This window comes from Nipponia nippon, unplaced genomic scaffold, assembly GCF_047370975.1.
Source record: "Nipponia nippon isolate SJK-2023a ecotype South Korea unplaced genomic scaffold, ASM4737097v1 scaffold_4, whole genome shotgun sequence".
Taxonomy (NCBI): domain Eukaryota; kingdom Metazoa; phylum Chordata; class Aves; order Pelecaniformes; family Threskiornithidae; genus Nipponia; species Nipponia nippon.
The window spans coordinates 55,008,530-55,260,811 of NW_028262358.1; the positions used below are offsets into that span (position 1 = coordinate 55,008,530).

Below are 252,282 nucleotides of genomic sequence, written 5' to 3' on the forward strand. Positions count from 1 at the left end.
CCTTTGAGCCAGCGTTGCTGCTGCGCCGGGGATGCAGTCGCAGGACCTGAGGGGGTTATTTGTGCCTCTGGCAAGGAGCTTAGAAACCAGGCTGCAAGCAGGTTTCGGATAGCTGTGAGCTCAAGCTTGTGTGTGCTGTGTTGCACATCCAGCCCCTGCCTGGCTGGCGGGGAGTTTTATTTTTGGTTTTACAAAGATGTGGGTGCACAACCTAGGTACCTGGCCTTGGGCGGTTGTACAGCTGTGGTGACCCCGCTCCCCAAAAATGCAAGGAAAGAAGGTGTAAAAAGAAGGCAATAGGCAATTGTGGCATTTTGAATTGCTTTGAAGAAGCTGCCTTACAGTTGCATGCCTGGAATACTTGGTGTATATCTGCCTGACTCGATTGCCACATAGGCAAGAGAATAAACTTAACTAGTTAAAATCCCCTGTGTTCAGGTTGACCAATTATGTCCCAAGTACACCTGGAAAGACTTTAGAGATAATGTTTGTAAGGCAATGCTCTCTGGACTCGAAGAGAAAGTGTTTTTCCAATTAATTTCTGTCTAAGGGTTGGCTGTAATACTTATCCAATTGGCAAACCTAGTTTCAGATTCCAGCTTTAAAATATAATTGGCAGCTCAGCAGATTCATAAAATTGATCCCCATTCACACTTATTTTTGGCTTGCGTTAAGAATGTGCCAACCTGGAACTCTAAACTTAACCCCGAGTGACTTTCCCAGGGCTGCTGCCCCGAAAGGGAAGCCTGGCAGCAGCGCCTGGGCCCCAGCCAAGATAAATCCGGAGCCGCTGATGTCAGGGCGGCTGTAGCTTGAACCGCAGGCGAGGGGAGAATAAAATGGTGGAATAAAGGGTGGGTTTTGTAAAATGCCCCCTTTCTGAAACCCGTTATTCAAGTGACCCCAAGTTTGGCTCTCCCTGCTCTGTGGTCTGATGCTTCTAAGGCCGCCTGAGCTGCCTTGCCCGCTTTTAGGGCCACGTAAACACAACACACACGCTGCGGTTAAGAGACAGCGCAAACGCTTGACAACGCAACGTGTTCCAGCTGGAAGCACCAGCAGGCACCAGGCTCGGTTCAGCCGGTGCGACCAAGCCTCACCTGGGGGCAGGTGAATCTCTTCCAGCCCGCGGGAGCCTCTCTGGCCAGGAGGCCCAGGCGAGGCTGCCCTCAGCCCGGGCAGGGCCGAGCCCTCCGAGGCCGGCTGCCGCCCCCGGGCGGGCCCGCTCCGCCCCGCTCCGCCCCGGGCTGAGGGCAGCCCCTGCGGGCGGGAGGGCCCCCACCTGCGGGCGGGAGGGCCCCCAGATGCGGCGGGATGAGGGGACTGCGGCCGCCGTGTGAGGGGCCGCCCCGCAGCAGCACCCCGCGCTGCTGGCGCTGCCACATTGACACCTTGTGGCCGACTTGGCCATCGTGTTTTTTAAAAATAGGTTACTGGCGTGTGTCTTACGGATGTCGGTTGCTAGACGTTTGCTAGAGGCATCTTGGCTGTTTATGCTTTTTCTTTCAACAACCCTACTTAAGCTCCCTTGGACAAATACAAATATTAGAACGTTAAAGAGCAAAGTGCAGAGGCTGACCTAAAACTGCGTCTCCCAAATACCATCCCCGGTTGCATATGCAATGCCACGGAAGTTGAACAGAAGTAACCACTAGGGAGTATTTTTCCTACTTTTCTACTCATCTAGAACTTGGATTCTCTGTCCCTTTTTTTCCATAATATTATGTTATTTTGACTTCAACTTAAAATGGTGCTCACTTTTTTTTCCTCCTTTCCTGCAAGGCTTAAATATGACCTATGTAACTTAAGAAAGATGCTCTAAAGGTTTGAAGATCTTCCATCTGCTGCTTTAAATGAAGCCAGGGCTCCAAATCCACCACATGTCATATATTACGTTGTGAGCAAAAGGATATTCAGATGCTGAAGTTCTTCTCCAAGAATGTTTCCCTGCTGGAAATAACATTTTTACAAGCTTCTGTAGTCCCTTCAGTCTCTTCCTAACAGGACCTCCTGCGGGGAGAACTCGGTATTTCTCATTCCAATGATAGTTTTGAGTAACATTTATAATTGCCAATAGCCATGTATTTTTTGACAATAACAAATCACAGCCAGGTTTACTTCCCAGCTAAAATTTCTTTAGCCCTGCTCTTGGAGCGGGGATGGGCTGGACTGCAGCCTTTGCCAGGGTTTTGTGGCATTTCTGTCTTCGGGTTTCCTGGAGCTGCAGAAGGCGGCTTTATTTATGAAGTGCGTTTTGCCATTTACCATTTCAAGTGGTAAAAGCCATCACGTTCCTCTGCGCTTCTCCTGCTACCCCACCTTAGCAAGCATCGGTTGCTCTTTAGTCCTGTTAGCCTGTTCTCACCTATCTGCAGCTCCTCTGCTGGCAATGAGAGGAGAACATCAGTCCTGCAGCAAAACTAGGTCTAGTCTGGAAACCAAATCGCCAGGCGGTGATGGTATCTTTGTCTTGTCCTCGTGTTCAACGCTGTAGGTCACTCGGTTGCTATGGTTGATACCGCTTCTTATTCAGCGGTTTCCTCAGTTGTTTGGAGTCTCTGCAGCACGGATATTAAATTCAGCAAGCTGACGATCGCGGGAGAGGGCTGGACCCCGCTTTGCTCGCTGTCACAAGCCTGTGGCTGGATGGCAGCCACCCTTTTGAATCTTACTGGGCACGGCAGTACCTTTCCGAGGTTTAGCGTACCTTACATAACGTCCAATACCTGTTTCTACCAGCTCTATGTTTCTTTAAGCTTATTTAATACGGCTTTGGTCTTCTATGAGAAAAATTTATTTCCATTTATCTAGATTGACTGTTTTTATGCTATCAGTTTTGCTGCCTGCTTCTAGTTTATGGTTTTATTCTGCTATTCAGTGTCTTAATGCCCATTTGTCCTCTATACGAAACCAGCAGTGCTAGTCATTCCCTCAAACGTACTATTGTGGTGGTGGTAGGTAGAGGATAAATGGTTTTACAGTAGGATTTAAGGCAGTTAAGAGCATATGGTGGCTGAGTTTCTGCTAGCATCCCATTTGATCCTTGGAGAGGAGAAAGCTGTACGAAGTCAGCACAAGCACGTGCGAATGTAACTTTGCCTCCGTTTCCTTACCCAAACAGCTTTTGCTAGGAAGGCTGCTTTAAGGTGGGATGGGAAAACAGCCTGAGCATATCAGGTCTCTGCCAGGCTAAAGGCATCCAGCTCAAGGTTTTAACAACAACAACAAACACCAAAACCAAACAATATTAAAAAAAAAGAAGAAGAAGAAAAAAAGAAGAAGAAAAAAAAAAAAAAAAGAAACCCCCAAAAAAACCTTTCAGCTGGAGGGTGGGGGTGAAGGGAGAGATAGGACGCTACCTGGGGCTGAGCAGGAGGAGTGCCCGGCACAGCAAGGGCGGAGGTGAGCACCTGGGGCAGGGAGGGAGCAGGGAAGAGAAGGCAGCACAAACTAAGCGTTTGGGGCAGCACAAAGTAAGAGTTTGGGGCAGCAGTGGGTGAGGGTGTGTGGTTTCTGCGGAGCTGGAAGAAGAGGAGTTGGGACAGGGAAGCTTTTTGTAAGTTGCGACCCATTCTGTAAAGGGTGCGATGGAAATTCTCAACCCAGCAAGAACAGGAGGAAAAAACTGTGGAAAAACTAGGGAAGCCAAGGCTACTGTGTGGCACAGGGAAAGCCAAAGAGGACGAGCTGGGGGTGCGGTTACGATGAGCAATTCCGATGCCGCCATTCATCGGCAGAGGCACGTCGTCTAATTTCCTTCCTGCGTCCAAAGGCCGCAGGAAGGAAATGTATGTCCATTTTGATTGCATTTGCCAAGTCAGCACATCAGTACATCTTACTAAAGAGTTCCTCCAAGCCTGCTTCAAGGCAGCGAGCCCAGCTTGGGGCGGAGAAGGGACGTGGCTAAAAATGCTATAAAATCCCTTCACTATCGATTGCAAGTCATAGTGCCTTCTTAATAATGCTAATGACAAGCAGTGCTGTAATATTAAACTGTTCTTCTCAAGAGTTCAAAGCATCCCTGTCTCACCTGCAGGTAGGAGGTAAATACTATAGCGGTCTTGTACGTATGGGAGTGAATGCAGAGCAGCCGTACCCTGAGGCAGAGAAGCAAAGGGCTTACCGCGGCAGAGTGAACGAGTTACAGCTCCAGGCGTAAAACTGAGATGTTCTGACTCCTGGCTTGGGGAAAGTCCAGGCAAAAGCTGAAAGATGCTATCTGAATTGTTATCTTAGAGAAATGTATGTAAAGTGCCTGTGTCCAGCATAGGACTCTGGCTGTTGCTGGCTTTCACCAGAGGCTTTGCGGGTTTTTTTGACTTGCAGAGGTGGTCTGTCACGCTTGGTGAAGCACAGGGCTTGCTTGTCCTTCCCTAGCAATTCAACATTTTTAAGAAGGAGAGAAGCTGTGAAACTTGTCTTGTTCTACATAGTTGTTTGTGATCAGTTCAGATGTTTGCTTATAAATCGTGCCAGCTCACAAGTGAGTTCAAATATTAGCAAAACATCTCAGAATAATTGGCCAATACAAGCGTTTGATACAGAGCAAGATTATTACCTACTTCACAGATGACTGTCTTATGGCATTAATTTTTATGGTATCTAAGCTCACCAAATTAGTAGACTCATCATCAATGTTCTGTGAGGGAGAAATTTCTATATTTAAGGAGAGGTGGGAGGAAGGTACTGTGAGCTACCCAGGACTGGATCGGGTGCGGAGGACCACCTCCTTCCCCCCTTTTTCTACTGAGGAGCTGTTGCAGGGGTGACTTCCACCCAAGAAGATTTTTCAGTGAAATATTTGTATCTAGTTGCCCTAGCCCCTCACAAAGGAGGGGGGTCTGTGGCTTTCTAACCTTTCGGGAAAGGGTGAGAATAGAGAAGGGAAGAGGAGTCTCTTTTATGACCTTTTTTTTTTTTTTTTTTAAAAAAATCTTAAAATGAATTTGGCAGCTCTGTAAATCTCCCTTAGGAAAGCAGCCCGTCTCCTGGAGGATTGCTCCCACTGCTTCAGTCCTTTTCTCAAAGAGTCTTGACAACCAAAAAGCAAAGAACATCAAGGGCTTTCTGAGCCTATTGGGATTTAAGTATTCATTTTCAACTTGGCAGCAAGAGCTGGAGTCGAATGCGTCTCGGCAGAGATACCAAATAGCAACAGCCTCCTACCCTGCCTGTGCAAAAGCTGCCTGCTCCTTTCTGTTAGCAGCCCCTTCCCTTACCTCAGGAGCTGACAGAGCCAAAAAGAAATCCTCCTGCCTTGGAAAGTGCAAAAGGCTCTGCAGCAGAGTCCTGAGCCCCAGATGCTTGTGCTGTGGTGAAATAACGACACAGTCTGTGCTTTCCGTGGGCTCTCGGCCAGCGGCAGAGTTCCCCTCAAGCAGGCAGTGACACAGCACTGCTGCTGGGCTGCCCTTCGAACAAAAGCTCCATGAGAAAAACCCGCTGGTGAGCAGAAGAGCCAAGAGAAATCAAGTTCTGTTTAGCGCCAAAGTCTGATGCATTTTCTCAGACGCTTTCTCAGCAGAATGCACACTCTATGTATTTTACTGAAAGATTCCCCAGTAAATAAGACAGAAATGAAAGAAAAGTAAGTTACTAAACATCGAGAGAGGGTTTTGAACAACCATCAAATTCCTGTGCAACCTCAAAGGAAAAGGAGAAAAGCTTGCGCACGTCTCCAGCAAGCCGAGGGCACTATATAAAGGCAGTGTGCCAGTTTTCCTCTAGATTTTAAATGCTTTCTGTATTGAAATATGTAACATACGTTCCAGACGTAAAAATAAACGTTGACGTGTACGGTTCTCTCCTGCTCCGTTGCTGTGGGTATATTTTCTGAATGCTGTCATTTGGGACTTGCTCTGTTTCAGCATGTGGAAGGGTTTTTTTCCACTCCACATCGCACTTTCCCTGTGAGTGTATCTCTGTGTACAGCAGTAGCTGGGGCAGCTCTGGTACAGGTTGTTAAGCAAGCCCATGAGCCTGGCCTTGCATAGGCGCAATATATGCATTTAGTCCGTGAAATGTCTCAGGTCGCTTCAATGTGTTACGTGTGGTGCGGGGCGTGTTTCAGCGCAACTAGCGATGGCTGCAGAACTCGAGTACTTTTCAAATCGTTTCACAGGGCGTTTATTCCGTACGTTTGTTTTAATGTCATTTCTAATCTTTATGTAATATGCAGTGGATAAATTTATAAGCCATTCTGGTGATCCCAGTATAATATCTCTATATTATGACTATAATTAGTGGAAAATTCATGACATGTGGAAAAAACTATCACGTTCTGTGAAGATAAATCATACCTCCAAGTTAGAATTTCTTGCAGCCAACCACATGGCCGTAAGAGACTGAACCGATACAGTACACCTATTTCCCGAAGACTCTTTAAACGCCACCTCCAAAAAACAGCTGCTGGTGGTTTCCAGAGGGAAAGAGGTTTAACTATTATCACTTTAAAAAATGCATCATGTGTTAATGTCCCTAAAGGCAAATTACTACTCCTTAGTCATCTTTTCAAAAGGAAGAGAATTCAGAGTTGTCAGCGAGGGCCATGTTTAATTCCTGCCCAGGCCCAACATCACCGACTGCCCTTCAGAGAAGAACCTAACAGAGAGACTGCAGAGTCAGAAAGTTTGTAAGTTCTACCCGAACGCTGGACTTGATGAAGCATCAGTGCTAAGAGGAATGGAAAAAGAATTAAAAAAATCAAAACAAACAAAAAAAGAAAAAAGACAACATTATTCAGAGCATAAAGTGTTCTAGATGACCATTTTATAATGTATTAAAGCATTTTTAAAACATGTCATATTGACATACTCAAACTTTGGTATAATGCCAAAAACTTTCAGGATCAACCTTAATATTTGGATTACATCCTGAAGAATTCAGTGGAATAATGCAGAGATTAGCAGCTTTACAGCTTACTGAAAATCAAACATGTCCCAACAGAACACGGTTTAGAAGTTTGTAATCATAAATCAGCTCTATAATTGCATTATGGGACCACGTTTGGTAATTAAGCGTTAAGTCAACAATAGTTTTCTTGTTTGGTACAACAGAGGCATTTTGAAGCCCCTCCCCCCCGCCCTTGGTATCATCTGTGCCAATTCAAAAACAAAGAAACAACCCTGATCCCTCAGTCCACATCGGGACTTATACTGCAGATGACTGCCCTGATTTGACTTGTATTGTGCGTGATTCCTGAGAAAGGTACCTGCGGCTGTCTTCAAGTGCTCTGGAGTATCTCCACCACCTCTGATAGTGATCCTGTGGGCTCATAGCATTGGTTTATAAATAGGAGATGTCTTTGAAAGCTAGAAGGCAATAATATGCACCTGAAGATGCCTTCTAGCAGAGAGCACAGGCCAGGTGAATAGGGCAAATTACTTTTCTGTGCTAGCTGAGCAAGTAGTCATGGGGGTCTATGGAGAGCCTGTTACTGGGACCCATGGAGCATGGTTCTTTTACGGTAGCTGAACAGTAGGTTTAGACTTTAAAAGCATGTCTAGTGTTTCAAGGCATTAATGAAGATCTATGCCACCCTGAAACCAGTCACCAGTGAGGTTTAAATGCTGACAGCCCGGTTACCCCGAGCCCTCCTGTTCACTTCCACGGGAGATGAATGCGATCCCTCTGCAGTGAGCGGCAGCCTTTTCCCTTGACCTGATGCCCCATGCAACATAGCTGGTTGATGCTTAGACTTGTGCTCCTGCAACAGCTATAACCCTTGCCATAAAGCCCTTTAATAACACTTCATTAAGCCTCAGCTTTGTGCTCCAGGCTCGTTGGGAAAGTTTTGATCTGGAGGCTTCACAAGTTTCTGTGTCTTTGAATCAGTAAAGTCAAGCTAGCAACATCCTTGATATCGGGGTACAAAGCCATGATGTGGTTCAACTCGCCGTAAGGGAAAAGGGAGCACAGCTCCCTGTGTATGTGTGCTTGCTGGGCAGAAGGTGGCCTTGCAGCTGGGGTGGGCCAGTAGTCACCATAAGAGGCATCGGGGTAAGCATGGGCTTTCTGGAAGAAGCCCAGCCCGTTGCTGGAGTCTAAGAGAAAGGGCTGCCGTGGGGGCCGGCCGGGGAAAGAGTGCTGCTGCTGCAGCTGGTGCTCGCTGTACAAGTGAAGCGGGTCAGGGGGAAGAGCTGCGGACTGCGGCAAAACATGGTGCTGAGTCTCCAGGACCTGTTTGCGCTGAGCACCATCAGGGATGTAGCGGCTCCTCTGACCCATCCCGTGCATGCCACAGCGTTCCTGAGGCCAGCTGTGGTCTGGGCACATCCCGCCCCGCGTGGGCGGGAGCACCGTTTGCTGGAAAGGGCATCCCGGTAGGCAGGTGTGGTCCAGGCTATGGGGGTGATGAAGCGAGTATGGGTTGTGCCTGAGGTCACCGCAGTGATGAGGACTGTCTGTCACCTCTCTCTCCTGAGAGGTACGTATGGACCGATTGTAACCGTAAGTGTCATCACTGACGGACAGCGCTGACATCTTCTCCAGGAGAGGCTGCTCTCGCAGTGGCTCTGGCTGTAGCAAACGCTGGTCCAGCCCCAGGTCAGTGCCGGGGCCACCAGCCCAGGCGCCGGACGGCTGCTCACAACGGCTCCCCGGGGACCACCCTGGGTAGCAGGAAGACCCTGCACAGCCGCTGGCTTCTCGCAGCGTTTCTGCGCAGGCGTCAGGCAGTGCAGGCTCTCCTCTGGTCCTGTACGCTGAGCGGTTACGCTGCTCCTCCTCTTTCCCCAGGCTTAATGGCACCTTTATTTTGGCCCTGAGCTCATCAGCAACCGAGAGCTGAGCTTGATGTGGCCTCTCCGGGTGGTAATATTTGCATTTATTGCCATAGGTGCATTTTTTACCTGAAAGAATCAAAAATCAAACAGGAGGTTGTTGCTGGCACCCACGTCGATTAATGTACTCATCGCTTTTCCCAGCGCTGTGCGTTTGCAAGGGTGGGGTGAGGACAAACAGTGAAGAGGGGAAGTGCTGTTTTCCAGTTCAGTACTTTTGACCCCAGATTTAAATGTTGCTGACCTAAATAGCAGGGTGAAGCAGCAGGGAAAGGAAGTTTCTGCTATTTTGGAAGTGTCTGAAATTCATTTAAGTTCCGGTTGCTGCACTTGATGGGCTGGGAGACCTTCTGCTACAAAGGGTCGCTTTAAAAAATAGTATAGAGATTTACTTCTGAGAAATCTCCACGTTACTGGAAAGCTGTCCTGGGAGGGGAGAGCATTTGGATGGCCTTTCCCAAGTGCTGTAATGGAAATCCACCCTGGAATGTGAAAAGCGTGTGCAGGCTGGGGGAGGTCAGCATGGCCACGGTGCCTGGTTTGGGTGCTGCGCGCAGGTAAGGATGGAGGAGCCAAAACCAGCTGCTGCCTTTGCTGAGGCTGAAGCCACTTAAGCAGGAGGGGAAAAAAGCATCACCCTGGCCAAAAACTCTACCACACAAAGCGCCAAGTAGGACAGCACGTGGCAACGGCGCTTGCCCTTAGCCGAAGGAAAGCGCCGCTAGGCAGCAAGGGGCAGGAGGAAGAGGGGTGGCAGCTCACAGCACGGAGGGAAACCCACCATAGGGGCAAGGCTGCCACTTTGGGTCAGGAAGCACCGGCTGTTTGCTGAGGAAGTTGTTAAGCGTGGGTCCATGCCGGCCTAACGGGTCATCAGGAGGCATAAACCTGAAAGAGGAAAAAGTCACAGGGGTAACAAAGCTACCTTGAGCTTTTGGAGCTAAAGTGCCCTCACAGCTTGTGGCACGTTTAGGGCAGAAAATCCTTGCGATCCTTTTGTAGCCTGGCCTTCAGGAATCAGGCTGCACTACTAGACACAGTGCCTTCCTGCCTGCCAAGCCAATACTTCAGCTTCATGTAGTTGTTTTTGCCTAATAAAACAACTGGGAACCCGGGGCGGCTTGGCGCAGCTCTGGCCGGCCGGCAGCCCCGGCCGTTACAGCATCGCTTCCTTTTTCTCTGAAGCAGCAGCAGCAGCAGCAAACTCCTCTGTGGTCCCAGCACTGCGATCCTCACCGGCAGCTCCCTTCCACAGCAAACGCGCTTTTCTCTTACTAAATACTTGTAGGAGAATGAGGTTTAAAAAGCCAGTGGTTAATTCAGAGCTACAGCTGATCATGCATGTGGTGTGATAAACAAGCCCAGCCTTTTTCAAGGATTCAGTAAAGGCTTCCTGCTACAAGGCCTGCAAAAATGCTCCAATAAAACTGTTTATTCTTCTATGCCAGTACCCGAATGTGATGCTTCAGGAAGAAAACTAATCAGCATCTCTGAACTTGTTTGCAAACGAATCTGCACTGCACCCACCCATGGAACAACCCTCTGTTGGATGAAGGGAGTCACAGGCAGGAGGGGAAGGGAATTTGTTCACCTGCACCCCCCCTGCACCACCAGGAGTTTGTTCATGTGCATAATGGGACTGAAACCTCCAACTTCAGGCTGTGCTTTTTGAGAGGTTCCCAAAGCTGTGCAAGAAGGTCCCGCTCAGACTACTCAAACGAGCTTCAGAGTAGCAGCTAGACTTTCTGAGGGAAGGGTTCTGAAAAGATCTGGCAATCCCTATGAAACAGGAAGGAAAATATCATATAAATACTTGTAACCCGTTAGTAACTAGGGAAGAAGCCTGGTGGTAGTTGGAGATAATGGACTGGAGCTTCAAGAAAGACAGTATGCTGATGTTCAGCGACTGCATTTCGGTGAACAACGTGTTACAGGGAAACCGAAACCCAGTGCCAAGCGCTCCCATCCAGTTTTGGCGGTGGGAGAGCCACGTCTGCATCCTGACCCACGGAGAGTGCCACTGTGTGCGGCGCCTTCTCCGCTTGGACTCGCCCGCGCACATGGGATGTCTGCACGTGCGTTTCCCCGGCCAAACTGACTGCTGACAAGCACCTCTGCTAGTAGGAAACTCAGACAAGGTTAGTACCTACAGACTGAGGAGCACACGGCTCAGCCTCACTGGCGTGGTGCAAGTGCCTTAATGAAAACCTTCCCCAATGGGGATGGTTAAGGGGACAGAGAGACCAGCTTCTTGTCTCTCTTCTAGAAAGTTATGACTAGAAAAACATAGGAAAAGGTGCTGCTCTGCCTTGTAGGGGCATTGAAAATACAGCCAGATAGCCAGCCTCCTCTCACTGATTTAATTCTGTTACCCTGCTACAAAATAGAAATGAAAAGATACCAGGCCTTGGGTTAACATCCCAGTTTGGATTGGAAAGAAGCTGGTCACTAATGTTGCCTTTCAAATAGAAAAGTTCACTGAAGAGTGACTGGGGGGTTTTAGACCAAAGCTGAGGGAGCAGGAACTAAGGACACGAGATAAGAAAAGTTGCAGTAAATTCTCTTCAGAAAAAGGCTCGCCTACTCTGCCACTGGTGGGAGGTGCATTGATGCTGGAGCTGAGTTGGCCCCTAACGTTTAAATTAAAGATTGCTTAACAACAACTGTCTCTTACCTGTTACTGACAAAAGAGTACATGAGTAGTCGCTGCTCAATAAACCATTTCCACTCGGGGTTTTCATTCTGGAGGTCCCGGTAATGGTCATTGGAAACAATGACTCCATCTTTCTCATAAGCAACTTTCACTATATAGCGATCGTCGTAGCAAACGACCCTCTTGCCTTTCACCTTCCGGGATGGGGTGTACACAAGGATCGATTGCTTTTCAAGCTCTTCAAGAATGTGCTGATCTGGTGGGGTGGTTGGCAGAAATAGGAGGGGAAAAAATAAAAATACAAAAATAATCAATTAATAATGACCAGGTCTCCATCTTGTGCTAGAAGCCTACAGGAACGTAAAGATGTTCCAGCCTTTTAGGCAACTTAAAGCGGTGTGATTTTCAGATGCGCTGATATCTGGTGATTACTTGGCAACTTGAAAATCGGGTCTTTTACAAAAGCATCTAATCTTAAAATCTGAGATACCTTTTTTAATTTTTAAGCCTAATCCGTAGAAGGCTGGCTTGAATTCTACACCAGAGATACGCTGAACCCCTGTAGTTCCCTTTTTACCCCACTAGATGCTAAAAGGCTCATCACCAGCCCTGGTATGAGCGTTACTGGGAGATACAATGTGCCTGATTGATAAAACAAACAAACAAACAAACTTCTTTTGCTGCCGTTGAGGACACTCTGGCTTCTTGGCATTCCTGCTACACAGAAGGCAGATCCCCAGCCGCCTCAGCTGCAGCTGCAGATGCCAAGCTGCTGGCAGAGATCTGGCAGATCTATTTCCAAACAAACTAAATCTTGCCGCCCTCCACAGACTTCAGATGGTGCGTCTCCTTCTCCTGGAAGAGGAACCCGTGTAGCTCCTGTATCAGGGAAATAGGCTAACAGCTAGCAGTCACGCAGTAGTGAACCCTTCGGATACTGCTGCCTTTGGATAATGCGTGAAACAGTGTCATGGTCTCCTGGCTGGCCTTGAAAGCTCTGCAGACTTGTTGCGAGCTGGCAAACTCACTCTTTCTTTAACCCAGCTGGCAGCAACTTGTGCTTCTAAAGCAGAAGGCTCAAAGCAGTGTAACAGAGCCTTGTATGCAGTTTTAGCTGCTAACCAGGAGCGTGCAGCAATAAATTAATGACTCATTCAAGTGATGGAAACCTGACACACAGCTTGCACTGTGCTTGTCTTCACAGGGCAAAACCGTACTGGACTCTTTGCACCCCCTGCCTCCAAACTGCACCTAATGGTTGCCAAATTATGCCCAGGACGGTGACCTACCTGCAATTGGACTATCTTGTCGAGGGGGCTCCTTTCTCCAGAGTGGGACAAAAACCTTGATGTACGTGTGCCCCCTTTCTCGAAACCAATCCACTGCCAGCTGAATGCCCCAGCAGGAGAACACCTCTTTGTTTCCGTGACTATAAAAAAAAGGAGGAGGATGGTGAAGCAAAGCTTTCAAGACGCTTAGAGTTCTCTTTAACTGAGCCAGTAACAAAAAGGCAAAACAAACAGCTTTTGTGTCATTCACCAGTTTCCAAGAAATCAACCTGGCAGGGTGTCCTGGTTGGACGGATCCAAACACCTCCTCCAGTGGAACCAGAAACTTGTTATCCGAAGCAGTTTTGCTACTTAAAACCAGAGGTAGCCTACCCCCCATTTCTATGACCTGCCTGCTACCCAAGCCTGTTCCTTCCATCTGCATCTGGATGGACTTGGATCCTAAAGTACCAGCAAGATCTTAGGCTGCGTCAGACCTTTCATGTGCCTTGTCTGATAATAGTTTGAGGAGTGAGAGTTTCTTCCAGCAGAAGCAGAAACCCACGAGGCTTTCCCATGGGAAATAAAACGTGGGAATTTTCTTCTGTGGTAACAGTGACATTAAGGATTTTAATACCTGAAGCAGCTGCAAGTGTGATTACAGGTCATTCTGCTGCTGACCTCTTTTGGAAACAGGAGTCAAACTATGGGGGAAGGAAACCTGTAAGAGGCAGGGTGGGAAATATGGAGAACCTATCCCAGGACAGCAAAAACAGGGCAAGACCTCAGTGGAGATGGCCACAGGCACCTCAGGCCCATCTTTATCTTGCCCTAGTTGGTGGATTTTGTCTTCATTGCATAGAGGGGTAGGAAAGCCCTAAGACAGGTGCTGTAGAGGATGCAGGCAAGGCGGGTTCTGGAGAATTATCAATATTCAGAGCATGACACAGAAAGCAACCTCAAGAAAAACAATTAGAGGTGATATATCCTTCCTAAGTTTCTCCCCCCCGCATTGAAAGTTCTTACTGCTTGTCATTCTCTTATCTAAAACTTGAATACAGTGCAGTGCACGTGTAAAGGAAGGTAACTTGTTAAATACCTCTACACAAGGAAACAAAAATAAACTCTACACAAAGTCTTAAAATGGATGAACACGCTCACAGTATCTACAGAAATCTCATCCTTGTACTTTGAGCTTTCTGGATAATATGACCATAGTCTCACTCAGGCTTTCACCTCTGGATGATGCCAGAGTCTTAAATGCCTCTCTCCCCACCATCCACCAGGAATTCAAATCTAGGTTCTGCCTGCATCAGCCTCATAATCAAAGCTCCATCTTACACTTATTAAAAGTTTCAGTGCTGAAATGGTGACCACAAATGAAAAATAGCGCAGTTCAGAGGAAGAAACCCAGTTGTTTATTAATAGCTACCCGGGCAATAGGAAGTCTAAAAAAAAAAAAAAAAACAACCACCAATAATAAATGGTCTGAAGTGCTCGACACATCTAATCTCCATTCAAGAGCAACTGTTTTGTTCGGGTTTAAAGGATAGGATCTACTCAGGACAGGTATAAAGTCACCTGGACAGGTGAATTGGAAGTCTAGGTGACTTTTTCAGATAGCTGCCTTTAAAAGGAAGTCTAGGTACATCTTTAATACCACGGCTCAAACAAAGTTCAACAACAGCCTGCTTTTACATTGACTATCCATATATATATAACCTTGTCAGCTTTAGAAAAGTAATTCTAGATGTACCCCCAGTGCAGAAGGTAAAGCACTCAAGCACAGGTGATTCGCCCAAAAGGACAAGCAGAACAAGTGAGAAGAGGCACCTGGAATTGTTTCTCAGCGTTATCACTTAATCCAGTTGCTGCTATATTGCTACAGCCAAACCTGGGGAACGTGTACCTAAAACAGTACGTACACGCACGGTGGGCTGCAGCGTCAACACAACTGAACACCAATGTCTGCCGTGCAATGGAGCAGGGGCTTTAAAACTTTACTTTCTCCCTGCATGTGCTGCCTGACAACAGACTGGCATCTGTCAGTCACCTTTCCCACGCACCCCCATAGTCCGTGGACCATGACTGATCTGTCATAACTCAGTCCCACCTCTCCCCCTCCTGCCAGCAACAGGATACATTGCATTTGGGTCACAGATCAGAGGGCCCATCTCTTAGAAACTGAAGCAGCAATTTGGCCTCACTGTGACTCCGGCAATTAATCTGTAATTAGCATGCAGTGGTTCCTTTTTAAATTGTGCAATTCCAACCCCTTGAGAAGAAGTTTAGTCAAAACAACTCCTTTTGAAAACTGGAAATGGCCCCATCTCCAGCTGGTCACGACACAGCATCAGCCACAGCTTTGGCAGAAGGGAGAGAGCCTAACACAGGACTCCACTGGCCTAGGAAAAGGCCTCTCTACCTATCACAGCTTAAAAACTAGGTGTGAGTGCAAGCACTAGACTAGGTAGCCTCTTTCGTGTGCAGTGAATAGGGTTATGACAGTTCCCTTTTCATATTAACACAACTCCATTTGTTTTTTTCCGCTAGCCTTGCTAAACCATCCTGCCCGCTTCCCATGGATAGGCTGGCAGACGGATAAGTTTTTCATTGCATCTGATGGAAACGCAAAGTGTACTGAGACGCTTGACTAGTCAGACTGGCTGAAGGCAGGGTTATTTTCCATTCAGTTTCTATGGAGAGGCCAACTGATGATTGGAGGCTGCCAGCTCACTCACATTACCCTGGGGCATGTACATCCTTTTCAAAACCTTGCAGCCCACAATGGGCCCTCAATGCCAGCTCTGAAATGCTCCAGAAACACCAATCCAGCAACAATTCCCAGCAAGAAAACCTAACATCCCTTTTCCCTGACTTCTGCAAACAGGCCTTCTCCATCTGACAGCAGCAAACCAGAAAAATTAAAATGAGGATACCGAAAGCACTCACCAAGCCCATCCCATTAGCCAAAGTAAATGCCATTCAGCACTGCTTTGGAAAGGCATCCAGGAGAGGAAAGCAGCTCCTTGCAGGCTGCTTCGGTTCAGTACGAACTGAACTGACAGGCTCAATAGTCTTCATCATCCAAGTAGCCTTTAACTTTATCAAGACAGAGGCTGGGGATGTCTGAGAGAAGCTGTAAAACCTTTGCCTTTCTGAAACTCAGAAGTACTTCACATTCCTCTAATTCCTTTCAGGTGAAAGACAAGGAATCCACAGCAGAACACCAGCCTTCAATAATCTACCAGGCAAACATCTCTCAGACTCATATTTTGGAAACTGGTCTACAAAAAGATTTAAATTTTACATGCCAGAAGCACATGTGGCTTCTTGAAAAACCCATTTAGGTGGGCATGCGGTTTAGAAAAGCAATACAACGTGCTAGCTCAAGCCACTTGCTGCACATACCTGTAATGACATTTGTTTTAAATAATCTCTGTCTAGCAAGCTCCCGTCCATGGGCTGGCGCAGCAGGATGATCTAGGAGCTTTCCCAGAGTACTCCAAGCCCAAAACAGGCACTATCTCATTAGCCACCAACCTACTCTGGGCTCCTGCTCAGTGGCAAGGGTGCATCTTCTGCCATCTTAGAAACAATGCTGTTCTCTGCCTTGCCTGCCTATGCCTGCTCTAAAAAACCCTGGTAAATTGGCGAGGACAAGGTTGTGCCAGGAGAATGAAGGACATGGCCAGTCAGGGGTAGTATTGCCCCTAACACAATGAAAGGGTAGGCGCTCAGCTCAGCTGCTCTGCCTGAATGGGTGCCCATTTCTTTTGCAGAGAGGCAAGAAGGACACCTTAAGGAGGGTCTAGGGTGAAAACGCAAATGGGGGCAGGAGATCCTAACACCTGGCTACCAAGGTCATGGCCCAGCCAAGGCTAAGCGATTTTGCTCTGTTGTGTATTTCTCACTCCTCGTGAGCTGCCCTGACCGAGGAACCCCTCGTTTTCGGATGGGATTTCTCCCTTCATCCAGAAGATGGCATAATTTGCTTAGCCTACAGTTGGTCTGGATTTACTTGTCCCCTTTGCCCTCTAACCAGAGGGGATGTGGTGTCATCTCACCTCACACCAAAGCCAACCGAAGAAGGAAGCCCTCCTCTGCCCTATCCCAACCTGCAAGGACAGGCTTGGCCATGCTGAGCGGGAAGGGAAGTTAACAGGGAAAACCGGTGGATAGCCAGCACGCCCTGGACTCCCGACTGCTGGGGCCTCTGACCGTTCATATGGCTCAGGCAAACAGAGGCCAACCCACGACTGTCTTTGGCCTTCCCATCCACATGGACGTGCCAGGCTCCCCATCGGTAAGAGCGCTTTCACAGTGTCAGGGCACTGCTTAGGAAATGTAGCTGGCCAGGATGGGTTGCTATGACATTTTCCAGAAACAGAATTAATTAAGGAGGAAATGAGACTATTCAGTACAGGTCAAGTATCAATTCCCTGATATTTCCATAAAAACGAAGCCAAACCCAAAATGAACAAAAATAGACAAGCCGGGAACATTGTTGGGGTTTACTTGCAAAGTCAAAACAGTACAGCTGTGATGTTGTTAGGAGCCACATCCACCTGTCTTTATTTTCCCTCTCCTTCTTAGGTTAGGTGGGCTGTTCTGTCTATCAGTTTTTCCTGGAAACACCTCAGCATACAGATTTAGAAATCCTAGGTACCCATTTGAAAAGGCACATAAGCATCAGTGGTGAACTAAAAGGGAGGGAGAGCTGCTGAATCATGCTGCCATAAACAGTAGTGGTTAGCTAGCTGGTGGCTTACGAAAGGTCAAACTGCAGAGCGAACCAGTGATTGCGCTTGGCGTGCGTATTTATGGGCATAGAGACAGCAGGTCCCCAGAAGCTGTGCCTCAGCCAAAGAACAGGAATAAGCAGTGGTTCGTACATTATACATCAAACATATCAATGCACCTCTCACCTGAAGAAGAAACAGACTTCAAGCCAGCAGCTTTAAAATTCAAAAGCTTCAGAGGAAGAGAGATCCCTTTTAGGATCTCTGTTTTAGGAAGCAGAGCTTACCTCATTGCAACATTGCTGCCATCGATCACAATGGGTCTCAAATGATTGGAAGAATCACCTTCATCTTCTCCAAGCCACTTCGACCCCGGCGAAGCGCTACATGAGCCACGGGCAACAAGTTTTAGCGGGGAAGGCTGAACCTGGGCCTCTAGAGCTTGAGGTTTGCTCCCCATCCGAATCAGCTCTTTCAGCACATCATCCTCCAGGGCCTCTTGGCCCAGGTTCTCCAGCACTTTGCAGATGTCCTGCTTACCATAGCCCAGCTTGCAGAAAAAATCCAGCTTGCTCTGGTGCACTTCCACCCCTGCCGCAGAAACTCTTCTGGAGCGTGGTGGCACTGGCTTGCTAGAAAGTGAACTGGCCAGTGCCATCTTAGCAGGCATTTACGTTCCTTTAAACACAGTGCTCCTCTCTTCCCAACTTCATCCAACAGGCATCAGCTTTAGGTAGGGGAAAGATTAGAAACAACAAAATTCAAGCGTTAAGGAAGAACGTGCAATCTCGGTTATTTGCCTAGTGCTCAGCAAAGAGACTGACTGATCAGCTGTCTTCTCTCAGCATTAAAGCATTTTCCTGGTCCACTCTGATTTATAAAAGCCCTGGAGCGTCCCGTGCAATCTCTGTCACTCTCCAGGCATTATGTCAGGCAGGTGTCATCCTGCTTCAGGAGCTGTGCAAGCCCGGCTGGCTACAGACACGCTGTATGCGTAAGTTTGTTCTTCAGACTTATCTCACAGGAAATGATATAAAGCGCGGTGTAACCGGGGATTTTCAGTTTGCTCAGTGTGGTTTGTGAGGCACAGATAAAAATCTGTCAAATATTGTTGGATGAGCTCAGATGCCATAGCAACGTAACAAGTATAGCAAATTTCATCGAGTGATTTAAGGAAACGTGTTGTTTGCAAAGTAGCTGGGAACTCTGAACTTTTTTTAATAGTTTTGTCTTTCCTAGTATGTGTATACACAGACATACCTTATGAAATTCTGTCACTCGTCTGTTCTGATGATGCCTGAGTTACTCTTTTCCTGTTATTTGCTATTTCAGTGAGGGCTTTTACGTTCAGAGAAGCGGCTTGTTTTTTGAAAGGTGCCTGGGCAGCGGTTGGAAGCAGGCAATCTGAAAAGCAGTTTCAATTTCACTTATATTTATTGTCAAGAGAAACTGGTAATTCAGAAATGAGTGTGCAGAAGTAGCAGAAAGCTACTTCAAGCTTCTCCAGAACTGCACTGTTTACATTTCTGGTCTACCCAGTAAATGAAGGTGGTGGGTAGCATACGCAGGCATACCCAGAGCTGCTTCAGCCCAACAAGCGTGACGAGAGCAGGACATACACGGTGACTGCTCAGCCATCAAGCCAAACGCCTTCCGTCACTGTTGGCACGCTTGCACCGGAGCTTCTCTCACCACATCTCTGCAGTTATTGGTGCTACCTGGATAAAAGCTGTGACTGGTTCATCTACCCACGTTGTAGGACGTAAGGGCGGCCCTCTTCCCTTCACTAACTGCGGCCAGCAAATGACGCAGAATTAACTGACCAAACTGCTACCTCCATGACGAGCCCAGAGCCGTAACCATATTGCACCCGCCGGCTCCCCTTCCCAGCCTGCCCTGTACGCTGCCGGCCCGCTGGCCGCTCCCTGCCCAGCAGCGGGCCACTGCGGGAGCTCAGAAGCCAAAACCGCCTGGAGGAAGGCAGGGAGGGACTGGAGACAGGGAGAGGGGCGAGGAGCGTGAGTGCAGCCCCTGCCCAGGGCATTAAGGACTCCCCGGGCTACGGGGAAGAAATCTGCATTGGGTTCAGTTAATTTAAAACTGATTAGTTCAGCAGGAAAACCTGATAATTAGTTAATAACCCCACCCCATGCAACTTGGAGCTTTACTTTTCTATGTAGCCTTATAACTTCCAGGTATTCTTCTGTGGAAGAAATCTGGCACTCTGTTAAAAGTGACAAATAGCATCAGTAAAATAAAAAATACCTTAAATATTTCATATACATAAGGGGAAAGCAGCTACCATGTGTATTTTTCCATCTAAACCAAATCGTTGCTTATTTTAGCCAGTGAGCTTGACCGTTTTCCTCACAGCACAATCCACATGTGTAACAGTTTTTACATCCTGTCCTTGTTTTTAATTCATGGACTGAAGATGAAAAGGAATTTGCCTGCTTTTTCATTACTGAAATGATTTCTCAGCTTTGAAATAGCTACTCTCTGAACTGAAATCTATTAATGTATCTTTGTACCCAAATACAGCTGAAGCTGTCACAGTTGGGCTAGCGCTGTAGCAAGCCCTGCTTCCAGGTGTGCAGTCAGTGGCTCCAAACACTTAACATGTACTACTTGATTTTTTGTTTGTTTGTTTCTAGATTGTTTTAATTAATTATTGTAAGTGAAAAACTTTAGTTGCTATCTGTCCTCAGGTAGAAAAGAAAATATTTAATACATATTTTAATAGCCAGCACTACTATTTTTTAAACTTGTACTTCTATCTCTTCTGATGCTTTTTTTTTTACATATATCAGAACAACACTTTTCCACGTTAGCATCACGTTGTGGTGTATGTGTTTGTCCTGGATTTCATCAGAAAGCAGGTTCAATTGAATGCAGAGGCCATGTCCGTCTTGCGGCGCACACCTCGCGGCCCACGTCAGCAGCAGCACACGCGAGCACGTGCTGGATGAAAGCTGCTCACCGCACGGCTTTCCCAGCTCCATCCCAGGAAGCCCCGAGCCCGCGTATCCCGGCACGCAGAGGCAGCGTTTTGCAAGGCGCAAGGTTGAAAACCCCGCAGTCACAATATTACTTATTTTTAATATATGGCCAAACTGCAGCAGAAAGGGAAATGCGGAGCTCGGGGTTGCTGCCTGCGGTTGATACGATGCAGTATCAGCCTTCACTAGCGACACGAGGGTTCTGCAAAGTCAACCACTGGCTTTCTGCTGCAGTTTGGCCATATATTAAAAATAAGTAATATTGTGACTGCGGGGTTTTCACCACAGAGAGAACAAGTTTGAAACCCTGAGATGAAAGCCTTGGTCACAGCCAACACTGAGGTCACCCTTCTAAAGAGAGAATTAAAGGATAACGAAATCACTAGCTTACACCTTAGTAAACAGTAGCATGCCCAAGTCCAACAGGTCAGTTGGGTGCTTATAACCAGCAAAAAAACATATGACGAGGAGAAATTGTGCATCACAGAGTCCAGCTTTTCCTATCACAGACAAACAGGTTGTGAAATCCCGTTTATGAACTTTATGACCTTCGTTTTCCAACTACTTAGATTTCCTCCTGCCACTTTCCCCCCCTCATGTCAGCAGTCCCTGTTGGGAAGCTGCTCTCGTTTTCCCTCCGCTGAGAGCCGAAGTCTTCTCATTGCCTGGCTAAATTTATCCCCAGGTAGTTGTGTGCCCATACTATGGTCTAGCTTAAAAAGCACCCCCCTCTCTCTGCGGTGTTGTGCCCCCTCTTGCATACCCACCTGCACACGGACTGGCTTTAGTGACTTCTCCGAAATTCTATTTTCATCTTAATAGTTTAGCCATAAAAAAAAAATTATATTTGACCAAAAAATTGAGAGACCTGTCAAGGTCTTCTGTCTTTTTTATCCTTCAACAGATTCAGAAAATTAGAAAATAATAAATTCCAAATTTTTGTAAAAAATGCGAGCAGGCGCAGAGGGGACACGGCCCCAGCTGGACCTGGCATTGGTCAAGACAGAGCAGGTTTGGGGCTTCTCTAAACCAGACGTGCATGCTGAGTAACACCGGGAGCGCAGCAACAGCTCCTTGCCACGTTCGTGTTCCTCCTCACACCTTAGGTCTGGGCCGCCTCTCCTTCCTCCTCTCTGCCCGAGAACCACGCCACAAACCACCTCAGCCTGCCGGCCCATTCGAGCCCTTCCACGAGCTGTTTCTCTGAAAGAAGACGGGCTGCTCTGCTTTCAGAAAAATAAGAATTTTTACTTTCCCAAATTCCAGATACATATAAACTCTTAATAACAAGACCAGCCATTTGTTGTCTTGATGACTAAGAAAAGATTCGCCTTTTTCTTCCCCACCTTCCCCGCTGCGTTTGCCAAAACCCACAAAAGCAAACATCCCAGCGAGCGAGCCGTACTCTCAGGTAGCCCTGCTTGCTCTGCACCTTACCTGACAGCTGCGATTTCTGCGTCCCAGCAGCACCGTCCCACCATTCGCGGGCCAGAAGCTGGATTCGGAGCAGCCCGGGGCTCACAAGGAAGTCGTCAGCCCGTATCTAGAGGCTTTATGGCAAGGCTGATGTCAACTGAGAGCAAACAAGTGCAGTGAGCAGGTTGGAGCTCATTCTGTAGGAAGGTTTTACTTCCTCATTTGCCTGGCCGAGCTCTCATTTAACTCTACAAGGTTGATAAACTTTCACTTCATTTTTCAAAAGGAGAGAAAAAAAAAGAGGTTTCCAGTGTGTCTCTGTTCTGAGTCACAGGCAAAGATAGCCCAGCCCACTCTGGAAGGGATCCACAACACTGGGCAGTAAGAAAATGGCATATGAATTCTGGGGCAAGTGAAAAGTTTTCCACCGGGGATGCTTTACCAAGTTATTTCAGTCTCATTCTCCTTCTGACAAATGTCTGACCTTCAGGGAAACATGGAAAAAAATATTTTTAAAAAATCAACATTTTGCTTAGCACCTGATATGGCAAAGCCTCATTCAAACACCTCCACATCTGAGGGAACCTGCTCTGGGAGATTACAGTAAAATATCAAAACCCAAACCAAACCCCCTAACCTACTGGTGCCTTGACTGAAAGACTACTTCAGAGACACGCAGCCTGTCCGCAGCAAAGACCGACAGGCACTTTCCAGTAGAAACCTGAGGTTGTCCTCTGCTTGTTCCTTACCTTGCTGCAAACAAACATACCCCAAGTCCGCTTTTAGGCAGCAGGAAGGGTTGGAGACTCGAGGTGAGGTTAACCTCTGGGACCCTTTGGATGCTGCAGACAGCTCAGCAGGCGCGGTGCCCTCTGCCCACGGGGCCAGGGAGGGTGGAGGTGCCCCGCTGCGGAAGGAGAACACCTCTGCCACTGTCAGAAGGTGACACACCAGAGCAGGGCTGACCTTTCCCGGCCAGAAATTCCCCCCTACTTGCGTACTTTGTGGGAGGAAGCAGGGTGGCCAAACCCTTTGCAGAGACATCCTGTTTAATCCAAAGACTGGTTGCTGGTAAGCAAGCCTTGTCATCGCTTCCCAGCTGGTTCCAGTCAACGGTCATGCCTTTGCATTGCACCCAGGCTCCCGGGAACTCTGTGGGGCCCAGGCTGCCCTGCTGCCGTGCAAAGCAGCGCGCGGGCAGCCACAGGACGAGAAGGGCAGCGCATCGCCTCATCTATCCTGCCTCTGGCACAAGACTTCCCCTGATCCACAAAGGTCTGGCGGGGCAGGTTAGCGGCTGCAGATATAGGAAAGTGTTCCTGAGGACACAACTAAAGAAACACGTTAGTTTGCTGCTGCCCGGACCAGCTATAAGAGCGTAACACCCAGAGCCTTTGACTCCACATCCCTGGAGAAGAAGGATCTTCTTTGCTCCATGTAAACTTGCAGAACGGCACGTACCTCAGCACAAGACCACCACGGAGCAGTGCTACTGGAACGGAAAGAGAAAGTTGCTGTGTTATTTATAATCCAGGAAGGCAACGGAGTAAAGTACATTGCATAGTATCGTTTTAACTCCTACTTCTCAGTAAAACTTTTTTTTTTTTTTTACTACATAAATAAGAACAAACCAGAGTGTATAAAAAGAAACGAGAAGAAAATCAGATAAAAGAATTTTGCCGTCGTCTTTCATTTGTAATGAAATGACTGAACCCATCTACTGTAAAAATCCATGAGCAAAAGACTTCAACATCATTCAAATCGTAGTCAGCCAGGAAGACCCTTACCCAATTCCTGAAATCTGTTAAGGGCCTTTACCTAGGTGATCGCTAGTTGAGAGACAGAAGACCATGCAAAATAAAGGATCATATTTAATTTTTCGGATGATCTCACCAGCGCAGATAAACATTTGAGCGCCCCAGGCTGTGGTTTCATAGACATTTCCTCTCTCTGCTGTGCTCCCGGGCACTGACAAGCACGCTGAGTTTTCCCAGTGCAAAGATTTACGGCTGCCCGGTGGCATTGCTATGTTCAAGAGGGAAAGAGCTGCAGTGGGAGAAGTTTTCAGAGAGGAAGATCCCCCCGCTAATGGATGTTCCTATGTTGAGCTGAAGACTGAGGGTTTCCTGGCTTGTGAAACAGCTAGACCTTCACCCCAAAGAACCATTACCAACGTCAAAGCAAGACGGCCTTGCTGTGGCAGCTCCCAGAGGCTACGGAGAGGACCAAGCATGACTCTCAAGGAGCCTCCCTGTGCAAAACCACTTTCCTGATGGTGTTAGATTTTCATATGGAAAAAAAACTCTCTTGAAACTGGTAGTGTAGAACACCACAGGTGTTTTGGTCTACACACCCCAGTGAGCTATTTGCTTTGCTGAAGGAAACAGTCATTTATTGCATCAGCACCAGAGAAAAGCGTTATTACCATCTTCCTCATCTGAAAAAGTTTACCTGCTGGGAAAATCAGACAAGTGTAGGTGGCCATAGTACCACAGTGAAAATTCTTTAGCCCCTAACCAGCAGAAGACAGTCAGGATAAAGCAAGTGCTTAATCAAATGCAGCTCTATGGCCAGGAACAGTTTAAATACTTCCCGGAACTAATACATTCCCCATCCTGCCTTCAGCGAGAATATCTCCCTACTGCCTTCAGCAAGGCTTGAGTCAGACTCTCAAGCCATACCCCCTTCAAGTCAATCTCCCGGTTCACTAAGAACAAGTCACCGTTACACAGTACAAGCTATGCTCCCCATTTTAAATATGATTTTTACATACCATTAGGCAAAGCCTAGACATTTTCTGCCAGTGAAATTCTCTCCCTGTTGGAGACACTGGAAATTTTGACTTGGAGACGGGTGTTCACCCCCAAAATTTACATCACTAACTTAACAGGTCCTGCTAGAGTGCCGGATCAGTTACTGATGGGCTGTCCGGTATTCAGGCTGGTAAAGGGCCAGTATCGTTAGAAGAGGTATTTTCACATGCTTGCCAGAATGACCACCTTTCTTCCCTCCCCAAAACCATGCCAGAGTAGCGAGCGCTCCATCTGACCGCAGAACAGGGGGAACAGAGAAGAACTGGTTTCCATAGTACAGCCAATGGTAACTTCTTGTACTTCTTGGAAAATTACAATCCCATCTTAAGATCTGATGTAGCAGGATCCCAACTTGTTATTGCCAAAAATATCTGTTTTTCCTCGGCCTCTTATATAAAAAGATACTGCTATTAGTCAAGTGTTTTCCACTGGGCTTATAATAAAAAGTACCTTTTACAATCAGAAAGTCCCAAACAAGTTTCAAGTTCAAAGGCTGCTGCCGTTCAGCTTAAGACTTCAGAAAGCTCTTGGAACCATCTTTCGGCTTCAATGATTTATCGTATGCTTGGAAGACCTAAACCATAATAGGGTTTACTGCTGCCTTTTAACCCAGCTACGCATGTTTAACCAAGATGCTACTGGCTTGCTCACTGAGAAAAAGCACATTCTGCCAGTAACCAGACCACGAGTTTTACACAAAAATACCACCCCGTAGCAAGTATTTACATAATTCTTCATGTAATTTAACATTTTTCAAATTGCTTATACTATCCTTATGTACGCAACAGGTGACTGATAGAATAGGACCGACGTCATCCATGCTCTAGGAAGCTTACAAGCAAAACCTGTAATCCTGTTGTCAATAACATGCAAGATTTATATGAAAAAAATCAGGCTATGGGAGGGCGAGATGAACAAAGATAAGAGCAGCAACAGCGTCAGAAATGCTCTTGAACTTCTTGAAAATTTTGAATGTAACTTCTTAAACATGCAATTAAAAATGCCTGTCCAAATAACTAGGGGGGCGGGGGGGAGGTGCTTTGTTTTGTTTCTTTTGTTTGGGTGGGGTTTTGGGGTTGGTTTTTTTGACAAGTGGAAGGAAGCAGGTACAGCTTTACCTACAGAGAGCGAAGATTCTTGGTGGCCCAGAACCAGGGACACGTGGCACGCTCTTCCATCCATGCCTGGGACTGTGCAGAACAACTCTCCCGGCACACATCCCAAAGGAGAGCGAACACGCCAAGGCACGGTGCCAAAACGGGATTTTGATGAAGAACGCTTACGCGTTGCCGGCTCCCTAACCCACCCAGAGCACAGCCCGGGTTTGTGCTCGGGGAGTTCCATGAACACCCTAACCATCGCTGAGAAAAGAGAACCAGGAAGCCATCAGCGAGAAGGCCGACAGCCACCAGGCAGAGCACGCACCAGGGCGAACGCAGGGTTATCGGGAATGTTTTTGGGTAAGCACTTACCACGTCACCCACGTGGGAACACCAACCACTTGCACACAATCCTTGTGCTACTTCTACTGACTTGTGTGATGCCCGTGGGATTGAAGAGAGATCTCTGTTGCAGAACCCAAAAAGCCTTTAGTGCTTTAAGACCAGACATGGTTTTCATCAGGGCCACCTCAAGCCTACAGAGAACTAAAGGAACTGCAACGCACGACTACAAAATAGGTCTCAAACTTCCTCTTATCTGTGGATTACGACAGCGTACAGAGCCTACATTGTATTTTTAAGTTGTCATAGAGAAGCAAATCCAATAAAAAACTATAAGGAGCTGATTTTTAAGCCTTTAACCTCTGAACAGAGAAGCTAAAGCATGAAGAGTTCCCCTTCAAAGAGGCCTCAGCTAAGTCAAAGTGAAGAAGCTGATGTTTCTGCTGCAACATTTTCAGTGTTATTCTCAACATTACAGAGGAAGGTGGGGTTTTTTGCTCTGTTTTGTTTTTTAACTACCACAAACACCAAAGGTCAATACTGACACTGGGGTTGGAGATAGTGCTGACGAAAAGGAAACGAGGAGAGGGAAGTATGAACTCTCATTAGAATAGAACAAGCCAACTCTTCAACTCCTGGATAATAAAAGCTCCAACACCTCTGGCAGGACAGGAACGGCAGGAAACGTTTGTGGTTTCAGCTGACCATAGGGCTCGTTTGTGCCATTTCCAGAAGAACCACATGTACACAACCATAACTTCCGATGACTGCAGCAGTAAATCCCATCTAAGTCAGAGTGCTCAGCGCTTCGGGTGCGTACCAGGTGAACTGCCACCCCTCCACAGCGCTAGCAGAGCACCCCAGAAATTCAGCCTTCTTTAGCTGTACCTGAAATTAAGTACCTGCCTCCCACTAGGGAGCTTTTATGCTGTCACCTCATTTTTGAACATTCACGTTGGAAAGTTTTAGCTTAAAAATATAAACAGGTGATTTTGTCCATCTGAAGATACCAGATACATTTTTAAAAGCCCTAAGGCATATTGAAAATCAAAGACTTGAAACCTTTTGCATGTATTTATTTTTTAACCCTTTATTCTGAAGACTCTTTGGCCACCTATGCAAATTGACTGTGTACTTCCATACATTACTCATACAAACGTGTTCTTAAGCATTTACCTGTTATGAGATAAAAAAGCCATTTCTGCTGCTGAGAAGCGAGCACATTTACCAGAAATAGGGTGTTTGTTTTTAAAAACTCTTCATGCTGTTGAGTCACTTTTATCATCATCTCTCCCATACGAGGACCTATGGTGTTCCGCAGGAATGCAGCTTTTTCTCAAGAGTGGAAGCTTCTTTTCTCTTTCTACGACTGCCTTTTCCTAAAAGCAGCAAGAACTTTAAGTGCTTTAGCATCTCCACCTCCTTGACAAATTTGCCAAATTTTTTTTGCATGTTAAAAATGTGCTGTGGAAAAGAAGAACTGAGGCCAGTATGGCCGTGCAAACCTTGTTTCTTTAACAAAGCAGGCTAAAAGCAGGAAGAGCTAGAGACAACCTACTGCCTCAGCAGCGCTACCCCAAATGCATCAATCCTGGTCTAGTACAGTTCTTTGGAAGTTTTCTTGCGCCCAGACTGAAGGCAGAAACTTTCTTGATGGGAACAGCGAGCAGTCCTCAGCCCCGGGCCGCCCGACGGACTCCCAAGAGCAGGCTTCCTGTGTACGTCTCCGCTGGGAGAGCGGGCCCTGCGCTCCTCCTCAGGCTCCGCACGGGCCCCGGCCAGTCCCCACTGCCTCAGAAACATTTTGTCAGGAGGCAGTTAGGGAAACGCTGCATTTCTAGCTCCATGCTTTGAAGCACAGGAAAGTTAGAAAGGAGAGATTCAGCAAAAGGCAGCTTCTTAGCCAAGTACGCTTAACTTAAAGTTTAACAAACTGAAGACAGGGTAGATGCCACTGGAAGGCACGTTCCTGTATACAATACCGTCGCTATCCTCCCTCAGCCTGGGTCTGGATATTCCAGGCATCTGGCCTGGCCCGCTCGGTCAGAATTTTCCGCCATAGGGTGAACAGCTGCTTTTGTTCCTTCCTTTAGTACCGGCCTTGCCCCAGAAGCATCTCAATCAGGAGTTCACTTTCTGCACGCAGTCCATTCAAATGCACTAGCCAGGCACAGCTACTGGCCCCCCAGGGCACCACAACGTGCCGCGACTCTTCCTGGCTGCCTTGAATTTTAGTCTTTGTCCTGCAGATCACATTCCAATGAGAGGTATCAAGCCATAAAATCTTATTACGTATTACAGTCAGACACTACAGCAAATATTACAGAAAAACCACAATCACAAAAGAAAAACGTTAAATTTATTCATCAAAGCAGACTGCCTGCAAGCCATCACACATTCCACGGAAAGGAAGAAAAGACAAACACTATTCCCCATGTCTCACCTCCCCTCCTAACAATGTGAGATCTCTCCCCCTCTGGAGAGAAAGAGGAGGACATACACGTTCTTAAAAGGTATGCATACCGCCTAACACTGTTTAAATGGTGAAGTCTTGTTTATCAGAGCAACCTAGACATTTAAAAGCCTGAGAACTTTCACTAGGACCCAGGCTCTGACAACATCACCTGCATTCCTCTGTAGATGAAGAGTTATTAACTGACATACTTCTGCCACAAAACCTGAAAACTAATCCCATCTAGGTTTTGGCAAATACAATGCCAGTTACCAATTCTGTTCTTCTCTAATTCTGCTAGTGACTATTTTCTTCTTTCTTACCCACCCAACAGAACCTGCCTGCCATCACAGCAGCAGGATCCCCCTGACACTGCAGAGGCCAGATGGGCCAAGTACCAAGGGAATCTCAATTTTGAGAGGCATCCTCCAGCAATGCCACAACGGCAAGTCATCTGTGTAAATAAGTGAGCAAGTAAGTGCTGTTGATCTAGTATGGTGCGGCACTTCCATCACCCTTGCAAGTGGCACAGCAGTACTTCAGGCACTTTAACCTCCTTGAAGAAAGGAGGTACATCCTGCAAATCTCTTCACAGTGGAGAAGGGCAATCGCTTGTTAGTGCATGCTTATGTTCCCAAAAAGCTTTCGACAACACTCCTTATCGGAGAGTCAAACTATTTCACCAACGTGAAATACTTTATTGAAACAACCTTTTTGGAATCAAGGCTTACCCTGACAGTCATACACTGGGCGTTCAGAGAATTATAAGGCCAAGTTGCCAACAGTAGGCAACCGCTTTTATGCAGTAACTGCACATTCATTTGAGAGAATGTTGGAAATGGTGGAAGAAAACATATTTTAGTTCCCCTCTCTCTTTTCCTCATCCTTCATCTGTACTTGGACCTCTCTTTGTCTTTTGATTTCTTAGGACTTCTGCTTCTGTCTGCTTTTTTATCCCAGTCTCTTATTTGGAAGTCGTCTTTGTATTTGTCTCTCTGTTTGCTGTAAGTGTAGTCTCTCTCTGGAGATCGGCTGCGGCTCCGATGCCTGTCTTTCTTCTCACTCTTCATCTTCTCTCTACAGCGTTCTCCTTCATGTTTTCGATCAGAATCCTGTTCAAGGAATGGGACAGATATGCAGTTACAGACAAAAGGGGGAAACATACAAAGACATGAAGAGAACTAGAAAAGAGTCAAGCATGGCTGGTTCCTTAGCTAAGGCTAGTACTACCTGAAACACATTGACATCCATGATGATTTGAAAAAGATAACATAAAAAAACCCCACTGTAACTATATATGAAGAAGGTAAGTCTCCAGCTTTTCCCAGCATTTATGGAAAAAGGCATGGCTGACCGGCATGCTGCTGCTCGTATTTCCTAAGGAGCTTTAGCAAAAACTGGTTATATCAGGGATTCAACTCAAATGGATATTATCAAACTCTTCATAAGCATCACACAAGCTTCTAAGCTAGATTTGGATTTTGACATATCTAAGCAATGGAAGTATTTTGGTCACAGGTTTTGGTTCAAGCCCCACAGGTATTCCAGTGCTATGAAGATGCAGAACATTTTTAAGACCTGCCTGTAATAATCCTTAATGGCCTAAATTCTAGGCTTTGGAAAAATGAACGACACCGTTACAAAGATCAAAACTACACACACACACATGCAAACTATTTCACTTCCTTGAAGCTAGATGTCCACAAGAAAAGGCAACATGGAGAATCTGATACTTTTAAATGTACAGTCAAACAATAACAAGGTAATAAAAATTAGTTCTATTTTGCAGGCTGATGGGTATGACCCATAGAGAAAACACGAGATAACACTCATACACAAACATAGTAAACGCTAAGAGGTACAAGTTTGTCCAATTTAAAATGGCCTAAAAAGGAGAGACCAACAGTATTGTACTACAAGTGGTAATGGTGTTTCAGCACACACACAAAAACTCTTTAAAAAAAAAAAATGCTGCAAGTTCAGGTAGCCAAAAATGAGGAAATTTTGAATTTCCCTGGCTTTCTGCATATCGTCACCAAGAATGCTGGCTGAACGGATTTGCTCCGGAGAGAAATGAGGTTTACGTAATAAAGGAGGAATTGCTGTCAGTAAAACACCTGCTTCACTTGTTGCACTAGGCGGACAGTATGAAACCACTGAGACAGTGTATTAGTAAATGAAGGAAAGATGGCTTAATTACTTAGATTGTGAAATGTCACACTAACAAGATTATGGCACACTACATGCTGGAATGACTACGTGGAGACACCAACACCTGTACAGGCCATAGCAATTTTGAAATTAAAAGATAAAGAAAGTTGTCATTTCATTTCAAGGAACTCCATAAAGATTTTCTCAATACACAACACTGAGTTTTGACATGTAAACTCCTAACATTTTCGAGCACTGCTAAAAACTATTTTGGTCTTATTATTCAACTAAGATATACAGTGAAACAAAATACAAGAGGAGCTTCAGAATTCTGCAGAAAGATACATAGACAACTTGTTATTAAGAAGGTGGTTGGCACTTTTGTTATGAAGGTACAATCACTTGAAAGTTTAGTATCACTGTATGCTCTAGTAGACAGATACCATTTTATGGGATTTTAGTAACTCCACTATTAAACACAGATCATTATGAACGATGAAAAAATGTCTGCATTTAATTACACGGTATTTCTTTCTTAATTTCAGATACGATTTTCATTTTTCGAAATATGTACTTGTGACAGTAGCCTTCACAACTGTATGGCTAAAAGCTATACTGCATGTACAAACAAGCAAACTTTATTTATTTAAAAGAATAGTGAAAAAAACTCTACTCGAAGCGGAGCTTTTATCCAGAAAGGCAGTGACCAGGATGGTTCCCAGAGCAAACTCCCAGAGCAAACGCCACCTTTAGAATTATGTAGATAATGCTGAAATACTAGAGTTAAAATAAGCAACGTAAACCCCCTGGACCAACACACACATCAATAGTCACAGACCTGATCTTTTATCTACATAACAAAAAATTTCTGCTGCTGCTGGGTACAGTAATCTCACTGGTGGCCAAATGCTTATTCCGCATCTTTACTGTCAAACTCTGTTTCAGTACAGATTTTAAAATCTGAATCCATCAAAAAGGAGTGGTGATTCCAGCTATTTATAGGAGGTTTGTCCCTTCATCTTCAGAATGATGCACAGCCATATTACTCTTGTACCCAAAAGCCTCAGTCTCCATCTGTTTGAACAAGACGACAGGTTTCAAGCCCCTTTGTGGCAGGGCCTGAGTAAACATCAGAAGATGGACAGACTGGCGGTGGAGTAGAGAGGAACAAGACAAAAATATTGGCCAGAGAAACAGTTGGTGGGCTTGGTGCACTGCTGACTTCTAGCTGGTTTGTTGCTGAAGTCTCCCCCCAGCACAAGGAGAAACAGGAGAAAAGTTGAACAGCACTCAGCTGAAAAATCTACCAAACCAACACTGGAGAAAGTCTACTGGCCAAGTCAGGGCAGGGGACACGTTAGTGAAGACTTGAAAGTGAAGACAAATAGCCTGTGTTGAATGCCATAGAAAGGGGCAACTTGCTGAAAGGATTAAAAAAAAAAAAAAACAAAAACAAAAACCAGTCATATGAGCATGGAGCCAGCTAAGCACAATGACCTTCACAGAAGCATTTAGGGTGTAGGTGTACAGGGCAAGTCTGAAAGTGCCACAAAAAGGTCACCACAGTAGCTAATATGATCACAGCGTAAAGAAAAAAAAAAAATGTAGTAATTTGAATTAATAGAATGAATTGCAAATTAGTTCCCCCCCAAAATCAGTTACGTTTCCCCTTAAATAAGATTTTATCTTTTTGAAGTCTTTGGCACAGAACAAAGCCCATTTTTTAAACATGCTAAGTTACTAAAAATAATGGTATTTTGAAATCAAATCTTTTATGCCCTATCCAAGTCAGAAACATGCTGTTTTCCCATTGGAAGGGGAAGAAAGAGATTCCTACTTAAAAACACGCTCTCTCTTACTGCTGAAGTCCAGATTTCTCAATCCAGGATCACAGCCTCTTATCAGTAAATGAGTAAGTGATGATCATCCCAATTGTTAATCCAGCACTGTGATGGTGAGCACAGATGAGGAAGAAAATATAAAAATAGGGAAATACACTTCTCTGGAAGTTCATGGCTGGCTTTGCCAAAAGTAGTAACTTGCCAAATTGCACACTAGTTAAAGGTTAAAAGGAGCAAATGAATAGAGACAGCCTTTTCAGGAGGAACACTTTGATCAAACTTGACCCTGAACATAAAGAATATAAACAGTGTCTAATAGGCAGTTAGAGCAGAAAATTAAAACCAGAAAAATCAGTATCTTCACCAAAACCATGCACTACAGAAACCCAAAAGTCAGGAAGCCCTTCCATGTCTCACAAAAAATCCATTGAATAGACTATATTCCTCCACTGATCCAGTTATCTTAAAAAAAAAAAAAAATTCCAAAGCACCAAAAAACACAGAGAAAACTAGAAAGGGAGCAAAGTCATAATATAGTTCTCAAGCAGAAGCATGACTTGTATTCAAAAAAACTCTACCAAATCCTATTCACAAACCCACATGGTAGTACAGCCTCCTGCTCCAGACCCACATCCTGCTACCTACTAACAGCAAGCCACAACACCCTACCTCTTCTACCCTACTTGGAATCAAGTCAAACAGCACAATATTCAAAAATACATTCTTAAAACATCAACACAGAGGCTGAAGATTCAGGAAACGGGTGTCAGACTAAGAAAAGGATGAGTCAAAATATACTAAAAAAAAAAAAGCAACAACCAAAAAAACAAACCAGCAAGAGAACAGAAAAACAACTCAACATCATGGAAACTATTCGGAAAATAAATCCCCTTCAGTCATAGCTGGAGCTGGTACCACAAACTACAGTTTCAGTCACCAAAACTTTCCATTATAAGACCCTGTTCTCTGTTAATTAAAATCTCTGCCACACTAGGGGCTCAGTATGGAAGTTTCTGTATGAAGCATGGCTATTGTGGTCTTTGGCCAGTTAGTTGTGGAAGGTCTGCTGTTGGTCTGTTTTAAAGTTCTTACCTCAAACATATTCTAATATTTCCAAAATAGGGTTAAGGGAAAATGCTTTTTTTGCCTATACTAAAAATGCTACTATTCATCAAAATAGTTTCCATACTGTTATGCTTTGTGCTGGTCTCGGTATTCACACTGAACGTACGCTGCCTCAAGAACATGCCTCTTTCCCCTGTTCTTATATGAGTTCCCCAGATTGTGCCCAAATTACAAATCTTAAAAAAAAAAAAAAAAAAAAAGGCCAAACAAAATTACATTTCGTACATGCTAAACAGGATTTGTCAGCTAAGCTGCCTGCAGATTTCATCTGGAAAGGGCCATGCCCAAGACACTTACTGAATCTCTACATCAGACTGAGTACATACTGCTCAGTAAGCACATACTATACAGCACACACTAACAAGAATATTCAAGTACAGACACAGAGAAAGATTCTTCACATAAATTCATTTTCACAGCTCCAAGAGGGAACTATGTTGCTTGCCATCAGAGAATAGAAGTAAGCCTCCACCTATGATTTCAGGCATATGAATGCTAAGGTATTTACACCGAAATGGGTAAAAGTGAGCAACAGAGAAAAGCAGTGGCAAGAAGAAGATATCAGAATACAGGAGCAGTAGACTACAGGAACAAAACACAATAGAAGCAGGTGACTAAATTACAAAAAGATACACAGAGACACAGAAGAGATCACAGAGTCAAGCACTAGAAAATACTATTTTCCAGAACCTGGAAATAGCACCAGGAATTCCTCTGTTCTCACGTTTTTGTGCTATGAAATCCACAGCTAACGTGTCTCGCAGTCCCCTTGTAACAGCTATAACATACAGTACTTGTACCACCTGCAGGGGTGGAGACATCTGAATGCTTTTAAAGTGTTCTCTGCTAATAACGCATGACCAGCCAGTTCCACACGTGTAATTTCTGAACCATCAAGAACAAAGACTACTTCCAGAAACCTTTGTTTCAAGAATGTTAAAGCGACAATGTCAATCAGCCAAAAAGATAGCAGGAAGTCTAAACCAACGTTAGTTCAGACCTCTTGTATGTATATGCTCCAACTGAGACCTTAATGATCTGAACAGATTCGCTCCCCTCCACCCAAAGAATCTCAACTGAATTAGTATACAAACAGTGACAAAAAGACTTGTACCACAAATGAGCAATAGGGCTTACTGGTGGCACTGAAAAAATGTAATTGCTAACGTTCATGAGAAAAGTTATTTTTAGCATCGTAGCAAGAAGTGATGCAATGGAACAACCGAATCACGTATACTCTCTGTACACAGAGCCTAAAGCAGTACTCAAAACTCATGCCAGGACAATGGCTTTATTTACTGTGGCTGGAATCTTATCACTTTCTGCACAATTGCTAGAAGACAGCTTTGTTCTCACTCATAAAGCTTGCATTGTTAAAATATTGGGTTGCGTTTGTTTTTTTTTTTCCAGCTTAGCTCAATTCTCCCTAACACTCACACTTCAATAGTGGTTAACCCTCCACTTCATCATTGCACACATTGTTTCCATGAAACATCAACATCTTGACTATCCCAGGTTCACAGAAACATGAGAATGCTGACCTGACAGGCTGCAGTAGAACTAATGAATGACAGAACTACTGTCTTCTGATGATCTCCTCCACAGTCCGAGTCTTACAGCACTGTATGCTTGCACAACCACAGATGCAAGCAAACCTGCGTACAGATTTTACAAAAACACTTCCAAAACAGTTAAGGAAAAATAAAAAAAGATAAATGCAAAGAGATTGTGTTTCTGATTGCATATGGGGAAAAAGCCAACACATGCTGCTCTGGTAAGAAAATGAGAAATAGTTTGCATTCATGAAATATGATAAACTACTAGTTTATGACTGGGAATATGTGAACAACAGGTTCAAAGTGCTGAAGATCTACTTCATGAGAGGCTGCATTGCCTCTTCAGGATGTTTTGGCAAAAAGCCATTAAGACATGCCAAGCTTCAAAAGTCCAGGAAGATTTGGAAAGCCTCTTTCATAATCAGGTACTAACATCAGCCTTCTGTACGTTTACAACTGCTGTATTTTACGGGACTTTGCACACCATGTGCTCAGTTCAATATCAGACTTTTTTCCCTCGCTTCTCTTATTAGGAGAACAATAAACAGGTATAAAGTTAATGCACGAAGAGGTTAGTACCTTAGATTTTTTGGTCCTCTTGTCATCCTCTTCATCTTCAGAGTGGTGGTGCTTTTTCTTCTTTTGTTTTTTAGCCAAATGTGACTGACTTGTTTGAGACTCTTCTATATCCTCATCCAGCACAAGACTGTACTTGGCACTGATGGTGTTGGTTAAGGACAGATCTGTTACTTAATATAAATAAATATCAGAATATAAAAGCTCATGAAGCAAACAAACCCCTGTTTATTAGACCAGGGTTTACCAAGACTTACTATGTATTTCAGTCAGAACAGGATCATACACACTGAAAAAATCAGCTGTGCTAAAATGACTGAATTCTGTCCTGTCAACCAGTACAGTCAGGTCCCAGTTCTCCTTTTCCACCTATGAATATCTGAACCAGCTGTGGTCTTCTCTTCTCTCATGCTCACCACAAGTAAAGTAGAATCGCAGAGCATGATTTAGTTACTACTGTGGTCTCATTTGGGATGCAGCAGGGCCTTTGTGACACTACTTAAAACTCTTATGTCATGTGCCATTCCAGGGCTCTGGACTGGGAACGTTATTTACCTGCACACAACATGGAAGTGAAACAGCACATCCCGATTCGACTAAACTAATTGAAGTCATCAAATGAAAAACAAAATGCTTAATTCCATCTGAAACACCAAATGGTTATATGAAGCAGCAGCAAAACACCCATTTGGCAAGCTTTAAGAATAAGAAGTCTTTTCCAAGCTGTTTTCAAAAACTGTGCTTAGTGCAAAAAACACCTTTGACCAGAAAAGGATACTCCTGCTTTGGTTTTACCTTCTCTTTCAGAGCAAGTTTTGAAGGTTTGTCACGTTCCTTTTCGTACTCTTTGAAATCGTCCTTGGTATACCGCCCACCTGTCCACAGAAAAATATACTCAATTCACTCCAACTAAAAAAAACAACCAAGATCCACACCTATCACTAAGTTCTGCTTATGAATTTAAGCGCTCTTCATAACCATACAGAGATTCATAGCAGGATACAGTTCCAGAAACAACACTGACATCTGGGTAACAGAGCAGAAGAGAGTAAGACAAGTTGTGATTTTCTGTCCTTCCCTTGCTTGCAGATCCCATTAAACAACATATGGCTTTCTCCTCACTCCTGTTCAGTGGAGACAACGCATGAACAGGATCACAAAGCAGGATTCAGCAACTAGTCCCACTTTGATTACAGGTCCTATGTCACACTACTTAAAATTCTGTTACCATGAAAGCCTACAGCCTAGTTTCATCATTAAATGACTTTTTGCTCTGGCCTGCACAAAGGGAAGACCTCTGAGACAGCTACAGCTTAGGAATTAAAATGGAAAACTATAAAAAAAAATCGCGATGTCTTGATTTAAAGAGGGGCACGACAGATTTCATTTTCCGTTCATTCACTTGAAAGTACCAGCTCACAGATGAATAAACTATTCTACAGCAACGTGCTGCCATCTCACGGTCATACTTAAAGCTGCAATATTAACTGGCTAGGTCAGAAATGGCTACTGAAGGTGGAAGGACAATACTTCCCCTAGGTCATTTTTTGGGTACCCTGTAAGCACAACAAGGTGACAATATAGTTAGCTTTCCAATATGTAGGACAATTTAGACCTAAGTTACCCAGATAAAGAAAAGTTTTCCATGTAATCAGTTAGTACAGGATGCACTGCAGAGCATGGTATGGATTACAATGTCATCTCAGCTCTGCACAGGACAAGTTCTGGTACCTCAGCGTCCATGACTAGTCCCCAACCTGGCGAAATCGTGTGCAAACAATTGAGGGCTGACTGCATTTTTAGGCAAAGACACACAAGAACATCACCACTGCAATGCACCTCTCCAAGTCCAGTGTTTTCCTCACGTCCCCAACAACCAAATAACCACTGTATCCACCTCTCCCACCGTCTTTTTCCTCCCAAAACATTCTCAAACATCTGATATTGGGTTTTATAACATACAGCCTGCAATGCAATATGCTTGACCTACAGAAGGTGAAGAGGGGAAATCCCTGGCCTGAATACTGACTTTTTCTTGTATACACCCAACTGTCATACAGTGAATAAAGAAACCAGAAAGTAACAATACTGCCATATTATTTTGCTAATTAGTAACATCAAAAACCACCACTTTTAAAGCTTGAGAGGAACAAACAATGTACTGGCAAAAATACATCTGATAAAAAGGCAATCCATGGCAACGTAATGTTAATATAACAGTAGTAAACCCTTCTACTCTTTCATATGGAACAAGTGAAAAGAAGAGCTAGCAACTGTGGCTCTATTTACCACAGTACCAGGAAAATTTATACCCTGAAGATGAGATGATTTAAGCTCATAACAACTGCTTCTCTTTAAATAATACTTAAGAGTTTAGAAGTCACAGCTTATTAAGTTATGAGGGTCAAAAGAATCGCAAGTGTACCTACCTTTTCCCTTCCACTTAATCTTTGCAACAGACTGGCTAAAATCCACATGTATCCGTCTGTCATCTATCAGCACATTGTCCATTTTGAAGTAGGCTTTCTCACAGTCTTCCTCCTGATATTAATGTTTCCAGAAAATTTTGAGTCCTGATTATTTCATAGGAATATTCACTGAAGAGCTCAAACACAGATTCAACTGCTTAACGGCATACATTTTTTTCTAAAATTGCGTAAAGCACAGCAGTTCTTGCGTTGTGCCATTTCAAAAGAAATAGTTATGCTTTGTTTGGGTGTAAACATTTCAAATTCTATTTCTTCAGCTAATTTCACTATTTTAAAAATTTGCCAATCCAGCTATGTGTTTGGCACATGTAATACATTCAGAAAAACAAGGGAAGAAAGGACAACTAATAAAAGCTCCATTTTAAGTACGTAAGTAGGCTAAGGAAAAGTGAGAACACTTTTCCAGTGCTTTTACCAGTTTTCCTCACAGATTAGAGAGGTTAGCAGATACAAACAAGAAACTCTGCACCATCAAGAGAACTTTTACTCGCAGTAAGAGCAGCATGTTGATAAAGCAAGCATCGTTTACAAGTCCAATATAGGACACTACTGTACACACTGATCTATCTATGTTCTTTCATACACCCTCCTCTCTTCATGCAGCATGCCTCCTTTTTCTCCTAGCATTCTCTTCTTTAACTGTTCAAACTCCTAAAGCGCTCCGGGGAAAAAAAAGGGACCCGCTCCCCTCCCACTGGTTTCAAGACAACCTAAGAAGAACGTATTTGTATTGCCTGGTTGAACAGAGAAAGACTTAAACGTTTGCCTCATTTAGGACTTACAGCTTCTATAATCAAGTCAGTAAGAGAAAATATTAGCTACCCCACACTTGAAGATTTCACTGTTTTTCCTTAATGGAAGTATGCCGAAAATGAACATTTATAAGCAGAATCTACATACAGTATACCTAAATAACATACCTTTTCAAACTCAATGAAAGCATAACAAAGAGATTCACCAGTCTTCCAGTCTCGAATCACTTCACAGCTGAAAAATTGATATGAAATTAAAATGTCAGTGCTGTTCGAGAAAAAAAATGTAGGATAGGCAAGCACTGCTTAAAAGGGAGAAACAGTTTAAAAAACCACCTTGAAGGTATTGTAACACTTGATTCTGAGAGCCCTGCTGATGTGGGGTTATCTGCACAGAATAAAATGCATGTGGCATTACTTGAGTAATTATTACACTTAACTCACAAGTGGTTAACATGAAGTGTAGGACTAGGGATGAATTTCTGATTAATGAAACAAAATCCGTCTTCCAACACTACTGTTTGTCATTGATTTTTTGCATTTCACTAATTCAAGACAAGAAATTTCACGTTCTGTTTTCTCAATCATTTTAAGAAAAGTGTTAAACAGACATCATGTGACAAACATTCTCTTCTTAGCAAGCACCTCTTTAGCAACTGTCTTCTTATCAGGCAGTTCACTGGGCAAAAATAAGAAGCCTGAAGTATTGAATCAGTAGACGCAAAACGGGAACAATACAGTATTGCATCAGTATTACCAAACTCTTGTATACGACATGAGAATTCTGACTACAGGATGTTAAAGGAGGTCAGACAGGCAACAAGGGCAGACAGTGTGGTATCAAGGTGAGATTTAGTAAGGCAAGACCTCCCCCATGTGTACTGAGGAAGTGACAAATCAGGATTAGGATACACAACCCAAAAGATGATCAAGACAAAAAAAAAAAAAAAAAGGAAAAAAAGATAAAAAAATAGAAGACAAGGCTATTCAGGCAAGCTATACGAATTCTTTGCAGCAGCCATCAGTGAGGAAGAAGGCAGGATAGTCTTGTGTCAGAACCCTGCTTTGTGGATTATTCAGAGAATCTATCTGAAAGTGGAAGGACTGCAGAAGAGGTAGTGAACAAACCGACAGAGGAAGAAAAGTTTAAGAAATCCCTAGGACATCCAGAAATCATGCTGGAGTTGTAGGAGTGGCAAACACAACGCCAATTTCACTCACACACACACAGACAGTCTAGTGAAGGATCTGAGGGTCTGCAGGCCTCTATGCCGGTACCGCACAAACTGGTAGAAACTCAATGCAGAACAGAGCGTGCGCCTGAATAAACAGGACCTACTCAGGACCATCTTCACCTAAGCAAAGTTCTCTGGAAGAGCCAATATGCTAATGCGCGATGATGATATATTCGATGCAGTCTTTTGAAACCCCTCTGGAAATTCTAATAAACTCCTGCACCAAAGGCTGTTGGGGAAACTAAGCAGCAATGGCATAAGAAACATCTTTGCACTGATACACATGTGAAAGACCAGGTAAGAGTAAACAGTCATTTCTCTCTGAGAAAGTAAAGAGGTCACCAGTGGAGTTTGCTGACGATACTAAATTGTTAAAGGCTGCAAAAATAAAGACTGAAAAAATTGCAGAAAGTTCTTAAGAGACCAAATGAACAAGAAGATAGCAAATGACATTCAACATAGATAAATGCAACAAGGTGAGTATTGGGGGGGAATCCTAACTGTGCATTATATATTAAAAAAAAAAAAAAAAGCTTTAGCATTAAGTAGAAAAGGAGTTGAGAGCAAAGCAGAGAATACCACTGTGCCACTGTAAATTTGTAATTTCTTTAACACTGTGTGCAGTTTTGGTCCTCTCATCTTGAGATGAAAGCAAAAGAACAGAAAAAGGTGGAGAAAAGGGAAACAAGGCAAGGAAAATTTCTCTACAAAGCATGAGTATGTATGCTAGTACTCTTAGCAAGAAAAAAAAGATGACTTTGGAGTATAGGACAGAGAGGTGTAGGAAAGTAGGTTTCACTGCTCATCATGTCTTTTGATACCAGTACTAGGAGTAATCAACTGAAACTAGGAGCCAAGTTCAAAACTGAAACAGGCAGTAGGCATTAGGAACACCTTAACCAGGAGTATATCAGATGCCAGAAATGTTTGTTGCTTTATCTCAAAACTATACATATTCCCATGGAAAAGAAAAACCCAGAGACTGTATCTGGCTCATGTAGCATCTGAGATAAAACCGCTGAAAGGAGGAAGAGGACGGGGGTCTGGGGAGAGTGTCATATGCTTTCCTTGTTCCTGTGTTTCCCTAGGCTTTCACTTAATACCACTGCTGGGACAGGATACTCATCTAGCTAGATCTGACTTTGTATCACCATTGTTGTGGTCTCCACCCAAATACATGCAGGCACAGGATAAACCTCCAGAGACACCAGAATACTACTTAACAGCCAAACCTATAGAGACTGGTGGGAATCAAGTTCAGTTTCAACAAAGAAAGTTTTCTTTTTTATTTTACAATGATTACCTTTTAATGGGACCAAATCGTGAAAATATTATCTCTAGGTCTTCATCTGTGGTCACAGGATTCAGTTTACAAACAAACAGCACGTTTTCTGGTGGCTTGACCTCTGCATCTGGTAAGTCTCCCACCTGTGGCACACAGAAAAAGACTTTCACCACTTCTGCCTAAAGCTCTCTAACATTTTATTGCCACAAGCACACTGGCAACACATCTTTTGGATGATCTCAGACACATTCCTATCAAAAAAAAAATCAAAAATCAATAAAATACTTTTCCCACTCAGTGGCACAAAAATAGCATTTTCCGTAGCACCTAAAAATGATTCTCTCTTTGCAATTCCACCACTGGGACTTCATGAAAGTCACAAATACTTTCTACCTTGCTTTCCCCATTCATAACATAACAAATACACAGTTCTAAAAGGTGAAAGTGTACATTTAGAGCCACTCTGTTATAAAAATAAAAATGGACTGGATCAATTCCTTAGTCTCTGTCTGTACCCAAGATAAACTCGCCTCTCCTTGAAATCTGGCAACAGCTGGGATAAGCTTAAATTTAAGATAGCTTGATAAGGATGAGAAGTTACAATTACACAACTTTGTTCAGATAGACAGACGGGAGAAAGCATTCATGCTTACTTGCTTACAGCACACACAACTTCAATGTTTGCAACCTTCGATCAAAATACCCATCCTGGAACTAGCAAATTAAGTTACAGAGGAAAATGCATATATACACACCACCTCCTGTTGAATTGTAGCACTTCTTAAAACCTGAACAAAAGACTAGTGATATTTAAACAATTTATCTCCATCTTTCACTTAATATGCTAATAAAAAGGTAATGCATATTAGTTTGATAGCAGAAAGAAGCAAAATAACACAAATAAGCAGCAGATTCCACAAAAGAGAACACAAAAGGAGTTTAAGCATACGGCACTCGGAGAAGTTCACTGTTTCAACAAAAGAACAACGGAACTAATAGTTGGGGTTTTTTAAATCAGTGAAACTAGCAGTACACTTAGTTTTTCATGTCTTCAGCTTATATAACATAGCTCCCTATTGCATACTACCCAGCAATACTCACAGAAAATTACTGCATTGGCTCACATATTCCACTTGCCTTTTTTTAGCTAACCTTACCCGGAAAACAGGTCATTAGCCCCACTGCTGCTCCAAAGCAAGAGCCCACACCTGCAGATCTTCTGCAACACTGTGGCCACAGCTAGACTGACCTTGGTATTAGTCTCTACTGCAAACTATTCACCATAAATTTGATTTTGGAAGTTGTAAAGAAGTGTGATGGATTCACCCATCCTTCAACAGTATGTGTGTTTTTTTGTCTTTTTTTTCTTTAAAGAAAAAAAAAAAGCTTCAAAGCCTATTCACAATTTTTGTAACTATACGGAGTTTACAACTGCCAGCAGTTACTAAACATTATATTTAAGAAGGAAGAACATAAAAGTTAACCAATGTTAAATTCAACTAATCCCACAGAAGGAAGACACCCGTTACATATATGAATAATGCAATCTCAATGCCAGTACGTGCACTGGGAAGAGATTATCTCGCATTAGCTCAGCTCTCTCCCACACATACTAAACCTTTTCCAGGATTAAAGATATTCAGCAGAGTATTATGCGTGTTATGGTTTTTAACTGGATGCATTTCTAGCAAGTTTTTATAAAGCCTCCACTGGTCCACTTTTAATCCTGGCTTTGAAAATGAAATATCGGTTTTATCAGAAAACCACCTCCCGTGCTCATGCTCAATCCTTTTCATTGTACCACAGACATTTAATAGCACAGATTCTGAGCCATGACATCATCATCAGATGAGCAATTTCAAGATAAATAGTGCACATCCTCCTAGACTTAATATAACATGCGCACACAGAGGAACGTCTAAAAGGTAAATACAGAAAGATGTTCACCATTTCCAGAAGAATGGCACGAGTTTTTGCTTCTTTTTCTGCCTGAACTTCTTCTATTTCATCTGCAGACCGTCCTTTCAAGTCATCAATTTCTTCATCTGCTCCTATTCTGCCACTCTGAAAAATGAAAGAAAAAGCTATTTATTACCAAGCCATGGCCAATAATTCTTTCTCACTTTCCAAATACTACGTGGATGACCTCCCCCCTCACGCCCACAAGACATGAAAAATGCTTAAGTACTGTATCTCTGCAGAACTGGGCTTTCATTCTGTTCTTCCCACTTAGATTAAAAAAAAGAGAGAGAGAAGATGTTATCCTCATGTGTTTCAGGCACTATGAACAACATATGAACTTTCAGGCCCAATTTGAACCATATTCAGTTAGATATTCTAAATTCTTTTGTACTCCCATCTCATACTCAACATCTCACCACAACTGTCAACTCATTTCTAATCCAGATAGCTCCTACCAGAAATGAAGATAAGGAACACTGCAAATATCTGTGGTGTCTAATAAGACTCAAACATTAAATATAGTATATCACAACAAGAATTTTATTTTTACACATCTAGGCAGGATTTGAGGTTTAATTTTTTCTCCTCATCAGCTTCTCTAGAATGCTGCCCTTCTTACAGACTTTTCTACACCAAAAGGTTTATCTTCAGAGAGGCTATGGGGGGAAAAAATAAAGCATAAGCTTTCAAATCTCTACGCAGTTGGCAGTGAGCTATTAAACTCCTTATACCGTTTAACATATCTGAAGGTACATCACAGATTAACCACAGCACAGACATACTACGAAGGCCTAATTCCAATCTTGTAATTGTATCTATGAAGCTTAAAAATAAACAATAGTCTCTCTAGTCAATTTATTCATTGCTTGAAACAACTGTTTCCATACAAGGAGATAACCTCACATAGCAACTTCCATAACTGCATGCTATGAGTAAGTTATGAATAATTACTATTTTATTTTTAGCAAATTCCTTCTGTTTGATCAAATACACCACAACAGTATGCATGCTTGCAGATATAACTCAAGGAATGACCAAGATTACTTCCACTGAAATACAGACTACTTCACATTTAAAAGGAAAACAGCAGTAAGCACTTTAATATTAATAAATGTTAGTTCTATTTTGTCTTCTACCAGAGCATACGAAAACCCAGTAATGCCAAAGGTGAATATTCTGAATGTTCTGCTTAACTGCACTGTAATTAGAAATCTAAAATATGGCTTTCCAACCTTAAATTCCACCACAGTCACAAGGGAGAGCACCCAAGTCACCCTCTTATCCTTTCCTTGAAAGGCTAAGCAGCTGTATTTGATTAAACACAGCAATAGCCCCAAATAACAGACAAGCATCTGACATATCAGAACTCAAGCTGGCGTAGTAGAAGAGCACCTCTTATCCTCCTACGCTAAAAATGTGTAGGTCTTTTAGGATATAGATTTGACAGACAAGGTCTTAAAGATGGAATTCTTATTTTGACCACATCTGTGCTGGCCATTAATAGGGATAAATTTGTTTAATTTTTTCTTCCAACTTTTCCCCAAGAAGCTATCATAAACACTCACATCTAGCTGTTCCTTAGTAGGTTCTGGTGAGCGATCAGGAATAGACAAGCCAGGTGGATCTTCAAATGGATCATCTAAAATTACTGTATGATTTATCCTTATAGAAAACAAAATCAAGACCAGCATCAGTCACATGCAAATAAAACTCTCTTTACCCAAGTAACAGGAAACCAGCCCCACTGATTTTCAGTTATATCCCAAACAGCCAAACTTGTTTGTAAATACTAGTACTGATGCTTTTGTAAATGCAACATAGTTGCACATTTTCTTCTATAGTTGTTTATTTTAGTACCTGATTATTTTACCAACAATACTGGAATCCAAGAGTATTTAAGATACCATGTACAGGTCACCTGACATCATTATATTAATCTAGTTTCCAAAAAGAAGATGAATTTGTTTAATTATAATGTATTCCTCAAAAAGGGAAGTTAAAAGCATTCATACCTGATATCTTGATACGGGATAAAATCCTTATCTACAAAGGTTTCATTAATTGTCTTCAATACATCCATGCCTTCTGTCACTTCTCCAAATACTGTATGCACACCATCAAGATAATCCAGGTTCTCCCCTGTAGTAATAAGAAACTAGAAAAGAAGATACAAAACCAGCAACAGTAAATAGAAAAATTCGGGGCTTGAGCTTTACCTTAGGAGAGGTACAACTCTCACTGAAATCAGTGGGGCGGGAAAAAAAAACAACTCTTCCTGACTTCTGCAGAAGATTAGTCTTCTTCCATCAGCTCTGAGAACATGGTGAGCCAGCCTACAGCTCACAGCCACTGCCTGAGGGAGAGGGTCTCTCATACAAGTCTCCCTCCACACAAGCTCGCAGCTCCGACTCACTGGACCCTTCTGTGAATTGATATGACTCGAGTAACCTGGCAGAAAACCAGACCGGCAGAGGAAGAGCAGATAGTTATCTGCCAGGTAGGTTTGTTGAGCAAGATCAGCAAAGGATGTGATGGGCATCACAGCTGATGAAAGGGAGAGGACAGAAAGAGCAAGGCTATCCCTCTGGGCAGCAGTGAGCTGTGAGCTGAGCTCACATCACCTGTTCATCAAACTGCATTCAGCAGGTGCATTTTCACAATTTTGGCAAAAGCTTCCATAGTTCTACCTCCACCTGCTTCTACCCAGACTTTTTTCCTTCCTTCCCTTGTATTACAAACCCTTCTCTCCCAAAAACCAGGATGCAGTAGCATTGAGAGGAGAACTAGAACACAGTAGTATTGACTTAGATCAGCTTGAACCAGCACTGAAATGTATCCTAGCACAAATCAGGTGTTTTGCCTTAGGGCAAAACTGAAACTATGAGAATTGATACAAACTGAACACTTGGTAACAAATTAAAGACAGAGGACACTTGGTAATGAACGAAGGAGGAAGAAGCAGATACACACAAATAAGAGAACACAACCATTACATCCACGCTTTACAATCTGACTGGTAACATGCCGCTCCTCCTTCTCTGCAACACAGTTAAGACTGGTTAGTATTTGGCATAGGTTACACTAAGCCACATTCTGTTTGTAAGCCAACTCCATGTAATCCCTTACTGAAATTTTTCTTTCCCAAGGAAGAAGCTGCAACAATGTTCCTGCGAACTGCATTCATTCCCATATGCCTGTGTATGCTAGCAGGCTGCATTCTTAAATGTAAATATAAATGTCATCTCTTCTTCCTAAACACCCCACCCAAACAAACAATTTTACACACACAATGCAGGGAAGCAGCAAAATTAACTCCGTACATTAGAAGCTCTAGCTGGAATAAAACCACAGTTTTTTTAAATTGCTCTTCCATTATTAAAAAAACCCCACCTTTTTAAAATTAAAACATATGGATATTACAAGTGAGGCATTTTAATATATAAGTGACAATACATCTAAAATAATAATTTAGAAATAATATCATTCTATGAGATTAGAGCTTTAAATATACCCACAGCAAAAACTTTGTGCACGTTAAGAGGGAACAGCAAAGGGAACACCACCACTTTCAAAAACTGTTTTATAACAGCACTGGGATAAAACTGTAAACTTAAATTGTATTATCAATGCACACTTTTATGTAACCATACAGAGGAGACTGTGGCATGATTTCAGTCTCCAAACTAACATGAAGTTATAACCAGAAAGTTTTAAGATTATTTTAAAACCCAATTTCCTTACTTTTCACTTACATTTGAATACAGGATTTTTTCCAGCCCATTCTATAAATTCACAAAATCACATCAAGGTATTAACAGAAATGAATAAACAAAGGGAAAAAATAGAGGACTGAATTCTAAAAAATAAAATTTATGAAATTAATCTAGGACAGGATTTGAATCTGTGCATTTTAATCTCTTTCTTGTCTGTAATCAAATACCCATTGGCACCTAGGACACTATGCAAAATACTTATCTTAGCTATGGCCGTTTTTTGACATGCATTTTGACCATTTTACAAGATGATGCTATTGAGATGACACTGTCATCTCAAAAGATGCCTCTTTCGTAAATTCAAGGAATTTTCATTTTAGCTACTCAGACATGTACCAAGGCTTTCCACCACTGTATGCTGACCTGTGATCCATGCTGATCATTGCCATTGTTCACCATTGACACGGTTCCCTTTTTCTTGTGCTTAATTCTCGGCACTTTTTCTGCCTCAAAAAATCTAGCTTGATCACCGTACAGTTGACTGAAAATATATACAACAAATATGTTACAAGGCAAAGGAATTTTTAAAAGTGAGATAAACAAACGCTCTGAAACAGTAAATAAAATACCTTAAATTTTTTTACATTGGCATTCAAATAAAACCAGAATTTACACTGCATCCACGCACATTTTTATGGACCTGTACACTTACATAATTCACTTTATATTACAGGGAACAACAGATTTTTCTCTGAGGCATTTCACAGCGGCTTTTTTTTGGGGGTGGGGGGGGTGTATTTGTATGTTTTTAAATGCAGTATATAACATTTTTCTAAAGCATGGAGTGAATACGTATTTTGATTAGTTTCCATAAAAATAAGTTAATCCACACTGTAAAAACATAATAATTCATGTCACAAATTTCTTTTCCAAGATAAATGGAAAGCCACTAAATCTATGTGTAAACTTAGTTCATCACATAGACAGGACTGCAAACAGTAATTTGAGATACACGGGATATGGCAAATTGTTAAATTCTTTTAAATTTTTGAAGTCTAACCCTGATATCTCTCATTTTGTCTCACTCCATAACCAACAGAGGCATGGTCAATAAGCACATTTGCCTGAATTTAAGGGAAGTGTTCTGTTTGAAGTCATTTTCCTAAGCAGGTGTAAGCCTCTATGAAGAAAGGATTCAAATTAAACTTTGCCTGTATCAGTTTCCTGTGTAGCAAGAACAGAAACTCCAATTTTGTGGATTTCAGCAGTAATGAACAGGTAGAAAAGACAAACTGCTATTCTCCGTGCCAGTAGCAGAACAGAATCTGCCACTCTCTCATTACACTATACTTCCCTATCTGCCATACCAAAGAGCCTCAGAAGATCAATCCTTATAAAAGAGCAGAATATCAAAATAAACTTGATCTACCCATGTGCAGAGATAGCTCAGGTCTGGCACATTTACCTACCTAGACTTGCATCAGCTTAGCACAATTATACTGCTTCCAGGATCACCAGAGTGGTGATCCATGTATCCAGGTTTTCAAGGTTTTGTATTTAAGAAACTCTGACAGATCAGACTTAGAAAAGTCAATATTGGTCTAGCAACAGTGTCTCTGTTCAAACCGAGCTGTTTATCTCTGTATACTGTGTTCCCCAGCACTCCAGGTTTAGTTCTGCTCTGCAATTTTAATTCTACTTTTAATAACAATTTCAAAGGAATCATCTAGAACATATGCACTTTGCTATCTTCCATCCTAGCTGTCTGAATGATTTTTTTAACTTTTGTGTGCATGACCACTGAAAACATTTTAAAAAATTAAGGAAAGTGATTTTCTTATAGACATTCAACATGAGTAAAATGAACTGAAGTAAATTTTTAGAGCAACAGGATTACTTTCTTATACACAGAAAAAATCAAGTATAGCCTCTATATATTCCCCTCCTGCTCAATTAAATACATTTTGTTACAAAACGTCGCAACAAACTGCTAATGATTTTGCCTTCTACAGAGCACTTAGTTACGATACTTCTCATAAAAAACCAAACCCATAGTCATTTGCTAACTTTTAAATAAACAGAAATTTATGGACAGCTTGTTAGTTGTAACTTTGCTTCTAAGGTCAGAGATAGAATACTGTCCAGAAAAAAAAAATCTGAATGGCCAAAGGCAGCGTAGGAATTAGAAAGGTATTTAGGTATGACAACCAAAGAAGTTTATGCATCAACATTTTTACTTCCCATCTACTGCCCCAAGAGAGCTGAAGACAATCTAATTGGAACCCCTATTCCCCTATACAACTTCTCTGTCAATTAAGTAACACAAAAGTTTTACTTACCAAAATATGGATTCCCCTCCACGGCCAGTTCCCATGGGGTCACCGGTTTGTATAATAAAATCCCTCTGTCACAAAGCAGAATACGTAAGATATTGCTTCATGTTTGTGAATTTAAACCAACAAAAAAACGGGGAATTGAGAATACTCACCTGTACATTATAAATAAGACAATAGTTGTAGTACTTGACTTTGCAGAGCTTCAGAAAATTCAGACAAGCTGTAAGAAATTATACCAACATTTACTAAAGAAACCCCCAGATATAGTAAGTATAGATATAACAGATATCCAGTTCAATGTGTAGAAAAGTGTTTTTGGAGCAGACTGTGTTAAGACTCATCAGCGTACAACCTAAAAACACTGTGAGAAATGGTCTAAGGAGAGGTAACATTTCCTCCCTTCCTAAAGCCTACCTCTAGTGATTCACAGAACCCTGAACACAGCTACTTACACAGAAATACACGTTTTTTCCTCCCCAGTTTCTTTCCAAACACCTAAGAAAGAAGATCAGGGGTGCCTTTCAATTTAGAATATATTACATTTTCTCTGTTTTTTTAATAAATACGCATTACATGTGTAATAAACGCATAATAAAAAAAAAAATCCAAACTTCCCAATAGCACCCGATGCCTGCATTTCAAACACACATATATACAAGCCCAGGGGGACGGCTGACGGCCACGGAAGGCCTGGCGCTCATTTGGATCTAACCCCAGGAGGCAGGCCCGACGTGACACGCCAGACCACAGGGCGGGAGAAGGCCGGCTGTTGACTGAACCCACCCGTTTGAAGCCCGCTTCCCCAGGAGGCCGTGCCGCCAGCTAAACCTCTAGAGTCGCGGCAGCCGCAGCCAAGGGCCCGGCTCGCTACCCGGGGGGCGGGCGGGGGTGCCGCTGGCCGTCGGGCTCCCCTCAGCGCCGGCCGCCGGCGGCGGCGGCGGGGGGGGGGGGGCGGCCCAACGGCCCCTTCTTCCCCGAACGGCGGAAAAACTCGGGAACCCTGGCAGCGCCCGGAGCGGCGGCAGCCGGGGCGCCGCAGGGAAGCGAGCCGCGCGTCCTCACCCAGCGCCACAGCGGCGGCGACGAGCAGGGAGGGCCGGGCGGTTAAAAACCGGCACTTCCTGACCGATCGGGCGCCATGCGGGCGCGGCGCGGCCCCTCCGCCGGCGGCGGCTAGCCCTCCCGCAGCTTTATCCGGGGCCTCCACCTGCCCGCGCAAGGGGCAAAACCGCCTCAGCTCCCCCGGCCCGCCGCGCTCCTACCGCGGGGCCGCTCCTCCGTGTACAGGTCGATCACCAGGTCGCCCAGCGTGGTCTCCAGCAGCACGGCCATGGTCGCCACCCGCCTCCGCACGGCGGCGCGCGCCGCCGGCGCTGGGCCGCCCCCTGCCGGCGCGGAGGAGGAGCTGGCGCCGCGGCAGGGCGGCCCCGCCGCCCCCCGGCAGGCCGGCCGCGGGCCGTGGGGCGGGCGAGGGGCTGCCCCCGGGGCCCTGCCGGGCGCCCTGGAGGCGCAGGGAGAGCTCCCCGCTGCAAGCGCCTCCCCTCCTCGGCGCTGGATGCCCCTACAAGCGCGTCGGCCTCGCAGCGGGAGGAGCCGCGGCGCCGAGGCGGCCCTCGCAGCTGCCCGCCTCCGCGCTGCAGTCTTCCCCGGCGTGAGGAAAGGCGCGTCAGGCACACCGCCCAGCCCGCCCGCTTCCCCGGCTCTCGCAAGCCCGGGGGCCACAGGAAGACAGAGCGCGGCCGTGGCCCCGGGCCTCGCCCCTCCGGGCGGGAGAGGGCGGGAGGCATCGGGGCAGGCGGCCGGGGGCCCGTCCTGAAGGGGAGGGGAGAAAATGGAGACCCCGGGAGCACCCTCCTCCGCCACAGCAGACGTTTTGAGGCTGATGGCGCAGCTTTTGAGCGTGGTGCTCAGTGAGGGGTGTGTGTGCTTCTTCTACATAGCCAAAGAAACCCACTTTTACCTCACAGTTATTAATTAGAGGGTTATAAAGTGATTAGCAGTCCCAATATTTGCCTGGAGCGCACGGCTACAGCGCAGCCTGTAGTACCGGGGGTGACACTGAAGAAACAGACAAGCAAACAGAATTTATTCCCTTCCAGTTGACGCCATAGCATGGTTGTTCTTGGGCTTGCGCGTTAACAGCTCTACGAATCTAAAGCTCGTCATCGTCGAAGCAAGGGATCCTGCTCCCCTGCGCAGAGAGCTGCTGCTTCAGGCTGCGTCGCCTTCACCTCTTTCCAGATCACGCTCTGGTACTCATTGCACAATGAGTCGATTCAAGTCACTAATCTGTTGGGAAACAAGTTATTTTTATTGCTGAATTTGCTTTCTGCCAGATGAGTGACCCGAATTGAGTCAATTCAAGTCACTAATCTGCTGGGAAACAAGTTATCTCCTCTTTAAGAAGCAGCAAAAGTAATACCAGATCACCAGATTATACAGCAGCACCTTTATAAAGAGCCGAGCAGGGAATTTACCCGCTTTTCTGTTCATCGCTATCCTGCTGCGTGATAGTCCTGGAGACGTAGTGGGCTGGTCCTGGCACCAAGATCTGCACTGCAAGGAGTTGTATTCTGCCTCCATAGTGTGCTGGTCTTCAAAGCTGCTTGTGCTACCATCAAGCATTTTGCAGTGTTGTATTGGTTTTGTGAGCTTATTCCCAGTCTGTACATCAATCCTGAATTGATTCAAGGCTGTTTTTAAGCCATCCTGTATGGCAGTTATTGATAAAAGAAAGCACTATAGCACACATTATATTTATTACTCTGAAACTTTAAGAGCGATGTAAACAGTTTTATGCAAGCCTGTGCTGACTGAAGTTTAACTATTTACATGCTACTTTGAGAACTCGTACTTTGCACTTCAGTAAGAAAGCATCCCACTTACTTAGGTCAGACTTTTATCACTGGTTTTAGTCATAAAAGAAATTAAATAATAATTTCCTTATTCTTTATACTGGCTTTTGCCTTCTAATAAGCCATGGCTATAATGAAGGTTCAAAGAAAAAATGGCTTTTCATGATCACTTGAAAAAGTCAGAAACATCACTTCCAACTTAAATACAAAACCACTGAAATACAGCACTTTGGGCACACTCAGCAGCTGGAGCAGTAGTCAGTCTCAGTACAAAATACTTTAAAATGTTACACATTTTAATAGTTATAAATGTCAGGACACGTTCACCAGTAGACTAGAGGAGCCTAGGAGGCATGCGTCTGAGCCAAAAGGGGAAAGCCCTGTTGTTATGCTCCCAGCCTGTCCCAGCACTGAGTAGTTATTAAATCATCTAAGGAGAGATAACTTGTGAAACTAGATCCCTAATTGTTTAGTTATTGCAAGGAATTTTACCATTTATGTTAAATAAAACTGTTGTGACATCCATTGTGCTGCGACACTAACGAAAGCTTTGAAATTTGGGAGAAACAGAAGTATGTTGAAAGCATTTTTAGTGCATATTTTTTGCAGTTTTAATTAAGTTCCAGGAGAATAAAAAGAAAGGAAGAAAGAGGACTGAAGAAAAGGGGGTGCAAAAGATTGGGAGAAAAAGGAAAGAACAAAGGAAACAAAAACGGAAGGAAAGCATTACTTGATAGGGAGTTTACCAGGAAACTTGCAAAAGGAGACAGTCAAAAGGAACGGGCATTCATCTCCTATTCCATTTCAGGGAGACGCTACATTCCTTGAGGTCAGCTGAGAACCCAGCCTGAACTTTGCTGAATCTATAAATTCTGCACATCAGCGATCCTTGCTTCCCTGTATTTTTATATGCTCCAATACCATTAATTATTATGCCTCTGGTACATTTTGTAAACATCTTAATCATGAATCTAATACACAAAACACTGTCGTACTGTAGCTTGCTTTTGCTCATCCAGGATTCACCGGTCCTGTTTTACGCCCGGAGTGCAACTCATAGTTAGGAATTTAGGTAATTTAAACTTCCTCCCACCAGCACATGCGAATGACTGCAAGTACCAACAAGAGCTGCATTCTTGTAGCTGCCATCCTATCCCCGAAGACTCTTATGCGCCCCTTACGCGATTCAGCAGCACGTCTTGTTGGGCAGCTGACTTACCACATCGTTTTCTGCCTTGTGAGACTGCATGGTGAACAGGCCCTTTACCCATTTCTTTCAGTTCACCAGACACGACAGATTAAAAAAAAGTCTTAAGGACAGGTCTAAGAGAAACTAGGTAAACTAGGTGATGGTAAAGAGAGGCGGTGGAACTTAAGACGTCAGAGTTTTTATCCCTTCTTCCATGACTGACTTGTGTGATTAGAGGGAAGGCAGTTAATCAGCTTTATTTCTTCTAATCTCTAAAGCAGTACTAACTGCTGATAATAAATGCATTTAGCGATGAAATATTTGAGGTTTTCACGTAGTATGTATGAAATATACTTCACAATATATGACTCTCTTAGGCCCCATTTTCCAGTGCCTTGTATCTTGTGCCAGATGTTTATACCAGTGTCTCATGAAAGCAAACTGCATATAAAATACTAAGTTTCTCTGGGCTTTATGATTTATGTTCGGTATCAACCAAGTGGGGGTCACACAGCAATATAATATCAGGCTACAGATTGCTCCGACAGGACAGCTAATTTATTGCCCTGCCCCGGGTATATTAAAACCTGCCTAGACAAGTTGTTAACATGTTTGCCACCCTTGCTGTTAGAAAGCTTTTTGCTAACATATAACGGCAGTCTTTCTTGGTGGAAAGATTTTTCTCCTCATGTCCACCGAGGACTTGGAGATCCAGGTTGTTTCCTTTCTCTTTGCCAGAGACTTCCACGGTTTTGCTGCCGCTATTACGACTCCCTCCGTTTTCTCTCCTCTAGGCTGAAGGCCTGCAGCTCTTTAAAACTGTATCTCGTGCTTTCTTCCTTTCTGATGACCCTTTCTGCTCTCCCCTGGAGCCCGCTGCCTGCTTTTGCTTTCAAGAAACCTTTCTTGACATGGGGCGCTCAGCGATCGGCGCAGGATTACTCCGGCCAGGTAACCCTTGCCGTTTACACGCAGAGCAGGTGGAGAACTGCAGGTGCTGACGGGCGCCAAGGAAGTGGATTGGTCCCATGAGCCTACGTTGGCCGTTCCATAAATAGCGGTAATTATTAACATTGGACACGCGGGTCACTCCCCTACTACGCAAAGTGCTCTCAAAGGCTGTCGTCATCTGTTAACGGTAACGGGCGTTTGCAGGAGCAGGTACGTTGTCCACGCCTTAGCTGCAACGCCTCATTCGGGACCTGCCAGCGGCGGCGGGGCCGGGGCCGGGCCGGGCCAGGGCAGCCGGGCCGGGCCAGCCCCGCCGCCGCCGCTCCCGGCAGCGGCCGCAGGAGAGCACCGCTTCGGCTGTTTCTCTCGCTCAACTTCTGCCCCGCTTCCAAAACCAGGCCGTTCCCGAGCGCCCGCCCGCCCTCAGCGGGGAGCCGGCCGGGCGCCGCGGCCCTTTCTAGCGAAACAGCTGGTGCGGCGCCCGGGGGGCTGGGCCCTGCCCGCGGCGGGCGGGGCGGGGCGGGGCGGGGCGGGGCGGGGCAGCCGGCAGCCTGCACATCCCGCCGGGGGCTGCGCGGCCCGGCCCGGCCCGGCCCCCTGCCGCCGCCTCCCCCGCTTCCTCCCGCCCCGCCCCTGCCGCCGCCACCGCCGCCGCCGCTTGTTGATGTTTCACTTTGTTTTAATTCCCGGGTCGCAAGATGGAGGCGGCGCTGGGACGCCGAGAGCCGCCGCTGCTGCTGCTGTCGCTGGCTGCCGCGCTGCTGGGCCCGGCCGCGTCGCTGCAGCTGGGCCAGGTACTGACGGGGCCGGGGCCGGGGCGGCAGGGCAGCCCCAGCCCCAGCCCCTGCCCCTGGCCCCGACCCCCTGCCTCCGAGGGGTGAGCCGGGGCCCGCCGGGGCGGCGGATCGGGCGGCTCCTGGCCGGGGCGGGCGGGAGTGCCTCGGCCGCGGGCTGGCGCGGCCGGGCGGGCGGCATCGCCGGCGAGCGCCGCTGGAGAGAGCGGGAGAAAGCGGGCGAAGCCGGGGCGCCGAAGGGCGGTGTGCCGGGTGCGAGGGCTTTATTTTCCCGGCTGTAGCGCTTGGCAGCCTGGGGTCTGTTACCCCTTCTTACAGCGCTTGACCCGCCCCTCAAGCACGTTTCCGTCTGAAATGTGTAAAAATGGTACAAAAGGACAAAATTATGCATCTGCCACAAACTTGGTTACCGTGTGCGTAATGTCTCCCCCCTGCCTTTAATGATTTATTTATATAGGATTTGATATGCCAAAGCAAGTACCTGACAGGTTGAGGGGGGAGGTAGTTACTTCTATCCACCGTACGTGTATTTATATTGTATTTTTATGCTTGTCTAACCACATCTTGGTGGTTCAGTGCTATAGAAGTACGCAGTGCGTTAGGTCCACATTTGCTCCTAGTGATTTCTGTGCTCTTGAATTGAACCACGTAAAGGTTTTCAGTGTAGCGGTATATTACAGGGCATCGTGCTGTCTGCTTTTCCGTTCCAGTACTCATGCTGTACCTTGCTAAGATTAGGCTTAAATTAAATTTGGTGGCTTTCTAAAGAGTGGGAGGAATTTTTTGAGTACTACTTAGGAGATCTTCTCATTGGGAATAAAAAGATGTGCCATGGCACAGCGGAGCTTTGACCTCTAGAATTACAGAAAAGAACTGGGTACTTCTGTCTGTACTTGAATCATGACTAAATACATCCTCTAATTGTTATAAGCATGAGGGAAGAGCTGTGTTGGGTTTGTAGTCACTTGTCTAGCCAATGTGAAGTTGCTGTCATGGGAGTAAATTTATTATGGCTTTTTTCCTCCACAGTTTGTGGGGTTTTTTTGTTGTTTTTTTTTTTTTTTTTTTTCATCTAAGTAAAACCTTTCCAAGAAAGCCTGATAGAGGCCCTGTGCTGGCACATCCTGTGCTGCAAAGCAGGATTCTTGGGCTGCTGCCTGGTTTCTCCTTCTCTATATGAACCTCTGAAGAGAGATCTGCTTAGCTGTGATTTCGAAATGGGAATCTAGATCTTCAGACACCTGTAAAAGTGCATCTGTGCTTGAAGTCAGGCGCTCTAAAGAGAGCAGAAAGAGTTCAGTCCTCAGGTACCTTGCTTATCCCTCTGAGAAAGGGAGTGCTAGCTTGAATTTGCCGCAAGACACGTGAAGTGACAATGGAGTATAGACCTATGCTCTTGCTTACCTTCTCCCTAGAAACTACCCCACTTTCACACCAAAACTTCAACTTGTTTGTCACAGCTGGCACTTGTACAAGATGCGGAGGCACATCTGCACGTGCTATCTTTGGATCTGAAAGTATGGGTGAGGACGGTGCAGGGCTGCCGGAGCGGGTCCTGTGGAAGCCAGCTTGGGGTCAGAAATAGAGTAGGTATGCTTTAGAGTGCTAATAGGGCTTGACTTAGTAACTGGGGTGTAATGCCTTATGGGCATAGCTGCGCTGTTTGTGGGGTTGAGTTTGTCCAGTTGTGCTGTACCGCTTAGGTGGCCTGTCAGCTCAGTTTTGCTAGTTGGAAGTGTCTGCACTTTTTTAGCGTTATACTGGTGTGGTGGCCTAAGCATATGCAGAAAAGCTCTTTTAAGAGTCAAAAAGGGAACATATACATTTTTACTTTAGTATTTTTTCTTTTTAAATCTCAAACTCAAAAAAATAAAAAGTTGTGTTTCCTCCCCCACTATTTCTTTTTGTACATACAGGATCATTTTTGACGTAGAAGGAACAGAGCACCTTGAGAAAGTTTTGAGTAGCAGAATTGCTGGGTTTTGAGCATGAGCTGGTTTATGGTGGCTTGATAGGAATGGAAGTGCCTCAGCAGTGGGAACAGGCAGAGTGGGAATGCCGCGCTGTCAGGTTGGCTTCAGAAGCCACGAGCTTAACGACAGAGGGCGACGGGGTCAGAACAAGCGCGGTCTTTCCTCAGAATGGCTTGGGACTGCGGGCTGGTGGGGAGCCGGCAGCATCAACATGTTCAGCTTGGCTTTGACTGGATACCACGACTGTGCCCTCTACAATTCTGTGAGCCCGCTGGCAGCGTGCTGCTGATAGCTTCGCGTTTTGTAATTCTTGTACACGGTATTAAAGTTTACCTCCAAGTTGATGGCCGTGATGTTACAGAAACCATAACGGAAGGACTGAGGAAAAACCTTGAAACATTGGAATAACGTTTTGTAAGGCTGAAATGCTTTTGTTCAGCTCCGGAATGTGAATGCCTCCATTGTTGTGCAATACTTGTCGTTTCTTAAATAAGCTGTTTTGAAATCTGGGCCTTTTTTTTTTTTTTTTTTTTAAACATTAGCATGCGTGTTTTGATTTTTCTTTCTCTTCCTGGATGAGCAAAACTGGATTACAGATTGATTGATACTAGACAAAGTTCAAAAAAAAAAAAAAAGGCAAGGAATGATGCAACAAGACAACCAACCTTTGCATTAAAGTAACGTGTTTTTCTGGGGCAAGGTCAAGACAGGTTTTGTGTGTTAGAGTATTTTTTTAATGTGCTGATAGAACTGGCTAAAAGCACAGTGGGCTGAATGTTAATGCTATGTTGTTTGCTTACTCTGTTTGCTTCTTGATAATTTAGGTTTAACAGTGTTCTTTCTAAATGGCTTACTTGCCTAGCAGACTTTTTTTTTTTTTTTTCAGTTTAGTTGCCTGAAAAACATTGTTTTCAGATTATTTATTGGCTGCAAGAAACCTCTGTGTGGATGGATTATTTCACAACAGAAGAAAGTAATCTTCACTATATCAACCATTTGAGTACCTACGCAGTGGATATAATTTATTTTAATCAAAGAAGAAACTTGTCAATAGTGACATGCTGAAATGTTTCTTTCATCACTTTATGCCAGTTTCTCTATTAACAGCCTGGCACATACTCTGAACTGTATGCTTAAAAGATCTGACATCATCTTTCCCTGTATATTTGATTAAATTAAAGCAGTATGATGCAACCATGTCCCGGTGATGTGAGACTAAGTATTCACCTCTAAAACTCCTGATAAAATATTCATAGTATGAGTTGCTTTAGTAGGGAGAAAGCAAAGGCGATTAATTCTAGCAACATATGTAGGGCAAAGGAAAGGATAAGCAATATTATACTAAGAATCATCGCAAAGCAAGGAAGGAATGTAAGTGTGCTCGTTCAGAAAAGAAAAGCAGAGGAGGAGCATCATGTTAGATTTTTGTATTAACAGAGATAGTTCAGCTTTAGTTACTTAAGCAAAAACTGGATTTCATTATCTTACCTTAAATATTGTCATGCAGTTCAATAATGCCAAACCTTATTGGAGAAGATTTTGTACTAAAATTTTGTAAAATGTGAGGGACTAATTGTCATCCTGCAAACTTGTCAAGTCAAACTTGTCATGTCAAACTTGTACCATGATTATTTCTTAGCTCAGTTATGCCTGATGGCAGTTAAGACTCATCCTACAACATAGGTCTGTTTTGACTCTGATGAAGGAATTACGAGAAGCACAGATCACAGAGCCCTGGATTGCAAGTGTACAGTGACAGTATTGGGAGCAAGTTGCCCATGTGAGTGCCAGGACTCAAATGGTAGGAGTTTGGGTGGTAGTTTTGTTTGTCTGTTTGAACACTTTTTTCCTGTTATCTCTTTTCAAATTTGGAAACAAGTTATTAATTTTGTCTATTTCTTATCTGTTTGGCAGCCTTCATTGGACTTTATATTTTCCTGTCGCAAACAGGATATCCCAATAGTGCCTGTGTAATGGCTGCAAGGGGATTGTCTGTCTTCCAAGTCTCTGTACAGCTGGCCATCTTGCAAGGCACTATGCCATCTGTTCGAGTGCTGCCCGCTCCGCTTCCCACAGCCCTTCTAGTGCAGAAAGAGCCTTCTTCCGAGAGCCTCAGCAGGGAACAGCTGTGCTTTGAGTGGGTTGGCTGCTAGCGGCTGAATCTAGATGGGGTTTATGTGACTAATGCAGTTGTGTAGGACTTAACAGTCACCCTGTGCTGGGAGAAACTGTACGGTGCACCCCGTCAGGTACCCACTGCCCGCGGAAGAAGTTTTTCTGCGTTTCTGTAATCAGATCTGTTTGAAGTTCTTGCGTGATCAGAGCCAACAGCTTTGTCTTGTGCGGCATTTTTCATAAAAGGCTAAGATTAGGTGAAATGTTCTCTGTAGATTTGTGTGGCATTGGTATGGGGAGTCTTTAAGAATGAATGAATATTCCCTTTTAACTTGTGCCAGATGCTTTATATTCTTTGCTGCTGTCTTTTCCCCATCTTGCTCTTCTGCTGCTGCTGTGATTATACTGCCCCAGTTAACGTTCCCGCGTTCCGTTGCGGCACATGGTGAAAGAGAAAGGATTAGAAAATGATCACTGTCTACTTATCTCTATTGATCAAGTTCACAAAAATTCACTAGTTTGTTGTAATGTGTGTGGCTACACTGTTACTGCTGTTGCAGTTCTAGCTGTCCTGGAGCAGAATGGCATACATTTGTGGTATAAGTGCCGTCCTCTTCACAGGTACCGTGGCCATTGCCACTGTAAATATCACTGCTGGAGCACTAAAACAGTGATGAGAAATCTTAGGAAAACTCAGGAGAGACATCTACATCCTATAACAGCATTAAGAATGATGGGACCACTTTTAGTGTAAATGGGAGAGTTTTGTGTGAAGGCATTCAGCAGCACAGGAAGGGATAAGGTGCTGTGAATGATGGAATGGGTCTCAATGGTAAGCTGAAAGCACAACCTGATTCCTAGGGACCTGAACTGCTTCTCGGGGCGGTCCTTTGATTCTGACTCTGTCGTGCAGCTTTCTCAAATTTACCAATGAATTCAGGACCTTTTAAATTACAGGACTGTCTGAAATTTATGTGAACTTTTGTGATATTGTTAATACTGAAAATTGTATGTTATACAAACAAGTTTTACACTCACAGTTCAGGCTTCTCTAGAACTTGACAGTGTAATATTATGGATTACTGCAGAGGACCCATGTCCTGCTGTCAGTGACTTTGTTACTACAGGATTGGCTTACTATGCTTTTGATACGCAAAATAAGTGGTGTAGGGTTATTTACTTTTCTTAGTACTGAAGTTTATAGCCATAAGACATATCTATAAGACACATCATCACTTTTTTTTTTTCCCTAGGTAGTGAGTTTTGTTATGATAACATTAAAAAAAGTAATTTCTCTGTTGAAATTAAAGGATGTTTCATAATCTGTGAGTCTTCACAGAAAGATGGGTATTTGAGTTATCAGCGGGGCGCTTTCTAGCAAGTATGGCTTGTCAGGCCAGGCATTTCATCATGAAAGCACCGTGCAAGCGCTGTTGGCCTGCCCAGTCTGTTTCCCTCCCAGTTTACAAGCATGAACAATGTATGGCTCTTGAGCACTTATTCAGGAGCGGGTATCAAGGGGGTACCAACCGGGGTTGTGTTACCAGGGGGAATGCCGTGCATCACCCATTCCCTGCTGTGGGTGAAGGTGGGCCAGCTGGGATCGCGCTCTGCTCTCCTGTGAGCTGCTTGCAATAATCCCTTCCTCTTTCCCCCAGCCCTCCTTTTCATTGCGTTTGGCATGCATCTTGTGCTTCTTGCCCTCACGTAGATTTTGGTGTGGGGTGTGTAGGGTCAGGAAGATTGGCCACAGCAGGACCCGCTGAGTTTTGGGTGCGGCACTGCAGGAAAGACCAGTGGGAAGCTGTGGGAAACCATGGGAAGCCATAGGAAGACAGCAGTGAGGAACTCACCTCCAAGGAAGGATTGTGTGAGCTGGGAGCATTAGCATAAAATCAGGAAGACTGAGTTGGAGGACTGTTATTTTCCATGGGAAGATATTGCGAAGAGTAATGAACGACCTGTTCCTAAATTGTAGCAAGGAAGCTTCAGGTTAGGCATTAGGAAAACTTTTAACGTTAAAGCTAGCTGAGCGCTAAATAGTAATTGAGGAGAGTGTGAAATTTTTGGACATCACTGGAGAGCTTTAAGAATGAGTTAAGTTAACTTCTGTCAGGAATGACATCAATATAGTTGATTCTGACTCTGGAAAAGTTGGTCTTCCTCTGGTCCTCGAGATGTGTCTCTATCAGTTTGGGAACATTTGGTGCAAGAACAACTGAAAACCGATTATTTGTTAGCACCAAAACTTTGAGATCTATTTGAAACGTTTCTTAGCAAGACTGGCACCAAGTCTTTGAGACTGCTTAGTGAAGAAGCAAAACTGGAACATATGACAACTCAGGAGAATGGATGTACAGAACATGGGCAGTCATCAGTAGAAGAATGTGTTGGATCTGGATGTGAGCAGACTGGTCACAGGAATGGCAAGAATATGAGTTCCCCATTGCTTGTGAACACAAAATTGCAAGGGTCATGGTGTAGCTACTGTAGTGGAGTATTAATCATTGCTCTGTTATTGAGCAGCTTTATGAACCTGTGCCGTTCAGAGGATGCCCCATCACCTCGCCTCTGACCTGAGGGAGATGCCGCGAGGACAGGCAGACCGTGCAGCAGAGCCGATCCCACAGCTTGTGGCCGTCGGAGCAAGTAGCCCAGCGCTTTCCTCCCAGCTGCGTGCTTGCATCTCTCGTGCTTGTCTGGCTCTTCCTTGCTTGTTGGACTGACAGAAAAACAGTCCATCAAAAAAAGGGAAAGTTTTCCTGACGATTTAATGAGCTAAATTAGCTCACTGGCTTGACATAAATGAAAGGGAAGGATGACCTGCAGGAGAGGAGAGATCTACGCTGTCTCTTTTAGTGGCAGAGGCAGCAAGCTGTTAAGCTGTCTTATTTGTCTGCACGCTGTGATTTATTTTTTTGTACAGAAGTGATCCGCTGAAATATTTTAATTTCTTAAACATGTAATATGCTCTTCAAGTGTGAGTTTTAAGTACATACCAGAATTCATGACTGTGCTTGTGGATACTACGTCAACAGAATTGACAGCTGTTCTGAAGAAAATTAATCATCACCTATATAGCTCACTTTGTACATTTAATGCTCAATTGTTGAGCACATCTATCTTGCCCCATACCTTTCGTTTTCAAATAAAGCATTTGATTAAAAAAAAAAAAATCTAGGGGGGAATTTTCCCTTTTTTCATCAGTTACAGGCTATCAGTCACTTCCTTTTTCTTGTAATCTCAGTGAGTCACTTTGTAGAAGTTGCGAAAAGATTGCAAAATACTTTCTGTGTAAAGGAACTCAAATTTCGTTTGAGGCTTAAAAACTGAAGGAATGTTAAGACTGCCTGGAAAATCCATCTTTTGGGCCCTTTGAATTCCCAGAAAACAGAAAAGCCTGGGAAGTCATGACACAAGGTTGTGGTAATCTGTTAAGCAATCTGAGGGTGTAAAGGAAGTACAGCTCTGGCTGCTAGATAAAGAGCTAAAAGTTCGGCGGCTTTTTTTATTCTTCAGTCTTGAGAAGAAAATAATTGGTTTGAGGAAGTTACAGGATAACAGGATAGATTACATCCTATGATTATATTATTGATCTGGTCTATATTTTTAGTAATAGACTTCCAGTTCTCTAAGTAAATTGGTACTTTTCCTTTACTTTGAATAGCTAGGATTTAAGTTTTGAAGAAAAGTCAGTATAAACACCTGTTTCCTAGAAGGGGCATCGAGAAAGAGATTTCTCTTTGGTCTCAGTGGCCAGAGTTTTCCTGCTGGTTTGAGAAACGTGTCTGAAACATCAAGGACAAATCATTTCCAACCAAAAGATTATCTGTGTTAGATTTTAAACCATGCTTCTCATGATGCCAGATTTCTGCTGAACCAGATTTGGGTGTTGTTTTTCAGTTTTTTTGGTAAGCCTGGCTACCTGCGTATACTGATTAACACCTGTTGTTTTAAGGAATTTTTTTACATTATAGTCGCACTTCAGAAGCTCTCTGTTCGTGAATTGTGACTATATTGCTCTAGGTACTGTATATTTCAAGTGTTTCCTGCCTGAAAATTTAGTGTTTTATAAAAATCCCAAACAAAAAGCCTTTTTATGTATTTAAATCTTTTAAAATTTATTTTAAATTCTGAGCAAGTTTGACTTTCTGTTGAGACATGACTGACTTTTTAGCTGTTAGTTGTGAAACCGTGACTCAAACACAGAGCTAAGAAAGATGCTGAAGACACGGAGAAGTTTTCCCGAGAAAAATGAAATGCAATTAGAATCATTTAAGGCTTCCAAAAGGCAAATAAGGAGCTTAACATTATTTTTGAAGAGGTGACTCGGGAAAGCAGTGTGGCAATTATTACTTTTGGCTATGTCCAAGAGAGGTTTGGCTTTTGTACGTAGGTTTTGTCAGGAGCAGGGCTGGGAGATGTAAGGTCCCATCTGCAAAAGAGCCCCTGAAATTACAAGGGTGAAATGAGAGGACAGAAAGAGTGAGTTGATAAATTGCAGCAATTAGGGTTTGAAAGAAGGAAGCAAATCCCCATTAGCTGTGAGTTTGGAGGTGTCCCGTGTGGCATAATTTGAGAACGATCACCAAAGAAAAGAAGCAGCGTTACTGCTGACACTGAAAAAACTTGAGTGTTCTTTAGTATAGGTTAACATACGTTAAATTATACTTCACCTTGAAGACTAAGTGGAGCGCGTAAAAAACACTTACAGAGAATCTGATTTTTACCTTGTACTGTCTATTATTTTTCTGCTAACATGAGAGACTACTGTTCCATTCTATCCATGTGAAACAAGTTCTCCTGAGAATTTTGGTTGATTATTATTATTTTATCTTTATTTAAAAAAAAACCTTTATACGTAAGGGGATGCAGCTGTCATTCTTTCTCATCAATCCTCTTTATTAAAAAGAGAGGAAAAAAAACCCCAACCCTTACATGAAAAAAGTAAGTACATTCCTCTTTCTTCTGTCTGCTGGATAGAAAGCCTGGGAATGTGCTCTGGGGATTGTAGGTTGTCATTCTGTCAGGACAATGTGTGAAAGCTGCCTGTGGCCTGCAGCGGCTTATGTGTTTCCTCAGAAACGTACATCTCTTCTCACTGTTGTTTTCCAGGAAACAATCAGAGTCGGTGTTACGATGTTGAAAACCAATGGAGAATTTCACAAAGGACAGGTTTGTCTGGTTTTTCTGTTTATTCAGTGAATTAAAATGCAGTGAAACAAAGTGTGCATGTGGATGCAAATACATTGTTTTGTCTGACGTCAGTCAGTATGAAGTGTGTTCCTCTGAGAACAGAATTGTAGCATAGGGCCTGGAACTATACACTCATTCTGTCTGTCTTTCTTTCAGGTTGTTTTTAATATCACTTATGTTAATGGACAGGTATATCTAAATGATTTTCCTATGAAGAGCGGGGTTGCCCATATAACATGTCAAACAGTAATATGTGAGTATTCTCTCTTCTCTTTTTTTTTTTTTTTTTTTTTCCTTCTTTTCCTCCCCCAGGGCATTTGGCTTCTCTGTTATCTAGTAACCAAAGCTTACAATGACTACATGTTCTCATACTCTGCGAACCTGAGCACCGATTTGTAGAAGCAAATAATTTCCCAAGATAGGATAATTTTGCTACTAAAATGGGTGGGGAAAAAAAAATCTTACTGCCTTGTTCTCAAGTCACATTCACATGCTTATTTGTAAATGGTCTAATCTGAAATCCAGACTCTGCCTATCTTTTCAAAAGAATGTTTTGCACTACAAGCTAGACAATGTAAACAGAAGGATGCAACTCCACCCTGCTAATGGCTGTGTCCCTAGGCTGGCTGGCATATATCCAAAAAGAGATTCAATAACAAAAGTATGAATTATTGTTAGGAAGATCTTTTAATTATCTCATTTCTGTGTGTATTGGATAAACAAGTTTCTGCTAGATAGGATATTATAGCACAAATACTCCAGTTTTGCTGGTGTCCTGCAGTGGTTAATGACTTCGAATTATCTTGAAACTGCTGGTTTTTATCACTGATTCAATGCTACACCTTTTGTGAAAGACCAGAAAGTACTGTGATTTTTTTGAGATACACAGAACATACTGTATAATTAATTAAGCAAGGGCCACTACGCTCATTTGATTTAAGCTTCTGTTGTATTTGGAATGATCTCTTGATGGATCAGGTGCAGTCAGTCTCTAGCTTGGTTTCTGAGCTCATCGTCTCCTTACAACCAGACATTTACTTAGAAAGTACTAATGCTTTTTCTAAATGGCTTCTCTGAGCCATGACCTTGTTTCTTGAACCCTTCCTTCCCAAGCATAATCAATTATTAATTTGACACAATTTCTTTTCTGGAGAAGGAGAGCAATAATTCATTTCTCTCTTTCTAGGACAGTTATGTTGCTATTGCTTCTATTTTTTCTATCCCAGGGCAGAAAAACATGGCAAAGTGTCATTTACCTGCAAGATAATTGGCTCCAGAAAAACAGATAGGATTTTATTGACTAATTCTGAGACATACTGAGCACTCTACTGTAGTTCCTATTAATTTTCCAAATGATAGTTGTATAGCTTGCAGTGACTACAGTTATGAATGTGAATCTGAAACAGTGAGAAAAATACTGATTTGGCGTGGGAGCTGGGAACCTGGAACTCTCTGTCTCCATGTCTGGGTCTGAGTCCTCAGCACAGTACCTCTCTCTCTTATCTGTAAAGTAATGTTTATGCTATTTACTTACTAAATCCTCGATGATACATTCAGATAACGTTTGTAAAATGCTAAAGGAATTTCGAGATACTTGTTACCTGTTAACAGAGGGGAACAGTACTCCTGAATGTATGTAAAAACCAGACTTGAGCCGAATATTCACGCTTTTGAATGTTAGAGACCAAGTCTCCTGAATGGTATTGTCTTGACACTGTTGTCAGATGACGCCTGGCACCTATATCCCCACTGGAAGTTCCCACAAATGTCAGTTTTGGAAGCATGAGTGTGTCCTTCACTCCTGTTGAATGTAGTGGGGATTGAGTAGCCTGGCACATGAAAAGTTGGGACCACAGGGAGCTTCAGCTACTTGGCATCTTTTCAGGCTTTGGTCCTTTAATGTATGCTTGCTGCTATACGTCAGAAGACATTCAGCAGCCAGGTTAGTGCTCTGGCTCACACCTACAGGGAACCTTTCTCTTTTTCTCTAACCTCTTTCTCTCCTTCTGCCACTTATTTTTGCAGTGGAAAATATTGCTAAACAATGCGAAAAAGTATTTTTCTATATTTAAAACAAGCAAAATAGCTTTATGAGGAAAGGGGTCATTGATAAAAGTAATGAACACACTGAGTTGTTACTGTGTAACTGACAGACACTAGCCCGACATGCACCCAGGTTGCCTCTTCGGCTCAGCACTGCGCTCGTGGCTTAGCAAGGGGGGCCAGTCCAGTCTCAGTTCACGTACCGTGCTGTCGTCTGCACGCTGGACCGACCTGTCACCTCCACTCTTGCACTTCGGCAGCGCCTCAGTTCTAGCGTGCCCTCACCGGTAGTAGAGGCATGGTGGCTGGGGAAAGGGTACTAACTCCGTACAAAACCAACAAGGGTAGAAAGGCAGTTCTCTGTGTACTTGTGGAATATCAGGTTGTTGAAATAGCTGAAAGCCTTTGGGTAGGAAGAGAGTTTGAGGTGTCACAGTCGCATATGAAAACAGGACACGGCAGAGAGAAAACATATGAGGGAACTGACACTCATCTTGAGTAGTGTATGCAGTGTGTGTGGGAAAAAAAGCATATTTGTTTCTCTATTGAGAGGAAGGGGAATGTTGTGCAAATAAAGATGTTTACACAGGTGGCTGGCTGGGCTGTGGCATTACTCTCATGAACTCCTTTAGCTTCACTAAAATAAGAATGCAGCAATAGTGAAGCCAAAGAGTGCTGCTTGGAGTGCTTAAATACAAACCTCAAAGACAGGGACGCAACATTGTTTGCAGGCTCCCTCGATCTGGGGATCGTACAGTGCTGCTGTTGTCTGCTGTTATATCATGAGGCTGCTCCGAGTTTGAATTGGTGATATACTGGTAAAAAATTGTGGCGTCTGTTTTACCTGTTGCCCAGATTGCTACTGCTTATAACAGCAGTTCCTGGAAGTGTTAAGGACATCAGCATACTACAGACTTCCGTACAACTGTTCAGGCATCTCTGGTTTGATGCTCGCGGTCCTCTGCAGTTGCAATGACTTTTCCATTCAGATGCTACGTGTGCAAAGGCATCTGTGTCAGAGCTGCAACTGTTTGCCCCACAGTTGTATACTGCTTTCTGGTTGGGGTGGTTTCTCTCTGAAAACTGTGACATTGTATGTTAACAGTGGAGAACGGAAACTTGGATAACTTACCAGATCAGCAGCGCCTGGGAACCGTCAGTGTTCGCATCATGGTTCACGAGTGGCCTCTGGCATCCAGTTCTGATTTGAAGCTGATTGTCATTCAGGAAGAAGTGACAGAAATTGACGGAAAACAGGTGAAAAACCCCCCAACATTCTGCTTGTTTTTAATTTAGGAGAGGCAAGTCGTTACGAAGGATTAAAAGGTTTACATGTGTCTGGCTGGTGGTTAGAGGGTAAAGTGTATCATCTAATGCTAGCTAGCACGGTACTGAGGGAGATAATACCAACCTAAGTTGCCTGTGTAGTAGCAGAGGTGTTTCATGAGGAGACTTCAAGTTTTAAAGCTTCTATTCCTATTTTAATTATTAAGTGTTGGATGACTTTCCCTTAAGCTTGTTAGAATCTCATTAACTCTGTCACATGCTCTTTCAACACACGCATTTATGCAAGCAAAGTCAGACTCACAAGCAATACTTGGTTTACAAAATAATGTACAAAATAAGTAAAAGGGGCATGGGCTCGTTCTGAGTCTTGAGGTTTTCCCCATTGTTCATTCCAAGCTAACAAAGTGTCAAGCATGTAGTATGGGGAACAGCTTGCAGCAGCAAACTCTTACGGCAGGTGGGCTTCTTGTGAAAGCCCGCAACACCTGTGAGCTTAGCCTTAGAATATTTTGCATGTAAGAGAACTAATTAATTTGAGTAAAAATCTTGATAATGAACATGGGTTTTGAGATGAATGAAAAAACCCAACAAACAAATTCTAACTGTATTTGCACAAATACCAGTGAATGTGACCGGTTACAGTTATAGCTGAGCTTGAAATGTGCAGAACTGAGTTCTCAAAATCACCTATAAGGTATAGTTATTTTTCCAACCAGAGAGGTTCTGGAGAGAGGATACAGCTGAAGCCAGCAAAAGTGTCAAATTTTTGTTTCAGTACCTGTCTGCATCTTACACATGTGGCCAGACTCTTTTGAAGCTGGCTTATGTTCTGCTGCCCTTTTTTTAAAGGAGAATGATGATAATAGCATTGATCATTGATTCTTAGTTAATTGCATGCTCAGCATGTAGTATTTTTTACAGGGATCTGCATCATGTCAAAATTTTACTCTGTTAGTGAAAAATCCCACTGAGAGGTTTGAAGCTTTTCTAATGAGGTGTTTATCCCGCTGTTAGGAGGCTAACATATCCTGGTTTGGTTCAGTTGGTACACCATAGCGTTGCATTTCAGGTTTCAAACTAGACATCACAATGCATTTCAGGTTTTCATAGGGACCTGGTAAGAACAACCAAAAAGCTAATGCTGTTTGCTTAGTTGTTCCTCTAAGTCAAAAGCTCTCAGCCTTTCTCATTAATTATCAGCTGGCAGTAACAATCGTGTCTCACTGCATTGTTCTGCGCACGTTCGAAGCAAAAGGAGACGGTTGGTTGGCCTGTGGCTCTGAAAGCACGAGTGAAACTATCACATGCTGCCTTCCTCTTTTGTTAGTTATATTTCTATGTAGCAGTTATAATTATGGTCACAAACACTCTGGATTTCTGTCAGTTCTCGGCCTCACAGTGCAGTTACTGATGTTAGCAGGAGTTACGCTGAATGTGTTCTATATAAGCGATGCTTGCAGTGATTATTAAGTGAAATGGGTGCAGTGCATCACTGGAAGAGGAGGAAGAAAACTATTCTTCTGGTTGTTGGAAAAAAGCAACATTACTGCAAAAGCAGAAGTGTCAGTCTTGCCTCAGCACCACTTTCAATGTTTGCAAGTGCTCTTTCACTACGTACTTGGGTTTTCCATGCCCTAAAATGCCTCCCTGGAAGAGGATCGCAATGAGCTGTGTAAGCTTGGTTAAAAGCCCATGGAGTGACTACCACATGCTTTTTCAGGGAGAGAGAGACCCAGTCTGTTCAGCATATTTTATAATGCGGTATAGTCTATAGAAGTGTGTTAAATAAAAACAAAGAATACTAATTCATGTTATAACATCCCTATGTCCAAATCTTAATGGCTTGGAGTTTTCTGTGACGCATTGGTTTTCTCTGCCAGCCTACTTCACTCTTACATTAAACTCAGTAATATCAACATGTTTGCATCTCTTACAGGTTCAGCAGGAAGAAGTAACAGAAATAGATATTTTAGTAAAAGACCTGAGAGTACTTAGACATTCAAACTACACTGTCCCTTTGAAAGAGAGCATGCTGTATTCCATCCCAAGGGACAACGACATGTTATTTACACTTCCCAACCTCTCAGGAAAAGGTATCCCTCTTAGCTTTTACATAATATTTTTATCCACAGTTGATGTATTGCTTTACAAGGGTGAAAGAACACCATTATTCCTGTGTTTTACATAGTGAAACAGTTTCGTCATTAACAGGAAAGTGTTTTGTGTGGTTCGGTTTTGTTTTTTAAACACCTAAATTAAGCTCTACATTCTAGGTATTTTGTTTGTTTGTTTTCAAATTTGTTCTTCTTTGAAGGACTTGATACTTGTCAATCTGCAACCCAGACATCTCACAGGAACAAATTTTTCTCTCAGTGCTATGATGGAAGTTTCTTTAAAGCTCCCCCTTTTTCCTGAGAATGAAAGAGAAAACTGGGGAGGAAATACCTGTCTGGGTCACTTCCAAACCAGAGAATAGTTTTTTTATTAAACTTGAATAACTTAAAAGCAAGAGAAGGTATTTGATGCCGTAATCTTATTTCAGTTTTGTTCAATCAAAAGCTCTCAAGGATTTCATAGGAGATGAATATTTTGGTCTAGTTCATCACCTTTTAATCTGGTGACAGCTGAAATCTACAGCTAAGGGCACGGCTAAAGGCTGCACCATAACACTGCTTCTGCTTCTTATCAAGTTCACTAGTCAAAAAAAAAAGTCAGCCTTCTGTGTTCCTGCTGTACATGTGTGAGAACTGTACCATAAGTATAGAAATGCAGCATGTTTTTGTTTTCCTGAACAGTGAGTCAAATAAAAAGCAAGCCCCTTACTAAATCTAGCTTTTCTTCTTCAGATATTCAAGATCCACTGCAAACTACCAGTCAGTACCTCATCCAGCAAGTAGAAACTACAGTAGATGAAGAGACATTACCTGGCAAGTTACCAGAGACCCCTCTTAGGATAGAACCTCCATCTTCTTACAAGGTAGTTTTGTGGTTGGTTTGTTTGTTTGTTTGTTTTAATTACTAGTATATACCTTTAAAGACTCGTCTAAAAAGGACAAGCAGGTTTTTTCCCGTCCCTGTGTTTTTTTTCCTGTTTCCCCAGAGGTGAAATGCATACAGCTTGGTGACATTCCTAGGAAGAAAAGTTGCGGTAACATGCTGCAGATAGAGCTGAATGTTATTCAGTATTATGGTTTGAGGGAATGAACTTCCTTCCCCATTTTTAGAATTGTCTACAGAAACACATGCAAATATTATGTTTTCCTCCTTTGTGGATGTTTACAGAACAAACCAAACAAACCCAGCAATGTTAGGATTCAGATAGCGGGTCTTCCTCATGTGAAAACCAAACGCAACATCCATTTAAAGATGATAAGAAGGTATATAACATTCCTAGGCCTTTGTCTTTGGTCCTTTATTTTTAATTTGAAAAAAGGCAACATAGCATGTAATAACTCATTTCTGGAAGAGAGAATTGCCATTCGTACTTAACCTAGTATTGACTTCTCAAAGTAACAAATATAAAGCAGCATAACAGTAAAGACCAGAATTTCTGTTGTGAGAAGTGTCTGACAATAACTGACTTCCACAAAAGTCTAAGAAATCCCCACAGCCAACCACTAAGAACAGACTTTTACAGACATACTCTAGGAAACTTAAAAAAAACCCCCTTCCTAAATTACCCCTTAGCGGTGAGAAATTGTTAGGTTTTTTTTTTTTTACTCCAGTAGGAATCAAATGGGTTTCTAAATCCTGCAAAGTTCTGACCTCACAGCTACTTCATGACAGTGAGTTAAGATCTTTACATTATACCAGGCTATTATACTAAGCATTCATAACAATTTCAAATACTGTTTAGCTTTAAATTACATCATTTTTTTCTGACTCTACTTGAGTGCTTACCCCTCTGGGAGCTGGGCCATTGGTCTCGCCCGCTGTAAGAAACACAGTAACAGCTTGAGAAGTTTCGGTTCCAGGTTAGGTAAGGATGGGCTTGATGGCCTTCTCCCTGGCTGAAAGAAACACTTTATAACCTGCTGCTGAGACAGGAGGGCCAAAATAGTAAGCTGGAAGTTACAGGTAAGCCAGAGAAGGTGCTACCCCTCTCCTGGGCTGTCAGTAACCCTTTCCCTGCTGTACACTGCCATGGTATCATAGCTTCTCTATGCCTAGGCCAAGTAGCTCACCCTTCGCCTGCTCTGTTCAAGTGTCCTTTATTTTCCAAAGTGGCCTTTCCTTTCAGGGAACTCTGCTAGGACGAGCAGAGAACTAAACCTTCCAAACTTTGTAGAAGAAAGAGGCCTGGGTCACCAGGCAATTCCATCCTGCTTTTACATATGCTTAAGCATACATAAATTTAAGTAAAACTATCATCATGTAATGTGATTCACCAGTAGCTACACAAGTGCACTTGCTATCTTTTTATTTTTACCTCTTTGGTTGTAGGTGATGTGCCAGTGGGTGGAAGACTTGAGAAAAGGGCTGTGCAGATTCTGGTTTCGATCTTTACCCATCTTCTTTAGTTTGATGGAAGTCATTGTAGTTGGAGTTGTTGGAGCAGCTCTTATTCTTAAAGTCTTAAAGGTGATTTTCCCTTCCTGTGAAAACAAGTAAGTAATTTTTGCTGGTTTTTTTCCTCTGATGAAGGCAAAACATTAAGTAAAAAGTCTTTCAAGAAGCAGCCGCATTCTGTAGGAAGATGATGGCAACAACTCAGTGAAAAGGCTGCCAGTAACTTTCCATTCCAAGTGATGTTTTGACACGCAGGCATTTGAGAGGAACATGGGAAAATCTTCCATTGGAAATGTCTTTAGCTTGGCTGTCGTATTGCCAAATTTTTATCAAGTCTAAGGACTATGTTGTGAGACACCATTAACATAGCTGCAAGAGAGGATGGTAGACGCTAAACAATTCCAACAACTCTAAATCTTTTCATACTCCTACTGTGTTGGAGTTGTTATAGTAGTTAGGAAAGGCCTCAAATTTGGCTTTGCAAATTTGTACAGTAATCCTCCAAGGAGGAGCTACCTGTGTAGGCAGCTTACAAGCCACAGTGATTGGTGCTAGCATTGGTGGCAAAAGGTCATAAATGAAGTTGATTGACTGCAGGTGGCTTTATTCACTCACTTGGTGTGTTACCAGCAACACTAATATTTTTCAGAGAAGCAAGCTCTCAAAGCAAGAGGTGGAAAGATGAATTAGTAACTGCAGCTAAGAAATCGGGATAGATTTAGTGCTGGAATGGGCAAGCACGTACATTTTAAAGCAACCCAAGTCAGTTCTGGAAGACTGGAACCGTACGTTCTTTCAGAAGTGACTGACAGTGTAGTGTGCTTCATCGCCCACAGCAAGCACAGCTGATGTCTTCAAATGCAACTGACCAGCTGTGCTTCTGAATGGCCCCGAGTGCGGTTAATTTATGGATCCACCCAGGGATACGACTGGCCTTAGTCCTTCTGACAGAGCTAGAAAAATGGAGGGTTGGAAGATCAGGAAGGCTGGAAACTGCAGTGACAAAAGAGGCCGTGCTTCCCCCTGACATTTCACAAAGCACGCTGTCAGTTTGGAGTACTTCTTGTAACTAACTTGTCAGAGCAGAAAAAGTGAAGAAACACTTTGTACGCCCCCCCTCCCCCCCAGCAGTACGTAGCTTAACGCTGCCATGTGTGAAACTTAGAACTAAGAAGAACTAGGAAAAAAATTCTAATCCCCATAAACTTTCAGTGAAGTGTCTGATGGCCCGTCCGTGGCAGAGGTCGGCACAGAGCAGAGGAACCAGCCTGCAGTAATTTCTCTTCCAGTTGGAGAACGTGGGGCTTGTGCATGGCTTGTCAGAGCATTTCAAGAAATGGTAACACTGGAAGGATGGTCCTCCCCCCTTTTAAAAAATACAAACACAAAAAACAAAACCCCAAAACCCCACAGTCATTTCCTTGCTACCTGTATAAAGCGGTCCTGTAAGAAGTGGTAAAGGTTTAACTCTAAATCAGCAAGAATGAGGAGAAGGTCTCATTTGGTGAATGACACAGTGGCAGACGTGAGTCAGGCCCCCGTCCCAAGTCTTTAATGCCATGCCACAGCAGATGGATACACCTAGAGGCTTTAGCTAGTCTTAGAGAAGGAGGTGCAAGAGCCTGACAAAGTAGCACCTGACAGCAGAGAGTTTTAGGCTACCATGAAATTGAGCATATAGAGCCTACGCTGCTGATACTTCAGATGCAGAAACTGGGTGAAGTGACCCCTCTGAAACCACAGCTACTACATCTTGGAACCAGTTTTCCGTCAACTTTTCATTCTAGCTTCATCAAAGAAGCATTATGAGGGTGATACTTGATGCATTGAGTTAAACTAAGTTTGGGGAGTTCAAGAATACTGTTTAGACCACAAAATTGTTTTGTACATAGTTTTTCTAATGCCAGGTAATCTTACTTTTCAGAGGCATCCTTCTCCTGGATCAAGTCAGCTTTGTACCTGTGATTACCATTAGCTTGCCTTCAGATCTTCCAGACAGGAAAAATAATTTAGATGAGAAAGCATGTACTTAATACTGTGTGTACTTTGGAGTTACTGTTTTTTTAAAAACAAATTTTTAGTTGACCTGAAATTTGGCACTTGATCTTAATACCTTATTTGTTTCCTACTAGAGAACTAAGTCAGTTGATTAATTGGTAAGGGGACACTGGGACCGAGGCCCAAAGCTGACTTCCCCGTGCCTCTCTGTAAAGATGCAGCCTTTTCAGAAGTTTCAAAATAAACCAGCTTTCCACCCTGAGGGCTACCATTGGTTTTAACTTCCGTGAAGTCACTTTTCCACACCTCGGACAGGATGCTGGCTGCCTTTGTGCCCATAGATAAACCAGGTCAGCTCTCCTGAAGAGCGAGATGATGAAATTCAGGGTGTCCTGAAGTCTCCAGGCAGCGTTCTTCAGGAAAGGACAAGGGAGCGTCACAAACATTAGCTGTGCCTGCAAGCCGAGACAAAGCTGCCCAGCCTGGTTTCAGGTCTCTTAAGGTCGAGTGTGCCTTGCAAGGAAAATATCACTGCCAAACATTTCTGTTACTCAAGTAATTCGACATTTTATATATGCAAAACAAAAATGAAAAAGGCAGATTTATATTTCAAGCACTTTACACTTTTATGGCCCCTTCCACTCATAAAAATTGTTAACACTTGTAAACGATGTGCTTTTTGTATCTGTGACAGCAGTACTATGTGAAGTCTCAAAAGAAAAAAGCAAATTCTCCAAAAGCACTGGCTTACTATTGCGAAGTAGGCCCAGTCTGCCCATGCTGATTTGTACTGTCAACATTTTTCAAATAAACATGTAAATTGTTTATTAGACTGTGTTCATGTGTGCATCCATATTTAGTTACATAAAGCAGCAGTTTCCCGAGTGTGTTAGATGCAGGGTACTGTTTGGTTTTTAGCTTTTCATTGTTTTTATTTACAAAAATTGTTTGTCAGAAGAATAACTAGGGAAGAAAGAAAAAAAAAGATTCTTAGCTGTGCTCAGTCTAATGCCAGGTAGTTATCATTTGAGTGATCAGAATTATCCATGCTCAGCTTAAGTTGCTCTAGTGAGGGAGGAAAACTAGGCTTTCCAACCCCCCGCTTAAGGAAAGATGATCATAAGTTTAACAAGATCTCCGCGTTACTCAGATACCTGTCCTTACAGCTGGTCTGTGACAGGAACAACTCGAGAGTTGTCTCAATAAACGGACAGCACTACAGTGGTAGAAGCAGCATTTCTAACACTGAACTGCCTTCAAAAAAAAAAAACCCCAAAACGACCAACCCAAAAAATAGCACCTAGCAGCGCAGCGTGGTACACGTCAGCAGACGATAACAGGGATGCTATGCAAACTTCCTTTTTTTTCTTTTTACCTCGTGGGTTTGTACTTTGCGTTTACTTCCTCAAGCTCGGTGGCAGGAGAGCACAGGGCCCCAGCCGTTTGCGGGGCACCCAGCCGAGGAAGGGCGCTGGAAGCGGGGGATGCGTCACTGCTGGCTGGGTGCTTGGGGCAGGCGCGGAGCCCTGAAACGCTCGAGCAGAGCGGCTGCCGAGCTGGAATGCGTGGCAGTGACCGGCAGCCCCGGAGCCCCAGGACCGCACCACAAGAGAGCTACCATAACGATAACATAGCCACGTAAGACAGAGGCGATGCTAGAGCTACAGAGGCATCTGCACTGAGAACGCAACATAGCGAAAGCAAAGACGAGAGGCGGTTGTCATCCGTGGCTAAAGGGGAAACTGCTGAGGCTCTGGCACAGGCACGGTGACTGCACAGACGAGAGGAATGGTTGAAGAAAGTCTTCAAACAGTCGCAAACTCCTTTTTTCCATGTCTGTGGAAATTAATGTTCTTTCCACTTTATGAACTGGTCCCTTCATTAACGTAGTTCAAATAGAAGTGATGTATAAGGCTGAAGTTTAGCTTCTTAGAAGAAAAAAAAACAACAAAAAATAACAAGGAGTCGGATGGACACAATCCACGACAGTCCTTACTGCACAAGCATAGCATGAACTGCAAGGCAGACGGAAATTTGGCAGCTGTTAGCACGTGCTCTTTGCATCCCTGCTTATGAAACTGTAAACCAAGCACCTGCACAGCAACAAGGAGATTAAACTCAATTCTAAACAGCTGCAACAGAAATAAATGAGTGGTTAAGCCTGATAAAGTCTTAGTACTGCTTCACAGCTTGGCTGATTTCCATGAGCTAAGTAACCCTCTTGCCTTCTGCGTCACGTTCTACAACGTTACAAAGCACAAGGGAAGAAACGCTGCCATCAGGTTAACGAAATCAAATAAAAAAAAAATAGTGCAAATCTTGAATCAATGAATTGCCAGACAACACTGCTGTGCTACAGAGCTGGAGCTACCAAGTGTTAAAAAGTTACAGCACCAGTGTTCTGCTTTAGCATGTACATGGTCTCGTGCCTTTCAGCGGAGCGCTACTTTGAGCTGGGACCGCTCTGAACCATTTGTAGAACAGTTTAAAAACTTCACGCAACTAACGCAGTTCGGAAAGGGCAACTGTTCTGCGTGGCAGTCCTGGTAGGTCTCACTTTCCCAGTACATGAGCTGGCAAGGATACAGGTTCCCAGCTGGGGGAAAACCAAACCACCAGCCCCGCCCCCCCAAAAAACCCCCAAACCAAAAACAAAACCCAACCCCAACCCCCACCCCCCCAGTCTGTAGGATGGCAGTAGGTTTTTCAGAAAGGCAGCATCTTTTATCTCCCATTCTCACGCGCTGTGGCTCTGGCTGCAGCCGCTGTTGCGCCTCGCCCTCAGAGCGCCCGGCTGCCTGTGAAGACAGGGAGGTAGGCCGCGCTGGCCCTTCCCTCCGGGCGGGAGCTCCAGCGGGGGGGCTGGCTACCGTCAGGCTCCCCCTTCCAAACCAAAACGAACCCCTGAGCCACAGATTCAGCATCTACCACTTCTTTCCCCTCCATCTACCACGTATTACCCCGGTGTTGATGTTGTTCACCTGGAGCGAAGAGGGCCGGTTGAGCTGCAGGGCTACACTACTGCTTTTAAAATGAGGTTTACTTCGGAAGTTCTCAGAATACATCACGCTTTCAGTGTAAGTGGCCCTGGGCTGCTTCCAAGGACTACAGCTTGCGTACTCTCCCAGCTTACTCAGGGGATAGATTGAATGTTTTGGTTTGCTTGCAACAAAATGATTTATGAGAAGAAATCTCCTCCTGCAACGCAACTGACGGCTATATACTCATCCTAACATATAAATAAAAATAAGAGAGCCCACTTCCTCAAAATACTGCATCTTTTCCTTAACTCGGACACACATGGCTATCCTTTTCAAAGGAAAGAGGGAAGTTTATTTTCCATTTTGGAGATGAAAGTCTACAAATACACACACTTGTATACTCACCTGAACGTCTTCCTTCCCTTCATTTCTGGGCTCACCGCGCCAGGTCCACCCAGGGATTCAGGAGCTCCCAACAGTATTTGCATCTCAGTGTCTCATCATCGGCACTGCTGGAAGCCCCTTTTCAGTGTGTCCAGCTGTCGCTCATGACATAGCGGTGAATTTTAAGTACATTAACAAGATACTCACGATAACGCCATTTATACAACTCATTTGCCTTCGACTCAGGCTGCCAGTTTTCATTACCATTTGTCCTTTCCGTCTGCCTCGCAGCATCTGACGGGACGCCCGAGCAGGAACCCCACAGCCAGTTTCGTCCAGCATGTATCTACCGTCTGAAACAAGTCCAGACATCTCTGATCCATGAAAAAGCACGCAGTTTAGCTGTAAGCAGAACTACAGCTGGCTGCTCCGAGATAAGCTAGCAGGAAGAAGCGTTTCCAAAAATAATAGGAGACGGACAGAGATGATAGATATTTTAGTTACAGTGAGCACTGTTGAGCAAAATCTAGAATTATGACCTAAACGGTCACTGTAGAACCGTTCTCTGAGAACTGCTTCTCCGTTCCACTCGTCAAGTAATGCAGAAGGAGAATTTAGATTTTACATCAATTGTAAAGTCAGGGTTACGAACAGAAATCAATGGAGCACAAACACGACGCGCGTACTGCCTTCTCGGAACAGCCTGACCAGAATAACCGCGTAGTGTAAGCCAGGGCCCAACCTGCCAGTCTGGAGTTTTGAAGCTTACAGTACCAGGCAGCGAGGGAAGAAAAACATATTTCAGAATGCCAGAAAGCTTTTGTTCCCTCTCGGACTTACAAGGAGGCCGCACGTGCGACTCCGCATCACTGCTGGCTGCACAGAGTTACGTTTACACTGGCTGGATGTATTTTAATCTTACTTAATAGATACTGCAAACCAGTGATGATCCTACCCCTTGCTTAAACTTCAGCTGAACCTCCTGACTGTTGGCAGCGCAAGGGTTGCTGTCCTGAATCTCAGCCTTTGTACAGCTTCTTTATTAATACCTTCGAAACGGTTTAAGGGTAGAGTTCTCTACGATCAGCTAGCAAAACCATCTACATAACTGCGTCTTGTTCATCCCATTTTCTAGTTCTCAGCATTCCTTACTCATTTAGCAGGGCTAGTTTGGGTTTTTTTGGTGTAATAGCCATTTTTCAAGAGTAAACCCTCTGATCAAGAGTTCGAGTATTAAATTTAAGTAATTTTAAAATCTGGAAGATCAAAGCGTATCCCATCAGTATCTTTCACATTTGAGAAAAGCGGGTAACTTTTGAGCTAGTTCAAAGAGAGCTAGACAGAATTTGCATTTTAAAAAAAAAATTTATTTAGACATCTGTTGCTCTTGAATTACAAAAGTTAAAAAGAGCACGCAGTGCACTGACACACTACTTATTACTTCTAAAGCTGTTTTAAGACGTAAGGTGGCTTCTTCAAGATAAGACAACTCAGCACGATCCAAATTCAACTATCCATTTCTCATATTTCTCAATGTCCGCAGCAGATACAGATTTAGAAACTTTCTTCAAAGCTATTTCAAAGTCTTCCATAGTTGTTGGCATGTGCATTTCATCTCGGGAAAGATTTCTTATTTCTTCTGGTGTCAAGCCTTCGATACGCCTTCTCATAGCCATCAACGATGCATCTCTATTAAGGATGCAAAAAAAAAAAACACCAAACAAACCAGTTACTCAACACAGGTTGACAAGCTCAGTTGTCCGAAAGGCTCAACACAGCATTACGGTGAAGCTACTGCAGTCAAAAAGATACAATAAAGAACCGTAAACTTTTATGGGAAGATCTCTGAGTGCTTGTACAACCTACAATACCATGCTATCCATATTTTACAAACATGGATTTACCCTCACTGGATCTTTGTATAGCTGCTATTCACAGGCTGGGCAAAAGAGGCAGAGACCCCGAGGTTTATCTAATGCCACTGCACGCCTATGATGTAGCTGCCGGTTATAGTATTTTTAAACAGGAACAAGGCAACGTAATGGTTTCATTCCTCGTACGTACAGAAGTGGCTGGAATGTTTTGAATGTTTCCTGGTCCAAATAGGAAGCCCACTTTAGAGGCAGAGAGGTCTACAGTATCTACCTCCACCCTGTACATTCACAGCTAAATGTTCAACTACAAAATCTTTTGAGCCCGTGGCTCCTCAAACTTCTGGCCTCAATAAGCATTATTAAGTGTCTTTACAAGCGTGTCATTTTCTTACTGCATTAAGTTTGACTGCATGTGGATTTCCAACAGCAATATCAGTAGCAGCAGGTGATGAGCTGGTGAGGCGATAAATGGGTAACACTGAAAGACTGAAGTTCCCGCTAATTCATTGGTATATAGCTTATAATAAGAAGAAAATTTTGTTTAGCAGTAAAAAAGATGGAAGGGTAATCCTGGCGATATCACAACAGTATACAGAACTTATACATTGTCTTCTAGTTGGATTTAAAAGGATGGTTTCAGCACATTCCGTTTCAGTTCCACCCCCTCCCCCCAAAGGAAACCATAACTGACAGACTTTATAGATTCACTAGATAATTGTTAGCAGTTAGAATGCATAATACAATAACTACAAGTTCAGAACAACCCAAAAAAGTTGCCTTGTTGAACCCCATCTTAGTCAAATATCACCATGCTTTGCTGTTCTATCATCATTTGCAAACTAAAAGCCAGTGTCACACAATGCCGGGGAGGGGGGAGCAGGGATGGGGGGAAGCATCCAATGCATCTAATTTGCTTCCAGACAGTTTACAAAAAAAAACCAACCCAACCCAACCCACAAAACCAAAAAACACAAAACCAACCCAACCAACTGAACAAAAACCACCCACCACACCCCGACACACCCACAAAATTAAAGTGCAGCTGCCACCACTTTCTTCTGTAAAGTCATTTTGCTGAGAGTCATTCCAACATCAACTCTCAGTGCTTTCTGAAATGCACCCTTAGCGCCTGGAGAAGCACCAAAGCTATATTCAAAAAATAAGCAGCCACCCACTGGAACACGCAGCAGGGGTCAGTTCCGTTCCAGAGGCCTTTCAACCTTCACAGTCCGCTCAAAACAACGATTCAAAGTCCCTTCATACTCACATCTAATATGCAATTTAGATGCATTTTACATTTCCTGAATGTCTTATTTTAAAATAAAGGTTCACCTTCATTTTCCATGGTTATATGCTGACTGTCAGGAACTGTACTGTTATCTCTGACTGGTTTTCACTCTGGTTCAGCAAACTTTGGATTTCACCTCAAATTCTTTAAGGCAGGAGAATAATTTGAGCAAACCAGAGAGTTCTTGGCTCACTTTTTCTTAAGTTTTGCTTGTGTCACTAGCAAGGACTGTTACAGTCTACAAGTTTGAACTTTACTGTTCTTATGTACTGTATGCCTGAACCATACAAAAGCACTTTTAACTCAGCCATATGTCTTTTTGCCTCAATGTAAATGAAACAATCACGTTTAAGATCTGTTTTTCCTGACACCATTAACAAAGTGTAAATACACAGGCTAGTATAAGTACTTTCTTACTAATTTCAAATCATGCACATCCAAACCCCAGTTTGTCTGGATTTCTGGTTGCTGCCACCTCAGTCATCTCTAAGGAGACTGCCACAGATGAAAGGCTCAGGTGTTTCTTTATGGGCTTTTTGTTGTTTGCTTTTGCTTTGTTTTTTTAGTATTTGTACAAATGGACTGTGATTAAAAAATAAAAAGCAACAGCATGTGTGTGCACATATATATAAAAATATATATGAAATTGACTCAAAAACATTACTAGTATTCTGCCTTTTAAACAAGTGTATTGGTATCCAGTATAAAATTAATTACAAATAACAAACACTGAACAGACCTGAGGAGACAAACTGCACCTAAAACGCACAAAGCCGCCGGCCAGACAAACTCTTTCCCATAACATGAGCCCATTAGCGCAAACTCCTTTCAAAGCACAACCGACACCAAGACTGAGCAACACAACACCACAAATTCATCTCACGAACCTACAAATGAAACAAATCTGCACAACGCTGGCTCAGAGCAACTAACACACCGTTCTTTTCCCAGACACTATGTAAGGTTTGTTCAGGAAATAGTACTGAGCCTCCGAACTCTTAGCTCAGCCTTAAGGGATCCTGCTGATAGGACCCTTTGGTGGCGGTTTTGTGTACAGGCCACTCGCAAAGCACATCCCTGCAGCACAGCACGTTGTCCTCTCAGGTGTGCTGACATGCGTTTGCAGCGCTGCATTAGGAACCAAAGCAAGAAATGGATCTGTGTTTGAGGAAAGCAATGAGGCGATGTTTTTAATCCAGAACAGTTCTCTTATCTCGTTCAAAGTACAGCCCCACAGCAGTTGCTCTGGCACAACTTGGAGCTCAAGCCTTGCACTGCCACGCTTCAGTGCTACCTCCAAAGCCTGAAAGCATAGTTACACAGGTACTTCTTAGATGATGACAACATCTTAAGAAGTTGTGCTTCTTTGTCCCTTACTGCTGATTCCATAATTTGCCACCGCTGCAACTGTGGCCAGTGCAAATCTTTAGATGTAAAACAGATGACTGACATTAGTCTCTTAAAAAAAAAAATCAGTCCTTTCCTTCCCTTTTCAATTTTTGAAAGAAAAGAGTGGGGGAAGGGTTAGAAGGTACTTTTAGTCGATTATTTCAGGAAGCTAGGTTATAGAATAGGCCCACAAATGATTGCGTGCAAAGAGTACCGAGGAGAAGGGGAGATGGAGGAGGTAGAAGAAAACTGAAGTCAGCCTCATCACTACGGCCAATGTGCTGAGTACACAGCTCTTGTACCGTCACACAACAGGGTATACCTTTTCTGCGTCATGAAGGAAGAACACTCTGCGTTTTTACTTCAGTTATTCTGGCCTCTGCCACTATCGCCTCTTACACACGGATGTTCTGCCGAAGTAGTGATAACCTCAGTGGAATGGCTGCAACTCTACAAGTTAAAGTCTACCATCCCGTGGATATTCCTCACGCAAGGAATTTGGTGTACATGAAATAACACAGAGTTTTACCTAAATCACAGCTTGTTTAGATTAGTATGTTGCAACTGCTCTTCATCATTATTATATGAAAATATCAAATGGAAATCTAGGTAAATATTAAGGCAGTATTTCACCTTTTAGCCATCCATAAAAGACAAGTTACAGTCTGGTTTTATCCAACAACTTTAATCATGTAAATTAGTTACTTTACAAACAGTTTTCTCAGCATTTGTAGCAGTAGTAACACAAATGATGCAATGTTAACATACCTGCATACGTTGGTAATGTCTGCACCTGAATAACCCTCCATTTTCTCAGCTATATTTGCAAGGTCAACATCATCAGCCAGTTCCAGCTCTCGCAGATTTATTCTTAGGAGTTCCTCTCTACCTTTTGCTAATCAAAGAATAGAAAATTGAGTCTATACAACTTGCTTTCTGAAGATAAACAATGAATTGAAGAAGGATAAGAAGGAAGAATGAGAAAAAAGACACTGTACTTGCTACAAAGGTAAACATTCAGTGTTTAGATTTAACCTGGTCCTGAATTCATACATGAATTTGCATACATGTATCAATTAGATTTTTAAGCCAGGTGATCAAAACTAAAGGAATATTGATAAAGTTTAGATTTTAGTCTTTTCAACCACTCCTCTCCCCAAATCTTTATACCTGACGGTAAAGGAATGTAAATTCTCTTTTCTAGTCTCCGCCTTAGGGCTTCATCAATATCCCAAGGAAAATTAGTAGCAGCAAGTACCATGACCATCTTGGAAGGATCATCATTTTCAGTAGCCCCTCCAACACCTGCATTGGAGAAAAGAGGAAGTAAAATGTACATGTGTTTTGTGAAATTTCACGTGTAGAGAGAACAACATCCACAATTGTGTAATATTAAAGCAGCTACTCTATTGCACTTTAGTGAGTCCAAGTGCAATAGAATCACTAAGCACAACAGAGGTCAGTTTTTCACCTCTATGACAGCCTGCAAGCAAAAATGGAGACTCGGTTTAATTAGGAGCAGTGACACAGGCCACTGCTCAGATTAGGAAGTTCCTCTGTATCATGGCTGGAACGCTTTTGCAGAAGAGTTGTTTGTATTTCTGCCATTCAGTGTTTGAATTTTCACATCCTGTAAGAGCACGTGAGGAAAAACAAAACCACCCCCCAAAACGATCACCACACCAAAAAAAACAGACATCCACTCCCCCAACAGTATTCACTAACAGCCATGCAAAAGAAGCATTAATCCCCTACAAAATTTCTTCACTTCTGAATTCAGGCCAAATGTTTCACATACGCAGGTGGATTCTTACAAACTGCTGAAGTGAATATTTAAATTTGGTGGACTGAATCACAACTTCTCAAAGGCCAACAGAACACCTCAGTCTCTAAAGTACTCTGAAACTACTGCTGTATGAAGAAGTTAATTTCATTAAACTTGCTACCCTCTGCATTTACTGGTTTTGCTTATAATCACAGGATTGGGCTGTGGAATAGCCATTGTACCTAGTCTGCCTGAAAATTTGCATATAAAACACCATTTACGAACACTCAAGTAAAAGGACTTCAAATAGTTGTTACTAATAAAATTAGCTTATGTACATACTTGAGTTACAAGAACAGCATTACAGCTCTGCTGCTATTTGAAGTCAAACATAAAAGGGTATCAACATCAGAGAACCAGAAATAAATATACAAGTCTTCTGACTCATAAAATTCTATCGCAAATTACTCCATAGATTAGCACGTTTCAGTTGCTCCTTTCCTTCTCCCTGCTCACCAGAGTATAAAAAGGATGCCTCGATAGCAACTCTGCACAGTGTTACCTACTTTTAAACTTTATTGATTTGTGAAATATTACCCAAATAGCTGTAATGAACTCAATGTTTTAAAAAGAAGAATCTCCCAACCACTTCTATAAAAAAATCAGAAAAAAAAAAATTATCTTTAGGAGGAAAAAAAAAAAAAAAAAAAAGAGATCCCAAAGAAGTTAAATGTAATGATTGCCTTTGAAGTTTAAATCGGAAGAGGCAACACTTCTTTTGAACCACTTTTTACTTGGTTTTGGAGAAGTAATATGCTAGATCAAGACTGAGAGGAACAATTAATACTTTTCTTCTGCAGTTTTGAAATCTTGTATTTTCCACCGAATCTTCATTATTCTGGATCAGTAATATAACGGTCATTGCTCAAATGCTAAAAGACTGTTAAACAATTGGTATCTTTTTTCCTTCCACAACAACAGTTGGAATAGTGCTTTTGTATCTTTTTTACCCCAATTTTATGCAAGGCTTTCAAACAAATCGCTTCTGAAGAATGAAGTTTTGATTTTTTTTTTCAAGTTTCCTGCAGTCCAACACTTCCCAGTGATCAGGTTATTTACCATCCATTTGAACTAGCAGTTCTGCCTTCACACGTCGGCTAGCTTCATGCTCCTCTGAAGTTCCCCTGCGACTACAGATGGAGTCTATCTCATCAATAAATATAGTTGTCGGGGCATAAAATCGAGCCTAAAGAAAGCAAAAGATAAAGCAGAAACTGAAATGGCAGTCTACTCACATTTAAGAAATAGCAGCATATTCAGAGCTGAGTAATTACACATTTATCCCAACGAATCAGCTCACAAGTATCAAACAATACCTAACCTTCCCTCTCTTTGACCATTGCACACAACTATAGAGCAGCTGTGCATTCATTAATAACATTTGAGCAGAACAGTTTCTGGCAAAGTCCTATAATTGTTAGGGTTATAAACAAATGTTTAATAAGCTAAAGGCAGTTTTATACACTAGGAATAACATCTGTAACTGTGAAAGTCATCACAGAATGCTTGAATAAGAACTCAGTTAAAGCTAGGACACCATGATATGGAACCTGTCCAAAAGACAGGCTGACTGCAAAATAACTCTAACCTTTCTGAAAGCGAGAGAGGTCAAAGACAAGGATCTGTGATAATAAAAGCTATTGTCCTACAGCAGCTGAGATGCTGTCCATCGTGTATACGCATTTTTGGTTGATAGGCATATCGACTCATTTAATATGATCAAGTTATACTGTAAAAATCTTCTACTTCCTGACTTTTCTGACTACTGTAATTGCAACTCTGCTGCCCCCTTCAGTACTGGGCACCCTAGCAAACACGGCATGCAAACCTGATAACACACACACAAAAAAAAAAAAGACTACATGTTCTGAGCCGATTTCAAGTGTTATGTGCTCTGAAGCCAACTACAGTTTGGAAGTCCACTTATTTTAAGCACAAACACACAAAACTCCATCCATAACAACAACAACAAAACATGCACAGCCTAAGTAGGGTTCTCACCCAGAAAGCAATTCGATTCTATCTCCAGTTTTACATTCAAGTGTGTTTTACAGCACTCATCAGCTCATAGCGAGCTACCTCTAACGTAGCAAGCTAACCCTGAAAATAAAGATGACCTCACTTTTCAGTTTTTATAAAGCAATTTAGGAATAATCAGATCTTGAATGTACATGGCCAAATCAGAAGGTCCTAAAGTGTTTGAAGCTTGGAGAGCTGTTTATGTATGCTATGAGTTCTACATCTTGGCAAGGTTTCATTATTCCAGAAGGAATTCTACTTCGTTATCTCACTATTTATGTTCAGCTACTTCAATCACCATTTCAAACAGTAGACGAACAAGTTTCTCAGATTCTCCTCTGTATTTTGAGGTAAGTGTGGAAGAAGAAACATTGAAAAAAGTAGTCTTGCATTCAGTGGCTACAGCTTTTGCCAGCAGGGTCTTTCCAGTTCCAGGAGGACCAACCATCAGCACACCCTATTAAAATGAAAAAGGACCACTCTTAGGACAAGAATCAAAACAGAGACAATTTCACAGTTTGTTTAATAGTGTAATATTAAAATACTAGACGTAAACTTTCCCTTGAAAAGTTATTCAAAGGTAAGTAATTAATTACTATTGCTTACTTGCAACAATGTTTGTAAGCTACATGTAAAGGTAGCTTACATTTACATGTAGCTTTACATTTACATACAGTGTGTTTATCTGGCTGACATCTTTGTTTTGTTAGTACTATTTACCATAGATTTTGTTACTAAAAAGTGGAAAGGATTTATATAAACTGTAAAACACCTGAAGTTTCTTCTTCTGCCAAGATCCAATCTCTGAATCTTACTTATGATCACATTTTTTCATACCTTCCATGGTCTTCTAATTCCCTTAAAAAACTCTGGCATCCACATCGGTAAAACTACAGCTTCCTTAAGCAGCTTTTTGGCTTCTACTAAATCAGCAATGTCATCCCTGACAAAAAAAGAAAGTTGTTTGACAGATTCAGACAGGCTGCAAAAGAATCAGCCCACAGCTCAAAACAATATGCAATTAAACTTATTGTTATGTAACGGCTCTTCCATAATTCAGGAAAATGAGTTGGATTTATTTACGTTCTAGTGGCAAAAGCCTACAACAACTACAGTTGACATCCAGCTAGTAGACTCCAGCTGGATGCAAAAGCAAAGAGAGACACATTAATTATTTCACTAGAGCACTGTTGTTCTTATTCAAAGAAAAAATAAGCAGAATAAGGCAAGTTGGTTAAACTTATGCTAGTTACAGATGATGCCTTCTTCTTTTGCTGAGAGGTTGGCTGTCCCTGAAATGTGAATATCATCGTTCATCATTACAAGAACAATTTACTGAAGACTAATAAACGGAGCTGAATTAAAAAGAATTTTTAGAATCCTTTTGCAGAGTTACAAATGTATTAATTCTTAGATACCTTATAGGCTGGTCTTATTTTCTTGAGGGTAATTCTCAGGGCATTCCACTTAACAGCATGTGCCCAAGTAATATTCTGGTTTCAAAACATATCTATATGGAGAATTAGTTTCAAATCTGAAGTTGTAATTTAAGATTCAATATAAAAACTGATACGTATATTTACATATTAAACCAAAATACATCACAGTTGCATGCATATAAAGTTGTCTGTGGGATTGTTCAGGTTTTTTTTAAAGCCTACTTTATTTGCCAGAAGGTTTTTACTCACTTAATCCTCACGAAATCACGTAAGCTTGGAAACATTTGGAACACAAAACAACCTCTGTATAAGGTTTAATATTTAACACATTTATGTAAAGGTACTGATACGTGGTTATATTTTATACTGGTGGTCACATCATGTCCAACAAGATTTCAAAGGGTTCCTATATTGACACAACTTCTTTGTAATTGTTTTTTTATCTTGGTACGCCTCTGGGTAGCAAAACAGGTTTTTAAATGAAGAGACACTGGCGGACACTAGAATCTTACACGTTGCAAAAGAGTATCTCAAAAATTGATTTCAGGACTCTTGGAAAAGTTTGAGAAGCTTTGTATGGTCAGGTTGGACAGGGCTACGAGCAACCTGATCCAAGGAAAGATGTGTCTGCCCATGGTAGGGGGTTGAACTAGCTGATCTTTAAAGGTCCCTTCCAATTCCAACTATTCTATGAATCCATGGGTGGAAAAAAAAGTTCTAAAAATATTCAACTACGCAACAAGTTTAGATGCCTATTTCATGAGTAAAGAAAACCTGTAGGTACTTTTTATATGTAAGCATACGCTAAAATACTTAATTCTTGTCATGTTGTATAAGAGGAAAAAGAAACAACTACACAGAAAGACTGGCAGTGGTATTCAAACTTACCATCGAATGTTGGGATTCTGAGAAATGATATCTCTTTCCAAAGCTTCTACTAAATCTTTATCATATCCAGTACTATCAAATTTCTTTGGTTCAGACTCTGAAATCTCAGATGTGGATTTGTTCTACATGTAAAGGATATAACAACATAAATACATAACAATGGTTATGCTACTAATTGATTTTTATAACGAGACCACAATATCATCATATTTCTAGAAGGCGGCAACATAAACCAGCATGAAAATCACAAAGCATCCATATTACTGCTGCACTGCAGGATCTGTGTGGTTCACCACATTTCTGTACTGCCCTGGTCCTGTTTCCTTCTCCCCAAAGCGAGCATATTGTACTGATGCAGTTTCTTTGCTTTAGTAGGTAATCAAAACTGCACACACCTATCCCAGTATAACAGCGTTCGCCTCTTCTCCCAGAGAAATCAAAAACTATCTGAGACAGTAGCTGGGTAGGGGGAATTATGCGTGAGACTGGATCAAAAAGCGTCATACTGAGCTAGAGTATCTCAAATCCTGTAAGTGTCATAGATATGCCATATATACGGGATGCAAAAAAAATTAAACAGGACTTCCATATGCAGGATGAGCAAAGGTGATCTGCAGGAAGACCACAGAAGTAAAAAAAGAGCTAATTAGCTGATACAGAAGCATGGACAAGAACAGCAGAGAAGCAGCTCTGCAGCAGAGCAGAAGCAGAGAAGCTATACTGTTGTAAGGGCTCAAACAGCAGAGACCATGCAACTGAAAGGAAATAAAATGCACCAGACATACCCTGTTGTGGTTTTTTTTTTGTTTTTTGTTTTTTTTTTTTTTACACACTTAACAGCAAGCGCTGGTGATGACAGAACAACTGTAAAAAAGAAAAAAGACCTATCCTGTCTCTGTGTGTGTGTATATCCTTAGTGAGAAAGGATTATCAATAAAAACCAACGTAATTTAGCTCCTAATAAAAGTAGTAGCTTACAGAGCTAAACAGTTCCACCCTTGTAGTTTATACTGTTTGCACAGGCCATGACACCTTGCCGCAACGTAAGGTTGCTGAAGCTAACAAACTCTATTATATGGATACTTGATTTATTCAGACTCTGGAAAACTATGAATTTAGTATTTTCAATATGATCTCTTACTCTGGTCATCAGCTGAATTTAGGGAGACCAGAGCACAAGCAAAAATTAAAGCACTCTGATTGCAAGAATAGATCATTCTCTCTCATGAAGTATGTTGGGTTTTTGTTTACTTTAAATTGAAAAGAGTCTGGAGTTAATATCAGATCTCAACAACAACAACAACAAAGTAACGGTCTCCCTTTAAGATTTATTTAGTCTTGAAATGCTTTGGAACAGGCAAGTCAATCTCAGTCTAAAATATACGAAAGCAATTAAAGAACCCACAAGGACATCCCATTTGAATGAGCTCCATCACGCTCAGTGGTATAATTTTAAACAACTATCTGCAAGTTGCAGTAAACAAGCCCACATTTACCAGATCAATCCCTCCAGAGGAGGTGGGTTTTTTTGTTTTGGTTTGGTTTTTTTGTGGGTTTTTGTTGTTGTTGTTTTTTTTTTTTAATTAATCAGTAACCAAGAATGTCCATAAAGCAAAAATATCTTACAAGGTGAGATTCAAGTCAGCATGCTGACTTGAACATAAGAAAAAATTTTATAGGCATCTAATTTTATAATACACTCAATATTAAGAAAGCAAGACTGAGCTTCTCAACTTCATGAAGGTATTTGCAAGCTTACCTTTTCCTCTTTTCCTTTATTTTGCTGATCCTTTTTTTCCCGGCTGCGGACTGCCTTCCCTTTATCATTGGGATTTCGAGAGGATGGACGGTGAGGGCCTCTGACAGCTGCACTTATACGGTTATTGTGACCTCTGCAATCACTGCACGAAGCAGACTGACGTTTTCTGGGTCCTGGCGAAGGTCTAATTAGTTGTAACATATGCAAAAAGCCTCAGTGTAAAATCACTGGTGAGCACTACATAACCAAATCAAGTGGTTACAAACTGAAAAGCCATTTTGCTCAAGACAAAAATCTGTATGTCAGAAACAAGACAGACATTTTTAGACAGTCACTAAAAATCCATTTTCCCTTTGCCACAAGCTCAGGGCTCATTAGCTTAAAACAAGCTCCTTGCTTCGTATATTTCATAAATAAAAGTAATCTTAGTATTATGGAGCTTAGGAAAAAAAAAACCAAACCAAACCAATATATTTTCTCCTTATCACAATGGTCCTCACTCTCCTACCCAAAGAAATGTAAAGGTTTCTTGGGAATGACAATTTTGTTTTCACTTCCTTTTATTTTCACTTCTCGGGAAAGAAAATATATATGTGTGAGGCCTATAGCTGTTTGAAACTAAACTACTTTGAGAAGCGTATATGAATAAACCAGTATCGTCATCGGTACTTTGGATTTCTTTTTTGAAATTCAGTTTCTTCCCCATACAAATCCATTACTCTCACAGACGTACTTTTTCCATGGGCCTTCCTAAAATTACAGCGTTAATAAGCTATCAGTAAAGCTTAAGTTCAAGGATATTTCTAGAGAACAGAAAATGGAAGACTCTGATTTGGAAAGCATTTACTTGAACTAGAAGATGTGTTTTGACATATAATTCAAGATATATCAGGATCCAGTACCTTCGTAAAAGTTATCTTTAATTGATTCACAGCAACAAGTTTGTCAGAACCGTACATATCTCTTCAGGGTGAAATGCATATTACGAAACATGAATATGCTAATGATAAGATCATGAGTGTTAAAGTCTTTTCACTCTTCAGATGGAGTATCTACCAACCTATACTTTTATTTATGAACACTTAGCCACCTATGAATTCCACCCCAATGCTCAAAATAAAGAAATAGTATGATTACACATTTAATTTCCACCTAAACTTGTGAGTTCTGCTATCTCAGTCTAGGATTTTACTGTGGTTATTCCAATACAACATGGCCCAAGTTTTCACCATGGCTTTTTCATATTATCGCAACTCAATACTTCACCACCTGGCAAGATAAATGGAACAGAAAGAGTTCTCTCAAGTCTTTCCCTTTTTAGAAACATAAGTTTGTGTATCTCTTCTCTAGAAAGCTTCAAAACATTAGGAAAGTTCTGCCTCCCAGACTCTATTCTTCCAGAAGGTTTGAATGAGATCGGCTAGCAGTGTTCCAAAGTTATTAAATGAGAGAAACAGAAACAGTGTGATCACACAAGACCCATTTCTTTCAGAAAGCAGACTTAAAATAAATCAAAAAAAAGTAAAAATGTACCCATAAAGACTGAAGTTATCCATCTGTGAGAAACAGCTTCTAAGTTCAAAGCCTCAAAGAACAGTTTGACAGTACAGCCAAGCTGATCTAATAGTCACTTTCTGTCAAAGTGCACAGTTCCATGTCTGCTTTGCATGCATTCCTGTTTCCTCCTTCATGCTACCACTGGCATGTGTTAGAACCTCCAATTAATCACTTCAGATAGCTAATCTCAGGGGGAAAAAAAAATAAAAAACAACAAACCCAAACAAAAAACCACTAGCCCCACAAAACAGTGTCTTTTTTGCCAGTTTAGCATCCTGAACCAGCTAATGAATGCCAACAAAGACAAAAGTGAAAAAAACTCAGGCAACTGTGGAGGGTAGGACTATCCTTTCAGCAGCAGCTACATTGTCAAACCACACCGCAGGGCCTCGGTTTCACAGGCACTAAGCCAGCATAATCCAAAACTACTTCTGAAATAAGCAGACTTGCCTGCAGCCGCTTGTTCCCACCCCTCCCCTTGAGCTTATGCTAGCCTAACTGACCAGTTCATGAAGGAGATCAGGGAACCACCTTGCTACACAGAAGGAACTGAGCTTGGACACTTCTAGATTTTACTGTTACTCAGATAATACTTCTTCATCCTTCTCATATGAGCTACATGCAGAATCATTTTAAAGTTGATGAGAAGACCAATTCAGGAACAGAGTTGAGCTTCCATAGGATGACGAGTTTATCTTAAGTTTGGGAGGGGAAAGCTTGACATTAGTCAAGCCTATATAAGATAAAAGCCCCAGAACGTTCTGAAGTAGGCTGCCTCAAAATGGCATCTCCTTCACCACAAATGGTGGCAAGCCGCTGGTGTGTTACACATTTAAGTTCTAGAACAAAAATTACACAGGAACAGGCTGAAGTCAAAGCACACTTTGCCCTGATAAACGTTAATTTAGGTCTTCAGGTTCTCTTACCTACGTTCAGCAGGTACTGGCAAAGACCAGACTTCTGCATCATGAGCTGGTAATTCTTGTTGTGAAGCTTTCAATGGAGTACTGTCTAGTTTAAAACTCTCTAACGTTTTCATTATATCTTTCACATGCTTAGCTTCCACACTTATCTCCTGCCAAACCTGATTAAAAAAAAAGTAGATTAAGCACATTGCAAATAAGTTTGTAACAGTCCTCTGTTCAAGCCCACGTAATGCCTGGATGGATTCCACAACGTTTCACAAGCTACCTGATTCCACTTCAATAGACAAGAATAACACATATCAGATATTAAGAAAGTTTTTCTGCCTTCCTCATCACATTTAAAGAATAAACAAATAAATTTTGGATTTAACACCAAAGAGACTTTTGACAAATTCTGCATATTAAACAAGCACGACAGAAAAGAGCGCAACCTAATAGATTGAATGTCAATGAAAAAAAATTATGGTTTGTGCTAAGGATAAATTAACGTGGTAGCCACAACTCAGTTTCTATTAAGAATCTGTAAGTCACACTACTAAAACACTGAGAGGAAAATAAGACTATTCAAAATGACACCAGCCTAAAAAACTTCAGCATCACAGGGGCACTCATCAGCAAGAAGCTGACAAGCCAGACAGTGCACTACCTCCCCAGGGCTGTGTTCCATTCCCTGTTTTGTCATTGTCAGCACAAGAAGTCATAAAGAAGACTTAAATAAGTCTATATAATAATGAAAGAGCCTATATATATAACAGCACTACAGTTTATCAGAGAATGGTGTAAGTATTTTTAGACTTTTGTTTACCATAGGATAGGCAACTTTTGCTACTTTAATGCTTTTCCCTCAAAATGTCCCAAAAAAGTACTATTTACCTGTTGCCATTTCTGTTGCAGATACGTATCTCTGACAGAGTAGAGGTACTTATTCATTTGGTCAAGAACTCCCTGGTAGTAGACCATCGCAGAGTCATAATTTCCCAGTAAGGCATATTCACGGGCCAGCTTTACATTCTCACTGATCATAACAAGGCTCATGTTCAACATGAAGCTGAAAGAAATAGGAAATATTAAGGAAAAAAAAATCCCAGGACCAGAACAAATTTTTGTGACTATTTTCATACGCTCATTACCTCATTTGGCATATAAAAATATAGAAGCTGGAAATATACTTGTTAGAAAAAGGTCCTAGAATGAATGTCATCCATATAAAGAAATAACTGTTTCTCTATTACTAGAAATGAAACTCTCGACTTCATAGAATTGTTTCATACAATGAAGATTCTATTGAAAAGCATATACGAGATATGCAGATTTAAATGCACCACTGCAAGACACAACTGCATACTCTCCCTCCCTCTTTATTCTATTGCAAGATAAACTGGTATTTTACTGTTAGCACTACTACAGCGTCCTTACTATAATGGCCTATGGCTTAAAAACACCCCAACAGACAATAAACCAAAGCCCTTCTTCCAGATGCATTAAGCTTTGTTAATTTTTTCACCTTAACATTCCATGCATACAAGTTTAACAGTCTGATTTTTGCCTTGTGGGGAACATTATTTTTCCATTCATTTGATTTTACAGTTCTTCAGATTTATTTAATGTTTCTTCGAAACAAATATTCACCTTCCATGCCCAGCTTGTGCCTTCCTATCACCTTTGTTTTTACACTTAAAAAGAGATTCTTGAAAAACCTTGAGCCTGCTAAGTTATCACTGAAAGGTAAGGAAAGGCCACAATGAAACATTTAGAGTGCAGCTACCCACTTCATTTAACATACTGTTCACGCTACTTTTCCCCACCGGTGTTTTTTTTTGTTTGTTTGTTTTTTTGTTTTGTTTTTGTTTTTTTGAGCAAACATCATGGACTGTGACCACTTCCACTTTGTAGCATTAGCAGAATTACGATTTATACAAATACAGTAATAAGTAGAAGCAGTAGACTTATTCTTTATGATACAGCCACTGTCCATATAGCAGTCATCCTATGTTCTTATTTGTTACCTATACATCCCAATCCCCTTCTTCTCTAAGATACCTGCACTGTCTCCACTTTTCCTGTCTCTTGCATACCAAGAATTTCCCCACTCTTCTTCTAATTTCCTAGAACCAAGCACAGAAAACATTAAAATAAACAAATAAACATGCCTGCAAGAGAGTCGTCTTGCTCTCATTTCAGTACCTGTACCCCATACCAGTAACAAGCAATTGCAGACAAGCAATTACGGCTAAGCCCTGGGATGAAGCATACTTGATACAGATCAACTATTTAAAGAATGTAAGAGGTACTAAACTCACATGCGCAATAAACAGACTTAAGACTGAACACATTTCAAGACCAGGTCATGGTCAAATTTGGACACATTTATCACAGGTTTCAGAAGCCACGCTTTGCACGCACCAGACAACCTATTGCTAGAATATTAGCTCCCCATTGTAAAGAGGGGCTGCTAAGTACAAATCAAACATTTTAAGACTTCCACTCCTTTTTCTGTCCCTTTCCCAAGTAGCTTTATGCCCAGGCACACAGCTGATCCATTCCCGAGCCAACATCCTCTTCTTTTTCCTTCCTTGCTCTTCCTTTCCCAGTTTCTCTTGAAGCAGACAGCTGCTGTGAAAAGCTTCAGCCCAAAACAGCAGAACTCTGGCAGCAGCAGAGCTGAAGACAGGCCTCTGACAGCCCACACCCATCCACACAGAAGGGACCCGCGGGGTTGAGTCTGGAAACCTGCTATCACAAGAACCTACACTATATAATCTCACTCGGGCCAGAGACTCGCTGGGCTGGCCAAAACGATGTCTACAAGCTGATAACAGTTAATGTGACCAGCAACTACAAAGACTACCATATCCCAGTCTAATTAGGCTTTGGAGACACAGTTTGACTTGGGAGTTGTGTTGGTTTTTACCTCAGGAGAAAGAGCCTGAAGATGTTTCTCAACTACTGTATGGATCACCACACAGCTATTACCAAAGTTTTCCCTGCTATATTTAGGAGCAAGCTTTTCCACTCCTGCTCATCCTACCAGATACACCTGTTTGCCTGTCCTGAGAATTCAAACTGATGACTAACACTACCGAAATCACAAGTTGAGCAAGATGCTAATAAATGTTTTAAAAATCAAGTAATAGCAAGTTACTAAGGCCAAACTAGATTTTCGAACACAGAGAGAAGAAATAGATAACTTTTTTACACTGAATGCTGTAGAGCAATCAAAGCGGAACAGCAATCCTGTTTAAATATCTAGGAAAAAGAAAAGCTTGTAAGTTTCATCTTGAAATGTGAAAATAGCAAGAATTAAAAAAAAAAAAAAATCTAAAGAGGCTAAGTCAGAAAGATATGAAAGCCTGGGACCAAAATGACAGTATTGCACATAACAAAAGAGTAAATGTGATTTTCAGGTGAGAGAAGACAGAGAAAGGAAGGATAGAAAGGAGAAACAGACACAGAAGAAGAATGAGCTAGTATCTCATGGGGCGGGGGGAGGGAGGAGAGGGAGAAGGTGCTCATTTAAATTTATAATGCTTCCAACATAACCAAAAGTAGCAATTCCAACAAAAAAACAGGAATCCATCTGTTTCATCCGTGGTACTGAAAATGCAAGAGAATTTAGTTTAAACTAGAAAACCAATTTAATTTGTTGCTTCTTGTTGAGTCATAAGAGCAGAAGAGCTTGAAGTGGCTTCCAAATACAAGGCTCTTCTGTACAAGTGGGGCAGAAAAAGCTGCTGGCTCTGCTTCTGTCTGGACATGCCTCTGCTGCTGCCACTTGAATACAGGTAGTGTCAGAGCTGATACACTAGTGTGAGTCTATAGGATTACGGCACCTGTAACTGAAGATGCCGAAGCAGTTTTAAGACAGGGAAAAAAAATAGAGTTAGAGTACTAATGTGAAACCAGATTAAAGTTTGCAGCAGAAAGTCATAGTAGACTGCGGCAGCTCAGAGTAGGGTGTAGACACATGTGGGAGAGGCGTGAGTATACACAAATCCAGAGCTGAACTAGACCTGAAGGAATTAAAAAAAGAAACAAACAAACTAACCCCCCCAGAAAACCAAAAACAAACCACAAAACTGATCCTGTACCACTTAAAAATTTTTAAAGTATTTACAAAAATCTAGTACCCTCACGTAACAGGATGCCAAAGCAGCAAGGCTGCACTTTTCAGCTAGGACCTCTCCATGAATCGTGCCCAGTGAAGCTATCTACGTTCCAACAGCAACTGCAATAGTAATGAGCTTGTAAAGTTTACAGTGAATAGGATATAAGGACAATAACCAGTGAATAGGATATAAGGACAATAACCTAAGCACTTTGCCTTGCAAGTTTAATTCCACACTGTGTACAAACACACACACTTCACCATAAGAATACTCATTCTGTACACTAGCTGTGAGTATAGATCGTCCCCTGAAATTAACACAATAGAAACCCACCAAATTAACCCATCTCTAGTATCAGAATACATTTTATCATTTGTTCCAAGCACCTAAAATACCTCTAGAGTTTGGAACAGTTAAGAGCAGCAGGGGTTGAAATGTAACAAAGGTTCAAGATACCTACAACTTTTGAGAATGAGGTTTTAGAACTTATTTTTATACTTTATTTCAAAGGTAACAGCCTGACCATCATCAAGAAAACACTGGGGATACACCATGTTTTCCACAATGACTTCAAGAAATTATCATAAGGAACAAGTATAAGTAATTTTGGCTCACATTCATACATTAGAATTTGGGAAGCTGTAACTGAATACAACACCAATCCTGCTTCACAAAGAAATCCCCCACAACTTGAAAAAATAAAAGAAGAGATCGATATGCAAATGTTGGGAGGGAAGATTAAAGTTGGTGTCTATCAGTTACTACAGGGGACCCACCAGGTACTCTGCAGACCCAGAGAACAGCACAAGCCATACAAGGAAAATACTTCCAAAGAGTCCTTCAGTCCAGCCTTAATCTTTGGATTAAGCCAGAGCCTGAATTTTGGCAGACTGTCCATGTTTCCATTATTTCAGCCTGCTATACAGGCTCTGACATCAAAGTAACCATGTAAAATTTGGAAAGTTCTCTCAACAAGCTAGAAGAGAAAAAAAACCCCAAAGTACCAGCTTTCAGGAATCGCTTTTTAGTGATCACAGTGGCCTGTCATCAGACTGCATCACCTCCGAGCTCCCTTCCAGCCTCAGTACTCTTCTTCACAACATCCACTCCTAGCAACATTTGGTATCAACAAGCAATTGTGTTAATTACTTGGGAAACAGAAGAGTTGCCAGACTTCTTGGACACTAAACAAACTGGTTCTCATCCACTTATTGTATGTAACAGTAACGGTAGCAAAAGAAAAACCACCAGCAACCACGAACATAAGCATACTTAGCTGTTTAAGCAAAAAAAAAAAAAAAATCATTAGATAGATAGGCTGTTGGCAGATGCTTTCAAGGCTAAACCTTTCAAAAGATTAAAAAAAAATAATCATATTACTTACTCCCCATTCCATGGGAGCTGGCATTCTTTTAGATAGCCAATATTAAATTAGCAAATTTCTCAGAAAATTTAGAAGGGTCTGCAGCAGAATGGATATCTAGAATTGATGCCAACTGCTTCTCTCTGTTTGGAAAGACAACTAGCATAACTGCAAAAAGCTTACTTCATTAAGTTGGACTCGATGATCTTAAGGGTCTTTTCCAACCTTAACGATTCTATGATTCTGTGATTAAAGAAAAACAAAACAAAACAAACAAACAGGTGGAGGGGGAAGGGAGAAGCAGGAACCAAAGTTCGGCGTTGGAAACGGTGCCATGCCAGAGCAGCCCACCCAGCCGGACTCCCCAGGCGCAGGCTGCTGAGCAGCCATACACCCGCCGGCAGGCGCCTTTCGATGGCTTCAGGGACGCCACGGCGATGCCCCGCGCGGCTCCGAGCACGTACAAGCTACAGCAGTGACCTAAGACCGACGAGCACGGTGTAATAGTCACGGGTGTCAACGACGGCAACGACCGCGGCGACTCACGCCCAGCGAACCAGCGCCGGGTCCCCGGGCCGCGGGACAGAGGAGCCGAAACTCTCCTCCCGCCCGGGCGGAGAGGTGCCCGGCTCCCCTCAGGGCGGCCCGCGGGGCGCGGGCGTCGCCCCTCACCTCAGGCCGGGGCGGGGGGGAGGTGCACCCCGCAACGGCCACACTGGGGGAGAGGGACGGACAGCCCGGCCGCCATAAGGAGGGAAAACACCGCGCGTCACTTACTCCTCTCCAGAGCTCGGCCCCACCGCGGCAGCAGCTCCCAGCAGCCACGACCCCTCCGCTTCTTCTTCCCCCTTCCTCCTCCTCCTCCTCCTCCTCCGCCTCCTCCAGCGGCGCTAACCCCACCCCCGGCCTTGCCCGCCTCCTGCCGCCGCCGGCAGTTTGAAGGCAAATCCGGTTGCGTCACTTCCAGCCTGGCGAAGCGGGGGGTGAAGGTTCGCCCATATGGGCCGATAACACGTTGGCGTCTTTTTTTAGCGTTATTACGAACAGCGATAAGCTTTTTGTTTTTTTGATTTTTAAGTTAAAAAAAAAAAAAATAGGCGGGAGGAACAAGGAGGGGAAAAAAAAGGCAACTGCATTGGCCGGGAATCGAACCCGGGCCTCCCGCGTGGCAGGCGAGAATTCTACCACTGAACCACCAATGCTGCTACGGAAGAACCTGCTCCGCCTCCCTCAGTTCAAGGTGAGAAGGGCGGACTGCGCCTGCGCCGCCGCGGGCTTTCAAACGGTCGCGGCGGGGCGGGCCCGCCCCGCCGCGACCGTTTGAAAGCCCGCGGCGGCGGTTGAGGGGAACGGCCGCATTTTCAAAGGGAGCATGAAAAAGAAGCAAAAGTTGGATCAATCGCTTGGCTTCATTCAGCTCTTTACTTTCCGTAATTCGCAACGACGGGTTTTGCCAAGTGAAGATGACGTATCCATTTATATTTCCACATCATTCATTGCTTTGTGACCGTCTCCAGCTCTTCAAACTGTTCTAAAGGGTGGCGTTCTGGGAAAGAAAACCGCCATCACGTACTACAGGGCTTAGGAAAACCAGATCCTGAGCTTAGAAAGCTGCAGGAAACTGTCCTTGATGCTATCCCTTTAACGAGCATCTGAATTTAAAACTATCATTTCTACATTGCTTTAGCTGTAAGAAAGCTGTTGATGAGTGTTTAAAGTTCTAAGCATTGCTGTATCGCATCACTTGGTTGATTAGAGCTGGAGGGATTACCCTTCTTCCTTCCACAGGTTGCTCGTGAATGAAAAATGGTGCCATACTTCCACCCTGTGTCGTCGTCGTCGTCCCCCCCCCAAAGGCAGAAGAATTAGGACATAAAATAGTCTCTGCAATAAGACACGGGTTTCTGCATCAGCAGTTTGAGATGTGCACTTTAAAGAAGTGGACTTTCTCAAAGACAGTTTTCCCTCCTAACAAACATGAAAGCTGTGATATATTGTCATATCTCTCTTAAGGAATAGCTTCACAATATGTAATGTGTGCATAATAAATAACTAAGATTTAATTATTTTGATGGAAGAGGCAGCAGAGAACAGGGAAAGAGCACCAATAAATAGAACTCTTTAACATCAAAATGTATACTCTTGAGAGCAGGTTACAAACATGAGGTGACAGCCAAGTACAATAACATTACTGATATTAAACACGCAAATTTTTTGTTAATCGGTAGAGCTGTTGCAGTGTAAAGGGGACTCGGGGGGAAAGGGGTGTGAAGGAGAAGGAAAGAAAAATACATGCATTTGGGCAACTGAAATTTATATTTCATATTTGATTAGCCAAAACAAGAATTTGATTTTCACTTTTTATAAAGATTCATTGTATTTTTTTTTTATTACCCCAGCAGGTGTTACACTATAGAAACCGATTCTGAGAAACCAGAAACAGTTTCTAAAACTCAGAAGGAATGTCACGATTACCAGCAGCTGATGATTCAGTTAGGCTGTTCACAAGTGCCCTTATTCTGAAGTAACTTTTAAGTAAGTGTCAATGCAACCATCCACTCACATCCCCTAGGTCAAACACACAGGCTGCACTAACAGTTCAATCAGCAGGGGCAGGGAAGCCTCAGCTCCTCAATTATCGGGCACAGACAGACAGACAGGACACCTGGCGCTGCTGCACGAAGGGGACGGACGCTCTGGGGCACCGACTGGGAAAGTCAACGTACAAGACGCACATTCTTTTCATACGAACATCAGGGCACCCGGAGATTATGGTCCAAGCCGCCCCCACCACGTAACCCTATAAAACCCAAACACACCAGCAAGCATCCAGAGATGACATACCACGCATGCAGCTGGACTACAGGTATGCAGAGCCCTGGCAAAGGGGATGCCCATGTCGTGACAGAGACAAATACCCAACACTCCAAAGACCGGTCAGTAACTTACTACGGGCGTGAGATAACGCAAGATCGTTAAGTTCACTAACTAGGCACGTCATAAATGAATAATTTGCTTAAGCACAATTGTGCGGTGGTCTATGTATTTAATTGGAGGATCCAAAAGAACTGACAGTCAGAAGGATATTTATAATACAAAAAAGACATTATATATACATATAAACACGTGGAATATATCTATATAGATATATATAAATCTATAAAAACTTGAACAGTGCCTTTATCAAGAGCATATTAAGGCATTCAAACATTTTACTACGACACTGACCCAATTTATTATCTTTTTGCTTCGGCTGAATTAAAGCAAACAGATTAAAGGTCTGCTCTGAAACACCAAAGACATTTGAAACCAAAGCCTAATAGCATCTCGGGTGACAGCAGCATCATCTAAGAACCCACCCACTGTGCTGCCTATTAGCTGAATAATATTAAAAGGAGTCCAAATAAATCATTCCCACTCACAGCTTTGCAACAGCAGAAGATACGCCAGTCTCGAAGAGACTTTCTAGCCATATATTCTATAGATTCCATTACAAATTGAGGGTAGAAAAGATACAGCAAGAGGGCCTGCCCTAGGATAGAATGCCACTGGATATCAAATAGTATTTACAGTACAGTTACGGGACTATAGAACATTTTATAAATACAATTAATATGTGTACAAGGGCACATAAAAGAGAAATTTATTTTCATGCTTTACAAAGTGAAAGCAACCTGAACTAAAACTTACTGCAGAATTCCACAGCTGCTGGTCAGGGGCTTCTCTTCTCAACTGCCTGTACAAACCAATCCCCATCATAGGTCACCAGTGAAATACCCATGTTTTAAGCAGCAGCTATGAAGAATCTCAATAGACTCTGAACCTACGTATGAAACGTGAAGTTTCAAAACATGGGTAAGGCAATAGCACGTTGGAGAGCTGTGACAACATTTATCTATAACTAACTTTCTCAGAGAACTTGGACTGTAACACACTGCATTTTTGCAAGGAAATATATAATACTGCAGCATATAGGTGGTAAAATTCAAACAACGTACATTACGACTTCTAACACAAGATAACAGAAAACGCCAGAAGCATCTACCGAATTCTTAAGATGTGAACTCTTCCTATATTTGTTTAAAATGGTAAAATAATATTTAATATTTCAGTACTTGCACATGTCCTTAAAAGACTCAATAATTTCCTTGAATAAAAGCAATTGGTTTTGCTTGTACAGAACCGTGGTGCCTTTACAGACTTTTTCTTTTTTCCTTTTTTTTTTTTTTTTTTTTAAAACAGATTGGCTAAAGACCAGTTATAGCGTTAAACAGGAATACAACATAATACAATGCAGGCAGAGGAGAAATATGCTCAGATAAAAAGGCAATTTTAAGTCAATTTAATGAAGAACTGACATTATTTTCTCTGCACACTTCACAAATGGTAAGGCAGGCTTGATTAAATTACCTTTAACCAGTAATATATTATACTTTACTCCAAGACAAGTAGACCAGTTTTACTGGGATACTTACTATGAAGGAGGATAACATTTAAAGGTTTATTTACATGGAAAACAATCTTTTTTACATAATATATAAAATGGAGTAGTTATACGCTGCAGCCATTTTATAATACTCAAGCTAAATGAAATGCATCTTAAAAAACCTATTCTATTTCAACAGCTGTGGAACAGGCAGACAGAACATGAATTGTTTTATTAAGCTACAAACCCATTTTCGTTATAGAAAGTAACTAACTACCTGCTCGAGGAAAAAAAAAAAAACCAAACCACAAACGATTTTTCATAACCATCTTCTAACCACGATAAGCACTTCACAGTAGAGGGGTGAACTTCCACAAACGTTTTCTCCCGTGAAAAAGTCTGTTTAAGAAGCGTCCATGCTGCCAACTCTCTTTACTGCAGTTCACTCCTTCCTCAGTTATGCCAATATAAATCATTTTCTGGACCACACTGGAAACCGGATCACTCCAATGAACACGCTTACAAACCTCCACATGCTAACCACCAAGCAGTTTTTTCACTGCCCCGGTATTTAGCACAGTGCTACGGACAGCTGCACTGGCACAAGGAGAGATGCTGAACTGCAGCACAGAAAGGCAACAAACAGCCAGAAGCGCACACGACTTTCTTAAACCAGCTTGGTGAGAAAAGTAAACTAGTTACTGGCGTTTGCTGCGAGAACAGCTATGAACACCAATTTCATCATGTTTAGATAGTCGCAATGCCAGTGCAATGGCACAAGTAATAACTTAAGAAAGCAGTAATGCTTACAGGCACATTATTAGATTATCCATTGGAATTCAATTCCAAGAAGGAGGAAATGTTTTAAAAGACATGACGTTTACTAAAAATAGTGCATTTTCTTTACCATTGTGTTAGCCTCAGGAGACAGGCAGAGGGAGAGGGATAAAAACCATAATTCTTTCTGCCTCTCACCTGTAACTCCTGGCCTTGCCTCAGGGAAGCTGCTTAGAGGGCTGCCCCCCTCCCTCCCTGCTCCCAGTAACCTCAACAGGCTCAGTACCCTCCCACCAGCAGACCCAAGGCGATGCCTGCTCACCTGCTGCGGGAAGCTATGAAAACCGTCACGCAGAAGGCAGCGGACACAGCCCTAAGTTCCTAATTCTGTTCTGAACTGGGCCGTGAAAGACGGACCACCGAAACTGTACCGACGGCTCAGGTGGACTGGTGCATGACATTTCTCCGCACTGTCTGTGCAATAGGAGAGCAACTGTTAAAGCCAAGTGAAACTGGTCTCTGCATCAACAGTCTCAAAAGCCATAATTTATAATCTTTTCCCATTACTATCTCAAACATATAACAAAAAAACTATACTAACATTTATTTTTCAAACTAAAAACTCCAACTAAAGCACAACTGTACACACTTTAGAGTTTGGTTGTAGTCAGAAAATTAAACTAGATTTCAGAAAGTGTTTTTTCCCTAAAGCTCTTTTCCTCTCATAACTATAGGAGAACTGATGACAGGAGACAATCAAGTTGTTTCTGAGTGAGCAGTCCTTCTGCTTTGAGAGTACCAGTCACATGCTGCAGTGTTACCGATGTCAAATTCAATTACTATTTAATAAAATACTAGTTCTGATGCTTTATCACTTTACAATCATACTGTAGCCAAGACTGACACTTTCTTGTTCCAAAGCTGAGAACTATGCCACTACCACAGCAGCTGGAAACATTTCACCAGACAGATGGCTCGGTTTTTCCAACACTGTGAATAATTAGGCTAAATACAGTGAGAAGTGAGGGTACAGCAGCCTTTTTTTTTTTTTCTTTTTTCCCCTCTTCAGAAATGTATCAGAGAGCTTTATTAGCGTCAAGTAGGTTTTATATTTGGTCAATGCGAGGAAAAACTGTCATTAAAAATTCTGAAGCAGAGATTTGTTTACTAAAATTATTCAGTATATGTACAAATAGATACCAGGCATCGTCTTAGGGGGGAAAAAAATAATCATCACTATTTCCTATTTTGAGTACTTAGAGTACAGAGAACTGATAACAAACTTCAAGTGATACTTTTTTCACCTAACATCAAATCTCTTCTAAATTAAACAATTAATAATGCTGAAATAAATTAACATTTGAGAAGGATTTCCCTGTATTCTGGGGAAACAAAATGTACAGAGAGGGTAAAAGAAGACACAATTTTCTTAGTGTTTTTTTTTAAAAAAAAAAAAATGTGCATGTATTTATCCTAGCAATCTTCTCTCAATTCTCTTAAGAGACTTTTCAAAAACTACAGCTGCAAAACAAGTTTATTTAGTTTATAGTATTTAGTCCTCTACTAAACATAAACCAGGTCACGATTTTGAACTCCTCTACCTGCCTGCTCATCATCATCGTCATCATCTGACTGGTGTTCTGAGTTTTGGGAACTACCATACTCATACTCAATAGGCTTTGGATTGTTGTATGGGTAGCCATTGTCATCAAAAAACCTTCGGAAGGTGAACTCATAAAAAGCATGCTCAGGATGTTTTCCATTTTTATACCACCCGTTAAGTGTATCATTTCTGTTCCCTTCCTTATCATCATCGCTCCACAATTTATCTGGATCAACTGGATCAAAGTTTGACGTGTCCGTAGGATGAGCAATTTTAGGAATGTAGAAAGCAGACTGCCGTCGTAGATCGCTCGAAAAATCAATTGTTTTAAAAAATGGATGAGCTTTTATTTCATCTGCACCGTTTTTGCCTAAACGATCTTCTGGCCCTCGGCAGAGTTTAATAATAAGGTCGGAGGCCTCCGGAGTCAGTTTAGCTTGAGGTGGAATATGAAGTGCAGTTTGCCAGTTGATAACCTTTAAAGCAAAAAGAGGTGTTATTCTATCTACAATTTCATAAAAAAGACAAAACACAGTGAAAATTAAAACAACACAACAACAAAAAAACCAAACAGCCACAAAGTAACCATTCAACACCTGTAAGTGTTTTCACACTAGAGAGGGGAAAACATGAAGCTGCTCTTTCAGAAACACAAGGAATATTTTGTCTGGAAATCTGGCAAAATCCAGGTGAAGTTTATTCACATTCCAAATCTAAACTAGAGTCTGGCACAGAATACCCCAGCTATAAACCAAGAAAGATACCATAAAATCCAGCACCTGGAACCTGAGATTAGGCACATAGCTTACAATCTTAAAAAGAAGGTGAGGCAAACGACTTTTGATTTATCTGATGCACTGGAAAGATTAACATATTTGGAGTTTAAAAAAAATCAATACTACACTACATTTGAGCCAACTAGTATCTTGCAAGTTGAATGTAGTTTTGCAAAATGGCACTTGCAGAAGACTGCCCTGGTGGCTTCTCTGAAACAGCTGGGGCTCAGGAAGGACCAATGCTCTGAGCTGCCAATAACCCTGAGCAGCCAAAGTCATCTGCTGCTCCTTCACCTTTGCATGCTGAGCACCTGCAGGTACATCACCAAAGGAAATCCTCTGCAGGTGAGCGGGTACGTAAGCCAAGTGGTGGGAAAAGAACACCCAGATGCTGGAAGAGGAGAAGGAAATAAAGTGGAAATAATAACTGGAGCAGGTGCAAAAAGTGAAAGGGAACGGCTGAGATCTGAAATGCGATTTTTAGTTGGCATGTTTACTGTACGACCAGATAAAAGATACGGACGCGATCCTTGAAGTCCCTTTACAAATGAAGTGCCCTGCCACAATAATGTAAAGTTTAAAATTTTGTTAGTTTATAACGTGCTTGGATAGAGCAGCACTCTCAAAAGTCACCTCTGATTCCATTACAAATTAGAAAGACTATGTAAATTTCAAGCCTGCTTCTTCACACTCTTGATACCAGACTTTTAAAGTTACCTTCATTTGTGTTTCCAGTGGTGTCTGTGCCAGGAATGGAGGCTGCCCGACTAACATTTCAAAGAGAATTACTCCAACACTCCACCAGTCGCACAACTGTGTGTAACCTGAAATGAAGTCAAAACAAAGTAGTCAAAGCCTTAGAATAATTTTAATCTTGTATTTCTAAGAATAAAAAAGGTTCACAAGAGAATTCTATTCAATAGTTGTTTAAGATTTCCATATTAACAACTATTTATTTTTTGTCAAAATATTACATGCTTGGGAAAAGTGGCCGTGTAAAAAGGTGAAGCAAGCTACCTGAATATCAGTTACTTTTCAAGCGAGATTACAGTACAAAAACGCATTACCTGTTCGTAACAATACTTCTGGCGCAATATAATTGGGTGTGCCAACAAGGGAATGGGCCAGACAGCGCTGATGCTGACGTGCAGCCCTGCGTTCAAGCGGCTTCAGCCGATCTCCACACCTGCAATTTGCTGGGTCACCCCATTCATTGCTGAAATCCATACTGTCTTGACGTGCATGATCACCTATAATTGAGTGAGAAAGATGCCAAAAATGAGGAAGATTAGTTCTTAATTAGTATGAAATTTTTTTTATCTGTTAACATTTCTTGTTATAAGACAGAATCTGTTTCAATTTCAACACTCAATTTGAGAGCTAAAAAGGTCATCAACATCAGGATTTTGACTTTTTGCTTAAGATATAAAATACAAACTTTTGAGGACATTGGTTTTTTTAAGTTAATTTTTTTACGTATTTATGAGAAAGTATAGAGTTTGATCTTCTCTCAGTTTTTCCTTAACATAACCACATTGCGGGTACAGGGTGTATATTGTTCTTGCTCTTATGTAAACAGAAAAAAAAACAGTATTTAAACCATCAAAAAATAAAATCAGATTTTAAATCTTCAACTTCTCCCCAGAGACTGTGTAACAGTCTGGCCCAAGATACACGATATTTTGATAAAAACATGTCAAAAATAATCTAAAAATTGTTTTTGAAGGTATGTTCTTATTTTTGAAAATTAAAAATAGGTTATTACAAAATCTGTATTTTATCACACTCAATTTTTTTTGCTCTAACCTTTTTTTAGCTGTTGTTTTAGGTAATAAAGTAGTATTTTTAAAAGCCTACTTAAACCTTTCTCAGAAATCAACAGGTTACACTAAAAGGCAGGACATGAGACACTCAGAACTTGGGGAAAGGTTTTTAAGAACAATTACATATAAAACATCAGTCCTATCTTCAAAACAGCGTTAGGGCTGTTGTCTATGTAATTATCTTGCTACCGTGGTGATTTTCTCCATCCTAATTTCAGAAACCACTAATGGGACAAACCTAGAGCAGCACAGCTTATTCCTTCTCCCTTAAGGAATCAATGCTCACACTTACAAACTCTCCCTAACTAAACATTGCTTTCTACAATTTGAGTGGTGTGCAGACATATTGTTTCCTTTCTGAATAAGGAAAGAAATTCAGAAAGGAAACAGCACAATCCTCTTTCTACTCATTTATTATTTAATTCCTTGCAAAGAATGACACGTCGACAAAATAACAAAGAAACCTTTTGTACTTCTCTTACCACTCTGGTAGTATTTTGAATCGTGGGTCCATCGAAAACCTGTACAGAGCCCGAAGTCAGTCAATTTTATATGACCATCGCGATCTATCAAGATATTGTCAGGTTTAATATCTCTGTGGATGAAGCCCATTTTATGAACACTTTCAACTGCGCAGGTCAGTTCTGCTGTGTAGAACCGTGCCAGATTTTCTGGAAAGACACCCATTCTAATTAGGAGACTCATCATATCACCTCCTGGAATGTAGTCCATTACAAAGTACAAATTGTCCTTATCTTGGAATGAATAGTACAGGCGAACCACCCATTCATTATCAGCTTCTGCAAGGATATCCCGCTCAGCTTTAACATGAGCAACTTGATTTCTGAGCAATACATCTTTTTTCCTCAGAGTTTTTGTTGCATATAAAGCATTAGTATCCACTTTTCTTGCTAGGCAAACTTCTCCAAATGCACCAACTCCCAGGGTTTTAATTTTTACAAACATTGACTTGTCCATTTTAGCTCTTCTTAGCCGAATATAATTAGACTCTTTCTGGCACAACATTTTCCTCATTTGATCTCGGGCTTCTGGTGACAATCCAACCTGTGCAGCAAACAGAAAGAAATCTGAAAAGTGAACAGTACTCTTGATTCTTGGTGATCTTGTAATTACAAGGCTTAGGCAAAGCAAACCAAATACTTATATACAGCATGGGAAATAATACTTTAGGGGTTTTGTTTTCCTTTTTTTTTTTTTAATTTACACATTAGGATTCTATGAAAATATATAGGAGTGATATAAAACAAAACGTGATCACTTTCAACAGCAAAATGCACAAGGTGCCATGCACCAGAAGGTTCTTGAGAAGGGAGTATGTTCTCAAGCACAGGAAGGGTAATTTACAAACTACTGATTAAAACCCCTGCAAATAATACTTATCTGAGTAACAGTGTGCATCAACTGCCTCCCTGATTCTCTTCGCAGAGCTAAAGGAAGCCAAGACGTGCCTAGGAGCAGTAAGTCGCTGAGGGCTAACTAAGGAGCTGCAGTGGGAAAGGCTTCCACTCTCTAGACTAGCTAGAGCAGAAGTCACTGAACTTCTTGACCACGTCAGGGGAACTTCAGCTGCAGGAGAGAGTACGCGACTCTCACCCTCATGCTTCCCTGTGTACCTACACAAACCAGATCCACGTGGCGCTGTTTCCTACTGTCCACCCACACCAAGCGCAGGCCTCTGCCACAAGCCAAGACCTGATCTTCCCTCTTACCACATAACCCACCTCTTTCTAACAGGACTTCAGTCATACTCTCTCTACCGCTCTCCACTCCACGTACCAACAAGTTGAGCACAGCAACTTCTTTGAAGTGGCTCGCTTCTCCCCACGGTATCAGTTCTTGGCTCCCATCTGTGCACACACCCCTATCTTGAAGGGACACCCTGGTGTTCTGGCCCACACCACTAACATTCTGACAGCTGAAACACTCACAGGCCACACATATCTCATCACCTACAGCATGGAAACCCTTATCTGCAAGAACCACACTAAGCGTTCTCTTCGTATTCCAGCCTGGGTTCCTCCTAGTGTATTTTTGCTGGCTTCAGTTCCTTTGAAGTGCCATTCAATCCCAGTGCCATCTTTCTTGGCAAATTTCAGGCCCTGGAATCAGAATATCCCTTCTTTTTGGTTTTCATGTGAGCAGAATCTTTCTTCCATTTATATTCTTTTCTCTGTGACACTATCCACACACAGCTTTATGTTCATTTCTTCTTCTGCTTTCTGTCAGCATTTTCAAAATCTTGTATGTTCACTTTCTCATATCATCTCAACTATTTTATCTGCCTACCTGGCTTGAAATCACCATCCTACAGCAATGACTTCCAAGTTCAACCTACAGTATATTTCCTTATTTTTTCCTGGACATTCTGATCATAAAATCGAACATGGCCAAATTGAATCCCTGCAAACATCACACCTGTTACTCAAGTACTATTCTAGAAGTTTTCTATTTCTTATTGTCACGTCTTATCGATTCCTGATACCAAATCTTGCTGCTTCCATCTCTTTAATGTTTCAAATGTTTAAGATACTGTCTGCCTAACAGTACTCACGACCATCATCAGGATTAGGTAACCGCTAGTCTAGGCCTGTATAAACTGCATGTTAATAGATGACTTCTACTTTGCCTAACTTAAAACATATCTTGAAACAAATTATAATATATGTGACTGAGAAAAAGGGTGAGATAAAAGATCAATTAGATATCATTCAGTATCTTAAAATGCCTTCAGGATACTATATGTCATCTATTAAAGAAAATACTATCAGAACACATAAGATTTCTTACAGGCATCATAACAAAAATGGATCCAAAGGAGATGCAATTAGCAAAATGCATACAAAATGCTTGTCTACCCAAACAAACTTCACAAGGAATATCAATTCAGTAAGATTTAAAGGAGGAAGGCCGTCTCAAATTTGAGACAAAATTTTTTGCCAACATCAGACGGGCAGTAGTTAGGACTGGGAAGTAGTAGTTTCAAGAATGGATGTGGGAAATCGGTTCAACTCCCTACTCCGAATCAAGAAATTGTCTTTCTCAACACATGACCGCAGGAATACCTGGGCACTGTCTTCCAGGACAGAAAGATCTCAAGTTTTCTGTGAGTGAATATGCTTAAGGCACATTTCAATGCAGAAGAAGGGATTTTTGAAGACTTACAAATGTCAAGAAGACATTTGAAGACCTGGCCCTGTTGAAGTTCAGACAATGGTGGGTCACCTTCTCAAGTCCCATCTGAACCATGAAGTCTGCTTCAGTACAGCCCCACATGCACACATACTGAGCCTCACTGATCAGTCAGAAAACTGGCAAAAAGTATAATCTAGATGGCAACAAAACCCTAGAAGGAGTGAGATCCAACACAGTAATTAATCACTGCAAGACATACAGAGTCTCCCAACACCTTGTAGCTTTACCGCCTAGAACCTGCTCCCTAGCTGTTGCGTCCTAACAATTTTGCTGTAAAAAACAGCTCAAGTGCCCTAATTTTTCATCTCTTCCCCCAACCCATCTTCACGTTTTCCTATGGCACCCACTAAAACAGATGTTCATCACAAACTTATTATTCCCTGCATTGCTGTTATTTTCCCTAGAACTCTCCTCAGCTACAGCCTTTACCAAAAATTAACCAACTTTGTCAGCTGCACAAACACTCATGCACATACACCTCCAATTGGTTCCACTCAATGCCAGACAGGAGAGCTTCCTGAACTGATATACGATATCACATAGTTCGCTCTCATTTTGCTCCTTTCTTATCTTGCTGTGCCTTAAATCATGACTTAAGTTTCTCTGTGCGGCAAAGACATCTAGCATAATTCTTGGGCAAATTCACACATCTAAATTAAACATTTCTGAGACAGCTCCACTCTATTCCCTAGGAAACCTGATAGCATAGAAATATGTCACCTATGCTAGAAATACAGCATCCTGTGAAGGTAAGTATTTCTGCAGGGATGCATTCTGGTATTTTTTTTCTTTCAAAATTCCTACCAAAGCAGAAAAAAGAAGGGATTCAATACTTGTTTAATCCTCTCAAACTTCCTGAAATAAGTAACGAGCTGGTTTCCCTTTCTCCTTCTCATAAAGACCCAAAATATACTTCACTATTGCAGGATTCCTCTTCTGTACCCTGATGAAAAAGGAGAGGTTTGCTGCAGCATAATACCCCATTTTCCACCCTTCGGCCTGTAATTAAACACCCCAGCTTTAAATCTAGTATAAATATTATAAATTGCATTTCATATAAGAAAAGAGATTTATTAGGGTGCTTTAAATGCACAAGAAAAATATCAAGAAAAGGTATATCAGTGCTTTCATATACATAATACTTATGCTTACTATGGAACACAACACAGTAAGAAGGGAAAGTGAAATTTGCAAATCAACATGAATGATAATCTTACATTTAAGTACTCAAAAATAGTAAAAATAAATTCATGCGTAATTTTGATGCAGGATTGCATGCAAAGCCCTCTAAAAAGGGATCATGCTATTCTTAATAAATACTGTTGCTCCAAAATCTTACTTGTCTACACAGGGATGGAGGCTACAGAGTTCAGGAAAGCTTCCCACACCTTAACAGTTTAAATCAGCTGTTAGTGGAAGTGAAAGGAAAGAGAGAAGACTAAGAATGAAGATCTAGAAAGAGTTCCAGGAAGAAATCTTGCTAACATTTACATATTCGTGATTAGGCAAACACTTATAAAACACTACAGCTTACAGTAAGGATTTTCAAAGAGTAGAAAACATGGATTTAAAAAACCAGCACTTCAAGAAAGTGGCATAACTTAAATACATTCTTTCACAGAATAAATTAAAAGGTACATTGTACTTATGTCAAATTTTCAACTACAATTCTTAAGAAATACAAGTAACATCTCGAATTTCTATTTCTGCAAATCTTAATTTCACTAATTCTCACTGTTTTCTCTTTTGAAATGACATATGTATACATCAGCTCCAGTTTTTACCCTTTTGATTTGGTTTAGTACAACACTGAAATCCCAGAAATAGATCACTGACTTCATGTAGGCACAAAGAAGTTGATTTTACATGTTTTTGTTGACATCTGTTTTTTATTATCCCTTTCAATTACTCCTTGTTTAAACAGACACCCTTACAGCCTGGATTATAAAATACTTAGGCAAAAGGTACCATGTCTCTCTCATTTGAAAATATAACTTTTAAATACTGATTTTTTGGATTTGAACTTAAAAAACCCTATCGCTACTGGAAACAAACTACAGAATGTAAAAAGTATCACTGTTTGGGTGACTGTATAAACTCACTAATCAGCCTACCACTTGTTCCTGCTTTGCTACTTGTACCTGCAGTGTTTATTTTTTAAAAATAAAAATATTTAAAAACTATCATTAAAATATTGTATATAACTCACTCAAAAATCATGATTAAATAGAAGGCGTAGCAAAAAGCTATGAGCCATGTAGTTAAATCTCAGTTCACGCAACAATGATTTTGCTTCTGCTGCCTTATCATACATGAGCCAGATGAGCTACATTTAGACACGCAAAAATCTTACTTAAAAAAATTAATTTCTAAGAAGACAATGAAGTACGTAAACAAAGCAATGAAGAATTTACCACAGCTCAAACAAAAAAACTAAAAATAGACTCCGCTACCACGATATACCACAATGTTCTATTTATCTGTACTATTTAAACATTCTACAAATAAGACATATTTCTTAACATGGGAACAGTTCTCTACTCATAGATTTAGAAAGAAGAAAGAGTTTACCCGCATCATTTCATTCTCCAGTTGTTTTTTCCGATGCAAACGCTGCTGATGCGACTTGAGTATATTCTCCACGTGCTGCTCCATGAAGAATTTAAAGGCCTGAGGGGAATAGCTTTGAATGCGAGACTCTCTTCTTTCTTCATCTTTCTTGTTTTTTCTAACAGGAACAGGTGATGTTGTAATTTGTTTCTTTTCTTTATCTGTTGAATCAACACATTCATAATTCCTCTCATTCTCATCCTCCTTGGATAAAATGGGTGGTTCCTCCTTGTTGAGCTTGGGTCCTGTCTCATACAGGGTGACAGAGGGATTCTGGTGTAACAAGTGTTTTGGGTAAGGTGGTGGGGGACCCTGGTAATTTGGAGCCTCTGCAACAGGAGACATAACTGCCATATTTGTCGATGGACCCTCGGAGAAGGGAATGGTCTGAACGGTTTGCACTGGTTGTGGCATCCAGGAAGGGTGAGTGGGCGCTAAGGCAGTCTGTAGCTCTGGTTTTAACACGCGCATGCTTTTTACTGGTTGCTGAATGGGAGCTGGCGTTATAGCTGTTACTGTTGTAGCCGAAGGCTGAGAGCTGCTAGAGTGACTCTGCCGATTTCCATGATGGCTGTTGAATGAATTTGACCGCGCAGGAACGTTGGGCTGCCACGCAGGCATGTCATGCCCATTGCCAGGTGACGACTGCGGTTGCACAGGGGAAGGCTGTGACCAGGACGCAGGTATTCCAGCCACATTTGTATTATAAAGTTCCACGTTGTGACTGTTTCTATTTGGCACCATCATTGCCTGAGGAAGGTTCCCATTGGTGTATGCTGAAGGAGGAGCAGATCCTCCTGCCTGCATCTGTAGTGCTGTGGGACTTTGCCTGTTAGTTGGATTCATGGGGTACGGGGGTGGCTGGCGACTCACTGAGTTCCCAGGCACCACATTCTGGTGAACTATGAATTCTGCCTGACAACTGCCGTTTTGCATTCCAGCTCTTCCTGAGGGAAAACTAAACTTGCTGTTGGCAGAACTCTGCATGATTATCGGTTGCCTGCCAATGGGGACAGCGCTCATGCCTCTCTGACCCTGCGTGGAAGCATTTACAGGTGGAGGATTCATAGGTGGAGGTGGATAACCATCCTGCCACGCTCCTGGTGGCACTGGAGAAATACGGGAGATCACGTATTCCATGTTTCCAGAGTAACGCTTTGTTTGAGAGTTTGGTTCCCAGGAAGGAGGTGGAGGAGTAGTTCCCCTTGGAGGGGGTGTCTGTCCTCGAGGAGGTGGAGGAGGAGGAGTGACACTCCTTATCTGTGGTAGAGGCGGGGGATTCACTCTTTGTCCGTTGCCAGGATGAGCCTGAGCAAATGCTGCAATGCCAGATCCAGATAACGGCCTTCCTACATCAGCCTGAGAGCTGGGACTTTCTGAGCGATAAACTACACCATCTCCCAGGGAAGGGCCGTGCCTCTGAGGAACCAAGGACTCCTTAGAACCCTTCCAGCTCTGCTTGCGGTTAACTGATTGCTGTACAGTCCCTGCTTTTACAAGAAGAAAACACAGCACTTGTATTATTAGAAATTATTTCTATTTCCTGCTTTGAATATTTTATTCTTCTGCATTCATTACTACAGAAATAGGATGGGAATTCTCCAACATAGCATAATCCACTGTACTTCACATGAAAAATTTATCTTTATCTAGTAATACACGGCAAGCTATGGTAGTATGCTCAGTACACAGTATAAGAGCAAAAAAATGCAATGAAATTATAGTTTCGGAGTTTTTAGAAATCAATTTTCTGAAGGTGAATTTTGCTTCAATTACAGATGCACTTAATTTTTAATTGAAAAAATGGTAATATGCAGAATTATTAAGCATACTATGTATTTTTGATCATGCATACAAGCAACACTCAGAAGAGATGTTCAGTACAAACATAAAAAAGCAACAGCATGAAAAAACAGGTTTATTCCTGGAAGGAATAGCAACACTTATAATAAATGAAGTGTTCTTCAACTAAAATTTAACTGAATGTTGTAAAATCAAACAGCCCGCTTACACCCTTGTATGCATACAGTTCATCCAAAATTGTTATACTCCTTGCATGCGAAATTTGATTAAGTAATTTTAAAAGTTATGTCTTTATGGGTAAAAATGTTGTATGGAGGCAAGAATTAAAACTCTATGAAAGTAAAACTTACAGAGCCAAACTCTACAATACATTTACTTTACAGATGTTATTTTGCATCATATAAACAAAATAACATGCAAGGAACTGATAGCGTATGCAGTCTTACTGTGCTTTTTACAATGTTATTACTGAGATACTTGCAAACACATACAGTACTGTAACTGCTGAAAGTCACTATATCTTCAGTAAAAGAATGTGTTAATTACTCTCTCTTTGCAGGTAACAATGAAAATCATGGCTAAATGGTGGCATTTAGCTAGCAGCTTCATACAAGCACCGACTAACCCTGCTTCACAGACTAAATGAGAATAATGCTGTACTTTGCTACTCCTGACTACTATTTTTCCTCATACCTATATGGTCGATTCAAAATGTCACTTTACAGAGCTAGCAGCTCAGCACTCAACTTCAGTCAAACAGACGTTCAGTATTTCTGCTGCATTTGAAAGTTACTGTTTGTTTAGGTGTATGCTACTAAAACCCGGTAAAAAAAGAAAAACGTCAAGATGTACTAAAAATGCGCTTGCATGTGTTAAGAAAGCAATAACAGCAAGCAGCAAAATTCTGACTCTGTTGCTACTAAAGCTATAGTCTGTCCTCTAACTTCTATAAAAACATGAAGCCTGCCTTAAAAACCATAGAAACAAAATCTGGAATCAGGCAGAAAATTAGAGTAGAGAGAGGGGTCTTGAAACAGAACATCCTAAAATACAAATATTGTAGCCATATGATACATAAATACATATACACACACAAAAATAATATATACACACAAAAGTACACATACATAGTGCTGCTGTGTGGGAGAGTGTGTGAAAAGAGAAACAAAAAAATTAAAATAAGAATTCAGTGCTCACCACTGACTTCTAAATGGCACCTGACACTGGGAACAAATTATGGGCATCACACCAATGAGGGACAAAAATTACTAAAATGAGATCTGAATGCCATTCCTTGTATAAAATGCTTACATACAATACCAAACCCACGCAGTTATAGAAAGAAACACCTTAAAAATTCGTGTCAAACGCACCTATCTTTCAGAAGAATTACATTATATACTTTACATGCTATTTTTAAAAGCAAAAAACCGCATCTCAACATCTCCTCTGTTCCACTGTGCACACGTAAAGGAGGAATGTGCTATTTTATATTTTTCACCTCTAGGAATACACACAGTGAGTTACTGAGTTGCCATGGATACACCTACCTGGCGGTTTCATACCTGCGTTTACAGGTCTTGCTGCTGCTGCAACCATCTGTTCCCGACGAGGATCCTGGTAGCTCATTTTACTAATAAATTCGATGGCAGCTTCTATACTACGGTTGTTAGTTTGTCTAAGAGCTTGTATAACCATATCCTAAAGAGAAAATTACATACAAAAAATAAATCACAAGAAAATGGCAAAAATACCAAAAATCATGGCTATTTAGCCAAATATCCTCCAGTAATTTTACCAAAGTACATAACTGATGTCTCTCAATCGCTTTAAACTAATTTTAAAATGTTTTCTCCACAACAGATCCTCCAAAACACTAATACAGTCTGGATCTTCAAGAAAAAAAAAAGTTAACTTGTTGAAGCACTGTAGTTTGATGCAAATCGTGCCACTTTGCTATTCGTACAGTTTGCTTATATGCACCGATACACACTGCCCAGGTAACAGCTAGTTACATGATGACCGGAGGTCCCTTCCAACCTCAGTCATTCTATGAAAGATACCCTAATGTGAGACTCAGAACTTTGGTTTTTGCTCATTTTCCTTCAACTTAGCATGACGTTTTGTCAATAAACATCCATTAGTTTCTCCCTAAGAATTCTTCCTGATGAAGACAACATTATTGGCAGAAATTCTATTAATTTTGTGGTAGATTTAGGGTCTGTGTTCTTAGAGATCCAAATGCAAGTTTTGATCTGATGGCCAATCCCAGCTCTGTCAATGGAAAAACCTATTATGGACCAGTGGTTTTTCCACTGACTTGAATGAGATCAAGGTCAAGCAACAGAGGCAGAATTTCAGAGATGGTTAGAAGTTAGGCACTGCTCTCCCGGTTATATTGCACAGGATTTGTGCAGTTCACTCAACAAATCTGAAACAAATACACAGCACAACTCCCTGTAATTGAGCTCACTGTCTTTAGTGATTTCTAATGGCCACACTTTGTCATATCGAAGCAATCACTTCAGTTCACATTATGTTTGAACAGGTTACCTACAGACGACAGCATTCACCTCCTACTAAAATCAAAAAGGGCTCACAAGGGAAGTAGTCAGTATCAATTTCAAATTCAAACCCACATTTATGCTTTCACCATGCTTGTTTTACATTTTGAACACTACAAACATACAAAATTACATACAGCCTTCAGAAACAATAATTAAATTCAGTGAACGAAGCAGAACCTTAAAAAAGGATTTTACAATAAAGAAATACATATAACAAGTTTGTCGCAAGTTTACAGACCAGCTGACATTGCTGAAAAAAGCAGATAAGACTTTTGATCTCATAGCTCCTTCATGAGACAGTTAAGTCTGCAACACTTCTACTATTGTAGGCAAGACTGATCTGTTGCAAAGAAGTACATTTTCAGCAGCAGTATGCTAATTGATCATTGTGAAAACAGAAGGTTAAGTTGTCCAGAGTATTTAATTTCCAATTTGAATACACTTTTATAAGACCCATCATTCATTTCTACCTATTGACTACCGTTTCCTCCTTAATCAGTTTCAAAACCGAATTTACTGTCTTCTAGCCAAGTAATTCTACAATATATCAATCTAAACCTACAAGTTTACATCACCAAGCCACAAACACACACAGAATCTCAAAGTACAGAACCAGCAATATTTTAAGAGATTAAATTTAGTTCCCTCTCCCCTAACCAGAGGACCTGAGTAAGAGCCAAAGGATCTCTCTCCCCTCTAGCTGAAGAACAAAAACCTTGGCCACCTATGTAACATGAAGTATTCAATGTCTTGAAGAGTATCACCTTACACACAATATGAGGACTGCACTTGAATCCCAATAAGCAAGAGATATTTCTTGTAAGCTATTTAGGGTGTTCAAAAAAAACCACAAAACCCCAAAAAACAACAAAAAAAACCCAAAACAAACAAACAAAAAACCACAATGAACGGCATTCTCCCATAATTACTATACATATATATATTACTATCTATATACACACTATATATATATATATACACACACACACACACCTGATACTTATAGATATCTATCTCTCCGTTCAGCTTTAAGCCTGAATCCTGCCTACTGCTTGAGGGGTGGGGGGGAATAACCAGAACATTTGTGACATTCAATATATTAAAAAAAAGGAAGGGGGGAAAAAAGCTGGCCAACACACCCCAGCTATGATCCAGTCCATAAAACAACCTCAGCTCAAAATATATTCTCATTTCATTCCTATGTACTATCTCAAATAGTCCCCACCAAGAAAAACGCTTTCCTACTTCAGCTGTATCTGTTCCCGGTGCTGTTCAGGGGCCAATGCCATATGGACGAGTGTGGCCACACAACTGTGGATTAACACATGGCAGAAACGGCTTACGCTGGCACTGTGCCTGAAAAAAGGTCCATATAACCACAAGTGTCCTGGGAATTCTCAGTAGTATCCAAGAACAAAGGGTAGGAGCAAAAGGCTTCAAGATACAAAGGATCCAACAAAAATACCAACTTAAGATACCTTTCCAGTTTATTATCCAGCCACATACCATTCTTCAGTTTGCAAAAATGACTGCAGGTTCGATCTGTAAAAATAGATCTGAGAACTGATCTACTTAAAAAAACAAAAAAAACAAAAAAAACCCCACCCAACAACAAACAAACAAAAAAACAACCTCAGCAACAAACCACAGAGCAGGAACAAATTATTACAAATCCGTTATCATTACAAAATTCTTACTGAAAACACAGCCTGCACTGTGTATCTGAGCAAGCGAAAGGAATGTGAAAAACCACTATCAGCACCTGACACTGGGACACTGTTGAGGAAAAGCCATTTGATAGTTTTGGAGAAGCTCACTCTTGGTAGAGGTAGATCCCTGCAAATACCGAAGTATCACAGCCAGCAGAACTCGTGAGCTGGTCACTACTACAAGCAGTGCACTCCTGTGAAGGCAATCCCTGCTGTGGTACTGTGCCTTTTTCCTTTGGAAAGATGAGCTCTTTGGTATTTCTTTTTTAAACCTGCTTTTGTACTCAGGTTTACAGAGAAGGCACGAAAACAGGTGTAATTTACTTTGATGTGCAAACCAGTAAAAACACAGGAGCTGTAAGTGTATTCATTTTTTATTCCTGGCAACCACTTTTCAGACTCCTTTCACTTATTAAAATGAATTAATGGAAATAAGTTTAGTCAATAATTTAAAAAATAAATTGAACAATTATTTAGTTCCCTGTTCTTACAATGAAAATAATAGTAGAATAATTACTTATGTCCAAGATTTTCAAGAGACTTGACATTTTTGTCTTGAGAGTATACTGCAAAAACACTCTGCAACTGGTTTTGTCATGTACCTTGTTATTTTATCTGTATCTGACCAAGTGCATAAAGTAAGGATAGCCAGATTTCTTTCTCCACAAAGTCTGTTTCTATAAGCCACAGATGTAAGAAGCTCATTAAAATTAATTTCTGAAATATCTGGTACTGCCTTTCAATCTAGAATGGCCATATTTTATCAACATATTTTATCTGAGCACAATCCAAAATCCCGTTGAGTATCAGAAGCAAAATCCATGTTCTAAAGAGTCCAGTTCTCTCTGCCTAAAATTATATAAATAATTAAAACAACCTACCCCTACCACATAAGAACAAACTGTGCAAGATGCTTAAAAAAGAAAAAAAGCCAAGGCTCTCCAAATCCTTCTATCCCTCTTCATCCCCCATTATCACCAGTTTCACCACATCCTAATTTCTAATTATTAATTTCTAACCTACCAGATTTTGAAGAAGCTATTTTACTTATATGCTGTTCAAACATTCCACGATCAACACGCCCTCCGACATGTACTAATAGTTTATAGTTAGCAGAACACCAAATCTTGAAAATAAAATATTTCACCTCATCAAAGCCAGCAGCTTGTAAGTCTTGCAGCATTTGTCGATTAACTTCTGATGTTCCTTTGACAGCTGAGGTTGTTTCATTTGCAAAAGGCAGAAGTGAGTTTCTTATCTCCTGCAAAACTTTATGATATGTTACAAATTTGGGGGGATTTCGGCCTTGTCTAGGATCTTCAGATAACATTTTGCCCATGCTGTGTTCAGCTTTAGCAGCATCTGAGGGTTTAGGTAAATTCCTGAGGCTCTCTCGTATTTCCTGTAGCATCTGCTGGCTGCTGCCAGTATAGTTACTGGCAGGAAAAGTCTTAGGCCTCATTTGTCTATAACCTTCTGGCTTCTCGCTTCTCTTCATGAAAACATGTATATATGCAACCTCCACCAAGGACTCACACACACCAAAATTCAAGGAAGACTGGCTAGTAGTTTCAGAACTTGTGAAAGCAGTGGCTCTTCACTGTGAAACCGTGGCTCCTGTAGTGCTGCAGTTTGTCACAACCCAAAACTGCTATCCTGTTAACAAAACAAAAAAAAAATCCCATTATCCGTACAGCAGTGAAAAAGTTGACAACGTAGCACTGGCGGCAGTGAAATGTTCAGGTGCAGCACTGCCTTTACAGTTATTAAAAGCATGCTAAGCAACTTCTTCAGGCAGTCTTTACTCAACCTAAATTACAAACTGTGCTGGGCTTCTAACAGTCCGTTAACAAAAAATGTTTTATGCGCCTCAAGTCCAAACTGTCCTGAATTGCAAAGGATGTGGACAGAGTAAAGAGGAACTCAAGCTGTGTGGACACGGCTTTCAAGAGCAGGTATGAACTGCTGTGTGCGCTGCCCCACCACTGCTTCTTTGCCTTCCCTCTCTGATGGGTGCCGTCGCCATTCGTCACCCGCGTTCTCCCCATCGACACTTTTACAGCTGAAGGTGCCAACTCTGCTACCCAGTTAGCTGGGATATGGACCACACACCCTAGCTGTTCAACGATTCTGACATCAAGCTCCACGAATAGATGGAAGTGAGAAGGACAAAGTACACCAGTGAGAGTATATAATTACCATGATGTTATCCATTCTTTAGCTCTCACATGTGTAAACACTTGCCTAGCTCATCGCACGCAACTTCATGATTTCTTGTACCATCTGCCATTTAAACCTGTCTAAAGGTTCAGTTTTCTAAGGCTGTCACAGTCTCTTAGCTTGAGTCTCCTTGAACCAGTCTTTGTCAATAGTTAAGTAATTTTTTAATTTATTTTACGTAAGGGAAGATGAGAGCGGGGGGGGGGGAAAAAAGAAACAAAGAGAATTTAATCAAACTTTTTTACTGTAAAATTGTTCAACAACTCAAGCATCAAATTCACGGAGAGCATAGCTGTGAGATTTGGTAAGGGAAACAGAACTTTCTGCCAGAAACAAATAAATAATGTTTGCATTTTGAAGGCGCTGACTCATCAGGCAAAGAACCCTGTGTCTGCAGACAACTCAAATCTCCGCATTCGTGCTGTGCACTACCTAGTACTGTAACTACTGTAACTGGTACAGCAAAGGATGGAGCAACTAAGGTGAAACGCTGAAGAAGTTACAGAGCATTTGCCTCGTTAGAGTATCATGAAATAAAACTTTTGCAGTCTCTGCTGCTCCACAGAGGAAGATCAGTTGCTAAGATAGTGCAAGATACAAAATTTACATATTTTAGCACTGTCTTTTCTTCACAGGCAACTAGAAGAATGGTAAAGCTCAACTCACACTGTTCCTTTACTATAATGCAATGTCTAACTGAAATGTTCTTATTTTCTTGTTTCTGTTTCTCAAAGTGTTACAAATTTGCATTCCTAGTTTTCTGAAGGATTATTTTTGAGGATTCAGATGTCTGCAAGCACCTTTTGTCTCTTGAAGAAGTAGTGTGTAGATAAGTGTTTCTCATATTAGACATGAATTAAACAGGTGTCTAAGTTTTACACAGTCTACATAAAAGTCGCTCTTTCTTCATCCAGGTTTCACTTCTAGAATATTTGCACTGTCATAAACCAATTAATGATTCAGTGATTGAGGAAGAATATGACAAGAAGTTAATAGGAAAAAAAGAACCCTCTAATATACGCACAAATTATATCAATTAAATACACATGCTACCCACATATGAAGAAAACCTGAAAGCTTGAAGTAATACATAAATAAGGACCGCGAAAAGAAACACGAGAGACATCCGCTTAATCCCATTCTCCTTGGAGAATCACTTAAGAAATAATATAATTTCTCTAATAGAACTACCTAAATCTTAGGTGCTATAACTGCACCCACAAGCTTTCTTTGCCCTGTGATAGGTTTGAAACTTCAAACAAATGTAATTCGGTACTTATAGTAAAGGTTTTTCCTGCAGTCTAGTACCATACAATTCTTCAGTGCTCACTGAGTAAGGAAAAGACCATCAGACATGTAAGTGAATTTTAATAATACAGAGTGAAGTTTTGCTCAGAGTATTAAGAAATCTAGATTCAGCAAGTAGTACATCATGAGAGCAATTAAAATGTAATTTAATTTTGGACACTTTCAAAATCATTTTCAAAACATGCCATATTTAAGACCACATGGAAAATACTTTGTCAAAAACACTTTTTCCAAAGAAAAGGGAGTAACTACATTTAGACCATTTTACTAGAATTTCGTTTTGCTATGGATGTTCCTTTTCTTTCCAATAGACATGCTTCAAAACACACGTGTTGGATACCCAAGTGTGAGGATATATGCTAATAACACTTAAGAGAATCAGCACCTCCAGAAAAGTGTGAAACCTCTAGCATAAACTCATCCCAAAACATAGGACAACAAGGCTAAATATCTATCTTAGAGGCTTAGTAATCTAGATTACTTGTTCAAATTCAGTCAAAATTAGGAGTAATGACTAGTTCACCATTGGCAGGGTAACCTAGATAAAACAGTTGGTACTGATCTTGTGTCACAAAAATACCAACGAGAGAAGAAAGAAATGTCCCTACATGAGTTATTCCTCTGAACAAGTCCCAAAGTCCTGGAACTCAGGAGAAGACAGTTGTTTTGCACCTACGTATTTTACCATAATTTCATCTGGTATTTCAATATTCACTTTATGGTTACACCACGGGTAGCTGAGATAAACAAACGTAACGCCTCTCAGAGAAATCAAGGTTAATTTAAACAGGACACTTAAACCATAAATCGGGAGACCTAGAGTCCACCACCAAGGGGGAAAAAAAATCAGCTTGTGCTCCGATTTCCTTAGGTGCAAAACTGAGAGAACTGTATTTCTTTCTAAAGTGCTTTGAGAAGTTTAAGACAAGGGATGCTGTAAGTGTTTGATACCTATTATTGTGCTGGCAACTGCAGCCTAACAGGATATGGACTAAGCAGTCTTGGAAAATAAAGCTGCACTTTCACATAAATTTTTAGCAGAAGCAAAGCTATACCAGTGTAAACCAGCCAGTCCACTTATCTCCCACCACCTACTAGCGTCAGCGTAATTGTTTGTAAGGCCACACAGGGGGAATCAAGCTAAGGAACTTAACCAGATAAATAGTAACATTTTTTTGGTGGGTTGTTTCTTTTGGCAGCAGTGTTGGGTAACAGCAGTTTGATGTGTATGTGAACTACGGTCTTAATTCTTCCAAAACCCAGTTAAATTGGTCCTCCAGTTTAATGAAGTACAAGAAAGCAAGTATTATCATTGCATACAATTCACCTTGCTTTACATACGAACCTCAAAATTCAGAAGTCACCTCCTCGTACAGACATCTGCACACATTGTAAAGCATAAAGTTTTGACTGCTCAGTAAGAAACCTACCTCAATTTTGTACTCCTAACTAGCAAACACTGATTCTATCCCAGTGACACTGATTCTATCCCTCCCTTGCAGTTTTGTGTCACTAAATGTAAATGATAGATCTGTTTGTTAATGCAGCTGTTCTGCTGATGAAGTTCTCCACTTCCCTAAAGGAGTTAAAAAAAAAAAAAAAAATTTGTCATTTCTTTCCAAAATATGAGGATAAAGTATTTTCCTCTACAGGTCAAACTGCAAGGGCAAAAAAAACCCCATGCCTTTTTACAGTATAATCATGAAAAACTGGACTTAAAAATAGGCATTTGAATGAAAACACAGAATGCTTGCATGCAACTGTCAATGACTTCCAAGTTTTTCTCAGGAAAAAAATACACAGCTTTGTAATAGATCTGTAACATTTCCTTATCTCCAGAAGTTTTGAACGTACTTTTAGATACTCATATTTCCAATTAAGTATTGAACGCCACCTATTAATCTATTTTCGTTCCCTCTCTCACGTGCCTATTCTGATAACTTATTTTATACGTAATCACAATGCTTTATTGCTAGGAAAAATAAACCAAAACAATCAAGAATTTGGGAGACATAAAATTAAGTTTGTAGGGGCTCGGTTCAAACCAACAAAAGGAAGCTGCTCTTCAGATAACAGGTCATCGAGCCGTAAAGCGATTTGCCAAAGGATGCATTTCCAATGCTAAAAGTTCCCATAGGACGAGGAGAAAAGCGGACCCTGAAATCAGTAAAGAGGCACAACTCCGTAGGGTCAGGGAAGACTGGGATGGAGATGACCGGAGGCCAGCCGAACACTGGGAACGTTGTGCCCTCGCTCTGCTTGTTTCCATCCTTAAGCTCTGCCGTCTCCTTTAACAGGATGCAGCTCTTCTCACGGACAAACGTGTTCTCGGCTACTCCGGGCAGCAGCAGCGGCGGCAGTCACTTCGAGCGCGCTAAGAGCGACCCGCGGGGCTCCCCGCGGGACAGCCGCGGAAGGACCAACGCGGGAGCGGCGCTGGCACAGCCAGGCACCCAGGGAATTCCCAGGGCGCGGCGGGGCCCGGCGCCTCAGGCACCACCCAGAGCAGGAGGGTGCCAGCGCCGGGATGGCTGCTGCCTGCACGACAGCCACCGCTATCCCGACTCTGTCCCAGGGCCCCGGAACACGGGCGCCTCTGTCGCCGGGCTGGGACGCGAGGCGGGGCGGGCCCGGCGCAGCGCTGCGCTGCCCGCGCCGCCGCTCCTCCCCAAGCGGGCCGGCGGGAGGCGCGGCCCAGCGCCGCGGCGGGGGGCGGCGGGACCCTCGCCCGGCGGCAGCCCAGGGGCCCAGCCGGCCGCGCCGGGGGAGCGGGTGGCGCGGGCCCCGCCGCCCCTCCCGAGCAGCGGCCGCCTTCGGAGGCGCCGACCCCCAGCGGGGGAACCGGAGGCGGCACCAGGACGCCCCGCTCGGCCGCGCCGGAGAGGGCTCGTTATCGTCCCCGCGCTGCGGCCGCTCCCCAGACCCGCCACCGCGGCACGGCGGACCTACCTGCAGCGAGAAGGCGGCGGCGGCAGCGCCCCGGGCCCGGGCGCACGGAGCTCGGCCCCGCCCGCGCGGCGACGACCGCCGCGGCCCCCCGCGATGCCGGCAGCGGCTGCTCGGTCCCTCCGCCAGCGCCCGCCGCCGCCGCCACGGGCCTCTCAGTTCGGCGCCGCCATTTTGTCGGTGTCTCCGCGGCGGAGGCTGCCCGGATATGGGCAGCTCCCGGCCGCCCTTGCGCGCCCGGCGCTCCCCCCGCAGCCCCGACCCGGATGGAGCGCGGCGGCCGCCGCCCGCCCTCGCCGTGGCCGGGAGCTCGGGCGGCCGCCCCCCCGCCCCGGGGGAACACGAAAACCAGGTCCCCCGCCGCTGCCGGGCTTCAGGCGCCGCTCTCCTCCTCCGCGGCAGCACCGAGCCCCACGGACCAAGACCGATTTTCTACTGAGAACAGACTGTTGCCGAGCCCCCGCACGAAGGGCTCGTTACGGACCAACACGCGTAAACCGCCAGGAAGGCAACCCCATCGGTTCTCTGAACTCAGAGGCGCACCTCGGCCGTTTTTCCTTTTCAGGCAGAGTACTGCTCGGCGGACCACCTGGGAAGCAACACCCGAGGCGCTCTGAGGAGCCCCGCCACCGCCACCGCCACGCACTCCTGCGGGGAGCGGACAGCCCCGGCCCCAGCGCAGCGTCCCTCTCCGCCAGCCAGGGACGCGAGCAGCGCGGAGCAGGTAAAGTGTTCTTACCACAAGAGAGCAAGAAGGCTGTTGTCACCGACGTGGAAGTACAGTATGCTCCAAAGCGGTTTTGATGGAAAATGCCACGTAAAACCTTATAACTTAATCTGCTGCTGCCCGAATCCTGAGGGTTCCCGCCATCCCTCAGACTGTATCCCCAGGACCAGTCCAAATAACGTATGGTTATTTACCTTCCTGCCAAGACGACTACAAGTACGCCTGTTCGAACTGACTTAGTAAGTCAGGCCAGTATTCTTGTGCAAAACTTTTTATTAAAAAGAGAAAGGGTCCTCTGCAACAAAAGGTAGGTACAACACGAATCATAAACATTAACTTTTCAAAGATTGCAAGAGACCAGATGTGACATTTTGATTGTGACAAAAACTATGTCTCCAGTTTAGAAAGTCTTATTCTCACACCTGAAAACACAGCCAACCCATCTGTCAATTCTGACCTCTTAACTATAAAAAACACTTTTCTGTTGAGAGTTACAGGCACATTATCAAGATCAAGTTTTAACACACAGCATCCATGATGAAGCTGTAAATAATCCAAAATAATGTTATTAAAATGCTAAGATTCTTACAGAACCTTTCACATTTCACAGCTTTAACAGTTTTCCTTTCCAATTCTCATGAACTAACATAAAAAGTTACCTCCCTTAAATATATAAAAAACTCAGATTAAAAAAACCCCATCTCTCTCAGGTGACATAAAAAGAATTTCAAAGAACCCCATAGTCTGGCCTTTGAATGAATTCTTGAAAAATACCTTTAGTAGGAAAAAAAAAAAATTGGGGGTTTACGTTTTCTTCACTTTGTATGCAGGTGTGTATTATGGACATCAGTTTACAGCAAATATCTTGCCCTAGTGACTACCTGCCTGCTTACCAAAACCAAACAGGCATTGGGGAGGAAATGTTACCCATCCTGGAGCATCAATAACAAGTGACAGCTGTCAGAATCTGAGGTACCTTACATTTCTTCTGCAGTACCAGGACCAAGCTGTAGGCCTCTCCCCCACCTGCTGATAACAGACTAATCAGTATCCTTAAGAACGAACCTGACATTTTCCAGTAGTTCAAGGTGATCAGTACTTCAAAGGGACACTGGAGTCGTTTCATGCAAAAAGTTGTCTGTTCACGTAAATAGCCTCTGCATCAGTACCATATACTAGGCATGGTCCTAAAATATCTAAACTATTCACAGACAAAGTCTGATTTGGAATTAAGTTAGTGATTTCCATGCGGTCTTTGGTAGGATCGTTGCTTAGCCAGGCACTTACTACAGACTGGTTAATGGTACTGTGGGAAAAATAGGTAGTACTTCTTCCTCCTGAAAGAAGGAGAGGGAAAGAGGGAAATAAGTTCCAATTTAGTTTATATATTCTCAGAATGTGGAGAAACATAGTAAGTATGGGACAGACATAATGGGAATATCATTTTACATTTAAATCAGTTTTCAGATTAGTTAACATATGTTGTCTCTTTGGTAAACGAAGGAAAAAATAGCTTAAAAAAAAAAAACAACAAAACAAACAAGTACTTGAAGTGATTACAGAAACCTGCTACCAGCTCTGTCCTCAGTTAAGACAAATAGGTCAGTACAGCTATGAACTCATCTCGCTGAACAAACAGTGTAAGTATCTACAAGTTTTTCCAGCCAGAGACTAAAGCAAAGACAGACCTAAGAACGAAAGTCTGTTTATACAGTGTCTTGCTATATCTGGGGCATCATCTTTGCTTTAATGACACTTATTCCCTACCATCCCTTCTTCCTACTTACTCTGCAGCAAGCGATATAACTGGATTTGACTTTGAATTTTTTCCACATAACATTTTACATTCAAACTGAAGTCTCACAGTTTGAGAACTATCATTCAGCATAAAATTAACAAGTGGCTGAAGTGGTGCTAAAGGGTTTATATTTAATATACCTGAAAACACATGAAGTGCAACTTGAATCAGTTATCCTATTGTTTCCCTATATAGAACCAAGCTTTGAATGGCAACTTTGAGGCCAAAGGCAGCAGACGCCATCTGAAAGTTTCCCCACTGTTTACAGTCTGAAGTGGCAAGCCATTAAGCAGTCTTTGTGACTAGAATGTGAAAATAAATGTTTATATTAAATCAGTATCATATCTTTTAATTAAAATCCTGCCACGATACAAAGGGATCCAGTTTCATTCATTGAAAGTTCCAATTATGACCTTGAGTAGTAAATTCATAATTCCACTACCCTATTAACATATCAATTATTTCGGTATTATAACATCTGCCTCAGAGACTCAGATAGTAATGTGTCATTTAGGCTGCCTTCACGTCTTCTATATACAGATGATTTTAAAGTGAACACAATCTGTCTTTGAAATATTAGATGTGTCCCTTCACACACTGGACAGAGTACAGCAGATTTAAAAAAAAAAAAAAAAAACAACCAACCAACCAAACAAAAAAAACCCAACCCCAAAACCCCACAAAAAACCTCACACAACTGCTAGCCTTATAAGCAGTTTTCCTGAAGTGCCTATCAGGGCTTTCTTTCTAAGAAAAGAAACCAGCTTTTAATTTTCTGTATTAGGATTGTGTTAATAATTGGGCCCTGTGAGAACATCGACTTAATTATGTTGCCACCTGACAAATTCAGTGCAGATTGACTTCAACCATCCTTACCTTGATGAAGAAAAGATGGTTTTTCAGATATGTCTGTGGAAGTATCCCAGTGCCAAAGAGATCCATCTTCAGAACACGTAAATAAGTGATCAGGGTTGGAGGGATGGAAGTGAACTTCCCACACTGGAAGTATCAAACCAAACCAAACAAAAAAAAAACCACACTTCAGAACAATTATCAAGTACTTCGCTCAGTGCGCTTTGGCTAGTGTGATATGGACATGCACTTGCAAGAACCCGGGCCCCCACCAAAACTTTCCATTCTTAAGTGTGTGTGGGCAGGAGACCCAAAACTCCACCCTTAGTTATTTACTGCAGTTTTTCCTCCCCGGAGGGAGGGGGAGAAGGAAAAAAAGAAACAAGAGACTCTACTTTGTTGCCTTTCAGTACGGTGAAAACTGTTAAAGGCTAAAATCTTATCTGAATTCAGGCATTCTGAATACTTTCTCATGCATCTTCCCTACCATTAAGTTTAAATCTGCACACAGCACGCATTCCTTCCGAGCACACGCATTATTATTTTGTGTCTAAATACCACAACTGTGGAAGAGATATTTAAGTCAGTAAAACTTAACATCTCAAGAAATATTTTTACTCCTTAAATATAATTGTGGCATTGAGTCAAAAAATTTTCAGCACAAAATGAATTGCTATCTTGTTCATATAAAATTACCAGGAAAGCGAGCTGTTTCAGCATTGTGGAGGCACTCAATGGATCTGTACGATCTTCAGTTTCCCCTCCTTCCTCATGTTTTCAAGCTTGTTAATAACTGCATTCTTGCTTTACTATACGTGCGTACCATGGCATCAATTTCTCTGACTATGAATATACCTACCCTTCTAGAAACACAGCCTTTCTGATTAAATGCATCTAATGACTCATTGAAGAACTGCTTACTAATTCTAGTTTTAGTTTAGATAGAGTTGGCTTTTAGATAAGAACAGTCTCATATACAGAGAAGGAACAAACTGAAGCCAACTGGATGAAGACACATTAAGTAGCAACTATGCGATTGTTCTGTATTGTAGCTACAACACCTAATTATTTACAGAAATTAGAAACTTTTCTAAAATGCCACCTTCTTCTCCCCCCTCCATTTCAGATACTTACTTTCTGCTTCATGAGCATTTAGCAGGGACACTGGCATAGTACCTTGCCTGATGTCCCATATACTCAGCATCCCATCCTGGCCCCCTGTGGCCACAATATGCTGCTGATTGGGATGCCTGTCCACACAGTGCAGTGGAACTCTGTCACCTGTCCTGCAAAGGAGAAGGAGGAAAAAAAACCAAACCAAACAAACATGAATTCTTTATTCAGCTTCTATTTTCACCTTCTTAATCCCTAGGAGTGTTGATGAACAAGGTGACGGTATCGACTGCAGCTTCAATTCCTGCAGGATCTGGTCACTACAGGCTGAAGCCGCGTGACACCTACTGGAGATTAGAGGTATGGCAATAACGTGAAGCTACAATTGGATGAGCATCAGGTTCTGTGCCCTATGGTATACAGGCATCTACACGGTATCCGACAGCTTTACAGGAGTGAGAAAACCTTGCATACAGATAATACTCTAAGTATACCTACAATAATAAGAAGGTTACTCTGAAATTCATGTTACAATTACAGTTTCAACATATACTAAGAGTTGCAAAGGGAGACCGGGCACTAACAAAACCAGGTACCTCAACCACAGCCTATTAACAGCAATGGGAATTATTCCACAGGCAACAGGATTTGAATGTAGCTCAGTTTGTTTTCTCACAATACCATATAAAGCACAAAATTATCATTCAAATGCTAGAAACTTTATATTAGGCCTGTGGAGAAAAACAAATGCAAAGTATATTTAATTAGGGGAAGAGAAAGATTTTTGGGTTGAGGGTTGTTTTTTCTTCTTAAAAAGGAGCAAGTGTACAGGTGTGATAGTCCTTCAAGAGTTAAATCATAGAACAGACCACCTAAATACAATGCTCAGCCACAATAGTAATTCAGCCATTAAGCAGCATCTGCTTTTGGTTATTTAAATACCAAAGAAGTTAAAAACCTTCTAAAAAAAAAAAAAATCAATCATTTCTCATCTCACTGTCAAGAAGGTATCAGGAAAGATTTACATCAGATTATAAAGTACCACATGCTTCTCAGTAAATATGTAAAAAAATGAAGGTCTTACAAAGAAAATATTTGAGATGGCTCATTTCTTTGCTGTCTGAGGTCCCATATTTTTAACTGTCCAATTGAATTTACTGTCAAGATCTCAGTTGTGCGAAGGAAAGTCACTGCATGGAGCGTACTGCTGTCTGCATTGTCTGCAAGAGATGAGGAAAGCACTCAGGTAAATCTGCAGAATGCTAGTGTCCATTTAATTACAACAAATTAACTCTTTTTAGGGAACAGAACACAGCTGCTTAAGCATGGTTACAACCTCTCTGCGTTTTCAGGGGCAGAGACAGACCAGTCTCATGTGAAATTTAAGTGTTGCAAGGGTACCCTGTGAAAAAGGAGCCTTTGCTTCCTGTATCAAACACTACTGAGACAAATCTGTAAGAAGCTATATTTAATTAGCTCCGGTGCTGACAGAACTACTTGTTGATCCACAAGATTTCTTTCTATGGTTCCTAAGAAGAGGAATCAATTTAGCCAGGTCCATGGTTTTCATAAGAGTTTTCTTTATATGCTCTGCATCTACAGACACGAGGAGACCTATGGAGCGTTTCATAACGCAGTTCTTCTGCGCACAAGAAACAGTAACTGGCTGAGAAACGTTAAGCAGTTGCATACAGAAGCACTTAATTCACCAACTTCCTTTAGACCTTCTCCAAGAACTGACAATGTGATATCCATCCCCGTCCCTAAAGCCAAACCAGAATTATGCTTTGCTTGTTAATCTTTATAGCTAAATGGCAAAGCTCTTTTTCAGGTCCTTTTCTCCAGTGCTTCTTTTGGTCAGAATAATTTACAACGTCAAACACTGCACAGCATTGAGGTGAAACTTTCGAGGCTTTAGGAGAGAATAACAGACACCATATTCTTATAATTTGATTCTGTTATTATATATATAAACTTTTCATCTTGATTATGATTGGGTAACATTATTAAGTCTACTTTCAAGTGTTTTAAAATTCTTTGTGTAAGACCATACTGAAAATATAGGTCAATTTTTTCCTGTATAAGATGCAAACCTTTTCTGATATTGAGACAGACAAGTTTCAAATATCTGTAACCAGGCATCAATGTATGAGTTTTCTTTTCTGCCTACTATTTAAATGAAAGACGAGGGGAAGGGGGAAAAAAAAAAAAAAAACAAACAAACAAAAACCAAACACCAAAACACCTTTAAGAAGAAATGTTAGGTTACTGAACACTGAAGTTCTAAATGGTTTAAAATTTTGTGACAGAATAACATAAGTGATTTAGCAATGATAGATCTTTTGGCTCCAAAAGATTCTTACATCATCTCTAACTTTGGAGATTTTTTTCCTACCACGATTGTCTATAAAACATATTAACGTTGTATTACTCTTAAATCCATTAAACAATAATAAAAATAGCAAGGTACTCCTTTACAAGTATTTCATGAGGTACAAGGGCTCTGTCTTCAAGTTAAAACATGCTGAGGGTTCAGCTTAGCACCTGGGAAATGTCAAGATGTCATTGAATTGGGAACGATTACAAAGGATTGCTGACACTATAGATCTCCATCCTGAAGAACCTGGAAGCATCTTCCAAGATGTTCTCTCCCCCTCTCCAACCTTTACTGTAAACCAATCTCTAGTCAATGAGTTCGTGCTAGTCCCTTCCACATAACTCCAGGTAAGCTTTACTTACCAGGTCATAGGTGTGATAGACTTACTTATGGACCATTCCTATTTTAACATTTCCCTTCCCATTTCCAACAGGGCATTTCTCAATTAATTCATATGTGATTTCTTAAACGTTTATGCGCCAGCAAATCTCAACGCAAAGTCTTACTGCAGCCTAACGCTGGCTGATGCTACCCCTACAAAGCAAGCGTTTTTACATAGTACTATCAAGTGAGCACTAAGAAAACTAACAACTTGCATCCTGCACATTATTAGATCTGTATGTAAGCATCTGAGCAATTACCCAGAGAAAAAACAGATTTTTTTTTTTGTGGACATCTGCTTCCTGTTAGTCAGCAAAACATTCTACTCCTTTAAACTTGTACCAGAACACTCTGTGTTAATATCTGTATGTAAGTAAAAATTTAAAAATAAACTAGTTAATGTTCTCACTCCTCAAGTTACTGTGTTTTGTGGGCATGTGCTAATAAAATCTGCCTCATGCCCTCCTACCCTTTCCCCCCCCCCTTTCCTGCTACCCTTTTCTTTTTTCTTTTTTTTTTTTTCTTTTGTAAAAGCATAGAAAAGCTTCCTACAGGAGTTCTCAAGGAGCTTCACTAAAAGACTGTATGCAATTAATAGGATTTATCTTGTGTGTGTATATACAGCCATGCACACATAAGTACCCCATCTAGAAATCCCAGAGCACTTCCTTCCTTAATTGGCTTATCACTGTGTAAATTCCTTCATCCATTAGAGGCAAGATTTTGCTTGAGGAGAAACACAGGTGCTGTGTCAAATGGAAGTTTCAGGGAGAAAGTCCCAGTTTAATAATACCACTATCAAACATGGTGTTACTGTCCTTTAAGTAATTTCTGCTTTTAAGTTTCATTTCCAACAGATGCTACAAACTTGTATTCTATTCCCATGAGACTAGCATGATAGAAGAGTTGAGAATAACCAAGTTTTGACACCTTTTACAAAGATCTCACTCTACGAAAAGATCTATTACTCTACGAAATTTGGAGTTTTTCCATTAAAGGAGACATTATCACTGTAAGCCATGATATCTGGCAGAAGAACAGGGTATAAACAGTGGTTTCTGCCTCTTGGTGTTCCTTTAGACATAGAGAAATAGTTTTGAATATGGATAGCATGAGGGTTAATCTTAGTACAAATAGTGAATTGAAATTACCATTTCACTGACCTCCAGTTATGAAGAACTTGGGACACAATACTTCTTGAAATCTAATGATATTTCATGCATACTGTCATAGCATTTAACAATTCTAGCTGAAACAGAAGCCTACCGAGAATGTTAGGCTTGAAACTTCTCCATCAGTTAAAACATTAACTTAGAAATACCTGAATGAATATAGAAATACATCTGAAATACAGTTCAGGTATCTGAAGTCTGGAGGAATATAGGAATAACCTGGAGGAAACACATTCAACTTGGGATATTTAATTCAATTCTCAAATGACTTTTTTTTTTTTTTTTTGGTTATCATTTGAGAAGCTAAACACCAAACAAACCACTCCAAACTAAACTAATTCAAACAGTTATTTGACATACCTATAGTTCTTACTGCACTCTTTTGGTCAGCTCTGAAGAGATTTATTCTACCATCTTCTCCAACAGTGACAATTTCTGGGTTGTTGCAGATGACTCCGGTACATGCTGCTCCACCACAAGACGTGTCTTGATCCACATGATAATGGGCTTTCTCCCACCGCTGGTTGGCGGACAAAGTCTAAGTAGTAACCAGACATGAAATTCTGCTGGTAAGTAATGATCCTGATAGACCAAAGCTTCCAGAATACTCACGAAACAAGAAACAAGCTCCAGGAAAGCCACACTACCTCACAGGAATGAGAATCTCCTATACAAATAAGAATCAGAGATCTAAATTTTCCTGAAGTCTTGAGCACGCAATCCTTCAATTAAACACAGATTATTTCTTCTCTGAACCACCTTTTTCACATGAGCTAGAAATCAGAAAACACGATCTATTTATGAACTGTGAAATGCCTTTCACTAGACTTACCCCTTCAATCTTTCCCCAGGCCAAGGGAAAAAAGCTGAGGCCTTTGCAAAATGTAAGGTCGGATTTAGATTTTGATTGCAAGGAATTTATTTTATTTTAGGTACCACATCAAACTATTAACAGGTATTAGTCTTTATTGTGTCATTGTGAATATGTAAAAAAGTCATTACGCACTTACTTTCAGTGATTCATAATCAAAGCAAAAGACTACAGAGTTTACATATCTTCCCTCATGTGACGCTTGTGAGAAGAAACTCAACACAAGTCATTTAGTTCAAGAATGCAAAAACTCTAATAAAGCAGGTAGTAGCCCATTAGTACCCACTCCCCCAAACCAATCTAAACTCTTAAAGTACGTTTTCAGTGAATGGACTATTTGGCTACAGGTATGTACTAATGGACATCCCAGTCTATCTGGCTCCGGAGTCTAATTTATGTAGTATGTGTGCAAAATGCTTTTTTCTTTCCTTGTATGTATAAAGCCAAAGCTTTTTCTAACAGACTTCAAAAAAATTATTTTGGTACACAGATGTTTCTTGCTCTAGTAGTTCTGAGAAATCTTACGCTAAGATCAAAGTGACCTGTGTTACACAGAATAGCAGCTTAAAGCCGGGGCAAGTTACTTACCTGGTTATTTTGATGATGACGGAATATAGTTACAGTTCCTGTTGATGAGGCAACCACGATTCTCTCTTGATCCAAAAACTGAAGAGACATAATAAGCATGTTATCAGTTGACGTCAGTACCAAAATAATGATTTTTATTTTAGAGTAGCCTAAATTATTGGTAGGTATAGTAAAAAAAACCCACAAACCAAACCCAAGTCCACAAACTGATACTGGTTGGTTTTGCCCCCCTTCTTCATAAGAATTTTTTTTTCAGTCTCAGCATTTTGCCAGCTTACTATCCCTTAATTTCTCTTAAGTGACAAGCCCTTAAAAAATACGGACCTATTCAACACAGCTATTTTACCTGCATGTCCATAACATCGCCGTTGTGCCTGATGTCACACAGCAGCTGAGGTTCTCCTTGATATTCCCCGTTGAGGCCCACATTTCCAAGATCCCCAACAGACCAAACGGAGATCCTGTTATCCTGTACGGAAACGACACCACCAGTTTTACTCGGAAGGGCTTTTGAAAGTATCTAACCGTGAGCCAGCCCAGGCGCCTGTCACGGCCTTCTCGCGACAGCCGGGGAAAGCAGCAGGCTGCAGGCCGCGCACCGCGCCGGAGGGAGCGAAGCGCTCGCCCGGCGGGACAGCCCTGCCGAGCGGCGGGGCGGCCCCCTGCTTCCCCGCGGACGCGAGCAAGGCAGAGCCAAGCGAGCGCCGGGACGGGCGGCGCTCACGGCAGCCTCCGGCCCCGCTCTCCCACGGGAAGCGGCGGAGGCGGAGGGGGCCGAGGGGGCGCCGCCGCCCGTCCCACGCCCCGGCGGGAAGGAGGCGCCGCGCCCGCTACCTCGTTGTCCCAGGAGCCGGTGGCAAAGAGGTCGGGGGGCTGGAGCGCGGCGGCGGGCAGGGGCCGCCAGCGCGCCTTGCTGATCTTCTGCGACACGAACTTGGCGCACACCTCCTCCATGGCTGCCCCCGCCGCGCGCCGGCTCCCGCCTGCCCCGCGGCGCGCCTCCTGATTGGCTGCGGCGCGACGGCGAGCGCGGAGGGACAGGCTCGGGGCGCCGCGCGGGGCCGGGGCCGGGGCCGGGGCCGGGCATGGCGGGGGAGCGGGGGAGCGGGGCGGCGGCCCGCCCGGCCTCGCCGTAAGGAGCAGCCGCAGGGCGCCGGCTGCCGGCGCTTACCGAGACGGACAGGCCGGGGTGGGCCGCGCCCCGTCAGCCCCGGCCGTTCGCTAACCGGCGGCCGAGGGAAGCGGGCGCGGGAGTCACGGCGCGACGCCCGGCAGGGGCGGCGGCAGCGGGGGTGCCCTGCCGTGCCGTGCCGTGCCGCGCCGCTGCGAGGCGTCATTTGCAGAATCGGGTCCGGGAGAGGAAGAAATAAAGCACTGAATGTACCCGTGCGCTCGCCTGTCTGCTCAGCTCGGCCGTCTGCCCCCGGAGCGTTACGCGTCTGGATCATCTTCTTCTCAAAAATCAATGACTTTTATACAGCAACGAATTGCCTCTGGTCTAGATTTGCTTTTAAATATCTGCCAGTCATGCTCTCCTCCCGCTGTCAGATTCCCGCCGGCACTGAAGCACAACGATAATTTTTCTGTCCCCGATAGTGTGTGAAATCAAACAAGAGCACGCATGTACTTCCTTTATCGTATTTCACCTCAGACCTAAACAACTGTGCAATAAAAAGTTCAGAGGTTAGTTGTAAAACGAGCTAACGGCTGACGCAGCTACGTTGTCATTTTAGAGGACAGGACTATCTGTCCAGTCACTGCAGTGCAGCAAGGGACTTTTTCACAAGCACCTTCCTGCTTTTTCAGCCTGATTTTCTGCTGCATTTTTTTCAAAGCTGCCACTGCCAGCTCTCTGAGGTTCTGTCAGGTGGACTCAGCAGCAGCAGCAGCAGCAGCAGTGGCTTGGGCAAACTTTCCCCTGTGTTATTGCACTTTGCCTGCCAAAGCCATCGGTCAGATTTTTACTGTACAGCATTCTCGAGTTCCTCATCAAGTCTGCCGTGACGTTTTGTAATCCTTCAGATGTGATACCAAATCAGTGATATTTTATATGCTTTATGCATCGTTTGAACTCTAATTGTGAGGAACTTTTTTTTTTTCATAATTATGTACAGCAGAATCCAACATATTAAAAAAGCTGGATGCTATTGTAGTCTGCCATACTGCAAGCTTAAGCCAGCACGCTGCAGTAGCGTTATTATTGTACAGTAGCCAATACCTCTGGTGCCCTGTATTAAGCTGCTAACAGCAATCCTGCAAGTCACTGTCAACTCCAAGGGTATTTTCAGCTAATTCTCATAACACGTGTGAGAAAGGTCAATATGCAGCCTCAGAATACAGCTACAGACCAGATAGCTAGAAGTGGAAGAGATAACGCTCCGGGATTATTGAAATGTTTTATTAGGCAAATATTTTTGTTGGTTACTTTGTGATTTCTGTGTGTATTTTTTCTCTTGTGCTCTTGGATGGTTTCTTTCTTTGCTCAGGATTGCTCGTTCAAAAGCATGTTGGAAGTATTAAGGAGAGTAGGTTGGACATAGAGGCTTATTTTCATTAAGAGGGAAAGAAGAATCACAATTTTTCTTCCCTGTCTTACACTTTTTTTAAGAAAATGTTGGCAGCATGTTATGTGATGGAGGTGAGAGCTGTGATGAATTTAGGGTTGCTCTGTAAACCTTTAAATATATTCTCTGTGTTTAATCACTATGAGTACTGTGTTAGTATGTTGTTTTAGCATAATAGCAGATTTAAATAAACAAAAGGAGGAAGCAAACACTGGGAGGAAATATGCCTCATCAAGTATTTCTGAGGTTGTCAAAAAGGACGTTAAATCTAGACAAAGCTGACTCTGGGCATTGGGTCCAAACATATTAGCTGAGACAACAAGGAGCATCTATGGATTATCCTTAAATGTGGCTAAAGCTAGGAGTGTGAGTGAAAGGGAAGAAAACTGAAAGCAGGCCTCTCTCTCTGCCAGAGGTTAGAGGCCCTGGGAATGAAGGCACTTACTAGATCAGTGGATGTACTAGGACAGGATAAGGCTAATTCTCAACCCTATTTGCTTATAATCTGCTTTCCTCCCATTATCATTCAACAGTGTTTTCAGAAAGTTATTTGGAGACACCATATTTACTGCTGGTCATAACTCCTGGAGTTGTGCCCAGTTCCATCTCTTGAACAAGCGCAGTCACTAGGCAGGGTACTGCAGAGCTGATTTAAGAACAGAGTGCCAGGGCCCTGGGTGCGTTCGTAAGCCTTACTTGCCCTCACCTGGGGCTCCCACCTGGGCTGGGGCACCTGCTCCTGGCCTGAGCTGTGTTGTAGGAGGGCCTGTGCCCAGCCACATCACTGACTTGGTGACTGGCTTGACTTGGGGCCTGACTTGTCCCTTTGCTTTTGCTTGATGGCAAAACCATTACCGTCCCCAGCCCTGCTCTGCTTGTCTTGCTCGGACACCATGGAATGGCATCCTGCTGTGTGGCATCGTCGTCCCTGGCTCCAGGCTCACCTTCTCTTATGGAGGGGTCCTGCTGCTCCCAAGCACGGAGAGTCACTGATGTGTCTGGGTCCTTCTCACCTCCTCTTTGAGTGCAGGGCTAGGAAAAGAGGGATGCTGAGTTCAAAATAATGTGAGCTCCTGAAATGGAAATACAAAATGAAAGTACACACCAAACTGGCTTGAGATTACCGGAAAAGAAATAAGATGAAAGAGAGTGATTAAGTTAAAAACAGAATGGAGGCAGAGAGAGGAGTGACTGTAGGTGTAGAAGCCAATTAGTGTGGGGTTTGGGACATAACTGCGGAAATGTTCAGCAGGAACATTTCACAAGGCAATTTCTGCTTGTGGTATGTATATGCAGAAGCAGATGGGATCAGACAGTGATGATCAACTTTTCATATGCTTTTTAAATTCAAAGAACTTAAAAAATCTAATGGGTTCATGAGGTGGGAGGGAAGGGATGAAACAGAAATAGTAGCATGGAGGGGTTTATATATAAATGTACGTAAGTACTGCTAAGGGATTGAGATGTGGGTGAATGTGCAGAAAAGGAGAGAGATCCAGCATGCTTAAAATTAGTGGGGTCTCCATGTCAGAACAATCATGTGATGGTCCACTCTGGCTTCTGGCATTCCCGTGCCTCTTCCCTGATAGGGCTGTCCATGCATCAGCTCCCTGGAAAGCCTAAGGAGATGGCTGTACCTGTGGAAGATGGAGGTGCCTGCAACTGACAGTGGGCATCCAGGGACCAAGACGCTCACGCTGGTTTGGACAAGTGAGGGGGAAGCGGATACAGGAATGCTGAGTGTCAGAGCAGATGGAGAGGTTCCACATGAATGCTGATGGCCAGAAAACATATTTTTTTTATTTCTGCTTGTCTTTTACTCTAGTGTAGAATGTTTATGTTCCTTTTAGTTTTATCTTAATGGATATGCTCTTAATAAGTTTAAAAAATGGACTCATGGCCTGGGGTTACACAGCAGAAAGAGCTAGGGACCCTCATGTTTTTTTACTGCACAAATGGGTGCATCCTGCCCCTATTGGTGCATGTTAGTTTCTCAGCGCCCTTTGAGGCAACTTGGCTTGTCTTAAAGCTCCTGGAAACTTGCAGAGCCAAATGGTGTTTCCTTCACACATGCCTGGTATCCATCCAAGACACCCCAGATATCGCTTAGGAAGGCTCACACTTATGTTCTTGTCATTCCCTGAATAGTCGTGCCAAGAACGTAGCCAAGAGATGGACAATAGGTACATTCAGTCCAAAAGTGCCTGGGCCAGTCTGCAAGTTCCTAGGAGATAAAGGTGGGCTCTTTCTCTGTGCTCTGTGACAAGCTGAACCCTAATTCAAGCTGGTGCTGGTAAGCAGCTTCAGTTTGTATGTAAATGGTTTCTCTTGTGTTTCTGGTCTCCCAAGGGGGTAAGTATCCCTGGAATGCTTTTAAACATGGGCCAGCTAGTTTCTTGCCAACAATGTCTCTATGTGAAAGCAATGCAGTTTGCTTGCATCTGACAACAAAAATTTGTCTTTTGCATTTAAAACAATGAAGTATTTTTGTGTGTGTGTTTTTACAATGTCTGTCTGTTCTCTGCATTTGCTGCCCTTTGGGAATTCCTCTAACTCTACGGCTTCTTTCTTTCTCTCCCAGCCCACTGGTTACAACAGGGAGACCTTTTATATTCTGGGACAGGCTGGGAGTTTCTCACGGACCGTAGAGTGGTTGCCAGATCATGCTTAGGAGAAGTTAAATGGAGAATACAGAATGAAGCAGCGGATCCGTCTCCAGGATTAAAGGAACCAGATGGGAAAGGTCTGGGAATTCTACGGATGGGACCTGGTGTACGCATTGGGCAACTACCAGATTTGCCCTGGATTGACTGCTCGCCAGAAAAGCAGATTCCCACCTTCACCTCATTTTCTTCACCTGAACCAGCAATGACAGGATGGAGTATATGTGTTGCGTGGAACCGGAAGAGGCTCATCCCTCTCAGGATGGGTTCTCGCACCGAAGACGATGTTATCTGTGTCTCCCATGGTGGTATGTTAGGCTGTGTGTGTCCTGGTATCAGGAACTCTTTTAAGAAACAATATGATATTTGAATGTATATCTGTTGGATGATACCTTGTTTCCTCTGATGTTTATACAGCGTGCTATCGGTAGGGCCTATCTATTCATAGTCATGTATCACTACCCTCATGTTTCAAAAGAAAAGAACTGAAACCCGTGCTGGCTGGTACCAAGCAGATGCCGTACCTGCCCCGTTGCGCTGGCGAAGAGGAAACGCGGTAGCACTGCGGTCCCGGGCGTGTGGAAGCTCCTTCACAGGGACCAGAAGGGGGCACAAATGCAAAAGTCACCGCGCCGGCGGTGGCTTCCCCGAAATCGTCTGCAAGAATGGAGTTCGCTTTCCCTTCAAAACAATAGAAACACGTATAAATAACAGGTGGCAAATGAATATCGGTGGCAAAATTAATCATTAAGGAGTACCCAGGAATACCACATGACCGTAGGAAACGAATTCTGTGGTTTTCTGCGTTATGCCTGTAGGCTGCGGGAGGAACCGCCGGTGCTACTTTTCCCTTAAGATTGCTGCTTCATCGTGTGCCTGCGCTGCGACAGGGTAAAGGCCACATCGGAAGTACCAATTTGGCGTTTATTAAATTCTGAGTTACTCATTTTATGACGCAGACACCTTTTAAAAGGAATTTTACTTTGTAACTTTGTCCTGCAACAGCATGGCGCCAGGAATGGACCGCTGGTGCTCTGGCAGCGTTGAGCCATACAGGCGGGTGCCAGCTCCCGCAGCCTCCCATCCCTCCCCGTTCCCGGTGTCCGGTGCCACCTCCCCGCCCCCGGCAGCCGACGGCCACGGCCGCCGCCGCCGCCGCCTCACCCCCCGCCGCGACTCCCGCCTCGGGGGCCGCTCCCGCCCCAGCTGACCAATGGCAGCCTCCAACACGTAGGCCTGGCCCGCGCGGGCCGGCCGCGGCCAATAGGCGCGCCCCATGCAAAACGCCGCGCCGCGGGACGGCGATAATTGGCTCCGTCGCAAGGGTGGCGGGGCGCGCGCTGGGCCCCTGCGCGGGGCTGGCGGCGGCGCCGCCGTGACTGGCAGGACCGGGCCGGGCCGGACCGGGCCCGCGCCCGCCGCCCCCCTTTCTCTCTACGCGGCGTGTGCCGGCTCCTGTCACGAGTGGCCAAAACCGGGGGGAGGGGGGAGTACCGGCGTCCCGTTTCGCTGGCTCATTCATTAACGGAGCTCTTGGGCTCACAGACCCGTCAGACGCCCGCGGCCCTGCAACCAAACCCGCGAAGCGGGAGCAGCCCCTGAGCCCGCGCCACCGGCGCCGCAGGCTGCAGCTGTGTGTGGGGGGCGGGCTCGTGCCCCGGGCCCGGGCGGCTGAGCTCCGGAGGGCGCTGCCGGCACCGGGGCTCGGGCCACCCACGTGCTCCCGCGGCCCGACCGCGCTCCCCTCCGCCCGCAGCCCCCAGACCCCGGCGGGGCGGGAGGGGGCCGGCCCCTGACGGGCGGCGGCAGAGCGGCCCCACTCCCTCCCGCGCGGGGATCTCCCCACGCGCGCCCCCGGGGGCGACGGGCGCGCATGCGCGGGGGGGTGGGGGGGGCGCAGCGCGGGCCGGCGGCGGAGCGGCGGCGGCCGGAGAATGTCGGGCGCGCGGGGCGGTGGGCGCGTGGCCCCTCCCCCCGGCGGGCGCGCGGCAGCCGCAGCGGCGGCGGCGGGGGGGGGAGGAGGCGGCGAGGAGGCGGCGCCTGTGTCGGCGCTGGAGGTTGTGTCCTTCCTGGGGAAGCTGCTGTGCGCAGTCGCGGCGCTGAAGGCGGCTCTGTACCTGCTCCGCAGGGTCTGTCTAGCGATGGCCTGGAAGTCGGGCGGCGCCAGCCACTCCGAGCTCATCCACAACCTCCGCAGTGAGTCCGGGGCGGGGGCCGGGCCCCTCTCGCCTCAGCCGCGGGGGGGCCGTTACCGGCCGCGCGCGCTTCGCCTTCCCGCGGCGCCCGCCCCGCCGCCAACTGTCAAGGAGCAGCGCCGGCGGGGGGAGGAGGCGAAGGCGGCGCCCAGCCGGGGGGTGTGCGTCTGGGCGTCCGTCCGGGTCCCTCCCGGGAGGGCGCGGCGAGCGCCGCCGCCGTCCCGCAGCCGGGCGGAGGGCGGTGGCCGCTGGCGCAGGGCGGGCCCGGGCTGTTGTTGCGGGAGGAGATGCGGCGGGGGGGGGGCGGCGCCGGCGGCGGTCCCGAAGGGGAAGCGCTGTGCGGCGGCTGTGGCTGTTGTCAGCCCGCCGCCCCTCCCCGCCCCCCCCCCCCCCGCCTCTCACCCCCCCCGCCGGCCCCGTTCCCGCCGCCTCGTCCCCGCCTGCCCGTTGTGCGAGCTGAGGCGGGGCCGCGGCGGCAGCCCCGGAGGGCCCGTGATCCTCCGCACGCACCGGGCTCGGCGTCCCCCTGGCTTCGCTCCGGCCGCCTCTGCCGGGCGGGGGGGAGCGGCGCCCGCAGGCCCCTCGCAGGCCGGGCCGGGGGAACGGCGCTGCCGGCGGGCGCGCAACCACCGGCCTTCGGTCTTTCGGGCCCCGGCTAAAGGCAGCGGGGGCTGCCCGGGTTTGGGAAAGGCGCCGAAGAGGCCGAGGTTGCTCGCGTTGGGTGAAGGGGCGTGTGGTAGCAGGCCACTCGTGCGGTCCGAAATGCTGGCTGTTGGCCCCGGCCCCGAGCTGCTCCTTTCGAAGAGGTGGGCTAGGGCCGCTGGGAGAGGAGAGGAGCTGCCGAGGCTACAGGCTCACGCTGTCGCCGAGCTTTCCGGTGACTGCCCGGGACTTGGCGTTCCTTGACCTCACCGACGGCTTGTGCTGTGCCCGTGGTGTGTGTGGAAGGTGTTGGGCGGGCGCTCTCCACTGATGCGCTTCGGTACCAGTCTGCGGGGCCATTTACCTGTGATCCCTGCTGAGAGGACAGCGGGATAACACCTTCCCCCTTCAGAGCTTACATTTTTCATATTAGCCTCAGATTAATCTGTATTAGATACACTTGTAGTGTCTCGTTTCTTTACTCCTGGTCTTTCCCTTCCTCTCCTCAAGTCCATGTCCTAGACATAAAAGGATGTAGATTTGGAGCCTGTATTACGGCAGTTGTCTCCAATTTTAGTGATGCTGCAAGACCATAGACAACTTCACCTGTTTGGCCTCCTCATTATTTTGGAGACATAGGAGAATCATCCTTTTTGTTTTCTTCAGTCGGCTTATGTTAGATCCTCTGATCCTGTGGTCTTTTCAGCATTGTCTTTTTCGCCACTCTTTTGAGAACTCTTCCATCCAGTAGAGCAATATATGCCGAAGTGACTTTTAGTTTCAATGTAAAAACTGCCTATTTAACAAATGGATAACTTCTCTAGTTACGAGAGTTACAGTGCATTTTTTGTTTTGTTTGCAACTGTAGGGGCTAGAAATACTGTTTTAGTGGAATTCTGTTCCTGTACACAGCAGGGGAAAACTTTCTGACGTAGAAATGAATGTCAAGCTACAAAATATATGCAAGAAGTGATTATTGCCGGAATTGTCTATGGCTCTGAGAACCTGAAGACAAAACTGGTTTCTTTGTTGAAGAAAACAATGACCGTTTTTTTCAACATATGGAAACTGTTTAGGGCTTTGCAAATAGTCATAATAATGAAAAAGCTAAAAACCATTATGGTTAGTGCAGAACAATACTAGTATAGGAAGAGGAAAGTAAACTAGAAGTGTTTAATATTGTAATCTCAAAATACACAGTGATGGTAATTACCTGGAAAATTGCAATCTCTAATTTCCCCCTCTCTGTTTTGCATATGTATGCCAAAATATTTTGAGGGATGTTGAATAGTGGCTTGGAAATAAAATGTTGTGTAGGCACAGAGGCTTTTGATCTTGCAGCAAGAGCGTGTTGTTGACCTCAGTGGGACTCCAGTGATGGCACAGGGCTTTATCAGTGCAGAGCAGTTGCAGGATTGAGACCATAACTTTTAAATAAGAGTTCTACAGGTAAGATGATACCTTGTTGCTAAAGTTGGGATCAAGTTTAGAAGAAGGTACTGTTTTAGATGATATGTAATTCTCTCAGATATGTTTTTAACAAACTTAAAAATCATTGGTTACAGAAAGACTAAAAAGTTCTAGAGAATTCCTTTAGAGTAGTAGATCCCTCAATGTATTTAACTTTTTTCCCTCTAAAAACAGCTAAGTAGCATACCACTTCTAGCATTTTTATGCGCAAAGTAAGAATGCAAGGCAGATAAGGTTAATTTGACGTTGTCTGAGTGTTTATCTTGTGTGTAACTTAGTAACTGTGTAATTTGCATACTTAAAATAAAGGAAATAATGTGGGTTGTAGTGACACAGTATGTTTCCTTCTGCAACAAAGCCTGGTTGAGAGGTTCTTGCTCCTGCCCTTATGCCACAAGTCTTCTCTTCACTGTGCTTGTAGAACTACGTGTGAGGGAGGCTGTGTTGTAAGACTGGGTCACTTTCTCATTACTCCCCTTGCGAAACACTGAGGTTAAACTCCTCAGTATCTGTAAGCTGTTGTACTATGGTGGTTAGAGAAGCGGTGAACTTCGTTATGGGTGTAAGTGGGCTGGGGAGAATGGGAGCTTCTTAAACTGGTTTTGCTTCCGAATAAAAACATCAGTGGAAAACTCCTGTCGACTACGTATTCTAATCCTTTAAAAGAGCTATAAAGATTATTCTTCGTTATAAGGTATTACTGACAGTTACTAACGCTTCTATTTTGTGGCAATAAAGTGCTCTAATTTCATGAAACTACATTAACATATGTTCGTTGCTCATTTCACTGTTGCTTTAACTATAGAATTAACTTTTCTATAAAGGTAACAATCATTGTGTTAGAGCAGTGGTAAGTGCTTTTGTGTATTTGCATGCAGATTTAGACAAGTATTCTTTACAAGTCTTATCTTTGCTTTCATGTCTTAAAAGGGACAAACTAATGAAGGGAGCCCTGGAACTCTGCATATTTTTCAGTGCATACTTAGAGACAAGTGACTGAAGGAGGTTGCATGACTTTTTGTTTTGTTGTTTTGATTTTTAGCTGCCTGTTGCATTGTAAACATGTTCTTGCACTGTTAATTTGAGGCATCGTAGATGCACAATTTGTGGCATATACAAAATAAACTTGCTTAAAATGCGCTCTTTTCTGCATAACAAAAACGCGGTCCTTGAATGTGCTGTTTCCACGAGGTGTTCAGCTGCTTTGTTTTCCAGTGATTCTCAAAACTACTTCTCATTTTAAACAATGCCTTTTTTTTCTTTGAACTCTCGATTCTTCCAGTATTAGAGCTATTTAAAAAAAATAGTTTTCATCTCTACAGAGTATTTATTTCAATCTTCACTTCTTCCTAAATGAAAATAGTTGAACACGTGCCTTCAAACTTGAGCAAACTTCCCCTCTAAAAATATTTAAATGAAGATCTTTTACCAGATGACACTTCTAGGAAACTATCTAAATGCAGGTTACTGTAGGGTTAGAAATCATGCTAAACGTAGAAATAATTGACTGTGTTTAAATATATAACTGTGACTGGAGTTTCTTTTTGTTATAACTTACTGTATAGGCATTCTGAGAAAGCAGGAAAAGACTGGGTAATTGATGACTGACTTACTGTTACCTTGCTTGGTTGAAGATCTTTGGATTCTAAATCTGGATCTTTTTTTCCCCCTCTCTTTATCTTCAGTTATCCACCTTTCTCTTCTCTCACTATTGGGTCATTTTGATCTCCTTCTGTCTTTCATATTTGGGCTCTTGCTGAGTCCTGTTACTTTATACGCCAACATCTTAGAAATCAGCTTTTCTTTCCTACCTGCAGAACTGAAAAATTGGTCCCTGTCCAATTCACAGTCCGTCAAAGTTAATTAAGTTTCCTTATCATACCTCTCTTTCTCTCCTCCAATCAATATGGTGTGCTGCCATATGACAATCTTCCTTTCCTTATTTCTCTGATAATGTTGTGCCAATGGTGTTATAACCACATATACCTGCTTTTGAATCCACATTTCCAGGTGAAGGTGAATTAACTCAACTGTGTTGTTAACCATCTGTGGGCTTGTTTCCTCTTCCTCATCTGATCAACTTGTATCACAAAAGTTAGCAACTGTAATTGACGAGATACCACAAATTCCATAGAATTTCGTGCCTCACTTGAGACCAGATTCCTAATTTTTCAGTGTGAGTGGTGTTCCGAATCAGTGTATATTCAAATATTGTCAGGGTTTGCAGATTCTATTCTTAGACATGCTAAAGATATTTCTCTGAGCATTTCATTATTTAGATGTTGAATAATTAAAAATGACATCTTGGCAAGTTTCATCATAGTGAAGGCTGATCTACAATGAATCTGCACCTTTGTTGCAGGTTTCTGATTGCTGAGGACAAATCTCTTTGGGAACTGCCATGAATGTGAAGGCATTGAATATGGCATTGCTAAGCCTAAGCTAGAGCTAGGTTCAGCAAGGACTAAACATTGCTTTTGTTTTGTTTTTTCACCTGCCATGTCATCTTCCTTGGTTTATCCAAATCTATTCTACATCTGGCTAATTTTGCTCGAGGAAGAGTAATGTAACTTGGATGAACATGAAGAAGGGAAATGGCAATGGAAAACTAGACCAATAAAAAACACTTAACCCAAATTTAAAACCTCCACTGTACAAGCAGTTATGCTGCCCGTTGTGTGCATTCAGTGAACACACTTCCCTTCAATGTATATGTTGTATTGAGGCTTGAGTGACTAAGCATTGTAATCCATGGCCGGACAGTGAAACAGTTGAAAATGGAACCTTTTTTTTTTTTTTTTTAATTAAAAATTAATACATCCACTGATACGTTAGTTTAAGAACATCTAAAATTCCTTAGATTTGGGTAATGTCTCAGGTGGCATAGAGTTGAAATCTGTGATGCTATATTTTGGAGCACTGAGGGGTTTTTTTTTATTATTTTGTTAGCAAGTCATTTGAATAATTGCCTAAAAAAGTTGCCACAAGACTTTTTTTTTTTATTAGTGATTTAAGTATTTTTTTTTTTAGTGATTTGCCCATGGCAGTGAAGTGTTTTGAAGGAATTTCTACACCCTTGACCTCCTAAGAGGGAGGCCTTCATGTAAATCAAGGCAACTTAACATCCCAGAAAATAAGAAATGTTAACAGAAAGGAAAAATAATTTTAAAAACATTCATCACATGTTATCTGTGTGTAAATTAAGATTGCGTTCTTAACTGGTTCTTTGTTGTTGGTATTTTTTTTTTTTTCCCTTAGCATTAGACAAGGTGTCGATGTAATGTTAAAAACATACCAATTCTTTCTCACAACAACCCCAAAATTCAGTGCAACGAAGTCCACGTCCTCAGTTGTCCAGGAAAAAAAAGAGAGCATGTTTATGGCTGCTTATTTATATCACAACACTTTATAATCAGTTATTTTAATTTAAAAATGTTTACTTCTTTTGCTTGATTGAAGATTTTTTTTTTTTTTTTTTTTTGTCTCTGGTTGGGTTTAGTGGCATAATACTATTTTTTCTGGTAGCCTGAAGCTGCCTAATAATCCATAGTAAAATGGAATTAATTTTGCAAATCTGTCCCTGACAGGTGATTACCATTGCTTGTGGGCATGTTAAAAAGAGGGAATCCTGTATGTTTTAGTTTCAATATAACTCCAAGCTTTTCTTTTAATGCTACTATTTCTTTCATCCTGGTATAGTACTAAGAGCCATTAGTAAGCTTGGAAAGAAATGCATAATGTTTGTGTTCTTTTGAATGATTGTTTCTGTGAATATAATACCTCAGTTGTGTTTGTTAGTGTTACGACAACACTTTTTTAAGTAAAAATTTTTCTTAAGACTGCTACAAGATGAGGTTCATTTTATTCATGGTTTTAATTTTGATTCAAATTACTAAATTTTGGCAAAAGCAGAGTAAACTCTTTCAGAGCTTAGGACCTGTGAATTTTTGGAATGACATCTCCTGCACTGGTTGACTTGTGAGTTATGTTTTAAGACTTCAGAACCTGAATACTGCAACATTGGACGTGAGCACAAAACAGTTTTAAATGCTTGCACTGTTGAAATCTAAAAGAGATGGTCAGACAAATATAACTTTAAAAATTCTTCCTTATTTCTGCTAGTATGACAGCTTTGTGTCATTTTGTCCTAGGAGTCAGGGTCATGTTTTGCTGATCTTTTGATCTTCCTCAGATTTTGCATAGTGCTAGTGCCTGTTTTAATGAAACCACCTTCATAATAACAGACTGTTCATCTGGTCAGGCTGCTGGTCTTGACAGCATTGGCTTTTCTGAAAACAGATGAGCAAGTGGTTGTGTGGAATCTGCTCAGTAAGGTGTAAGATGTGCCGCATCTGCCTTTCTTTAAAGATCTGCTAAAGCTATTGAAGTAGCCTTGCCTCAAGCCTTACTGCGAGGAGAGTTGCTTATCTATCTCCTATCTAGCTAAGTTTATCTTAACCTCTGCAACAGTTTTTAGTTATTACTGACAGTTGTTGCTGTTTTGTGTCGACCGCTTCAGTTTTGACATTCCGTGTGCTTTGTAAGTGAAGTTCAGCCCTCTCAAATGTAGAGGGGTCAAGGTGTGCTCAGAGGTGAAGGCTCCCTCATCTGCACACAGGCGTGAAGGTTTATTGGAAAGTGCAGCTCTGTGTTCTGGCAGGCTGAACCCAACCTTAAGTCACTTTCTTCTTTCAGGTACTCCCAAAAGTTTCTTCACTCAGGTGCTGATACAGATTTCGACAAAGTCAACATAACCATTTTGATAAATATAAGTACATCATAGATGGCTTTTGTGATAAACATATACACTGCAGGGCTATGAGCAAAGCACTAGCATGCCTTTCCCCACCCCCAGAGAAGAAAATGGTTAATACCAACTTTGCAACATTGGCCTGCAGTATGAGGGAGCAGTGCAGCTGTGGTTAAATGTGTCTAAATTAGTCATCTGCAGACTCTTAAATCCATGAAAATGAATAGAGAGCTCTTATCCATTATACCAAAATGCACAGGTTGTTTTTGAAGGTGATTGTTATTAAGTAGGGAAGGAACACTCCCATAAAGTAGAAGTGAAATTTTGGAGGGTAAGTTTGTATTTAACTGAGCCTTGAGGCTGTGTACTAGTTTGTTGTGTTGAACCTGGCTTTTGGTTCCCATGTGGTTTTACCTCTGCATGTTTTGAGTAGCATTTACATGCTAATTTAATATTTAAAAAAATATTTTATTTTATTTTTGGTTTCTGCCTCTTTGGGGTTTTCATGCGATTCGATCTTTGTTTACTTTCTGGACTCTAAGATTAGTTCTGATGGACCCTTACTTTCATCAGTCTTTCTGTCATCGTGTCTCTGAACGACAGACTGTCAACTGATTTTTTCCAGTTAGCTGTATGTAGCATTCTGTTTGAATCATGTATCATTGTGAATCCAAATCATAGTGATAACAGACATGCAGCTAAATGTTTGAGGCAGATACTCTTAAATTATCAGCAAAGCACAAGAGGCTTGTATGTATGAGCAGTTTAAAAAACACTTGTTTGTGAACACCTACTTTCAGTTTCTTTAGCACAAAGAGCTTTGTATGTTTTGAGGTCAGTGTCCTTTATTGGATCTTGGGATGCTGATCCATCACTTCTTGTTCAAAGTGCTTTCTTTGTGTTCATGGTTTACAGTGAAATCTTCCTATGCTCATTACTTAGATAAAATTCTATTAACTGAATTGCTTTCTTTCCCATCTTTTTTTCTTCCTCTCCCCACATAAAAAGACCCTGACCTTAAAAACATCAGTTGATCAGCTGCTTAAAACCAACTAACTTCACATTGCTTGAAAATCAAGATATGGTTCTGTTCCAACCCACTTTCCTCTTGAAAGTTGCTGGCTGGTTTGCGTGGGTCAGATGGAGACATCTGGAAACTGTTATTTGTCATTTGAGTAATTTTAATCTACTTGACTTCATCTTTTGTAATATGGAGCTGTATGCGTTTTGCATCATGTTTTAAGACCCCTGTATGATTTAAAAATATCACTGTTCTGCTGCAAAGTCATCTTCATAAGTGAAGTACTCTGCAGTGGTTATGGAGAAAGTAACCTGGGGAGAAACTGAACTATGTGGATGCTGGAATAGTCCCACCGTAAATGGTTTGGGGATCTGCATGAGCATTTTGTTTATGTAAAGCCAGCAGCAGGAGGTGTTTGAGTAGCTGTTTATAGCTTGTATAGTAAGCTTGTGTGCTGGATTTTGTCATGTGGCAATGAGACATCCTTTTTCTGATCTAGAAGCTAGTGGTGGTGTAAATGTTGACTGCTAGTATTTTATGGTTTGGTTGGAAGCTTGTTTGATCAACAGTCAGGATACCATCAGTGATGTAAGCAGTTCTTTGAAAGATAAGCACTTCAGTAATGCATCTGTTGCTAAATAAGAAGATAAGTTGTTTACTTGTTGCAAGACCATGGTGTCTTTCCAGACTTTTAGCTCTTTTTTCCTCTCTCTCTGACAGCCAACTGCCCAGTTTCCCAGGTTACATTCAACAGTGGTATATTTCCACCTTCAAATCCAAGGACTGCTCTGTGAGCTCTTTTCCTGTTTTCGTGGTGTTATTTGTGGAAAAGAAGCAGACCAGAGTGAGTTTTCAAAACATGCTCCAATTATGTCAAGTTGTCATTGCTGCAGCCTCTGCAGAGTAACTCTTGAACTCTTCAGGCTGTGCTCCACTCTTAAGTGGTTACTTTTCGGCTTCAGCCCTTTGAAGCTTAGGAGTTGTGCTGATGTAACTCTAATAAACAGAGTTTACTTTTGATTTTAAGCTGTAAGCTAGCGTGTTTGTGTATTAGCCTTTGCTTGTAAACACTTTATAATTTAACATCTGATTTGTTTGCAGTACTCATTATCAGAGCCTTGAAACCCAGCAGTCTCCTCAAGGAGAGTCTTCTGTGCACGTTATCATTGGAAAGGATAATCAAACTATGTATATTTTATTGTGAATTATTTTCCTGCAATATATAGCTTCCTTTTAAGATCTAGGCAATGTTTTGCATTGGCATTTTATTAATAAATAATTTACTGTTGGTCATCTTGTTTTTTTTCGGCACTTAGAGATGGCATGAAATTAGAATGTCTTCTTTGCAAAATAAGCTTTTATTATTGGCTTTTTTAGGGGATATACTTGTTTTCTGGACTTCATTCAGAATCTGATAGAGATTTGTTCTAGACAGAATTAAGATCCTGGCAGTTGGTCATCTTGGGACTGACTGCTGCAGGAAGGAAAGGACTTTAATTGGAGTTCAGTACCTTGCAGTTGCTGTGTTTCTCTATATTCAACCATGAGACTAAGAAAAATTCTTTGTTATCAACACAGAAAAAGATACTACAAAGTCAATATTGACTTTACTATTTAGGGCTTGATTGCTTTTCTTAATTCCCTCCTAAAACTTGTTGTTCTCTCCATTGTATAATAAGCAAATTTGAAAAGCAGGCTTCATCTGTGGGGGGGATAATGTGATGCCCTGTAATTCCACATTCCTAGCTGAGAGGCTGTATTTTCTATTAAGAGGGAGGATTATTCAATAATTGAAGTACGTGGCTGAGCAACAAGATCCAGCTTCTCCCCCTGGTTCTGCTGGGGGCTCTGAATATGGGTAACTTGCTTAACTTCTTACTTACTGATGAAAAAGATGACACTAATCAGAGACAGTCCAACAGTGAGCAAAGAGTGTTCGCTGAATGAGAGCATCCTGAATGCTCAGAATTTGTAGAATATTAGTAGCTACTGTTTCCAATTTTTTTTTGGTCATTTGCCTGTCAGTGTAAGCATCACACTTTATCAAGTTATACGTACTTTGGCTGAAACAAAGTACTTTGTGTTGCACATACATCCCCAGACAATCTCTGCCATTGAGCTCTTATACTCTCATTAAACAAGTTGGGGGAAGAACAGGTAAAATACGTAAGTAATAGAATGGAGGCAGAATAAAATTTGTAAATGCTGAGAGGTGAATTTACTTACTGATACTCTAAGGAGAAAGATGACAGGAGTAGATGAGAGAGGTGGCAGGCATGGAGTTTTGTAAAAAGGGGAAATGGATTATGGGGTAGTGTGAAGGAGGAGGTTTGGAAGCAGCCTGCAGCCACAGCACTCCAGAGGAAGTCCCCTGAAAACTAGAGGAGGTTTTCGGCCTTACCGTAGGGCCCTGCGGTTGCTCTTGCCAGCTGGAAGCTTGATCTGTGTGTTCTCTGCATGGGTTTTTCTGCAAGGCACAGAAGGAAAGAGCAGGTGGCTACCTATAGCTTCTAGCATGTATGCATCTATCTGCATGATACACAGTCTCAAGGAATAAATCGCTATTTTAGATCTTTCCTGAGTGTTTCTCAGCTGCTGCTTTTTGACCTCCCTTCTGCCCCCCAGAACCTTTATCTCTTCACTCCTGTTATAATCAGCTTTGATTATTCTCCTGCCTCTTTTTTTTAACGTACATTTATTTTAGAGATACTAATTTCTTGGTAATACCTAATGAGAATCTAACAGAAAATTTTGTTTGTTTGTTTATATGCTTTTTTTCACAGAACTGATACACAACTAATTCCGAGTGGTCAGGGGAAAATGATTTTTTTTCCTTACTATCTTACATTGTCAGTGCCAGTGTGTTAATGGATTGATTTGTTTGTTTTCTTTGGGGTACAGTTTTGCTCAGTAAGTAAACTTATGTACTACTGCAAATGCCTGCTGTCTCAGGTTAAAAAACTTGCACTGAAATGAGGAGTTTCCTCTAAGTGGAACTGCAGTATACAGTTCTAAATGAAGTCAAAGCACAGGATATGTGTCATGTGTGTGGTCTGTGAGGGGAGCGTATACTTTTTCTGGGATTTATCAGATATAGAAATAATTCTAAGAAAGATTTTTTTTTTTTAAGAATTGTTCTTTTCCTTAATAATTTGGTAGTGTATTCCTACTGCAGTTCTGTTTGATACTTTGTCTTCAGACCAAAAAGCAAAATGTTTTGGGGGGTTACTTTACTCTTTGAATTCAAGCCTCTGTTATATAGGATAACTAAATCCTGGACACAGGTAGTAGATAAGAAAAAACAAAAGCAAATCCCATTATTGATAAGGGTAGTTCGGAGCACACTGTAAACAGTCAGGGAAGCCTCTGCAGAAGTTAGCCCAGGGCTGGACACAGGTGTGTTAGTGTTGGTAGTACTTTAAAAAAAACACTGATGAGACTTCAGTTAGGACAACCTTACAAAAGCTCCTTAATCTGATTTTTATGTTACTGCATTTTGGGTTAGATTTTAAAGGTACTCAACTTACCTATTTTTTTTTCCCTTTTAAGTATAATTTTCCAACTAAATCTTCCTTGTTTAAAGTAAGTAGTTCAATGAAGCAATCCATTGTTGAAATTTCAGTAATTTGTAGTTTATACTGTGTCTTCTAATGCAAGTGATTAATTTCTTCCATTTGTTTTCTAAAGTTTTCTGTTACTCATAAATGTCTCTTCAGAACTTTAAAAAAAGAATTATCAAGGTTAAAAAAAACTTTAAAATTGTGAGGAAAAATGGCTGCACTGCACAGTGCTTCTGACATTTTATATGCATGTGCATTTACATTTTATTTTGAAAAGTGAACAAAGATTTAAAGTGTTTTGATATAAAATCTCTTTGGCCTCAGTCTGCCCCAGCATAAGAATTCTGATTCTGTAGGAGTTTCTTTACAAAAGGATTTTTTTCTTTTGCCAGCACAAAAGAGAAAGAGATCTTGAAAATAAAATACTGAGGAAGGATGCTGCAGCTTCACATTTCTGACCTGCTTTTGTGTATTTTTCAATAATTACTCACTTATATAGCATCTTAAAAATGTGAAGTATATCTTGTTTGGTGTGTAGAGTAATATCGGTTTCTTACTGACTATGCTTTCAGGAATATCAAAGGTGTGCATGAAGCTGAGTTTTTCTAGGGGATAGATCTTTGCAAATGGTCTCTACTGTTTCAGAAAAGCATCTGTAACGGCTGGGAAAGTCTTGTTCAAAGTTCACTGGCTTAAGCATTGTTTGATCTATAGACCACAGCTTAAATTCTAGTATGATGAGAGTTAGAGTGTTAGAGAGGGTAAGGTAGCATAATTTCTCACAGCGTTAGGAATAGATTCATGTATTTCACATGCTCTTCCATTGCAGAAGAGAAACAACGCCTTCAATTTTATTTATTTATTTGTTTATTTATAGAAAATGGAATAATCAAATCAGACAAGGTATTTGAAGTAATGCTGGCTACAGACCGTTGCCACTATGCAAAATACAACCCTTATATGGATTCTCCGCAGTCCATAGGTAAGAGCATCTTGCAAAAATGATGGAGATTGTTCTAATTTGCATAACTGTGACTGCGTTTGCCATATGTGTTAAGAATGTGAACATAATTTTTTAAATTTGGAAGCTTGTTTAGTTCTTTATCAGTTATTCAATACCTTTTAACTAAGTTTCAATTTGTTATGTAATGCAATTGGCATACTTGGATACATGAAGTAGACATGTTCTTTAGTTAAAATTAATATGTGTAAATATGTATGTATTTTTTAAACCACAGCAATTTGTGGTGCAGCTGATATTTAAATACTTAAAAATCATTTGTATCCAGTTTACATCAGAAACAGTCTCTCTCTTTACAGAAATGATTCAGTTAGGATCAATGTGGAGTTTCTTAAACCTTTTACATGAGATTTTTTTAATACGAAAATAGGCTTTAAATGGGAAGATCCACTGACAGGACAGTTGTTTAGGATAGTTGTTTCCCATACAGATCCCAGTTTTATCTTTCCAAGGCAGGAGAATGAATTATGCAAATGTACTAATTTCTTTTTTCTTGACACTGCCCCCCCCCCCCCCCCCATTAATAGTGGGTGGTGAGAACTATGAATTGTAATGGGATTTTATTATTTGTATAGGAAAATTCTTGAATTTTTGCTTTAATAGTGGGTGGTGAGAATTATGAATTGCATTAGGATTTTATTAGTTGTATAGGAAAATTCAAAAATCTTTTAAGATACATACTCAAAAGCTTATATGTCTCCACAGAAACAAATATAGGTGAGTGTTCATCCATGTTTTCTCATAGGTGTGTGATGTTTGCAAAATAGATGAGGTTATTGTCTCCAGAAGTTCTGTGGTCCCAACCACATCAAACTCAAACTAACAAATCCAGGTTTTTACATAGAGACCAAGTGAAACAGGCATTATGTTCTTCTGGGAGACATTACTCTTCTGAATTCAGCATACTTGATCAAGCTAAGGCAATATAGTTACAAAATGGAGATGGTACCTGAGATCAAGGATAGAACCTTTTTTTTTTTTTTTTCCTGTCCAGAGTTGACATGGCATACCTGTCAGATGATATACCTTAACTCACTTCTGAAGTAGAGTACCTATGTAACCGTTGGGGGTGTGTGTGTGTGTGTGTGTGTGTAGTGCCCTGAATGAGGGTGACAATTAAGATACTGCATTTTACAGTCAAGATAATAAAGATCGTAAGGTTGCTGTCTGAATAACGATCGACATGTTCTTCCATTCTCTTGTTTTACAGGTTTCCAAGCAACAATCAGTGCTCCACATATGGTAAGCTTTAAACTTATCTGACTAGTATAGATGATTTTACAAACATCCAAATGCTTTTGAAATAAAATATTTATCCTAGCAAATTTAATGAACAGTTGATTGCAGTGATGCTTTTGTGAACTGGCTAGTAGGAGGGCACAGAGAAGATCAAGCCAGACTTTTCTTGGAGGTGCACAGTGATAGGATGAGGGGTAGCAGACAAAAAAAATGCAACATGGAAAATTCTGATTAGTTTCTAGGGTGAAAAGAAAAATTCACATTGAGGGTAGTCAAGCACTGGAACAGGTTTTGCAGATTGTGGAAGTTCTGTTCTTTGATACACAAGCTGACTGGACAGGGCTCTAAGCAGCCTAATTTAGATTACCCCTGTGTTGAAAGAGGGTTGGACCACAGGATTTCCAGAGATCCTTTCCAACCTAAATTACTCTGACTCTCTACAATTTATAAAAATACAAGAATTCAGGAGTGAACAACAGTGATTTCTGTGGTATGGTATTGCTGTAATGCTTTTAATTCTTCGGATGGGAAAAAAAAAATACCGTACTGAGATGCAGTTTTTTTGCCAAGTGGTTTGAGACCAGGGCATTCATGACTGAGCATTAAGAGGGGATTTCAATGCATAAATCTAGCACAGACATAATTTTTCTGTGTTTCTTTGAGATGGAGGGTGAATAGAAGCATATATTTTGTCCTTGCAATGTTTGGAAAGTGTCAAAAGTGAGAAAATAAGTATTAATTATGGTTTCAAAATTTTAACTCACCTAAGTCATTATCCTTGAATTATCCTATGCTTAGCACTAGTAGTATATGAAGTGTTAGAGCAAAAAGAACATGTATCCTCTAAGCAAATGTTAACAATAAGTGTTCTAACAATAAATGTTCTAATAATTTCTGTTTTCTGGGTGTGATGGATTAAGCTGTAAGAGCGTTGTAATGGCTATCTCTGAAACATGAAAGAACAAATTGTTTTTTTAGTGGGTGACCTAAGCTTAGTTTGTGTACTAGTCCGCCATGTAGGAAAGCAAAACTGTTCACGAAGTGTGTCTGTAGACATTTCGTATATGAGCCTGGCTATCTGCCTTTGTTAAAGACAACCTCTTTTTCCTACTCTTTGATTCAGCAAGTGTGCACATAATACAAGAGGTAGTTTTAATAGCCATTTTCCTCCAAAGCTGCCTTCTTCCTATCTAGCCTCTGTCCCAACATATTCCAATGTATAGAGCACAATGATAATCTAAATTCTTTATGGGCCATATACTGCTGGAACAGTAAGAACCACCAGGCCTGAAGAGAATTAAACTGATTTATGGTGTCTCTCCCAATAACTGTATCTAAATTGAGTGTGCTAGAAGCTTGAATGGTCAGATGAGTTTCTCTCTCTCTCTCTCTCTCTCTCTCTGCCCCGCCCCCCCCCCCCCCAATTTGTTGAAGTCAATGAAATAGCAATGATTATATCATGTAGTTAACTCCTGCCCCCTTTTTTGTAACAGAAAATAATTCTGAAATTTCTTACTCAAATCCTCAGTGCATTGCCCAAAATCACTGAAGAAATGAACATATATTGGGTAAAATAGACACTTAAAATATTTTTAAGTTTTCTGTCTCCTTCTCTTAGCATGCCTATGCTCTTGAACTTCTGTCCGATCAGTTACATGAAGGAGCCAAAGCACTTGATGTAGGATCTGGAAGTGGAATCCTTACAGCCTGCTTTTCGCGAATGGTGAGATACTTAGTTTAATCACTTGACCATCAGAACTGCTTGAACTGCAGCATAACTCTGCGTTAAAGGTGTGTGGGGGGGAGCAGCCTTCATACAGTGGACTGATGTAGATTATACAGAAAATAATTTACTCTCCTGGGTGTGGTTAGTACCCATTTCTTACCCTAGCTGATACTAGATGGTTGAATTAAAGGGTCCAGTAAATCATGTGGTGGTGAAGAAACTGCCTAGAAGGGAAGTTGTTTTTCTTGATTACATTTTATTGGTTGTTTTATAGCTTGAAGGAAGGAGATGTTTGTCTTGTTGAGCTCAATTTTTACATTCTCTTGTGTGGCTATGACTGTTCTCATTGTGATCAATTGTCATGTCTTACTGCTATGATGAGAGCTTAGTGAGACCTAAAAGAATCCTATTTCCATAGGAAAATGTATGTATATAAATTGTCTTTTAATTTAATCTTTTTTTTTTCTTGTTACTATACTGTGTGAGCATCAGTACAAGTATCAATTTAATCTTTTCTAAGTTGGATATTAATTTATATTCTTTTTACATCTTTTCCGAGTAACTTAATCTCTGGACAGTTCAACCTATATGTAAGGAACTCTCTGTGGTTCCACCCTATCTTACATCAGGAAATAAAGATGAAAAAATGGGGTTTATGATGGCTAGTAACTACAGTACTGTTAGACTAATTTATGTAGTGGAATGTAATCAGTTCTTCCTTCTCCATTCCAGTACTTTATCATTGCTTTATAACTAGCAGAGGCCTTCATTAAAATGCCAACTAGATTTTTTTTTTTTCCTTGTCTTTGTGAGAAGTTAATTTGGAATATGGTGATGCATGTGATAAATTCTCATATGGGTTTTTTTGCTACTTAGTTTTCTGTTTCCAAGCACTGATCTGCTAGAGTCTGCAATCACTTCTGGTTTCCTGTGTTAAGAATGAGATAAGAATGTTTAGGACTGGGCAATGCACTAGCGAAAGTATTTAGTTTTTTTTTAAGTGCTAGCTGTCATATTTAAGAAAAAAAAATTGTAGTTGAAATAAGTTAACCAAGCTGCAGTTTAGAGGAAATCTTAAATGTCACTTATTCAACTTTCTACGTATTTTTGGTCTAACTTTGTAGTCAATGATCAAGTGTTAGTAGCATGCATGGGAACTCCAGTCCTGCAAGTGTTAAAACTTTTGTCAAAGTTATGTGTATTTCTCACTAAAAAGTTATGAATGCATAGAGGAATAGCCATTTTAGATAAGACGTGATAAGATGTGGCTGTGCACTTTTTTCTTTTAAAGCAGCTATGTAAGAATAGCTGAAAACATCTGCAGAGAAGTCAGAATTACCACAGAAAGGGAATCTCTTTCCAATTTTGCTGAAGTTGATCACGCAATCTTTTTATTGCCATATGAATGTCATGTTCCTCTTCTGAATCCTCCTTGGTGGTATGCTGTGGAATGTCTTACAGACACGTGTTTTGTGAAACGTTAGATAAATGCTTTTGTTCTGTTTGATAGCATTATTACTGTGCAATACAGATCTGGCTTCATCCACTTGAATGAACGTAGATAAGACAATATGTACTGCTCTGACTTTCTTTCTCTGTAAAGTTCTTTCTAACAGTAACAAAAGCTTGAAAGAAGTGTATTATAGGGAATGATGGTAAAGTGTTTTGCTATCAAAATTCAGTCGAGGATGTGCTAACTGGATCATGTGGATGTTGCTTCTCAGTCTACTTGATCTGGAGTGAATAGCTCACATTTGCAGCACAAGTATCTGAGTGCACATTGATGTCGTGACGGCTTTACTCCTACAATGATAATCTAATTTGTGGTACTTCTGGGAAAGCTTTATGTTTACTTAGACTAGTAAAGCATCTTCAAGACTTTTGTTTGGGTTTTCATGTTAAATTGCTGTGATAAAGTTATCTACATAGCATACAACCTTAAACAAGTTTATTCACTTTTAAAGGTTGCTGGCAAATTAAATTAATTGTAGTTTTCATCCTTTAAGTACCGGAACTATAAAAACAGTGGGGTATATTTTTGTTCCAGACAGACCATGGAAAATCCCCAAAATTGTGCCATTTTGCTATTGTCTCAATTGCACACACTTCAAAGTTCCAGGGTAACAGAGGTAATTGATGAGGACTCAGAAATGGAATAATGGACTGTGACATGCAGCAGGAGGTTCTCTTACTTTATATCAGGCTATTTCATGCTATGACCATTTTGCTAAATTTTAATTTCTGTGATGTTACCCTTTGGATTATGCTGGATCTTTTGTCAGCTTCTGGTACAACTGACTGCCAGGCATTCGTCCAAATAGTAGCCTGTGGCTGTCATGGCGAAAACTTGCCTTATGCTGTTTCAAAGGCTAGGCTGGTGGTCTTCCACTTGAAAAAGAAGAGGTAACACTGCTCTTTGGGTGTTTTTTAGCACAGGACTTGTCTGTAATAAAACAGAAAAAAAATCACTATGATATCGATAACCAGTTATTAATTTTCCATGTCTTAGCAACATTAAAATGTAAGATACAGAAACATAACTAAAGCATTCCAATGTGTCCCAATACAAAGTTGTATGACAACATGGGCTGCTAGGACATACTCTGCCATTGTGTACTTTGAGCTGGATCCTGTTAAAAATGGTCAGATTTTAAGATTTGGATTCTTTCTCCAAAATTTGAATATTTTTTCTGGACTAAAGACACAACTCGAGAAGAAATACCTGTAATGGAAAAGTTTTTGTTAATAGGCCTTTTTTCCCCTCAGAATACACGGGTCTGTTGTGACCTTTTGTGAGTGATGAGCTCTCAAAAGTTCCACTCTTCCTGTGGAAGAGAGCTGTAAATCTGAAAGTAGATTCATGTATGCAAGGGTAGGTGGAAGGTAGTTTGTTCCTGACTGTTACTTGCTGCATTTGCTTCTGAAAGAATAGGACTCTTGAGATAACTTAGAACAAAATGCATGACTTAATGTTTTCCTTGAAGTGAGGCCTTCTCTAGAAAAACCTTAATCTTTAAGTTTATTCAGCATGAAAGGAGATTAGTTCTAGTCTTTGTCCTTGAAGTTGTTACTTTCTATTGCAGGTAATGCAAACACTCATGATCGAATTTAACTTCTAAAAACTCAAAGAAGAAATCTCGACTGATAGTATAACTTAATTGAATCACATCTCAAAAAGATGACTAGGACAAGCATTTATAAGACTGTACTGACAAACTTTAATTACCAGTTGCTTCTAGCAGTCAGGATGTGTCATTCTAAGCAGTAGTTTTAATAACATTGGGAAAATATACTACCACTTTACTGGTTTTGTTTTTATTTGAGAATGGGCTGAGGACATAGAAATACTCGTACTATAAATAAATAAAAACTAGCAGAAATTATTCAACTGTATATTTTTATTCCAGGTTGGTCCCAAAGGACAAGTTGTAGGAATTGATCATATCAAAGAACTAGTAGATGACTCAATAAATAATGTCAAAAAAGATGATCCCACATTGCTGTCTTCAGGAAGAGTGAAACTGATTGGTGAGCATCAGACTGATATACTTACTAATTAAACTGATATTCTTTCTAGCAGCTGGCTGAAACTGACTGGAATTGGATGTGATTAAAAATTCCAATTTAAGAAGTCAAACCAAAGAAAGAAGAGCCAAATGAAAATTTAAAAATCCAAGTCATCTTTAGGCCTTTGGAAAATGTCATCTTCATACAGTTTTGAGAGTATCACTTCTGGTAATCTTAAAGAATATGTAGTCACTCTGTTAGAGAATCTTAACAGAGAAGTGTTTTCCAGTGAAAATACTTCACATGATGGTCTGATATGTTAAATTTGCTATTTAAAACTGGGTTTGAATGCACAACTTTTCTTGAATAAATGTACTGCCATCTAAATTGAGTGTTTTAACAAAGTCTTCATACTTCTGATACAGTAATTGAGAAAGCTGCACGCAAAGATTCGAGTGGAAAAAGTACTAGATTGAAACAAACTTCAGTGATGCATACTGCCACTTGTTTTTAAAAAAAACAGTGTTTGTGTGTTAGGGAAGTGATTAAATGACACCAAACTCCTTTAACTCAGAGTTACTGAGAGGAAGTAATGCTAAAATTATACAAGGACAGTGAATTCTTTTAAATAATAATTATTTGACTAAAAAGAAAGTTTTGTTTTGTTTTTTTAGAAGATGCAAAGCTGGCAGGAGGAAAGCATTCCCTTCATTATCATTCTGTTAGGTTTAAAAAGAAGTTGAAGGTCTAGATTATTTTGAGGTTTCTTCCAAAAGCGCTTGGAAAAATGATTATTATGTGATGTTTGGCTCTTACCTTAATTATCATTTTGATTCTTGGTCTTTTTTTTTAAAGGAGGGACTTTTCTAAATCTTTTTTTAAATAAGCCAATCAACACAAGTACTTGTATGTGTGTATAAAATGCAGAGTCCCTCACTGAAAACACTTACGCCTTAAACTCTCTTGGAAAAGAAATTATAGTGAGACTGTTGGGGCTGGAGAGGAGGAATGGGGGGATAATTTTCATTGTTGCTGTACAAGAGCAATTTGGACTTACGCTTCTGGTTATACCTGAAACAAGCTCTGATGCTCTTGGGAGTCTAGAATTCTAAGTAAACACGATCATCTATATTATGTTTGACTGTAGCAGGATGACTAAGAGACTTCTGAATAGTTCTGTTGTGAGGTACATTTTAAAAAAAATAGAGATGGATTAGTAGCACTTTTGTGAATTAGGTGAAGAAGAATGTTGCAACTGTGCTGGATTCCTGGGAGCTCTTTGATGTGGAGCTAGAATCCAGACAGAGCTGTTTTTTAAAACAAACAAAAAAAACCCAAACACCCCCTCCCCCCCGCCCCCAAACACACAAACAAAAAAACCCTGAAAACCCAGGGCTAATTGGTGATGGGAATGGTATGAATGAAGACTAGGTAAGTCAGTTACTGGCTTTTGACAAATATGCTTCAAACATTCTCCATTGCTTTGTCACACCTCAGATACGCCATAACTGCGTTTCAGAAGCATCAGCATTATTTTGGGGTGTCTCAGTAATAGAATTGCACTGAGAACTCGGGAATAGGTGTACTTAGGGTATATCTATATTAGTTTGTGGGGTTTGGGCTTTTTTTTGGTGTAGTTTGTTTTGTGTTCTGTTTTTTCTTAAAATCAGGAGGGTGCCTTTGAGGTGAATCTCTCAACTGCTTCCACTTACCACGTTTTGGCTCATGTGAGAGTAGTCCTGGAGAGCACGAACTTTGATTCCTTTTGAATGAAATTAGACTGGATTATGTGCTCTGAGAAGCAACCAAATATGTTTGATATGTTAATGGATATTAAGCCAGTAAGACTAGAACTAGACCAGAGCGATCGTTCTGAAATGCATATGTTGCATGGACATCAGGTTCTCAGCAAAAACTGTTCTGCTGTACAGATCTGCTTCTATTGTACAGCACTCTTTGCTGATGCAGACATAGCTAGAGGGAATGAGGGTATTATAACCACAGTGCAGTAGTTTTCTTCTGTTTCTGTGCTCATGCTACAACTCTGTGTGAAACAGGTCTGTGTAGAGACGCTGAAGGCCTGAGTTCCATGATCAGCAGATCAGGTCTAGGGTCAAAAACAAGCTAAAAAATCCTTTTATGTCAGAAAGTCCTGACACTGCTTCCCCCCTTATCACTACCCATCACTCACCACTGTGATTACTTCAGTAACAGGCTGCATGTAACTGGAGATCTCAGTAGGATGGGTGATGTTATTCAGCATGTAAGCACAAGCTCAAAACTTGGGCTGCTGTTTCCCCTTGGACATTGAATAATGTAATAATTTGTATCACATTGAATATATGAATGCTGACTTAACTATTTTTTTTTACCTTCTGGATCTCTAAAAGTGTGTTCCCATTATGGGTGGATATATGCCTGCCTGCTGTAGCCCGGAGAATTTTTGTGGGTGTTAAAAGGGAAGAGCCACGCTGTGCTTGATGTATATAAAGGAGCATGATTTTGTGTGTGCATGTGTGTGCTGATTCTGAAGATGGTAGCTTTGGTTTGGACTATTGATTCTAAGAGCAAATAGTTAGATGTTCTGGGTCCTTTTTACCACTGTCAGTGAAATGATAAGATGTGCAGAAGTCACATTCAGACTTCTCTGGATGGCACACGAGGTGATGCGTTCTTCAGAAGACAACTTAGCAGTTTCTTTCACAGCTGTTTCTGCAACTTAGCAATCTCTTCTGCTTTTGCCAGCTGTACTGGAGACCACTGCTTCTAATGCCTACAGCTGCATCTTAGGGAATGAGGGTTTGTCTCCCTGTGTAACTAACAACGTGCAAAGCAATATCTGTACGTTTGAGCTAAAGAAGTCTTTCTCCATTGCCTTCTCTGATGGAACAGTGGCTTAATGCAGTAACACAGCACTACTTCCTCTTTAGAGGAGGTGTACAGTGCTACTAAGCAAATACAAATTATATACTTAACTGCATTGAAGTGGTTGTTCCAATAGAACCCACTCTGGCAGAGTCAGAGAGATTAAGCACTGGAAGTACTGGAACTTTCATCCTCATTACTGGCCACAGTATTAAAAGCTGACTTGGTGGAATTGGTATTGATAGGCATGAGTTCTCTTGAAGCATTGGTAGTTCTTGCTTGGCAGCTTCTGCCTGTGGCCGTTGGTTGGAGCTTGTGCTGGTCAGAATTCATGACACGAGAAAATAAGTCACTGAGCTTTAAGGGGCTTCTCAGCTACTGGGGAAACATGCTCTCTTCTTATAGTCCTTAAGCTTTGGGTGTAGAAGGTCTTTGCAGGGTCTTGTTTCAGGACCTAATATGAAAGATGACAAACTCCCCAATTTTAATCATTTCAAGGAGCTGTCCAGATCTTCCTGTACACTCTTGGATACTTAAGGGTATTGTTACTGTGGCCCTCCCTATCACTGAGGTCAAAACGAAACCTCCTATGGCCACCATGTGTTCTTCCTGCCTTGTGAGTTGTTGGAAGGCAAAAAGTTCACAAATTTTCAGCCTATGGCAGGGGCTTGGAACTTCTTTTGACTCATTCAGCCTTTTAATTAACCTGTGATAATAGCGACTGCACAGGAATCGAAGCTCGGTCTGAAGACAGGAAACCCAAACAACTACTTCTGCTGAGCAGAGGACTATGGTTCAATAGCCTCCTTGCTTTTTCTTCTTGACTGGTTACAGGGACTTCGGCACTCGTTGAGTGTGAATTTATGGATGGTTTAGCCTCATTTTACTTCTTCTGTTCCTAAATAACTCCAGAGACAGCTTCCCTATCTTGCTCTAAATTTCCCGTTGGTTTCCTGTAGGTACTGTGGATACCACATTCACATAATTTTCTTTCAAAACTTAACTCAGGGTCTAGTTTAATTTTCCACATTTCAGTGGCTTAAAAAAACCCGATCTGTTCCCCTTTGATCATGCGTAACTGAGATGGTATGAGACATCTGTGATAGCGTGCTTCTCCATGAGTTCTCCACCAAAGCTGAAGCTCCATCGGCAGCCCTCTGAGTAACTTAATTACTCCTAACATCTTCCAAGCAGCCACCTGGAGCTTTAGCCACAGGTCTGACCTGGCTACCCATGTTAGTCCAGCAATTGTCTGCAGGAAGGATAGTGAGACCCATCTGCTGGCAAAGGGGGACCCGTGGGGATTAGCGTGGTACTGCATTAATGTATGAATGTAGGTGTGGACTTTCGTTCCAACCCATAGTGCAGTTATAGGTGCATAGTCCATGTGAATATTTGCTTTGTCTTTTCCTTACCTTTGGGTTCTACTGATATGTGCTTCTGAGATTTAATGCTTTAGACTTAATGATTTGCATTATATTTAGGAATGGTGCGTGTGAAGGCAAGGCAAAGTAAAAGCCTATGTTCTAAGAGGGTAAATGAGGGGAAAAGTCACCTGCATTGCAATGGTGGGGCACGTAAATACTTAAGTGTCTTTTCTGGGTGGACCACGAATGAGGTCTCCCAGAACTTTTGGTATAAATCCGTGCTTTCTAACTTCAGGTGCTTCAGTAATATTTCATATCTTTTATAAGTGTGTGTGTATGTACATATGAGGGTGTTTTGTTGCATCTATTTTACAATTGTGTTAATATTTTTAAACTGACTTCCTCATGTTAGTACCGCTCAGCAGAATTTTAGTTGAAATCTGAGCATAGCCTTTTATCTACCTATAGATATGGCAGATCAGCTGTTTTCTCCACTCCTTTTGAAAACATTAAAAAAAAAAAAGTGTTTTCTTGCAGTGGGAGATGGAAGAATGGGATATGCAGAAGAAGCTCCCTATGATGCGATTCATGTAGGAGCTGCAGCACCAGTTGTGCCCCAAGCAGTAAGCCTTTATGTTTTATGTGTGTGATTCAGTAATCTCTTAGCTGTAAAGAACATTTTATGTACGTATATACGTAAAATACTTGGTCGACTTGCACTGCTGGGAGTATCAGTGGGCAGGGTGGTATTACTGCATGGTGTGGTTTTTTTGTTTCTGTTATGATTGGGCTTCCTGTTGGTTTGCAAAAGCTGTATGTTCTAATAACTCTTCCTTAAATAAACATATTTTAAAATGGTTTGTGCACAACCCTCTATTACAACAATGAACTTGAGCATTTTATTTAATAAATTAATTTGCTTTTATCAGACATTGAATTACAAAATTTAAGTATTTGTTTCCCAGGGTTCAAGGCATAGATCCTGTTGGAAAAGTAATGTGCTCAGCTGGAAATACAGACAATGCCATGTGTTCGTAGCTTTCAGAGTGGGTACAGGGCAGCTCTTACAAGAGAAGCTGGAGTAACTAGGGTCTTTAGAGTGTGCATACATGAAGTCCATTCCTGCAGATAAGATTTTTTTTTCTCTTCCTTTCATCAGGTGAATGGGAATATATAGCATGATTTTAATATGCTAGATACCAGTTAAGTTTTTTTTAAATCTGAATCTTAGTGAGGGATAGTGAAGGACTGGAGGTTTGAGGTGCTATAGACAGGTTAGACATCTCCAGACGTTGGCCATTGTTTTATTTTTTTGTTTTATTTTGGGGTGGGGGTGTGTGTGGGTGTTCCAAGCAAAGTCTTGACAGATGACAATTAAAAAGGTAATTTAAAGCTTATTGGCAAATGAAACAGTGCTTAATTATAACTTCTGTTAGTAAGGGATTAAGATTTTTTTCATGGTGTCTGGGAAGTACTGAATTTTCCTTGAGACTACTGTGGTTAGCCTCCTTCTTTAATTATGAAAGCAAAAAAAAAATCCAAGCATTTCTTTCGCGTATTCTGTTACTTGTCACTTACCTTAGTCATATTCATATATTTTAGACTAGTTTCATAAAATGCTGTTCTATTCCCAGAATGAAAGAGGAGCTGTTGGGTAGTGAGTGTACTGTAGACAACTTAAAATTATTGCAGAAAGATAAATAAAAAAAAAGTCACAAATCTCAAATCTTATTCTGAAGGCTTAAGGGGAGATCAGTTACCCCAAAAATGTTAGACAATGGGCCTGTACTGATGCACAGTAAGTATCAAACAGTTAAAACTGGCAGTTTAAAAAGATAGAATCTACTGTAAAAATAATTTGTGATTTACATATTTTTCCCCTCTTACGTAGAAGCTAAAACTGCAGCCAACGCAGTGAATACAATTACTATTTTACCATCTTTTGGAATTATATGAAATTATTGTGAATGTTTCTGTCATACCAGTTGTTTACCATGTTATTGTGATACTCTCATTTTCAGTGCATTTTCTATTTTTCCTAATTGAAGTAGTTATCTACTGCATAATAGCAGATAGATAAATTGTGGCAAAGCTATTAATCTAATGTAAGAAACTTTGGATCCAGCTTCTCTGAAGTGGCTGGTTACATTCTAATTTCTGTGTTGTGTTCTAGCTTATAGATCAGTTAAAACCTGGCGGAAGATTGATATTACCAGTTGGTCCTGCAGGGGGAAACCAGATGCTCGAACAGTATGACAAACTAGAAGATGGCAGTGTCAAAATGAAGCCTCTGATGGGAGTGATATATGTGCCTTTAACAGATAAAGAGAAGCAGTGGTCCAGGTGGAAGTGATTTTCTGTTCCACTTACTTCTTCCACACACGTGCAAGGTGAAAGGGTGTGAATTTTAAGCAGATAGACTGCAAGGCCTGCCTTTGTTGCTGTCATTGCTTTCTGCTCCTCCATACCATGAAAAGTGACTCAGTCTGCATTACTACATCACCAAAAGGAGGTTATGCTAAGTTTGAGTTAATTTAAAAGCAGAAGAAAAATATTGCATGGGTTGCACTTTCTCTTTTGGATATGTTTTCTTTAGGTTTTGGTGTGTTGAAGTTTCTTATTTGTTGTTTTGAACACCGTGTTTTCTAAATTTAAAATGACCTTTTCATGAACGTTTTATGACTAGCTTGCCCAGTAATTAGGGTAAAGTGTAAAATACTACTTAAGAATAAATATTGTTTTGTCCTGTAAGTTAGTGGTAATTGGATGTTCATTTTTTATTTTTCGGAAATGTCACAAATGAAGAAAAACCTTTGTAAAATCCTTTTGGGGGAAATGTAGATAATCTTGTGAGGACTTTCCCCTCAGCCTCCCAAGTAGCAGAAAGTGGAGAAGGTAATCCCTTCTTCCCTAAAGTATAAATGTAGTTGAGTAGTGTTCAGAAAACTTTCTCAGACATTATTAAAAGTCTGTCATCTGTCTCTGATGGGGATGTATTTGTGTTTGCCAACACAGTAAACTCTAAAGGCCTTTCTAGAGCTAGTAAACCTTCCAATTTGCTGAATTGAGTGGCCAGTAACATAGACATAACACAGCTGTCAGCTTAAACCGTGCTAGGCATTCGTGTGGGAATGAACAAAGCAGCAGTCCTGTTTTGCTTCCTGGCAGAAAATGCTTGTGAATGTATTATCTGCATTAATGAAGTGCGTAGATGTATACTGAGTTCTGAAAACAACTTCTGAGCTTTATAACTCCTAAATTTAGATTTTTGGGTTTTTTTCCCCTTGATATTTTGGAGTATAGCCTGTGATTTGGATACATGAATACTTAGAGTTTAAGCTATCAAAATGTTCATAAAAAGTACAAATAAAGCAGTTTGCATTACTGCTGCCTACTGAAATCTCATTTCAGCGTTTCTTGGATTACTGTATAGCCACCATGTACAAATTACTCTTAGAACAGCTTTAATGAGTTACTGCTTAGTTCAAAGCTTGTGAAGCATGCTCACTATTCATATGTTTTGTATTTGTTATGCAAATTAATACTTTGGCCTCGAATATTGCCAGTATTCCCTCAGCATGGTACTTGGGGATTTCCTGCCTCTTGTAAGGCTTTGGAAGTCTTGCTTTGTGGTTGGTTTCCTCCTCTGGCAAATGTGGTGGACTTGTTAAAGTTTGGAGTCCATGCTCTGCTTACTCCAGAAAAGAGAAGTATTCTTCTTAAACCTTCCTTTTTCCAGAGAGGTTTCATAGATTTTTTTCTGCATTTTCACCTGATCTGGTTATAGTAGCAGCTGTGTTTTTTCATAGCAGCAACATGTGTTCTTATAAATTAAGTTTTTATTTATTAAGTGTTTATTGAAGGGTTTCTGGAATGGCACTGGTTATCCTTTGCTGCTGGTGAAGGTGGTGTAGTGTATTAAGGACTAGAATTCTAAGGTCTTTGCATCTCTTCTGAGCAGTTTTGTATTTCGTTTTCTCTGCTAGCTCAGGAAGAAGTAATAGATTGTCTTTGGGCCTTCTTCAATCATGAGTATTGGGGGATTCTTTTCCCCAGACTTTCTTGCCAATTCCTGTTCTTTTCTGAAATACTTCTTGATTTTATTTATTTTTAAGTGTTAAGAATGTACATTGGTGTTATCAGAAAAGGTAAGTGCTTAGCCTGAAAGGCTTAATCACTACAGTGGTATAGAGGCTTTTTCTTGTTACGTACATTTAAATTTGGTTCAGACTTGGAAATCTCTGCTAAAGGAAATCTCAGAAGTCCACTTCTTGTGATTGTTTTTTCTTTAATTGTCCTTTTTGTGATCTGAAGACAATTCCTATACCCTGCTGAAGGATAGCTGCCAGTGCACTGCTGACCTTACAGGAGGTCACAACTGTCTTTTTCTGTTGGTTTTCCTTATTAGTCAGTCCCAAGTGTATGGTCAGCCAGCTGCTGCTAAGGAAACTCCTAATAGTAAATCAGCATCTGTTACCTATGCTAGCATCAAAGATGAAAGAGAGATTTTTTTTTTCTGCACTTTCAATTTACCTTTCCTAAATTGTTGATGACCTGTTAGCAGAGATCAATTAAAGATGGTCTTTCAGAGGAGTCTCTAAGTCTTTCTGTAATAAAGAGCTGTAGTGTGTGAGACTCTAGTTGTAAATATGAAATTCATTGAACAATCATCTTTTTTAGAGTAGCTCAAAAATCCTGTGTGTTTAGCTTATCATTCTCTTAGTTTACATTATGTTATGCAATTTCATTCCTAATGCAAGTAACTGTTTTATCATGTTAAGAATTGGTGTCCCTTCACAAAATACAATCGATTAGGCCAGCAGCATTTTCCTAGGCCAGCAGACCTGGCAAGAAAGAAGCCACTTGAATTTTTGCTTAGCCATTCATATGTTGGAGAAGTTAGTACAGTTCCTTACTACGGCTGCAAGGTGCTCTTTACAAAGCAGCATGACAGTGACTTGGTCTGTAAGTGGTGTTTGAGATCAAACCTACCTTCAGATGCTTTGCATCATTCTTCATTATGTAAGACTGGAACTTCTAGCAAAAGAAAATCTGGACTAGCTGGAACAAGAAGATTCCTTGGATTTTGATAAATTGGTGTTGTGGTGCTAAATAAAGAATCTTACTTTGTGAATATTGTTGGATTTCTTTAAATTTAGTCCATAGTACTCTAGTTTGGGTTCAGCTGCAGTAGTATCTTCAAGCTCCAAACATCAGTGAGAATCTTCTCAAATGTGTCTCCATGAGACATTTGGAAGTAGAATATGCACCGGAACCCTCTCTCTGGTACAAAATGAAATGCATTAGTGTACCTGAGCTCCAGCAGCTGGTGCTCACTTATGTGATTATGCTGGTAAGGATGTTTATCCTTTCACATAAAACTTCCCAATTATTAATTGGGTTTTTTTCTTGTTGATAAGTAGGGAGGATAGAAGACCTCTTGTGCTGCACAGTTGAGAACACAGCTTATTGGCTACCTTATTGGCAGGTCTTGTGGAAATTAGGATCTCTCTGGTTTTACTTCTCTGTGACAGTTCACTTACTACTTATATGGGGGGACAATTTAAAGAGAATAACAATGTAAGGAATGCTTAGCAATGAGTCTCTGTTGCAATCATGGATTTTATTTCCAAACAGGCAGCTGTTTTAAAAAGTTAACAATTTTTTTTTTTAACTTAAAATACTGCATTAGTAGAAATTATTTATAAATGTCATGCTAAATTCATATTTGCTGATAAAATACAAAATTACAATGACAGGATACCCTTTCTGAGCAAAAAATGCAGTGACTAGACTGGGGCTGTTACTCTATCCCATTTTTCTGTACATAAACCATGATTAAGCACCCTTTTGGAAAATTTATTTATTAGGAAATATTTTAATATGTTGCTGCTTAGAAACTCTTATTCAGTGTTTCAAATGCCCCTGACGAGTTAGTTGTCTAATTTCAGGAATTGTTTGCCTAGAATTCCTTTCGGCTATGCAGACTAATGATTATGGTTGAAGTTTTTTATTTGACTTCGGCAAAAAGAATCTCTGCACAAAATATTTTAGGTTAAATTTAAGATTTATATATTACGTAAAAATGCATGTGATGTAACTGATATAATAGGTTGCAGAGAAAGTTCCTTTTCTTTGTCATTTTAACCTACTCTCTCAATTTGATGATTGATGATAGCAAATACTAAATACTTTGTAACAGCACCTTTCCAGATTAAAATGCTACAAGTCCAAATATTGCATCTAGTTATCTTTAAAATTACAAAGGGAGAAATAATTGGCTGCTGAAACACTAAGTAGATACTGAAATTCAGAGCGTAGCCTAATATGAATTAGAAATACAGTGTCCGTCATGACAGCATATTTTTCATAGATGAATGATGTATCAAAAAGGGAAAGTCAAATGCTGCCTAATGACAAGAAAAATGAAATGGATCAAAGAGAGTGAGTTATAGATTTCAGATAACTTTATAAATGCTTGTTCACATATTTAATTTGAATGCCTTCCACCAAAGAGGTGGAGACAGATTGCAAAACGTAATGACTTACCTGTATCCCAAACTTCTGTTATTTCTTATTGTTGATAAGATTTGTGATTCCCCCCCACCCCCCGAACTCTGACATTTACCTGAAATGCTACCTATTAGATTTTTCTGAGAATGTTTCTTAGTTTGTTGTTAGATACCCCCAATTGGAAATGTGGAATATTCCTGTATATGTTTTTGCTGCTAGAAAACCAAAATTTTTCGAACTTTCTTAAATTTATTTTTAGAACAGAAATTTTGAGCTAATGACTTCTGAAATTTGCTTTAACTTGAGCTTATAAAGTTGCTTTGATGCCTCAATTGACAATATTAGATGAGTGATTCCCTTGCTAGAATTCCAAGGGCCTGAGAAGGACTATTGTGATAACTTAAAACCTAAATATATCTACTGCTTACTAAGCAGGAGCTACTAAGCAGATTGGAAGAAGTGCATATATGAAGGTGGAGGGAAATTACATGAGCTGTGTAAGAATCGCAGCAAATAGTCATGGCCAGAAAAAGGGACAAAAATACAAATTAATTAGTAGATCTTTCCTATGGCTCTAGAGGACAACAGGATATTTTTAATGAGGGAATGGCAGTCGTCTTTTGAGTCTCCTTTTAAGCTCTGCAGCAGGATAGATCTTTTACCACTGGGAGGATAGGCAAGCATTCTGGTTTTTACCAGTAGTTGAAACCTGGTAGATTTCAGAGCTTGGCAGCTCCTGATCCATCCAACTGAAGTTCAGATCAACTGATGCTGTTTTGCAATGTGTGCTTAAGTCTGCAAGCTGTTAGGTGGAAAGCTGAGAAGTGTAAGCTGCCTGAAGATCTCAGACTTTTCTGTAACTTTATATATATAATCCAATAGTGCATGTATAAGCTCAGCTTCTCATAACAGTAGGAAATAAATGCTGCATAATTCTAACACATACATCGTGGATTGTTTTGGGCTGGCATGCTGTTGTTAGACTAATGAGCAGTGAAGAGCGAGTAAAAAATCTCTTGAGGGAAGCTGATCCCCTTAAGACAGTAAATGTTCTAATAAGCAGAATATTAAAATCTTTATTTTGAAAGTGACATTAGGATAGAATTAACTAACAGGAACATTATTATTTGGCCAGGAATAGCTTAAAGCAATGGAAAATACCGACAATTAAAACATTGACATGTTAATATGACTTATATGAATTCTAAGTACAAATACCATTTTGTAAAAGAAAAAACAAAAAACACTTCAACACATTAAATGTGTTAGCAACATTATGCAAAAACCTTGCCAATGTCTGTGGCTGGGCAAAATTCTCATGTTTAATAGTTTCAGAGTAAATACAGGATTTTTCTTAGGCTTACAATTTCTTGAGGATCTAGGTTGGGTTTAAAGGATTAAGAATTATTTGTCACAGTAAAAGGCCAGGCTTTTACAAAGCTATGAGAGTATATGGTAGGAATCAGGATGAAAATCACATCAGCAATTAGGCCTATGAGACTAAATCAGCAATAGCCGTGGTTGTTACTTACATGTGCTTTTTGAAGATGTAAGTATTAACTGATGATGCAGCTCCTGGAAGCATTAAGGATGAATGAAGTACTTGTCCTAAATTCACCGGCACTGCATTTTAAACTGAGAATCAGATGTTAATTTATTTTTATCTGTTTAAAGTAAGCAAATACCCATTCTGTAAAATAGGCAAATATGGAGACCTTCCAAACCTTTGGCTATAAACAGATTTTTCTTCACCCCTGCCAAGATGTGGTGTTCTCCCGTTTGCTTTTTTTCTGCTTTCTGTAATTACTGCAACACTGAAGCTGTATGATTAGTACTTGACAACTAGAAGGCAGTGCAAAGTGCAAAGAATGCAAATATTTATCACTAACTAATCACAAGGTTTGCATCCCAGCTGCATTAGGTAGCAAACTAGTCATTTAAGCACCAGTTGCAGCAGCCTTTTCAGTTGCTTTTAAAATGTTTTGCACGCTGTCATTCCATGCTATGTGATTCTTGAAGGATAATGCCTTTGTAACTTTAAAGCTTTTGCTTGTGTGCATGTAGCACTGTATTTTTGTGGGTTAGTTTGCATGATAGCTGGAAATACTATTGTGTATTGAGCCAGCAATCACAGTAGTGAAGTCTTTCTTAATTCAGACAGTGTTTGCTGTGGCTAATGAGGGAGGTGCACCTGCTAAAGGAAAAATTGCAGCAAACTCACTGTGAGTTTATAGGTTGTTTGTGCCTTGGGGCGGGGGGGGGGGGGAAGCAAACACTTCTGTTTGAATTTTCCAACATTCATAATGGCACAGTGCACAGCTTTCAGATTTGATGGACATTTTGCATTAAAGTTAATGCTTTAGAAATATTTAAACAAATCAGTAATATAGGACAATTTCACTGTTGGAATATGGGTTCTGTGGGTTTCCTGTTTCAATGTGTATTAGATGTCCTGCAGGAACAAAAGCCTGCATTTTCTAGATTCCTCATAGTGATTTAGAGAGACCTCTTGATGCATCTTTTCTCCTGCCTGCATCTCTTTTTAACACGCACAAACCCCCCACCCCTTCCGTAACCTAGTCCCGATTTAGCATAGTTCCTTCAGGACATGATATTGTGTTCCGAGCTTTCTTGAGAGACTGCGGCTGAAGCTAAACTTGCCTTTCTGGCAGCTACAGATAATGTTTTTTTGCCAATACTCTGTCTAGTAAGTTGGCTCAGTTTCTTGCCAGTATGTAGCCAACAGAGTTTGGATGACAGGTAGCTGTGTAACTAGCTGTGTGGTGTGGGCGATGTTCATGAAAGCAAATGATCCGTTGTAAAATAGAGGGACCCGTATTTCACAATACATCGCATAATAGTATGAGATGATATGGGATTGCTGTTGCCTTTCCTTTGCTTTTTTTTTTTTTTCTTAAATGCTTGAAGAGACTTCTGAGGTTTTGCTGATGTGCTTGAGCACTTAAATGTAATCTGATTCAGTATCAAAACTTTTCAACTATGATTTCCAAGGGGAGGAGAAACATAACTGCATGTGTTTTCTTTCTACAGGGATGAATTGTAAAAGCTACATCATCTTGACCCAAACATAGTGTTACAGTGGACTGCTCATCTCCAGTTCTAAAAGCTTTTTGAAAACCAACAGCATTGCAGCTTGTTTTGGACTTCGTTATACTGTTGTTATCAGCATGGAAAAGCGTGGTGTTTGTTTTATTTTTTTAGATGCTCAAGGCAAATCTGATAAATGGTGGAAAGTTTTATGTGGGCACTGTTTTATTTAACATGCCTTTATTTTACTTTCATCTGTTCAAAGTGAATTTCTGCAAAACTGCAGATAAAGACCTATAGCTTGTGAACTCTAATTTTGATGGGGGTACTTGAACACTCACTTCTCTCAGCTCCTGTGTCCCTTGGTAAAACTGCTTCTGTGCACCTTACGACACTACATAGGTAATACCAGGTTTTCTGTGTTCTGATGTCTGCTAGATGCTACTAAAAGGAGATGAACTTCCTTTTTAAGCTTTTGACATGGTGTCATAGACTAGCATGTAGTAGATACAATCAGCTGCTTTATTACCTTAAAACCAGGCATTTGTATATATGAAACTTCAAGACATCAGGGGTGGGTGGCCGCTCTTCTCAAACATTGCTGTTCAAGTTGGATATAACAGACGTGATTTTCCCTTTCCTTCTAAAATTCATCAGTGGAGTCTTGAAATTCTGTTTTGGTTTATAGCTCACTACTGATGTGATGCACATGGATTTAACTCCGTAAATATGATGTAAGCTGTGTCCCAATCACTGAACAGTTTATGCAATGTTGCTTTGCCAAATAAAGTTAAAAGCAAAAGGGGCGTTGTGTGCTTGCGTGGAAGATTAGGATCAGTATGTAGTAGACTACTCAGATATGGATTGCTAGATTCTTTATTTAAAAAAAAAAAATCCACTTTGGTCTTGAAAGAACGTTGGTTTTGGCAAAGCCATTTGCTGTATTAACATTCTCATTTTTCTAACTGGGCACCCAGGAAAAATTCTGGCTTTTTAGAAAGTGAATTCTTAATTGCTGTACAAGGAAAGCATGATACATGCAGAAGGAATAACGAATCCTGGACTCCTAAGTAGAGATAAAGATGCAATTCTTCAATTTTCATATAGAAGCATAGTTGGAAGGCTATAAACCTTTTTTCTGCCCCTGGTTTTCTGTTTTGGTACTATAAAATGTCAACAGCAAATTGCAAAGCAGCACAGTAAGGTGGGCTGCTTTGGGCAAGGAGGGCAGTGTGTCTTGAGTCATCTTGTTCAGATTCAAGCAACCAGGAATTAAAGTAAACAGCATGTTATTGTTATTTTCTTTTTTTAATGGTAAAAAGGATTATAGAATAAAAGAACTTGTATAAAACAACCCCTAGTGATCACTGCAAAAATATATTTGACTTTTTGTGGTGGAACAGCAATAATTTTGTGATAGGATTAATCCCTGAAAGCATAAAGGTTAAAATTCAAAGGCCTCTGAATATGAAAGAGGAACATTTTAAGTAAACTTCCTTTTGAAGGTCAGCCCCATCCTATTCCTGTGTAAAAGATACGTATCAATTTATTTAGATGTTTGGAAGTTAATGTACCACCTCCTGATCTGACTGCAGCCTGGGAGCACATGCACAAAGGTTAAACTTATAAAAGAATTAATATAGCCTGTATTCTAGAAAATACAATTCAGAAAAACCCACTTGCGTCTGACAAATTTGTACTAACCCACAATCAACTGTGAATCTAGTTCGTGGTGTTGAAGTGAAATATCTTAAATGATGCATGCTAATGTTCAACCTTTTGGTCACTGTATCATTCAATTTGAGTTCAGCTTTATTTACATCTTCTCACTAATTTAATCAGTTAAATGAAAGATATGAGCTCGACTGTATCCAAATTCTTGTCTCTGGACACAGTGTAATAAGCTAGCCTAACTTGGAAGAGGTGATAAAGCTGAGACCCGGCGACAACTTTTTTGGGGAGAACCACTTCAGGAGGTGTAAGACTTCAGGGACCAAGGCTGTTGGGATTAGTGCACCCGTTCCACTGAAGGGGTTGGTGATAGTCAAGGTACTCGGGCAGAAAGGAGTCTCCAGGAGTAGCATTTAGGAATTGGAAAATGAAAACCCCTCCATGATGGAGCAATGGTTCTGAAGTAGAAACTTCTTGGAGAAGAGGACAAGTTGAAATGCAGAAGATTTGAAGAGCTTGAATAAATGCTGTGTGAACTGTCTGGATTGCTACTTTGCCAAATAAAACAAATTGAGAGGAAGCTGTATCTAGGTGTCTGGTTTTGTTTGTTTGTTTTTGATCTTCACAGGACTTCACATGTCCAAAAAGAAAGCAAGCATGTATAAAAATACTGGTTTACTAAATGACCAGAACGATGTGTCTGTTCTCAGTTAATTAACGTGTTGCAGCATATGGCAGTAGTTACCAGGCCTGGTAATACCATATGGAATATAACTGGAGTTTTACTTGGCTGTTTGGAATTTCTTCTAGTTCATGTCTGTGTGTTTTGGGGGACCGGCTGCATGCGCAGTGTATGAATTCTGCCTGCCGCCTGTGGTTGAATCCAGCTAGCTAGGAGTGTGTGGTCCGCCACTTGCGAGGATCAAAGTTTATCTTTTTATAAGCGGCGCAGTGATGTTTGACTGGGTTGTCGTGATCACCTCTAAGCCAGTGCAACTTGGGAGAACGGCTTGGCTGAACAAGCGACAGTCACTCGTCCGCTTGTTTGCAGGGATCAGACAGCAGCAGGCCCCCAGAGTCTGCGCAGAGGAACCAAGAGCCCACACCTGTATCTTGAAAACCCACAAACAGCTGTGGATGCTCCACAGAGAAGAGCAGTTCGCTGTGCCGTACGGATGCTTTCTGTTTACGTAGCAGGAATTGCCTGTTTATTCGCTATTTCCATTCAAACTGGCCAGCTAACTTGAGGGCATACAGACCATTACACAATTTTTATTTTTTTTTTTTTGGAGGGAAACTAGCGCACAGAGGGTGTGCGCCAGCGCTGCTGGTCGAGGCCACTGGGATGATTCCCGAAATGTTTTGTAGTCAGCCGTCTGGAAATGGGCAATAGCGCCTGGCGCGGGGGGCTTTGTGCGGTTGGCTCTGGAGCGCCCAGCTGGCAGCAGTTCTCTCTGCGTGTGCAGAGTTTTTGTGACCGGGTGACAAGCTCCAGGGTTTTCGAGTGTGGAGGCACTGTGGAATTAACCATCAGCACAAAGAGGTGAACTAAAATGCCCCGAGGAAAACTCTGAACTAACGCCGTCGTTCCTGCTGGAAAGAAGGGTGCTAACCCATTCTTACAACAGCGGCGTTTTCTTTCTTTTACTTGTTACTGTGCCCTAGGACGTGCTGCGTTTGATTTAAGTGCAGTTCACAGAAAGAGGATGTGATTGCAATTCCTTCTTGGTTTTGACATGAGGCAAAGGATGAGTACTGCAAACCAAGCTTGTGATTTGTATCTCTGTATTTAGATGATTTTTGAGGTGGAGCACATTATGATGCAGTTAGAAAGATCACTAATACTAATTGCCTTTGTGGAACCCTTGTTCTTTGTCCCAGAGGATGTGGAAGAGGTGTTCTGCTGAAGTGAACGAGCAGGGGTCCTGGCTCGGCAAAAAGGCGTGATGCGGTGGTGCAAGCACGCTCTGCAGAACAAAACAACCACCGGACACAAACCCACGGAGGAGAAGTGGTCCCCAAAAGGCAGCATGTGTGCAGGGGGATGCAAGAGATGATGAGGTCTGAAACTGGTCTTTTGCGTTTCAGGACGTCCAGGCTTTACACATCAGGACGTGTAAATTAGAGTTTAAATGCTGTGGTGGTATACAAGAGGTGGATTCAAGCACGGGGTTTAAGTTGGTTTTGTGGGCTCGTACGGTTTGCCGTTGTTGGCTCTATTTGAGTTTTTGTCCCGTCTGCTTATAATTGTGAAAGACTGAAGACCCGTTGCGGGAAGTGCACAGACACTCTTAAGGTATCATAAACCCCTTTGCCTTTACTATAATGGATACGCACTTGTGTGCTCGGAGCACCCGGTGGCGAGGTTTGGGTTTCCGCGCCTCAGCCAGGTCTGAGGAAATCAGCTTGGACTAAAACTTGGGTCTTATGCAGACAGAGATGCTATAAACTTTCCTACACGTGTCCCGTTTGCCTCCCACGTGTCACGCGTGACATACAGGGCTGCTTTCCGTTCCAGGTGTAGCTTCATACGCAGCCCAGATTCCTAACGCAGCTGATGCATTCTGAATTTTCCTGTGAAAGGCAGTTATTGTTCCCTCGCGCTCTTGGCAGGGCGTTAATGAGGTGCTCAGCAGAATGTGCTCAGGAACTAAAATCATATTTCTTTAAATTATGAATTGAATGGACATAGTTATTGCCGAAATACGTGTGGAGGAGCTCCAGCTGCCTGTTGAAAATTGCCTGAAAGCTAGAGGAAGGAGAAATGGGAAAAACTCACTGTGTGTCTCATCACACCAAACTTGAAAACTGGAAAGACTTAATCCCGTGCCTTTTTAACAAAACCGTTTTAGCAACAAGAGATTATTTTCATAGGGATTGTTGACGGACTTCCTCTGAGATCTCACTTTGATCTTTTCATTTTTCTTTGTCGTCCAGCCGTTTTCATCATATGCTTCTGAGGAACTGACCGACTATGTATTCTCAAAAACGTTCCCTGAAGCTACCGAGAAGCTGAAGTCCTATTTTCAGCCATGTTTAGGCATATGTCTGCATCTCATGTGTCTTTATTATGAACAGATTAAGTATCTTGTTTACCATGTTCTGCCAAATCCTTTTTTTGCTGTAATGGAGAAAGGGCATCTGAGGTTAATCAGTAACTTTTGTTTCAGGTGCCTTACGGACTAGGAGGATGCTCTCGCAGGCCTCTGGTCAGGGAGGTGGGTGATTTGGAGCATCTGCTTAGACCAATGCTCCGATCAGAGCTCTGGAGAGGCTCGTCTCCTCTGGCTGTAGAGGCAGCCTTGGGAAAGTCTTCTCTCGTGCATGGAATTAGCCTTCAGGGATGCTTTCCCCATAGTCCCAAATTTCCTTTGTGCTGCCTGCTTTCAAGTCCTTTCCAGTCCGGCACCCATTCAAGTTTCCTCCTCCCTCTATATCTATGTTGTTCAGTCATTTGTTTTGAATGTAGAGATCTTAAATGCATCTCTTTTTGTGCACTAGGATCTGGTAGTTGTGCAGAGCTATGTTAAAATTTCTTGCTCTGCCCTTTTTAAAACAGGATTAAACGTTTCTGTTGGCCGAGCAGCTGATGGCATCCTTGCAAGCTGTGACTCTCAAGCCTTCGCAGCCTTGTCTGTTTTATTCTCAGCCTGCTCAAAAGACATTTTTCATTGATTTATGAGTGGTTTATAACTGTCAGCCAGGAGCCTTGCAAATGCAAAAATTAAAATTCTAGCAGGTATCTTTAAAAACTTGTTTCTGAACGGGCTTCTTGTGCTGATTTCAGTCCTTCTAGACTTCTCTTTGTTTGCGTTTCAGAGCTCCGGTGCAAAGTGCGGTGCTCAGCAAGTGTTTCTGTTGTCGCACAAATGTATTTGTAGCCTTACATTCTCACTTTCTGACTTGTTTTGTGTAACTATGAGTTGAAAAATATATAGCAAAGTTACTTCTACATATTTTTTTCCCTCTAAATATTCCCTGTTTATAGCATGTTTCTCTTGTCTTACTCGGGTCAAGCCGGTTCTTTCATGGGCTCTTTTCTTCCGTACTATTTACTACGTGTTTATTGCCTCTGTCTGGTCTTTATGTCCATCAGCTCTCTCTGAATCTTTTCTAGCTTTTCGCTTTGCTTTTGCTCTTTTAGCTTTTGCCATTAGAAACGGAAAAATCCCAATTCCTGATGCTCATGAAAGCAGCAAGCGTAGACCTCAGTGATGCCTGACTGTGACTCCTGCTGGGGCTTACTAGCAAGGCTGGCTCTGGGTTCTGGGGTGGGCCATTGCTGGTGCTGTTGGTTCCTGCCTCTGACTCGCTCTCTGGGGTTCGGGATTGCAACTCTTACGCTTTATCTAGGATTTAAAAAGCAAATGGAGCGTTGCACTGACCTATTTCAGCCTTTTCGTTTTGCAAATGTGCTTTTGGAGCTGCCCCTGCTATAATCCTGCAGTGCTATGGAAAGACTACGGCAGGGATGTGCAGGCTAGGATCCCCTGCGCAAGTGGGCAGCAAGCAGCCCACGTTACGGAAAAAAACTGACTTGGAATTATGGAGAAAACTCAGGTAAGTATTGCTCGTTACTTTGAGATAATTTGTACCCTTAAGTGTACGTAAGTTGGTCTGAATGCCAGAACAACTGCAAATATAAAAAGTGGTCTAACCGGAATACATATCTTGATCAACATTAAAATACACTGACAAAACAAATGGTAATGACCTCTTCTAATACGCAGAGGAGTAATATCCACAGGTATATGCTATCAGAGCAATCAGTATACTCTGCTTATCTGTCTGTAGCATGCTGGTAGTTAAAACAGGTGGACTGAGCCTATTCCCAGATGTGTCAATAGGCACACGTCACTGTTCAGGACAGGAAAAACAGATCAGACAGACCTCAAATAAACAGTGATGATTTTCACACAGAATATCTGCCTTCTGCTGCAGGATAAACACTGTATACAACTCCCCAGCTCCTGAAGTTTGCATGAGAAGCCGTGAAAGCAGTTAGCAATGCAACCATGAAGGCAGGGTAGGAGCGGCGCCTGCTCCGAGCGCCCCTTTCCCATCAGAGAGAGAGCCCCCACCTTGGCAGCGGCTGGGAGGGGGCTACAGAAGGGGTGTCAGCAGGAGGCAAGGGCCGGCAGCAGCCTGGGGAGAAGGGGGCAGCACCCCCAGCACGCCAACACGGGTGTCTCGCCACAGCTTATTCTGCTACTGCTCAGATGTGCTCTGGCTCAGTAGTTCAGTATCACTTACTTAAAGTCAAATAGTATGAAAGCTATTAAATGAAAACACATGTTATTGAAACCGGTGTGTATTAATTACAGGAGCTGCCAAGCCAATCCGTTATTTTGCTAACTTTGTCTTGCTCTTCATCTAGCGGACGATGCCCAGGCTTTCTGGTAAGGTGCAAACTTTTTTTTTTATTTCAGTCCAGCTGTGGAGTTTGCAGTTACTCAAGAAGTAACAGGCCTCAGGCTGGTCGCACAGCAGCGACCATCGCCATCTCCCCTCCTAGAAAGAAGAGTCCCTGGGAAGACTGGCAACTATAACATCGCGACAGCTAAATCCTGTGCTGCGCTTGCTGTCTGCTGCCCTCGCTCTAGCTCTGCTTGGAGGTGTTTATTCTTGGCTGTCATACGCGAAATGCGTGGAGGTTGATTCCACTCGCAGCAGCCCAGCAGCAAAGCCTGCTGGCGGGTAAAGCCACGGGAAAGCTGAGCAGCTTCTCACGCCACGGCTGTACTGGCTGGCTCCTGCTCCATGTGGGATCTCGCTGTCGTCCTGCCCAGATGAACAAAACCAAACCTTTCGTTCTCCTGCTGGCTGCGTGCCGGAGCAATAGGTTTGGGTAATAGGAGCACCATAGGCACAGTGAGAAAAGACTACTCTTCTTGCTGCTATGGGAAGATGGTGAAGGAGAATTAGATATTTAGTTAAAACCCCAAACGAATTTCAATGATGAGAAATAATACCCCAACCAGATGAGCAGTGCGTCTTTCCTAGAAGGCTGTATTTAACATGTGGTCTTTTGGGTCTTGTGCTACTTGCCGTGCCTGCTGTAGGCAGGGGTGGAAGAGAGGCTGTGCTCCCAAGTTAGAAATGGGCAGCATCAGCAGCAGGTCTCCTGGACCCGATGTAATGCTGAAGTACAAACAACCAGACTTTGCCTAAGGTGGCAGGAGGGCTCTGAGCAGGGAGCACTGGCAAGGGGGTTCCACGGGCGCTGGCACAGCCAGCTCTGCGACCGCAGTCCTGCGCAGCTCCCGTGCTGCTTGGGAGACAGGTCGTGGAGGTAGGCGCCCTGTTCTTCTCAGTCTTCCTACAACGAAGCATCTCAACAACTCCCCCCACCACAGATGTTCCAGCTTCTTTCAAGGCTGTTTCACAGAGAGGAGAAACGTACTTCTGTCTGCTCTCATGCTATGGTCTCATATAGCACAAAATTTAGCTGGTAGCTGAAAATAAAGGCAATGCAAGAAATATAAGAATAAAATAGGTTTATTAGAGCTATTTTACATAAAGTAATCAAGACCGAGCAACTCGAAGAACTATTTGTATACCATGGCAATATTCTTGCTGACTCGAAGTTACTGAAGTACAAAAGACGACATACAAAAAGATGCATGCCTCACTTGCCTCTGGTTTTATTGGGACCTGTGATGAACGTGACATCCTTGGACAGTCAAACAAGATAGACAGCACGGTGTGTATATATATATATATGTATATATAACATGTACTGTACACATTTTACTGTTAACACATCTGAAGTTCACTCACATATCAATTACTTGCTCTAATTCTATGAGAATTTTGCTGGGGTGAGGGCAGGTCGCCGAAGCTTTCAGGCTTTGCAGGGAGCTATGGGATAACCAGCAGGAATCCTGCACTCCGGCGTCTCAGGTAAAAGCCGCTGCGTGCTGCGCTCTCACGCTGCGGAGGGTGTCGAGCTGGGGTGGAAAAGGCTGAACAAGCCCTGGGCTCCGGGAGAGACACAGCTCTGGGATCGCCCATGACTGCTGTTGAGCACTGGTAAGTCCAAACTCATCCACTGAGGACTTGTATTTTTTCATTTTAGCATTTAGTAAGCATGACTCTCTGTTAGCTGCGCAGAGGTTTAAACTACGAATGAAAAAAAGATGCTTTGTTCCTTAAATCCCGAATTCCATTACAAAAGCTGGTGCTTAGATAGCAATTGCTTTTAATTAACAAAGCAAGACAAATTCTTTAATGAAAATACTCCCAGTGCATCAGGTGGAAAGTACACAAATCAGTCTCTGCTGGACAATGAAGTAACGCGTTGGTCTGGAGCGTCCCGGTCCCCAGAGCGGAGCGCAGCGGTGGCAGCAGTGAGAAGAGCAGGGTGGCACAGGCTTCCCCCTACCCTTGGCCGGGGCGGCTGGGCCCTGGCTGCTCCAGCGCCTGGGCGCCGGGGCACGCTCTGCTGCGGCCCCGACGGCTGTGGGAAGGGCAAGGGCACCCCGCATCCAGTTTGGGGTGTCCCCACCTTGCTGTGTCTTCTGCACAAGAGCCAGCTGGAGCTACTCTCCGGAGCCTGAGCGCTTCTTATTTTCTGAGCACGGGCATCTGCCCACTTTTTTATTTTATCACTGAAGGGGAAGAACATGTTCCTCATCTCGTAGGCTTCTTCTACACTTGAAACTTAACTAAAGGTTTTGGTCCTTTCATAGAGGCAGAGGTTCGTGGACACAAGAGAAAGGGGAGAAAACAACTGACATAAATCCGCTTTTTAGAGATACATCCCATTGATGAGGTAATCGGACTCTTCAGACGTAATGGGTCGAGCTTTTTTAAGCTTCTGTCTCACTAAACGCAGTCTGCAAGCAACCATAAGCAGCAGTAAAGCAGTGATGGCCAAGCCTAAGGCTAAGGGTAACACAGCACCTACAACCGAGGTTAAGAGAAATTACACTTTATTTAATACAGCAAGAAACCGGTAGAGAAAACCTGACATTTTTCTTTAAAAATACAGCTAGTCTATCACTTAGATGCTAATATCTGGAGCAACTCATGCTGAGAAACTAAACTGCATGATCATACAAGTTAGTAACAGTTCAGAATATGGAAATACATTATCCAGTTCTTGAAAATAGTATCTGGGTCTATAGCACCTGGCTGAAAAACGAACATGATTCAAAATGAATCCACATGGTCTGTCTTACCTGTTTCTGGGACTGGACGACCACCTCCAAGCTGGTCTCTCTTTGGCACAATTATGCCATTCCCATTTTTATCATCTGTTCTTTTCCCTGAGGAACTGTTATCTGCACAAAGTCAAGCAAGATAAATGAATATTACAGCTCAGTCACTCAGGAAGGTTTATCCACAGGACACTAGAAAGCAAGATAAATGAATATTACAGCTCAGTCACTCAGGAAGGTTTATCCACAGGACACTAGAATTAAATAATGTGAAAGCGCTTAAATTTAATGAAAACAGTTTAAGAACTTCTGACTCCTATCGTATAACTTGAATTTTTGAAGTAATTTGAAACTAAAGCTAAAATGTAAATGCAATTTTGCATCGCATCAACCAAACCCAAGTGGGCCATTTTTCCACTAAGAAGCAGGTGGATATAAACTCTCTTTTACGAACTTCCATAATGGGGTATAGACCCATCTGACCTAAAACATTACGAAAGCAGTTATATATAGGTGAAAATGAGGCCATTTCAAGTTATGTTGATCTCTACCCTTGGACCTTGTAAAGCAGGAAAAGCACAGGTTGGCTACACAAATTAAAAAAAAAAATTACAAAATTTTGCCTGTTACCTGACACATAGAGGTGCAGAACTTATGTACTTGGAAAACATAAAAATACGTGGGGAAAACATTTCAAGGAGGATGACTTGTAGTCGCTTCAGCTTTGTGTAGTAGAGAAGATGGAGCAGAGCATTGTAACTACACAAGAAGAGCCAAGGCATAGTTTGCTGCCAAGAAGCATTCGTCTTGGGAGGGCAGGCGGCTGCAGTTGTGCTTCCCAGGAGCAAAGAGGAACTCGGCTGGGACTCCCTCCTCGGGCCCTCCCGCTGAAGTCCTACTCCAATAGCTATGGGGATGCTTCGTGTAAGAGTGGCAGCTTAATCCACCAACACAGCCTCGCAAAAATCAGAAATACGCTTATGTTTTTAACTGTAACGACTGTGTTTGGTTTTTTACTGATAAATATTGAAGGGCACTTTGTGCTGTGATATATTTGCTGGCAGCCCTTGGGACTGTGACAATGCCTGTGGAAACATACTATGCTACAAGATCTGTAACATCTGAACGTGAAATGTTGTAATTGGAATTGCATACAGTGGTGGGCGTTAGGGAAGCGTTTAAGTCAATGAGCTTGGAGCATGAACCACACGTAACTCCCACCCACCACCACCAGCTCCGAAGCGCTGCCAAACGCGTCCCTGTCAGTGGCAGCAGCAAATACACGCGACCGTTAATTAAAGCTTAAATTGCTCCATCGATACTGGCATGAGGTTAGCGCTAATGTCCCCACTCAGGGCACAACACAGCCTCCCGGGCTCTGGCTATATTGCCCTGCCATTACGGCTAGGGCTGCATAAACCCTAACTTCCCCTGCCAGGAAATGCCTTACAGACAAGCCGCAGCCCTCCTCCTCATCCGGGCTCCTTAAGTTGTTCTGGCGTGTAAAGGGGACCTAAGGAAATCCTAAGTGTAACCTGTACTGGCTTTAAGGCACCTGTATGGCATCAGAGCTGTGCAAAATAACCTGAATGTAACTGAGACCAAAACCAGCAGCTGTTTTCTGCTTCTGTCTTCCCTAAATGAAATTAAACGAGTACTTGTCTTTATTTTGGAAATACCCAGAAGACATCGGCTTTTCTTAAAGTTGCTCCAGCCTGTATGACAAGGCTAGATCTGAATGCCTGTTTTATAAATTTGTTTCCCTGCCATTTCAGTAAAGGGAATATTTAAGTCAACTGCTTGTAAAGACATTTGGCAAATGTATCTGGAGAGAAGTTTAGCAGGAAAATTTTTTTTCAGTAAAGCTTGTAGGGTTTTAAGACCTGTGGCTGTTCTTACAGGACTGGAGGGGCTATCAGAGTCAGTGCTGCTCAGTGCTCTTATCTGTTATCAACTAGAAACTAAGGGAGATTTCCCCAAACAGGTTTAGGGGCCTGACATAAAGCATGTTATGTGGGTTTCGTTTTGTTTTCACCTTCTCTTCATTTTCTAGTCCGTGCCTAGGAAATTGCAATTTATAGCCCTTTCCAGTTAGCCTAAATTAGAGATCTAGGTTATGGCTACTGCTGTCAATGCCTCCGCAGCAAAAACATGACTAAGGCTTGGGCACTCAGTCAAACGTTGTAATCCCAGCCCTGAACAGTACTGCACAAGAGCTGGCACGGGCAGCCTGGGGAGAGGCAGAGACCCCGTGCCAGGGGAATGCAAAGCTGTTATGGTGATTTATACACTTGACTCGGCTACGCTGGGGAGTGCAAGTCTTCAGGCTGCTTGTGAATTCAACCCGTCTGCATGACCATGTTTGCTAGGCTGGCTATTGCTGCTTAGAAACCAGCCCATTGCTCACTCCAGCGTGCTTTGCTGCAGCTACAGTTCTGCTGTGTTCATTTACAAGGGCAGCAGTGCCAGCACATGCAGCTGGGCTTGAGAGCTTCCCTGGAAAAGGATGCCGGGGCGCTTTGGAGGCAGCCATGCAGAAACGCTGCGCTGGCCTTTGGTGGAGATGCAGTCTGGGTTACTTCACTATGGAGATATGTCTGCAAAGGGAAAGGGCTCCTTTACTGACATCAAATGCCTCTTCCTGCATCCGCTCCCAGCTACGGGAGAAAACGTTCAGCTTTCCAGCTTGGGCAAAAGTGAACCATGAGTCTGCTGCAGAAGACTCCCCGCCCTGAGGGCCTGAGGAGGTTCTCTCTCAGTCGGGCTTGGTGTTCCCCTGGAGTCACCTGCTGTAGAGGAATCCCACTGGAAAGGCAGCAGTGCGGAACAAGATTCACCCATTGCCAACAATGACTGACTTTTGGGTTTGTTTTTTGGTTTTTTTTGTTTTTTTTTTCCCCCCTCTTTACTGTGAATAGATCCCCTGCTAGGTCAGGTAGAAGTTTTAAACAGTCCTTACCTTGGACTTGCATATTTTCATACTTAAGTGTAAAGCCTTAAAAAGCTTATATCAAGTCAGAGCCAGACATGAGGGGCTACCGGAGTAAAGAAAGCAGGTTAAGGGAAACTGGGAACAGAGAAACTATTAGGGGAAATGGATTCTGGGACAACTTTCCCCTAGTATCACCCTCGTAGGCAGAAAGCTCATATTCCGGCTGCAAGGAACTATCCCACAGCCCAAAACATTATAGCTTAGCCCAGCTCCTTTTAAAATAGAGAAAAGATAAATATGGTGGAACTTGACAAGGAGGTCCCTTTACTGGACATCTTTATTGGATGCTCAGAGATGAAAGCCGCTTATGGGGAGACAGAGTAGCAGAAGGGACCTGTCTTTATTGGTACTGTAACCACCACTGTAATAAAAACAAACGCAAAGAAGAAAACAAAGCAACTCCCCAGTCCTGCAACTTCTTGGGAAAAACTTCTGTTCTTTAACAGCTGAAAGCTCCTGTATCATCATGTCTAGCAGCCACCTGGAATGTGCCACATGCTGTCTCTGCTAGGTAAATTACCCTTAATATTAACACCTTCTCTTGCTCTGCCTTGCAGTCACTGGATCTAAGAGCATCCCATTTTCCTTCCTGGCTTGTATTTCCATGACGATCTGCGAATGCCAACTAAGAAATAAGACAAACGTAGCCCTGAATGGAGCACTCTCAAGTGAAAAGCCGGAACCTGTGCTGCCACTGTAAAGCCACAGCCCTTAATATGTATCTTAAGTGCAGAGCTTTTCACCATGTTGACGTTAAAATCATTAAAGCTTATTTTTGAAATTTATTTATAATAGTGTATCAGGAGCCTGGATGCTTGCAAAGTCAACTCTAGGCTAACAAGCAACATCATTTCTTGTTCCAACAAAGACCTTGCCAGTGCGACTGGGAGGCACGGGTTCTGCCTTGGCACCAGCAGCGGGTCCGGCACTGTCTCAGGAGACAGTCCATCCCAGAACAGGGTTTCTGCCAGTGGAATTGCTGAAATTTTGAGGCAGATGGTATGCAAGTATTGCTCTCCTGAACACTTTTCCAGACGGGCTTCATGGAGCTGCTCCAGTGTTTCTGTCTCTCTCATTTTTGTAGCACCTCATTTGGTCTGTAACCTCCTTGAGATGGCAGTGATGGAGAGCAACCTAATTAGTGGATCTGGGTGTTTTTTTTAGGAATAGCCTAGATGCCTGTCTCCTCAACTCCATACAGACTGTGGTGCTTGCCAGTGGGGCAGGACCTGAACCTCTCTGGGCCCCTGGGGAATCATTAACGTCCAGCATGTGACGCCTGTGGAGTTTCAGTGTCTGCATGAGAAGACAGCAACTCAGAGCAGATTTTGGCAGTTGCCCTTTGGACCCAGGCACCTAGCACCTCTTCATGTCCCACCACATGCACCCCCTTTGGAACTGATCCACAGGTGATTTAAAAACTTGCTGAGCTGTTTGCTGCTTTTCTGGTTAAAAGTATTGGGCTCCTGGATCAGTAAGGACTGGGTCCTTCTGTTCTACAAGGAAATACTTAAGTATCATTTAACTGAAATTAAATTCTGACTGAGCCTTGTCAAAAGAGCAATATTAAAGCCACAAGAATTAAAAACGGACATGGTCAGCTGGAAATCTTGCCTGTTTAAAATTAAAAAGATTACAACAGCTTCTGGTACTACACTAATCACTGAAGCCGTCACATTCTTTGATTTTATAATATTTTTTTTCTTTTACTGTCTACTGCTATGCAAAAGGCTACCTTGAGAGCAAAAATGGTGCAAGTAAGTTACTGTGCAACAGGTAAACACAGAAAATGACTATGCAAAAGTGCCATGCTTTTCCATGCACTTCCAATTATAACCTCCGATTATAGGTTGCCGAAGCTGGTGACCTCAATTCTGGTTTTACTTCTGGATTCACAAGCCCAATGGCTTTTGAGACCTACTTAGCAGCTGACTTTCCACTGGGTCCTGCAATGCCCTTTGGCAATTTGATGTTTAGTTTGGGTAGCCCCGTATTAGGTGTCACTCAGGACTACACAAGCGAGAAGGGTTTGGGGCAGACTTCAGAATTTTAAGTCATTCCAATAAGGAGCACCAAAGTCATCTACGCTGCCAGAAAAGGGGGAAACATTTGAGAGAGGATTTTGCTATCAGTTCCTACACATTCACTGAGGCAGTCAAATTCTTGCACAACGTTGCTTTTGCTCCCGTTGTGGTCACGACAGATGAAATATAAGCATCTGAAGAAACATCAAGTGCCAACCAGGGAAGTGCCCTTCACACGAGTCAGGAGCAGAGGGCACTAGGCACTGCTCTGTTGTAACAAGAAAATAAAGCTGTTTATCATCAGCTGCACCTTGGGCAGCAAGAATCAGTCTGAACTCTGAAGAAATAAAAGCGGGAGCTCTCACGCTCGTTTTAGGCTCTGTGCACACAGCTTTGCTTTCATTCAATTGCCATTTCAGGTCATTTTAATTCACCAGCAAGAACCATTTTCATTTTAATTCACCAGCAAGAACCATTTTCATTGCAGCTTCTGGAGTTTCACCAAGGCAACGGTTGGTGACTCTACCTGTAACATCACTGCACGCTGACTCACAACAGGCTTGCAGCCACTACAGAGTACTACTGGGGACCCGGGCTTGCTTGTTACCAAAGACTGAGCCTTCTCTATAGTGGTGAAAGATTTCTCCTGCCCTGGAGACACACTTCAGAAAAAAGGTGCCCATAATAATCAAGATATTACTTCGGGGGGGGGAAAAAAGTCATGTTAACACCAGGAGAGATGCAATTTCTCTCACCCAAGTTGAACAGTACTTTGTTATGTTTTCCTGAAGGTGCCCCCCTACAGATTTAAAAAGCCTTATACATCAGCTTACACAGCTGAACCTGTGGCAGAATTTGTATTTAGCTCGCTGCACGTTTTGTTCCTTAAGACTGTATTCTTTTCTTAACATTTCTGCATTTTAACTTTCTTTTTGCACCTGGTGAGAACCAGACTTGACTTTATAAAGCAATACCTAGTTGTAACTTAATTATTACAAGCTTCTTTTGCATTTTGTCCATTTGCAAACTTTTACTCTTAGCCAGGCACCAAAAGACAATTTAATTACATTTAAGGTGCAAGACATTTTCTTCCTCGAGAGAGAAAGATTTATTGAAACTGGTTCATTTCAATTCTTACCTGGCACAAACCCACTGATTTGTTTCTTTAGTCCCTGAGAAAGCGATTGGTTAGACGTGTCTGCATCCACGGAAGGAAGCGGCTGATTTCTGGCCGTGGCTTTCAGGGTGTTTTCTGCAGAGAGGTTTTCATCTGTGTTTTCTGTCAGACCTACAGTCCTTTGCTGGGTAGTGCCAAGAGCCGCGTGCGTCACCGTCTTCCGGCCCGGGCTGACTGCGTCAACAGAAACAAAAACTTTTTAGATAGAATTGAAGGGAATGGGAGTGTTCTGGTGGAACCCTGCACTATGGGCCTTGGGGCAGGCTAAACAAGCTCATCAGGTTCAGACATACGATGAAATGTGAGTTCCAGATACGTAGCAAGTTAACAATTGCCCACTGTCCATTCTTAAGCAGGAGTATACACATAAACCCTAAAGTGAAATCCAGCGACTGAAACATCAATGAAAGAGTGGTTAGCCATCGTGCCAATTCACCTGCTGACGATTTTTGTTCACTTAGCTAAGGATGGGCACATACTGAGGATGACTAATGAAAGCGGACAGAGCGATGGTGAATCAACTGGTTCCCCTCCGTGCTCACGTTTCCAGTGTTTCAGATTCTTGCAAGGTGCGTAACCGCACTCTGAAGCATACCTCTGCGACACCCTTTCAGATCAAGACCATCACACATGCAATCATCACGCAAGTAAAGAACTCATCTTTTAAATGTTGAGAACTCTCAAAATCAGTCACTTGGGGACCTTTGACAGCTTTGATATGCTTTGAAGAAAAGGGAGTTAATTTCTGAGCGTCTGCTGTCTGCGGACATTAAACCTTCCCGTGTGCTATTTCCAGTGAAGGGCTCTACGGCGGGCGCAAGCTGCTTGCTCACGGGGAGAGAGGCCACAGAAGGGGCATCATTCCCCTTCGGTCATTCAGGCTGCCGTTACTTTCACAATCTACTCTCTGGCCCAGCGCACTTACAGTTCTGGCAGAAAGTTTCATCCGATCCATCAGGGCACTGTCTCACGCCATCGCAAGCAAACGTGATGTCAATGCAGCAGCCATCATCGCACGTAAACTGGTAGCGAGAGCAGAACCTGACACAGGCTGTTGAGGAACAGTTCCCAAATTACCAAAAGAGAAATCCAAGCAGCAAATACTGAGTCAGTGACTAAAATCTGCAGCACCACGGGAAAAGCAAACCCACGCTATGTCAGGAAGGACCACGAACAAGGCAGAAAGTTCAAGGAAGGCCAGGCTCAGCTATATGACGCTATATTGACACAGAAGCTAATATAGCTAATAGCTGTTCCGGGCACCCTCATCACTATTCTGGCAATCTCTTTACTACAGGAATACTCAACCTGGAGGCTGTTGCACCCTACACCTTGTGCAGCACCCCTACAGCACTTTAAACTCTATTGGCCTAAGCTGAAAGGAGATCTTCCCAGGCTTAAAAGACCCAGGACAGTCCTGAAAATAAATAAATGAAATCTCTATGGCTGTAACTGCATCTCTCCAGCACATAATTCCTACTACATACCCATTCTGTATTTCTGACAATATGTTATTTTACATGCACACATATGGACTATATGGGACCTTTTATGACATGTTTTCTGCAACCTGATTAAAATACTAAAAGAATGCTCGTCATTTATTTCTATCAGCAATGTAAATCCAATACAGCACATGCCAGAACAGGACTAAGCACAAGGTCTCACAAGTGACCTTCACCAGAAAGAACTGATTGCTGCCTGCTTTAATATTTAGATTCCCCTGGAAATGGAGAGTGTCCCTGAACATTTCATTATGCATACTCAAAGCTTTCCTGAAACCCAGTCTGACCTTGTAATTATCAAGTGTTTACATCTGTGCTTTTGTCTTTTCAACAGCAGTGTAGCTCATGCTCTGTAAAGCACTATCAAATTTGGTGTTTGGTTAATGTTGTAACAGCAAATCGATTTGCATAAGGAAGTCACAGCCTTCGGTGGTTATCCTGCTATGGTCCAAAAAGCTGTGCAATGCTAAGGAAAGTACGGCAGGAACACAGGTGCTTATTTAAAACCCCTAAAATCATACTTAGAAAATGCATCTCCTAAACTTCAGCACTAATAATAGCACCGGTCTTGCGTGCATTAAGGCACCGTGGACTCGTTTAACTATAGCAGTAGCACTTGAATTGCAAATGGACTTGGGGAATTAGAAGAAGAAAAAAGGCCGCAAATCCTCTACGTGCTCCACCCGAAAGACACCACAGATACCCACAGCAGCAAATAAATAAAGCAGCAAACATCTCTGGCTGCTTTACCTGAACTAAACATTAATGAATACAACTCTATCATCCATTACTGGAATACAGGCCTTACTAAACAGACTCATAACAGGTTTTTTGTAATACCAGTTTATTGCCACTGGGACTACCTTCTCACGTAGAGATACCGCACTGGTGCAGAGCAAAGTTTTTACTGGTTCAGCTGAACATAGTCATGATGCTAGTTTAACCTTTACTTCGTGCCAGAGCAGCAGATCTCTATCAGCAACTTGCTAACTACAATGTAATTAGAAGTTATTACATTAAAGAGTGCAGAATTGACAGCCACTGAAATCTAACTTACTTTCTACCTTTTATGCTTTTTACATGTTTCTCGAGCTCAGAGTTCTAAAACGATGGGTCAATTCCAGTTTCAGTTTCCCCAGTAACATAAGGCTTTGATAATGACCATTACACAGAAAAGCTTAAATGCATGAAAACAAGAAACCGTCCCATCTTTTAGACTACAGACACAGGCCAATAAATATTATTATTAGTTTGTGTGTCACACCTACTATTAAGCGCTTTTAACTGGGTCTTCCCTATAGCACGAGCCTTGTCACGTTCCACGCACCGTCTGACTATACAATGAACTGTTACGATGTGCCTGATAAATACGCCAGCATTTCGTTTTTCCAACCCTGCATGCTTATTAGCAATAGACGGCTGAACTTTTAAGTGCTTGAAGGTATTATTGCTCTAACAAAACAAGTGATGCTTCCTTCCTCAGTTTGAAACAGCAATTCAAAACTGAAAGAGATGTCCTTATGTAATGAATAGGGGCAAAATAATGCACTAGAAACGGAGAACAAGATTTCTGCCTCCGTAGGACCCTTGCTCTGAATATCATACCCCGAGCGTCACGTACACAGGCAATGGCTACAGTCATTTTCTCACCTGCTGCAGAATGAACCATGGGCAGAATGGTCACAGAGACGTTGTCAGAGCTCCGCTGACCTGCCGTGTCTGTCACAGTTAGCTGGAAAATATACCCGCCTTCCTGGAGGTGAGAGAGCTTCAGTGTTCCGGGCTGTGGTACCTGATTAAAGAAACACAGCGGGGGGAAAAAAAAGGTATAAAGGTATAAGCCAGCCCAATCAAACATGTGTATCAACCTGTAATGTTTTGGTCTTTTTTTTTTTTGCATCCATTTGTAAAAATAAACATGCTTGACGTTTACGTACTGTTTTTCATGGTACACTCAATTACCTGGAGCTGTGGGTCTTAGCACTGGAGAATAAACAGAATCATAAATTTAACTCAATTTTTCAGTAGTTAGAAATGTAATTTTAGAGGGTAGGCAGTAAAATATTTTGCTCTCTGTCGAGTTAGTCTTTAGACAATATACACGTATTCACAGAAGTTACTTTTGCTATACATCGATTTATGATAAGGTGACTGATAGCATTGCTTTATTAATAAGACTGCCCACCTCTGTCCAGTATGGCATGTAACGTAGTCACTGGCAACTTTTACAAACTGCCAGACTGAATTTTTCCATGCCCCACGCTGAATGTCCATGCCTGGCTCTGAACCGCAAATAAGTTCATCTATAGTGAACGACCTAAACATTAGGTTTCAAAAAGTCACGTGTGAGAGAGGGAGAGATAGAAACAATTTAAATTGGATTAGATAATTTAAAAAATAGTAAAATAACTCATTTTATGATCATGTAAAACAGGTGCCAAACTGGCATTACTAGTACAATGGTCGTTTAGAAATAAGTTTGTATAAAATGAGTATGGTGCCTGTAGCAAATGCTGAACTTTTCCTAACCTTGTGACAACTACTAGTCACAAAGAACTCCAGCTGTCTGAGAATTCAGTAACACATACTTCAGTAACTACAAAGACGCTCTGCAGGCTTATTGGACATGTAGTGTATTTTTACAAATGAAGCACACAGGGCTATCTTTATAAGTAACTGAAAGGTACCTTAAAAGACTCTGTGACTATCTTTAGTACTAAAACCAAAATTCAGTAAAGACCTTAGGTTTTGCTTATTTAAAGTTGGTTTTCACACCTAAAAGAGAACAGGAATTTTCAATAAATATAATAATAGAGTCCTAGACCTAGCTTTATAGCAGGGTGTATTGATAAACTAATTTTTCTCATCTGGTAAGTGAATTTCCTAACTGAAATTTCTTTCCTTTTCTTGTTTATCTGAATGCACTCAGTTATCTGATCTTGCTGTTGATTACCTCCTGATGGAGTATATGACACCTTAGAATTTTATTCTTTATTTTATTACAGAAATAAATATGCTCTAAAAACCACCTGCTGCCGTTAACTGTGGCTGCTGGGAGACCAAATACAGTATTTAAAACCCATGAGCCATGGAGTCCACCTCTCTTCTCAGTGCAGAGCCTGAGAAACACCACTGACTTCCGAATACGCCGCCGCTCCTCCTGGCCACCTCTGTGCGTTCCTTTTCATCTCCCTCCGTCCTGCCCTGAAGAATGCCCAACTGTACCTGCTTTCTTACGAACTTTGGCTCAAACTAGACAGTAGATTTCCAGATAACCAGCATTTAAAAAGCCCAAGAATTGCCCGCAGGTGTCACAGAGTTGCGCAGCTACAGCACGTGGGCAGCAATCTGAGAAGCACATTATCTAAGAAGCAATAATCAGTCACAATAGAAAAAAAATTTCCACTGGCTTCCTTCTACAATATGATAAGATCTCTTTATAGCAGTCCTTCCCCCTCCTGCGCCTTCTATTTATTCTTCGGTACGTAAGTGTAGTGCAACAGCTGCCTTTTATCTTATTCAAACACAGCCCCATTCTCCCTCGTAGCTACGGATTCATATATAGCTCTCTAGGAACAGACGATATGAAATCCAGTAACTTCAGGATAGCAACTGAAGTACTAAAGATAGCAACTGAAGATTGTACGAATAATCACAATTATTAATTCAACTCTAAAAATTAAATTATCATGGATAATCATCAGGGTACACATCTGTGAGAGAAAACCCTGCCCATTTGAACACAATGGAAAAGTATCTATCTAAACATAAACCTGTGTCAAGATCGTTTTCGTTTATCAAATAGAAAGAAATCACCAAGATTAATGTTAATTTTGCAGGTTTACATAAATATAAGACTCGTCTCCATTTTATGGAGTGCCTCTGAGTAAAAGTAAAAACATGCACTTTAAATTTTTTAATTAACTTTATTTTTTGTGTTACTCTAGATATATTACTACACCAGAGATAAATTTAAAGAGTATTTGATTGCTGTCTACAGAAAATGCTGCTGCAAAGGGTCAGATTAACAACTCTTGATAATAAAATGTTCATTTTATCCAGATGATATCTAGCAACTATTCTTAAAGCTTCATTCAGGTCTTTTCTATGTATTATGCTGTTTGCACTCCTTATGAAAGCCTTTTGACTTTCTAATTTTCAAGCCAATAAAATAATAAATGAAGACAAACAAACTCACGGTGGTCTTTGACATAGTTTCGAATTGTGATACAGCCTCAAGTAATTCAGAACTGGCTGACTGTAGTCACCTTTCCACAGATGTGGATCTTGCAGTAGAAGAGAAAATTTGCAAAAGTAGGTAGCACTGGCTTAACTGACACTTTTGAGCACCCTGCTGTGTTTTCTGCAAGAAGTATGCTTACAAAAAATTACTTGCGCATAAATTTCAGTAACTATTCACCAGAGAAACCCAACTGTCTTCTTAGGGTTCATCCAGCAGCCTGTTTCCTAACCACGACATGGTGATTTTCAATTACCTACATGCTACCTACGCTGCCCTCCAGGAGACTAAGGAATAACCAACTGCTCCGTTGAGTTTTTCCATGGATGACCATTTTAGGTTTCAATGCATTTAGCCAGCTCTTCATGCTAGACAAAACTCTGGTTTGCTCCATCCTTGCAATTCCTGAGTAACTTTGCTGATATTGCTAGTTTGTCCAACTTGTCTTTGATGCTACTTAGCTGAGCAGACATAAGCAGCAACTGTCAGGTACTGCTCATGGTGGCACGGGTACACATGGCCTCTTGGGTTTTGGACTATTCCCGTTGCTCACCCTGTCCTGTTTAAACTCTTCCTATCCACTGGCAGCATCTCAGCAACAGCAAGGTCTATGGTCAACACCCCTTCCCCTTTAACATGTCCCTCCTGCTCTAGGTGGAGGCCCTACTGAGCCCTGAATATTGTGGTCTGTGAAGAGACTGTGAGTAGACTCTATGGGTTTGAGACATTTTTCCTTTCCTTTTCTGCTTCTCCTAGAGCATTCACAAAGAACGGTAGGATGGAGAATCCCTCTCATGACGGTTAATTTTAAGTTGAAACCAAATTGCACAGATGCACAGAAATTGTACAAATGCAATAAAACAGCATCTCAAGATATGTTATAAGGTCTACATCACACATTTCTTTGCAGTTTCTCCATAAGCACTGCCACAAGACTGTTGGTGAAAATATCATTTTTAGTAACTGACTTACTAGAGTGTCTCTAACCTGGATCACAGAAGCCGAAAACCAAGTGCAGTGAGCACACACAATGGCGAAAGAGAGCAGAGCCGAAATACGGTAGAGTATTAGCATTTACTTGTTTGCTACTGGCTGTCTCATGCCACCCTGGATACAGATGAACCGTATAAAACACTAGAAATAATCACTGGAACAATCTCCCCAGGGAGATGGTAGAGTCCCCGTGAATGGAGGTTTTCAAAATGTGACTGGACAGGGCACCCGATAATCTCATCTAGGCTCCCTGACCCACAAAAGGTTGGACCAGATGATTTTTTGAGATCCCTTCCAACCTGGGCTGCTCTATGGTTCTCTGAAATAAATGCTCAAGTTGTACAGTCATCCTAATTTTGGCACCTCGTAGCCATATCCATTTGAATACATTTAATATTTTTAGCTCTACATTTAAAACCGTGCTATAATGAACACAACGATCTGCAAATGACTGGCCATGTGCAAGGCTGCACACATACCTTCATTTCAACCGATGAGTCACCTTGCAGCAGCGTCCACTCGTACTGCACAATTCCACGGTCATCTGAGCTTTCTCGGCCATCCAAAAGCACCCACTCGACAGGTGACTGCAGCACAATATCTTGTCCCGCCTTGCACCGTGGAGGCTCATCGTATTCTTCTTCAATTAACAAAAGAGAAGGTCAGTTATTTATCAGGGGAAGCTGAGTGATTATTTATATAAACCATGTTTTTCCTCGGTGAAGGTATTGATTCACCACTGTGCAACTTCCTGAAAGACAGGACGTGTTCATTAGTGCACATTTTGTTAAGCGAAGTAGTATCTACTTAAATTTTAGTTGACTCTCAGTGATGTCTTCAGGAAGTAAATGCTACATTAGGAGCACATGGCGGAGAAAACCTCTCTATGTACATGGACGTTTCACTAATACGACAGGATGCTTAGCATCTGGTTTTTTTAATCTGAACTAAGGAAAATGGATTGCAATATGAATTACATACATATTCAGACAGCAGTTACTGCACACGTTTTATAGCAATCTGCATAACTTAATGCTCTTTTAGTCTCTTTTTATAATGCATCATTACAGGCGCAAAAGACTTACTTAACATAAGCTGGCATCCTGGTGAAGCAGTGCACAATAACATAATGATTAAAAATAATCAGAAATGGCCACCGATTTTAAGTGCCTAATTTAAGACACTCAAAGCTTGATTTTCAGAGTATTTAGGATTTGTAGCATTTTGCTGTATTCAAAGTACAATTCCTTTTGATTAAAATTGTGAGTACTAAGTACTTTTGCCAATCCGACCACAAGTTTTTCAGGTTAGACTAACAAAACCCATGGTACGTTAAGTGACGTGGCCTGTGAGAAGTGGCTTAAGTCATTTGCTCTGCAACCTTCAGGCAGTGCAGGGAAGAGAAATGGATAAAACCTGGTTCTACAAGTCAGCATTTGACAACTTTAGCCCCAAGATTATATCTTTCTGCAGTTCCCTGCCCAAGTTCAATTTCTTCTCTGGGCATGGGATGTTCCCGGCACCCTGAAGCACCAGGGTGCTTTCTGCTCTTGACCTCTGCAAAAGATACCCTGTAAAGGAGATCGATGTTAGGCTGAGAAAAGCAGCTACTGAACACAAGGCTGTAACTTCAATCAGCGTGGGCAGAGCTGCACAAGGGAAGAAAAGGCGCTTCCCCGCCAGTGTAGGAGTTCTCCCTCGCACGTGCTCCTCTCCAGTTTCAAGAACTCGCTCGAAGGCACCGGAGCTCGCTGGAGCAGTGGGACAATTTTTTATCGCCGACTAAACAGCAAACTTTTCATTTCTTGTTTTTCTCAGAAGCAGGCAAGGCATAGAAAATTTCAAGGCAGATGCCTTAAGTTAGGAAAACATACAAAAAACCTGAAATCAGGGTCTAATAATAGAAAGTACAAAACAGTTCTTGCTCATCCAGCTGGCACACCAAGCTTTGCCTAATTTGTATACGCTCAGCTCTCAAAACCAACTACATTTAAAAAGCAACATTTAGGTGCCAAAAAAAAAAAAATACTCATTGTTAATTAACACCATCATTGTGGTGCCAGGGCAGCTTTTATTTGGTATATGTGAGTTACATACAGTATTCACACAATTATTTACTTTACCGGTCACTGTCAAAAAGAGACCGCCCTGGGTCTGAAACAGCACAGCCCGTTCTTCCGCGTCTACCTTGGAAAGTGGTTTCAAGTCACCTGTCTGGCTTCAGTGACTCGGCCAATGCCCTGCAGGGGCAGAGACGAGCCCCACTTCCCCTGGGCCCTAAGCAATACGGATCTTCTCTTCCCAGACTAACTTTATACTCCAGCAGCCTGAGCTGCAATGGCAGGACCACTTCACGCTGGGGCAGGTCACATAAATTCATGCCAGCTCTTTGCTAAAGATGAGTGAGGGACCACACTCGGGCTTCTGGTCCCAAAGGACGGAGGCACCATGCCTTTGCTTGTAAGATACCAGAACACCCTCAGAAAGATAAATCAATGGCAATCAGCTTGTCTCTTGCCCTAGCGAAGAAAAAACTGGCCTGAGAGAGACATCTGGCATGGGAGGAGACAGCCTACTGAGCTACAGACTCTTTCCACAGCATTATCCTTACAGTGAAACACCTCCAAATCTGGGGAATACATGCTTCTAAGAAGTCAGCAGAAACAAGCAGAGAGACATACCCAGGAGCCACTTATAACTACCGCTCATGGGAGTAAAGGACTATCAGCCACAGGTTAGCAGAAAAATCAAGCTCCTAAAGCATCTTTTAACTTCCATTTCTAACGATTATTTAGATTGAGCGTAAATAAGGAATATGAAACTGATCTACCAGAGCAACACCCTGAGAGGCTGGAGCTGGCTGCTTTCTAGAAAAGGGGCTGCAACTTTATGAGCAACCCTTTTTTCTTAGGGGAGAACACAACAGGCGTCATTTGTTCTGCTTCCTCCATCCTTTATACAGATTTGGCCTGCCAATAATGAAGCTGCCAGCCAGTTGTCTGAATGAAGGCTTTGTTATAGAAGTTTTTTTTACTACCGATTCCTGAATTTCTTTGAGATCAGTTTACCTTTGTGTTGAATCCTCCATTGCTCACCACTAGTGAGTATCACAGAAGGAAAGTCAGACATTTCTGGTGAGGCACTCAAGTCCTCTTTCTTTCTACATCAAGAATTTAAAAATTTACCTAACGAAGGCAAAAAGGATTACCTCTTCTTTCAGTATAGGCATATGAGGTTTCATTGTTAACCCAGCACAAACTGCCTGGAAGTGCAAAGTAAATCCACAGCTAAACCAGCACAAACTGGGTGCAAAGTGAAGGGCTCGGATTTACACTGGAATGTTCAGTCGAGAAATTCATCCCACTGCTGACTGTTCTGGAAGTACAGAGAGATACTCTTGATCTGAAGAATACGTACCTGTCATTAACCACTCCCAGAATTAAATAAGCAATTGGTTTTGGTTTACTGAAGATTTTTAACATACATGAAACCACAACACGCTAGAGATCACTGTATACTAATGCTCAGAAATATTTTCGAATTACAAATACACCGTGTTTACGGATAAATGTTGGTTTGGGATTATAAAAAAGAAAATGGTATTAGACTGAACACCACAGTACTCTTGAAAAAAAAAAGAACAGGTAAAACGTCATCCCCTCCTGCCAGGAAATCTTGAAATGCAAAGCTCTTTCCTATAGCCCCTAAATTCAATCACGGGGTGACATAAGGGAAAAGAGCTGCATCTTCATCATCCTGTGATACATTGCTGTGCAGATTAATTTTTCAATGTAATTCAAGAATGCAGTGGTAACATAACATCAAAGAGCAAAATAATCTTAATTTTCTCTCTCCTGGTCTATGTCACGGCTGACAGATGTTTGAATAAAAGTTCATCCTCCTTCATGGCTCTGCTTCAGCTCCGGTGTAATTGCATCAAGATGTCATAATCCCCTGTTTCCGACATCACCATCACCCACAAGGCAGACTTTTAAATAAAGAAGCCAACAGGTCACAGAGCAATTTGCAGATTAGGAATTGAAATTGCCTTGCAAGCCCAGTGCTGACAGTCACGAAAGCTGCCTAAAAGGCAAGGTGTTCGAGAATTCAAGAGGGCAAGGAATTCAAGATTGCTAATAGGTAGAGTATCATTTGAACAGTAGTATTATTTATATCGTGCCATAACTGCACTCTACGTTAGGGCCAGCTTTCAATGGCATTAAGGCAGTTCAAAATGATGAAGGCCATTTGAAGATATTTTCAAAGGTTTTCAAAGCAGCCTAATACTCTGTGACTTCGACGCAAAATCGAGTCTTAAGCCTTCTATCTTGCAAGTGCATACAGGGTTATAAAACGTAAGTACCCAAAAGCTGCTACAGAAATAGTACTGTGGATCTAATACTTCCCCCGTTGAAAATGTCAAAATCATACCTTGGGGTTTTCTGGCATCTTACGATCATCGTTATGGCCACAGGTTCCTCCCTATAGCTCCCTAGCTTACCTGCCCATGCACTTTGCAAAAAAATATTTAGGCATCGTAACTCCTCTAAAAATTGAGTCCCTGCTCTCTCTTATCTCCAGGGGATTCCCATCGGCGTTCCCATAAAGCAGGCAGGACTGGAGGGACCTCAAGCCTGAGGCCTCCCCTGCCACGGGAGCAGTACCAGCAGGAGCCACCTGGACACAGTTTCCATCCACAGCACCACGCTGCTTCCTTCACCTTGCGTGCGGGGGCTAGTTTACTTAGGTCGAGATATATCGCTGAAGAAGACGAAGAAGAGAACAATTAGGAAAGTATTGTCAACAGAAGGTAATGAAACGAAGACAAAATGGATTCAGATGCAACTGTTTAACTACAGGAGGTGGGGGAGTGCGAGTAACTTCTTTGGATCAGATGCTAGGAAACAGACTCCAAATTTAGAAATTCAGCCTTGTTTTCATCTACAGCTGCTTGCTCTGGATGACGCTGTTCTTAAACACGCGTCGGGGCTGAACACACTGCTGCTTTTGGTGCGGCCCAGACCCCAGGGGCGGTTGCATGGAGTCTCCGTGCTGCCTCTGGACGGCCTGTGAGATGTCCTTCTCCTCTTCAGCCTAGCTCTGAAGTTCTTAGGCAGGAAAAATTCTGAATTAAGGCAATCAGAAACCCACTTCGGCGATAACTTTTCGGCAGCACAGCACCCCCAAGGAGCAGGGCACGCTCTTGCTCGGCTGCTGCGTAGACCCCTCTCAAGCGCCTGCAGCAGCTTCTGGCGCAGCGGGCACCGGCGGCTCGCGCTTTCCGGGGCGCCCAGCGCCCCCGGTTCCCGGGGGAGCCCCATCCGTGCGCCGGGGACCTCGCCGCTGCCCCCGGGGCGCGGGGCCCGCCACCACGCTCGTCCCACCGGCGCCCCCGGCCCCGCCCGCCCGCCCGCTGCCGCCGCCTCCCCCCAGGCTTCTGCACCGGCCGCGGCGGCGGCGCCGGGTCCTCCCACGCTCGCACCGCCCGCCAAGCCCCCCGCTCCCCCTCCTCGCCGGCGGCAGCAAATGGCGGCGCCGCGGCGAGCGGTCCCGGCCGCCGGGCCTGCCCGCCCCCGGGCCGGCTGCCGCCACCACCCCCCGCCGCGGGCCCGCCGCTCCCCGGGCCCGGCGCCGCCCCCCCGCGCGAAGCCATCTTGGGCCGGGCCCCGCGCCCCGGCGGCCCTTACCCGGCGGCGGGGCGAGTCCGGCGGGCCGGCGGCTGTAGGTGCTGTAGCCGCGGTGCGGGGCGAAGCGGCAGACGGGGCGGCCGCGGTGGGTGCAGTTGAAGAGGTAGCAGCCCAGCTCCGCCGCCGCCGCCGCCGCCCCCCGCGGCCGGGCGGGCCCCTGCACCACGGCCAGCGTGCAGCGCGGCTCGGCGCAGCAGGCGTCCAGGCACTGCCGCCAGCCCGCCGCGGCGGCGGGGGCCCGCAGGAAGGTGGCGCCGGCCGCGATGGAGTCCTTGGTGCGGATGATGGAGTCGGGCCTGGCGGAGAAGCTGCCGCTGCCGCCGCACCGCTCCCCGCCGCCGCCCGTCGCCGCCGCCGGCGGTCCCGGCTCCTCCTGCTGCAGCTGCCGGCGGAACTCCTCCAGCAGCGACTCCACGCCCGAGATCTGCGAGCGCAGGTCGGCCAGCGGCGCCGCGCACCGCCCGCCCGGCAGCACGGCCCGCCCGCCCAGCGCCGCCAGCAGCACCAGCACCAGCGCCGCCATGGCCCCAGGCGGCGGCGGCGGCGGCAGCGCGCAGGCGGGAGCGGCAGCGGCAGCGGCAGCGGGAGCGGCGGCGGCGGCGGGAGCGGCGGGACCGGCTCCCCCCGCCGGCACCCGCGAGCGCGGCGCGGGGAGGCGCCGGCCCCGCCCGGCGGCCCGAGGCGGCGCGGCGGCGCTCAGCACCCGGCGCCGCGAACAGCTCCGCCGGGCGGGCCCGCCCCGGCCACGCCCCCGGCCACGCCCCCCCCCCCCGGCGGCGCGGAGCCCCTCGGCCGGCGGCGGCGGCCGGCGCTTCCCGCGCCTCAACGCCGCCGGCTCCGCTGCGAACCGGCCGGGCGCGCGCGCTGCTCCCGAGCAAAGGCGTCACGGGAACCTCTGCGCGCGCCGTGCGCCGCCTGCGCGAGCCCCCGGGCGGCGAGGTGACAGCTGCGAGTAACGGGGGTGGGTGCGCCCTGAAAGCGCTGGTGGCGGCGCGGGGGCGAGGAAGCCGAGCAGAAGGCAAGAGGCTGCGGAGGGCCCCGTCCCCGGTGGAGCGTTGCTGCGCGGCCGTTAGGGAAAAAAAGCCCAACAGCCAAAAACGTAACGAGCCAAGTCGTGACATCTGCAGTTCCAGCAAAACATCCCAGATGGGATCTTCACCACCCGAGGTGGTGGAAAAGAGCTGCTCGTGCAAGTTGTTGAAGTAAGGGCTAAATGAGTTTGAGAGAAATGCTTCCAATTAAAAATCATCAGCTTTGCATCTGTCATAACTTCTGTTTTGTCATGGACTGAAGGCCTCGCTGATTCTGTGACACAAATCGACAACAATAAGGCCTCCCTGAGAATCGGCAGCCCTCAAAACAGCTGCCTGATTTCTTTTTTTTGGTCAGGTGAATGGAGCCTCGAAGCACCGGCACGGCACGCGGAGAGCTGTCTGCTAGCAGCAAGGAGCAAACCTGCCGGCGCATAGCGACGGTGGCGGGCTTTGCGCCGCACGCGAAGGGGCGCTCTGCGTGTTTGTTCTTCAGTAAGGAGAGGTCACGCGGTGACTCTGTGTTCCCATGCTGGCTTCTTTCATTCTTGCCAGCGTCTTTAAGCATAGACTCGCGCATTTCTTGAGTTGCTGGAGGAGTCTTAATAGCTGCATCAAAAAATGACCGTTATGGCAGGGCGTTTTGAGCATCCTTCGTATCTTCGGGTTGGTTTAGGCCACGTTCCCAGCATAACTCAGAACTGCTTCTAATACAAATTTGTTTTAATATTCTGCCGTCGTGGGTCCTTAGGTGTTGCTCAGGAAGCGCACGTGCAGCTTATGGTTCGCATTATGACTTTTCCTCCTCCTCCCCCAAATCACGGGACTGTAGTTCAGTGATTCTTTGAAGCAGGTTGGCCCATCAGCAGTGCAGCTTTTGAAGATCGCTTTTCTCTGGTATGTGCTCTACGGTTCTCTAAATTTCTAGAAATTATATTTTTGAGACATTCAGTTTCCTATCAAATTTACTTGAAGCTGGTCGATGCATTCAAAGGTTATAGGAAGATGGAGCAGCTACATCGTAAGATGGTATAATCTTCATTTGCTTTGAAAATCAGGCTGAAATGCCATGATTTTATTTTTTAGGAAATTTTTGGAGAGGTGATCAATTTATTCATAACAAAGGTACTGACTGTGAAGCACTGATTTGCCAGCAGTGACACTGGTTTGCTACTGCTCTGCCATTGTACCCGCTGATGCTACTTGTGCCACCAAAATGTAAACCATAAATAAAGCTCGCACCACCACTGTGATGGCTGAAGTTGGCAGAGAGAGCAAATGCACCAGGTCATCGGTTCCTCATAGACACCAAAGATTTGGGGCTCCTCTGCTTGAGCAGAAGCTCCCAGGTGTGGATCAGCGCACAGCCGACGTCGATTAGCGGGGGCCCGTTTACAGGGCATGGAGGGTCGCTCATGCCACCACCCTTGGCGTATCCAGTTCTAGCAGAAAGGTGGCCCCTGGTTGTCAGCGATGGTGACAGCACCTCTGGAGTGGCAGGTTGCTCTTGCAGAAACCACTGAGAGAAATGTTGACTTTCTGTCGCTTTGTAACGAGGAAGCCGTGGTTGGAAGGTGTCCGCAAGGAGAGCAGATTCTTCTTCAAGCAGGTGGGCATTTAAGAGGTAAAGGAGGGTATGGCTACAGAGAAGTAACTGTGCCGTTGGTTTGCTTCGGTGGCACTTTTGCCTGTTTGAGTGGTTAGTAGATGTCAAAGAGTTTTCCTGAGTTGGGATAAGGACGGCATGCTTACATTTGTGCTTGGGAGTGTTGAGGCCACCTTCGGATTAGCTTCTTGAGCAAGGATGTGTAAGCACAGCAGGTTTTTTGGTATTGATACTGGAGCAGAACTTGTTTTGTTGCCTAATTTTCTTGGCTCAGAACGCGTATCTCGTGCTGCTTTGGCCGTGTGAGAAAGATGGCATTCGTAGTCATGCTGAGCTTTTTTCAGAAGGTGGCAGCAGCTTATTACTCATATAAAATAGGTTGCTGCTGGATGTTAATGTCTGCCTAAGTGTAAATAAATACTTATACTTAATTTCACATTTCTTTAGTGGTTCATTGTTGTGAATGCCTAAGATTTCCTTTAGGTTGTAGAGTTGCAAATCAAAATTAATCTTTAGTTTATAGTAATACTTAAGATATTTTATTCCTGCCTATCATCGGAGTGAAATTTTGGGCTGCTTTGATTTTCAAGCAGAGGGCATCAGAGATTCATAAAGACATTTGTCAGGCGTTAGTTCTTTTTCCCTTTTCAAAGGATACACACATGTACCACAGTTTAGTGTCCAAAATGTGCACTTCATAGGACATGGGACAGTTAAAGAGACTGCTAGCTTTCTTTTACAAAAGTGGTGATTAGACAGCACGTATATTCTTTACATCGAAACAATACCTGGCAGAGTAATACAGGGATTCAGAATTCATGAATATTCATGTTTCCAACCATCTGTTGATTAGTTTCAATCTCTATTCATATTCAAAATTCATAGATCACCGAAACTATGGGAGTAAGAGATGAGTGCATCTGCTTTTCTTTTCCTTTAGATATATTTTTTCCAAAGTAAGAGGAGAACAGGGATAAAAAAAGCAGAGGACAGAAGGGTAATGGAGTAGGATGGAAAGAAATGGAGAAGGTAAAAGGGAGCAGGAAGAAAAGGCAAAGTTACATCCAGGCTTCCCCATCTGAAGTGCTTTCCTATCGACTCATGTTTTCTGTTTTGTTGGAATGTGCACAGAAAAAAAAATATGTCTTCCTTTTCATTTGATGTTTTCCAGATGCTCTGCAAACAGTAAACACATAATGCAAATGTTATCCGCGGAAAATGTGTCATCAGCATGATGCTCTCATTAAACACATTTTCTCTGCTCCAGCTTGCTTGTGAGAATCTGTCGAGTAAATCGGCTCGGATGCTGGAGTGGACCATTGATTGACAGCCGGGTTTGCGCAATTTGCCCACGAATGAATTGAAGTGATAACCTTTTCTTTGCAGCTTGAAGGTTCAGGTTTCTGACCGTGAGAGCGAGAGCCGAGGCGTTCAGCAGAAATTACAGAGGGTAGGGTGGTAAATGCTAGCAGTGGGAGCAGAGGAATTACAGGTATATAACTCAGCTTTTGCGTTTTGTCATTTTTTAATATTTTCTGTCCCTCCCAAGCAAAATTGTGTAATGCTGTGGTAGTGGTGTTATGAAAACGGCAGGAGGAATCATTTTTCGGACTCCTAAATGAAGAATGTAATGTAATCATGAAAATGTTGCGTATCATATTGATTATACGTACATCCCACGGTGATGCAAGTTAAAAAGGTATGACCAGTTACAGCTTGAGATGATTTTAGTCCAAGTATGGTAAACAGTTTTCCTTGCCCTCTTTAAGAAGAGAAAAATAGCCAAACCCAGTCTTGGCAGTGTGTGTGAGTGTGTATAATTGTGCTTGTCTTTCTACTGCTATGTTAAGTATCAGTGTAGAAAAAGAGAGAGTTCTACTAGTTGATAAAGTGGAATATTATTAACAACCCCCCCTCCTTTCTATATGCCTGACTGTAATTGTGCCTAGCACAAAACAAGTATTTTACTAAAACAGGGAAGGAGACAGAGAATGAAAAAAAAGGCATGAGCTCATTTTTTAGAGACCATTTCCCTCTAGCAGCAGTGGTAAGGATCGGGCTAAGAAAGAGAAATCAGGTGATTACTTTAACATTACGTTCATACGTGCCGTGATTGCTTCTCTGCCCAGAGACTGCATAATTGACTGCACAGCATTAGCCAGGCACCACGTGGTATGAGCACAGACACTCTGACGGAAAAAGCACTGAGGCTCTGGTACTGAGATAAGTCTTTTTAAAAAAAACCCTCTTTGTAAAGAACGAGGATGGGTAGGGGTGAGAAGGGGGGAGCCATTTCTGTAAAGTGACTTTATTAATTGTGTTTATTACCTGGTGTAAGGTGAAATTCACTGTGAGAGGAGAGATCACGTAATGATCGTGCTCATTGCTGCTAAGGTATAGGCACTGCTAGGGTGAACTGTTTCTTTCATCAAAATCGTGCATGGGTGTGAGCAGGGAAAAAAGAGAGGTAGGGTAAAGCTAGGCAAAGAAATCCTAGTATTGCTGACAGAATAGTACCACTCTTACCACATTTCTTAGCTGGATCTTGGAAAAACACAACATTTCTTTTCAACTTGGAATCCACCAAATGCTCCATCAGCACCCTTCTGGTCAGTGCAATAGCACTGGCAGCCGCTTCCTTGGGCACGAAGGCTGTAAAACTGCAGTCTGAGAGGTGAAGGACAGTTGTGATTTTATTTTTTTAAAAATGATTCAAATACTTCTCTGGGAAAGGCGATGTGAGAGCAGTAGATGTGTAACTGGAATTTGAGCCAGTTCTGTAGACATAGGTTACCACCGATTTACAAACAGTAAAAACCTAATTTGACAGCCAGAGTCCAGGTTAAGCTAGGAGTAGAAAAAGTAATTTTGCTTGTAAACAGCACCATTAGTAGAGGAATGGTTGAGAGAATGAAGATGGGTCAATATTGTTTTTTTACAGTCAGCATACTTTAACCTTTGAAGACACTGACTCTGCCCATATTTGTACTGGAGCAGAACAACTTGTGCTCCAAGGTGTTAGCTAAGCAAAGACTTGTATAATCTGTGTCCACCAGTCGATGAAAAAATTTCCTACTGCATATTGAAAACGCGGAAAACTATTTCATGTACTGGCTGAAAGTACATGACTGACAGCCTAAGTCCTTTTTACTTGGATTTTTTTGATATACACGAAGCTTTGGTATTATGCATAAGACTACAAAGGATCGCTAACCAGAAGGAAAATATCTAGCTGAAAAATTGACTCGTTGCTATTTCAGCCATGCGTTCTTCTGTGGTGTGGTATGTTGATAAAAATCAATTGGGTAATAAGCTCATGAATAGTGAGTCAATGGAAGCTGGTGGCAGCCTTGATGTTGATCGATAATGTCAAGATTTTGTAACAGGTTACAAAGTCATAGCGGGCTCTGCAGATGCCGCTGAATTAGCGAATCAACTGGATGTGACCACCAATGCTCCTTTTTCTGTTAGTGACTCCTTCTGATTTTTCATATAAAGGGCAAAAAGAAGCCAATTAGCTGATCACTGGGAGCAGTTTGACGTGGAATTCTTCCTTTATACACTCTGAATTTAGCATGCTGCTCTTAAAGAAACGATTTTGAACTTTTCAGCACTTCTTTCTTTCTGGCAGTTTCAAAACTCTTCAGAAAATACAGGGCTTCAGGAATGCTTGCAAGGGCGGTAGACTCTTCGCATCTTTATTGATTCTACAGGAAAACAGAAATACAATGATGATAATGTTTAACTTAATGGCAACAGTAGAAATCATGAGCTGACTGGACAGCTTGATCTGCAGTGGAAGACGTCAGCCACCTTCACTCCGTTCTTTTTAAGGCTTCCTTTTAACCTCCATTACAAAATACAAAATTCACTTTAAACTCACATCTACTTCCATTTTCTCCCCAGATGCTTCTGTTCTCCGTTTTTTTTCCTGGGGATGTTAAACAGTAGAAATTAATCCAGCAACCATTATTGATAATTTTAACCCATTGTGTTACAGCTGATAGCTCTCCCAGTGATTTTTCTAAAGCGATTTCTTGGATAAAGCTTTGTCTCTTAATGCTGAGAATGCATTGGCTAGCTTAATAAATCAGCTATAACAGTGAAAATGTGCCGTTCAGTTCAGCAGCCTGAATTGATGCTTTCATATTCTTCTGCTGTCTTAAGTGAGTGCAGCCATGATTAGGTGGAAAGACAATAAAATTCATGTAAAGGATTGTTTTAATTCTGAACCTCGATGTTCAAAAATAGCCAAAGACTGTTCTTAGCTCTTAATGTAATTTTTAATAGTAAAAGTGATAACTTATGGCCTTGCCACATTGGTTTGGCTAGCTATTACTTTGTCAAAGAAGTAGGACCTGATGTATTTTTCTGTTGCAGGAATAAAAATTGAACCCACGATAGCTGGAAGGACAAAATTTTTTCTTAGTCTGAAGGTGTACAAACATGATCAGTAGATCCTCTCTCTGTCTTGCAGAGCAGATCAGATAGCTTGCCCTCCCAGCTCTGAGAAAAGACTTCGGGCTTTAGTAGGCTTTGGGTCAGATTCATAATCTGCACCTCTTATTTGCAAATTGGAATTCCTAATAGATATCTACAAAAGGAGAGCTGCAATAGAAAAATTAATTCATGTTAATAACACACTTTGAGGTCATTGCATTGAATAATTAAATGAGGCGATTACATATATTCTTGTCTGGTTTTTCACTCGGTACAATCCAATTCCTCTTTTTCATGTTAAGCTGACTGTGTTTGCCTTAGATTACTGTAGTGGCATTTGTGGGGTTTTTTTCAAGCACTCTGTACAATTCTAGCAGTTCCCTCGTATTGCTGGCCACAGTCACATTAGAACTGCTGTCACTGTTGCGTTGTAGGTCACGCGCACAAATCTCTCCAGGTGAAATCAATGGTATGGTTTAGTGATGTTCCTGCTTTGCTAATGGTGGAGAAATGGGTTTTCAGTGTGTCGTAACTGGCCTGTTAATTGGAGCTCTTAGATGAGTTTTATCCCAAGCATTTTACTTCCGTCCTCATTAAAAAGTCTTTCTGGACTTCAAAGCAGGAGGGCTGTTAAATTAACTTAGACGGATGAGAGAGTGGGATTTTCTTTAAATTGGGCTGCAAATCACACATTTTGTAGTGAAGCTTGAGGCAAGATGACTTGAATGCAGATAATCCTCCGGTGTTCTTCCCAGTGTTTTCCCGTATGTGTCTCAGAGGGCGCGTATGTTTCCTCACAGGTAACAAACTTGACTAAGCAAATACCACAGAGGATGTCAGCATAAAAAACCCCAGCCATTGTGTCTCAGTTACCCATAACTTAAATACTGTCACAGTATATAAATTGCAGCGGGGGGATATCTGGATTTTGGTTAGGCTCGGATACAGATTACCCAGGGTAACTGTGCAATGAAGATGCAGCGGTTGCATTAATGAAAAGAGCTCCTAAATATGATCTAGACTTTTTTCAGGGAGGGTAAGTTTCCAATTTTCCCCAACACTTTGGATTGCATTCTTATTTAATACAGACCCACAGCTTGAATACATATCTTAGCTATGGCATATTATGAATTTCCAGAACTGGCTGGTAATATTCTTGAAAAATACTGTTAAAATGAGAGTTGCCATTTTCTTCCTCGAAATGTGGCCTGGAAATATTGTGATAACAACCATTTTGTTGGTGTTTCTGCACTTCTTACCTGGGCTCATCTGGAAACTAACAGTGAAAAACCATTTATTTCAGACCCTCAGAAGCAGCTACCCTGAAGCTCAGTTCTGGCAGAAGGTGAAGAGTCCAGCAGGTTCATGGTTTGACCAAACCAGTTTGTCCCTTCTTGTGTTTCTTTTAGGGAGAGAAAAAGGCAACACTTGGACTTGAGCAATACTGACTTTTTATATATATATTTTATCAAGTTACGGTATTTCTGCTTAACCAGATAGTGCTTCAGTCATACAAGGGGTTGTAGAACGAACGCAGTTTATATGCCTTGTACAGTATGCTTTTCACTCAGGAGGTTTTCTTGTTGCTACTATTGCACAGAATTTATTTATATGTGGAATTTGGAAACTGTGATTAGAAGCAGTGCAATTCACAGTGAGTGTGTATTCGATTTGTATCATGAAGCCATTTTAAAAGGCTTTCCCTGCCCAGTCAGATTACTGTGTAGTGCATAGATGCTTGGCACTTCTGGAGCTGAAAGCCTGCCCATATTTTTACATCTCCGACAGCTACAGAACAGCCAAAGGACTAATCCTGAGGCCGTACCACCAGTGTAATAACTTAGCTCTCTGAGCGAGATGTGTGTGGCTGGTAACTCATATTCCTGACTGGAAGTCAGATCATATCCAGAAGAGTTACTGAGGTGTTGCTATTGGATATTATGGAGCTACTTGATTGTAGAACGTTATTATTGTTATTGCTTGATTACAAAGCACGCACACAGTGCAACAGCTCATTTCGATAAAACTACTGAATTTATTTGTTCTTTTAATCTAAGTAAGTCTTGTAGAATAAATCTTGCTGGATCTCTGACAGCAGGGCCAGACTTCAACCTCTTGCTCTCTGCTGATACATAGTCTACAAGTGTTCAGGTTCCTAATACTTGAATAAATACTTAGAATCATAGAATCGTCAAGGTTGGAAAAGACCCCCAGGATCATCGAGTCCAACCGTCAACCTATCACTGCCAAGTCCATCTATACCACGTCCTCGAGCACCACATCTGTCCGTTCTTTAAATACCTCCAGGGATGGAGACTCAACCACTTCCCTGGGCAGCCTGTTCCAATGCTTGACCACCCTCTCGGTGAAGAAGTTTTTCCTAATATCTAACCTAAACCTCCCCTGGCGCAGCATACTTTGAATGCATACTTGAATGCATACTTTTTGTTTTCCATTCTCCCTTTTCTCAATAAACCCCAAATGTCTTCTCCAAGGGCCAAGAAATTTGGCTGTGCGTGAGACAAGTATCCAAATGTATTGCTTAGTTAGATCAACCTCACAAATCACACCGTTAGGTCCATCCAGACTGGAATTAGAGGAATTTTCTCGGGTTCTGTGTAAACTTCCTGCCAGATGGTATGGAAAGTTTGGATAGTGTGTGGGATTGACAGTTTACTTGAGAGGTAGATTAAAGTGATAATGGTATGTGCTATAGGGTTTTCTGATATCTTTGAGCAGCTCTCAGTAAAGCTTATGTGCTTTGTTTAATGTTGTTAAAAAAAAAAATCTCTCCTCATTCCTTAGCTTTTGCATTTCTGCCAGCAACTTTTTTAATCCAGAGCAGGCAAGAATGTGTTTACGCTCTCTTTTTTTTTCCAAGAAAAGGGGCAGGAGAATCATGTAACTTAATGCTTATATGAATCAGTATTTCAACTATGTTATAATAACATTTTATTTGTACAACTGTTACTCAGCTCCTGTTTTCAGGAGGAAAATAGGTGAAATGTATTAAGTTAATTTCCATACTTTGTAGAAAATTCTCTCAGCTCCTGCAGCAAAACTCTCCTCTCCTTAGTGGAAATACCATTTTTATGAGTGGGTATCCTCCAGGAAAATACTAATGTAATATTTTTTCAAGAATGGTGCCATTAGCCAGTTCGTGTTTTAGTTACAGCATGCATGACAAAGAGGGAAAGACTTTACTGTTGTTTTGTCAGCTATGGTATTAATAGGGCATTTCAGCTTTGCTTACTCACTCTTCATGAGCTGTTGCTGAAATTTCAAGTCTGAGGATCATTTCACTGCTATTACTCGCTATTCAGTATGCCCTGAAACGGAATACCGTCTCAAGGTAAAGACTTTTTCAAATCTGGTATTTGACTCCGTGATGTCTGGGTCTTCCATGGCCTCCTACAAGGCTCTGGGTATTTGCCCTTTGTCTCTCCAGTGGTCTGACACAGAAAGCAATGGCAGATGTATTATACGTTTAAGTATTGCTTAAGTATCTGTAGGCTGTTCAGTGAAAATAACACACCTGTTCGTAGGCTGGCATTGCATTTGATCAAGACGCCACTTAGTCACACACCTATTCTTAATGGAGTTTGGGACCCTGCCATATTTTGCATCATTTGTTACTTGATTACAATAAATTTATCCTCTTATTCCTTTAAGCTATCTCAATTATTTATTAATCTGTGTATTACTTTAAACAGCTTAGCAATAGCCTGCATAAATACCCAGTATAATTTTCTCCTGTAACAAAGCCGCCAAATCCTTGCAATAGATTGCCCCACTGTCACCCTGCAGTGCCCCAGCTAGCTCATGGCCTTTCAACACCCAGCCAGCCACGCTAATTCAGGTTGCCTTTCCAAACCCAGAGACACCGGGTAAACACCTGCACAACCCTCCAGCTTTAGAATTTGAGAAATAGCATATTGGGGGGTTGTTTATTTCTCTTTTTTTTTTCAGTTACAGGATTTTGCACTTATTAGACAATAAACATAAAGGAAAACATCTGCTTAAACAACTTCCGCATTCAACAGTTTAATGGCATGACTTTTTCTCTAAGTGGATTCCTGGGTACCCTTCACATCCTGAATGAAATCCTCAGTGCAGTCGTTGCAATTATTCCTCTATGATATCCCAGTTCCAGGTCACGACACTGTGTAGGCGGAGCCTGATCCGTTGGAAGAGTCTGGCCCTGCACTTCGAGACGTAACTTCAATTTATACTAGAAATAAATTTGCATTGTGCTCTTTTCTCCCTCCCTAGCTCCACGCCCTCTCTCTCTTGAACAGGACACAACCCTTCTGCATCTTCTCTCCTTCCCTACCCCGGGCAATATCGCACCTCACCTCTTCCGAGCAGGACACAACCATTTTATTCCCTCTTCACCCTGCCCTCCTTTCCACCATCTCCCACAGCACATGCCACCTCTTCCAAACAGGACAGAGCCCCCCTTTTCCTCTGCCTTCCCCTGTACATTGGGACCAGCTCTCCCAACCAGACCACCATACTTGTGTGCCTCTGCTCCCCCTTTTAAGCCTATGCCTTTCTCCAAGCTAAATGCAATCTGGGTTTAATTCTCTTTTTTTTTTTTTTTTTTTTTTAACTGATTTGATTTAATCTGGTTATGCAAAGAAAGAAGAGAGACTTTCTGAATGTAAAGCCTTTATTATATACAGTACAGCGGTAGGTAAGGGAGTACATTAAGATACTCACCAATGTCCTGAAAAGGCTGGGTTTTGCCTCGTTTCCCCACCAAGGTTCCAGGGGTGTTGCACTACTTCTTGTTTAGCTAAGAAAAGTTCCTGCATCCTTCTGAACTTTGATTACATTAAAATAAGGGGATAAGAATTTAGTAATTTCATTTGATAATTTGTGGTACCTTCTATTGAAATAAACCTTGTGATTCATTTGAGGAAGGATAACATGGCACTTTCATCCTGGTCTGCTCTGGAGAGAGGGGAACTCACAATCTGCTTAACAGACATTCGAGATTGAGACCAGAGTTTTCTGCATCCCTTCTCTGGAATTGCATGTGGGTCAGGCTTGCCGTGGTGTGGTAAGGTGCTTGAGAGGACTTCAGTTAAGCCTGACCATGCTCAGCTCAGTCAAGCTGAAGGAAGAGGCTGAAGCAGCTATCCAGGTCTTGAGTCTTTGTGCTCCAAATTCACTTTTTTGCACCAACCCATTTGCACCACACAGGTTAACCCCGCTCTGCCCCTTAGCCTGCACTTCACAGTCCCCTAAAAACATGCACGGCCCCACCAGCAACCTTTTACCTGGAAACCTGCACCTTGTCCCCCAGATGCCACCTGGCACTACCTCCACACAAAGCCACCCTGTCCCCAAGGCACCCAAAACACTCCAAGAGCTGGGGCAGTGTTACGGGTGCCTGGGCAGTGTTACGGGTGCCTGCACAGCACGGTTGTGTTGGCATGAGTTAACGCAGAGCTGGGTTTGAAGGCTGGATGTGAATGTGACCTTTACAAAGCAATTGGGTTCTTGCTGGCAGAAGAGCAGGTACAGGACCTGATTAGAGAGGCAGAGAGAAGCTGCCCTTCTGTACTCTGAAGATGAGGGAAATGAGGGGACTCTGTATTGGTGGGTAAAATCTTGTGGTCCCTTTGCTTCCTCCTCAGTTCGGGTGCTGCAAAAATCCTACAGATTTAGGACAGGGTTAAGCACCTTGTGATTGTTACCCCAGTGGGTTGTGACCTGAAGCCTGGAGGCAGCCTGGAAATCTAGCTCAGAGATGTGCCAACCTCTTCGTTCTTAGGAGGGTGTCCTCTTCTCCACGGCTGGTGGTTCTGGCACATGGAGAGGGAGTGCTCCATTATGCTTGATGTGGCTTTTCATTTCACTTTCTTCACAGTAATATCCAAGCACAAGCCTGAAATGATGGATCTGCTATTTGCCACTAACAGCTCAGCCTCATCACTCTCTTGGGGAAAATTGTGCGTTTGGAGTAATGCTTTGTTTTAATAGGGCTTTGTTTTTCCTTTAATAGGGTCTTGGCTTTGTTTTATATACATATAAACCAAACATACATATATTTCTATGTATAAATCTATGTAAATGTACTTTTTTTTTTTTTTTCCAGAGAAGGCAAGGCTCAAGAGGAATGTCTTTTTTGAAAGGTGGAGGATGGTAATATTTAAGGTGGTTCTCGGTGGCTGCCAGAGTTCATTCTTTAGCCTCGGGCTCTGTCCTGAAAATGATATGTACAGGTGGGCTTTATCCTCACAGTGGAAATTGTCACTTTATCTCAGGAATGGAGCTGTTAACTGCAGTCTTTGTGTCTTATACGGATGCATGAGAAACTATGCTATCCCTCCCACCTGCTTTTAAAGAACAACAAAAAACCCAGAATTATTGTTAAAAAGTCTAGGCCCTTGATAACCGTCATCAGCTGGGATGCTGCCAGTGGTCAAAAAGTTATCGGCTAGCTTCATCAGTAGGCTGACTTTTGACTTCCACATCGCTTGAATGAATTCCTAAAAAACAAGGCAGGTTTGCATTTGCGGCTTAAGCTACCTGAGAGTGAGAAAAGATTACTGTAATATTTTAAAAGAAGTGTTTCCTATCTGCCCTCAGACGTTGTAATTAACCTGTATGAGGCCAGAACTATGTCTTATGAATGAGTGGAGAGCATCCAAGCTATTTGTAGACTAGGCAACGTATCTACTTTACAAGCAGTCACGCAGCACCTAGCGCAGCACCTCTAAGTATAGACTGTAAAGCCCTTCATTTTGAACAATAGTTGTGTGATCTGTAATTGCAGTATACTGCTGTAAACTATCTTTGCCGTACCGTGTATTACCTCTGTGACTGCTCGTTCCTCAGTGGGCTCTGAAAGAAGAATTCAAACAAGTTTTGTTTATTGTTGCTTCACGCTTCTTCAGCACAGGAATATGCCGTGTTACCAGCCTGGCAAGCACTGCCTGCTCCCTTTCTTTTTATAGAAAAAGATTGAACAGGTCCTAGAAAGTACCTTCCAAATCGTACAGTAGTCCTTGCATCTTCTGGTATTAATAACGTTCCCTGTTAATTTCCAATTTTTTCTCTGTCGATCTCTAGCTTTGCGGTCACACTCAGAGACCTTTTCATAACTCCTGACTCGGGCACTGCTTTCAGTCCACTCCCTCTGGAAGTCACATTGTGTGCATGTGATTCTGTGGTACAATATGTACGCGTAACACTTCTATCTTCACTGGAGATGAAGCTGCAGATCTGACCCAGACGATGTGCGCTAACTAATGTTGAGATTGCTTATCATTATCTACAAATGGAAGTGTGCAATTACAGGATTCATAATTTGCATTACACTGGAAGGACATATAAAGTGGGTGTAAGTGTAATGAGAAATAATCAATAGGGTTTTTCCCTTTATGCTTAAGAAATATGTTTTAGAAATACTTTTACTTTTTGGTAGGCCATTTTGTATACTGTGTTTTGGACTAATGAATGACAATCAAAAGGTGGCATCTGTACATCTCTGAAATTCTGGAGAGAAATGATATGCAGGAAGCTCTGCTAGCTTGGGGAAGTTTCACAAGTGCCTAGATGCTCGGTCTTCGTAGGAATTAAGATACAATCTGGTGTGTAAGAAACATGCAGCGTGCCTTTGTATCTGCTTATCTATCCTTCTGTAGAATCCATTTCCTGACACTACCTCCCTGAAACCCCAAGCCATGCTCACAAGCCCCATGCAAACGTGTGGCCAAACCGTGCGCTGCCCCGTGGCTGATGGGTTTCGGGAAGGGGAGGTTGCAGCCAGAGCCAGCCGGCTGACTCGTACAATGGCACACAGGAAATTTCTTCAAAAGACTAATAAATGTGCAGTTTTCTCTGGTTCTACCTAGCCATTGCTAGTGAAGAAGAGCTGCATGGTAGTGAATAAAGAAGGGCTGAAGTCAGTGAGGTAGATGAGGGTGTATACAGAATAGGGAGCAGATGAGCGGTGAAGCCCTTTCATACATAAGGATGAATCTCGGTGCAGGCACGGCACTGGTTCCTGCGTGAGCAGGTGGCAAGGGATCCCGATGTTTTTAGGGGTGCATGTGGGAACAGATGGGGCCCTGCTGCCTCCAACTAGCCCGGGACACCCTTGCTTAGGGATGGGCAGGGCTGCCGTGGGGCAGGGGAGAGCAGAGCTTGCTGGAGGTGCTTAGCAACTCTTCCAGGATGCTTCAATGATTTTTACAAATCAAATTGCCCCCAGCACAGCCCCGCTGCGTACAGCTGTACATTTGCATGCTGGCCCACAGCAAGATGCACCCCGTTTGTACGTTTTTCTTGAGTTATCTAGTCTTATGAATCCCACTTGGATTTTTGGAGAGGCCATGGACTTCCTGGAGATCGAGGGTAAGGAAACAGCCCAATTATGCCTTAACCACAGACTTTTCATAACTGCGGAACACTCAGGTGTAGATCAAAGGCAATGATGGAGAGGCACTAATGTGCCAGTGCCAAAACAAGGGGGAAAAAAGCCTGCGTAAGAATTGCAGACAAAAACTGAAGGAGATCAACATCGCCTGTGTCAGTGCATCCCCTATCAGTACCTGCCATCACAAGCTGGGCAGATCCTGCTCTGCAAACCACCTCAAGCACTTCATGGCTGGCTCTGAGGGTGCCTCCTCAGCACTGGCAGCCATGCCTCCACTGTCCGGGGTGCCAGGCAAAAACGCGTGGGGCCTCCCCCATGGACAGTCACACGGCTTTCCTTCCAGGCAGCACCCAAAGGGAAAAACACAGATAGGGCAGGCACAGGGGCCTGGTTTGCAAAAACCAGCCAAGGTAGCAATGAGCAGAAGACTCAGCATCTTCTGCTAGTGGGTCCCAAAGGAAAAGGTAAGTCGAAGTTAAATTAGGATGCCTGATGCAGATGGGTGTTTGTTCGCATCTGCTTGGTAAATGATGCCCTGGGTATGAAGGATGAAGTCAGAGACCTCTCTGTTTTCTCCCCCTGGTTTGTGAAAGTGAGGAGTTCATCACAGCATATCAAGTGGCTGAGTCATGAATCAGAAGACTTTAGCAGCAGATTATAGCAATAAAAAATAAAATTAAGCACTTCAGTCGAAGCCTGTTGCCATCTCTGAAACAGGGACTTTCCAGAATGGTTGGGAGTCTTCTTTGCTTATGCTGCCCAATTAAATATTCAGCATTTACTGCTAAATTTAGGGTTATTGAAGTAAACAATGATGCATAAGGGCAGAACTGGACAATTCCATTTTTAGGTATTAATAATTCAGAACCATATTTGAAAACAACAGAGGGATATGTACAATACATCATAGAGGTTTTTATTATATCCACCCACGGCCTATCCACCCACACAGAGATCTGGATACTGTTTCTACTTGGAAACAATATAGCATCATCATATCTTAGGCTTGTTTAAGTATACAGATATACAGGATACATTTACAAGAATGCAGCGTTTTATGTGCAGCCGGATGAGTCATTCTTTTTTTCCTGCAACTAAATCAGCCTCTTATTACTTAAAGTTGGTATTGACAAACATTCATGCTTAGCATAACAGAAACTGTGTTTATCAGATTACACAAAAATAGAGAAAACTGCATTCTACAATGTGGAAAATATTATTCTAGGATAAAGCTTTGTCACTGAGCTCTCCATTTTCATATTATGTTTAAAATCTGAGTACTTTTGTTTATCACATTGTCATCATTTATCTTGCTGTCACTTTAGGGCATGTAAAAAGTTTTTTGCTTTGGGACCCATCTGATAAATTCCTTGTGCAATCCTGGGTGTTACCTGTGTGCTCCCTGTCACCGCCTCCGACACCAAAGCAGCCACAGCACAAAGAACGACATGGGGCGCGTGGAAAGGGCAAGGGAAGAAAAGGAGAGACAGTGGATGCATCCGTTTGGGATATATTTTTGCTGCAGTCTAGGGCTGTGGTTTTATTGAAGGACTGATACCTTAGCTGGCTTTCAACAACTTCAAGATTGATTTAGCTCGAGTGAAAGAGGTTTCAGGGTTTTTTGCTGGCCCGTGGTGCTGAGCAATGCCTGCAGAGACGTAAGTATCACTCCTGCCCTGTCGGCAGGATGCGCAGGGCTGAGGAGCGGTGTACGGAAGACTGATTTCACCTTTCTGGAATCAGTCTAAATGCTGCTCCATAGACACTGTATAAGAGATTCAACAAGAGAGTTAATAACATACGGAGCCAAATTCAGCCTGGAGGAAGGAGATTAATTTCCAGCAAGTAAATTCCAGCAAGGGGCCAAATTAGGCAAAGACCTAAGATATACCTCAAGTGAAAAAGGTAAACAGCTCAGTCCCTTCAATGAAATTGTTTCAGGTTTATGCTGGTGAAATGAAGATCAGAACTTGCCTGGAGGGAGCTTGCTTTATTTTATAGCTATCTAGTTATTTTTTCTGCTGCCCAGACCATCTGTTCCATTGGTGGGTATGTCATCATTCGCACACCCACTGAATGCCAAATTAATCCAAGTCACACAGCTTACACCTCCCTTCTGACTTAGACCAAACTATATTTCATTCCAGCATAAAATAGACATCAGAGCTAAGTTTGCCTCGCTCACTTCCGAGGAGGAAAGGGTGAGCTTTGGGGCTGACTCTGATCCCCTGAGGGGACGACCTTAAAACTGCAGAACTTTTGTAGCAGGTCCCACCACAGCTCATCAGCACGGGGCAATAATGGATGCCCAGCGGGAAAAGGGATGCAGACACAGAGCAAGGACACAGCCACGCTGCCAGACCCCTCTCTCACGCTCCCAAGATCTGCATCTTTGGGAAACCCTGAGTCTTTGTATCCAGCAACTCTCAAATGGATTCCATTTCCATGAATCTTTTAAGCCCACAGAGACTTTTTGAGCCCGCAGCCTCCTGTGGCAATGAGTTACACAGCTGAACTGTAGTTTGAAGAATTACCTTCTTTTGCTTTCTTTGAAACTATCAATATTGATTTCATTTGATGTTATATTGGAAGACAGCGAACGTTTATTCACCATTTGCATCCTTCTAGCCACTTAAGATTGTTTAGACTTTTATCGTGCGCCCTTCCTGGTTTTCTGTTCTCCCAGACAAAGGCTCCTGCTCTCCTTGACCATTTCTCACATCAAAACCGTTTCAGACTTTGGAGCATCTTTGTTTTTTCCCACCCACTTTTTTGACCTGGGAGGATGGGGACAGAAGAGCACACGCTATTCAAATGCAGTCACACTGTGAATCTGTACAGTGACATCATGATGTTTTCTGGTTTGGTCTTCATTTCTTTCCTAACATTTGATTTGCTTTTTTAAACGCTACTGAGCACTGAGCTGACATTTTCATAGACCTCTCTATAATAACCTCAAGATTGCTTTCCACAGTGGTAACAGCCATTTTGGAGCCTATCATTGCATATGTATAGTTGGCCTTTTTTCTCCCATGTGCATTACTTTACATTTATCAATACTGAATTCAGCTGCCTTTTTATTTCCAAGTCATTCTGTATTATGACATCCCTCTGCAGCTCTTAGCAGTTGGCTTTAAATTTACTTTTTTGAATAACTTAGTGTTGTCAGCAAACTTTGTTACTTCATCTGTCGCACTTTCCAGGTCACTTAGGACCATTTATTTCTCTGTGAGAGTACCTTCTTTTTATCCTATTGCAGCTTAGCTTCTTTCGCTTCAGGTTAGCTTTGTCCCACTGAAAATGCAGCTTAAAGACTTTGAACGTTGGTTGTATCTGAAAGCAACTGAGTGGGGCACTATGGAGATAGGACCAAACTGGCTCTTTTTGGTCACAATTCAAGAAAATGCCATTTCTCCCCCAATGATCACGAAAGGATGCCTGAGACAAACTGCTGCTGCACAAGCATGCCTCAAGGACCTCCATACTCAAACTGAAGATGCACGCAGACATCTACAGTAACAAAGAGTGCACCTGTTTGCAAAGATCTAGGTTGGTTCCACGTTTGATTTGGGATTCACTGGGATGTGCCAGAGCTTCTTGGCAGTAGAGGAATATAATTAGCTGTGCTTTGGGGAGTCGATTTGTTGATCTGAGTTGATGTCAAGTGTGAGGGAGACTGTGGCCTGTAGAGATGAGGTCACTGAAATGTGTGGTTGGGAGACAACTGTGGGAGCCACTGCCAGATTTGCTAACCTGGGAGGAAAACAGTAACGATGGCCTTGGGAAGAAAGGGCAGTGGAGGCAATTACCGAGTGAGACATTTCACAAGGCAGCTCTGCACTGAATGCCAGAGCAGCAGTGATTTAATGTTAGGGGCGGTCAAACTAATAGCAACAAAAGATATTTAAAAGTACTGAATTGTGAAACTAAAGGGTAAATGCATAACTGTCACATAGGACTCGTTGTTACAAGATATTGCTGAAATGACGATTTCATCAGACCTCAGATTTAGCGTGGACTAAATGAGCTTGCCTGGTGACAGGTCTGTCTTTTCAGCTCTGCTACTGGTGTTGTGAAACAACTTTCTCTAGTGATCATTCCTATCTGTCCCCCATGTCTCCCTGCCTAGTCCTAATATCCGTTTTGATATGCCTGTTCCTCCACTAAAGTCTATATCCCTATCTGGTGGCTTTTTGTCCTTTTCTTGAGGTAAAAATTTCTATATAAGTTTCCATCTTTTACTTGAAAAACTGTAGAGCATTGTGAGCATTCAGTTCTTTGAGATCCTCAGCTGAATGTGCTTCATCTCCTGGTTCCCTGGGTTTATCAAAGTTGGCCTTTTTGCAGGGAAGAACCTTAGTTCCACCTCTCTTTCTGTCTACCTTAAAAGTAGGTCACTCTGCTCAAAATATTGATGCATTTAAAATCAAATGTCACCAGAGCACAACAGGATTGAACTCCCTGAGCTGGAGCCTGAGTCAGGGAGGGTTAACAGTGAGTAAAGCAGGTGAAGGCTAACCCATCACTTGTAAATAAGCAGGCATCTGGCAAGAAGCCCTTGTAACCTGTAGTAGAAAGCTTTGAATAAAACTCGATGGCTGAAAGGTGGGTTGCAAAGCAGAGACGCTGCCAGTGCTGAGGCAGGCAGCCGTGGCACAGGTGTGAAGTAGCCTCCCAGGGCACGGCAGCTCAGGGGCAGCTGCAGCCGAGACCGCGGGGGGTAGATGAGGAGACACAGAAATGGTCCCTCAGGTGCAGCTCTGAGAGGCAGAGCAGTGACTACTTCTTCTGAGCCCAGGAAATGGGGATTTTTTTGATTCAGAGAGTCTGTGGGTGACCAGGGAGGTAGTCAGAAGAAAGCTGGAAACCCAGGGCGGGGAAAGGCGGGGAATTCCTATTACTGGAGCTGCAGGCGAGCGTGACGCAGCGCACCTCCTCGCTGCAGCACCCACCTCTCCGACGGCAGGGCTGGGTAGCTGTGCAACAAGGGAGCAAAACGTGTGTGTCTGGGAGAGGTGGCTGCTTTAGTGCCACCGGTGATCGAGTGTGATCCACAGTGAGCAAGTTCGACCAGGCATGGTCAGGGAGTGCTGAGGGAGACGCAGCAAAAGACCATCAACATATCCAGATGAGAGAAAAGTCTCTGAGAACAGCAATTTGATAAAAAAAAAAACTGGTGCCAGGGCCCCGGGGGCACCGCCAGCCCTGACCGTCCCTGCCCGGCCCCTCGGGGCTGGCCTCATAAAAGAGTGTGCAGCCTTTATGTGCAATAGATGTAACATTGAAAATGGACCTTGGGAAAGTTTGCATGTAAAATCTCCCAGGGGTATATGGTGCTAAGGGTTAATAAAGTCTCTTTATTGTCTAATGATGTTTACGTGCTTCAAATGGCTAACTGTGGGTTTCATCCTAAGTGATGCTAGACCACTGAAAGCAAGCAGCACTTTTACAAGTCTAACATTATCAGCACTCTTGTGCTTTTGGACAGACCAAAAATGGAAAGAGAGTTGCAAATTTTTTTTTGTAATAAATGTTTCAGGGCTCTGCAAGCTAATTCTCAGTGGGTGGAAGCAGGTAGCAGTGCAGAAAGTAATCTCTTGCTGTAAAGTGAACAAATGTAAATGTAGATGCGGAGTGTAAAGGGTTTCTGGCAAATGTAGACCTGGTACCTGTGATAGAAATGGCGGCACGGCAGAGCAGAGCTGAACTCCATCCACGCAGGTGTGCCGTCTCTGACAGAAGCCCAGTATCAGCAAATTCATCTGCAGAAAGCAAAGAGAATAGCTTTCTGTCCCTACTTCAGTTTGTGTGTGGGCTAATAAGACTGAAGAGGGAATTATGCGATTCAGGCACAATATGGAGCTCCCTGACAGATTGCAGACAGATGTAAGCTTGCTTTGCCTGTGCTCTGCACAGACTGAAGCTCAGCTAATATATTCTGTTTCTCCGTCAGGCTTATTGCATCAAGCTCAGCGTTGTGCTGATAATGCAGTCACGTGGCTTCTGCATCCGAGCTGGCTCGCTTGAAGCAAACTTGCATCTGTCTTCGAAATAGGATGTAGACATAACCTTGTAACAGGCCAGCACTTCTCAGCCTGCATAGCGTGGAGCTGGGACATGCTCAAAGCAGGAGGGAAAGGGTCAGAGGTTGTCTCAAACTCTTTGAAGTAGAAGGGATTTGAAGCTACGTGGTAGTACATAGGCAACCTGGAAGGGGTTACAGTGAGCAGGAGCAGATGGTAGCTTGACTGACAAGTGGAGATGCTGAGCATATGAATATACTAAACTAACTGGGTCCCTAGAAGCAGAAAATTGAACGGTGTATATTTCACACAGGCTTGTTACTATGGCTATTCTCTGACTAGCAGATTACACCCGTGTGTGACCATCCCTCTTTATTCCTGCGATGTGTTCCCTGCTTGTGATACAGAGCAACCAAGCAATTTGATTACTGCCATGCTGATACAGATGCTTTGAGATCTTTCATTTGGACACAAGATGTCATTTTGTCATAAAAAGAAGATATTGATTGCTCCATAAATTATACTGATTATAAGTCAGAGCATAGCAGGGACCAGTGAGAAGGCTAGAGAATGTCAGAAAGAATATACCTACTTACTTCTGAGCAGGAGAAAATTTAACTCTCTTATTTACAGTGTTAGTAAATATTCCTATATGCACCCATAGTTAACTCTTAAGTGCTTTTTGCTTTAAATTGGAAACTTCCAAGTCAGAGCTCTTTGTTTTAAACTTTTTTTTTTTTTTAACTGAAATAGAGAGCAAGATTCTAATGTTCTGTCATGCTGTAAGTGCCCTATTCCACTATAAGCCGCATTTGTTTTATGTTTGGAAGAACAACCCATACAGCACAGTTACCATGAAGACAAAAATATTGGGCAGACTCAAATTTCCCCTTTTTCCGAGACAGTACACACCATTCCTATAAAATGCAAATGGATTTTTCCACATTAGTCTTGTCATAATATGTAAATGTATGTTCTTTGCTGTACAATGGAGATGCTTTGCTAAGCTTAAGCAGATTTTGTTCAGTGTCAAAATGTGTATGTCCGCCACTTCCAGCTAATTTTCCAGAGAAAAGGATGTAAAAAGTGCAAATATTTATAATCCTAACAATTGATGGAAATGAAAACAGCAGTTCTTGCTACAGTAAAAGTGTGTGTGTGTAGAACCTAAGCACCAGCGAGAATATTAAATTATTCACTCGAATTTGTATAGTAACAGATTGACACAATTTAGCAATAATTTTATTTTCATAATGTAAATACAAAGTTGCAAATGTAGTTATTTATGAGGCCCTATATTTAGTCTCGTGTTTAGTTTGCCATTTACTGTTTAAAATGAATACCTTCCATGCCTCATAAAGCTTGTACACAATTAAGCTTTCTCCAGGACCTTCACTCATTGACCAAGATGCCCCTGCTCTGGTTTCCACCGTGGCAGGATTGGCTCCTATGCCTTTTGCTATTCTGAGATTTCTAGTGTAGAGATGCTGAATGTTTTCACCTCCAGGTGACACTTATAACCTAATGTGTTGCTTAAACTAAAGGACCTTTTCAATTAATAAAAGACCATAGTGTATCAGACTTCTATGAGGCTAACACAGGTGGTTTGGGACCAAGGAGAGCATTCAGGTAGTATAACTCCTGAGTGCTCGGCCAGATTGCTTATTACAGTAAACTTTTTTCTTATTTCAATTTTTATGAGACTCTTGAAGATAAGGATCTAACTTGAGATAACTTCTCTGAAAATCCAAAAGGACTTCTGAGATCTCTGATGATTTTGCATGTGATTTATAAAGCAAAAACTTGCTTTTCATTTTTGTTTTAATTTCCTCAAGCCTCTGTTGTGGTGTCTCAAGCATAGTAGTGCGAATTTATGGTTTCAAGACTTCAGAACCACAGCATAATTAGCAGTGTTTACTAACCAGCTGAACAAGTCACTTGCCACCTGAATACTGGAATGATTGTTTTTCTACTTAAGAGAGAGTGAAGGACCCATAGTTCTGTTGCACAGACTTTTTATCAACCAGTGAATGGAAAGACAGCCTCGCGTGGTGCAGCAAAGCAGACTGCAGTAGCAACATTTCACCGTGCTGAAGATACGCTGCTGCTTCTCCCTAGGAAGTCGCCATCTACAGCCGGTTGCCTTTCTGAGTGGCAAGAGATGGATGTTCTAGAGAAACACATTTAAACTTTTAATAATCTTATGTCAAGACCATTGTAAAAGCAGTGGGTTTATCCCCTACTACTTCAGTTAAGTACTCCACTCTCTCCGCAGTGGATACTCCAGTGTTTAACTACCATTAACCATTAGAAAGATTTTCCTAAAGGTCATCTTACATCTCTCATGCTGTAGCATAAACCCATTACATTTTCCCACGGTCTTCAGTCACACAAATTAATTCATTCGGGTTATTTTGCATTAATGCTTTAAATATTGGAAGACTTCTCACATCCCCCTTTTTCTAGACTAACCAACCCCATTTTCCCCTTTTTCTCATAACTCCTCCTCTTGCCTTCCCTAGACTTACTCCAGATGATCTCCATCTTTCCTAAAGCGTGTGATATGCACAGCTGTACACAGTATATTGAGTATATTGAATATATTGAGTGCTTATATACACCACCCCAGTCTCTATGAGACTGTCTTTATTCCTGAGATATTAAGTTCTGAAGCCAGATCAGTAAAATACATACCTACATGGCATAATATAGAATACATAACAAAATATACGTAGGACAGCGGAATAAGGTTCTGTAGGGATCTTCTTTGTAGGGATTTTTTAGCTGATTTTTTTTTAAGGGAGTATAGATACACAACTGAGATCTTCCAGTTAAACAAAAATATCAGTAACTGATGAGATGTACGGGAACGGATGATGTGTATAGAAAAGGTGAAAGGTAAAATTTGGCTTTGGCGGAAAGCTGGTACTGAGCAAAATGTGGCAGCATGTGGGAAGAGTTATAATGAGTTTTATAAGACCCTGGGGCAGGTATAAGGAAGTAGGATCTGATGTGGAAACGGAAATGAAGCTAATTAAAGGACCTGGAGAATTAATATGCCTACCTATTTAGTACTCAGTCCTTTCAGAGCACTTTTGGTGATTGCACCCTACAGCATGAAGAATTAAATCCTTTAGTCTTATTCTAAACAAAACTAAAACAGGTATCAGTGCATTGGCTGTATTTTTGCTTTCTTCAAAGTGGGAATATCTAAATGCGCAGGACCCCAACCTTGGCTGATGGAAAATAGCAGAGCTGAGGTGTAGAGAATAAGCTTTACATTGCCTTGCAGTGAGTGTTTACTCCTGGAGCCATATTTTAGAATAAATGGAGATCCCTATCGGCTCAAATGCTTCCTTGCACTTCATTTGGATGTATGCTAGGAGGTCCTAAATTCAAGCTGTCCTGAGTCCAAGTCAGGAGGGCAGATTCCTGTCACTGAACACTTGAAAAGAACCAGTAAATCTCAAGTACTTCTCTTCTTAGCCAAGGGGGTGAAATTTGAGCAATTAAACAAGTGACCAGAGAGAAAGTGATAATGGCGTTCAGAAAGGGAAAAACAGTGGTAAAAGCAAGACGTAGTCATTTCACTTTCCCCATTTTTTTTTAATGCAAAGCTATTTGTGGAACAGGGAAACATAGTCTAGGGGGACAGACTCTGATGCAGCAATAGTTTGCCTGAAAGGAATCCACTGCTTGCTTTCCCCCGTTCCCTTCTCTCATGCTTTCCTGACAGTTCACAGATTATTTCCCTGCCATAAGAAATGGGTCACCTCAGCAGCACTGTAGCAAATGCAGCAGAGCAGAGAGAGGACTCGGGTTTCTGAGCCTTCTCAGCTCGCTCTGGACAGCAACGGGCAGCCAGCTTTTCTCCTGACACAGCTCGATACCCATCCCTTTGGGGGCAGCGGTGGTTAGGGTGGTTATTGCTAAAGAGATTAATCCCTCCCTGTGTTAAAACATCTCACAGATCAGGAACCCTTTCTGATTTTACTCCAGCTGGCTGTACTCCCCTTTGATTCACATTGGAGTTAGACTGTTTTACCTCCTCAAATTGGAAGCTTTAATTGTCCTTGTGTTACATCTCATTGCGGTTACAATACATGTAATTAGATGACCTCAGGCAAAAACTGAGTCTTACAATAAATTGGAATTGCTATTGGCCCCTGGTCTATTGACCCACTGCTTCTCATCTCTTGCATTTACTCCAAAAACTGAGCAATGATCTAAGTGGTTTTGTATTTCAAGGGTATGCCAAAGAAGTTTATGTAGACTTCTACCTACTGCCCTATAATATTTGTCTTTATTGCACATATCCAGTAGACATATAGTAGAGCAGCCATTAAATGTAATGTTCAATACATATGGCCAAAGGAAGTGTGTTTAGAAAGCATGGCTAACAGTGCAGGGACAAATTCCATTTTGTTTCCCGCAGATATTGAGGCTGACAGACTGTTAGTTGCATGATCATTAGCTAAAGTGAGCTCCACAGCAATGCTTGAGGCAAAATAATAATAATATGGTGGCAGATGCAGCAGGAACAGCGCAAGTCAGCAGCACCAGTTCGCAATTCTTTTGCTTATTAGCAGAACATTCAGATTCCAGCCAAAATCTTTAGATTTTTTTTTTTTTTCTTAGATTTTCTTTCTGAATCCTTCTTATCTTCAGGTCTTACTCCTTTATTGACGTCAATTTTTCAAAGCAATATCTAGAGATTATAAATTCTATTTTCTTTGAACAAGCATATGGGTAAGGGAAGTTCTTTATGGCCTAGGAGAGGCTGTTTGTTTTATAGAATCATAGAGTAGTTTGGGTTGGAAGGGACCTTTAAAGGTCATCTAGTCCAACCCCCCCTGCAGTGAGCAGGGACATCTACAACTGGATCAGGTTGCTCAGAGCCCCATCCTACCTGACCTTGAACGTTTCCAGGGATGGAACATCTACCACCTCTGGGCAACCTGTTCCAGTGTTTCACCACCCTCATCGTAAAAAATTTTTTCCTTATATCTAGTCTAAATCTACCCTCTTTTAGTTTAAAACCATTATCCCTTCTCCTATCACAACAGGCCCTGCTAAAAAGTTTGTTCTCATCTTTCTTATAAGCCCCCTTTAAGTACTGGAAGGCTGCAATAAGGTGTCCCCGCAGCCTTCTCTTCTCCAGGGTGAATAACCCCAACTCCCTCAGACTTTCCTCATAGGAGAGGTGCTCCATCCCTCTGATCATTTTTGGGGCCCTCCTCTGTCTGCTCCAACAGGTCCATGTCTTTCCTGTGCTGGGGGCCCCAGAGCTGCACGCAGTGCTCCGGGGGGGGGTCTCACCAGCGGAGAGTAGAGGGGCAGAATCACCTCCCTTGACCTGCTGGCCACGCTTCTTTTGATGTGGCCCAGGATACGGTTGGCTTTCTGGGTTGCGAGTGTATATTGTCGGCTCATGTCCAGCTTTTCATCCACCAGTACCCCCAAGTCCTTCTCAGCAGGGCTGCTCTCAATCCCTTCATCCCCCAGCCTGTATTCATACCAGGGGTTGCCCTGACCCAGGTGCAGGACCCTGCACTTTATAACAGCATGCAGTGTCATGTTCCTAATTACTGTTGCATTTTAAAAATAATTTATGCATGTTTATTATTAGTACTCCAAAATTATGTGTAAGTGTATAAATCTGGGTTCTGATGCCTATCCCTACACCACCCTGCTTTTTATCATCTTCTTTGATAGCGTGAAAAAAAAAGAGGTTAATAAGGATTTAAACACATTCTTCATAATCTGTATTTCTTACACTGACTGTGGCAACAGTAATAGATTTTATAGGTTTGCTCAAAGTCAACCAAATGTGAAACAATTTATGCAGAGTTGCGTTTGGACCCTGAGGGACACATCTATGAAGAACCATGAAGTCATATTTCGTAATGACATATCTGCAATACATGGTTCAGCCTTCAAATTTCACAGGTGTGACAAGTTATTAGAGTTTAATTCTATTTTTACTTAAGTTCCCAGCCCAGTTTCTGAAACCAGCCACTTCTTCACGTTATTTGAAATTTCTTCAGATATTGGCTGGTTTCCCACTGCCATCTCAGGAGTGAGTCAGTTCAGCAGCACCGCTGTGACCATCTCAGCGTTGTGCTGCACTGGGAAGGACTTTAAAACACCCTTCATAACATAGTTGAAATAGGACTACAGAGCCCAGAAAACTATTCCAGGAGGTGGGTGTGTGCATTTAAATCAGACTTTCCTTCAACACAACAACTAGCCAAGGCATTAGGAGTTACCTAATTTTTTACTACTACATAGGGCTCTTAGATGCTGAGGAATTTTCTCCACTTTTCTCTTTTAGGAACGTGTCAGCACTCCTTTATCTTCTGCTATTAACCAGGGTGGCTGCAGTATGGTCTCGAGCTGCTTGATCACACCAAAAAAAAAACCAAGTGCTAGACTGGTCTGATTTTAAAATGATGTTTGACGGAAGTGACTAAATATTGGATGCTCCTTAATTATAGAACATCTACAGGGATTTGTGATTTCTCTCAAGATGTCTTATTAGAAATTTTTCAACCACTTGTGTTTATATTTTTTTTAAAGTTTCTGAGCAATAGCAAGGTGTCAGCTATATAAGCTTATTAGTCAGTAAGTCATATGGCACCTGGTCTCCACCTTCCCCAGTCTCATTACAGCTTCAGTTCTGGGGTCCCGCATTGTCAACAGATGAATTTAGAACTGTGCCTGGAGGAAGTCTTTAGGATGGAAGCACACACTTTGATACTGCCTGCAATAGGGATGGATCTAGGCGTGTACCTACCTGCTCTCCTAAACTCAGAAATGTGTGAGCATTTCTAGCAAGAGTAATTGCTAATCATAGAATCATTTAACTTGGAAAGGACCTTTAAGATCATCGAGTCCAACCATTAACCTAGCACTGCCAAGCCCACCACTAAACCATGTCTCTAAGCACCACATCTACCTGTCTTTTAAATACCTCCAGGGATGGAGACTCAACCACTTCCCTGGGCAGCCTGTTCCAGTGCCTGACTACCCTTTCGGTGAAGTTTTTCCCAATATCCAGCCTAAACCTGCCCTGGCACAACTTGAGGCTATTTCCTCTTATCCTATCGCTTGTTACTTGGGAGAAGAGACCGACCCCCACCTCGCTACAACCTCCTTTCAGGTAATTGTAGAGAGCAATAAGATCTCCCCGAGCCACCTTTTCTCCAGACTAAACAACCCCAGTTCCCTCAGCCGCTCCTCATAAGACTTGTGCTCTAAACCCTTCACCAGCTTTGCTGCCCTTCTTTGGACACGCTCCAGCACCTCGATGTCCTTCTTGGAGTGAGGGGCCCAAAAGTGAACACAGTACTCGAGGTGCGGCCTCACCAGTGCTGAGTACAGGGGGACGATCACTTTCCTGGTCCTGCTGGCCACACTATTCCTGATACAAAATGCTAATGCAAAGCTCATTAACCATGAATACTTGCATATGCAGCTTCATAAGAAAAGAAGTGTAAACACTGATGTCAATCAACATTTTAATCGCCCAAATGTTTGTGGAAAGCCAATTCAAGATGATATGAACATGTTAAAAGTGAATTCACCCTGAAATTTTAGCACTTCATCATGAAAGTATTTGCAGTGCTGATCCATCTCCACCTGGATTCTTTTAAAACACTCTGGAGCTTTATCACTGTTATGACTTTTTTTCTGGTTCTGAAATTCACCTTGTAATAATAGAAACATGAAATTTGCTGACAGATTTCCCAGTGAGCTCGGATGGGCTGAAGCTGCTATTTTAAGCACCTTTGTGAGAAAAGTGATTGGTAGTATATGCACTGAGCCCTGATTCAGCAAGAATTAGTGCAGAATCCCTGCTTCACGTTCAAGCTACAAGAAACATTGAAGAGGAACTCTACTTAAATGAATGGATAGAAACATTGCAAGATGTTTGGAAAAGCAAATTACTAATTGTGTTAGTAATAGAGAGCTGAAGATTACTCAGAAGAGTCCAGCTTTAGTCAGAGCCTCAGCTGATGAAACTGGGCAGAAATTCAATGAATTCAGGGTTATAATGATTTTACACTTACTCAGGATTTGATCTGACATCTGAATGTGAATTTATTTTAATCACAATTTAATCACAACTGCTGTCAGTTGAATACCCTTATATTCCATTGTTCTGCAACAAAGACAAAACTGTTTTCCATCTCTGTATGATCAACTTGAACAACCAGGGAAAGCAGCGGAACAGGCAGTTGAACAGGCAGTCTAAACATGGCTATCCTGCCATGTTTGGACAATCTAATCCTGTGGTAGATGAGAGACCTCTGAAAAAGATATTTGTTTGAATTTAATAGGTCAACTGCACCTGGAAGTTGAAAACAATTTTGAGGGTGATCATCCAGATTAGCTTCCTAAAATGGCCTGGGGAAGGAGGAGGTTTTAAGAGTGGTTAGTAGTTGTAGTGACTGTGCTGTTGAGAGCTGAAGTATACTGAGCTGAATCGGTTCCATATTTCCTTTCAGTTGAGGCTGGATTTAGCTGGAGATTATCTCCTGGCATGGCATGAAGCTAAATATGATTCAGAAAGACATTCTCTATAATAACTTCAGTGGTTTTGTGCTGACTTAATTTTATTTTGTCAAGATCAAATTAAGCCAATTCTAGTCCATTAGGAAGGTGTGTGCATGATGAGCCTGGGGACGTGGAAGGGGGAACCAGCATTCAGACTGCGTGGATGCCAGCCCTGACAGCTTTCATACTCTCTTCCCGGGGGGGATGGAAAGAATGATGTAGCACAGCAGATTTTATCTGCATGTGATACTGTTATTATACGGGAATTTCAGGGTGTGGAGTTAACCCTCAAAAGTCTGTGTAACTACCTGCATATGTCAGGTAATATATGCCATGTAAAATACATTCAGCATTCCCTAGTGAGTCTTTCTCTTTGTCCTCTCCTATAACTGCCTTGATCTCCCCGGTGTTACTGCAAATGGAGAAGCTTAGGTCCTCTCCACACCCCAGGCTTTTCTCTGGCCCTCGAGAAGCATCTCCTTCAGCACCTTCCTGCTACTCTTGTCCTGTGATGTTCCTGGCTAACTGCTAGCTCTTCCCAAATCCTGGCTTACTCAGCAGCTGTATACCACTTCCTCCTCGGTTTTCCGTGATCTAAAGGAGGGAAGGAGTGCTTTTTGACCTGCAGGCTTCATAGAAAACAAGAGTAATCTGGGATGGAAGGGTTTAAAATGAGCAACATCCAGTCCAGCACAGGGCTTGGGTTTGTTTGTTTGGGGTTTTTTTTGCTTAAAAGTGGTGTATTTTACACCTTTGGGTACCTCACATGAATGAAGTCTCCTGAGGTTAAAAAACCAAAACCAACATGTGGATAATACCCTGCAGCTTTAGTACAGAATAAATGAGTTTAGCCCGAAAGGGTGTTTGGAGAGAAGAGGAAGAGACAAAGTTTAGTGCTTTACTTCACTGGGTTTCTCTTGCAGTAAAACTGCCATGCCCAGTCTCTCCTGCAAATTTTATCACATGCCCATTATTTGCTCCGAAGTAAAGAAAACATCTTTTTTCCTTGGGAAGAGTTACAGACAAAGCCCTAGTCTCCCTTTCCAAGCCTGCCTGCCTTTCTGGGCAGCCTGCCCACAGTTCAGGATCCCTGTTTATCCCAAGGAGGGCAAAAAAAGCACAAAAGGCTTTTCTAACATCCGCGGCTTTCCAGGCATCAGAGGCCAGGCTGCGCCTGAGCGAGGGGGGACGGTGAGAACCATGGCACGGGGCTCCTGCCGAGCCCATGTCCCCCAGCTGACAGAGGGGGTCCCCAGCGCGGCTGCAGGCAGAGAAAGTCACACCAGGCATGTAGAAAGTGGGGAGGCGGAGTGCACCCATGGTGGAAAAAAACATGTTGCATCCTGCCTTTAACAGGGCAGCAGAGTCTGGGGTTTCCCTGTAGTCACCTCGGGAAGCATCCCTCCCTGGGGCTTTTGCTGGGCAGTACAAGTCCACGCAGCCTCTTCTTGAAGGCTGTGGCTTACCATCTTAGCAAGCTCCTAACTATATGTTTGACTCCGCGTGTTGCCTTGCCTGCCAGAAAGTGAAAATCAAACCTCCGTTTCTTTGTGGGTTATTCTTTTTTTGATCTCTGGAAACTGTACCCCTGAACTGCGTTTTCAGTAATTGCAAGATTTATTTTTGTGCTGCTGTACATTAATCACGTTGGAATGGGTGGAAAGCAAAAATAGAGAGGGAAGTGCATAATTATTGAACAGGAAGAATAAAATCAAAACTTTCATATCTAATTTTCTAAGACTCTTGAAAACAATGGTGCCGTTCAGGGAAAAAAAAAAGTAGAAAGAGCAAGCTGCCAAAAAAGTACATAAAAGCAAGTCAAAACTGCAGAAAAAGGCATGATGTTCCTTTAAAAAGCTACGTGTAATCACCAGGGTACCTGACTAACTGGTACATAACGTGTTCGTCTAAGCATAGTAACTCTCCCACTGAGAGAAACACCGTGAGCCGAACAAGAATATACATGCTTTGGAAATACTTTTCCAGAATGATGATGCTTGTTCCATTAGTCAATCTGGTGCACTTTCAACGGGTAGAAGACTGTTAAGCCTTAAATGAAACAGTCACACGGAAAATACAGAGAGAAACTGGGGAGCTTAGTTTTAGAAAATTAAACTTCTGCAGAGAAGAAAGTATGAGGACAAGATACGATCCTGTTGGGGTCTGCCTTAGAGGCCCTCAAAATGCAACTGTAGTCCAAGCCACTGAAATGCCCAGCATTTGTTAAGAAAAGATAAAGCTGCAATAATCTTGCAAAGAAAAGAACCAAAAAGAATAAAGAAAGAACTGAAAGCTGTAGCACTCTTGCAAGGAAATAAGTTTTCATATTTTTCTAAATGTCTTTGAGTCTGTTATGCCTGACTTACTGCTGCTTTTGTCTTTTCTGAAAATGAAGCCCATTTTTCTGGATAATGTTTTGTGTCTTTGAGGTGAAAAATAAATCGGCAACATAAAAGCCAGCCCTGAGGAAAGGAGGGATTCCCAGTAAAGACTCTGAATATTTGCTCCCCCAATGGTCAGTGCCATCTGTAAGCAGGGTGAGGGCAGAAGGGCAAGAGCCCGAAGTCTCTGAGAGAGGCTGAAGTCTCCTGCTCCCTCTGTCCTGCCACACTGGCAGGGCCCTTTGCCACATTAAGAGCAGGAGAAGCAAATAAATCATGTGAAATCCCTGTTGCTCTACAGCCCTCTGTGGTCGCAGGGGTGGCATTGTACGTGGGGCTGCCGGGCTGGGTGGCAGCGAGGGGCAGCAGGAGCATCTGGCACCGCCACCCACTCGGGGCTTCGATCTCGCTGAATGGGACTGGCTCTGCTTCAAAACCGCAAACTGAGTAAAATTTCCAGTCCCTTTCTGAATAAAATTGAATGCGTTGTTGATGGGGCCTGAAATATTGATGAACCGTCAAGAATTTTGTTTCCCGCACTCTGATTGATTTCTGGTGCCCAGTAAACGTAAGAAAAGCCCTGCACATGTGAAATGGTTCCCAGATAAATAAATGGGAAAAAAAATCTCAAAAGGACAATCAATAAAGACCTGATGATACTCCCTCGATCTAGCTGGCTATAAAGGCTAAATTTTCTCCAAATCAAACCTGTTCCATCATGAGTGAGAGTAAGTGAAGTGGACCTGAGAAGTGAACAAGTGTTACGGAAATCCAAACATCTGTTTCCAGCGGTCGTCAGAGGCTGTGGCGTGCAAGGGAAGACATGAGTGACCGACTCGCCGAGGGACCGTACTGCCACAAATGGAGCAGTGGTGACGAACTTACCCTAAAGCTGTCCTTGAACTGCGGTCTCAGTTACAGATTTCAGTAAATGTTAAGTGTTCAGAAGAGAAAGCACAATGATTCCAAGGATTTTACTGGTGCTTGGACTAAGTAGCTGCTTTGACTCTACACGGTGCTCACTGCTGTCAAGGCCTTGAACACATCCCCAGTGAAGCATGGGGATGAAGCTGTAGCTATTGAAGAACATATTGATGGCTTTGATGCTTTCTTTGGCTGAGACGCATGTTGGTATATTTGAATGCATTTGGATTTTGAAATTGTTTTAGAATACCTTGACAATGTTGTTTTGTGGAATCACAGAAAAGGGGATCTGGGAAGCAGGGAGGCACCTCGTTTATTGTGTTCTTAAATAGCCACAAAGGGAGATGCTCCACTTCCTTGGGACAATCAATTTGACTGCCTCATTACCCTTATGAATTTCATAGTGAATCTTGTATAGGAGTACTGGAATTGATATTGTGCTGGCTAATGATATATTACAGTTTGATCTGTAACCTCATTTTGGTGAGGTCCAGCATTATGCTCTGAAAACATAATGGGTGTGCACACTTTGTTACCTGAGTACATGACTTAACCATCATTTTATGTTGACTTAAGCACTCGCTACTCCCAAAATGGGCTATCTCACCTTCTCCTGCCCCCTGCCCAAATATCTCTACTTGCTACCTCCTGGGTATTCATGCAGCCACATCAGCTGCAATGGAGTCAAGTCCTTCCTCCATCCCTGCCTCACCCAAGGACGGGATGTTTTCTGGTGGATCAGGTCCCTGGTCTGGATGACTGTGCAGCTGCAGGAGTGCTCACATTGGCACCAGCGGCAGTGAGACTATGCAGCCCAGGACCTGGAGACATGGACTTAGATTAGTGCCAGCCCACTGTGAAAGCGGCCCTTAGGTGCTGCCCAGGTATTCAGATATTGCAAGCCAGCTTCCCCTCCCTCTAAGATGCATCACGTCAAAAAGAAAAATGTTTTTCTTCTGTTTCTAAGTCTTCTTGCTGCTCAAAATTTGCATATTTGCTCAGTCTTTTTTCCACAGACGATAAGGCTGGGACATTGCTTTAAGAATGAGGAGACCCACTACGTGGCTCCAGGCACCGGCTGAACTTCATCCGCTCAAGTGGAATTTTGCTTTTGATTTCAGAGGGTCTGGCTTTCATCCTGAGGCTTTACGCTGGGCACGGAGAAGAGGAGCAGGGTTAGGATGGACGTCTGAAGAACAGGCAGCGGGAAGACTTCTGCCAGCCACGCTGTGGCCTGCCTGCGTCCCCCAGGCACGCCAGGATGCAGTGGGCATGGGTGTAGTGCCGTGGGGAAATAGCAGTGCTTTGCACATCCAAAGCTGCCACGTGGCTCTGCAGACAGCACCGACATGACCTGCCCTAAACCGTGCCCCGGCACAGCTCCACTCTGAGCCTTCCCATACCTGTGCTGGGAGAGCAGGACCTTTTGGATGTCTACAGAAATGAGTCAGGAATGAGTTATAAACAGAGCTGCCCTGGGATTATTTCCCAAATTTCAGGGCCTGTTTCTAGTTTTGGGTTTCTTTTTTATCTTTCACCTGTTTTTAGCTCAACTTTTCACCCCGTTCTCCCCAGGCCCAGCTTGGGGCAACTTCCAGGTCAAACGGGTGATGATGCAGCCTTTCCCCTCTGTGCAGTAAGGTCCCCTCTGATGAGGGGAAGACCAGGAAAAAAAAACTTTCCAGGAGCCAGAAATGTACTGTTAGATGCAAAGGCAGGTGACAAGCACAGACACGGATGAACACTGCAGAACTTCAGCCACAAAATCAACATGAAGCGTGCCAAAAAAAAAAAAATAGCAAGAGAAAATGGCCAGTCTGCAAGGCAAGCCACAGCAGCCTAGTTTAATTGCCTAATTCAAAGTCCCCTGCTAAATAAAGATAGCTCTGTAGTTCTCTGAAGTGGCTCACCACTGCAACAGGCTCAGAAACACACAAACAAAACTCTGTGTGGGGAAAGGAGTGTGGGAGAAAAAGTCATAGAAATAATCACAGAAATTATGAAATCAGTATTTTCCTACTCAGCAGGTAGAATTAGAAAATAATAACAATAATCATAGTAACAATGGTAATAATACTTTGCTGCATTTACTGAAATAACACCAACCTGGACCAGAGATACAGCTCCGCAGATGATGTGCTGAGAGCTGACATGGACCATGCCCTTTACCCAGCGTGGCCTGTGTCGCGGAGTGGCTTCAGGGAGTCCCCTGACGCCGGGCAGGGTCCTCCTGTTGCATCAGTGCCGTAAATCTACTTTTGTCTTCCTCCCTGCTATGCCCTCTGGGAAGCAAAACACAGCGTACAGGGCCCCACTCCAAAGTGTATTAATGGAAACTGTGCTTTTATAATGATCCTCAGGACTTTTCTGGCATTTTTCTAAATTGGATGGGTACGTTACCTCGGTATGGCAATTAATGACAGTTAAATATAAATTGAGAATTAGTATCTGCCAACTTAATATGATGTAGCTCTAGCAGGCTTTTTAAGATATTTCCTACAGATATCATTATTCTTCAATTGTTTCAGCTTTGTCAGCTAGTGTATAACCTGTGTATGTTGTTTTTCAAATTAAAGAAAAGCTTGGCATTGTAATAGGGAAGAAGCATGGCACCTGCAAGAGAAATGCCAAAATCCTGGAAGCTACTCCACAAGCATGAGTATTATGTGCAAAGCAGATGGTAGGAAACTAAGCACATAAAAAAATACAAGAGAGGTGTGTTTTGTGTAACTGTATTGCTGCATTTTTTTAAGGTAAGTTTTTTCCAACGTACGCAATATACTGGAATACATATTAAAGCACTGGCAATGCTCTGTTCTTAGCATTTGTGCAATAATGTAAAGCTTCAGGAAGAGAGAGAAGATCGTTGTGAATCATAAGGATGATTTGGAAAGAACAGGAAAAATGCTGCCTGTTCAGCAATCCAGAAGAGCTCCAGCCACTTCACAGGATGCAGTTTCCAACCTTTATCCTGTATAATGAAGTGAGCCAGGTTACACATGTGACCAAACACTTATTTAGTAAATGTTACCATAGATTTTCTAAGTGCATTAGTAATCCAATAAAATAATTCCCATGCTTCAATTAGATATGTGTGTATTTTTTCCCCCTATCTAATCAGGACAAGCTGAATTACATCAGACCGGGCCATCATGCCTCCTTAGGGACAGACTGGCAGTTGTAAGATATCAGAGCCCTGTTTTGCTCTGTAGGCAGCAGGCATTCCCGTTGCAGGCAGAGGATTATAACCTGTCGAGTCAAAGTCTTAATCGCTTCTCAGTCATGAGTCAGTGTTGAAATGGCAGTCAGAGCATGCACAGGCAGCAAGAGAAAGGTTTGTTGTGGCTAATGGGAACACTAAAGGAGAAAACACTTCAGCTGACTTTACTGAAAATATAGAGGACCCCGCTATGAGGAACAAAATTTAATGACAGTACTTACAAGAAAATTAGAAATAAACAACCTAGCTGTGCTATGAGGAGGGGGGCTTATTTAAAACCTTCTTTTAATTTTGGTAAATATACTGTAAATGCTTTGCTTTGACATAAAAAGAAACGTCATGTTTATCTATGAACCTAGAGGATTCACAAATCCCATAGTTAATATAGGAAAGACGGAGATCAGCCGAATAAAAACACTATTAAACAAAAAGCTGGTTATTGCCGAATTAGTTAATGGTAAAATAGTTACTGCTATTAATATCATATCTCTTATAATAATAATAATAATAATATTGTACAGTCTTGCATATTCATCCATATAGATATATGGGGGGCAATATAGAGTACTATCAATTCAGAATAGATTCAGAATTAATTTCTCCACCTCCCTTCAGCCAACAAGGAACATCCGTTTTTTCTTTTGACCTTTTTTTGAAAGAGATTCCAAAGAATGTAACTCAGACGAGCACTGTGCTGCTTTCTTTTGAATGACGTAAGGATGCCCTTCTGCTAGCAGGTATGTCCGACTAGAGATGAAGTCAGGCATGTGTCTTTTCATGGAAGCATCTTTTTTTTTTCACTAACAGACCATAGGCCAAAATCCTTTGGCCAAATCCTATGACCTAGGAAAATCCTAGGATTCTCTAGGGAGAAGAACTGAGAAAACCTGGCAGCAGAGACTGTGTTGTGGTTTAACCCCAGCTGGCAACTAAGCACCACACAGCCGCTCGCTCACTCCCCCCACCCCAGTGGGATGGGGGAGAGAATTGGAAGGGTGAAAGTCAGAAAACTCGTGGGTTGAGGTAAGAACAGTTTAATAATATAAGTAAAATGAAATGGAATAGTAGTAGTAGTAATAATAACAATAATAATATACTACAATAATAATATACAAAGCAAGTGATACACAATACAATTGCTCACCACCCGCCGACCGATGCCCAGCCCATTCCTGAGCAGCGATCGCGGCCCCCTGGCCAACTCGCCCGAGTTTATATACTGAGCATGACACCATATGGTATGGCATAGCCCTGTGGCCAGTCTGGGTCAGCTGTCCTGGCTGTGCCCCCTCCCAGCTTCTTGTGCACCTGGCAGAGCAGGGGAAGCTGAAAAGTCCTTGACTGGTGTAAGCACTACTTAGCAACAACTAAACCATCAGTGTGTTATCAACATTATTCTCATACTAAATCCAAAACACAGCACTATGCCAGCTACTAGGAAGAAAAAATCAGATCTATCCCAGCTGAAACCAGGACAGACTGGCTCCAGCCATGAAAGAGTGCAATACTTCTATTCACTTAAAAACCTGTGGAAAGGCTCTTTAATAGTGTTGTTCAAGACAATTGCTGGCAGAAAGAAGTGGTTTAGGGTGTGATGGGGGGTACCAACTGCTAAGGAGATGGAGTGAGTAAATGTTTGTTTTCCACCGTCTAAATAGCAACCTCATAGCTAGAGGACTCATGTAGAAAGCTGGAGAGGTTGATTCTAGGATCACTTCAGAGTCACCCTAAAAAAACGCCCCCTCCCAGGAGACTGCTCTAGCCACCCCAGTGCCCGCCAGTGCAGGCCCCCCAGCCTCTGCTGAAGTCACGCTGTGAGAAGCAGAGTATATAAACCCAGATAAAGTGCTGCAATGACGCTGCTACGCGGCTTCTAGCTCTTGTTCAGAATCAGCCAAGGCAATTCTGAACGAGGCTCACCACTTCAGGCTCAATTCGGGCATCTTCTGCAAAAGCAGGAGGTTTTTTGGATTGCTCTTCTTGAGGTGCCTCCTGCACTGTGTAGAAAATGTAGCTGCCTAACCGCGGGCTTGGGATTCAGCTCTGAAAGGCGAGGGCAGTCAAAGTGGATTTATCAACTCTACCTATAATTGCCTCATTTCCTAGTGCTACAGAGCTGTACTATGTATCATTCCAGGAATAATTTAGATGGATGAATATCAACACACTGTTGCTAGAAAAAATATGAATGCAAAGTGCACTTATATATCAAAAAATAGGCATAGATAGATAATTCAGCAACAGCATGCCTGAGCTGAAGGACCGTTCCACATAGCGCCAAACATTGGTTCAACCCTTTTCATATGCTCTGCCCCTCCAGTTTTTTCAGAGTCACCTTACAGTTTCTAGAACAACGGCTTTAGATCCAGCCTCATCATCAGAAAACACATAATTTAGCAGGTGTATCTTATCAAATTCAATTTCTGCCTGTTTTTTTTTTTTTATTCATTAAGCTCCTTCTCCCATTCTCAGGATGATCCATGGCAGATTGCAATCTTTTCCCATTTACAACATACCAGGGACATTTTATTGTCTGTTCTTTAAAGATGAATTACTAATGTACTAACCCACAGAAGCTAGCATGTATCTACATTTGATTTCTTCAAATGCCAGGGGTTGTTTTTGAGGTCAAATCTAGTGAGTTTTTAAGAATCGATACAGAGGGGCTTAGGAATAGGAATAATTGGAAATGCCCTAAATGATTAATAATTAATTTAACATTAGCTAGGATGCCATATTTAAAACCAGTAACATACTACCACTTTTTAAGTGCAAAATATTACAAACATACCTCAACATCATGCCTTGCACATTGCATAGGACCAAAATATAAATAGAATTAATAACTTTTTTCATAACTCAGCTTTTTACATAGTAGTGTGTGACAGAGGGGCATTTGCGGGCTGTGGGGTAGATGGAGATTGACCTATGTAATAAAATTCATGTATAAATTACTAATGGTACCCTATCTAAGGCTAATATATTGACTAACCCTCCTGTGAACATCAAACAGGTCAGTGCACTAAGAGGTTACTAACTAACTGATGCCTGTGGTGTTTTTCTTAGAGTGGTTTGAAAGGAAAAGAAAATGACCCTGATGTAGACGGTCTTTTCACTACTGCAAGAAATATATGGGCCCATTTTGCCCACACTTCTCTGAATTTCACTTTAGGAAACAGTTTTATGAAGTGCTGATACCCAGACTCTCAGTGGTGCTTAGAAACGTTCAAGGCCTGAATGACAGAGTAGCTTTAAAGTTGACTACAGTTAAAAAGAGTAACTTGTGTTTATTGAACCTGACAGTGTTTCACTCTCCTCCCATTACAATTAGAAAGTTAAATATAGGACAATACCTGTAGGTAAAAGCTCCTAAATCATCCCTGTACTATCCAGTTCTTTGAAGCTTGTTAAATTGAGGCAATCTAGACAGGCATTTAACAGATTAATTAATATTTATATTCGTAGCAGAAAATTAAATTTTGAAGCAGTCATATTATTGTTTAAACCTTACTGAGCTGAACATCCTGGAAAATTACTTAAGCCTAAGTGGGGGAGGAAATGCTAAATTGTGCCTTATACTGAAAATTACTAAAGACAATCTCATTTTTACACTTAAAAAAATGTCCTTTATGTAACCAAAGGCCTTACATGACCATGTGTTTTTAACCTCTGCTCTGTTGTCTCTTTGCACCGTACTGTGCAAAGTTTGAGACGGGGAGTATCTCTTGCTATGGATTTGTAAAAGTACTTAGGATAGTGGGACTTTCATCTTGCTAATATTGCAATGAATTATTATAACTATTTTGTATTTATGAACATCTTATGCTTATACATGGAATATTTCTTTTCATATGTTATTTATACAGAGCTGCTAAGTGCAGCAAAATTGCATGAATGCCCCAGAGCTGGATGGTTGTTGTACACATAAAAGCTTATTCATTTAAATTGCACATATTTAGAGAGGGCTTTTGGATTCTCCTTGTTAAAAATAGCTTGGTACAGAAATACCCACAGAAATTAGGACTGGAGGGCACTTTTAGGCTATGTCTTTACAAGAAACAGGGCCATGACCTTTTCTTTTGCCCTGAGGGCAAATACCACGGTGCAGTTGAATACTTGTCCCCCTGAATGTGATGGCCTTGTCCATAGTGGCTGTCGGGGACAATCTTTGGAGATTAGGTCCCCAGGACAGTGACCAGTGCAGGGCTGAGCTCCGATGGGGACACCACTGGTAGCTTAGCAAGTAGTTGGGTACCGGTGCTTGAGCCTGCTCCTGGCCCTGGAGAGCTTACGGGGATCGGTGTAGCCTGAGAGGCTCCTGGTTCATCTCCTTGCCTTCGGGCTGGATAAACTCTGCCTGTAGAGAAATAAATAAACAGCAAATATTTGCCTTTTTCTTTCTGAAAAAACTCTGAAGAAGTGGATTCCACAGCCTCCCTAGGCAGCATGTTCTGCCATTTCTCTATCCCTACCATTGGAAATTTTTTCATCACGTTTAATCAAAATCTCCTTTGCTTCAGTTTAAGCTCATTATTCCCTGTGCTCACCACATGAGATCAAGAGCACATTATTTCCCTCAGCTTTATCGACACTTCTGCATTTTATAAACTAAATATTTCTGGTTCCTTTAGTCTTTCCCAGTAGGTTATTACAGAAAGGGCATGTCTTTTAGACCTTTATTCATCCCAGTTGCTTTTCTCCGATTTCTGCCAAATTGGTCTGATCTCTTCTGGAGTCTCACACTCTTAACAGGGGCCTTACCCACAGAATCTTGCACAGTGAAGTTACTTCATGTCTCATACGTATGACACTCTTCTTTATACATCCCACTGTGATGTAGCTTTTTTCACCACAGCATGTTTCTGACCCATGTTCAATCTGTGATTCAGATCCCCTTGGTCCTTGTTGGTAGAACTGCTGTCAAACTTTCATTTTCCAATTGTGTGTTTGCGCAGCTGACTACTCCAGATGAATACGGAGCGTTTGCATTTCTTTTATTGAGTTGCATCCTGTGACATACATATAGAACTGATGAACTAGGTTTTTTGCTGCTCTACATTTTGCTGATCTCCTTTCTTCAATGCCTGCATCCTCCATGTTCTTCATTTACTAGATTTTGAGTGGCAACTTGGAATATCCTTAAGGTTTGAAAAGTGTGTTCAGCACTCTCGTGAAAATCTTCCAAAAAGGCACCTGAGCAGTAGAGCTCATTCTACTTTTGCTCCTCATTTTCCTCTCTGTTGAAACCATAGCTGATAGCTTTCACCAGCTAGCCCTCTTGATTGCTTATGCTTCCTCCATCAAAACAGCTTTTAGCTGAAAGAACATGCACTGGGATGGCATCAATTACTTAATGCTTTTAACAATTCTGTGCTCTTGACATCTCTTGTTATAGCCAGAGAGACCACAGGCTCTTTCCGTGCTAAACAGCCCGGTACCGTTCCTGCTTTCCCAAAGGAGGTAACTAAGGACTTGGGAAGCTGAGCGTATCATTCTTGTACAACGAAGAACAGCACCAGGTTTTAGCTATGCATCCATGCTGTTTTTTAGACAGTCTTGGGCTCATTCTGTATACGTTCTTCTGCAGAATGCTTTGAGGTGCAGGGATGAGGGGACGTGAGGCAAAACAGGATTACTGGCACCCAAATTTCTAAGTGATTGCTTTTTGCTCTAGCTTTCAGGTTTTTTAGGTTTTTTTTTTCTGGATCCAAGCACCTGAGTGCCATCACTCACCACTAATTGCCAAGCAAAATGGGTAAAACACATTATGTCCCTCCTCTACAGGCTGGCCAAGCTATACAGAATAACTTACTATCATTCTTCATTATTTCTTGAGCGCAAGTGAAATGGACTGTGTAGCAGAGGTGACAGGTACCGGTCTGCGAGATGACTGATCCAGAATATTATTAATCTAGATATTGTGAGTGTCTCACTCTCTAACCCATACTTTTACTGTTTCTTTTTATGGACTAATACAAATACTTTATCTGTGTCACTCATTTTCTCCCTTTGTATTTTACCAAAGGGTTAATATTTCCATGTAAGTAGAGTGGGACTCAAGGGCAAAACAACAATCAATATTACTAGAGGCTGTGGGATGTTAATTGTCCAGCCTTGCTTCATGGTTTGTTTTGCTGTTGGTTTTTTTTCAGATATTTTCCTTTATTGATTCCCTACCTCCCCACTAATCCCTTCCAGAGAAAAGGAAAGCTGTCCACATCTTTCTAAATAAAAGTGACAGCTTGGGTGGTAGTGCTCAGGTGAACAATCATAGGTTATTTGTATCAGGAATTGCTGATGTTACTGAGGGCAAGTACAAGTAAACAGAGGTTACCTACTTCTTCTTTAGTGGCTACCTATCCTCAACACAAAGTACCATGACAGCACACCCTGTGTATCCTACCATGACTGAACAGCACGCACCAGAGATGCTCAGAGATGTTTGTTGTACTTGACACTTGGGAGCGCTCTGAATTTCTGGCTGCTTTCTGAGACCCAGTCGTGGACACCCAGACTGCAAACTGGAGCCCTTCCACAGAGACCTCCTGTTCTAGAGGACCTGGCATCCTCTCTCACCACTGTTACTGCAAGAGCAGCTGGGAGAGCCAGAGCCGAATGGTGCCTGGGTCCCATGCGAACTGCCAAGATGTGCACCCAGGAGGAGCCCAAAGGGCAGGCTTCTCTCTGAGGACACTGGCTGGGCAGCCAGAGGCAGGGCGGAGGGAAGTAGAGGGGGGTCCTATGGACAGCTAGTATACAGGGGTCCTAATTAGCCTTCTTGTCTGGGAGCAGCTACATGGATGTGCCATGTGGTCCTACAATATCCATATAAGGTGAGAGTTTGGAGGAATTCCACCGCAGAGGAATGGCCACCGCTGGCAGACTTCAGGACATCGCAATCTCCAGCCACCACTGGTATAAGGGAGAAATGATGCCACAGTCACATCCCGTGCTTGCATCTCTGCTCGGAGACAGGAAGAGGTTGTAACTGTGCACACTTACTTTGTAGGAAATAATGGGTGTATGTGTACAAATTTGTGTTTCCTTCTATTTTTCCTCCCTCTCATGTAGTGTTTACCTTGTTTCTCAATGTAGATTGTGTAGTTACACATAGCCTGTGTAACTCACGAGTACACAACAATCTCCTCTTGAAATGCAAGTCTTCCAAAGTTTCATTATCAGAGAGTCTCAAGATATAAACAGATTATATCATAAGCAAGAGGGACCAGAGCAAACACTTCAATGTAATAAATATTTGCTTTGTGTCATTAATTTATACGACTAGTATTAGAATGACTGCTTCCACCACAGGCATTACAGCTGGGGGCTGAGCGATGAGCCAGTGGTGTCGCCTTTACAAGAAAAGATGAAGAGGAAAAAGCAGCCCTCAGCAACAGACATTTGTAAGAGCCAGACTCTGAGGAGCTTTTTAGTAAAGGCAAAACAAACTAAAAAAGTAGAGTTTTGGAGCATCAAAAGGATGGCTGCAAGAACAAAAAGTTGGTGGTGCTAAGAATGATAGATCAACACAAACACAGTGTCTTTGGAGTATGGACCATCAATATCACAAACAGATGAAAAGCGATTGAAAATGAAAACAAAATCATAATATGTCTGGAGAGACAAAGAAGTTACCAGCCAGAGGGAGGGGCATTAATTAGGACATGCAAAGTAGAAAATCACTTAGAGACACAGAACCCATTAACAGCTCATAGCCCCAAGCTAAATTCAAATAGGAGACACAAAAATGGCACTTACACACTGTCTGACACACATGGGCTACTGCTATGATGAAAGCAAAGCTTAGTTGTGCAGTGGTTTATGAACTATGGCAGTATCCCCCTGAACCGCTTTTGCTTATTGATGGGGAGGATGGCAACACCGGTCCAGCCAAGGCAATGCACAAGCGTGACCCCAGTACCCACACCACAGGGGTGAAACCTCCTTCGAGCCGAGTGAGGTGTCAAGGCTCCTTGTTGATGAAACACTTTTCTTGCACAGAAATAACATTAAATAACTCAGGACAGTGTCTTCAGATTCCTCAGAAGCAGTCACCAGGCACCACACAGACTATCTGGTTGACGGCAGTTTCCAATAACCGTGCAAAAGAGAAGCACTGCGACAGTCAATTTTGCTAGTGTGCCTGGAGCGAAGTCTCACAGCTCACCAACAAGATGCCACGCAGAGCTCTTAAATGGCGGGGCAGACGGTAGACAGAGACTGTCTAGCATTGCAAAAAAATGGAGTGTATCATTACACACGGAGGAGATTCCCTGGCAACTCCTAACTCAAGTATTTTGTTAGCAAGCCAAGGAATAAAAGCATGAAATGATTCCTATGATTCTGAGAGCATGTAAAAACGAACATGCATTTCAAGAAAGAACTATAACCACCAACTGGTGTGTACTTTGCAGTTTAAACAATTCCAGGTTGCTAAAAATCTCCAGCCTATGAGTCTTCCACTGAACTCTAATTTCTTCCTGAGCGCATTGTCATGAGAAGCAGAAACCAGAAAAATTACATACATGTAAATCCCTTAAAGAGCAAATGCCTCAGGAAAATAACAGATTCTGAACTGAATGAATTTCATGCCACATACTGGTTTATTTCAGAGTCCAGCAACTTCTTATTTCCAAAGTTATTCAGAAAAGAACATAGAAACATCTAAGAGAAGCTGCTATGAAATGGTGGAAAGCCATGGGGAAGAGGCAAGTGCAGGGGTCCTTCCTTCAAGCAGCCTCCGGGGAAGGGAAACTTGTGGAGTGCAGCACAAGGGGTCTTGGTTTTGGCCAGTGCAGTATTTCACAGCATAGGAAAACGGGGATTTAGACTATCACTGAAGATAACAAGCCTAAACTTTTTTCCTAAATAGCAAGCTTGCCTAGAGAAGAGCCTTTTAGCCACAGAAATGAGTCAACACTGACATTTGTGGCCAGCACCGATGGAAGTGTCAATTGTTTAGGAAAAGAATATACCTGCTGTCAAACAGGGTTACTAAAGATGAACAGGCAATTAATGCTCAGGGCTTGAACTGTCAAGGGTCGCTGCATAAGCCTCCTGAAAAATTAGTCCAGATACTCCTGAATATTTTCTTTGACTGGAAAACAGGTTAGGATCATGCAGTACGTGCGTGGGAAGTGGATACAGCTTCATGTTGCTTACATTCACAAGAGATTCCCGCATCCACTGTTTGGGAAAGAAACATAGGGAAGTGCAGGTGACACAAGTGTTCCTCTGCCTTTGATGTTTCCTAATTCTTGGTGTCTTTACTTATCCCGTCACCCAACACAATGTTCTTGTGAGAGAGACCTGGACATCATCACACTGAGAGAGCACAATATTTCAGTGGTGTTGTATTTTGGTTTTATTGGTCAGCCATTAGCTTTAGATGAAATGCAGCACTGTGATTTTGATTTAGCTGCTGGAAGACCCTCGCCTATGAAGCTTAATCTCTTATGCCCTGAGCTCCTTCCTCGAGGCAGGTAGGTCTGAAACGGGGGCTGAAGGGTTGGGAAGGATTGCTCCTCCCTCTGCCACATTAACTCTTGTCTTTCTTACGGGCCTAACCCTTAACAGCTCCCTTGTGGTATGAAGAAGTATTTGCGAGGAAACTTCTTACTCCAAGAAATGCTCTCATACGCCTCCAGACACTCAGGAGTTAAGTACAGATTGTGCCCACGCAGGGCTGCATTGCTCATTCCCAGGATGTTAGCAGACCTAAAAGTTTTTGCTCAACTTTGACTTTTAAACAACTAGATCTTTCTTTCAAATGAAGCAAAATCATTGCAGGAAAGATTCTTGGCAGCACTTTTTGCCCTGGCTTCCTGAGGAATGCACTTGCTTTAAAAACTGAATGAAGAACGAATGGCACATAAAACTGCCCTACGACAATGCTGGCAGTCCTATCAGTTTCTCATCCACCCACGTTTACCAACCACTATGCATTATGTTAGAATTGTAACTTTGAAATGATAACCTCTGAGGACATGCTTTTTAATCCCCTGTACCTCATTTTCTACTTTAAGAGTGTTGTGGAAACGCTATTTGAATAGCGGGTGCCAGCTTTTAAATGTCTGCAGTGATTATAATATCCTAATAATAATAGTATTGAAAAAGTCCTTCAGCTGAGACTTTCTGGATTCTCACACTCGGAGTCAATGAGAATATTTTAGCCATCCGTACACCTGATATTTGCTACAGCAGGGAACAAAAATCTCAGTATTTTCCAGCCAGTTTAGGTCCAGTGGGGAACACCTCAGCATTTCTCTGGCTCCAGAAAATATCCTATTATGGTGGCAATTTGGGTATTCCTGCTTTACATCCCATGGAACAGCAAGTATGATGCTCAGTATGGCTTTAAAAAGCTTCTCGTGCAATATTTACCTTCTTTTGCATTAATCCATTTTTTCTCAGCAACCAACAACAAAATCAGTCTATAAAGATGAAAGCGTTCCTGCTCTAAACAGGGAAGTTTCAAGTTTTGTGGTTGAGAACGTCAGCACCAGACTTCCAACAGGACATGCAGAGCTGAAGACCCAAATTATAGGCCACTCCAAACACAAAAGTTTAAAAGACAGCCACTCCCCTCTTTCAAAAACTCCTCTGCATCTTTTTGGTTTCTCTAAGAACAAGTTGTTGACGATGGTATTTTCCTGCTGTATTTACCCAAGCCCTGATTTATAAAAGCCAGGCAGGCAGCACTACCCAGCCGCAGCTGGAAATGGAGATTGGCCTGGGGAGAAGACTGCCCAGTGGGCAGGCCAGCCTCCTAGGATAAACTCAGCCGTGTGGGACGTGCCTCTCTCTCAAGCTCTGCCTACAGCCCGAGCTTCAAGTGTGACCTGCGCTGATGCCTAGTTGCAGTTGCTCAGTATCTCTGAAAATCATGTGGTCCCTACGTACAGATAAGGAGCTTAACTTTATATGCTTTGCTTTGAAGAACTGGCGCTTTTTTTAGATGAAAACCTAAAAGCTATCATAGCATTTAAGGCCAATAATAAGATTTTACCTCTTGATGATACTAGATTATGATCTCTCTAGCGGCACAAGCTGAGTTTTATCTAAATAGTTTGATGAGGCTCAAATGCCTCATGCTAGCCTCTTGTTCAGTGGCGTGTCAAACGTAGAGAGCCGAAGAGGCTGAAATGCCA

At 42.5% G+C, this 252,282-nt stretch overlaps 9 protein-coding genes and 1 non-coding gene across 34 annotated transcripts; 3 read left to right on the forward strand and 7 right to left on the reverse strand.

Moving 5' to 3' along the window:
• Positions 1-4,983: 4,983 nt before the first annotated feature.
• Positions 4,984-25,089, reverse strand: ZC3H12D (zinc finger CCCH-type containing 12D). Of its 2 annotated transcripts, none has more exons than XM_087774838.1 (6): positions 21,880-25,089; positions 17,731-18,170; positions 12,723-12,862; positions 11,455-11,689; positions 9,562-9,668; positions 4,984-8,849 (listed from the first exon to the last, which is right to left on the reverse strand). In XM_087774838.1, the coding sequence occupies exons 2-6, from the start codon at positions 18,111-18,113 to the stop codon at positions 7,807-7,809; spliced, it is 1,908 nt and encodes a 635-aa protein (XP_087630964.1). In that variant the 5' UTR covers positions 18,114-18,170; positions 21,880-25,089; the 3' UTR covers positions 4,984-7,806. The 2 variants fall into 2 exon arrangements, with proteins under 2 accessions (XP_087630964.1, XP_087630963.1); XM_087774837.1 differs by lacking the exon at positions 21,880-25,089 and adding an exon at positions 18,704-18,842.
• Positions 25,090-28,452: 3,363 nt separating this feature from the next.
• Positions 28,453-51,119, reverse strand: PPIL4 (peptidylprolyl isomerase like 4). Of its 3 annotated transcripts, none has more exons than XM_087774841.1 (14): positions 50,849-51,119; positions 49,739-49,806; positions 49,590-49,654; positions 47,674-47,791; positions 47,053-47,139; positions 45,550-45,692; positions 45,103-45,199; positions 43,523-43,639; positions 41,594-41,718; positions 39,224-39,290; positions 38,244-38,355; positions 36,593-36,689; positions 35,818-35,956; positions 28,453-29,677 (listed from the first exon to the last, which is right to left on the reverse strand). In XM_087774841.1, exons 1-14 carry the CDS (start codon positions 50,916-50,918, stop codon positions 29,453-29,455), a joined length of 1,530 nt encoding a protein of 509 aa, XP_087630967.1. In that variant the 5' UTR covers positions 50,919-51,119; the 3' UTR covers positions 28,453-29,452. The 3 variants fall into 3 exon arrangements, with proteins under 3 accessions (XP_087630967.1, XP_087630966.1, XP_087630965.1); XM_087774840.1 differs by lacking the exon at positions 47,053-47,139 and adding an exon at positions 50,039-50,081 and having other exon boundaries at positions 50,849-50,961; XM_087774839.1 differs by lacking the exon at positions 47,053-47,139 and having other exon boundaries at positions 50,849-51,112.
• Positions 51,120-55,151: 4,032 nt separating this feature from the next.
• Positions 55,152-75,326, forward strand: GINM1 (glycosylated integral membrane protein 1). The gene is made up of 8 exons (XM_087777537.1): positions 55,152-55,375; positions 64,579-64,638; positions 64,816-64,912; positions 67,808-67,959; positions 69,926-70,082; positions 70,836-70,966; positions 72,433-72,596; positions 74,423-75,326. Exons 1-8 carry the CDS (start codon positions 55,280-55,282, stop codon positions 74,529-74,531), a joined length of 966 nt encoding a protein of 321 aa, XP_087633663.1. The 5' UTR covers positions 55,152-55,279; the 3' UTR covers positions 74,532-75,326.
• A 3,880-nt stretch (positions 75,327-79,206) lies between these two features.
• Positions 79,207-99,219, reverse strand: KATNA1 (katanin catalytic subunit A1). Of its 5 annotated transcripts, XM_087777529.1 has the most exons (12): positions 99,072-99,086; positions 94,866-94,930; positions 93,699-93,873; positions 92,826-92,983; positions 90,343-90,526; positions 88,584-88,705; positions 87,094-87,199; positions 86,555-86,713; positions 85,297-85,423; positions 83,583-83,717; positions 83,181-83,307; positions 79,207-79,550 (listed from the first exon to the last, which is right to left on the reverse strand). In XM_087777529.1, the coding sequence occupies exons 3-12, from the start codon at positions 93,867-93,869 to the stop codon at positions 79,352-79,354; spliced, it is 1,488 nt and encodes a 495-aa protein (XP_087633655.1). In that variant the 5' UTR covers positions 93,870-93,873; positions 94,866-94,930; positions 99,072-99,086; the 3' UTR covers positions 79,207-79,351. The 5 variants fall into 5 exon arrangements, with proteins under 5 accessions (XP_087633655.1, XP_087633654.1, XP_087633653.1 ...); XM_087777528.1 differs by lacking the exon at positions 94,866-94,930 and having other exon boundaries at positions 99,072-99,219; XM_087777527.1 differs by lacking the exons at positions 94,866-94,930; positions 99,072-99,086 and adding an exon at positions 98,478-98,537.
• A 206-nt stretch (positions 99,220-99,425) lies between these two features.
• Positions 99,426-99,496, reverse strand: TRNAG-GCC (transfer RNA glycine (anticodon GCC)). The gene has a single exon. It is a non-coding gene; the product is annotated as a tRNA-Gly (tRNA).
• A 5,448-nt stretch (positions 99,497-104,944) lies between these two features.
• On the reverse strand, positions 104,945-126,254 carry LATS1 (large tumor suppressor kinase 1). 4 transcript variants are annotated; one of them, XM_087777523.1, is made up of 8 exons: positions 126,079-126,254; positions 120,749-121,257; positions 116,876-117,026; positions 113,484-115,012; positions 108,182-108,764; positions 106,944-107,126; positions 106,594-106,700; positions 104,945-105,576 (listed from the first exon to the last, which is right to left on the reverse strand). In XM_087777523.1, exons 2-8 carry the CDS (start codon positions 121,097-121,099, stop codon positions 105,061-105,063), a joined length of 3,420 nt encoding a protein of 1,139 aa, XP_087633649.1. In that variant the 5' UTR covers positions 121,100-121,257; positions 126,079-126,254; the 3' UTR covers positions 104,945-105,060. The 4 variants fall into 4 exon arrangements, with proteins under 4 accessions (XP_087633649.1, XP_087633652.1, XP_087633651.1 ...); XM_087777526.1 differs by having other exon boundaries at positions 113,484-115,009; positions 116,891-117,026; positions 126,079-126,253; XM_087777525.1 differs by having other exon boundaries at positions 116,891-117,026; positions 126,079-126,253.
• LOC148053311 (uncharacterized) lies at positions 126,172-141,697 on the forward strand. 11 transcript variants are annotated; one of them, XR_015709011.1, is made up of 4 exons: positions 126,172-126,799; positions 130,825-130,925; positions 134,945-135,064; positions 141,100-141,697. XR_015709011.1 is itself a non-coding variant. In XM_087777541.1 (3 exons), exons 1-3 carry the CDS (start codon positions 126,172-126,174, stop codon positions 134,984-134,986), a joined length of 771 nt encoding a protein of 256 aa, XP_087633667.1. In that variant the 3' UTR covers positions 134,987-135,947. The 11 variants fall into 11 exon arrangements, 2 of the variants coding, with proteins under 2 accessions (XP_087633667.1, XP_087633668.1); XR_015709012.1 differs by lacking the exon at positions 141,100-141,697 and adding an exon at positions 136,254-136,387; XM_087777541.1 differs by lacking the exon at positions 141,100-141,697 and having other exon boundaries at positions 134,945-135,947.
• Positions 127,768-137,303, reverse strand: NUP43 (nucleoporin 43). Of its 2 annotated transcripts, none has more exons than XM_087777535.1 (8): positions 136,789-137,302; positions 136,301-136,423; positions 135,955-136,032; positions 134,856-135,033; positions 131,650-131,785; positions 130,587-130,738; positions 129,477-129,599; positions 127,768-128,139 (listed from the first exon to the last, which is right to left on the reverse strand). In XM_087777535.1, exons 1-8 carry the CDS (start codon positions 136,906-136,908, stop codon positions 127,925-127,927), a joined length of 1,125 nt encoding a protein of 374 aa, XP_087633661.1. In that variant the 5' UTR covers positions 136,909-137,302; the 3' UTR covers positions 127,768-127,924. The 2 variants fall into 2 exon arrangements, with proteins under 2 accessions (XP_087633661.1, XP_087633662.1); XM_087777536.1 differs by lacking the exon at positions 127,768-128,139 and adding an exon at positions 128,151-128,902 and having other exon boundaries at positions 136,789-137,303.
• A 1,410-nt stretch (positions 141,698-143,107) lies between the features above and the next one.
• Positions 143,108-178,362, forward strand: PCMT1 (protein-L-isoaspartate (D-aspartate) O-methyltransferase). Of its 3 annotated transcripts, none has more exons than XM_087777539.1 (8): positions 143,108-143,377; positions 155,697-155,801; positions 157,051-157,082; positions 158,698-158,802; positions 162,213-162,333; positions 167,082-167,167; positions 168,718-168,934; positions 176,109-178,362. In XM_087777539.1, the coding sequence occupies exons 1-7, from the start codon at positions 143,116-143,118 to the stop codon at positions 168,895-168,897; spliced, it is 891 nt and encodes a 296-aa protein (XP_087633665.1). In that variant the 5' UTR covers positions 143,108-143,115; the 3' UTR covers positions 168,898-168,934; positions 176,109-178,362. The 3 variants fall into 3 exon arrangements, with proteins under 3 accessions (XP_087633665.1, XP_087633664.1, XP_087633666.1); XM_087777538.1 differs by having other exon boundaries at positions 168,718-168,887; XM_087777540.1 differs by lacking the exon at positions 168,718-168,934.
• A 5,896-nt stretch (positions 178,363-184,258) lies between these two features.
• Positions 184,259-205,079, reverse strand: LRP11 (LDL receptor related protein 11). 2 transcript variants are annotated; one of them, XM_087777534.1, is made up of 7 exons: positions 204,557-205,079; positions 199,349-199,506; positions 195,287-195,428; positions 193,057-193,182; positions 192,093-192,305; positions 185,960-186,061; positions 184,259-185,681 (listed from the first exon to the last, which is right to left on the reverse strand). In XM_087777534.1, exons 1-7 carry the CDS (start codon positions 205,077-205,079, stop codon positions 185,527-185,529), a joined length of 1,419 nt encoding a protein of 472 aa, XP_087633660.1. In that variant the 3' UTR covers positions 184,259-185,526. The 2 variants fall into 2 exon arrangements, with proteins under 2 accessions (XP_087633660.1, XP_087633658.1); XM_087777532.1 differs by having other exon boundaries at positions 199,349-199,509.
• Positions 205,080-252,282: the final 47,203 nt, after the last annotated feature.

What these genes read in the sequence shown, in the direction of transcription:
- PCMT1 (XM_087777538.1), top strand. Translation starts at nt 143,116, where the DNA reads ATGTCGGGCGCGCGGGGCGGTGGGCGCGTGGCCCCTCCCCCCGGCGGG. An exon ending in GCTCATCCACAACCTCCGCA is followed by an intron (nt 143,378 to 155,696) that starts GTGAGTCCGGGG and finishes GTTTATTTATAG; the next exon opens with AAAATGGAATAATCAAATCA. An exon ending in CACCAGTTGTGCCCCAAGCA is followed by an intron (nt 167,168 to 168,717) that starts GTAAGCCTTTAT and finishes GTTGTGTTCTAG; the next exon opens with CTTATAGATCAGTTAAAACC.
- GINM1 (XM_087777537.1), top strand. Translation starts at nt 55,280, where the DNA reads ATGGAGGCGGCGCTGGGACGCCGAGAGCCGCCGCTGCTGCTGCTGTCG. An exon ending in AACCTCCATCTTCTTACAAG is followed by an intron (nt 70,967 to 72,432) that starts GTAGTTTTGTGG and finishes CTTTGGTTGTAG; the next exon opens with GTGATGTGCCAGTGGGTGGA. An exon ending in TTCCCTTCCTGTGAAAACAA is followed by an intron (nt 72,597 to 74,422) that starts GTAAGTAATTTT and finishes CTTACTTTTCAG; the next exon opens with AGGCATCCTTCTCCTGGATC.
- LATS1 (XM_087777523.1), bottom strand. Translation starts at nt 121,099, where the DNA reads ATGAAGAGAAGCGAGAAGCCAGAAGGTTATAGACAAATGAGGCCTAAG. An exon ending in TGGAGAATGAAATGATGCGG is followed by an intron (nt 108,765 to 113,483) that starts GTAAACTCTTTC and finishes TTTGCTGCACAG; the next exon opens with GTTGGATTGTCACCAGAAGC. An exon ending in TTCAAAATACTACCAGAGTG is followed by an intron (nt 107,127 to 108,181) that starts GTAAGAGAAGTA and finishes ACTCAATTATAG; the next exon opens with GTGATCATGCACGTCAAGAC.
- LOC148053311 (XM_087777541.1), top strand. Translation starts at nt 126,172, where the DNA reads ATGCCGGCAGCGGCTGCTCGGTCCCTCCGCCAGCGCCCGCCGCCGCCG. An exon ending in ACGCGAGCAGCGCGGAGCAG is followed by an intron (nt 126,800 to 130,824) that starts GTAAAGTGTTCT and finishes CTTAATCCCTAG; the next exon opens with GAGTGTTGATGAACAAGGTG. An exon ending in ACACCTACTGGAGATTAGAG is followed by an intron (nt 130,926 to 134,944) that starts GTATGGCAATAA and finishes GGGTTGTTGCAG; the next exon opens with ATGACTCCGGTACATGCTGC.
- NUP43 (XM_087777535.1), bottom strand. Translation starts at nt 136,908, where the DNA reads ATGGAGGAGGTGTGCGCCAAGTTCGTGTCGCAGAAGATCAGCAAGGCG. An exon ending in GTCATCATCAAAATAACCAG is followed by an intron (nt 135,034 to 135,954) that starts GTAAGTAACTTG and finishes GTTACTACTTAG; the next exon opens with ACTTTGTCCGCCAACCAGCG. An exon ending in GAGTGCAGTAAGAACTATAG is followed by an intron (nt 131,786 to 134,855) that starts GTATGTCAAATA and finishes CATCTCTTGCAG; the next exon opens with ACAATGCAGACAGCAGTACG.
- ZC3H12D (XM_087774838.1), bottom strand. Translation starts at nt 18,113, where the DNA reads ATGCCTGCTAAGATGGCACTGGCCAGTTCACTTTCTAGCAAGCCAGTG. An exon ending in TACTCTTTTGTCAGTAACAG is followed by an intron (nt 9,669 to 11,454) that starts GTAAGAGACAGT and finishes TTCCTCTTTCAG; the next exon opens with GTTTATGCCTCCTGATGACC. An exon ending in GTGGCAGCCTTGCCCCTATG is followed by an intron (nt 8,850 to 9,561) that starts GTGGGTTTCCCT and finishes TGATTCTTTCAG; the next exon opens with GTAAAAAATGCACCTATGGC.
- KATNA1 (XM_087777527.1), bottom strand. An exon ending in CCAGTACCTGCTGAACGTAG is followed by an intron (nt 90,527 to 92,825) that starts GTAAGAGAACCT and finishes ACAACTAATTAG; the next exon opens with ACCTTCGCCAGGACCCAGAA. An exon ending in GACATTACCAACGTATGCAG is followed by an intron (nt 79,551 to 83,180) that starts GTATGTTAACAT and finishes CATCCTTAATAG; the next exon opens with AGATGCATCGTTGATGGCTA.
- LRP11 (XM_087777532.1), bottom strand. Translation starts at nt 205,079, where the DNA reads ATGGCGGCGCTGGTGCTGGTGCTGCTGGCGGCGCTGGGCGGGCGGGCC. An exon ending in AATCAGTGGGTTTGTGCCAG is followed by an intron (nt 186,062 to 192,092) that starts GTAAGAATTGAA and finishes GACTTTGTGCAG; the next exon opens with ATAACAGTTCCTCAGGGAAA. An exon ending in TCGTCCAGTCCCAGAAACAG is followed by an intron (nt 185,682 to 185,959) that starts GTAAGACAGACC and finishes CCTCGGTTGTAG; the next exon opens with GTGCTGTGTTACCCTTAGCC.
- PPIL4 (XM_087774841.1), bottom strand. Translation starts at nt 50,918, where the DNA reads ATGGCCGTGCTGCTGGAGACCACGCTGGGCGACCTGGTGATCGACCTG. An exon ending in GTCTTATTTATAATGTACAG is followed by an intron (nt 49,655 to 49,738) that starts GTGAGTATTCTC and finishes GCTTTGTGACAG; the next exon opens with AGGGATTTTATTATACAAAC. An exon ending in AAGGTAAAACCAAAGCAGGA is followed by an intron (nt 35,957 to 36,592) that starts GTATCCTTTTCT and finishes CAACACCATCAG; the next exon opens with TGCCAAGTACAGTCTTGTGC.